General features: G+C 49.9%; 3 protein-coding genes across 6 annotated transcripts; all 3 read left to right on the top strand.

Annotated features, from left to right (window-relative positions):
• The first annotated feature begins 15,938 nt into the window (after window positions 1-15,938).
• On the top strand, window positions 15,939-106,416 carry NUGGC (nuclear GTPase, germinal center associated). 3 transcript variants are annotated; one of them, XM_037893767.2, is made up of 19 exons: window positions 15,939-16,636; window positions 27,122-27,286; window positions 37,147-37,248; window positions 40,031-40,136; window positions 42,433-42,655; window positions 43,350-43,577; window positions 45,806-46,033; window positions 46,830-47,005; window positions 54,401-54,419; window positions 58,083-58,172; window positions 59,270-59,375; window positions 64,459-64,592; window positions 65,596-65,757; window positions 70,003-70,160; window positions 79,394-79,532; window positions 80,475-80,583; window positions 90,392-90,528; window positions 102,497-102,587; window positions 105,595-106,416. In XM_037893767.2, the coding sequence occupies exons 2-19, from the start codon at window positions 27,259-27,261 to the stop codon at window positions 105,651-105,653; spliced, it is 2,295 nt and encodes a 764-aa protein (XP_037749695.1). In that variant the 5' UTR covers window positions 15,939-16,636; window positions 27,122-27,258; the 3' UTR covers window positions 105,654-106,416. The 3 variants fall into 3 exon arrangements, with proteins under 3 accessions (XP_037749695.1, XP_037749698.1, XP_037749694.1); XM_037893770.2 differs by lacking the exon at window positions 15,939-16,636 and adding an exon at window positions 25,642-25,927 and having other exon boundaries at window positions 27,127-27,286; XM_037893766.2 differs by lacking the exon at window positions 15,939-16,636 and adding an exon at window positions 25,642-25,927.
• LOC119565728 lies at window positions 47,666-49,613 on the top strand. The gene is made up of 2 exons (XM_037893771.1): window positions 47,666-48,037; window positions 48,758-49,613. Exons 1-2 carry the CDS (start codon window positions 47,686-47,688, stop codon window positions 49,291-49,293), a joined length of 888 nt encoding a protein of 295 aa, XP_037749699.1. The 5' UTR covers window positions 47,666-47,685; the 3' UTR covers window positions 49,294-49,613.
• A 15,557-nt stretch (window positions 106,417-121,973) lies between the features above and the next one.
• SCARA5 (scavenger receptor class A member 5) lies at window positions 121,974-251,500 on the top strand. 2 transcript variants are annotated; one of them, XM_037893765.2, is made up of 9 exons: window positions 121,974-122,420; window positions 125,176-125,294; window positions 146,184-146,312; window positions 192,345-193,019; window positions 202,721-202,801; window positions 208,124-208,222; window positions 222,668-222,715; window positions 241,523-241,717; window positions 250,764-251,500. In XM_037893765.2, the coding sequence occupies exons 2-9, from the start codon at window positions 125,183-125,185 to the stop codon at window positions 250,895-250,897; spliced, it is 1,473 nt and encodes a 490-aa protein (XP_037749693.1). In that variant the 5' UTR covers window positions 121,974-122,420; window positions 125,176-125,182; the 3' UTR covers window positions 250,898-251,500. The 2 variants fall into 2 exon arrangements, with proteins under 2 accessions (XP_037749693.1, XP_043397965.1); XM_043542030.1 differs by having other exon boundaries at window positions 121,996-122,420; window positions 125,173-125,294.
• Window positions 251,501-259,249: the final 7,749 nt, after the last annotated feature.

Raw genomic sequence — 259,249 nt, 5'->3', positions numbered from 1 at the left:
CACCTGAGTTGCTCCGATTTGGAGGAAAGACACCACAGTGTAGTAAAGCTGCTCAGGCTAAACAAAAAAATCCTTCCCTTTATAAGAAGAAAATCTGTGGGTTAACTAAGACGCCTCATAAATGCAAACATGCTCTTATCATTACAGCAATACAGCACCTAGCGGTCAAAGAAAAATAATCGTGTCCAACAAACAGATTTCTTCACTACTGAAAGGTACACGGGCCACTAAGCCTATGCATTTGAAGCATGCACTGCTTATTTGGCATTTATGTCCTCACACCCTCCTGAGCTGACCTAGCAGCAAGCACCCTGTTCTTTGAATGGGCTGGGATCCTTCTCCTGGCAGTTCTCTGCTTGCTGCAGGTAGTCAAAGCAGGCCTGCGAACATCAGCCCTCAGGGCTGGGATCTTCACCGCCCCTCCGATACGGCTGTCTCCCTCTGGCGCTGGATGAACTGGCAGAACAGGTTGGCACCCCCCTTTTTTTCAATTTGGGAGTGGAATTGGCCCTCCACCCTTGGAGATGCCCTTCTGAGCATGTGTGACCCAAAGCAGCCCTCTATTCACACCCTACATGCTATGGTAAGAATCTTTGTACGAAATATGCCTTGTGAGGTACCATTTGAAAAGGAACAACTCTCTGGTCAATAAGATCATGATGCAACATCACATATAGAGTTATGAGTTCCCCCTCTACGACATTACTTGTGAAAACTCGACAGCCCCTCCTTGGCAAACGCTGTGAAAGATGTCTGTCCTAAGCAAAGGAAAGGGGGTTTATATAACCAGCAAACAAGGTCCTCAAGAAAGCAGGTGAAGGAGATGGTGCAGAAGAGAGCAATTTACATTTCAGCAAACACAAGTGGTGGGAAAAAAGAAGAGCACATGTAATGTTGACAGACCCTGGTTATTGGCAGGCAGGATCAAACCTGGGACCTCTGGAGCTTAGTACAGGAGCCGCTACCGCATGAGCTAAGAGCCGACTGGCTCTGAGCTGAGGCTGTAGCGCAGACTCATTTGATCTCTCGCTCAGTAAGTGGTCTTGGTTCCACTAGGTGGGACAGGACACCTCACCCAGGAGCTGTGTGGGTTACACATGGAGCCTTCACCACCAGATTTCAGGTCGCCTTCCTCACAGCTTGGATAAACTTTGCTTTGAGGGGTGTCCTGTAGAACAATGGCTCTCAACCTTTTCCGTCTACTGTGCCCCTTTCCGGATTCTGATTTGTCCTGTGTACCCCCAAGTTTCACCTCACTTCGAAACTACTTGTTTACAAAATCAGACATAAAATACAGATGTGTCACAGCACACTCTTACTGAAAAATTGCTGACTTTCTCCTTTTGTCTGTACGAAATGTTAGTTTGTACTTATTTCGCCCATGCTTTTTATGTAGCCTGCTGGAAATGAGGGAAATATCTACAGGAGTTGATGTCCTCCCCAGAAGACCTCTGTCTACCCCGTACCGCTGTCTAAACCACTGCCTTAGAAGAATCAACTGCCAAGAGTCAATGGACTATAAAAGAAAGGGGCAGACAACCCCACATTCTTTCACCTAAGAAAAGAAAAACACCAGCACCTTTGGGCCCCTGGAAGAGAGCCTGAGCAAGGGGAGAGCCAGTCCCCATTTTGCCGCAAGACTGTGGATGAGAGAAACCATCTTGAACGGAGCCTGTGTCTAGCTAGACTAAGTTTTAGACCTTTAAAAGTGTATTTTGTTTTGTTTAACTTGTAACTCTTTCTATCTGTATTCTTTGCACTTGAATTCAGTGACTCCTATGTAAGTTTTGTTAATAGAGTCATTTCAGTTTGACCCTAAACTCAGGGTTGCGTTTCAAGGGAAGGGTCTAGTTACCTCCAGTTAAGTGAATAAGCTGTGAAGGGCTTTGGTGTCTTTAAAGGAAGAAACAAACCATATGATTTCTCTGGACTGTCCATGGGTTGAGGAAAATCCAGGACTGGGTGTGTGTTGGGGTCACCCTGCATGTAGTAACCCAGGCTGGTAGAAGCCAGAGTGGGGCTGTAAACAGGCTACTGGGGTCAGAGCTGCAGAACCAGGCCGCCTGACACACAGAAACTCAGGGGGTGACCCGCTTGCTGGTAGGCTGGTTGTGAGTGGCCCAGGTTGGGAGCTACAATAGCAAAGCATTGTGAGGCACCCACGGTTACACGGAAGATGGTGACACAGCCCCTCGCTGGTCTGGATTTGTACCCCGAACCAGAAAGACCATGACAGCATGTCCCAAGGATTTGTGAACTTTCCCCCCCCACACACATTAGTCCCAGACTAGCTGGAGCCTGTAGACAGCTGCTTCACTCCTCTGGCAAAAAGAACAAACCATCTTGTATGACTGTTTCAAGGAACAGTGACAGATGCATGGGTTACATGTGCACATGGGAAGAGGCCCTGGGAAAGGAAGCCAGGGCAGTCTGGGATATGGGAGAGGCAGACCAATTGTTTAGGATCCCAAGGCCTGTAGTAGACGGTGGGTGGGTGTTCCCCCTATGCTGCCCCGTAACAAGGGCAACATTGGAGCCCAGGAGGGCTGGATGCTGGAGCCAACTGAGGGAATGAAGCCAGCTGGGGAAAGGATAGACCCTCAGAGGAAGGGCTGGGCTGGAAGATGGGGTTTGGAGTTTTCCTTTGGACTCTGATTGACTCCGACTGGGGTGAACTCTGTGACTTGGCTATGTCACCCCATTGCAGCAGTGCTCCTACATGAGAACCCCACAGCCGCTTGCCAGCCTGTGGATAACTTCTGAGAGGGGAAACTGAGGCAGAGGCTGGGCCTGCTGTCAGACTGGGTAGATTCCTATGACTGGAGAGAAGACCTGAATTTCTCATGTAAACCCCATTAACAAGCAGAACCACCCCCAGCCCCAAAACATACATTTTCCACCTTTCTGGAGCTCCCCCACCCTTTCCCCTTTGCAGGGGTGAACTGAGACAGCCATCACCACCGGCTGTGTACCGCTTGTCTCCAAGGCTCTTTGAGAAGGTCATAAGCAGACCTGAGGTTTTACTTTTGGAGCTTCCAGCACGGCTCCCTTTTATTCAGCCTGAGCCTGAGTGGCAGGACTGGGGGATCTGGTGTGGCAGCCTAGGAATGTGCCCTTAAAGGCTGCTAAGAGGTTGGGGGAGCAGCTATGACAGAGGAGCAGAGTGCTTTGAACCCGGCTGCTTTTAAGCTGGCAGTGAACTCAGCTTTCCTGCTGCTGTTGCTGCTTCGTATCGTTCCCGCTTGGAAGCACTAACTGGAGCGATGTCCATGCTGAACATGAGGGTAGAGGAGGAGCAAACATCCCGAGCCTGTAAGCACGGACTTCTCTCCCAGCAAGGAAACCAAGGGTCAGATCATCAGCCCGCAGAAATCAGCATGGCTCCACCAGCTGAGGCCCTGGCCCCAAATCTTTCCTGACTGCTAGGAAGCTACAACAAACGCAAAAGCAAAGTATTCCATGTTGAATCAGAAATTCACCTGAGGAGCTACACGTTGCGCTTGATTTGGAGCCCTGCAGCACAAAACACCACCCCTTAAGCTAGAGCAGAACCTCCGTCAGCTGGCACCAGGACAACACCCACACTTGTCTGCTTTGACCTTCATGGAGGAATAATATTTATCGCTATGTTAAAAGAGTAATAGGTAAAGCAAAGGGTCACTCCCCGAACTCCTGCTTTTAATACACTCTTCTGGAAATGACTAACCCTCTTTTAATTGGATTTGATTTTTGCAGAGACAGAATGATTACAAGAGCGAAGGGGGACGCAGGGAGCTGCAAACAAACCTGGCTGAAAGGATCCATTCCCATGACTCTGAACAACCTTAGTCCTATGAATTAGGGGGTTTTAACCCCATTTGATGGCTCTTCCCCAACCTCAGATCTCAACTGTTGTGTCGTCTCTTATTTCCCTATGTTGCTTTTTATTAAACCCCACATCTGGGGCTGGTTGTTAAAGGTGGATATTTAGGTAGCCACATGAAATGGGTTGGATGGTTTGGGGGACCAGGGAACCAGGGCCCCACTGTCCCCTCCCAGTTATTTGTGGGCTGACGCCAGCCCCTGCAATCACAGGTCTCCTCTCCCCAGAGCAGGAGCTCGGGGCAGCAGCACCAGGACGATGGTGGGGGAGGCATCTTCACCGCCTCCTGGACCCAAAAGGATGGCACCAAATTCTGCTTTCTACCTTTGCACTCTGGAGACTCTTTCCTCTCTACTGATTGGCTGTTTGTGGCAACATCCTCTGACCCATCTTCCGCAGCCACTCTCTGCCCTCCCTGCTCCTCCCTCCTCCCTTCCCTCCTCATGATTCCCCCCTCCCCATGCTGCCATGTCCCTTTCTTCCAGGGCTGGATTAACTTTTTGTGGGCCCAGCACCAAACATATTTGTGGGCCCCCCTGGGGAATGAAGAGGCCAGGGGCAAGAGCACAGCGGGCAGGGTGGATTTGATTTAAATCATGATTTAAATCACTAGTTAGGAAGACTCGATTTAATCATGGGTTTCGACATAGAAGTGCCTTCTTATTGGTTGTTATAACCTGAATACATATTCTTCACAACTCAGAGATAGATGTAGGTTTCATTTTTAGAATGTACACACTACACACTTTTAATTTCGATGTTTTATTTTGAAAACTTTTCAGATGAGTTTTACAGCTATATCAGAAAATGATTGTTTGGTTATTTCATTTACCAAAGATAATTGAAGGAGATATTTAGGAAGTCATTGGGAGGTGAACCATCTCCAATTCAAAAGGTTAATCATTAATATTTGGAGGACTTTCTTGCCAGGCTGTATTAGGAGGAGAACATCACCAGACAGACATTTCAATTGTTTTTTTGCTTCAACAGCAAACATTGTTTTTTAACAAAAAAGCACATGTCCCTCACTTCTCACATTTATCTCCAGACTTCTTCTGCTTCTCCAGATCTATTGTGCCCCCCCCAACAATCTTCGATTCATTGAACTTTTTGAAACTTTTCACTTTTAAAGAGAGGTAAGGGGTTGACCCTGTGTACACAAATTTGCAGAGGGACAATAGAGTTGAGGTCTATTATTTCTCACCTTGATACATTATTTATTTATTTAAAACATTTTTGCTGTTAACAAGCATGTTACGTCTGGAGTCACAAATCCACAGTTTGAGAACTGCAAAACTAAGCATCTCTTCTAGACTGAGCACAGAGTCTCATTGGGTAGATAGAAAAATTAACCTAAATAATTGATACAGAAGCTGCTGGAACCGCATAATATTGGGTCCCTAATCCATGAACTATTAGAACTCATTTAGAAAACTTTTCTTAAACATGACATGAATATAGTGTCTCTTACTATAGAATTAGAATGTATAATCCCTATTCCATGATATAATGTATCTTAATTAAAACTATCTTTAGATCTGATTTAAATTAAAAAAATCCAATTTTTTGATTATTTTGTTTTAAAAGTCATTGATTTTCATCCACCCTGACAGCTGGGCATGGTGGGGGGGAAGGATTGGTCCCCAGCTGGAGCGAGGCAGGGGCCAGGGGCAAGATGAGCACAGTGGGACATGGGGGGAGGATTAGTCCCTGCTGCCTGGAGTAAGTCAGGGGCTGGGGGCAAAAACACAGTGGGGCGGGAACTAGGGTTGGTCCTTGGAGCAAGGGAGGGGCCGGGAGTAAACTGCAAGCTTAGGGGGTAAACAGGATCCCGCACTCACCCGTGCCCACATAGCGTGGGTACCTACCTTCTCCCTGGTTCTAGCCCATTCTCTTCATCTCTCTCTGCACTGAGCTGAGGATGGGGGTGCAGGGTCTGGGAGGGAGTTAGGGTGCAGGAAGAGGCTGGGGATTGGGGTGCAGGGTCTGGCCAGGAGCTAGAATGGGGGAGGGGGCTCAGGGTTGGGGCAGGAGGTTGGGGTGTGGAGCGCTTACCTGGGGCAGCTCCCATTTGGTGCAAGGGGTGCAGGTGGGTATGTGGGGGGAAGGGGGGAAGAGCTCCCATTTGGTGCTCAGCATGGGAGTGGGGATGTGGAGGGGGGTGCAGGAGTCAGGACTGGGGGCTGGGTGTGTGTGAGGGGGTGCAGGAGTCAGGGCATCGGGTGTGGGGGGGCTGGGGATGTCAGGGTGCAGAATTCAGGGCTGGGGTTCTGGGGGGGGTGCAGGAGTCAAGGCAGAGGGCTGGGGGCATGAGGGGGGAGCGGGAGTCATTGCTGAGGGCTGGGGAGTGTGAGGGGGGTGCAGGAGTCAGGGCAGGGGGCTGGGGGACCGTCCGTACACAGCCCTGTCCAGGCCCCTCACTCCTGACCTGCAGCCCCGCCAGCTATCCCAGTCCTGGGCTCCCTACACCGTCCTGTCCAGGCCCCCCACTCCTGACCTGTAGCCCCCCTGCTATCCCAGTCCTGGGCTCCCTACACAGCCCTGTCCAGGCCCCTCACTCCTGACCTGCAGCCCCCCTGCTATCCCAGTTCTTAGCCTCTCTTGAGTAAAGAGGTACAATGTGGAGATTTGTGTGGCGATGCTGGGAGATGGACAAACATCCACTGGGGCCTGGGAGGAATCGTTTCAAGTGTTCACTTCAACCAGGCCTTCAGAAGGGCTAGCCCACGGGCCCTGCAGCACACTTCTTCATTAGCCACTGAGGAAGGTGCCTTTAAATCGGAGCAAAGGGGTTCCAGTCAAGGTGGCCGGGCTGTGCGCGCTTGGCCAGGCTGTCCCACACTGCATGGCACGTCAGAGCCCCTCCCGCGTTTTGTAACTATGTCGGCCTCGAGTGGCAGCAGCCACCCGTGGCATCAGCCCGCACACTGCTGCAGAGGGGGAAATTCCCCCTTCGCTGAATAGGGAGCAGCCTGGGTCGGGGGGCAGTAGGTCTGGGCCCTGGGATGTCTACGCTGCCCCAGCATGTGGCTTAGCTTGGTGCCCGGGAGTTGGGGGAACGATGGGTTAACGACTTCTGACCTATTTGGCTAATCTAGGTTTTTCCAGAGTACCTGTCGCAATGGCAGCAGGATTCACTCCACCCGTGACACACGTTCGGTGTTCAGATACCAGCTCAAACCGCTCCCAGCCATTAGCCCCTTTCCCATGTGGCCCAGCCTACCCCGGTTAGCGTGACATCCCCGGATAGGAGCGCTCTTTGCTCAGCCCTGGCTGTGTGGCTGGGGCTGTCCAGGAAATAACAGAGTTTTACAGAGGGGTTTCCAGGGAGAGAGGCCAGGTGCTTGCAGAAGAGGGGGACCTCCCCCCCCAAGAACCTTGGATGAGTCAGGTATTCGCCCCACTGCCACTGTAGCCTAGGACAACCCATTGGTCTTCAGTGCACGTGTGGTTTCTGACGGGAGAGCTAGAGGGCCAGGCGGGGTGACCCCAGGGCCCTCTGTGATCTCCAAACCCAGAGGATCAAAGAGCAGTTTAGCAAACTCTCCTCCTGCTGGGATGTGACTAGGTCTCTAGCGCGCCGGGCCACGGGGCTTCCCCTGAGACAAGGCGATGGGGATCTGAGGGATATGGAGGGTCGATGGTGCTCATCTGTGGCTCAGGATCAAGGCACCTCAGCGGGGGTGAGGGGACTGGGATAGCAAGGGGTGCTGCAGGCTAGGATTGAGGAGCTTCGGGGAGGGGGATCTCAGGACAGGGATGGCGGGGGGCAGGCAGGCTGCAGGTCAGGATTGAGGGGCGTCAGCCGAGCTGTGTGGGGAGCCCAGGACAGGGATAGTGGTGGACGGTGATACCAGAGAAACTCCATTTTGAAGTCCCCAGACTCCCTTTTGTGTTCCTGGCTTCTGTTTTAAATAAGCCAGAGTCACTCCACCATTAGCTGACAACTGCAGGTCAGGTAGCAATAGAAATTGGAGGGAAAACCAAATTGGTGGGGAAAAGAAGGTGGTAAACAACAGTGATTCAGCAGATCACCCCCCTGTGAGGTAAGTGATGGCTGTAAGCCTAAAAATAGAATTGACAGTTAGCCAAAGAAGGCAAACAAGGTCAGGCTTGACAAAGCCCTGGCTGGGATGATTTAGTTGGGGATTGGTCCTGCTTGGAGCAGGAGGTTGGACTAGATGACCTCCTGAGGTCCCTTCCAACCCTGAGATTCTATGATTCTATGAACAAAGTAAAAGCGACAGATTGTGGGCTGTGTGAAGAAATCCTTCCTTTTGTCTGTTTTAAACCTGCTGTCTGTGCATTTCATGGGGTGGCCCCGAGTTCTTGTGTTAGGAGAAGGAGTAAATAACACTTCCTTCTTTACTTTTTCTATATCAGTCCTGATTTTATAGACCTCCATCATATCCCCCTTAGTCGTCTCTTTTCCGAGCTGTAACCTCTGATGGAGGCTAAGTTTCGTTTCTGCTGTTCCAGGAAATTAAGGAGGAGTCAGGAGTCAGTCAGAGGACACCAAGTGAGAAGTAGGTTGTATAAACTTGCATGTTTTAACTATATTTATATTTCTTTTGGGAGGAGGTGGTAACTTTTAAGGCACTTCTGGGTAATACAAGTGGGGTGTAGACAAAATCCTTTTGTTCCTCAGTAAGTGACAGGGTTTTTTTTACTGGTTAAGGTGGCTAGAGTCTGTAGCACTTTGAGGAGGGTGTTGGTAAGACAAGTTACTCATTATCTAACCTAGAGGGAGTTGCTGCGTGAGCTGCTTTACTGTATCTGGTGAGTTCGGGTGGTTAGGTTTGGTGCTCTCACTGGGCTATTTTCTGTTTTATGCGTGCAGATGTTTCATGGCATTGACTGAAGTTCTGCTTGGGCAAGTTTGGTCACTTCCTGGTTCCTTGCAAGCTGTGGGTGCTCTGCACCTCTGGAAATCAGGCCCCTTTAATTAGGTGCCTTAATATGGATTTAGGAACCTAATTTTGAAACATTGGAATTGTCAACCTGGATCAGATCAGGGTCCATCTAATTATTTTCTTGTCTCTGACAGTGGCCAGCACTAGCTGCTGCATACAAGGCCGTCCCTAAACCAAATGTTACCCCAGGAGAGGAGCGTCTTCGGCGCCCCCTCCATTTATTAAACTTTAGAAAACCTTATTTTTATTGCATTTGTAGCCCATTTCAAGACTTTGACCCATGATTTGCATGCATGATTTATCCCTGTCATATAAAACAATAAATTTGCAAACTAGGATCTGTAAATCTATATTTATTCATGCCATATATAAGCAAATATACCTGTGAGGCTGACAACATTCTAGGAGGTTCAAGGAAAATGTAGCTCTCAAAGTATGGAAGGTTCCACAAGATTCTACAAAGGTCCAGAACTTTCTAGGAAGTGAGTGAAAAATGAATCCGCATATGGAATACCTGAAACATTTTACTTCAAACGTTCTATTATCCCTTTTGTCACTAAGAGCAATAACAGCACCCAAAGCCCGATGCCCCCCAAGCCCACCTCCCCAGGAGGTTGCCTGGGTCACCTACCCTTAGTTCTGGCTCTAGCTGCAGAAGAAGGTGCATCAAATGCTGCAGTGGACAATTGTGGAATATGGAATATCCACATGGAACATTCTTCCTGATCGCAGTCAGAGATCAGACTATGCCCTGAAACATGAGGGTTTACATCCCTTCCAAATCTTCTGGTTGATCTTTCTGTAATCCTTACTTGTGTCACTCTGGAGATTTACCTTATCTATATAAAGGTCCAATCCTTTTTTAAATGTTGCTAAGCTCTGGCTCCCAATGATACCTTGTGGCAATGAGTTCCACGGGCCCATTGTGTGTTATATGTGGGTTGATAGGTTCTTATCAGGCCCAGCATTATTAAAATGACTGTTCACCTGGGAACCCTGATGTGCACGGTTGCAACACTCACACTTAGGAACCCTTCTGTATTTGCAATAGTTTTATTAGTACAGTTAGCAAAGTTACCAACCCTCTAACCCAGCAAGGTAGACAGACACTACAGAATGTACATCTGAACATCCATATACTCACACCATCCCTTGCAGAACAACCTGAAATGTTAGCCATTATCTTCCTCATCACCATCACCTTCCTCATCACTGTTAGGATATAGATATTCAGGCCTGTCTGTAAAGGCCTATACTCTAAGAATTTAGGTGTATTCTTATCACTTAGTTAGTTATAGAGGTATAAAAGAAAGAATCAAAATCACTGTCTGCTGGTGTAAGGTCCTTCTCTTACTGCGACAGTCTGAGGTCCTGTTCTTAGGCTAAGATCTTTGGCTAAGCAGCAGAGGCAGCCATAAGCTGGGAAGTGAACGGTCAGATCCTCACATTCCAAACTAGTCACATTGAAAGAAGGTGCTATTGGGCTGTTAGGATACAATCCTGTCCTGATAATGCCTATCGCCTCCAGAGAAAGGGAAGTGCCTAGAAAATGTAAAAGGAAACTTAGTTTGATAGCATCCTGTCTGGCAAGAACTCACTTATCAATAGCTGGGATGTGAAATCCTCATTTCTTTGTTGTTCTATCACTGTAGTCCCCATTTCCCTATTGTGTGTCTGCATAATCTCTGTCTGGTTCTGTGATTGTTCCTGTCTGCTGTATAATTAATTTTGCTGGGTGTAAACTAATGAAGGTGGTGGGATATAATTGGTTAAATAATCATGTTACAATATGTTAGGATTGGTTAGTTAAATTTCAGTAAAATGATTGGTTAAGGTATAGCTAAGCCGAACTCAAGTTTTACTATATAGTCTGCAGTCAATCAGGAAGTGAGTGAGTGGGTGGGTGGGAAATGGGAACAGGGAATGGGGGTGGGGAATTGGAATCATGTTTTGCTAAGGGAGGGAATGGGAACAGGGACACAGGTAAGGCTCTGTGGTGTCAGAGCTGAGAAGGGGGACCCTAAAGAAGGAAACTGGAATCATGCTTCCTGGAAGTTCACCCCAATAAACATCGAATTGTTTGCACCTTTGGACTTCGGGTATTGTTGCTCTCTGCGAGAAGGACCAGGGAAGTAAGTGGGTGAAGGAATAAGCCTCCTAACAATCACAATCGCCAGTGGCTGTCATCCTGGCACCTCTCAAGGGCCATCTTTGTCCCTCCCCAAGCCACAGGCTGGGATATAAGTTCAATAATATGCTATGCTGCGCTATGTCTAATGCATGTCTAACGGATTATGTACTAGCTGAACAGTATAATACAGATTAGGTTTCTCCCCTTCTTCCTTATTTGTAAGGCCAGCCCTGAGAACCATGGTTTTATACTCCTCTTAGTTAAAATACTTTGTTCATAGACTGTAATTCCAAAACTCGGAATGTGCAAAAAGCCCAGCATGCTAATCCTGGAATCCATTGTGTACATGTCAGACGCAAACTTGGATATGTTTAGCAACGGAACTACAACTGCTCAGGAAATGATTTTTTTTTCTGCAAATGTTTAAAAAAATATTTTTCAGGTGCGGGGGGGGGGAATACTGCAAATTTTTTTGGTTGCTAAAAAGCAAAAAAGTCAGTTTTGAGGTTTTTCTCTGTTTTTATGAAAACCCAAAATAGTCCATTTTCATGGAACTTATTTGCTAACATTTCTCTTTTGTTGAGAAACTGTTTTGACTGAAAATTTTGTACCCACTCTCTTTAAATGACCAGGGGTCTCTGTGCTCTCCCCCCTTCCCGCCCCCAGTTTCAGGTTACTTTCAGTTCTGCAGCCAGAACTATAATGCTAGAGCAGCAGACAGCTGTGTGCCCATCAGCTCCCTCTGCGTCTGTCTTTCTATCTGCCTGGCTCTAGAAATATAACATTTGATGAGGAGGAATTTATATCCCATCAGTGTCCAGTGCTCCCACTGCCCGACCAAGAAGATGAAAAAGTAAACAAATAGTACTAAAAAAAAGGGATTCACTTCACCTAGAGCAGTGGTTTACAACCTTTTTTCATTTGCTGGCCCCTAAAAATGTTCGAATGGAGGTGTGGACCCCTTTGGAAATCTTATACACAGTCCGTGGACCCTCAGGGGTCCGAGGATCACAAGTTGAAAACCACTGACCTAGAGGCACAGGGTAACAGACTGCTGTTTTTGCTCCTGGGACAGTGGAAACCAGCTAGCTAGAGAAGGGGAAGTAGGGAAATAAAGACAGAATGGCAGATAGGAGTTGTGCAATTATGCCAGAACTGTTCAAAGAGAACTGTGAAATGTAAGCAGGCAGGCAGATTGATTGATCTCCTGCAAGCAGGCTGGTAAAGAAACAGCTTAGCCCACACTGAGGGTCCAAAGCCAGCAGAGGGAGACCAAGAACAATGAAAGGTGTGTGTAAGCACACAGCCAGCAGAGTTTGGACAAACATTAAGTAATATCCTGCACAACCAGTTAGTCTCTGGATTATGAAATGACCAGGTCCGGAAGAAGTTATTGACTGTATCAGCGCTTACATTCAAGAAAGCTGCTGAAGTAGCAGTTGCAATGGTGACCACAGAGAAGGATTCTCTGGAATTTAGCATGAACCAAGTAGTTCTCCTCTTGCATTGGTGAGACAGAGGACTACGGGCACGTAAGGCATTTCTGTTTGACCTTTGTCCACAAACTGGATCGCTGAGAACATCAGGTTATTTGCAGCAAGTGCCAGAATAAAGGAGACATTGGCATGGCATGTTACACAGTTCAATGACCAACAACACAGTAACTGTACATCCAAGAAGACACCTCTGAAGACTAAATCTAAGAAGCGATTGAAGTTGGGAATTCTTAATGTGGGAAAAGATAAGAGCTCTAGTGACGCTGACCAAGACCTTGCGCTACATGTGTTATCAGAAGCTGGAGTCAGAGATGGCATTTGGTTACAGCCTTGATCGAGGAATTCCTACAACAATAGAGCTTAATACTGGACTTGCTGTTTCACTGATCTGCATCTACCTATCACCAGATTTTGTCACAAGTTCCCCTGGAAGAAATCTCCAAGGTTTTGAAGACTTATCACGGAGAAAAGTTAGTCTCAGATGGCATACTCCAGGTGAAAATTGAACTAGATGGACAATCTAGCTGTGGTCGTGGAACCCCCATCCCAAGGACATACGGACCCTGGACTTCAGAAAAGCAGACTTTAACTCCCACAGGGAACTGATGGGCAGGATCCCCTGGGAGAATAACATGAGGGGGAAAGGAGTCCAGGAGAGCTGGCTGTATTTTAAAGAATCCTTGTTGAGGTTACAGGGACAAACCATCCCGATGTGTAGAAAGAATAGTAAATATGGCAGGCGACCAGCTTGGCTTAACAGTGAAATCCTTGCTGATCTTGAACACAAAAAAGAAGCTTACAAAAGTGGAAGATTGGACAAATGACCAGGGAAGAGTATAAAAATATTGCTCGGGGATGCAGGAGTGAAATCAGGAAGGCCAAATCACACCTGGAGTTGCAGCTTGCAAGAGATGTTAAGAGTAACAAGAAGGGTTTCTTCAGGTATGTTGGAAACAAAAAGAAAGTCAAGGAAAGTGTGGGCCCCTTACTGAATGAGGGAGGCAACCTAGCGACGGAGGATGTGGAAAAAGCTAATGTACTCAATGCTTTTTTTGCCTCTGTCTTCATGAACAAGATCAGCTCCCAGACTACTGCACTGGGCAGCACAGCAAGGGGAGGAGGTGGCCAGCCCTCTGTGGAGAAAGAAGTGGTCCGGGACTATTTAGAAAAGCTGGACGTGCACAAGTCCATGGGGCCGGATGCGTTGCATGCAAGAGTGCTACAGGAGTTGGCGGATGTGATTGCAGAGCCATTGGCCATTATCTTTGAAAACTCATGGCGATCCAGGGAAGTCCTGGAGGACTGGAAAAAGGCTAATGTAGTGCCCATCTTTAAAAAAGGGAAGAAGGAGGATCCTGGGAACTACAGGCCAGTCAGCCTCACCTCAGTCCCTGGAAAAATCATGGAGCAGGTCCTCAAGGAATCAAATCTGAAGCACTTAGAGGAGAGGAAAGTGATCAGGAACAGTCAGCATGGATTCACCAAGGGCAAGTCATGCCTGACTAATCTAATTGCCTTCTATGACGAGATAACTGGCTCTGTGGATGAGGGGAAAGCGGTGGACGTGTTGTTCCTTGACTTTAGCAAAGCTTTTGACACTGTCTCCCACAGTATTCTTGCCAGCAAGTTAAAGAAGTATGGGCTGGATGAATGCACTATAAGGTGGATAGAAAGCTGGCTAGATTGTCAGGCTCAACGGGTAGTGATCAATGGCTCCATGTCTAGTTGGCAGCCGGTATCAAGTGGAGTGCCCCAAGGGTCGGTCCTGGGGCCGGTTTTGTTCAATATCTTCATAAATGATCTGGAGGATGGTGTGGATTGCACCCTCAGCAAGTTTACAGATGACACTAAACTGGGAGGAGAGGTAGATACGCTGGAGGGTAGGGATAGGATACAGAGGGACCTAGACAAATTGGAGGATTGGGCCAAAAGAAATCTGATGAGGTTCAATAAGGACAAGTGCAGAGTCCTGCACTTAGGACGGAAGAATCCCATGCACCGCTACAGACTAGGGAGCGAATGGCTCGGCAGCAGTTCTGCAGAAAAGGACCTAGGGGTTACAGTGGACAAGAAGCTGGATATGAGTCAACAGTGTGCCGTTGTTGCCAAGAAGGCCAATGGCATTGCCAGCAGATTGAGGGACGTGATCGTTCCCCTCTCCCATGATCTGGAGGATGGTGTGGATTGCATCCTCAGCAAGTTTGCAGATGACAATAAACTGGGAGGAGAAGTAGATACGGTGGAGGGTAGGGATAGGACACAGAGGGACCTAGACAAATTAGAGGTTTGGGCCAAAAGAAATCTGATGAGATTCAACAAGGACAAGTGCAGAGTCCTGCACTTAGGACGGAAGAATCCCATGCACCGCTACAGACTAGGGACCGAATGGCTCGGCAGCAGTTCTGCAGAAAAGGACCTAGGGGTTACAGTGGATGAGAAGCTGCATATGAGTCAACAGTGTGCCATTGTTGCCAAGAAGGCCAATGGCATTTTGGGATGTATAAGTAGGGGCATTGCCAGCAGATCGAGGGACGTGATCGTTCCCCTCTATTTGACATTGGTGAGGCCTCACCTGGAGTACTGTGTCCAGTTTTGGGCCCCACACTACAAGAAGGATGTGGAAAAATTGGAAAGAGTCCAGCGGAGGGCAACAAAAATGATTAGGGGACTGGAACACATGACTTATGAGGAAAGGCTGAGGGAACTGGGATTGTTTAGTCTGCGGAAGAGAAGAATGAGGGGGGATTTGATAGCTGCTTTCAACTACTTGAAAAGGGGGTTCCAAAGAGGATGGATCTAGATTGTTCTCAGTGGTAGCAGATGACAGAATGAGGAGTAATGGTCTCAAGTTGCAGTGGAGGAGGTTTAGGTTGGATATTGGGAAAAACGTTTTCACTAGGAGGGTGATGAAGCACTGAAATGCGTTACCTAGGGATGTGGTGGAATCTCCTTCCTTTGAGGTTTTTAAGATCAGGCTTGAGAAAGCCCTGGTTGGGATGATTTAGTTGGGGATTGGTCCTGCTTTGAGCAGGGGGTTGGACTAGATGACCTCCTGAGGTCCCTTCCAACCCTGATATTCTATGGTTATATGATTCTATGATTCTGCAAAAAGAAAAGGAGTACTTGTGGCACCTTAGAGACTAACCAATTTATTTGAGCATGAGCTTTCGTGAGCTACAGCTCACTTCATCGGATGCATACTGTGGAAACTGCAGAAGACATTATATACACAGAGACCATGAAACAATACTTCCTCCCACCCCACTCTCCTGCTGGTAATAGCTTACCTAAAGTGATCATCAAGTTGGGCCATTGCCAGCACAAATCCAGGTTTTCTCACCCTCCGCCCCCCCCCCACACAAACTCACTCTCCTGCTGGTAATAGCCCATCCAAAGTGACCACTCTCCTTACAACGTGCATGAAAATCAAGGTGGGCCATGTCCTGCACAAATTCAGGTTCTCTCACCCCCTCATCCCCCTCCAAAAACCACACACACAAACTCACTCTCCTGCTGGTAATAGCCTTTTTATTTTCAGGTCATTAAAGAGCTCCTAATGGAGCCATATTGGCCTCTTACCATTCTACTTATCTTTCCTTTGCACAGAGATAGTTTGCAGTTGTGCCTTTAATACTGCCTCCTTGAGACCGCCAGCTCTCCTGAACTCCTTTTTCCCTGAGGTTTTCTTCCCATGAGCTCCCAGTAAGGTCCTGCAGGAGCAGGAGCAGAGAGAATTCTCCTAATTCTCCTCCTCTGGAACACCTGGAGCACAGATGCCCTTGCTGCTTGCACAGCTAAGGGTTGCTGCTTGCTGCTTTCGGAGCTGAAGGTTAACCCTTTGAGTGCATGGGACTTGCCCTGCCACACTGACTGCTGAATTGAGTGTGGCGTGTTTTACCTGCTCTGACGCACTGATTACAGGACTGACTGTTAACTGTGTTTTTACCTGCTGTACCGTATTCACTGTAGAACTGAATGTTCTTAATTAAGTTTTGTTTCTTTTCTTTCTCTCTCTCAAGCAGCTAGGAAAGGGTTAACAAGTATTAGCAGTTGCTAGTTGACTGTTGCTAGTTTGAATGTATCATTAAAGCTTGGATCATTCAGTGCAAGAGTCATAGGAAATTTTATGATAAGGGAGGAGCTGAATGAGGCAGAGGAAGAAGGATCAGCCTGAGGAAGAACGAGCCGGACAGTGAATCCATCTCAACCCACCAAGCTCCCCAGTCATTGAAAGGTAAGCCTTGCATTGACTATTACGGATAGCTGGCTTATAGTCGGGGGAATGACTATATGAATGCCTTCTGCTGTTAAATAAAGGTTTCAAAGAAGACCTCGACTCTGTATTCAGCCACTCCACCACCGAAGATTAAACCCTTGGGAGAATCCTGGATGAGTTGGTAACACTTACTTACCAATTCTCTCTTAAAGTCTATTTTAATTCCATGGCCTTATTCTGTAGCTCTCACTCCTTCCTTTCCTTTCAATCATGAAATCTATCATTCCATGATCACTTTAGCCCAAATTGCTTTTTACCTTCAGAGTCACAAACAATTCCTCCCCATTAGTCAGAATCAAGTCTAAAATGGCTGTTCCTCCGGTTACTTCCTCCAATTCTTGGAACAAAAAGTTGTCCCCAGTACATCCCAAGAACTTACTGGACAGATATCTAGGTAGTTAAAGTCCCCCATTACGACCAGGGCTTATGTTTTGGATATTTCTGTTATTTGTTCTAGAAATGCCTCATCTACCACCTTCTGATTTGGTGGCCTACTGTGGGATGCCTACCATTGTATCACCCCTATTTTTTACTCCTTTTTATCTTTACCCAGAGACTGTCAACTTGTCTGCCTCCCACCTCCTTTTGGACCTCAGAATCTGTATATATATATTCTTGATATATGATGCAACCCCTCCTCTGTTTGTACCCTGCCAATCCTTCCTGAACAAACCATGCCCCTCTATACCAACATTGCAGTCATGAGTCTTAAGCCACCAAGTCTCTGTGATGCCAATTAAATCATAACTGTTCTGGTGTACTAATACTTCCAGTTCTTCCTGTTTATTCCCCATCTGCCTTGCATTTGTGTATAGATATCTAAGATGCTGATCAGATTCCCCCATTGATTTCCCTCTTGTAGCTTCTATAACCCTATTATAATTTCCTGTGTCCCTCCCAAAATCTAACCCTCTGTTAAGGTCGCCTTTTTTTATATACTTACTTGTGGTCTTTTGTCACCTGCATCCTTTGAGCCTAGTTTGATGCCCTGCTCACTAGGTTGGCAAGTCAGAGACTCAAGATGCTCTTCCCCATCTTGGTCAGGTGGACCCAATCTCTCCCCAGCAGACCACAGCATCCCATGGTTGAGTGAGCCAAAGTCCTCCCGTGGACACCATCTGCACAGCCATGCATTAATCTCTAGGAGGCACATGTCCCTGCCTGGGCCTTTACCCTCATCCAGCAGGATGGATAAGAACAGAACCTACACCCCTGGTCCCTTCACCTTAGCTTCCAGAGCCTGGTAGCCATTGCTGATCTGCTGCAGTTCAGACCTGACAGTATTATCAGTGCCCATGTGTATGAGCAGCATGGGGTATTGATGAACCATAGTTATGGGTTTAACATGGTTTCTGTTTAAAGCTGAAATTTGCATCCTTTCTAAAACCTATGTATACATGATGACACACACAGAATGGGTCTGATTCAGCTCCCTCAGGGAGCCTTTCCATTGACTTCAATGCGAATAGGCTGAGACCCCTGTATTTCTATACAAGATATGTGTGTAAAGTACCTTTATCATACCAAATTATGAGAGCAAGGTGTTTTCATATTTAGTTTTTCATTTTTTGTTTGTTTGTTTTTTGCTTTGTAAATCACAGAATCATAGAAGATCAGGGTTGGAAGAGACCTCAGGAGGTCATCTAGTCCAACCCCCTGCTCATAGCAGAACCAACCCCAACTAAATCATCCCAGCCAGGGCTCTGTCAAGCCGGGTGTTTAAAACCTCTAAGGAAGGAGATTCCACCACCTCCCTAGGTAACCCATTCCAGTGCTTCACCACCCTCCTAGTGAAATAGTGTTTCCTAATCCAACCTAGACCTCCCGCACTACAACTTGAGACCATTGCTCCTTGTTCTGTTATCTGCCACCACTGTGTCTAAAATCAAAAATCTCAGGGGCAGATTCTGCACACACTAAAGTCAATGGGAATGAGATCCGGCTAATCTGAGTTGCTAATCTTAAAAGCATTGCCATTTCTTGCTTTTCTCTCTCTTTCAGTTTCTTTCTTTCTTTCTGTTCTTCTGACACACAATACAACAGTGATTTTGCATATAGGACATTTCAGGTTCTAACAAGTTTCATGTTACCAGCCACCCTGCTGGGATGCTAATCTTCTCCCCTTCCTGTTTCACTGTTTGTTTGGATGGTTGCCAGAGTAAAGGAGGCTACACCCTGTTGCTAAGGAAATTGCTTGTGTGACTTATGGTTTCCTGATTAGGAGACCATCTTACTTCGTCCGTGACCAGCTCTGTTGTGGGAAGATCGGCTCCTGCAACTATGTGTTTAACCTCCCTTGTGGAAACAGGGGCAACATTATGTATTTGTGGCGAATCAGGGTTGAATGGGTTTTCGGGGTCAGCATCAGGGGGTACTTTTTTTCCCAGGGGGCTCCAAATCGCATTCCTCCCTCAACCTTACAGCCACTACCACCCCTTTATGGGCTCTCACTTGGGCACACAATTTATTAATCTCTGCCTCACACTTCTGATGGCCTGCTGCTGCCTTGGCTGCCTTATTCTCATTTGCAAGGAAGCAAGTTGCTGCTCTCACTTTTTCTAACAAAATTTTGTGAGTGTTATATCTTTCCTATACTGTTCTGCATTCCTGCTGGCCTTGTCTCTCTCCTCTTGCATATTTCTAAGTAGAGTCACCATTTTAAGCTTTTCTGCTCTAAATTCACACGCATCTGTCTCTCATTTATTCAAACGCTGTTGTAACTGCTTTTTCTCCAGCTCCAGTTCCTGCCTTCCCTTTATCATTTCAACCATTTCCAGACATGCATAAAATAACACCCATGCAGCAGCCACATTCTTTCTGCTACCCCGTGGCTTAAAGGTTGTGCAATATTGTTCAAAGCTCAGACTCGCTTCAAGCAGGGGATTCTCACCCTTAAAGCACCCCCTTTCCCAGGGGCATTTCCCTTTCTTCATTACCCATCTCTCTAACCTGTTGGTTTTCTCCTGTCTCAAGCGAGCGGCCAAGGGTTTTTTTTTTCCAGCCATCTCTACTTCCCTTATCTCACTAATGATCCCTACCAAAAGCCCTTTCATGCTGTCAGAGTATTGCTCTAAAATCTTTACTTTTAAGGCACAACTCTTTAACTCCTTATTGCATGGTCCTACTGTTATTCTAAGCATGATTCTTAACTTAAAAATTACAGGATGTTATCAAATATTCTATGAGAGAGGGACCTCGCTAAAGGAGCTTAGTCTGAAAAAGGAAGAGACAGTTTGCTTAGCTCTGTGCCTCAGTTTCCCCACTCTGCAGCAACTACTGAACAAGTACCATGTGATTGGGGTCACGTGCTGCCCGGGTTCCTCCACCAATTTGTTACCAGATTCGCCCATTACTTTGGGGTATGCTCATTTATTAGGGTTACTCTTCCGAGAAGAGGGGGGAGGGTTCTGTAATTCTATCAATGTACTGCTTGTGTCACTTGTGTTCTCATATGGAGCTCTACTCGTCCCTGCTGCAAGTGCCCTCCCAATGGAGCTATCCTGCAGGACTTAGGTTCCCCAGGGCTGGGTTCCTCCAGACCCAGAATCAGATGAACAAACACACACACACACGCGCACACACACACACACACACAAATTAAGAAAGCGTGTCTGAGAGGACCGGGTTAATCAGCACTCCCAACCTGATCCCTTATATGCCCCTGGACTCAGCAGACTGGGTCGAGCAACACTTCCAAGCTGCCACCTTTGTATCCCCCAGGTTCAGAACGTCCCTATCCCCACTTTCACATTACAGGTGTTCTGGTAGTAACCCACTTGATGAGCAAACCCCACAGGATTTTTGGGTGCTCTGGGGATCTTTAGTTTAGGTACGAGGAGCATTGCTGCAGAGCGAATGGGGAAGGCAAAAAATACCCACAAGGGTGGGGAGAGAGAGAGAAGCAACCAGCTTAAGCATGACAATTATTTATTGCCAGGTAATAACCATACAAGGGGAGCCAAACAAACAAAACAGTTATTATAGTAAATCTAACTTAAATTTGATGATAAAAGGTTAAAAAAACTCTTACTGATCATACAAGTCAGGGTCAGAAGGCTATACCTAGAGAGAGAGAGAGATGAGTTCTCACCACTCCGTGAAGCTTGAATCAATCAGGTTCCCAGGTGGTGGTGGTAGCTGAGGGTCCAGAGTGCTGGAGACAGGCAGAGCCCCCAGCACGATCAGTCAGGAGAAGATGAAGTCCCAATGGAACTGATACAGATTTTCGATCCAGGCCTCAGAGCACTTACTTGAGCATGGGTAGGGGTTTTTCTAGGGAAAGAACAATGGTTCAAGGGAGAACACTAGATTTGTTTGTGGGTAAACTGATGGCTCAAGGGAGTATACCACAGTTGTTTTGTTCAGGCTAGACAATAGGAACTGATTATTCCTGGCTATGGTCGGTGTTTCTTCCATGGAGCTCACAATGCAGTTATGCAGCTTCAGTATTTTGGGTACCAATAAAGGATTTTTTACTAGAATTGTTCTGATAACTACTGAGCTGGGTGTGTGCAGGTGTGGATTCATTAACATCTGGAGCAGAGATTCCCCATCATGCAGTGCTTCCCTGCTTTTCTGGTCCAAGAGTTCTGTGCGGTTCGTGCCTTGGAATCTCTGTTCTCCATTCTGTATGCTAATGGAGATGACTCCCTGTCCCATCTTTGATGGAAATGAGGCTAGGGGAATTTCCCTAATCCTGTCACCCTTATCCCAGGGGTTTAGGTGTGTCTCCTACTGCCTTTTCATTGCTTTTTGTACGTCTTTCTTCTGATCAGCTTTGGTTCAATCCGATCTGGGGAGCAGAAGGTCCTTCTTGAGTCAGACAGGCTGGCTGCTGCGCCCTGGTTCCCCAAGAACACAAAGCTGATAGGTAACACCTCCTGGCTCATCGCTAATTGTCAGGGAAGAGCTCATTCAGACCTTAATCACAGATCATAATTTAAAATTATTAGGTTGGCCAGCATCACTGAAACAAATGCACCAACATTGTCATAAAAAACAGCAGCTGTGTGAGGAAGCTAGACTTTGTTCATACTTTTCAAACCTATTATGCTTTCTCAGGTATTAGTATTTTATCATATACCATACATGCTTTTAAGGTGTAGATTAATGTTGCAATTTCAATTCAAATTTCCAACCAATGACTTAATTGGCAACATTGCTTCTGTTCTTTCTGAGGAACAAAATATAGATATCAATGGTTTTTGTTGAACTTTCCACTCTCAGTTTCGATCACATATGATCTAGGCACTTTTTTTGTTTTTTTGTTTGTTTGTTTGTTTTCTTTATGACAGCAGGAGTTGTCCGTCCTTTTTCTCCATCCAGTTTGACACAAACACGGGCACCAGGTTCTAGATATGGCAGTTCTGTAACAGTGACATCTGTTATAGAAGTGTTTGTAATCTTTTTTATCAGACTTGGCTATTTGTTTCATGTCTGGCCATTCTGGAGGTAGATCCTTTTCCTCAGTTGGAACAGCAGTTCTGAATTGTTTTCTCATCAGGAGTTGTGCTGGACTATCTCCATATTGGTGTTGATGGCTAGCACAGAAGAAGACCCATTCCTTGCTACTGCTGTTGGATTTTCTCAGCTGTCTCAGCCTCTCCACTCGCTTGTCGGGAATGTGGGCTGCTACTAATATGATCAAAATCATATTTCATTTGGACTGACTTACCGCTGCAGTGAATTTTGGTTCATTGTCCATCACTAGTTGTTCTGGAATACCAAAGGGAGCAAAAGTGCATATCAGCTTCTCAATGACACTGCAGCATACCTTGTTTTCCAAATACATTACTTCTCCATACCTGGAAAAATAGTCTGCTATGATCAGATAATGATATGCTCTGAATTCTACAAGTCTGCAGCTAGTCTTTTTCAAGGTCTGTCTTGTAGAGGCATTGTTATTCTACATGGTTCAGCATTGTCTCTCAAGGTTATTTGTACTGGATCTCCTTTCAAAAATCCAATTGCAGTAACTGCTCCATTGAGTTCTTCCACCTTTCTCACTAGGCCCATCATGACTGCCACTCTGCCGCTGAGAAGTTTGTTGGTCTTTGATCCTTTGATCACATGCACTCTGAATGCAAACCTTTTGTCTTTGTAAGTTGTTTCTGTGGTTAACTGGTCCATATAGTTCAGAATAGCTCCAGGACTAGTTAGGTCACTTCAGCTCTGGGAGGGATTGAAGGTGATTGTAAGTCCCCTCTGATATGACTGTCACACCTGCTCCTGAGTCAATTTTAAAGTCAATAGTGTTTTTGTGACTGTTCATTTTCACTTTCCAGGCCAGCTCTGTGTCATCACACATGACAGATCCCAGAAAAAATGGCTCTTGACTGTCAGTAATCACAGTCAGCTTCATGACTGCCTTAGTATGGCAAACAGCTGCAAAATGTCTGCATTTTGTGCATTTATTACATCTTTCAGAGTAACAGCCATGTTCGTCTGTATTTGCAAAAAGAAAAGGAGGACTTGTGGCACCTTAGAGACTAACCAATTTATTTGAGCATAAGCTTTTGTGAGCTACAGCTCACTTTGTGTCTTTAGCTGGACATACATCTTTTGGGCAATGAATTTTTCCACATCTTGTGCATTTAGCCTTAAAGGCTTTGTAGTTTTCCTGGGACTTAACTCTCCTTGCCCCAGAGGTTTTACTATGATGACTTTTAGCAGTCATGCAGGGGCCAGTGCTTGATTTGTAAATGAAGAGGTGCTGGGGCTCAGGCATGAATGATAATATTGTTTCCCCTCCCCATTCACATCTTCCTGGGATCTCCTCCCACACACAGTCCCCCTCCCCCAGGGTCTTCCTGTCCCTCCCACTGGCTTCCTCTCCCCCCCAGAAGGGCTCCCCCCCCACAACAGGAAATCCATCCTCCTGTTTCCCCTGCACCCAGGAATTCCTCCCCTCCCAGCGAGAGCTACACTCATGCAGCTGGAACCTCAGGTTCAACCCCAAAGTCCAGCCCTGCCCCCCATGGCAGCCCTGACTGGCCAGCACTGTCCCCCCTTCCTAGCCTATGTGGGGAGAGAGGCTCAGCACACCTAAAAAGGCAGCTAATCAGCAGCCGGGAGAAGTGGGAACCACGCTGGGGTCCCAGGCTGGGGAGCCAATAAGGGGCAGGTCTTGCAAGCGAGCGGCAGAGCGATTGGCCAGTCCACCTGCAGGGCCTGCCTGGGATGATTGAGTGGCAGGTGGCCCAGCCCCTCAGAAGGCGGGGGGGGAGGATGGTGGAATGTGAGTGGTGGCCTGAGTGGCGAAATAACAATCGATGCAGAGCTCAAATAGGATTGAAAAGCCCTGGGCTGAAGGGGAGGCACTGGAAGGCTGGGCCCTGGTGCGACAAGCAGGTGTCACGGGGGCCGTTGGGCCCAGCCGAAAGAGCAGCTGCCCCAGTGCAAGGAGGAGGCTCCCCCGGGGCAGCCCGGGCCCCGGCCTGAGGAGGGAGGTCCCCAGGGGGCTTGGCTCTGAGTAGCCTCAGCACAAATTAAGCTCTCCCTGAATCTGTTTTCAGTTTCTAAGCTAGCTTCTGGTTTTTCAGGTTTGCGAAGTTTGTTTTGCTGCTCCGGTTCAGAGGGCTTTGTTCTTTGGGTAGCTGTGTGAAAGTTTAAGTCTGTCTTTAATTTTAGTTACTGAGAAAGATTTATCTGGCAGGCCAATAACCACACTATCCCTAATATTTTCATGTGTTACAGTTCCAAAGTCACAGTTTTCTGTCAATGCATGCAAAGCGCTTATGAACAATTCAGTAGATTCCCCTGGTTGTTTAAATCTCTGGTGAAAACACGCCCTTCCATAAACCATATTTCTCTGAGGTATAAAGTGTGCATCAAATACACCCAGAATTCTGTCATAGTCACCTTTGTGATTGTTTTCAGTAAAGGGAAGGGATTTAAATATAAAGCTTCCCCACAGCATAAAGTAAAGATGATGCCTGAATGTCTGCAGCAACATCTTCCAAAACGCTGCTTTCAGTCTGTCCACGCTCTAGGTTTTTCAGAGCTGAAGTTTGCTGGGGCATTGAAGAGAAGCATGTTCATGAGATCCTCCAACCTGTGTTGCTTCTTGCTTTTTCTTTATTTCTGTTTGCAAACTTTGTTGCTGTTTTCCTTTGGTTTGAATTCTAAGAAGAGCTCTCTGTAAGCTTGATAGCATGTCTGTCTCACCATGGTCCAATAAAAGATATTACCTCACCCCCTTCGCCTTTACCTCTGACACTGTGGGCTTGTCTACACTTAAAATCCTACAGCAGCACAGCTGCAGCACTGTAGCCTTTCGGCAGAGGTCACCACCTATGCCGACCTAAGGGATTCTCCCATCGGTGTAGGTAATCCACCCCCCTGAGAGATGGTAGGTAGTTCGACAGAGGAATTCTTCCTTCCACCTAGTTCTGTCTGCATGGGGACTTAGATAGCTTAACAATGCCACTCAGGGGTGTGGATTTTTCACATTCCTGACAAATGTGGTTAAACAAACCTAATTTTCTCGTGTAGGTCTATGTCGTGTATTCCTTGTACACGGTAGGTTGCAGGGCTGCTGATAGTAGGTCAGGCTCTGTACCAGTTACAGACTGGCTACAGAACTTCCTTTATAGAAAGAGATGCCAGACATGTGTCCTCCAAGACCATAAGATACCTTAATGCACCGCTGGCTATCGCTGTCACCAGCTTAGATAAGGTATGTCACATTGTGACATTCTATACTGTGGGGGAGCATGCTGTAACCCCCATATTCCTCATTTTCATATAATTGTGATCTTCCATATAAAGCATGCCTTGTAAGGTATCGGGGAAAGGTTATGATCTGCTGAAAGTCATTTCTCTATCCATAGATGTGTATCATTAATGCATATGAAGTTATGAGAATTGTGTAGTATGGTTGTCACTAAAACATGCTGTAAATTGGGGGAATCAGCCAGATATTAGCTCCCCAGAGGCAACAGCAAGGAAAGTAACCAACACCTGGGTGGGGTATCAAACAACCATCCACAGCCATTGTCCAGCAAGGGAGCTACAATGCGATGACTCATCTGCATGAGGCCACACCAGGGGAATTACTCAACCTTGCTTAGAGAAACTCAGTAATGCTCACTTGACTCTGAAGGGAGGGGCAAAGCCAAGGGGGAGGAAAGGACATGGTAAAAGGAAGAGACGTTTGCCAGCTCTTCCTACTACACCTACAGACACCACACCAAGCGACTGAAGTGCTGATCAAAGGGGAGAGCCTGGCTGAAGAGCAACCAGCCTATGGTGAGAAGCATCTAAGTTTGTAAGGGCATTGAAAGTGTTAAGATCAGCTTAGAATGCGTTTTGCTTTTATTTCCTTTGACCAAATCTTACTTGTTATGCTTTGACTTGTAATCACTTAAAATGTATCTTTATAGTTAATAAATTTGTTTGTCTGTTCTACCTGAAGCAGTGCGTTTGGTTTGAAGCATGTCAGATACTCCCCTTGGGGTAACAAACCTGGTACATATCAATTTCTTTGTTAAATTGATGAACTCATATAAGCTTGCAGCATCCAGTGGGCATAACTGGACGCTGTAAGACGGAGGTTCCCAGGGTTGTGTGTGGGACCGGAGATATTGGCTAGTGTCATCCGGTTGCACAATCCAAGGAGCAGCTTACATGCCAGAGGCTGTGCGTGACCAGCCCAGGAGTGGGGGTTCTCACAGCAGAGCACGGTAAGGTTGTCTCCCAGAGTCGAGGATTGGAGTGACCTAGCAGATCACTGGTCCGGATAATACCAAAGGGGATTGTCACATACATACTGTACCAAGAAGACATTATGTGCCAAGCAGCGGCTGAACCATATAATACAGTTTAGGATTCCATTGCAGAGGGAGGGCGGGGTCCAAGTGTGTAGGGAGGATCCTTCCTTGTGGTATGGGAGTGCCTGGCCTGCTGCCAAGTATTAACTACATCACAGCTGGTTACAAATTCTCGGTAAAAGTGCCAGGCTTTGTCCGTGTTGGGGGTTTGCTCCAATTCCAGCTGTTGGGGAAGCTGCCCCAGTGCAAAGCCCTGGTGTAAATGGGGGAAGTCACCCGAAGCCATGATTTTCACTGGTGCAGCTTAGCCCATGTTGTAGCTAGCTATGTGCGGATAGATACCCCAGTTTGTTTTGTACCCGATCCCCCTTGTGAAAGACTCAAGAAGCTTGATACCGGCAAAGATGCAACAGCCTGCTTTCCAGCAGGGGATTAACTGCACCAGTGCAAACAGCGGGTTTGTGTGTGTGCACCAAGGGGGTTGCATTGGTGTAGTTTCACCGCTGGCTGGAGTTGGTGCAAATTCCCAGTGCAGATACAGTCTGAGCATCCCACGTAATAAGAAAATCACTGTGGAGCTGCGGAAGGTGTAAATAGCACAAGCTAATGACGCAGGTGACTAAACACAAAGCAGATTAGTTAAGAATGTAACTCTTATTTTTATTCCCTCTAGGGCAGCTCTTGTGGTAATTACGCCTTGCAGTGTCATCCTCAGTCTTCTTCAAATCTGAATGGGTTCTGGTTTCGAAAAGCACTAACAACCCAGTGTCAAGTAGAGCTCGGTAGTAACCTTGGAACTGGCCTGCTAGAATGTCAGACAAAAGACCTGAATTCTCAGGTAAGATGATATATTCATAGAATCATAGAATATCATGGTTGGAAGGGACCCCAGGAGAGCATCTAGTCCAACCCCCTGATCAAAGCAGGACCAATCCCCAACTAAATCATCCCAGCCAGGGCTTTGTCAAGCCCGACCTTAAAAATATCTAAGGAAGGAGATTCCACCACCTCCCTAGGTAACGCATTCCAGTGTTTCACCACCCTCATAGTGAAAAAGTTTTTCCTAATATCCAACCTAAATCTCCCCCACTGCAACTTGAGACCATTACTCCTTGTTCTGTCATCTGCGACCACTGAGAACAGTCTAGAGCCATCCTCTTTGGAACCCCCTTTCAGGTAGTTGAAAGCAGCTATCAAATCCCCCCTCATTCTTCTCTTCCGTAGACTAAACATTCCCAGTTCCATCAGCCTCTCCTCATAACTCATGTGTTCCAGTCCCCTAATCATTTTTGTTGCCCTCCGCTGGACTCTTTCCAATGTTTTCACATCCTTCTTGTAGTGTGGGGCCCAAAACTGGACACAGTACTCCAGATGAGGCCTCACCAATGTCGAATAGAGGGGAACGATCACGTCCCTCGATCTGCTGGCAATGCCCCTACATATACATCCTAAAATGCCATTGGCCTTCTTGGCAACAAGAGCACACTGTTGACTCATATCCAGCTTCTCATCCACTGTAACCCCTAGGTCCTTTTCTGCAGAACTGCTGCCAAGCCATTCGGTCCCTAGTCTGTAGCTGTGCATGGGATTCTTCCATCCTAAGTGCAGGACTCTGCACTTGTCCTTGCTGAACCTCATCAGATTTCTTTTGGCCCAATCCTCTAATTTGTCTAGGTCCCTCTTTATCCTATCCCTACCCTCCAGCGTATCTACCTCTCCTCCCAGTTTAGTGTCATCTGCAGACTTGCTGAGGGTGCAATCCACACCATCCTCCAGATCATTAATGAAGATATTGAACAAAACCGGCCCCAGGACCGACCCTTGGTGCTTCAGAATTGATTCCTCGAGGACCGGCTCCATGATTTTTCCAGGGACTGAGCTGAGGCTGACTGGCCTGTAGTTCCCAGGATCCTCCTTCTTCCCTTTTTTAGAGATGGGCACTACATTAGCCTTTTTCCAGTCCTCCGGGACTTCCCCGGATCGCCATGAGTTTTCAAAGATAATGGCTCTGCAATCACATCCGCCAACTCCTTTAGCACTCTCGGATGCAGCGCGTCCGGCCCCATGAACTTGTGCTCATCTAGCTTTTCTAAATAGTCCCGAACCACTTCTTTCTCCACAGAGGCTGGTCACCTCCTCCCCATGCTATGCTGCCCAGTGCAGTAGTCTGGGAGCTGACCTTGTTTGTGAAGACAGAGGCAAAAAAAGCATTGAGTACATTAGCTTTTTCCACATCCTCCGTCACTAGGTTGCCTCCCTCATTCAGTAAGGGGCCCACACTTTCCTTGACTTTCTTCTTGTTGCTAACATACCTGAAGAAACCCTTCTTATTACTCTTAACATCTCTTGCTAGCTGCAACTCCAGGTGGGATTTGGCCTTCCTGATTACACTCCTGCATCCCCGAGCAATATTTTTATACTCCTCCCTGGTCATTTGTCCAATCTTCCACTTCTTGCAAGCTTCTTTTTTATGTTCAAGATCAGCAAGGATTTCACTGTTAAGCCAAGCTGGTCGCCTGCCATATTTACTATTCTTTCTACACATCGGGATGGTTTGTCCCTGTAACCTCAATAAGGATTCTTTAAAATACAGCCAGCTCTCCTGGACGCCTTTCCCCCTCATGTTATTCTCCCAGGGGATCCTGCCCATCAGTTCCCTGAGGGAGTCAAAGTCTGCTTTTCTAAAGTCCAGGGTCTGTATTCTGCTGCTCTCCTTTCTTCCCTGTGTCATGATCCTGAACTCGACCATTTCGTGGTCACTGCCTCCCAGGTTTCCATCCACCTTTGCTTCCCCTACTAATTCTTCCCGGTTTGTGAGCAGCAGGTCAAGAAGAGCTCTGCCCCTCATTGGTTCCTCCAGCACTTGCACCAGGAAATTGTCCGCTACCCTTTTCAAAAACTTCCTGGATTGTCTGTGCACCGCTGTATTGCTCTCCCAGCAGATATCAGGGTGATTGAAGTCTCCCATGAGAACCAGGGCCTGTGATCTAGTAACTTCCATGAGTTGCCGGAAGAAAGCCTCGTCCACCTCATCCCCCTGGTCTGGTGGTCTATAGCAGACTCCCACGGACGACATCACGTCGCGGTTCTAAACTTAATCCAGAGACACTCAGGTTTTTCTGCAGTTTCATACTTGAATTCTGAGCAGTCATACTGCTCCCTTACCTACAGTGCAACTCCCCCACCTTTTCTGCCCTGCCTGTCCTTCCTGAACAGTTTATATCCATCCATGACAGTACTCCAGTCATGTGAGTTATCCCACCAAATCTCTGTTATTCCAATCACATCATAATTCCTTGACTGTGCCAGGACTTCCAGTTCTCCCCACTTGTTTCCCAGGCTTCTTGCATTTGTGTATAGGCACTTGAGATAACTCGCTGATCGTCCCTCTTTCTCAGTATGAGGCAGGACCCATGCCCTCTCGCGCGCTCCTGCTCGTGCTTCCTCCCGGTATCCCACTTCCCCACTTACCTCAGGACTTTGGTCTCCTTCCCCTGGTAAACCTAGTTTAAAGCCCTCCGCACTAGGTTAGCCAGCCTGCTTGCGAAGATGCTCTTCCCTCTCTTCGTTAGGTGGAGCCCATCTCTGCCTAGCACTCCTCCTTCTTGGAACACCATCCCATGGTCAAAGAATCCAAAGCCTTCTCTCCGACACCACCTGCGTAGCCATTCGTTGACTTCCACGATTCGACGGTCTCTGCCCAGGCCTTTTCCTTCCACAGGAAGGATGGACGAGAACACCACTTGCGCCTCAAACTCCTTTATCCTTCTTCCCAGAGCCACGTAGTCCGCAGTGATCCTCTTAAGGTCATTCTTGGCAGTATCATTGGTGCCCACATGGAGAAGCAGGAAGGGGTAGCGATCCGAGGGCTTGATGAGTCTCGGAAGTCTCTCCGTCACATCGTGAATCCTAGCTCCTGGCAAGCAGCAGACTTCTCGGTTTTCCCGGTCAGGGCGGCAGACAGATGACTGAGTCCCCCTGAGGAGAGAGTCCCCGACCACCACCACCCGCCTCCTTCTCTTGGGAGCAGTGGTCATGGAACCCCCATCCCCAGGACAGTGCATCCCATGCCTTCCAATCGATGGAGTCTCCTTCTGCTCCCTTCCCTCAGATGTATCATCTAGTCCACTCTCCGCATTAGTACCTGTGGAGAGAACATGAAAACGGTTACTTACCTGTATCTGCGTTGCTGGCACATGGATGCCCCCCTTTCTTCTTCTGGAGGTCACATACTGCCAAATTCTGAAACCATACCCTTACTGTGAACATTGTTACATGTAGAGCAGTGGTCTCCAACCTTTTTAAGCACAAGATCACCTTTTGAATTTACTTGCAATCCAGGATCTACCCTGCCCCTTCCCCGAAACCCCGCCTCACTCATTCCATCCCCCCTGCCTCCATCACTCACTCTCCCCCACCCTCACTCACTTTCACCAGGCTGGGGAGTGGGTTGGGGTGCGGGAGAGGGGGTGTGCTCTGGGCTCGGGCCGAGGGGTTCAGAGTGTGGGAGGGGGCTCTGGGTTGAACCTGGGTCAGGGGGTTGGAGTGCAGGAGGGGGTGAAGGGTGCAAGCTCTGGGGGGAGTTTGGGTGTAGGAGGGGGCTCAGGGCTGGGACAGGGTGTTGGGGTGCAGGAGGGGGTTCAGGGTGCAGACTCTGGCAGGGGGCTCAGGGCTGGGGCAGGGGGTTGCGGTTCGGGAGGGGTGAGGGGTGCAGGCTCACGCCAGGCAGCACTTACCTCAGGCAGCTCCCGGTAGGAGATATAGTGGGGCTAAGGCAGGCTCCCTGCCTAGCCCCGGCCCCGTGCCGCTCCCGGAAGCGGCCGCCGCATCCCTGCGGCCCCTGGTGGTGGGCATGTGGCTCTGCCAGCTGCCCTTCCCTGAAGGCATCACCCCCACAGTTTCCATTGGCCACAGTTCCCTGTTCCCAGCCAATGGGAGCTGCGGAGCTGGCGCTGGGGCAGGAGCAGCGTGTGGAGACCTTCCCTGCCCTCCCCCAGAGGCCACAGGGACATGCCAGCCGCTTCCAGGAGCAGCACGGGGCAAGAGCAGGCAGGGAGCCTGCCTTAGCCCCACTGCGCCGCCGGACTTTTAGCAGCTGAAAATCTCCCGGATTGGCTGCAGTAGCCTCCATGAGATCGAGCCCATTTCTGGGAGATTCCCGGCGAAACCAGGAGGGTTAGCAACCCTAACTGATACTGAGATAGACTGTCAGAGGCCCCATAATCGACCAATCAATCGCAATCTACCATTTGTTGACCACTGATGTAGAGGAACCGATCCCCAGCTGGTGTAGCTCTGCATACACTGATTTACACTAGTGGGAGATCTGGCCCAGGATCTCAGTGTTAACCCTGTGCTCTCACTTGCTCATAACTCTGAAATGGGAGATTTTCCCTGCTTAGCCGGAGTCCAGAGAGGACAGTTGGGAGTGTGAGGAAAATCTGTTCTGCCATTTTGAGTACAGCTACACTGGAATAAAAGACCCGGCCCAGGTCAGCTGACTAGGGCTGAGGGGCTAAAAATTGAGGTGTAGATGTTCAGGCTTGGGCTTGGGCTCAGGGACCCTCTCCCATCACGGGGTACCAGAGCTCAGGCTCAGGCTCCAGCTCAAGCCCAAATGTCTACAGAGCAAATTTACAGCCCTGCAGCCTGAGTCAGCTGACCCAGGTCACCTGCCTGTCTTTAATTGCCATGTAGGGACCATGCCATGTCAATCTAATTAAGCTGAGAGGTGCTGAGATACCACAGTGATGGATGCCAGTGCAAAACCTCTAAGTCCAGTAGGGAAAAACAAAAAAGTGTTCTGTTTCTGTCAGTCTTAAACTTTGCACAGAGCAAGGGCTGAGCTGCTAAAGTCAAATCAAGGATGAAACCTGCTTACGATCTGGGCTAGATCCTCAGCTGGTGCAAATTGGTGTGGCTGCATTGAAGACAGCAGAGCTCTGCCGAGTTAGCTGAGGACTTTGCCCCTGACATTTGAACTGTTTTCAACCCTGTTTCTTAGTAAAACTTGTTATAGTTAAGGTTGTTATAGTTAAGGTTAACAATTGCCCCCAGGAGCTCTAGACATTGAACAGAACTTCATTGTGCTAGGCGCTGTACAAATACAAAGAGCAAAATGACAGTCCCTGCCCCAAAGAGCTGACAATGTAAGCATAAGACAAGAGACAACAATTAGAAATGGACAGATTGGGAAGCGCAATGAGACAATATTGTCTCATGACAGGCTGTGGTCTAGTACAGCAGCAGCCTGTCCGCTGTCAGGTTTTTGCAGGCAGCCCGGCACAGCAGAGCGTTAAGGAGGGTTTTGAAGGTCGTGTGACGGGCTTTACAGACCCCACACAGAGACATAGGGAGTAAAGGAGCAGTACTGGACAAAGAGAGCCCCACCACTTAGCAGCTGCGGAGCAGGCTCCAAATGGGGGATCTGCTGTAAAGGGGACCCTGACAGCCAAGCACAGTTGAGGGGAAGAGTGAAGGGGAGGCTGTCTGAAGGGAGGAAGCCAGTTTGCTGTTTCTGGGGACCATGCAATGCACAGGAGAGGGTCTGGACTGTGGGTAAGAGCCAACCAGGAGCATAGGGGCCTGATCTTTTCCCCTTCCCCACTCCCTGCTGAGAGAAAATAACTGGACACTAGGAAGGGAACTGGGGAATGCCTATTTGGCTGAGTGAGCTGCTGAGACTGAATGAGAACTGCCTGTTGAGGGACAGGGGGCAGTGGGCTATGACCATGCCCCAAACGGAAACCGATCAGGAGGTAGGAAGCAGCCCCGGGGAAGTTGGCCAGGTGCACCAGGAGGAAGCAACCGAGACATTCCATGCCTCTCCCTCTTGGTCCCTGGGCTGGGACCCAGTGGAGAGGGAGGGCCCAGGGTCCCCTACCTTTCCCACTACCTCTGTCCAGGAAAATGCCACTGCACTGGGAATTGACGGGCTGCAGCTTGACTGTTAGTCCTGCCGATTGCCAGCCAGACTTGCCCCTGTAGCACTCCAAGTACAGTTGTTCTCCCATACACACATTGTGAGTCAACCACACACATGCACACAGGACTATGGGGGTGGAAGGACTGTCAGGCCAAGGCCTGCCAGCCTGTGAGTGAAACCAGCTACAGGTGGATAATGAGATAATTTTGTGGATGTTTACACAGAGCTTCTTGCAAGCATGAGAGGCAGCATGGGAGGCAGGGGATTGTTTGGAAATTTAACAAGTTGGCGATGGAGGCTGGCCTCATGGGCCGATCAGAAGCCAGAGTCAACTTTTCAATACTGAACAAGGACCAAGGAATTCTAGACCAGTCAACCTAACTTAGATACCTGGGGAGATACTGGAACAACTTATTAAGCAATTAACTAAGCAATTAAGCAATCAGTTTGTAAGCACCTAGAGGACAATAGGGTTATAAGGAATAATCAGCATGGATTTGTCAAGAACCCATCATACCAAACCAACCTAATTTCCTTCTTGGACAGGGTTACTGGCCTAGTGGATGGGGGGAAGCTGTACACATGATCTATCTTGATTTTAGTAAGGCTTCTGGTGCAGTACCTTGTGACATAATCATAAGCAAACTAGGGAAATGTGGTCACTCTAGATGAAGTTACTATCAGGTGGGTGCAAAACTGGTTGAAAGACCATACTCAAAGAGTAGTTATCAATAGGTTGCTGTCAAACTGAGAGGATGTGTTGAGTATGGTCCCACAGTGGTCATTTACTAGTCAATATTTTTATTAATGACTTGGCTAATGGAGTAGAGAGTATGCTTAAAAGTTGTGGATGACACCAAGCTGGGATGGGTTGCTAGTATCTGGAGGACAGGATTAGAATTAATAACAACCCTGACAAAGTGGAAAATTGATCTGAATTCAACAAGATGAAATTCAATAAAGACAACTGCAAAGCACTTCACTTAGAAAGAAACCAGTGAAATGCACAACTACAAAATGGGGCATCACCAGTTAGGCGGCCGTACAGCTGAAAAAGATCTGGGGGTTACAGTGGATCACACACTGAATATGAGTCAACAGTGTGATGCAGTTGTGAAAAAGGCTAATATCATTCTGGGCTGTATTAACAGGAGTGTTGTAAGTAGGACACAGGAGGTAACTGTCCCGCTTTACCTGGCACTGGTGAGGCCTCAGCTGGAGTCTTGTGTCCAGTACTGGGCACTGTGCTTTAAGAAAGATGCGGGCAAACTGGAGAGAGTCCAGAAGAGAGAAACAAAACTGATCCAAGGTTTAGAAAACCTGACCTGTGAGGAAAGGTTAAAAAACTGGGCCTATTTAGTCTTGAGAAAAGGAAGCCTGAGGGGGGACCTGGTAAGTCTCCAAATCTGTTCAGGGCTGTGATAAAGAGGACGGTGAGCAATCATTCTCCATGTCCACTGAAGGTAGAACAAAAAGTAAATGGCTTAATCTGCAGAAAGGGAGATTTAGGTTAGATATTATGAAAGCTTTCTAACTGTATGGAGAGTTAAGGCACTTTATCATTAGTTAAATATACCTGTTACAGAGAAGGCAAGGTCGGAGAAATGCACTTTGCACTTAAAGCAGTAAGTGGTGAGGTTTGTGGTGGTCTTCAGTTCGGTCTGCTGCACAGACGAGCTTTGCTCGTATAGTTGAGAGTTCCATTGGGCCAGAGGAGTGAAGTTACAGACCACGGTCTTCATCACAGAGCTTTACAGGGTCTGTTAGGTATCCCGGCCAAGGCCATGGAGTGTCTTCAAGATAAGGACCAAGACCTTAAACTTGACAGAGCTTCATAAACAAGTCCATGGATCCGGATGCAATGCATTTGAGGGTGCTGAGGGAGTTGGCTGATGTGATTGCAGAGCCATTGGCCGTTATCTCTGAAAACTTGTGGCGATCGGGGGAGGTCCTGGACAATTAGAAAAAGGCAAATATAGTGCCCATCTTTAAAAAAGGGAAGGAGGAGAACCCGGGGAACTACAGACTGGTCAGCCTCACCTCAGTCCTTGGAAAATTCCTGAAGCATTCCCCGAGGAATCCATTTTGAAACACTTGGAGGAGAGGAAGGTGATCAGGAACAGTCAACATGGATTCACCAAGGGCAAGTCATGCCTGACCAACCTGATTGTCTTCTATGATGAGATAATTGGTTCTGTGGATATGGGGAAAGCAGTGGATGTGATATATCTTGACTTCAGCAAAGCTTTTGATACAGTCTCCCACAGTATTCTTGCCAGCAAGTTAAAAAAGTATGGATCGGATGAATGGACTATAAGGTGGATAGAAAGCTGGCTAGATCATCGGGCTTAATGGGTAGTGATCAACGGCTTGATGTCTAGCTGGCAGCCGGTGTCAAGCGGAGTGCCCCAGGGGTCTGCCCTGGGGCTGGTTTTGTTCAACATCTTCATTAATGATCTGGATGATGGGATGGACTGCACCTTCAGCAAGTTCACAGATGACATTCAGCTTGGGGGAAAGGTGGTAGATATGCTGGATGGTAGGGATAGGGTCCAGAGTGACCTAGAAAAATTGAAGGATTGGGCCAAAAGAAATCTGATGAGGTTCAACAAGGAGAAGTGCAGAGTCCTGCACTTAGGACGGAAGAATCCCATGCACTGCTACAGGCTGGGGACCTACTGGCTAAGCCGCAATTCTACAGAAAAGGACCTGGGGATTAGTGGATGAGAAGCTGGACATGAGTCAGCGGTGTGCTCTTGTTGCCAAGAAGGCTAACGGCATATTGGGCTGCACTAGTAGGAGCGTTGCCAGCAGATCGAGGGAAGTGATTATTCCCCTCTGTTTGGCACTGGTGAGGCCACATCTGAAGTATTGTGTCCAGTTTTGGGCCCCCACTACAGAAAGGATGTGGACAAATTGGAGAGAGTCCAGCAGAGGGCAACGAAAATGATTAGGGGGCTGGGGCACATGACTTATGAGGAGAGGCTGAGGGAACTGGGCTTGTTTAGTCTGCAGAAGAGAAGAGTGAGCGGGGATTTGATAGCAGCCTTCAACTACCTGAAGGAGGGTTCCAAAGAGGATGGAGCTCAGCTGTTCTCAGTGGTGGCAGATGACAGAACAAGAAGCAATGGTCTCAAGTTGCAGTGGGGGAGGTCTAGGTTGGATATTAGGAAACACTATTTCACTAGGAGGGTGGTAAAGCACTGGAATGGGTTACCTAGAGAGGAGGCGGAATCTCCATCCTTAGAGGTTTTTAAGGCCCGGCTTGACAAAGCCCTGGTTGGGATGATTTAGTTGGGGATCGGTCCTGCTTTGAGCAGGGGATTGGACTAGATGACTTCCTGAGGTCCCTTCCAACCCTAATCTTCTATGATTCTATGGGAAGCTAATTTAGGGAGCGGAGAACAGGTGTTATGAGCTCGTGGTAGCGTGCGTAGCTGAGGCAATGCACTGCTATGTTTTGTAATAGTTGGAGTTTCCTAAATGCTGTAGGTTTCAGGCCCAGGTTTATTGCATTTCTGTAGCCTAGCCAAGAGGTGACAAAGGCATGAATAACTGCAGCCAGGTCTTAGTGTGTGTACAGCACCTAGCGCAGTCTCGGCCTCTAGCAGTACTGTAATGAAAAGAACAATGCTGGGTTTATACCAGTAAATGGGTCAGTGTCTCTGCATGCCATCTGTACTGCACCTCAGGGCCTTTATTAGTGAGCATTGTTGCAGGTGTCTATCTCTAGCACAATCATGCTAACGAGAAGGCCCTTTTAATCTGAAAAGGTGCCAAGGGGGAAGATATAAATGAATCATCTGCCAAGAAAAAGAGGCGTTTGGACCCGTATCGAGCATTTGTACCAGAAGAGCAAGAGTTCCTGATAACCTGTAAGTATGAAAAACTTCCCCCAATTCCTGCTGATACTGGGGAGCTGTGCCCGGGATGTGCCTGAAATACACAGAGTTTTGGGGAGAGGGCAAAACTGGATCCAGCCCTGGCTGTGGTTGAGGGTACAGAAGCCGCTCTCCCTCCCCAGGGCTAGGGTGCAAGGCTACACCAGCCCATATTCATGTGACTGCTCTATGGCACTTGCAGCAGGGGAGGATCAGGGCCGCAGCATCCCATGGAAGTTGTGATGCTTCTCAGGGCATCCAGGGCTGTGAGTCACCTTGTTGCCACCTGCTTCCAGTGTGAGGGAATCTTGTGCCAGCTGGCAGTTAACGCTATAATACAACCAGCCTGTCAGCCACTCAAGCACTCTCCTCTGGGCTACACCAGCCCTGCCTTTGCCCTGCAGGCTGACAGTAGACACAAGTGCCTTCAAAGCGTCCCACTGTGGTGGCCAGCCCCTGGTCACTGGATACCCACAGAAATCCCAGATCCTCTGTTCCCAAAGGAACAATGTGTCCCAGTTTTACCTCCTGTACCACACACAGCTCTTCAGTTCAGTCATAGTTAGGGCCCTTCCAAATTCACGAACTATTTTGGTCAATTTCACAGTCATAGGATTTTAAAAATCATAAATGTCATGAGTTCAGCTATGTAAGTTCAGATTATTGTAGGGGGGTTGCGGTACTGCTACGCTTACTTCTGCGCTGCGGCTGCTGGCATCGGCGCTGCCTTCAGAGCTGGGCCGCTGGAGAGCGGCGGCTGCTGGCCGGCAGCCCAGCTCTGAAGGCAGAGCCACCGCCAGCAGCAGCGCAGAAGTCAGGATGGCCTGGTGTGGTACGGGATTGCCACCCTGACTTCTGCCCTGCTGCCTGCAGAGCTGGGCTCTCCGTCAGCAGCCATCACTCTCTGGAAGGCAGCAGCGCAGAAGTCAGGGTGGCATGGTATGGTATTACCACCCTTCTGCACTGTTGCTTGCGGGGCGCTGCCTTCAGAGCTGGGGGCCCGGCCAACAGCTGCCGCTCTCCTCCGGCTGCCCAGCTCTGAAGGCAGCACAGTAGTAGGGGTGGCAAAACCACAACCCCCCTAATATAACACTACGACCCCCCTGCAACTCCCTTTTGGGTCAGGACCTCCAATTTGAGAAACGCTGGTCTCCCCCATGAAATCTGTATAGTATAGGGTAAAAGCACACAAAAGACCAGATTTCACGGGGGCGGGGGAAGACCAGATTTCACAGTCCGTGACGCATTGTTCATGGCCGTGAATTTGGTAGGGCCCTAATCATAGTGAAACAAAAGGGAATTAGACTAGAGATTCAACTGGAAACAAGTGTGAGTGATGGAAACAAATGATTTCATATAAAACAAGATCATAAGACATGAACTACGGTCTACACTTACTAATAGTTACCTTTCCTAGCTAATAGAGTAGAGTCTCACCCCAAAGTTCTGTCTTTTGTAGCACTTGCTTGTCCCAAGTAGCCAGGACCAAGTCTTCCATGAACAACCCCCACTCATCCTATTATCTACCGCAGCATTTCCCAAACTGTGCTCCGCGGACCACTGGTGTTCCGCACGATGTGTATAGGTGTTCCGTGAAAGAATCTAGAATTTAATTTTGACTCTTGCACTTGATTTTTGTACTATTTTATACGCGCTTTCCAGTTAGAAATTGTTAGTTCAAGTTATTTTAAATTTGTATTTTTGCTTTGTTTTATAAAATAAAATATATTTGAGCCTAAATAACGCAATTTTTTATTTGAAAACCAAACGACTATGTAATAGGCTAAAAAGTGTTCCATGGCCAAAAAAGTTTGGGAAACGTTGATCTACGGAATCAGTCTTTTGTCTTTATTCACAGGCAGGGCAATTACTTCATTGCCGTATTGTTCCTTTTCCCTTCCAAGTGGTTTGGAGGTTTATCGTTTGTCTTTGATGTTTTTCCATTGACTTTTCTGAGTTGGGGAAACGCAGAGAATAAGCAGTGCATGACATGATTGGCTAGCCAGGGAGGAGTGACAACTCCCTCCCACTTGACTGGGCCATCACCGAGACATATGTTCCCTAGTGGCTCACTTTCATTCCAAGACCTGAAGGGCACAAATTTTCATTATAGTGACATTATTCCTTAAATATTATGCCCAGGTCCTCCGCACCAGGGGAATGCCACTCTGGCCACCACCCTGCATGCCGTGGTTGCACCAAGTGGAATCTGGCCACAGGGCCTCACTCTTAAAGCTCATCTGAAATAGCCTCTAGCACAGTGGTTCTGAACCTATTTACCATTGTGGGCCACATAGGGTGACCAGATGTCCCAATTTTATAGGGACAGTCTCGATATTTGGAGCTTTGTCTTATATAGGTGCCAATTACCCCCCACCCCCATTCCGATTTTTCACCCTTGCTATCTGGTCACCCTAGGGCTGCATATGCAGCTCTCAATATGTTAATATGTGGGTCCCATCCACACAATATATATACTACCTGTGTGGCCCTGAATATGGCACATGGGTTGCAGCTGTGTACTGATTGGGCTGCAAGCAGCCTGTAGGCCGTGGGTTGAGAACCACTGGTCTAATAGCACAGAACCCCCTAGCACCATGCTGGAGCATTGTGGCTGATGGTGATTCAATAGATGGCTCTTCATCCCTATTGCCATTTTCTGTGGCATCCTGGGTTTTCCTTGGAGGTCTCCCCTCCTTGCACTGACCTGGCACAATGCTGCTTAGCTGGTGAGAGCTGAGTCTATCCCTAGCATGTAACTGTATTTTCCTTCCAGATGAACATATGGAATCCAGGATCCAAAATGCTTTGAACACTACGTACGAGAAGCTGACCAACTCTTTGTCCCAGGATAACATGTCGGATGAGATTAAATATCTCAAGTGAGTCTGCAGCCCAGTTCCTCCCTGAAAGCCTAATGATTTAGACACCACAGCCTACGCTCACGCAGGGCTCTGCTTACCTGCTCTGTGGACAGACCCATGTTGCAATGGGCAGATCTAGCTCTGACCTCCTGCATTTGCGGGGTTCTGATGCAGGCCTGTGTCTAGACAGCACCATAGGAATTGGCAGACTGGATCAGACCACGGTCCCTCTAGCCCAGGGTCCTCTCTCTGACAGAGGCAGCACCAGCTGCTTCAGAGGAAAGTATAAGACCCCCACAATTCTGGGATGTCCCTGGAAAAGAGAACTCCACTGCAGATACCTTCTCAGCATGGGTCTCCCCCCAGGGCTCCAAGAGGAAATTGTGTCCAGGAGCCATCCCTAGTGGTGCGGGTTCTATAGAATGTTGTAGCTCAGGAACCAAGGAGAAGCAAAGAGCTGGTCTGACGGCTCAGGGCCTTTGCACAGGCTTCTCTGGGCTTACATGGCTCTCTGGGGATGCTCCCAGTTTGGGATTGGGCCCCACTGCCTTTTCCAGCCAGGGTGAACCCTGCCCCCTGAACAGGATGACATGGGGAGAATAAGGCCATTAGGGGTACGTCTACACTGCATTGTAAACCTGGGTCTGTGAGACCCGCGCCTAGGTAGGCTTGGAGACACAGACTGTGCTTGTGCATCCACATGGCATAGTAAACCCAGGTTTACAATGGCTGGACCCAGGACTCACAACCGTGTTGACATGTCCATACTGCACTATGCAGGCCTGAGTCAGACCGTGAGGTGGTGCATCAGTGCAAAGGTGTCCCCACAGCCAAACGTGGAGAGGGCATGGCTCTGGCTCACTCAGCTCTGCAGGGCTGTTAGGCCACTCCTGGTGTCCAGGAACCTGGAAAGCCTCTCTGTTCTCAGGTCTGTCGGGGGGGCTGGTAGGGGAACCCAGGCCCACCCACTCCACTGGGTTCCAGCTCAGGGTCCTCAAGCCAGACAAGGAGAGTCAGGGTTTGCTGATTCTGAGAGTACCTTAGGTTCTTCCTGCCTTCCCTTGGGCCTCTGCAGCCTCTTGGCCTGTTTGCCCCTTGCTGGGGTGTTGTCCCTGGGCAGTTCTCTAGTAGTCTGCTGACAGGACTTCCTTTCTCCTGCCTGCTCACTCCTCAGTTAGCCACCCACCCTCTGCCTCCCAGCCCTTTTATCCTCCCAGCTGCTGTTAGCCAGCCAATCAGCAGTGGCTGGCAGTGCCTGTATTAACCCTTTGGTTGCTGGGAAAGCATGGGGTACATACACCCCATGACACAGACCTTCTGCTTCTAGGGGCATATTCCAGGGTTCCTAGCACCCTCCCGAGCTGTAGCTGCTCTAGGTCTTGGTTCATGGTGTATGGTGGGAAAACTTGTCTGTCCACTGTTAAGGAAAAGTTTGGCACATGTGATTCCATTTTGGTTTGGGGCCCACCATTGTCCAAAAACAAGCACATCATGCACCAGGAGGCGTGTTCCTTAGCTACTGCATTCCTGTGAAAATCCTCCTCCTTGTTTCCAGCCTGCCTTGACTCCCAGTATCTGTTCTTTGTCAGTCCCTAAACTCCCTATCTCCTGGCCTTTGATGTGAGGCCTCCCATCCTGATAATAAAAGTTACCAATGCATGGCTTTAGGACCATGCTGTGTAATTAACATACTAGTTTAGCATGAGGAATGCACCAAGCAGGGATAAGTGGTAGACAAGAAAAGGGTTTGTTTATTGGCTAAGGTTTCCGATGCACGAGGGCAACATGCTTTGCTAAAAAGTATATAACCTTTGTATAATCTGTATTCGGGGTCCCCTCCTCACTAACAGGGGGGCACCACGCTCGAGCGTAATAAACTTAGTGTCTTTTTGGGAACTCTGCAGTTGTGGACTTGGTTTATGTGCCTCAGCCTAGATTCGAACTGTGCGTGACCTATCAGGTATAATTCGCAGCATTTGTGTGCGTGTCCTACCAGGTGTAATTCGTAGCATTTGTGTGCGTGTCCTATTAGGTATAATTCGCAGCAGTTGTGTGCGTGTCCTACCAGGTATAATTCGCAGCAGTTGTGTGCGTGTCCTCCCAGGTGTAATTCGTAACACCATCCAGCCAAACCTTAACAATAGCGGAGCTATTCTTTCTTTCCAGTGTTCATCTAAATCAATTTAGGGGTAGGGGAGAAGGGGAATCTTTCTATTGACTCCAATGGGGCTGTATTTGTGAGGAAGGGAGCTGCCTGGCCCTTCCCAAATATATGAATCTGTCTAACCCTCCCTCCCTCTTGCCTTCTCCACAGGAACCGCCTCCTCACCTTGAAAGAAAAGTCTTCTCTGGACCCCATTTACATTGGGCTCGTTGGCAGCACCGGGGCTGGGAAGAGCTCGCTGTTCAATGCCATCATCGAACAGCAGTTCTTCCTGCCAGTGTCGGGGAGCGAAGCCTGCACGTCGTGCGTGGTGCAAGTCAGCAGCAGCCAGAGCAAAAACTATGAGGCAAAAATTCACCTTCTCTCACTACAGGCAAGGCTAATTCCTCAGCATGGCACAGGGCACAGATGTGTTCTTTAGGACAGTATTCTGGCTGCAGAGTGTGTAGCCACAGCCCCTCCGCAGGGTAACTCTGTCTTATGGAGAGGGCAGCTGGCTCCCTGGCCCAGAAGGCCCCTGCTGGCTGTTTCTTGTATTAAACCTCAGCCCTGCCTGATGATTGCCAAGGGCTGCAGGAAGGACTGAGTGACCTCTAAGTAAAGGACAGGGTTGGGGCCGGTTCTCTTAGGAGCCAGGAGGGGTCAGGTGGAAGCAACAACACTTCCCTCCCTGCTTTGCTTGTAGTTGTCCAGAGGGGAATCCCGCTGCTGGAACCACAGCTGGTCTGTCTGCTGCAGAAGCCAGGGAACCACTTGTGCTGCTTCTGAACTATAGCTCCCCGCACCTTCTCCTGCAGCACCGAGCCAGTTCCCAGCTCCCATCCTCTGCCCTCTGCTCTGCACTAAAATAGCTCTGTAGTCTCTTTGGTTGGAATGCTTTTACACCAAGCCCACCCAGCCTGAGCTCTAGGCACCCCCATACCTCCTGAAATCCACTACTGCTGCCCGTACAACCCTAGTTAAACCCAGCTCCAACACCTGCATTGTTCTGTAGCAACCTTGCCCAGCTCCTGCCCCCCGAATGCCCAAAATAACAATGGCCTGTTTGCCCTGCTCTGTACTGGCAGGAATGGAAGGAGGAAATGAAGAATCTGGTGGAGCTTGTGCGAAAACCCAGGGCGGAGGAAGAAGAGGAGGAGGAAGGGGAGGGCGAGGATGATGTAGGTGAAGCTGTCCAAAAGCTTCGAGCGCTCTACGGGAGACATGCTGAAACCAGACCTTATGAAGACCTGTTGAGGGCAAAGCCACTAGTAAATATTCCTGCCTCAAAATGTATTCTCCTCAAGGGAGTGCAGGTGAGTGAGTGTGTGTTCATAAATTCCAAATCCAGAAGACCGTTGTGGGTTCAAAAAAGAATTAGATAAGTTCATGCAGGATAGATCAATCAGTGGCTGTTAGCCAAGATGGTCAGGGACAAACCCCATGCTCTAAACCTCTGACTGCCAGAAATTGGGAGTGGATGGCGGGATGGATCACTAGGTAAAGAGCCTTGTTCTGTTTTCTCCTTCTGAAGCATCTGGCGTTGGCCACAGTCAGAAGACCGGGTGGTGGGCTAGATGTACCATTGGTGTGACCCGGTATGGCCGTTCTTATGTCCGGGAGATGGGTGGAGAGGGTGAGGCCAGAGCAGGAGGAAGCTGGGGAGGCGAGGGGAAGGGGAGGGAGGTGCTAGAGCCAGGGGAGGCATGGGTGGGGAGAGGGAGTCTGGAGCAGCTGGGCTCAGTCCCAGTTTCAGACAGTGAAGGCGGGGGAGAGGTGTTGAGGAGAAGCAGGGCAGTGTTGCTTCTTGCCAATGGCTAAACCAATTCCTCATAGTTTTTCCTGTGACATCGCTTATAAGAGTGACAAATATAAATTTAAAGTTCTTTAATATGTAAGTCATCAACCCTGAACAATTATATAAGTTCTGTGTGGGAGCGTGATTCCTGCTACATTAATTAGGGCAGTGATGCTCAAACTATTTACCAGCCAGCCATTCTTTTGTCAGAGGAACAAAAGTAGGAGGGGAGAGAGTCTAGACAGTGATAGGAAATGGGTGACCAGGCATTTCCCTGTCTTAGGGGTGAGGAGAGGACGAGTGGATAGGGAGAGGTGTACACTAAAGTCTGACTTTTTCAACCTGAAATTATCATACACACAATGACTGAGGCATAAAGGGGAGTGAAAAAGTCAAAAGACAAATTTAAAAACAGGATTTGGTGGTTTTTAAAATCACAAAAAGATTTTTGATCTCTTGAGGTTGGCAGTGCGGCAGTCGGATGTGTGATAGACACACCCGAGCTAGCTTTGATCCAGTTAGCTCATACACCGATAGAGTAAAGCTGTGGCAGCCGCACAAGCCCACCCAGAACCCTGGATAATTATTCAGGCAGCTAGCCCACTCAGACATCCTGCTACTGCAGCTTCACTGCACTGGTATGTGCGGTACCTAGGTCAAAGCTAGCTTGGGTACATCTCCATGTGCTGCAATCACACCCCTCTGTCCCCGTTCTCAGTGCAGACCTACCCTATTTGTTTCTCTTTAAGGAAAGGCGGTAACATTTAAATTCAGCAGGTGCCTCTTTCAGCTTTACGTTTAGCTACAAACCAGCTTTGCTGGATTTGAATGGATTTGTCCAAAGAACTTGGAATAGGCAAAACTCAGGGCAAAATTGTCCCCTCCGGCATGAATCTGTTGTGGGATTCCCCATGGAGATTAACCCAGTCTGTCCCACTGGGGGAGTGAACTCTGCCTGCCCCATCCCACTCCTCCACACCCCCTGGCAGGAAGGCAGCTCCAGTGCTGCTACCTAGAGCTTGGCAACAGTTCCTGACCCAAAACATTTCCGGGTTAGTTGAAGTCTAAATATTAGGCAGGAAAATGTGATTTGTAACTGATATTCTGATTTTTTCTGATCAGGGACATCAAACCAAAGCAACAATACTTTGTGGTGAATCATCACTGTGAAACAATTGTTTTGCTTTGTTTCCATTTAAAAATGTCATCTTGGCTTTGGGATTTTCAGGGGATTTCCTGCCTTTCTCTTCCCAAATTTCAGGTGGGAATTTTCCCTGAGGAATTGACCACAGGGAACATTTCTGCTTTTCTGATCAGCTCTACTGCCAGCCATGCAGAGGCAGCTGTAACCCTCTGCCCCCAGCAGCCCACCCCCCAGGGACTTATGGGGGATGCTAGAGAAAGTTAATCAGGCCTCGGGCTACAGTGACTCTCTCAGGTGTCCTCTGCAGTACCAGAGAGGGAGATTCTGTGCTTCCACCATGCTGTTTAGCTCTTGTGAAAGCTCTGTCAGAATTGGAAGGAGGCTAGACTTCCTGGACTCTATTCCCAGCTCAGACAATGACTCATTGTGTGTTCTTGCTCCTCCCGGCCCCTCAGTTTCCTCCTCTGTAAAATGGTGGGGAACGAAACTTAGTCTCATAACACCCCCAGGTGGCAGGTTGTTCAATTAATTACTGTTCACGGATGACTTTGAGGTCCTATCACCATGAAGGGGCAGAGTTTGATTTATTTATCATGTTTCAGGCAAAAGAACTCTCTGACAAACTGGACCCTTATGTGCGGTGTCAGAGTGACAAGGATGAGGAGGAGCCAGCACAGGAGGAAGAGAAAGCCAAGATGCGACTCTGGCCGCTAATCAAATACGTGGAAGTGACTATTCCGAAGTCCGACGTGATTCCGGAAGGTGTCGTGTTTATGGATATTCCCGGGACAGGAGATTACAACAACAAAAGGGACGAAATGTGGAAAGAGGTGACTTACCAGCTCTGTGGTGTGTGGGGGAAAATGCTGATATGTTATTTGGCTGGAGAGCATTTAACCATTGGTGCTAATGTTATTATTCCAGTGTAATAAAGGAAGGAAAGTTCTAGAGAGGGCAGTGTGCTCTGTGGCCTGGGGAAGGCTTTAGTGGAATGAACAGAACCAGCGTCCACACCGTATAGTGAGGGTGAACCTCTGATATTAGCTAATGGTGCTTCCAGGCTTGGATCCATCGCTGCTCCTGGATTCCTGTAGCATCAGAGACCCATAGTGCCTTTCTCCATCCACACTTCACTAGGAAACTGAGGTTTTTCCTCAGAAGTGCAGACCCTGCAACAATCAGATAGACCTTTATCTTCTCTGCACTTGGGCCATCCCATGGAATGTCTACGCAGCAATTAAACACCCGCAGCTGGCCCGCTTCAGCTGGCTCCGGCCCGGGCTCTGGGGCTGTAAAATTGCTGTGTAGATGTTCCGGCTTGGGCTGGAGCCTGGGCTCTGGGACCCTCGCTCCCGCATGGTGTTTAATTGCTGTGTAGGCATACCCCTAGCAGTCAGCACAGAACCCCCAGCTACCACAAGTCCTGAGTGGCACACAGCTGAGGGGCTTGAACTAGGGGCTCAAGTCTGCAAATTGCTAGCACAATCCTACAAAGACTGAGCACTCTGCACTGCCATTGCAGTCAGTGGGGAATCCAGGGTGCTTGGCATGTCTCAGGATGGAGTCTGGCTACCTCTTTGCTTCCAGATATAATTATCTCTCTCTCTCGCTCTCTCTCTCCTTAAGAGCATCAATAAATGTTCAGTCATCTGGGTTATCAGCGACATCGGACGAGTTGTGGGGGACAAAGTCCATGAAGTGCTGCTGACAGAGAGCATCAAAGCTTACCAAGGCGGGATGTGCAGTGACATCGCTCTGGTGGTCACCAAGTCTGATAAGCTGTATCTGAAGGAATACCTGAGGTAGTGGAATCACTTCAATTCAATCAATGCCCTGGGCTGGTTTAGGTAAAAGTAAAACACATTTATTTCATCAAAGAGAGAGGTTTAAAGTGAGTTCAGATATACGGGATGAAGATAGAAAAGGTTACAAACAAACAAAAATAAAACCATGCTTCTAAGGCCTTGTCTACACTGGCAAGTGTCTGCGCAGTAAAGCAGCTTTCTGTGGTGTAACTCCCGAGGTGTACACACTGCCAAGCCCCTTAGTGGGCAGAAACTACAGAAACTGCGCTGTAAAAAAACCACCCCGATGAGTAGCCCAGAGCTTTCTGTGCCGGGGGTACAGCGCTGCGGTGATGACAGCGCTGCGATTGGCCCCCGGGAGGTGTCCCACAAGGCCTGTTCTCGCCTCTCTGGTCATCGGTTTGAATTCTACTGCCCTGCCCTCAGGTGACCAACTCTCATGCCCACCCCGTACATTCCTTTGCAAATTTGAAAGTCCCCTTCCCTTCGGTGATACGTGCAGTGGTCTCAGTGCATCTTTCCAGGTGGTCATGCCTGCTCCATGCACCAGGCGACCCCCCACTTGGAGCAATGCCCAGCTGCTGGACCTCATCAGTGTTTTGGGGGAGGAGGCTGTCCAGTCCCAGCTGCGCTCCAGCCATAGGAATTATGACACCTACGGACAGATTTCACGATGCATGACGGAAAGGCGCCATGACCGGGACACACTGCAGTGCAGGGTCAAAGTGAAGGAGCTGCAGAACGCCTACCACAAGGCGCGGGAGGCAAGCCGCCGCTCCAGTTCCACTCCCACAAGCTGCCGGTTCTACAAAGAGCTGGACGCGATACTCAGTGGTGACCCCACCTCCACTGCGAAGACCACTCTGGATATTTCGGTGGAGGAAATCTTGGACGAGGAGGGGGACCCAGAGGCAGAGGATGACTCGGAAGTGAGAAATGCATGCAGCCAGCTCTTTTCTACCTCGGAGGAGGCTAGCCAGTCACAGCTGTCGGATCTTGGTGACGCGCATACAGGAGAGGAGGCCCCTGGTAAGTGGATTTGATTCTGGGAATCGCTGAGGCGAGCTGTTGGGGGCAGGAGAGTTGCAGAAAGCAGGCTTGTGTCTGTCTGATGCATGTTCCACCATATGCCTAGTCTGAGTGGCGGAACAGGGTGTTGATTGAATCCCTCACTTCATGGGAATCTCCCTCAGAGATCTCCAGGAAACTCTCATGGAGATACTGGGTAATCCGCTGCCGCAGGCTCTTTGGCAGAGCTACTTTGTTTCTTGCCCCATTAACGGGAACTGTCCCACGCCACTCTGCTGTCACACAGGGAGGGCGGGCCTCTGGGGCATGGGGGGAATCATTGCTGCACACAGGCAAGCCGCATAAGGGCCAGGGCGGAAGCCGCAGTCTTGGAGAAGACCCTCACTTGATTCCCTGCTCACCCTCAGAAGCCAGATATCTTCCATAATGATCACATCCTGTGGAAAATGTGGGGACAGGAATGATTATCAGCCCCCGCTACTGTGCTGGCTCCCCCAAGAGCCACATGCCCAGTGTACAGTAGGGTCCGGGAACACTGATTTACCCTGCCCCTGCAGCTACTCACCATTGTGGGGGTCTTGTGGCTCATGTGTGCTTGCCTGGGGTCAGCCAGTTCATGACAAGTATGTGAACACTGGCTGTGTTTTAAATCACTGAATCAGTGTTCTGTGTGTTGCAAACAATACTGCTTCTGTAAAACGTTGCACTTAAACTTCACAGAAATGACCTTGGGTGCCCAGCCTCCCTCTTCGTTATCGCCAGCTGAACGGCTGCGCAGAATTAGAAAGCAGCCATGGAGAACTAAGAAGGACTTTCTGCATGACGTTATGATGCACTTCACGACCGAAAAAAAGGAATTGAAGGAATGGCGGGACAGCGAGAAGAGGGACCGAAAGGAGAACACAGCGCACCAGAATGAAGCTACAGAGCGGCTCTTAAATGTTATGGAACACCAAGCAGACACGCTCCAGGTGCTTCTAGCACTGCAAACCGAGCAGCTCTGCGCCCACCCTCCCCTGCAGCCGCTGTCGCAAAACTCTTTCTCAAGTGTCCCCCAGACACCGTCGACACACTCTTATCAACCTCCTGGCTCCAGTCTGTACCCGTGGCATTCCACTCCTCCCCCGTCACAGTCCAGCACTGCAGACTCCCACTACCCACTGCACTCAACACCCATCCCTCTGCAGTTTGGCCCTGCTGAAGTACAGTACCCGCTGCATTGTACTCCAGAGGAGAAGGTTGGATATGATCCCTAGACATACACAGATCTTTAGCTGTCCTGGGACCCCCTCCTCCTCCTGGACCTTCCCTTCCCCAATCCCCCTCAGTGCTGATGTGTTTTTTTGTTTGACTCTCTCCTCCGGTTGTTGTTTTTTAATACAAGAATTGAGTTGGTTTGAAAGTAACCTTTATTCTATTAATTGAAAGGAAACAGAGCCCTGAAAATCAACAGAAAATTATCTTAAACCTTCATATTGCATCGTCTGCACCAATCACAATCACCTCCTAGCATTACAAGCACTGCACTCCCGAGCATAGCAACAAATATTAGTGGATTTCAGCTTCAAATTGCTGCCTCAAGGCATCCTTATGGCCCAGCGCTGCACCCCTCTAATAGCCCTGGTCTCTGGCTGTTCAAACTCAGCTTCCAGGCGCTGAGCCTCAGCGGTACAGCCCTGAGTGAAGCTTTCACCCTTCCCTTCACAAATATTATGGAGCATATTATTATTATGTGTTGGTCAGAGCAAGCAGCATACTGGTCAACAGTTCAGGATCCATTCCTGCAGACCAAAGAGGCAGAGTGTGGAGTACTCAAACCGTTGAAAGATGGTGTCAAATGCGGATGGAAGCACAGGGATTGCAGGGATGTGAAGCAATGAATCAATGGGCATTGGGACAGGACCCAGGATACCCTGCGACCCCCTCCATCTTCCCACAACTCTTAGCGGCAGAAGAGGAAGAGATGCTCTGTGGGATAGCCGCCCAGAGTGCACCGCTCCGAATACTGCTGCAAGTGTGAACACGCTATTGTGCAGGCAGCTGACAGTGTGAACACACAACAGCAGTTTCCCTTCAGCGGTCTCTGAGCGGCACTGTAACTGCCGGATCTGTAACTCTGCCAGTGTAGACATTACCCTATGACTAAAACTTAATTTCAGCATCAGCAAGTTACAATCTTTCTCACCTACCCTCAGTTCCCAGAGACTTCAACCCCCTGTGATTTCAAGAGCTCTGATCCCTTGAATCCCCCAAGTAATAGCTCACTCCCCCTTTCTTTATGGTCCAGTAAGCCCTTGAAATGTATTCCCATATAAGGTTCCTCTCCCCTGCTGGGGGTGGCTGCCAGTTGGTCTGGTGTAGATTCCAGACTGTCTTCTTCCTTGCTGGTGATTTTTACGATGCAAATGATCTCCTCCTGCAACCTCAGATACAAATGAATAGCCCATTATATTTGGCCACAGCTGGTTTGAGGTGTTGGCCTCGTTCCTTTGTCTGGAGAAAACCTGTTTATCAGGTCCCCCGACACATCTGGTTTAAACACATTTTAGTCACATATTTCCAGCCTGCCTGTAAAGTTTTTTGTAGGTTGATGGTACGTACATGACTCAAGAACATTAATGGTCAGTGAGCTGTTAGTTTTCCAGTGATATGTTACATGTCACGTTTTTGATATATATCATGACAACAGTATGTTAAGTGTAGTGAGTATGCCAGGCCTGACGAGAGTTGCTGACACAGAGTGGTGAACCACCAGCTGGTATGTGTGTCACAGGGGATTTAGGAAGAAACAGCCATGGGATGAGCTGTATTGCAAATGACTCTACAATAAGCCTCCTTGCACCCAGTACCACACTGATCCGTGCTCACAAGTCCCCCACATGTGGAATACACATAGAATCATAGAATCATAGAATCATAGAATATCAGGGTTGGAAGGGACCCCAGAAGGTCATCTAGTCCAACCCCCTGCTCAAAGCAGGACCAAGTCCCAGTTAAATCATCCCAGCCAGGGCTTTGTCAAGCCTGACCTTAAAAACCTGTAAGGAAGGAGATTCTACCACCTCCCTAGGTAACGCATTCCAGTGTTTCACCACCCTCTTAGTGAAAAAGTTTTTCCTAATATCCAATCTAAACCTCCCCCATTGCAACTTGAGACCATTACTCCTCGTTCTGTCATCTGCTACCATTGAGAACAGTCTAGAGCCATCCTCTTTGGAACCCCCTTTCAGGTAGTTGAAAGCAGCTATCAAATCCCCCCTCATTCTTCTCTTCTGCAGACTAAACAATCCCAGTTCCCTCAGCCTCTCCTCATAAGTCATGTGCTCTAGACCCCTAATCATTTTTGTTGCCCTTCGCTGGACTCTTTCCAATTTATCCACATCCTTCTTGTAGTGTGGGGCCCAAAACTGGACACAGTACTCCAGATGAGGCCTCACCAGTGTCGAATAGAGGGGAACGATCACGTCCCTCGATCTGCTCGCTATGCCCCTACTTATACATCCCAAAATGCCATTGGCCTTCTTGGCAACAAGGGCACACTGCTGACTCATATCCAGCTTCTCGTCCACTGTCACCCCTAGGTCCTTTTCCGCAGAACTGCTGCCTAGCCATTCGGTCCCTAGTCTGTAGCGGTGCATTGGGTTCTTCCGTCCTAAGTGCAGGACCCTGCACTTATCCTTATTGAACCTCATCAGATTTCTTTGGGCCCAATCCTCCAATTTGTCTAGGTCCTTCTGTATCCTATCCCTCCCCTCCAGCGTATCTACCACTCCTCCCAGTTTAGTATCATCCGCAAATTTGCTGAGAGTGCAATCCACACCATCCTCCAGATCATTTATGAAGATATTGAACAAAACCGGCCCCAGGACCGACCCCTGGGGCACTCCACTTGACACCGGCTGCCAACTAGACATGGAGCCATTGATCACTACCCGTTGAGCCCGACAATCTAGCCAGCTTTCTACCCACCTTATAGTGCATTCATCCAGCCCATACTTCCTTAACTTGCTGACAAGAATGCTGTGGGAGACCGTGTCAAAAGCTTTGCTAAAGTCAAGAAACAATACATCCACTGCTTTCCCTTCATCCACAGAACCAGTAATCTCATCATAAAAGGCGATTAGATTAGTCAGGCATGACCTTCCCTTGGTGAATCCATGCTGACTGTTCCTGATCACTTTCCTCTCCTCTAAGTGCTTCAGGATTGATTCTTTGAGGACCTGCTCCATGATTTTTCCAGGGACTGAGGTGAGGCTGACTGGCCTGTAGTTCCCAGGATCCTCCTTCTTCCCTTTTTTAAAGATGGGCACTACATTAGCCTTTTTCCAGTCATCCGGGACTTCCCCCGTTCGCCACGAGTTTTCAAAGATAATGGCCAAGGGCTCTGCAATCACAGCCGCCAATTCCTTCAGCACTCTCGGATGCAATTCGTCCGGCCCCATGGACTTGTGCACGTCCAGCTTTTCTAAATAGTCCCTAACCACCTCTATCTCTACAGAGGGCTGGCCATCTCTTCCCCATTTTGTGATGCCCAGCGCAGCAGTCTGGGAGCTGACCTTGTTAGTGAAAACAGAGGCAAAAAAAGCATTGAGTACATTAGCTTTTTCCACATCCTCTGTCACTAGGTTGCCTCCCTCATTCAGTAAGGGGCCCACACTTTCCTTGGCTTTCTTCTTGTTGCCAACATACCTGAAGAAACCCTTCTTGTTACTCTTGACATCTCTTGCTAGCTGCAGCTCCAGGTGCGATTTGGCCCTCCTGATATCTTTCCTACATGCCCGAGCAATATTTTTATACTCTTCCCTGGTCATATGTCCAACCTTCCACTTCTTGTAAGCTTCTTTTTTATGTTTAAGATCCGCTAGGATTTCACCATTAAGCCAAGCTGGTCGCCTGCCATATTTACTATTCTTTCGACTCATCGGGATGGTTTGTCCCTGTAACCTCAACAGGGATTCCTTGAAATACAGCCAGCTCTCCTGGACTCCCTTCCCCTTCATGTTAGTCCCCCAGGGGATCCTGGCCATCTGTTCCCTGAGGGAGTCGAAGTCTGCTTTCCTGAAGTCCAGGGTCCGTATCCTGCTGCTTACCTTCCTTCCCTGCGTCAGGATCCTGAACTCAACCAACTCATGGTCACTGCCTCCCAGATTCCCATCCACTTTTGCTTCCCCCACTAATTCTACCTGGTTTGTGAGCAGCAGGTCACATAGGGACCATCACTCGAAGAAGAGGATGTTACTTACTGTACCTGGAGGTTCTCTGAGATGTGTGGTCCCTAGCTGTGTTCCACTACCTGCCCTCCTGTCCCTCTGCTTCGGACTTCACCACAGTGCAGTAAGAGGAGGAACTGGAGTAGTGTTGATCTGCACTGCCCCTTACACTCTCAGTCGGGAGCACAAAAGGACATACCACGCACATGCAGGTCAACAGACACTGCTTGGAAAAAAAAACAGGACTCGAGTGTATGGCGTGAATGTACACCTATGTGTGGAGTACAGCTAGGGACCACACATCTTGACGAACCTCCAGTACAGTAAGTAACCTCTTATTTCAAGAGCTCTGGCCTCTTGAATCCCCTAAGTGATCTATCATTTATGGGTTTGCTCCCCCTCTCTTTATAGTCCAGTAAGCCTTTGAAATGTATTCCCAGATAAGGTTCCTTTCCCCTGCTGGGTGCGGCTGCCAGTCTGTCTCCTGTAGATTCCAGGCTGTCTTCTCCCTTGCAGGTGATTTTTACAATGCAAATGATCTCTTCTTGCAACCTGAGATACAAATGAATAGCCCATTGAATTGGGCACACCTGGTCTGAGATGTCTGCCTCTTTCCTTTGTCTGGAGAAAAGTTATCAATTCCCCATGACATGCCTGGTTTACACATATTTTAGTCACATATTTCCTGCCCATCTGTAAAGTTCTTTGTGGGTTGACCATATGTATATACATAATGCAAGAATATTAATGATATATTACATGCAAACTTTTGGATATATATCATGATGGCAGTGTGTGAGGTGTAGCAAGTATGTTAGATCTGACAAGAGTTGCGAACCACCAATTCACTTCTGTGTCACAGGGGTTAGGAATAAACAGGTCATTCTATACTTGCTTTCTACAATGATTCTTGCACCTTCCATTGAAACATCTGGTGCTGGCCACTGCCAGAAACAGGATGCTGGGCTAGATGGACCTTGGGTCTGATCCAGTCTGGCCATGCTTATGAATATGCTAAGCCCATTTCCTACTTTCCAGACTGTATATTGTCACCTTCCTATAACCCCCTGCACATAGTTATGTGCAAGGGGCATGACAGGATTTTTGATGTTTGCCATACCTGATTAAATGTGTCATTTTGATTTTTTTCCAGGGAAAGAAAAGAGAAACACGTGAGTATTTGCAGACTTTTTAAAAAACAAGTTATAGTCTTAAAAATGAACTCTCCATAAACAAAAATGAGGGGTCACTGATTTGTCTTCTGAAGATGGATGTCATCCACTAGGGCTGCTAAATACAATGGGGTGTTCTAGCAAGAGTCCTGATTACTGTAAGAGGAGCTGCCGGGTTAATTTTTTTAAACAGTAGGCATTTATAGCATCCATGGGCCCAGTCTAGGTATCACCTGCTCACCCTACTCATGTGAGCCCCCCATTCGCTTTGAGTGGGTAAGAAAAAGACAGTTTAGCCCACAATCAGGATAAAATTACAAGAGCTATCGGCATTTGTAGTTCAGGAAGGAAGTTAATATCAGCTGGAATAGGGTAAATATCCTAAGAGAGGCCTGGTGCAGTGGCATGAGAGCTGCAAAGTCCCTTGTTCTCATCCCATCTCTGTAACAGTCTCATTGTGTGTCCTTGGGCTAGTCACTTAACCTCTGTGCCCCCTAGCTTCTCCAGCTGTAAAACTGGAGCAATAAGGCAGTCGCTATACATGGGAGCCCTGAGGAATGCAAGACACTAGAATTTAGGCAGCTGAACAACGTTAACAACAAAGTAGAGTGGACTTAGCCATATGGAGTCAAGTATCAGGGGTAGCTATGTTAGTCTGTATCCACAAAAACAACAAGGAGTCTGGTGGCACCTTAAAGACTAACAGATTTATTTGGGCATAAGCTTTCGTGGGTAAAAAACCCACTTCCTCAGATGCATGGAGTGAAGATTACAGATGCAGGCATTATTATACTGACACATGAAGAGAAGGGAGTTACCTCACAAGTGGAGAACCAGTGTTGACGGGGCCAATTCAATCAGGGTGGATGTAGTCCACTCCCAATAATTGATGAGGAGGTATCATTGGCTCTGTCAGCTCTGGTTCTCCTCTTATGAGGTAACTCCCTTCTCTTCATGTGTCAGTATAATAATGCCTGCATCTGTAATCTTCACTCCATGCATGTGAAGAAGTGCATTTTTTACCAACGAAAGCTTATGCCCAAATAAATCTGTTAGTCTTTAAGGTGCCACCGAACTCCTTGTTGTTTTTTTAGCCATATGGGTTCACTTATTTATGGCCATAATCCCAGTAGTATCTGAATGCCTCACAAACATTATTGAATTTATCCTCAACGCCCCTGTGAGGCAGGGCAGGGCTGTTATCCTCATTTTACAGGTGGGGAACTGAGGCACAGAGAGACTAAGTGACTTGTCCAACGGCACACAGGGAGTCAGTGGCAGAGCTGGGAATTCAGTCTGGATCTCAAGTCCCAGTCCAGTGTCTTAACCATTAGATCATCTTTTCTAGCCTTCTATGGCTTATTTCTGAGTCATAAACAAGGGTTCAAAGAACTAAGTTCAGTTCACAGACAAAACAAGCCTTGATCGAGTATTTCCCAGTGTAAAATGGCTCCAGAACAAGACCAAATTAGGAACTGGAGATGTGCTGCAGGTTACAGTACTAATTAACTCCCCTAGAGTTGGTTTTTATGTTTCATGCAGCGATATCTGCCTCACTAACTAACCTGGGATAATAACCTTAATAAAGGATACTTTTAAATTACATGAACCAAAAATGAAATTAATGTTATTGAAAGCAATAATCCTGTTTAACTCTTTTTATAATGAACAGTTAGCTCAATTGATTTAATTTAGCCAAGAGAAGGTTAAAAGGTGACTTGATCACAAGCTACAAATACCTACATGGGAGAGAGATTTCTGAGAGCAGATGACTCTTAAATCTAGCAAAAAAAGCCCTAATAAGATCCAGTGCCTGCAATCTGAAACTAGACAAATTCAGACTAGAAATAAGGCACATTTTTTTTAACAGTGCAGGTAATTACTCATTGAACCAACTTACCTAGGATGGGACCATTACTTGGAGTCTTTACATCAAGACTGACTGTCTTTCCAAAGGCGTGTCCACACAGAGCAGTAAGGTGGACTATGGGTCGTGGGCGTGAGTTGTAAAGAGCACTGACATGTTAGTCATTAACTGGTCCATGTGGAGCTGGCCAGCATGCATTAGAAGTTCCCTGTGAGCTTTACCATAGAATCATAGAAGGGTAAGGCTGGAAGGGATCTTGAGAGGTCATCTAGTCCAGTCCCCTGCACTCAAGGCAGGACTAGGTAATAACTAGACCATTCCCTACAGGTGTTTGTCCAACCTGTTCTTAAAAACCTCCAGTGATGGAGACTCCACAACCTCCCTATGCAATTTGTTCCAGTGCTTAGCTACCCTGACAGGAAGATTTTCTTAATGTTCGTCCTAAGTCTCCCTTGCTGCAATTGAAGCCCATGGCTTCTTTACCTGTCCTCAGAGGTTAAGGAGAACAATTTTTCATCCCCCATCCTTGTAACAACTTTTTATGTACTTGAAAACTGTTATCATGTCTCCCTTCCGTCTTCTCTTCTCCAGACTAAACAAACCCAATTTTTTCAATCTCTCCTTATAGGTCATGTTTTCTAGACCTTTAATCATTTTTGTTGTTCTTCTCTGGACTTCTCCAATTTGTCCACATCTTTCCTGAAATGTGGTGCCCAGAACTGGATATAGTACTCCAGCTGAGGCCTTATAAGTGCTGAGTAGAGCAGAATTACTTTTCGTGTCTTGCTTACAATACTCCTGCTAATACATCTCAGAATGATGTTTGCTTTTTTTGCAACAGTGCTACACTGTTGACTCACATTTAGCTTGTGATCCACTATGACCCCCAGATCCCTTTCTACAGTACTCCTTCCTAGGCAGCCATTTCCCATTTTCTTTGTGTGCAACTGATTGTTCCTTCCTAAGTGGAGTACATTGAATTTCATCCTATTTACTTCAGACCATTTCTCCAGCTTGTCCAGATCATTTTGAATTTTAATCCTATCCTCCAAAGCACCTGCAAACCCTCCTAGCTTGGCACTGTCCGCAGACTTTAAGTGCACTCTCTATGCCATTATCTAAATCATTGATGAAGATATTGAACAGAACTGGACCAAGGACCAATTCCTGTGGGACCCCACTTGTTATGCCCTTCCAGCTTGACTGTGAACCACTGATAACTACTCTCTGAGAACGGTTTTCCAACCAGTTAGGCACCCACCTTATTGTAGCTCCATCTAGGCTGTGTTTCTCTAGTTTGTTTATGAGAAGGTCATGCGAGATGGTATCAACAGCCTTACTAAAGTCAAGATATCCCACATCTACCACTTCCCCGCATCCACAAGGCTTGTTACCCCATCAAGGAAAGCTATTACATTCGGTTTACATGATTTGTTCTTGACGATCCATGTTGACTATTACTAACATAGTGCTGTTTCAAACAGCAGTATGTTAAAAGCACACTAGGGAACTTCTAGCCCACGCTGGCAGGGTCCCCATGGGCCAGTTAATGTGCAACATATTAGTGGGCTCTAGAAATCACATCCCTATAGTTACCATTACTGGTTCATGTAGACAAGCCCTAAAAGATCTGCTCTAGCTCAAACATAAGTTCTGGGCTCGATGCAGAAATTCCTGGGTGAAGTTTGCCCTGTGTTATGTTGGAAACCAGAATAGATGGTGTCTGATGGCTTTAAAATCTATGAAAACATTTTGGGGACTACCTATAGTAGCTTTCATTGTCTTTCCAAATGTAGAAACTTATAGAAACCAAACACGATGCCATTTTAGAGAGGAACGCGTCCGTGAAAAGGAAGAAAAGCAATGGAATGAAGACAAAGCTCAAGGTAAAGTATAATACTGGGTTTTCTAGTTGCAGGAAACCTATTCCTATTATATTTCAATAGTAAATGTGATGGTCCTTGGACTAACATTTATAAGCAAGTATTTTTCCATGAGATGTGATGATTTCTAGGTGGTCTCAACTATACTATAAAAACCTCGATGTCAACACACAAAGTTCTAAGCCCTATTGAATTCTGGGGCCAGATCTATCTTGGCTTTCAGGTGCCTAATTACTGTCAACTTCCAATGGGAGTTAGTTGCCTAACCTTGTTAGGCACTTCTGAAAATCCCATTAGGGAACTCTCCTTTACCTCCAGTGATAAAAACTTGTGTGTTTGGAGCTGACCATCCTCTGTGGTTTGATTCTGAGTCATAAATAAGGGATCCAGGCATTAAAATCAATGTGCAGACAAAGCTGATCCTTGATTCGGTGTTTGCTCAATGAAAATTTGACATCACAAATCCCATCGTTTCACAGTAATACAAAATTAGGAATTTAAGATGCACTGTTTGTCTGCAGCACAAAGCATTCCTTAAACGAATCCGGTAACATAGGGAGAGAGGAAACAAGGCCTCAGAAAGGGAGAGAGATGAGCTGGGACATTGATGGGGCAGAAATTTCACAAGGCTGTTCCTGGTGTGAGAAGCTGCAGGGGAAGAGGCTCTCACCCCAACAATGGTGAGATTATGTGACGAGACAGAGGAGTTTGCCGCTGGAGGGAGGGAGCACAGTTTTGAACTGGATCCTGATATGAAGGGGGTAGGTTGAGGATACGCAACTGATTAAATTCACACTTACTGCACCACTTATTGTACTAACTGTGGCGGAATTCTGCAGTGACAATAGGACTTGCCAGAAGTTGGGGATGGGCGACAGGGGATGGATCACTTCATGATTCCCTGTTCTGTTCATTCCCTCTGGGGCACCTGGCCTTGGCCACTGTGGGAAGACAGGATACTGGGCTAGCTGGACCTTTATTCTGACCCAGTATGGCCGTTCTTATGTATTTTCTGAAGCTGCTTAAATAACCCCACTTTTTACACAATCTGTGTGTGGGTGGTTTTTTGTTTGTTTGTTTGATTTTTGGTTTTTTTTTAGAAAATACTGCCAAGTGACTCAGAAATTCTGAACAAGGCTGATCTCGTTTATACGGTCAGTGCTAAAGAATACTGGAGGGAGAATTATATCACTAAGGAAGAGACAGGTAACATGCAATTATTCTTTCAACATGAATTGCTAATGCTTCATTTATCGGAGTGCTGACTCTGCATCTGTGTGCATCTCTTACTGGTGATGGGCACACACCACAGATGCAGGAATTTGGTTCAAAGCAGCATCTAAATGTGCAGATGCTTTTCCCCAAACTGTGGGGATTATATTTATTGTTATTTGTATTACAATTACACCTGTATTACAATTGTATTACAAATCTAAAACCAAAATCAGGGCTCTGTGGTGCTAGGCGATCTACATGCGCATAATAAGAGACAGTCCCTGCCATAAAGAGCTGATGATCTAAATAGATTCGACAAACAAAGTGAGTGTCACTGTCTCTGTTTTAATGGGGAACTGAGGCTCAGAGATTAAGTGACTTGGCCAAGGTCACACAGTATCTGTGGCAGAGCCAAAAATTGAATCCACAACTCTGAGTCCTAGTGCACTGCAGACACAGAAATCTATGGGGGTTGCAGGTGCTCAGCACCTCTCAGGTTCAGGCCCTCTCCAATGACCATCTGAGAGCCCCACTTCTGGCTTCTCTTCCACCAGTGACCCCATCTTTCTCCCAACCCAAACCTCTATAGGCCCCCTGTCCAGTCCCTTCCCTTGACATCTCAGTAGCCCTCCCCTACAGCCCTCTACATACGCTGCCTTGTTGCATGGGACCCAGTTGTTCTGCTGGGCCCATCCACTGCTGAATCCAGAATCCTGACATCTTTGTGCCCTGAACGGGAGCTTAGCCTGCAGTGCAAGGCTTGAGAAGCTTTACCTGTTAATGATCAAGGATCAGACTCGCTAAAGCTGGCCCAGGGTGTTGTAAATTCCGCGCCCCTGCCCCAGCCTGGCCCCTGCACCCAAAGGGAGGCATTGTCCTAAGGGGAGGCAAGTGCTGTTGCCACCAGCGCCCTTCTGTGGGGTTCCTGCAGGGAAGGCACCTTCTCCATTGCAGCTGAGGGCCCGGGCTCTCCAGGAGATGGGGGCTGCCCAGGGATCAATGCCCTGTATTAGCCTATCCCTCAGCTGTTCCAGCAACACCACCTCTGCAGCTAGCATTGCCCACGCATTGGGCTGCACTGGCAAAGCAGACGTTGTAGCCATTGATGTCACTGCTGTGGGTGCTGTGAATCCCTGTCTCTGCCTGAGCCTCAGGGGGTATAACATACAGGGCCAGCGAGGGGACTTAACTCAGCCCCTGAGTGCTAGAGGTTCAATACCCCAAGTACCTGTCATTGCACAGCCACAACCTTCCTTGCCTGTCACACAGCCTGCCGGGAAGCTGCAGGAGAGGTGGCATTCACAGGACACAGCACTATATGTGTTGTTGATAGCAAGGCTTAGCTCTGCTTCTCGGCCCCCTGTTTTCTTCTTTGTGTTGCTTCCCCTTTTCCTCTCCCAACGTTGTGTAGCTTGTGACTGCATGTGCAGATCCCTGTGTAACACTGACAGACCCCGGTCATTGGCGGGATCGAACTGGGGACCTCTGGAGCTTAGTGCATGAGCCTCTACCGCATGAATTAAAAGCCAACTGGCTGTTAGCTAAGGCTGTAGAGCAGACTCATTTTATATATCTCTCTAAATGGTCTCTGTGCCACTAGATGGGACAGAACACCACACCCAGGAGATGTGTGGGTTACACCTGCACAAACCAGCCACTGCTGCCCTGCTCAGATCTGCAGCAGGCAATGTGTAGGTCCCTGAGTTTCTGAGACACCAGCTTTTCCTCCAAGTCTCTTGACTGAAACAAGAGCTGTTCTATAGAGGGAACGTTCACCCATGTTCATACCGAAGCAGCCTGGAGCTCTAAGCACATCATGACATGGGGAGGGGGGTATCATGGCTTCACCCCTACAGTCCTCACCCCCACCTGTAGTGCCAGTGCTAGGAGGGCCCCCTCTGCTCCCAGAGTGGCAATGGCAGAGATTCACAGATGTGAGGGCCAGAAGGACCATTGTGATCATCTAGTCTGACCTCCTGCATAACACAGGTCATAGGACTGCGCTGGAGTAATTCCTGCTCCAAGTCCAACTGCTGGGTTTGAACTAGAGCCTGCTCTTCAGAAAAACATCCAGTAATAATACCTAGCTTTTCAGCACTAGATTCAAACATTTACAACGAGTGAGAATCCACCACAACCTCTGGTATGTTGTTCCAGTGGTTAATGACCCTCAATGTTAAAAATGTACATCTTATTTCTAGTCTGAATTTGTCTAGCTTAACTTCCAGCCACTGGATCATGTTACAGCTTTGTCTGCTAGACTGAAGAGCCCATTATCAAATTTTTATTCCCCATTTAGGTACTTAGACTCAAGGAGTTCAATCTATTTAGCTTAACAAAGAGAAGGTTAAGGTTTACCTTGAGCCTCTATCACAATAAGGCATGTTGCAAATTTCCAAATGCATATTGCAATATCCAAACTTCCCATACTAATGCGGTCAGTACATCTTGCAGTTAAGGCACTTGTTCTGATAAACAGGATGTTATGCTAAACCTCAAGCAACTAAATTCTCCACTCTCACTAAACTAAATTTTCCACTCTTAATAAAGGTTGCACAATGTAACATCATTATTACAAATTATTCATAAAGCTTGCAAAGCGGTTGATTCACTTGATAATAGGCCTTTACTTAGCAATAGGTCCTTTGGCTTAATAGTCGAGAGAGCCTACTTCTTCCCACCAGGCCTGACTGCCCAATGCCCTTCTCCTCAGGAGCAGCATGAGTGTAAACAGGAGTCCCCTCTGCTTTCTGTGTTTCTGTTTGGATGGGTCAAGCCATCTGCAGTCTTCCCCTCCTGCTATGCACAGAGCGCTCTGCTGGGCTGGAGTTCGGAGAGCCCCAGGGTAGTGGGGTTAATACCCCACTGAAATAAATGGGGCAGTGGCCACCCTCACAGCAATTAGTTCAGGCTCTGTGCAGATTCAGGCAGATGTTACTGAACCAGTTTCCAAGCTATTCCTCACAACTGTGAGGACTAGAGACTTTACTTTTTGTAAATGCAGGCTGGGATTCTGATGTAATCACACTGCTCCTGGAGCTGGGGTCCTAGGCCTAGGCCTTAATCCAACCCTGTGTTCACTGACGGGAATCTCTGCAGGAGCAATGTTCCCCCTGTTGAACATCCTGCAGGAGGAACGTCTCCTGCCACATTTCTAAGGATATGTCCACACTACAAGCGCTGCCGTCGCAGCTACATTGCTGACGTGCTGTAGCGTAGGCACTCGCTTCAGAAAACGGAAGGGGGTTTTCTTTTGCCGTAGCAAATTCATCCCCTCGAGAGGTGGTAGCGAGGCTGCTGACCCAGCTTTGTCTACAGTCTTCAAGGCTGAGGATGTGAGGGAGATTCCCAAAGCTGAGCCAGTCTTTTTCGGTGAGAAATCTGAGGAACTGTCCCAGATTGAGGTGTCGTAAGAGGAGGTTTTGGAACAAACAGATAAACTAAACAGTAATAAGTCACCAGGACCGGACGGTATTCACCCAAGAGTTCTGAAGAAACTCAAATGTGAAACTGCAGAACTACTAACTGTAGTCTCTAACCTATCATTTAAATCAGCTTCTGTACCAGACGACTGGAGGATAGCTAATGTGACGCCAATTTTTAAAAAGGGCTCCAGAGCTGATCCCGGCACTTACAGGCCAGTAAGCCTGACTTCAGTATCGGGAAAACTGATTGAAACTATAGTAAAGAACAGGAGGATTTGTGGCACCTTAAAGACTAACCAATTTATTTGAGCATAAGCTTTCGTGAGCTACAGCTCACTTCACTCCTTTTCTTTTTGCGAATACAGACTAACACGGCTGTTACTCTGAAACCTATAGTAAAGAACAGAATTGTCAGACACATAGATGAACATAATTTGTTGGGGAAGAGTCAACATGGTTTTTGTAAAGGGAAATCATGCCTCACCAATCTACTAGAATTCTTTGAGGGGGTCAACAAGCATGTAGGGGATTCAGTGGATATCATGTATTTAGATTTTCAGAAAGCCTTTGACAAGGTCCCTCACCAAAGGCTCTTAAGCAAAGTAAGCTGCCATGGGATAAGAGGGAAGGTTCTCTCATGGATTGTTAACTGGTTAAAGGATAGGAAACAAAGGGTAGGAATAAATGGTCATTTCTCAGAATGGAGAGAGGTAAATAGTGGTGTCCCCCAGGGGTCTGTTCTGGGACCAGTCCTATTCAACATATTCATAAACGATCTGGAAAAAGGGGTAAACAGTGATGTGGCAAAATTTACAGATGATACAAAACTACTCAAGATAGTTAAGTCCCAGGCAGACAGCGAAGAGTTACAAATGGATCCTACAAATCTGGGTGACTTGGTAACACAATGGCAGATGAAATTCACTGTTGATAAATGCAAAGTAATGCACATTGGAAAACGTAATCCCAACTAGACATATAAAATGATGGGGTCTAAATTAACTGTTCCCACTCAAGAAAGATATCATGGAGTCATTGTGGATAGTTCTCTGAAAACATCCACTCAATGTGCAGCAGCAGTCCAAAAAGCGACCAGAATGCTGGGAATCATTAAGAAAGGGAGAGATAGTAAGACAGAAAATATCATGTTGCCACTATATAAATCCATGGCACACCCACATTTGAACACTGCATACTGATCTCATTACTCCATCTCAAAAAAGATATACTGTATTGGAATTGGAAAAGGTTTAGAAAGAGGGCAACAAAAATGACTAGGGGTATAGAACAGCTTCTGTATGAGGAGAGATTAATAAAACTGGAACTTTTCAGATTGGAAAAGAGATGACTGGGGGGGATATGATAGAGGTCTATAAAATCATGTCTGGTGTGGAGAAAGTAAATAAGGAAGTGTTATTTACTCCTCATAACACAAGAACTAGGGGTCATCAAATGAAATGAATAGGCAGCAGGTTTAAAATAAAAACAGGATACTGGGCTAGATGGACCTTTGGTCTGACCCAATATGGACGTTCTTATGTTCTTTCTTACATCACACAGGGTGTGAAATTTTTCACAGCCCTGAGCACCATGGCTAGGTCATCCTCGGTGTAGACCAGGACTAACTCCGCCTATCTGTGCTATTCCAGAGATCCCCAAGCTGAGAGAGTACGTCAGGAATATCTATCTGACAGAGAAGAAGAAGCTCCTAGTGGATTATATAACCAAGGCTCTCAGCATTGTCCTGCTGGCTGAGAATTTCAACTCCACACGAGACATGGTGGTACGGCTGGAACAGCTTTGAGCACTACAATCTGCTTCACGGCTAGCACAGTGATGATGCAGTGAATATTCCCCTCTCTTCCCACTGCAGCAGTTTCTCTGCACTCTGCCTTCTCCCCGTTCCATCCCTGTTACTTTGAACCAGGCCACTCGCCCCATGGTTCCTAGCAGGAAACATATGCAGATCTGCTCCAAAAATCTAGTAATGAGCTGGCTAGTGTGTAAATGCCTCACTGCCCCCCAGTGGATGGAGCTGGAGCCATAGCCATACTGCTGACCGCTAATGGGGTCAGTTCCGTAGGGAGAGGACACAGGAGGCTCTGAGTTCTGTCCCTAGAGCAGGGTTAGATGATGATGTGGTAGTAAACTCGGCACCCTTTTTACAGTACAGCTTACTCCATTGGCAGCATCAGTGAAACTGTGTCTGAGCTGAAACATGCTATTTTCCCTAGGGGAGACACACCTACATTGTCCAAGGCTATGCTCTACTTGGCCGGTTGGGCTTTTCGATGATGTGACACCAAGCACTACCTCCCAGTTGCTCACCACTGACCCATATCACTGGGGGGCAAAAACATATCCCTGCGTCCATTGTGTTCTGTGGGTGGGCAAAGCAGTGAAAGGAGGAAAAAGATACAGAGATTCTGTTCCTTTCCCCCTATCTATAACTGAAGTTTAAAACCACTACAGGCTTTATCTGCAAAGGCAGCCAAACCTTGTACCTCCCCTGTTGCCCAGCTGTCACTTCCCCCTCTCCTTCGTGCGGCCTCCAGCATCATGCCACGCTAGGGCTTTGGTTCAGTACTGACGCAGAGCACCCCAGCTGGATTGGCGACACCGCCTCTTCCAGCACCGTGTGTTCTTTAGATGCCTCCCATCGAGGTGCTGACCGAACCCAGGCCTGCGCTGCGGTTTCTCGCAAGGAGAAATCTTGGAGTGTATCTTTATTTTGCCTCCAGCATCAGCTGCACAATGATGTGTCCTGTGCTGTTCTGCCGTTGCAGGATCACTATCAGCAGAGCGGCTTGGAAGGCTTTGTGGAGGACAAGATCAAGGCTTTGGAGAAGGAGATTGAGCAATGTTTTGCCCAGCTGGAACAGCCCCTTAACGAAGGCGTGAAGCAAGCAAAATTATCTCATCAAAAAGCGTTCTCTCAGCTCCTTACAGTGAGTAGCAAGCTCTGATCTCCTCTCAAAGATGATTTCTCAGGGCTTGTCCACGTTAAAGCCGTGCCATGTGGCTTGTGTAGTCGCGGCCGAGCTCTCCCAGCGCTCTAGAAAAACACCTCCACAAGGGGCGTAGCTACCAGCGCTGGGAGCACGGCTCCCCGCACTGGTGCACTGTCTACACTGGCACTTTACGGCGCTGAAACTTGCAGCGCTCGGGGGGTGATTTTTCACACTCCTGAGCGACAAAGTTGCTGCACTGTAAAGCCCCAGTGTAGACAAGCCCTCAGTCTTTGCAATGCGAGCGTGGTGTGTCGTGTGTGTCACCTGGACTCTTCAGAGGTCGAGAACACTCCTGTCAAACACTCAGACCTTGGCAGCGAACAAGGAGCTCCCCAGCTAGCAGCTTCCAGCCCTTGGGGCAGTAGCTGACTGGACCTCTCAGTTGCTGGTGAAACACAAATCTGTAACCTGTATCCAAAGCGGTGCAGGGATTGGGATCAGCCTATAAAATATCCATTCCCTGGATCTCTACAAACCTCACACTCTACAGGGCACCATCTTCTCCCCATAGACCCAGCTAACATGGGCAAGAATTCACAGACCCTCCCCTCAGTAAGTGCTTCCCCATTCACATGTTCTGTAACCAAGACAGAATCCCAGTTCAGAGCAGTTAGCTGAGAGCTAAGTATAAATTCCACAGATTCTGTAGCATGGTTGTTAATGGTATTGATTGCCATTTGATATTAATTTAATGAGCTGGGGCTAATAGATTCTCATTCCAGAATCAGACTCAACAGAATTAAAACAAATAAGTTCAATATCTTGTAGGGAACCCAGGGTGCATGGCAAAGACACTCACGCTGAGGGCAAAGCAAAGCCTTAGCCACTTTTATTAACACAATCAAGGAAGACAAGGAAGTTCCAAACCACAAAAACAAATAGCAGTAATATAGCATTAGGGATACCTGTGGTGTCATCCCCGCCATATGGTCATATACTTTTATACTCACACCCTTCCTAGGGGACCTGGTGGTGAAAGACAAAGGAGTAGCCCTGTCCCTGGCATGCCAAATGAGTCTGATGGTTCAGACCCCCAACACCCAAAGGTCAGTGGTAGATAAGAACAATGAAGAGCTGAAGGGTCAGTGATGGAAAGCTAGTGCCCGCTACATGGTGGCTTGGGCTATTGTAGGGCCTAGGTGCTATCATGAATATTCATTCAGATGCTCAGCTTCCCATGTCCAAATCTGACTTCCTCACCCTCATAATATGGGGGTGCCCTTATCTGATAGGTTAACATATTAATGCCTTTAGCTCATTACCATAGATGTCACCTATTGCTAATACAAGTTTGTGGTTAAACATCTGCCAACAATTCTATCCTAAAATATCCCAGCCCAGTATCAGTTCAGTGTTTCTGCAGTTGCCTGGTATCGTTAAATACCAACTCCCTCTCTTGAGCAAGCTATTACCCTAGATTTTGGGGAACTGAGAACTGCCGGGCCGTTTTATTTATGCTAAGGGTCATAGGCGTACTTTACTTATCCTAAGGTGGTTAAGTCAGTGCCTTACAGGATACAGGCCTGTAGGTTCCTTGCGTTACTGCTAAGTAAAATAAAAGGCTAAGCTAGCTCTATGGGCTACACCACTAAAGGTAATAAATGTTCCCCCGCCCCCCGCTCTCCTTCTAGGTCCATAAAACACACCGCTGTGTGTGACGGGTTCGGTCACAGAGACCCCCTTGGGACTGTCACCTGATGTGCTGAGGTTACCTCCGCGCCTTCCTACCAGCTTGGGACTCCAGAACCCTGCCTTGCTGAGCCAGACACGCTAGCCGGCTGCAACACAGACCCAGGTCTGGTCCACGCCCCCAAAGTTGCAGACTTTAGCTAAAAACTGCTCAGCAGGTCACCTCTCTCCAGCACCCAGACACCCAGCTTCCCATGGGATCCAAACCCCAAATAAATCCATTTTACTCTGTATAAAGATTATACTGGGTAAACTCATAAATTGTCCGCCCTCTATAACACTGATAGAGAGAGATGCACAGCTGTTTGCTCCCCCAGGTATTAATCACTTACTCTGGGTTTAATAATAAACAAAAGTGATTTTATTAAGTATAAAAAGTAGGATTTAAGTGGTTTCAAATAATAACAGGCACAACAAAGTAAGTTACCAAGCAAAGTAAAACAAAACATGCAAGTCTAAGCCTAATACAGTAAAGAAACTGAATACAGGTAAATCTCACCCTCAGAGATGTTCCAATTAGCTTCTTTCACAGACTAGACTCCTCCTTAGTCTGGGCCCAATCCTTTCCCTGGTACAGTTTCTGTTAGTTCCAGCTCAGGTGGTAACTATGGAATTTCTCATGACTGCAGCCCCCTTTGTTCTGTGCCACCCCCTTTTATAGCTTTGGCACAAGGAGGGAATCCTTTGTCTCTCTCTGGGTTTCCACCCCTCCTTCTAAATGGAAAAACACCAGGTTTAAGATGGATTCCAGTATCATATGACATGTTCACATGGCCTGTGAGACTTCATTACCCACTGGCTGGCTCCCACGTATACAGGAAGGCTTACAAGTAAACAGAGCCATTTACAACCAATTGTCCTGGTCAATGGGAGCCATCAAGATTCTAAACCACCATTAATGGCCCACACTTTGCATAATTACAATAAGACTTCAGAGTAATACTTCATATTTCTAGCTTCAGATACAAGAATGATACATTCATACAAATAGGATTAACACACTCAGTAGATTATAAGATTTGTAATGATTCCTTACAAGAGACCTTTTGCATAAAGCATTTTCCAGCTACATTATATTCACATTCCAAGCATATTTTTATAAAGCATATGGAGTGCAACGTCACACTATGGACCAATATTATCCTACTACTTCCCTAGTAAGTAAAGCTGGAATAGCACTGACCTGTACCCGGAGTGGTGCAGGGATTGGGACCCAGCCCTCACAGCAACTTCAGTTCTTGGTCCTGCTTCGCTCAGCTGCTGAGTCCACAGGGCTGTTTTTAATTCCTCTATTTATAACTTTCCCCCATTCGCTGATTGGCTCAGCTCTCAGAGGTGACTTGGGTATGACCTGCAAAGCTACACAGCCTCATTAACCACTACTGAGCTCATCAGGTAACTGCCATGCCCTGTTCTGGAAGTTTCTGGGTCTTTCGGAGTTGTCCTGCCCTGCTCTCTGCATGTCTGCATGTCTCTGCAAAGACACAGAATAACCAGCTAAGATCCATGTCTCTCCCGCCTCCCGTGAAGGGACAAAGTCAAATGCTTCAGGGTAAAGCACATGGGTTAGAGTAGCTCTTCAGGACAGAGCCTCTCTCATTATGGGTGCATCTACACTGCAGCTGGCATCGAGTGAATGCACTACAAATAGAAGTGTAGCAGTGGTGGCATGGGTGTTGGGAGTTTGGGGGGTTAGCAGGGCCGGTGCAACCACTAAGCGAACAAGGGGGCCGCCTAGGGCGCCACGTGGTTGGGGGCGACCAAAAGCGCGCTCTGGAGAGGCGGTGGAGTGGAGGTGAACTGGGGCGGGGTGGGGTGGTGAGGGCCGCCTGCAGCAAGTAATGGGGGGGGGGGCGCGGTGCACAGGAGAACCGCTCCCCGCCACAGCTCACCTCTGCTCCGCCTCCTCCCCTGAGCACCGCCCCGCTCTGCTTCTCTCCCTCCCAGGCTCGTGCGCCAAACAGCTGATTGGCGCCGCAAGCCTGGGAGGTGGGAGAAGCGGCAGCGTGCTCGGGGAGGAGGCGGAGCAGAGGTGAGCTGGGGCGGGGAGCTGCCGCATGCGGCTCCCTGGGCTGAGGGAGGGGGAGGCGGAGAATTGCCGCACAGCTCCCCGGGCCAAGGGGAGGGAGGGAGGGGGCAGCAGGGAGCTGCCGCAGGGTGGGCGCCTCAGGGCGGAGAGGGGAGCTGCTGCAGGGCTGGGGACGGGGGAGCAGGCGCAAGGTGGAAGTTTTGCCTAGGGTGCAAAACATCCTTGCACCGGCCCTGGGGGTTAGCTGCCCCAAGTACATACCTAGGATCTTGGACAGATCAGAGTTAGTGTGGATATGTCTATTTCAACTGGAAATTACACCTTCCAGCTCCTCTGCATGTATGTACAGCTCCCTGCACAATGGGGCCCTATCTTAACTCGGGTTTATAGGTCCTACTGTAATACAAATTGTATGTAATGTATCCCATACCCATTTCATTACAACTGTGTTTCCAATTATCCAGCGAGACACTGGCTACAGAGGCTTCCACAAGACCCTGAAAGCCGTGTGCCAGAAGAATGGTGTATATGCGTCCCGGGTCTTCGCCCGCATAGACCTGAATGTCACCCTCGCTCAGCCCATCTATGACAAAATCAACCCAAAGTTCGCAAACATATTCAGGTGAGAGGAGCCCTGTCCCACTCAGGCTGCAAAGACACCGAGCCTCCTTTGGTAGGGCTGTCTGGGCTCCCCATTGGCCTCAGGATCCTGCAGAATCCTGTTCTCTGGCCCTCCTGGGTAACCCAGTCTGGTGGAGTCCCCCACCAGCTCCCCAACCCCATTCCAGCTGGAGCATGACGTGAGGTTCTGTGGGGACTAGAACCTGGGTGTGCAGGACGGCTGACACCTCCACATGACTACCCAGTGGCCACGGTAGGGCTACATGTGTTATCATATAGACCAGGGATTCTCAAACAGGGAGTTGTGCGATTATTACATGGGGGGGGTCGTGAGCAGTCAGCCTCCGCCCCCAAACCCCCCTTCACCTCCAGCATTTATAATAGTGTTAAATGATAAAAAGTGTTTTAAATGTATAAGGGGGTATCACACTCAGAGGCTTGCTGTGTGGACGAGGTCACCAATACAGACGTTTGAGAACCACGGATATAGACCCTGTGGAGATAAACAGCACAGGAAGTACCACCTGGGAAGGCCAGACTGACAGCTTCCCTCGTGGCCCCTGATTGGTCCAGGCACCCTAGTTAAACCCAGGAGGAGTGCCAGGAAGTGTCTGTGAAACAAGGTGAACTCCCCAGCTGTAGTGATGTGCACAGGAACCAGCAAACGGAGCTGAAACCAGTGGAATTTAAGTGGGAGTTCCATTGGAGGAGAAGGGAGGAGGCAAGCCCCTGTTCCTTAGGGGAAGTGAGCGAGTTCTTGTGTGTTGTGTGGTGGTGGTGGTTGTTTCAGTTTGCAGGGGCTGATAGGGGCCAGTGTGCTATGAGAGAAGCAGAGCCTTTGATCATAGCAGAGCCCCAATTAGGGGATGGGCCTTCCCCCATTAGAGGGTGGGACTTCCCTGATTAGGAGCCCTATAAAGGCAGCAAAGCAGCCAGTCAGTGGCACAGGAGTGAGCAAACAGGACAGAAAACAGGGGAGTTCGAGTGGGAGTTTATAAGGGGAGCTTGCGGGAGGTAGTGTTTGGTGTTTGTTTGTTTTTTGTTTCCACCTGACAGAACCTTAAGCAGGAAGGTTATGACAGATACAAAGGCAGCAGTGGTAATGACCCAAGGAATGGAAGAGACAATGAAGATGACTGGATGTGGAAGCTGCAGGTTGTACATTATCCTGGAGCGGGTACCTGAAAAGAGCTTCGTTTGCATGAAATGCCAGCATAGGCTGGTGGAAGAGAAGATCCAAGTCTTGGAGATGCAAGTGGAAACTAGGTTGAATTTCAAAGGGTATTCGAGCGGATGATAGAGAGAAGGTGAGAGGAAGCTAAAGGGAAAAGTCAAGACACTCAAATGCAAGCTGGACTGGAGAACTGTGAGGGTAGACTGCTGGGTGAAGAAAGTGGCCAGAGGAAGCGTGTGACTACAAGAACCAGGCAGAGGAAAGACCGGCTAGTGAAGGGGAAATAGAGCTCAGGAAGAGATTTGCTGAGCTGGAGAATGAAGAAGGGGCACAGCAGGCAGTAACAGAAGGTGATAGGGCAAGGAAGAAGAGAAGAGTGGCTAGCCCTAAAAGCAGAGGGGAAGAGTCAATAGAGAGAGCCTCTATCCTCCTGGGGATGACTTGCAGAAGATTGCAAGAGAGAACAAAAGACAAGAGGACTTGCAGCCAGAAAAAAGGCTGGAGAATCGCACCACCTCCAAGATGAGGCAGATCCATCTGATTGGGGGCTCCTTACTAAGAAGAACAGACAGGCTTGTCACCAGAGCTGATCTGGAGAAAAGAAGGGTGTGCTGTCTGATGGGCGCTAAGATATGGGCCGGGCTGGATTTACAATTTACTCGCCCCTAGGCACAGAATCTTCAGCACCCCCTCCTGCATCCCCATGTGGCCCCGCCTGGAGCCCCCCTCCTGCATCCCCATTTGGCCCTGCCTGGAGGCCTCCAGAAGCCCTCTGTGGCCCGCTCTGCCTCCTAACCTGGCTCCGAGAAGGCTGCTGTGACTTGAAGAAAAAATGCCCCCACCACCTGCCTGCCAGCTGTTTGCTGCCACTCACAAGACCAGTCAGCTCGAGCCAGCTCAGGCTGATCTGGCACCACAGCGGCCTCTGGAAAATTCTGCCTCCCTTGGACAAGACTTCTGCACATGTTGCAAATGGCTAAGGGGAGGAAGCATGATGTGAGACAAGCAGCGTGTGGGGCATCTCAGCAAGGGGCAGGGCAGATCAGGAGGCTCTCTCCCTCCCCAGCAGTGTGGCCAGCGGCAGCAGGGCAGCAAAATAGCTCAAAGTACCGCAACTCACAAGTGCTAAAATTAGCCCAACTAGGCTAGGAAATTGCATACTTGGCAACCTAATGCTGTCGCCCCTAGGCATGTGCCTAATTAGAAATACAGCCCTGGATATGGGATGCGGATTGGAGGCTGAACAGGATCCTAACAGGAGCAGGCAAGAATCCACTGACTGTATTTCACATGGGAACAAATGATACCGGTAGATTCTTTCTGGAGCGCACCAAGGGAGACTGTGCCAGACTGGGGAAGAAGTTTAAGGAAATGGAATCCGTGGAAGGAGGATAACGAAGGCGAGACAAAATTATGATGATCAACAGATGGCTCAGGCAGTGGTGCTATCAGGAGGGCTTTGGGATGTTTGACCACAAGTACTCCTTTTCTTTTTTGATCACTGGGAGGCATTCATGGAGAGAGAACTGTTCCCTTGGGATGGACTCCACCTGAGTAGGGAGGAAAATAGACTTCTGGGATGGAGGTTGGCACAACTGATTAAAAGTGCTTTAAACGAGGAACTTGGGGGAGGGGGTTGGGAGATGCTCATGTAATCTCCACGCCTGATTCTAATATTGACCAGGAGGAAAATCAAGAAAGACAGAATACAGCAGTAGGTAGGAGAATGGACATTAACAGGAAAGATACTGCCAATACCTGTGAAGGTAACAGACGGGTGATACTGGCAGTAGAATGATTGTACCCAATTGGGTGAGGAATCTGGGCAAAGCCAACCAACAACAGTTAAGATGTTTGTACACCAATGCAAAGAGCCTGAGGAACAACATGGAGTAGCTAGAACTACTGGTGCAGGAAGTGAAATCAGACACTATAGGGATATCAGAAACATGGTGGATAGTAGTCACAACTGGAATACAGGTATTGAAGGGTACGTGCTGTTCAGAAAAGACAGAACTAAAGGTAAAGGTGGTGGAGCAGCATTGTATTTTAATGATGAGGCAGACTGTAAGGAAATTAGGAGTGATGGAATGGATAAAACAGAGTCTGTTTTGGGTCAAAATCACTTTGAGGAAGAAAGCTACCAGAGGCTCTACTGGGTTAGTGCTGGGGGTCTGCTACAGACCCCAGAATCTGATTTTGATCTGGCTAGAGACCTCTTTAATGTTTTTAGTGAAATAAATACTACTGGGAATTGTGTGATTATGGGAGACTTTAACTTCCCAGATATAGATTAGAGGACAAGTGCTAGTAATAATAATTGGGCCCAGATTTTCCTGGATGTGATGGCTGACAGATTTCTACACCAAAGAGTCACCGAACCCACAAGAGGTGATGCCATTTTAGATTTTGGTGTTAGTGTGTAGTGAGAACCTCATAGAAGAGTGAAGAACTGAAGGATCTAAATGTGGAGGAGGCTTGGGATTACCTTAAATCAAAGTTGCAGAAGCTACCTGAAGCCTGGATCCCAAGCAAGGCGGGAAATTTGTAGGGAAGCATTACCAGACCAAGCTGGATGAGCACATATCTCAAACAGGTGATGAAGAGAAAGCAGAAAGCCTACAAAGAATGGAAGATGGGAAGGATCAGCAAGGAAAGCTACCTCTTGGAGGTCAGAAAGTGTAGAGAAAAAGTGAGAATTGCCCAAAGCCAAGCAGAGTTGGACCTTGCAAAGGGAATTAAAACCAATAGTAAAAGGTTCTGTAGCCATATAAATAAAAAGAAAACAAGGAAAGGAGGACCACTAAACACTGAGGATGGGTGGAGATCAAAGATAATCTAAACATGGCCTAACACCTAAACAAATACTTTGCCTGAGTTTTTAATAAGGCAAATGAGGAGCTCAGGGGTAGTAACAGGGTGGCTAATGGAAATGTGGTAATTTCTACTGTACTTCCATATCCTCATCTGAGATGGAAGTCAAACTACACAGCTTCATGGGACTAAATCAGAGGGCTTGGATAATCTCCATCCAAATATATTGAAGGAATTGGCACATGAAATCACAAGCCCAATAGCAAGGATTTTTAATGAATCTGGAAAACTCGGGAGTCATACCCTATGACTGGAGGATTGCTAATATAGTACCTGTGTCATAAATATAAAGGGAAGGGTAACAACCTTTATGTATGCAGTAACATAAAATCCCTCCTGGCCAGAGGTACAGAATCCCTTTACGTGTAAGGGGTTAAGAAGCTCAAATCACCTGGTTGGCATCTGACCAAAAGACACCAATAGGACCAATAAGGAAAGAAGATACTTTCAAATCTGGGAGGAGGGGAAGAGGTTTTGTTTGTGCTCTTTTCTTTTTTTTTTGGTTCCCTCTCTGGATAGAGAGAGAGAGAGACCAAGCAGGTAAACCATCTCTTGAAAAGATACCTGAAATGATACATATAAAATTACAGAAATTGTAAGTAAAGGCAAGGAAATGTGTTAGATTATCTTTTGTTTTAGCTTGTGAATTTTCCCTATGCTAAGAGGGAGATTTATTCCTGTTTTTTGTAACTTTGAACCTAAGCCTAGAGGGGAATCCACTGTGTTTTAAATCTTTTTATTTACCCTGTAAAGTTACCTTCCATTCTGATTTTGAAGGTGTGAGTCATTTACTTTTTTTAAAAAATAAAATTCTTCTTTTAAGAACCTGATTGATTTTCAGTGTGCTAAAAACTCAGGGGTTTGGTCTGCGCTCACTTTGTAACCAATTAGTTAGTATATTATTCTCAAGCCTCCCCAGGAAAGGGGGTGAAGGGGATTGGGGGAATATTTTGGGGAAACAGGGACTCCAAGTGGCCCTTTTTCCTGGATTTTTGTCTAAATCACTTGGTGGTGGCAGAAATACTGTACAAGGACAAGGAAAGGATTTGTGCCTTGGGGAAGGTTTAACCTAAGCTGATAGAAATGAGTTTAGGGGGTCTTTCGTGTAGGTCCCCACATGTGTACCCCAGAGTTCACAGTGGGGAGGGAACCCTGACAACCTGTTTTTAAGAAAGGGGGAAAAAGAGATCTGAAAAACTATAGCCCTGTTAGTTTGACCTCAGTTGTATGCAAGGTCTTAGAACAAAAGAAAGAGAAAGTAGTTAAGGACATAGTGGTAAACAGAAATTGGGATAAAATGCAACAGGGGTTTTTAGAAGGTAGATCGTGCCAGACCAGCCTGATGTCTTTCTTTGAGAAAACAAGTGATTTTTTTAGACAAAGGAAACGCAGTGGATCTAAATGCAGTGGACCAGGGGGATGAGGTGGATGAGGCTTTCTTCCAGCAACTTGCAGAAGCTACTAGATCGCATGCCCTGGTTCTCATAGGCGACTTTAATCTTCCTGATATCTGCTGGGAGAGCAATACAGCGGTGCACAGACAATCCAGGAAGTTTTTGGAAAATGTAGGGGACAATTTCCTGGTGCAAGTGCTAGAGGAGCCAACTAGGGGGGGAGCTTTTCTTGACCTGCTGCTCACAAACCGGGAAGAATTAGTGGGGGAAGCAAAAGTGGATGGGAACCTGGGAGGCAGTGATCATGAGTTGGTCAAGTTCAGGATTCTGACACAGGGAAGAAAGGTAAGCAGCAGAATAAGGACCCTGGACTTCAGGAAAGCAGACGTTGACTCCCTCAGGGAGAGGATGGGTAGGATCCCCTGGGGGAATAACATAAAGGGGAAAGGAGTCCAGGAGAGCTGGCTATATTTCAAGGAATCCCTATTGAGGTTACAGGGACAAACCATCCCGATGTGTCGAAAGAATAGTAAATATGGCAGGCGACCAACTTGGCTTAACAGTGAAATCCTAGCAGATCTTAAACATAAAAAAGAAGCTTACAAGAAGTGGAAGGTTGGACAAATGACCAGGGAAGAGTATAAAAATATTGCTGGGGCATGTAGGAATGAAATCAGGAGGGCCAAATCACACCTGGAGCTGCAGCTAGCAAGAGATGTCAAGAGTAACAAGAAGGGTTTCTTCAGGTATGTTGGCAACAAGAAGAAAGCCAAGGAAAGTGTGGGCCCCTTACTGAATGAGAGAGGCAACCTAGTGACAGAGGATGTGGAAATAGCTAATGTACTCAATGCTTTTTTTGCCTCTGTCTTCACGAACAAGATCAGCTCCCAGACTGCTGCGCTGGGCATCACAGCATGGGGAGTAGGTGGCCAGCCCTCTGTGGAGAAAGAGGTGGTTAGGGACTATTTAGAAAAGCTGGACGTGCACAAGTCCATGGGGCCAGATGCGTTGCATCCGAGACTGCTAAAGGAATTGGCGGCTGTGATTGCAGAGCCATTGACCATTATCTTTGAAAACTCGTGGCGAACGGGGGAAGTCCCGGATGACTGGAAAAAGGCTAATGTAGTGCCAATCTTTAAAAAAGGGAAGAAGGAGGATCCTGGGAACTACAGGCCAGTCAGCCTCAACTCAGTCCCCGGAAAAATCATGGAGCAGGTCCTCAAGGAATCAATCCTGAAGCACTTACACGAGAGGAAAGTGATCAGGAACAGTCAGCATGGATTCACCAAGGGAAGGTCCTGCCTGACTAATCTAATCGCCTTCTATGATGAGATTACTGGTTCTGTGGATGAAGGGAAAGCAGTGGATGCCACTAGGCATGACTGTCCAAGCTCCAGTCGTGACACATTATTATGACTGTAGACGAGACGATCAGCCCTGACTCTTCTCTCTTGTCCACCATTTATAATTGTTATGGTAGGGCCTCAGAACCCCAGTGACAGATCCTGGCTCCTACTGTGCTAGGCACTATGCAGACATGTTAAGAAGAAGACAGACCCTGCTCACAGTCTGGGCGTCAGACAAATGCTGGTGATGGATAGGAAGATGAGTAACAAAATGAAGTGGGCTTAGCAAAAAGCAGAAGTCTCAGATGCCACTAGCATAGGCCAGGCCCGAGGGGGTGCTGTGTAGGTCCCAGCAGAGCTGGGTTTAAGGAGGGATTTCAGGAGACTAAGGTGACACCTTGACAAATTTTGCAGCTCCATTGATTTCGGCGGGCCTGCTCCCACCTGCCATTCACACTTTCGTTAATTGCGCTGTACCTAAGTAACTTAGGGAAATGCCACCCTGTGCCCATTTGGGGTTTAAGTGGCGTTGGATACTGGCACGGAAGGAAGTGAATAAAGCTCCGTGGCTTCAATCCATCCCCGGTGCCCTAAAGGAGAAGGGCTCAGCCCAGTTAGATGAGAGGAAAGTGATCAGGAACAGTCAGCATGGATTCACCAAGGGCAAGTCATGCCTGACTAATCTAATTGCCTTCTATGACGAGATAACTGGTTCTGTGGATGAAGGAAAAGCAGTGGACGTGTTGTTCCTTGACTTTAGCAAAGCTTTTGACACTGTCTCCCACAGTATTCTTGTCAGCAAGTTAAAGAAGTATGGGCTGGATGAATGCACTATAAGGTGGGTAGAAAGTTGGCTAGATTGTCGGGCTCAACGGATAGTGATCAATGGCTCCATGTCTAGTTGGCAGCCAGTATCAAGTGGAGTGCCCCAAGGGTCGGTTCTGGGGCCGGTTTTGTTCAATATCTTCATAAATGATCTGGAGGATGGTGTGGATTGCACCCTCAGCAAATTTGCAGACGACACTAAACTGGGAGGAGAGGTAGATACGCTGGATGGTAGCGATAGGATACAGAGGGACTAGACAGATTGGAGGACTGGGCCAAAAGAAATCTGATGAGGTTCAGCAAGGACAAGTGCAGAGTCCTGCACTTAGGACAGAAGAATCCAATGCACTGCTACAGACTAGGGACCGAATGACTAGGCAGCAGTTCTGCAGAAAAGGACGTAGGGGTTATGGTGGATGGGAAGCTGGATATGAGTCAACAGTGTGCCCTTGTTGCCAAGAAGGCCAATGGCATTTTGGGATGTGTAAGTAGGGGCATTGCCAGCAGATCGAGGGACGTGATTGTACCCCTGTATTCGACATTGGTGAGGCCTCATCTGGAGTACTGTGTCCAGTTTTGGCCCCACACTACAAGAAGGATGTGGAAAAATTGGAGAGAGTCCAGCGGAGGGCAACAAAAATGATTAGGGGCCTGGAACACATGACTTATGAGGAGAGGCTGAGGGAACTGGGATTGTTTAGTCTGCGGAAGAGAAGAATGAGGGGGGATTTGATAGCTGCTTTCAACTACCTGAAAGGTGGTTCCAAAGAGGATGGATCTAGACTATTCTCATTGGTAGCGGATGACAGGACAAGGAGTAATGGTCTCAAGTTGCAGTGAGGGAGATTTAGGTTGGATATGAGGAAAAACTTTTTCACTACCAGGGTGGTGAAACACTGGAATTTGTTACCTATGGAGGTGGTGGAATCTCCTTCCTTAGAAGTTTTTAAGGTCAGGCTTGACAAAGCCCTGGCTGGGATGATTTAATTGGGGATCGGTCCTGCTTTGAACAGGGGGTGGGACTAGATGACCTCCTGAGGTCCCTTCCAACCCTGATAGTCTAAGATTCTATGATTCTATGATTCAGTAGTTGAGGCGGTGGAGGTGTGGCTCCTGCAGAGCTGGGGAGGTCAAAGTGTTTAACCCAGCTGCTATAGAAAGGTGTGTTTGGGTTTTCATTCCTTCCCAGAGAATTAAACTGTTAAGATCACATCCTCAGACTGGACTAGGTTGGTGTAAAGGGCATTTAAAACTGCTCTCACCTAGGGGACTCTCCCAACTATTCCAGCTTTACACCATCGGCTGCCCCTAGCCCTAGCGAAGAGTGTGATCTGGAGCTGAGCAGAGGGAGGGAGGGAGTGTGATAAGCACCTGTGTGCACTGGATTCAAGTGATCTTGAGCTGACAGAACAGTTCTCAGGGGATCAGTCCAGGTGATGTTAGAGCAGCCACAGGGCTAGTCTATCTTATGCCAGAGTCAGCATGGCACCTGGCCAGCTGTGGGATTGGAGGGGGGGATACAGATGTCTTAGAGCCACCTTTGTTTCTCCTCCTACCTCCCCACTCAGCTGTGTCGAGCCCATTTGTCTTTTTAATGATTCATATTTTATTATCCAACTAGGATCCAAAAGGGGACCAGAGCCTCGCTGAAACCCTGCCTTGACATGTTCAAAGACTCGGTGCAGGAGAAAATCCGCGAGGTTGGGAAGAAGAGCCCAGTGACCAGTGACCACTGCAAGCTCAACTTCTTCATTGAGGAAGTAAGTTGAGGTTAAGATAAGAGTGAGTGCTCTGCCCTTCCAGCCAGCACATCTGGGGTAAGGGTCATCCGGCTATCCTGCCCCTCTGCTTGGCAGGGCCGAGGAGGGCTGCAGGATGGGGATAACAATGGGAGAGTAACAATGGTTGATGGGGACTCTCAGGGAGTGCAGGATCGGCTCTGTGATGAACTCTGCCTTCTGACCCACTGATAAGAAACATGAACAGCTGTAGGTTGTAGCCAACACACAGTGTTTAGCATTTATTACCTGGCATCCATGCAGGGCCAGACTCTCAGGTGCAGCAGAGCTGTGTTTAGAACAGGACCCAAGGGGGAGGGGGGAAGAAATCACTTTGACTCCAGGACTGGTTTGGCCCTGGTGTAACTTAGAGCAGTGGTTCTCAACGCCGGTCCACCGCTTATTCAGGGAAAGACCATGGTGGGCTGGGCCGGTTTGTTTACTTGCCGCGTCCGCGGGTTCAGCCGATCGCGGATCCCACTGGCCGCGGTTCGCCGCTCCAGGCCAATGGGGGCTGCGGGAAGGGCAGCCAGCGCATCCCTCGGCCCACGCGGCTTCCCGCAGCCCCCAGGTGGAAAACTCAGCAGAGACTCAAAGCCTGCACCCCCAACCAGGGAATCTTCATGAACCACAGGAGTAATGAAGTTAGTTAGAAGGCACCAGGTGCTCTTTAGTCTTTACGCTGGGAAAAGGTATGTGGAGCTCACAGGCTGTTTGAATTCACATATTTGTACCTAAAACTCTGGCCTTAAGAATCCCACACCTGCATAGTCCACCTGGATTCTGTGTCTAACCAATAAGCAAAGCACCTCCCCACCCCGAAATCCCTGATCAGGTCTCCTCTTCCAAACCGTTTATTCAGATGGTTTTTACAAATGAGGGATTGAAAAGATAACGGCGAATGCTTTAAATTGATTCACGCAGACAAACATCATCCTGAGGACCCTGGAAAAAGAGATCCTTAAGAAGAAGATGGCTGTCTACGAGTCCCTTCCGCTATCCATCCAGAGTGACCTAAAGCCTTACTATGAAGGTAGGACCCTTTTGCTGGGTGACCCTGAATTTTGTGGTGTTTGTTCTCTGGCATCAGGCCGTGAGGGAGTGGTGATGATGATGATGAACTACTTTAACTTTATCCTCCAAACTGGAAAAATGCCTGATGAAGGGAGAGCACATAGAATCATAGAATATCAGGGTTGGAAGGGACCTCAGGAGGTCATCTAGTCCAACCCCCTGCTCAAAGCAGGGCCAATCCCCAACTAAATCATCCCAGCCAGGGCTTTGTCAAGCCTGACCTTAAAAAACTCTAAGGAAGGAGATACTACCACCTCTCCTTCCTTAGAGGCGCAAGTGGTGTTCTCGTCCATCCTCCCCGTGGAAGGAAAAGGACGGGGCAGGGACCGTCGGAACGTGGAAGTCAACGAATGGCTACGCAGGTGGTGTCGGAGAGAAGGCTTTGGATTCTTTGACCATGGGATGGTGTTCCATGAAGGAGGAGTGCTGGGCAGAGATGGGCTCCATCTTACGAAGAGAGGGAAGAGCATTTTTGCGAGCAGGCTGGCTAACCTAGTGAGGAGGGCTTTAAACTAGGTTCACCGGGGGAAGGAGACCAAAGCCCTGAGGTAAGTGGGAAAGCGGGATACCGGAAGGAAACACAGGCAGGAACGTCTGTGAGGGGCGGGCTCCTGCCTCATACTGAGAAGGAGGGGCGATCAGCAGGTTATCTCAAGTGCTTGTATACAAATGCACAAAGCCTTGGAAACAAGCAGGGAGAACTGGAGGTCCTGGTGATGTCAAGGAATTATGATGTCATTGGAATAACAGAGACTTGGTGGGATAACTCACATGACTGGAGTACTGTCATGGATGGTTATAAACTGTTCAGGAAGGACAGGCAGGGCAGAAAAGGTGGGGGAGTAGCACTGTATGTAAGGGAGCAGTATGACTGCTCAGAGCTCCGGTATGAAACTGCAGAAAAACCTGAGTGTCTATGGATTAAGTTTAGAAGTGTGAGCAACAAGAGTGATGTAGTGGTGGGAGTCTGCTATAGACCACCGGACCAGGGAGGTGAGGTGGATGAGGCTTTCTTCCGGCAACTCGTAGAAGCTACTAGATTGCACGCCCTGGTTCTCATGGGTGACTTATTTTTCCTGATATTTGCTGGGAGAGCAATACAGCGGTGCATAGACAATCCAGGAAGTTTTTGGAAAGCGTAGGGGACAATTTCCTGGTGCAAGTGCTAGACGAGCCAACTAGGGGGGGAGCTTTTCTTGACCTGCTGCTCACAAACAGGGAAGAATTAGTGGGGGAAGCAAAAGTGGACGGGAATCTGGGAGGCAGTGACCATGAGTTGGTTGAGTTCAGGATCCTGACGCAGGGAAGAAAGGTAAGCAGCAGGATACGGACCCTGGACTTCAGGAAAGCAGACTTCGACTCCCTCAGGGAGCGGATGGGTAGGATCCCCTGGGGGACTAACATGAAGGGGAAAGGAGTCCAGGAGAGCTGGCTGTATTTCAAGGAATCCCTGTTGAGGTTACAGGGACAAACCATCCCGATGAGTCGAAAGAATAGTAAATATGGCAGGCGACCAGCATAATTCCTTGACTGTGCCAGGACTTCCAGTTCTCCCTGCTTGTTTCCCAGGCTTCTTGCATTTGTGTATAGGCACTTGAGATAACTCGCTGATCGTCCTTCTTTCTCAGTATGAGGCAGGAGCCCTCCCTTCTCACGCTCTCGCTCTCCTGCTTCTGCTTCCTCCCGGTATACCACTTCCCACTTACCTCAGGGCTTTGGTCTCCTTCCCCCGGTGAACCTAGTTTAAAGCCCTCCTCACTAGGTTAGCCAGCCTGCTTGTAAAGAAGCTCTTCCCTATCTTTGTTAGGTGGAGCCTGTCTCTGGCTAGTACTCCTTCTTCTTGGAACACCATCCTATGGTCAAAGAATCCAAAGCCTTCTCTCCCACACCACCTGCGTAGCCATTAGTTGACTTCCACAATTTGACCGTCTCTACTGGGGCCTTTTCCTTCCACGGGGAGGATGGACGAGAACACCACATGCACCCTCAAACTCCTTTTATCCTTCTTCCCAGAGCCACGTACTCTGCAGTGATCCTCTCAAGTTCATTCTTGGCAGTATCATTGGTGCCCACGTGGAGAAGCAGGAAGGGGTAGCGATCCGAGGGCTTGATGAGTCTCGGCAGTCTCTCCGTCACATCGTAAATCCTAGCTCCTGGCAAGCAGCAGACTTCTCAGTTTTCCCGGTCGGGGCAGCAGATAGATGACTCAGTCCCCCTGAGGAGAGAGTCCCCGACCACCACCACCCGCCTCCTTCTCTTGGGAGCGGTGGTCGTGGAACCCCCAACCCTAGGACAGCACATCTCATGCCTTCCAATCGGCGGAGTCTCCTTCTGTTCCCTTCCCTCAGATGTATCATCTAGTCCACTTTCCGCATTAGTACTTGTGGAGAGAATATGAAAACGGTTGTTTACCTGTATCTGCATTGCTGGTACATGGTCGCTCCCCTTTCTTCTTCTGGAGGTCGCATGCTGCCAAATTTCTTCACTGTCCTCCTGTCCCCGCTGTGCAGCCTGCTCTGAATCTTCAGAACGTTGTGTCTGTAGAAGCATATCCTAACGTCTGTCCAGGAAATCTTCAGTTTCTCTTATGTAACGCAGGGTCGATACTTGTTTCTCCAGACCTTGAACCTTCTCTTCCAGTATGGAGACCAGCTTGCAATTTGTACAGACAAAGTCACTTCTGTCCTGTGGAAGAAAGACAAACATGGCACATCCAGTGCAGGTCACAACAGCTGAACGCTCACCATCCATATTATCTTCCTTCTACGAGCTTCTTCAGGAGTTGTAGTAACTACTCAGAGAAGCCTGCAAGACATTGGTCTCTATCTTCAAGCATAAAGGGGATGTTTAAGCATGTCATTATTACTGACTGTCATGGGGTGTATGTACCCCACGCTGGCCCAGCAAGCAAAGGTTTAGCACAGTCACTGCTGATTGGCAGCCTCACCACAGCTGGGAGTATCAAAGGGCCGAGAAGCAGAGGGGCGTGGCGCCTGCCAGAGGAGTGAGCAGGCGGAGAAGGGAACTCCTGCCAGCAGGCTGCTGAAGAGCCAGCAGGGAAAACACCCTAGAAAGAGACAACCAGAGCACCAGGCTGAAAAGCCTGCAGAAACCTGAGGGAGGTAGGAAGGAGCTCAGGGCACAGCCAGAGTCGACAAATGCTGATCCAGTTTATCTAGGTTGAGGCCCTGAGCTGGAACCCAGTGGAGTGGGCAGGCCTGGGTTCCCCTACTGACCCTGCTGGCTCTGTGGATGAGGGGAAAGCAGTGGACATGCTATTCCTTGACTTTAGCAAAGCATTTGACACGATCTCCCACAGTATTCTTGCCAGGAAGTAAAAGAAGTATGGGCTGGATGAATGGACTATAAAGTGGATAGAAAGCTGGCTAGATCATCGGGCTGAACAGGTAGTGATCAATGGCTCCATGTCCAGTTGGTAGCCGGTATCCAGCGGAATGCCCCAAGGGTCGGTTCTGGGGCCGGTTTTGTTCAATATCTTCCTTAATGATCTGGAGGATGGCGTGGATTGCACCCTCAGCAAGTTTGCAGATGACACTAAACTAGGAGGAGTGGTAGATATGCTGGATGGTAGGGATAGGATACAGAGGGACCTAGACAAATTGGAGGATTGGGCCAAAAGAAATCTGATGAGGTTCAACAAGGACAAGTGCAGAGTCCTGCACTTAGGAGGGAAGAATCCCATGCACCGCTACAGACTAGGGACCGAATGGCTAGGCTGCAGTTCTGCAGAAAAGGACCTAGGGGTTACAGTGGACAAGAAGCTGGATATGAGTCAACAGTGTGCCCTTGTTGCCAAAAAGGCTAATGGCATTTTGGGCTGTATAAGTAGGGGCATTGCCAGCAGATTGAGGGACGTGATAATTCCCCTCTTTTGGCACTGGTGAGGCCTCATCTGGAGTACTGTGTCCAGCTTTGGGCCCCACACTACAAGAAGGATGTGGAAAAACTGGAAAGAGTCCAGTGGAGGGCAACAAAAATGATCAGAGGGCTGGAACACATGACTTATGAGGAGAGGCTGAGGGAACTGGGATTATTTAGTCTGCGGAAGAGAAGAATGAGGGGGGATTTGTTAGCTGCTTTCAACTACCTGAAAGGGGGTTCCAAAGAGGATGGATCTAGACTGTTCTCAGTGGTGGCAGATGACAGAACGAGGAGTAATGGTCGCAAGTTGCAGTGGGGGAGGTTTAGGTTGGATATTAGGAAAAACTTTTTCACTAGGAGGGTGGTGAAGTACTGGAATGCGTTACCTAGGGAGATGGTGGAATCTCCTTCCTTAGAGTTTTTTAAGGTCAGGCTTGACAAAGCCCTGGCTGGGATGATTTAGTTGGGGATTGGTCCTGCTTTGAGCAGGGGGTTGGACTAGATGACCTCCTGAGGTCCCTTCCAACCCTGATATTCTATGATTCTATGCTTCTATGACCCCCTGATGAACTTAAGGGCAGAAAGAGTTTTCAGATTTCTGGGCACCAACCCATCAAGTAAATGAGTCACATGATGAAATGACTGGAAAGAATTATCGAGAAAAAACTTTGTGAGGAACTGGAGCATCAAGTAAGTGACAGACAATTTGGGTTTGTGCCAGGAAGGTCAATGATCAACGCAGTGTCTGCAGCCCAAATCCTGCAGGAGAAGTACAGAGAGAAATGCAAGGAATTTCATTTAGTGTTTGAGGACTTAGAGAAGGCTTATAAGAGCATCCCTAGAGGTGATGCCTGTGGACTCACAATCTGCTGGAGTTATATATTCAGACGACCATGGACATGTACGAGGGCCGCAAAATAGTAGTGAGGAGCAGCTCTGGCTCCAGTGGGCCATTTACCGTAAGGTCTACAACAAGGATCAGCTTTAAGCCATTCCTATTTGTGATTGTAATGGACACCCTGAGGCAGGGCATTAGGAGAGAGGCTCCATGGAGCGTGCTTTTCACGGATGACATAATGTTGTGTCGCAAGGATAAACATGAACTAGAAAGGGGCCTAGAATGATGGATGGCTGCAGGAGAAGAACACGGTTTACAAATCAGCTGACAAAAGATGGAATACACATGATGCTTCATGGAGAAGGACAAGGAGAAGCCAGTAAAGCTGGATGGTATAGCGTTACAATACACGCAACAATTTAAATATCTCGGGTCAGTGTTGAGCCTTGATGGGAATGTGGAAATGGACGTTAAGAGTCTCATGAAGAGCACTTGGTGTGTAAATGGAGGGAGTTGATGAGTTCTCTTTAGTACCAAGATGCCAAGAAAACTAAAGAGCAAAGCGTATAAGACCATAGTTAGACCAGCCATGACATACAGGTCAGAATGCTGGCCAAGGAGGAAGAGAGAACGACTACTTCACACTGCAGAAATGAGAATGCTCTGGGGGACAATGAGTAAGACCAGAACTGAGAGGCTAATCAGTGAGATGGAATGATGCAGGTACATCCGATCAGGAAAAACTGAAGGAGTGTTGACTAAGGTGGCTGGGTTGTGTGAGACGACAACACATTGAGAGAGTACAATATCTACTATTCACAGGACAAAGACCATGAGGAAGACCCAGAAAAGGGTGGTTTGAGATGCTGGAGGAGGACATGAAGAAGTTTCGTCTCAGGTTGGAAGATACACTTGACAGGAATGCTTGGAAACCAAGAACAAGAGCCACCGACCCTGACTAAAATGGGACAGGAAAGCGAAGAAGAAGTTTGTTCTCTGGCCTCTTGAGATGTTTTTTCCAGGCAGATAGAAGAACTCTTCTTGCCTCTCACTGGGGACTAGTTGCAGGGACCATCTCAGATTCATTAGCACCAGTAAAGTATGAAGCAAAATATGTAAATTGGTGTTCTTGGGCAACATGGGTTTGATGGTGCCATAGATCCGGCCGGTGCTCCCTTCCAGCCATCCAGCGGACTGCTGTGAGGGGAATCCAAGCCTCTGGATCCCTGGGAGTTTTAAACTTCCCTGGGTCTCAGTGGGGTGCAGCACTGGTTCCTCCCTTGGCCTCTCTGGAACATTTCCTGGACATCAACTCCCAGTCTGCTACCCCTTCACGGAAATGGAGCTCCTCACACCTCCTGTGTTGGGCCCCCAGGCCACAAACTGATCCTCCCTAAGACACCCCAGTTACTTAAACACACCCTCTCCAAGAACTCCATCTCAAAGGTGTGAAGCTTCTGGTTTACAGTGTAACTCTCTGCAGAGGCAGGCAGGAGCTGTGAAGCATTCAACACCAAAGAGAGACTTTTTCAGATAAAGCACAGGAGAATACCGAGCACACACAACACTAAACCCTACCTGCATTTCCCTGCCTCTGTTTCCTCACCGCTCCAGGGCATTCTTTGGGCTGAGGTCAGGGTCCCTTCGGTTATCCATAGTCCTGCTTCAGTGCACGGCTTGTGGGCTGAAACATGGAGCCTTCTTCCCCCTGGGTCAGCTTGCTTCCTTTTCCCTTGCCAGTTTAACCTCTTCCCTTGGCAGTCCCTGGGGCCATCTGGGCTCAGGAGAGCAAGCAGGCACCCTGTCATAAATATAAAGGGAAGGGTAAACCCCTTTAAAATCCCTCCTGGCCAGAGGAAAAATCCTCTCACCTGTAAAGGGTTAAGAAGCTAAAGGTAACCTCGCTGGCACCTGACCAAAATGACCAATGGGGAGACAAGATACTTTCAAAAGCTGGGAGGAGGGAGAGAAACAAAGAGTCTGTGTCTGTCGGTATGCTGCTCTTGCCGGGGATAGAACAGGAATGGAGTCTTAGAACTTTTAGTAAGTAATCTAGCTAGGTATGCGTTAGATTATGATTTCTTTAAATGGCTGAGAAAAGAATTGTGCTGAATAGAATGACTATTTCTGTCTGTGTGTCTTTTTTGTAACTTAAGGTTGTTCCTAGAGAGATTCTCTATGTTTTGAATCTAATTACCCTGTAAGGTATCTACCATCCTGATTTTACAGGGGTGATTCCTTTACCTCTATTTACTTCTATTTCTATTAAAAGTCTTCTTGTAAGAAAACTGAATGCTTTTTCATTGTTCTCAGATCCAAGGGTTTGGGTCTGTGGTCACCTATGCAAATTGGTGAGGATTTTTACCAAACCTTTCCCAGGAAGTGGGGTGCAAGTGTTGGGAGGATTTTGCGGGGAAAGACGTGTCCAAATTACGTTTCCCAGTAAATCCAGTTAGAGTTTGGTGGTGACAGTGGATATTCCAAGGACAAAGGATAAAATTAATTTGTACCTTGGGGAAGTTTTAACCTAAGCTAGTAAAAGTAAGCTTAGGAGGTTTTCATGCAGGTCCCCACATCTGTACCCTAGAGTTCAGAGTGGGGGAGGAACCTTGACACACCCTCTGCCTGTTGCAGCCCCTGCATGCCAAGTTGCTTCTTTCTCCTTTTGAGGTAGAAACAAAACAGCCAAAGACCCCATAGATCCGCTCATCCCTCTTTATCACTTTTAGCACCTTCTGTCAGGCAATACCCTTGCCAGCTTCTTCAGATGAACACAAACCCCTGTCAGGTGACTTTGTTGCCCAGGCAACCTCTACCTTGACATATCAGTTCCCTTGGGTGAGCTAGTCCACTGTCTAGGGCAATTACATTTCAATATCTTCTGTTAAAGACCATCCGTTGTCAGCCCTGTGTCACTGTGCATTGGAATTTCAGCCCAATGCAAAGGCAATAGCATAACAGGGAGGACAGCTAGCTCTCACTTTCAAAATGCAGTCTGCAGCCTGGCACAGGACCTGCAACATCCACCGGTGTCAAACAGAAGTCATACGTTTGTACAGACAGATTCCCAAATTGTCACAGGTGGGCATTGGCCCAGGTGCTAGGGGACGGATGTCAACAACTCAGAAGCCACCCATGAACTCAGTCCAATTATTGACAATCTCAGCAGAGGGGCTGAGGACTTGAACCAGTCTGGCTCCCTTGCCTTTTAACTGGAAACTCACCTGGAAATTGCGGTGCGGGGTGGTGATTCTCAGTGTTTCTGGGGATGGGGGATTGGACTGAGGCATATCTCTGGGACAGAGGATAGATACTTGCTGAGGGTCATTGTGAGAGTGATGACCAGGTAGGGGATCGGGTGGGTCTCTGTTTGGGCCTGGCTGGAAGGTTTGGTGACTGGGGGTTGTCATTACCATGGTAATGCTGTCCAGGCTGCTAAGCTGTTACAGCTGCTCAGTGCTTCTGTTGTTGGAGCTCCGGCATTATCAGCACTAGCAAATAGTGCAGCCTGCTAATTCAGCAGCCCTCGATGTTACTCATAAAGAGAGACCAGAGGCACAGTTCAGTGACAAAGGCACTTGGCCAGGTTTATTGCCTTCCAGGCACAGTGCCCCCTGGCAAGGAGCGGCTCAGCCAGCAGGTGGAATTTCTGCTGTCCTGTCAGGGTTAAGGCGAGGTACCCCAACATTAATAGACTGAGACAAACAACTTACAGACGGCCTTATGTGTTTCATGACACCTGCTTGTTACCTCCTTGCTCCTGATGTCTCTGGCAAAACATCCTTATTCATCACTTCTGTCAAATCCTCTTATCTTGTGCTAGATTGGGGGTGTACCTGTGCTAGCCTTCTGGAATGTGTTTACGTACAAACCCAGTGACTGGTGCTTCTTAGAACTGCCCGTGTTTTACCAGTGCTAGCAGGATCCTTGCCCAGTTCATGCACCAGACAGTGAACTTGTAAGCACCTGCTTTAATACGTGGCCTGACTTTGGTTCACAGCCTCTGGCTCGGGTCTCATGACCCCATGCTCCATGCTGTGTGTGTCTGTCTGTCTGTCTGTCTGTCTCTCTCTCTCTCTCTACTACTAGGATCAGTCTGAGATCCTTGTGGATGGGTGGAAGCAGAGCAGTCCCTTGGATATGGCCAATCGAGGCGACTGCCCCAGGCCCTGCGCTTTTGATAAAATCATGAGGAGGTGGGCAGGGAAGTGAGGCAGGAGGGCAAGCGGGGTGAGGAGGCGAATGGGGAGGAGAGCGGCAGGCGGGCTGGGGGGCAAGGAGGATCCCCCCACCAGAACCTTCCCCTCCCCCCAGCGCCCCCTGCCCACTGTCAGGCCCCGCCGATCAGCGCCTCCCCCTCCCTCACACACCTACTGCCTGGCGCATATCAGATGTTTCGCAGCATCAGGAGGCACTGGGGGGAGGAGTGAGGGCAGGGAAGAGGCAGGGCGGGGTGGAGGAGGGAAAAGGGGTGGTGCCTTGGGGAGAGGGGTGGAGTGGGGGTGGGGCCTGGACGGAGCCTGGGGGAGCACCCCTGGGCAAATTAGAAGCTCGGCGCCTATGTCCCGGGCCCCACATCTCCCTAGATGGCCCTGGGTAGAGGAGTTCCAGAAGGATTGAAGAGGCACGGGAGAAGGAACCAGGGCACTTCGCTGAGGCAGAGGAGTGGGATGGGGAAGAGTCTTGGAACAGGAATTGGGATCTGGCACAAATCAATTCCTGCTCAGAGTTTCACTGGCATCTCTGCAGTGCCCTGAGGCGGTGAGGCCCCTCCCACTCTGGGCTGGGGCATGTGTGAACATGGCGGCGTCATTTGCATTGAGGAATCTGAAGGAGTGTCTTTCTCTGGGGCATCCAGGCTGGCTCCTTTCTCCAGCACTAAAGTCGCTGTCACTAGAAGAAGCAGCTAGATGTCCCTTCGGGTGGTGCCATAACTGCCATTGGCTACCATTCTTTTCTTCACCTAAACCCGGTACCTGCCGCCCTCCCTGCCCCAAATCCTTCCCACTCTTGTCTAGAGCTCTGACTGCTCCCATCTTTCCAACAGAGGTGGCTAAGATCCACGGGCCGCAATCCTGCCAGAGGATGCAAAATACCCTCAAGGAGAGCATTGAGAAAAAGGCGGAGGGTGGAATGTTTGAGAAGGCAAAGGAGAAGATGAAGATGCAGCTCCAGGAACTGAAGGTGAGGGATGCTCCCCCCTGCTCTGTGGGGCTGTATTTATGGGTTTGGGTGGTGCTGTCTGGCAACAGTACAGTGTCCACAGAGGGAGTGGCCCAGAGCAAGCTACCCAGCCAGAATGTAGGCCAAAGATATTGGAGCAAACCCCCTGCTTCATGGGATGTTCAGCTTCCACCAAGAGTAGACACAATGTGACCTTGATATTCAAGGCGTCCTTTAAGGGTCTGAACTTGCAAACACACATGTGCCTAATGAATAGGACCATTGACTCCAGTGGAACCACAAATGGGCTTTAAAGTAAGTGTCAGCATAGTTTGCAGAATCACTGATATTTATTATTTGTGTTACCATAGCGCTAAGGAGCACTGGTCATGGCCAGACCCCACCGTTTTGGGTGCTGTATAAACATAGAACAAAAGGACAGACTCTGCCCCAGAGAGCTTACGATCCAAGTATAAGACAAGAGACAACAGGTGATCGGAGTGTAACTGATCTCTCCACAGTGAACTGCAGGGAACTCGAAGGTGTAGCAAGAAAGAGTAGTGATCGCACCATTTCCATGAGAGTCGGTGTATGCTCCAGCAACTCGTACCTTCTTTGTACAGAACAACAAGCGGTTCACCTGGCTCAGTGTAACGAGCAACGCTTTCCGCAAGCTCGTTAAAGATATGTGCCCATGGTAACTGTGAGCACATCTGTCTGTAGGTGAATCCAAGTATTTGCAGGACACTGGAAGATGCAAACAAGCATTTTGATGCTGCGCTCTATTTTTACGCATGCAAACTGATGGGGCCCACAGTGAGTGTGAAGGCTTGTTGAACCGGCCCTGTGGATAGTACTGAGCATAGCTACTGCCTAGTTATTACAAAAAGCAACTGTGAGATGCGAACCGTTCTGGTGACATTGTAAATGCTGTCCCCTGATATAGACAAGGTGGATGAGGTAATATGTTCTGTTGGACCAGCTTCTGTTGGTGAGAAAGACAAGCTTTCAAGCTTCACAGAGCTCTTCTTCAGGTCTAGAAAAGGTAACTAGTGTGTCTCAAATAAATACAAGGTGATACTGATGGTTAAGCATAAGGGTTTAACATGTGGCACCACTTTACATGCAGTGGGCAGATAACACCTCTGCAGTCATAGGACAAAGGAGGGTTAGTAGGTTACAGATTGTTGCAATAAGCCATAAATCCAGTGTCTCTGTTGATCCTTGATTTTTGGTGTCTAACAGAGTTATGTATTTAAGGTCCCAGGCTTGTCTTTTGAGAGTGTTGTGCAGGTTGCCTTTGAGGAAGAGGCCTAAGAGATCAGCTATAGAGTGATCGCTCTGTGTAAAGTGTTCCCCCACTGGTGGCAGGGTGTTTTTGTCTCTTTTCATTTTTCTGTGTGAGTTCATGGAAGGGTGTGGTGATTATCTGGTTTCACCCACATGGTGGTTGTTGGGGCATTTGATGCAGTGGGTGAGGTACACCATATGCTGGGATAGGCATATGTAGGACCCCTGGATCTTGAAAAGTGTGTTGTGGAGAGGGGGTGGGGGGATTGACCATCGTAGCACTGGAGACATGTCTGCAGGTTTTGCAACTGTTCTGGCAGGATCTGGTGTTGCTTTGAATTGGTCAATGGGGACTTTGCTTCTGATTATGAGATTAGCAAGTTTTGGGGATTGTTTGGAGCCCAGCAGAAGGGGTTTAGGGAAAAAATTCTTTCAAGATGTGGTCCTTATAAAATAAGGGCTGTAATTGTTTGACACCTGTGGGTTGATTGTATTAGCCACTCCATTATCTTGCCGAGGATCAATGTCAGACTGACAGACTTATAATTACCCAGGTCATCCTGTTTAATCTTTTTAAATATTGGCACAACATTAGCTTTCTTCCAGTCTTCTGGAACTTCCCCGGTGTTCCAAGACTTTATTGAAAATCGACAGCAATTGTTCAGTGAGTTCGTCAGCCAGCTCTTTTTGTACTTTTGAATGCAAGTTATCTGGACCTGCTGATTTATAAATGTCTAATTTTAGAAGCTGCTGTTTAACATCGTCCCAAGATACTAGTGGAATGGAAAGAGTGTTATCATCATTGTATGATATGAGTGTGACACTCTTTACCTCGAAGTAGCACCCTGGAACCCCCATATTCATCACTGTCGTGCGATTGATATGTTTTGTACAAAGCCTGCCTTGTGAGGTATCATTTAAATGTCTTCATCTTTTGAACCTTAATATCCTGTTGACTCACATGTGCTATCGTTGTATGCGAAGGTATGAAGTGTTGCTGGATGTGTTACTGAACTATGTTGTGAGGTTGGGAGATGCCCACAGCTGGCCTTTCAGTGGCAACAAAGTGTTAGAAGAAAAGGAGCAGGTTGACCCAGAGGCGGATTTGAGTACAGGCTTCTTTATTGCGATACTTGTTCCCCTCGACCCAATCGTCGAGTAAGCACTGAGTTAATCACTTCACACTCTTTTATCTAAGTTGGTTTGTAAATACCCACATTTACTACAACACCCCCAAAACCCTTATTGAGTAATATGAATGCCCATACAATGAATATTAATAGCTATAAGCTGAATATGATTATACCTGCACCTGTTTACTGTTTACAGCATTAAGCATATCATACAGACATTTTTCCTTGAAGATACATTTTTTTGCAGTAACTGTAGCCACAAGTTCTTCTTCGAGTGATTGCTCATGTGCATTGCAATATGTGTTTGTGCGCGCTGCGTGCATGATCGCCAGAAAGCTTTTCCCCTAGCAGTACCCGTCAGGTCGGCTGTGGAGACACCCTGGAGTGGCGCCTTCGTGGCTGTGTATATATGACCCTGCCGACCTGCCGCCTGCTCAGTTCCTTCTTACCGCCTGCGATGGTCTTTGGAACAGCTCAGTCACTTGCATCTGCAAGTGCCTTACCTAGTGGTTCCCTTGTTTTGTGTAAATAGTCGTTAGTCAGTTAGTTATTAATAGTTGTAGATTAGTTTAGCTTACTTTGGGGGGCTCTCCCCCCATTCTACTCTCCCCAGTGACCATGTCTTGGTCGCAGGGGTTTAAGGCGTGCAAGAGATGTGCGAGGCCTATGCCCACAAGTGATCCGCACGCTGCCTGTCTCAAGTGCCTCGGGGAGGGCCATCAGAAAGATAAGGGCCCAATTTCCAGGAGCTTCAGACCCAGGACTAAGAGAGAACAGGACTATCATTTTAAGCTCCTCCTAACGGAGTCAGCCCTTCGGCCTCAGCCAGAACCGGCACTGGCATCCTCAGCGCGCAGCGCACCTGCCTCGGTGTGGGATGTCCCGGCACCGAGGAAGGACTCTGCCAGGGAGCACCGGCACCGCTCCCCAGCCCTCAAGGCCAGCGCCTCCAGGCGGCACCGTTCCCAATCCCCAGTGCCGCATAAGAAAAAGAGGCCAGACAGGGGATGTTCCTTCATCAAGAAGCCATGGGGGGATTCTAGTGGGGTGCGTCCTCTGGCGGGACACCCTCGGTCTGGTCCTCAAGAACCGGCACCATTGATTCCGGCCCTAGTGGCGGAGCTGCTGAGTCCGGCGAGAATGGACTCCCCTACCAGGGAGGACTTGGAGGATGAGCTGGATCTCCCCTCCACTCTAGACACCTATGGGGCGGCCCGAGAGCTCATCGCCATGACTGCGCAGTACCCGGCGCCGCAGGTGTGGGGCCCGGCTTTGCAAACTCAGGCACGGCCGGTAGCATCAACAACGGCACCGACTGCGGCATCGAGCCTGGCACCACAGGCAGCTCCAACGTCCACCGCGGCACCGCTGGTGACACGGCCGTTAATTCGTCGTCGGGGGAAGCCCACTGTGCTGCGGTGCCAATCGCTGTCCCCTGATACCGCTCGCCGGCACCGTCTGGCTCTGCGCCCCTGTGGTCATGTACAGACTATTCGTCAGAGTCGGAAGCCGAGTCTTCTGTCTCCCGACACAGCCACCACCGCTCCCGGTCCAGGCACCGTAGGCCAGCAGAGCAACCGGCACCGGCCGGCACCTGGCTCCCCCAGTGGCAGGGCCCAGTACAATGGCCCTTTTGGACCCCTTGGGCCTACCACCAGGCTTGGGGTCAGGGATCCAGGCCGGTATCGGTAGCATCGGCACCCCGTGCCCCTCCCATCAGCGACATCACAGGCACGCTACACCCCTAGGGCCCCTGAGGACTCCATACGAGACAGGGCTGCTGAGCAGCCGCAGGCAAGCGCAGCCCCTCCTGCACCCATGTCGGTGACAGGTGAGCCACCTGTGGTCGCGGGGAGCTCCGAGGTACCTGACCCAACCTCCAGAGAACCGGAAGGGCAGAAAGATCCTGTCCCAGGAACCTCTTCCTCCTCTTTGCCAGATGAGGCGGTGGCAGACACCTCCACCACTCTCCCACCAAAGGACACCAAAGGCCACCAGGACCTGCTTAGGAGGGTGGCCAGAACCTTAACCTCCAGACAGAGGAGGTTATGGAGGACTCAGATCCGATGGTGGACATCCTCACTCCTGAAGGTCCTTCTAGAGTGGCCCTGCCCCTCATAAGGACAATTCAGAACACCACAAAGGTGCTCTGGCAGACCCCAGCCTCTATACCACCAATGGCTAAAGGGGTTGAGAGATGCTATTTTGTGCCACAAAAGGTCTATAAGCACCTTTTTACCCACCCCCAGCTGGGGACTCTGGTGGTTGATGTGGCAAACCACAAAGAGCGCCAGGGACAGAAGGCCCCGCACCTAAGTCACAGGATGCCAAGAAGCTGGATCTCTTCGTCCGTAAAGTCTATTCGACTGGGAGGCTCCAGCTTCAAGTAGCGAACCAGCAGGCAGTGCTGAGTTACTTCGCCTTTAATTCCTGGAGCTTGTTCGCTAAGTTCCAGGAGTTAATCCTGGCCAGCTCTTGCAAGGAGTTTGGCGCACTCCTTGAGGAGGGTGGAGTAGTCTCTAGGACCGCCCTCCAGGCAGCCCTGGATGCGGCGGACTCTGCAGCTTGTACCATGGCCACCGCCATCGCTATGAGGCGCATTGCCTGGCTCCAGGTTTTAGGGATTCCACCTGAGGTCCAGAACACAATACAGGACCTCCCCTTTGACTGTGAGGGCCTGTTTGCCCAAAATACGGACACGTGCCTGCATAGCCTGAAGAACTTGCAGGCAACTCGGAAGTCTCTGGGGCTACACACCCCTGCGCCTCAGAGAAAGCCCTTTAGGCCTCAGCCCCTGTCCTGCTTCTACCCTGGGCCCCCTAGGCGAGATCCACCAAGGAGAAGGGGCAGGAATAATAGGAGGTGCCCTCTGCAATCCTCCTCAGGCCAAGGCCAGGGGCCAACCAAACAGCCCCCTGGGCCCAAGGACAGTGAACCAGTTGCCATCTTGGATCCTTCCCCCACCCCACCCTTTGTGAACTGACTCTCCCGCTTCTACAGTGCTTGGTCTCAGATCACATCAGACCGCTGGGTGCTCAGCACGGTAGGGGTGGGATATTCTATCCAATTGTGTTCCCTCTTGCCCTTCCACTCCCTTCCCCATCCCTCTTCAGGGACCCCTCTCATGAGCAACTCCTTTTGCAGGATGTGCATTCCCTCCTAGCTCTAGGGGCAATAGAGGAGGTTCCTCAGGAGTTATGGGGCAAGAGGTTCTAGTCCCTCTATTTCCTCATGTCCAGGGCCAAGGGCGGGCTTTGGCCTATCCTGGATCTACAAGAACTCAACACATTCATAAAGAAGGTGAAGTTTCGTATGGTCTCTCTGGCCGCCATCATTCCCTCCCTGGATCCAGGAGACTGGTACGCCGCCCTCGACTTGAAGGACACATATTTCCATATTTCCATTATCCCAGCCCACAGGCACTTCCTCAGATTCGTAGTCAGTCGCCAGCACTACCAGTTCAAGGTGCTCCCTTTTGGCCTCTCAAGGCCCCCCGGGTGTTCACCAAGTGTATGGCGGTCGTGGCAGCCTTCCTCCGCGAGCACCAGGTGCAGGTATTCCCATATCTGGATGACTGGCTCATTAAGGCCGATTCCCAGGAATCGGTGGCAGAACGTGTGTCCCTTACCAGTGGAATATTTTGCAGGCTGGGACTTATGTTGAACGAGCTCCAGTCCACACTGACCCCCACACAAAGAATAGAGTTCATAGGAGCTCTCTTGAACTCCACGCAAGTGAGGACATTTCTTCCGGAATTGCGTTTCAAACACTCACGGACATTATCGAGACCCTGCACCGCTTTCCCACAACTATGGCCAGAAATTGCATGAGGCTATTGGGGCACATGGCAGCCTGTACATATGTAGTATAGTACACCAGGCTGCGCCTTCAGCCCCTCCAGGCATGGTTAGCGCAAGTGCACAGACCGTGCAGGGACCCACCGGACTCAATAGTGACCCTCCCGCCTCGGATTCTCAGCTCTCTCCACTGGTAGCTACAACCACAGCTGGTTTGTGCGGGAGTACCCTTTGCCAAACCCCAACCTACGCTCTCCCTGGCCTCAGCACTCAGTTGGGGAGCACATCTGGGCAATATCAGAACCCAGGGCCTCTGGTCCCATACAGAGCTATCGCTGCACATCAACGGAAGGGAGCTGAGGGCGGTTCGCCTGGCATGCCAAGCATTCCAGTCTTGCCTCCAGGGCATATTCATATCAGTGCTCGTGGACAATGCTGCAGCGATGTTTTATATAAACAAACAGGGTAGTGCTCGCTCCTCTCCCCTGTGTCGGGAAGCCCTCGCGCGGTGGGACTTTTGCATCGCCCACTCTATACACCAATATGAGAGCCCCACCTCTGGAAAATCGAGTGAGTGATGTCTGGTCTGAGGGACCATTTGTTTCTCCCTAAGGTTGTATCCCAGTTTCATGTGAACCAAGATATATATTTTACCGGTGTTCTTTCCTAAACCCCATGCCACTATCAGGGAGCGTATGTTCCATTCCCTGGACATTAGACATGCCTTGGCATTTTACATTGAATGCACAAAGCCACTTCGTAAATCACCACAGCTCTTTATTGCCATCGCAGAAAGAATGAGGGGGCTTCCGATCTCATCACAGTGCATTTCGTCATGGATCACATCCTGTATCAGGACTTGCTATGACCTGGCTAAAGTTCCAGCCCCTCTGCTTACGACTCACTCTACCAGAGCGCAGACGGCATCCACAGCATTCCTGGTGCAGGTCCCCTATCCAGGATATCTGCAAGGCAGCAACATGATCTTCCGTCCACACCTTCACTTCACAGTACATTACCCAGCAGGCGAGGGATGATGCTGCCTTTGGTAGGACAGTCCTGCACTCAGCAATCAGGTGAACTCCGACCCCTCCCCCTGGGCAATTGCTTGGAAGTCACCTATTGGAATACACATGAGCAATCACTCAAAGAAGAAAAAATGGTTACTTACCTTTCATAACTGTTGTTCTTTGAGATGTGTTGCTCATGTCCATTCCAAATCCCGCCCGCCTCCCCACTGTTGGAGTATTCTGGCAAGAAGGAACTGACTGGGCGGCAGGTCAGCAGGGTCCTATATACACTGCCATGAAGGCGCCACTCCCGGGGTCTCCACAGCCGACCCGACAGGTACCGCTAGGGGAAAAGCTTTCTGGTGATCATGCATGCGGCACGTGTACACACCTATTGGAATGGACATGAGCAACACATCTCGAAGAACAACAGTTACGAGAGGTAAGTAACTGTGTTTTCCCCTAATCAGCAGTTCGCAGGGAAGGGAGGAAGGGGCCATGACCCCGAGCTCATTTATGTAGCTGGGAAAGGAAGGAAGGAGGAGATAACACTGCTTTACCCAAAGAGTATCCCTTAGATCCCCACATTCCTTATCCAGATGCAACGCTTATGAATCCTTAACAAGCAAAAGGGAAGGGAGAGGGGTAGCATTTTATTTATCAAGTGCAGAAACGGCCCATGCTTCTACTCCCTAATACCATGCCAGCACACCAGCGGTTTTCCAGGGCTTTACTTAACCCTTACATATCCCAACACAAAGGACCAGCCAGACATGTGCTGATGGCCCCTGAAAGGGAATCCACTCTCCGCGAGACTTCTCAGAGAGAACACGTGTGCAATGGGGAACTGCCTGACCAATGGGGGCTGCCTGACTCCATGTCACAGCAAGGATCTTTCTAGCAGTGGAAGAAAGTATAAAAGAGGGGCAAACAGAGGCTAAGGACACCGTCCCTGTCCATCCTGGCTAATAGCCATAGATGGACCTATCCTCCATTAACTTATCTAGTTCTTTTTTGAACTCTATTATAGTCTTGGTCTTCACAACATCTGCTGGCAAAGAGTTCCACAGGTTGACTGTGCGTTGTGTGAAAAAATACTGCCTTTTGTTTGTTTTTAAACCTGCTGCCTATTAATTTCATTTGGTGACCCCTAGTTCTTGGGATATGAGAAGGAGTAAATATCACTTCTTTGTTTACTTTCTCCACACCAGTCATGATTTTATAGACCTCTATCATATTCCCCTTAGTCGTCTCTTTTCCAAGCTGAAAAGTCCCTGTCTTATTCATCTTTCCTCATCTGGCAGCCGTTTCATACCCTAATCAGTTTAATCTGCCATTTTGTTGCCCAGTCACCCAGTTTTGTGAGACCCTTTTATAGCTCTTTGCGTCCGCTTGGGACTTAACTATCTTGAGCAGTTTTGTATCATCTGCATATTTTGCCACCTCACTGTTTACCCCTTTTTCTAGATCATTTATGAATATGTAGAATAGGACTGGTCCCAGTACAGACCCCTGGGGGACACCACTACTTACCTCTCTCCATTCTGAAAACTGACCATTTAGTCCTATCCTTTGTTTCCTATTTTTTAGCCAGTTAACAATCCATGAGAGGGCCTTCGCTCTTATCCCATGACAGCTTACTTTGCTTAAGAGCCTTTGGTGAGAGACCTTGTCAAAGGCTTTCTGGAAATACACTATGTCCACTGGGTCCCCCTTGTCCACATGTTTGTTGACCCCCTCAAAGAATTCTAGTAGATTGGTGAGGCATGATTTCCCTTTACAGAAACCATGTTGACTTTTCCCCAACAAATTATGGGGAAAATATGTCTGACAATTTTGTTCTTTACTATAGTTTCAACCAGTTTGTCCAGTACTGAAGTCAGACTTACTGGCCTGTAATTGCCGGGATCACCTCTGAAGCCCTTTTTAAAAATTGGAGTCATATTACCTAGGGAGGTGGTAGAATCTCCTTCCTTAGAAGTTTTTAAGGTCAGGCTTGACAAAGCCCTGGCTGGGATGATTTAATTGGGGATTGGTCCTGCTTTGAGCAGGGGGTTGGACTAGATGACCTCCTGAGGTCCCTTCCAACCCTGATATTCTATGATTCTATGATTAGCTATCCTCCAGTCATTTGGTACAGAAGCTGATTTAAATGATAGGTTACATACCACAGTTAGTAGTTCTGCAATTTCACATTTGAGTTCCTTCAGAACTCTTGGGTGAATACCATCTGGTCCTGGTGACTTATTTATTTTTGGGTTATCAATTTGTTCCAAAACCTCCTCTAATTGACACCTCAATCTGGGACAGTTCCTCAGATTTGTCACCTAAAAAGAATGGGTCAGGTTTGGGAATCTCTCTCACATCATCAGCCGTGAAGACCAATGAAAAGAATTAATTTAGTTTCTTCACAATGCCCTTATCGTCCTTGAGTGCTCCTTTAGCATCTCCATCACCCAGTGGCCCCACCGGTTGTTTAGCAGGCTTCCTGCTTATGATATACTTAAAAGCATTTTGCTATCACTTTTTGAGTCTTTGGCTAGTTGCCTAATATTTATTGAATACTATTGTCTTTTCTGAATTATTATTGATAATTTTATCTTTTCCATCTATTAATAGTCCAATACCATACATCCATTCAATAATGGACAATAATGAAGAATGCCATTATTAGGCTTCTTTGTTCCTAATATATTGTAAAAACTTCTTATTTTCCTTAACTCTGCTGACCATAGAATTCTCTTTCTATTCTTTTGCTTCCCTTATCATTTTTCTACAATTCCTAGTTCTGTTTTATATTCATTTTTATAAACTTCCCCTATATATATATATATATATATATAGTGACAAAGCTCTATCCTTGCCTCCGTGGGTCCCGTGTTTCCTGGCGGATTTCGCTAGCCTCAGAGGCTCACTGTGACCCTCCACATAACCCTTCTCTCTCTAGAGACAAGGGTCACAGTCTACTGAGCCATTTTCCTCATAAGCCAGTGAGGGAGGTGAGGAGAAGTTATCCTTCCTTGCACAGTCTCTGTTGTCTCCCAGTCTCAGTGATTAATCAGGGGGCAAAGGTGGGCGGGGGGAGCCCAGGCCCACCCTCTACTCCAGCCCAGGGACCCTATTAGTATCAGCTATGGTAGCTGACCTTTTAGAAACATGACATGTACAATTCCCTGGGCTACTTCCCCCACACAGCAGCCCTCACTTCCTCAAGCTCCACTACACCCTTACCTCAGGGCCTCCTTCCTTGTGCTTGATATGGTGTGTACTACTCAGTCTCTCCAACAGTGCAACTTCCTCCCACAGCTCCTGACATACACACCCACCTGACTAACTGGGAGGCTTTTAACTAGTTTCAGCCAGCCCCTGATTGGCTTCAGGTGTCCCAATCAACCTAGCATTCTCCCTGCCTTCTGGAAAGTTCTTAATTGGCCCCAGGTGTCTTAACTGACCTGGAGCAGCTTCCATTTCACTTATCCTGGTACCAGGGATTTGTTTAGCCTGGAGCTAATATATCTATCTCCCACTACTTTTCTATAGCCATCTGGCCTTGCCCCGTCACAATATATAAATTAGATATTGTGACAGGGTCGGGCCAGATGGCTACAGGAGAGTAATAGAAGGCAGATATATTAGCCCCAGATTAAGTAGGTCCCTTTTCCCTGGGTATGGTAACAGGGATGGTTCCAGAACAATCAGGAACCATCTGGAGACAATTAAGACAGACAGGCTGATTAGAACACCTGCAGCCAATCAAGAAGCTGCTAGAATCAATTAAGGCAGGCTAATCAGGGCACCTGGGTTTTAAAAAGGAGCTCACTTCAGTTTGTGGTGTGCATGTGAGGAGCTGGGAGCAAGAGGCGCTAGGAGCTGAGAGTGAGAACACGTACTGTTGGAGGACTGAGGAGTACAAGCATTATCAGGCACCAGGAGGAAGTTCCTATGGTGAGGATAAAGAAGGTGTTGGGAGGAGGCCATGGGGAAGTAGCCCAGGGAGTTGTAGCTGTCGCACAGCTGTTCCAGGAGTCGCTCTAGACAGCTGCATTCCAAAGGGCCCTGGGCTGGAACCCGGAGTAGAGGGCGGGCCCGGGTTCCCCCGAAACCTCCCAACTCCTGGTCAGCCACAGGAGGAGTTGACCTGGACTGTGGGTTCATGAAAACGGCCAAACTGAGGGCCGTTGTGAAGCTCCAAGGCGAGCAAATCTGCCAATAAGCGCAAGACCCACCAAGATAGAGGAGGACCTTTGTCACAATATGCATAGACATATTGAGTTTCATGCAGTTCACTGTGTTTGGCTTCCTCAGATGAAACCTTAATAGATGGTTCTATTCTGAAAAGTGACCGTAAAAATGGCATTGTGAGCATCATTTGTACTGTCACTCCACAAGAAATGTTCTCTGTTTACAAGCCACCTGCCAGTTCTGTAAATTCCCCTTGGGATCTGAGGGTCAAGCTGGGCTCTTTCCTTCCTGCCTGTCATAACCAGCAATAAAAGCTCTGCAGGGCAAACAAGGTTCATAGTTACACCTGTGCAGCCCCAGAGCCTTCACATGATGCCCTAGGTGGTACCTGCATGACTGGTTGGTGGCATTGCACAGGAGTGGTTGATTGTGATTAGAACTTCGCAGACTATTCAGCTGATGCCGCACCAGATGGTGCAGACTTCGGCTCCTTCTCCCCTAGATGAGCTGACGGCCAGGACTGAGTTGCTTTGAGGTCACTTCCATGCTCACGTGCTGTGCAATGTGTTTGCTGCAGGACTCCATCGTGACAAAGCTGCAGACGGACATTTCCGCCATGCTCAAACTCGCCTTGTCTCACCGGGAAAAACTCACCGAGAAGCTGCCAGGTAAAACTCTGCTCTCTCTTCCTGGGTATGGGCATGGCTGGAGTCAGAACCCTCTCTGCCCCAGTGGTAGGAAATGCTACAACAGCCTGCCACGCGTTCGCCCACGTACAGGCTGCCCAACGGGGGACAGCTGCTGAACCAGGCCCTGACATGACATTTGAGTGCGAACTTGCCTGTGTGTATGGGGAGAAGTCCACTACCTTAGTGTGTGGAGCCGCAGTGTGTGGGGAAGCAGGAATATCCCCCCAGCGAGGGCTGGATGGTTCAGTGGGGCTGAGGGAATGAGCTTTGAAACACCGCTACTCCACCCTCCCTCCTTAAAAAGGGGTCTAATGCAGAAGGTCCCTGTGAGGGCAGGAGCTGCATTTTATGCAGATTCAGTGACCCCAGCCAAGGGTGTCAGAGCCTTCCCAAGTCGGGGGGGAAGGGTTTGGGGGGGCCCTGCCCCTTCCCCTCCCCTTCCCCCCAAGGCGCCGTCACCCACAACCCCTCATCTTCCCTCAGAGATCCTGCCTCCGGCCAAGCTGGAAGATGGAGCAAGGTCTGGGTGCCGAAAGCAGTCCCCTGCCTGTGTCTCCATCCCCTGAGTCCCCCACCCAGGGCAGGTGGAGAATCCATGGCTCCCCACAGCTGCCCATGGCACAAGTCTTACCATGGCCAGGCTGCAGGTCCGAGCCCTCCTGCCGCTGGCTGGAGCCGGGTCAAGGACAGAGCCGTGCGGGCAGCTGTGTGGAGCTGTCACGGACACTCCACCTCCACCTGCCCTGCGCTGGGCGGGGAGCCCAGGGGACGGGAACACAGACCGGGGGCTGCTCTCAGCCCACACCCCAGGCTGGTCAAGGGTCCGCCGTGGGTCCCACAACTGCCCGGGCTCCCCAACTGGGCTCCAAGTTAGCCTGACCGTGGGATGGGGCCTTGGAGGGAAGAGGAGGCTGTCAAGGCTGAATTCCCACTCTGGCACTTAGAGTGCAGAAGGTGGAGACATGCAAGGATTTTAAAAAATAATACTTGCTACTCCAGGCTTGTATTACACTCCAAAGGTTATAGCTTTTCTCTGAGCTTGGCTTGGTAAACGCTGCCACCACCCAAATACAAAAAAAACCCATTGAACCCAGGAAGGAGCACTTGGGAATTCCTCCCTGTGGAGTACCCTCAAGCCCTTTCACACACACATCCCTCCGGGGAAGAGCTGAGAAAGAAAACAAAGGAAATTAGCTGTTGCCACCAGCTAATCAAACAGCATAGACACAAGCCTGTTAGGACACCAAAAATCCAATCCTGTTCTTAAAAAAGGTAAATTTTATTAAAAACAAAAAGGAAAAAAATACATCTGGAACTTAGGGGCTTTTGCTAGATTTTAAAAGAGCAATTGCAAAAATTAAGCACCCAAACTAGCTTTCTTGGGGGTTCAGCTTAAAGGTTACAAGCAAACAAAACATCAGGGGTTAGCACAGAGCAGATCCATAAGCCAAAATAAGAAATAACCCTGATTGTGTCTAACTAAACATGCCCTATCCAAATAATTTCTTCTAGGTATGGAAGATGAATTTCCATACCTGCTTCAAGCCTTACACAACATTCCTGCTTATAGCATTGCTGCTTCATGTCTCCTTCTCCAGAGTACAACAGACAAAGGGGACTTTTTTCCCATTTTAAAAAGTTTTAGCCTCCCATTGGCTCTTTTGCTCAGGTGCCCACTCCTTTTCCTTCACCTGGGGAACTTTGTTAACCCTTTACAGGTAAAGTAAGCAGAGAACAGCCACCAAGAGGGACTTTATAGCTAACTGGCTGGCTGGGTGTTCATAAAAGGGAGCTCCCCCCCACCCCTTTTCATTTATTACAGAGGGAAAGGGAGTGGGGTCCACCCTGGTGAAAAGTGCATGGGCCTGGCCTGCCCACTTTCAAGAAGTGAGAGGCCTATGGCCTCCCTGACCCCAAAACCTGCCTCATACAACAGTCATGGAGGGGCTGCAGATGGAGCAGGGAGAGTTGTGTGGCAACCTTACACCCTGGCCACCCAACCAGAGACCTCCATGCATACAGCCTCGACACTCAGGGTAATTTCCATTGACTTGAGTGGCTGGGATAAACAACTTGCCCAAGCGCTCACAGGGATGCTGATAGAGCTGTGAATCAAACTCACATTTCCTGAGTGCTAGGCCAGTGCCTTAACCACAAGGCCATCTGCTGTTGCTGGTTTTATTGCTTACTTCTGTGTGGCCTTGTGTAAATTACTGAATTGCTGTTTCCCCATCTGTGAAATGGGAATAATGAGACTTTACCCACCTTTCCAAAGTATTTTTAGCTCTATGGATGAAAAGCCCTAGGTGGGTGCTAAGTATGCTTAACTCAAGAGTAAATAGATTAATAAGAGTGGAGGTTGTCTGCAAAGGCGTATGACCCATCTGCAACTGCTATTGGCAAATATCCCCAATGGCTGGCAACGGCAGACTAGATGGGGAGGGCTCTGAGTCACGACAGAGAATTCTTTCCCAAGCGTCTGGCTCACGTGTCTTGCCCACATTCTCAGGGACTAACTGATCGCTGTATTTGGGGTCGGAAAGGAATTTTCCCCCAGGTCAGATTGGCAGAGATCCTGGGCGGTTTCACCTTCCTCTGTAGCACAGGTCTCTTGCTGGTTTGAACGAGAGTAAAATGGTGGATTCTCTGTAACTTGAAGTCTTTAAACCATGATCTGAGGACGTCAGTAACTCAGCCAGAGGTGAGGGGTCTATCACAGGAGTGGGTGGGTGAGGTTCTGTATCCTGCGATGTGCAGGAGGTCAGACTAGGTGATCATGATGGTCCCTTCTGGCCTTAAAGTCTGAGTCTATGAGGTATTAAGGCCCCGATCCAGCAAAACGCTTAAATACATTAAATGTATTGTTTTCCTTCGTTTGTGTGGGGGATTAGAACGCTTTCCTCGCTACATAATAAAGGGAAATGGACAATTCTTGTTCAAAAGAAAGAAAATGAACCATGTTTTAATCTGCTGTTCTTTTTTGCAGATTTAAAGGATGAATACCAAGAAATTGAATTGACTCACAAAATGCTGCAAAGAATGTGACATTCTTAAAAAGAGACATCAGAAATTCTCTATCATAAAATCTGTGTTTTAATGAGCTTGTTGGAGACTTTTTTCTGTAATTGTGTGTGGTGTTAATTGAGCTATTTCGGTGAATTATTTTCTGTTGTTTAATAGTTTGTAAATCTGAAATTTAAAACACATTTTATTGTAATTAATTAGATCATGAAATATAGGTTAAATGTCCCATCATGGAATGCTGAGAGAGTAAAGATACACTCTCATTTCATGAATTTGCAATGCATTGTAATAGTAGCTTGTAGGGGATAACCATGTTTTTATACTCATCTTAGTCAAAATACTTTATTCATAGATTTTAATTCCAAAATACAGCATATGCAAAAAGCCCAGCTTGCTAATGGTGGAATCAATTGTGTACACTTCAAATGCAAACTTGGATATGTTATAGCAACAGAACTACAACTGCTCAGGAAATTATTATTTTCTGCAATTTTTTAAAATGTTCAGGTTTATGGGGGAAAAAATCTGCAAATTGTGTTATCTGCTAAAAAAAAGAGTCAGTTTTTTTCCCGTGTTTTCATGAAAACCAAAAATGTTCCATGAAATGGACTTTATTTGCTAAAATTTTTGTTTCATCAAGAACATGTTTTGATGGAAAAGTTTCTACCCGCTCTTGTGATGTCCTGTCCCTTGAAATGTGCAGGGGATTCTGTGCCAAAGCCTCACTTTCAGGTTACTTTCAGTTTTGCAGCCAGAGCAATAAAAGCTAGCACAGCGGACCTCAGCTCCCTCTGTCTGAGTCTGTCTGTCTATCTGACTGGCTCCAGGAATATAACATTTGACGACATGCAATTTATATCCCACAATAGGATTGCCAACTTTGTAGTATTTAAAAACTGGGCACTCCAGCAGGAATGCAGGAACCTCCCCTGTCCTGCCTCTTCCCCCTGAGGTCCCGCACCTACCCCGAGGACCCACCCCTGCCATGCCTCCTTCCCCAAGGCTCCACCCCCGTTCGCTCCTATTCCCCCCCGTCCCTTCCTCCGTCACTTGCTGCTTTTCCACTCCCCCAAATCAGGAGGGACTCTCATCTGCAAAGCCGGGATTGGGAGCTGCAGCCGCCTGATGCAGGTAGGAGGTGGCCCCGGCTGAGTAGGGGTTGGCATGGGTGATGATCTGGTACCTCCCTGCCTCCCCCACCCACAGTAACCGGACATTGGGTGTCTGTTCAGTAGATCTGACTGGACACTGTCAGGTCCTCTTTTCAACCAGACTGGGCACCTGGCCATCCTGACCAAGAAGATGAGCAAGTAAGCAAATAATGCTATAAAAAGGGGAATCACTTCACCTAGAGGTACAGGCTGTCCTGGAAAAGCAGGAACCAGCCAGCTAGAGAAGGAGAAGTAGGGAAATAAAGAGAGAATGGCAGCTAAGGGTTCTGCAATTACTGCCAGAACTGTTCAAACAGAGCAGTGCCCTGTAAGCAGGCAGACGGATGGATGGATATCATGCAAGCAGGCACGCCAGCACACAAGTTAGCCTGCATTGAGGGTCTATAGCCAGCAGAGGGAGCCCCAGTACAAGCAAAGGTGTGTGTAAGCACAGAGCGAGCAGTGGGATCGAGCATGGATAGGGCCTTAACAAAACAATTCCCCGTGGAAAAGGCGTCCAGGAGGCGTGAAGTCCAGCGGGACAGCAATGAAATGGCACCGTTTGTGGGCAGTGCTGGTGAGTTCAACAACACCTGCGAATCGTGGGTGGTTTGCCTCCAAGGTTTTGAGCAATTGGTAACCTGCCACACGGTTCCAGACAGACAAAGAGTTTCAGCCTCGTTGTCAGTGATGGCTCCAAAGGCAAACGGACTGCTGCATGACCTCTGGTCTCCAACTGTCCCTGGCATAAGCGCCGACTTTCTAATGTGTCAGAATTTCATAATGTGGGAAAAGGTAAGAGCTCTCGAGACGCTGACCAAGACCTAGCACTACACGTATTACCAGAAGCTGGAAACAGAGATAGCATCTGGGTCAGAGATGGCAGTCCGATCTCCAGTCAGAGCTGGAGTCAGTGATGGCATCTCCTTGATTATCTTTGGAATTTGGATGTTCCATACCTGTCTGCATTGTAGGCATTTTACCTTGGTGATGGATCGTTGCCCATTACTTTCAGTTTTTGGACTATATCCCAGAATTCTGTCATTAGCTGCTACTTGTGTGCAATGAAGGGCATTGCTACTGTCAGCTCATTCCTATACTATTCAGCTTCATAAAGGGACTAAGCATGGCAATGCCGATGGGCTGTCGCACCTGCCATGCCCAAGTTCTCATCAATCCAAGGACACTTCAGGTGAACTGTTCAATCTCAATTTGATGGATAAGTTACCCATCACTAGCACAGATATCAACAAAGAAACCACGAAGGATTATGTGCTTTCTCATGTGAAGGGGATGGTACTACGAGGTACAGTGTTGGATCAAAAGAATCCCTAGTTTACACAATTGTGAATTATCTGTGAATCACGGTTGTGTCTGATGGGGAATGCGAGTGATCATTCTGAAATCACTTCAGTCTAAGGTTTTGGAAGCTCTTCAAGACAGTCATTTTTTTCATTGTGTGAATGAATGCCATAGCTCGGAGTCCAGTCCGGTGGCCAGGGAACAGCCAAGTCATTGAAAGGAAGGCAAAATCCTGTACTAGGTGTCAGCAAATTCAGCATGATCTTGGCCCAGCTCGTCTACACACTGGGTTCTGGCCTTAGATTCTGTGGACGCGTATCCATGTGGATTTTGCTGGACCTTTAGAAGATTACATGATTTTGGTCATAGTTGAAGCCCATTCAAAATGGCCAGAAATTTTTAGAATTACTTCTACTATAGCTACCAAGACCATTAGATGTCTTTGTACCTTGTTTAGCTAGTTTGATGTACTGTTACAGTTGGTGAGTGAGAATGGACCTCAATTCTGTTCGGAATGATTTCAGAGGTTCCTAGCTTCAAATGGAATTCAGCGCATACACTCAGCACCTGACCATCCTGCTACAAACTGACTCGTCAAACACTTCATACAAACACTTAAGCATGCCTTAAAAGCTAAAAAGTCTATTCTAAATCATCAGCAAAAATTGGACAATTTCTTGGTTGTCCACAGGAACACACAACATGTGACTACCCAGGAGTGACCCTCAACTCTTTTCTTAAATCTATCTTTGTGTACATGTTGGGACCTGCTACATCCTATACTGCCTCATCTGTAGTGAAATCCGAAGCTATGCAATTTGTTTGACAATGTGAGACTTGTCATCGTTCTTTTCAAGTCAGAATCTTAGTGTGGACTCACAACTATGGCTGTGGAGCAAAATGGGAACCTGGAAAACCTGTAAAATGCATGGGAACTCTTTCATTTGTGGTAGAACTTTCTGTTGTGGGATTTGTTTGTTTTGGGGAACGACATATGGACCAGTTGCAGCCTCAACTAGTACAAGAGTCTGGGGATGTTCCAGTAAGACTTTCTCTTCCTCCAATTGAACCTCCTTCCGTTACAACCTCTAATTTTGATGACTTGGTGGAAAAAAACGTTGGTACCAGATCCAGTTGATTCCTTACCACCAACTGTTCCTATTGTTCAGGACACTGTCACACCACCATCACTATGTTATCCCAAGAGAGTGTGAAAACCAGTTGTGCACTTGAACATATAAATTGTTTAGTGAGTGAGTTGCTATTCCAAGGCAGAATAATTCCTTAAAATTTAAGAGCCTGTGGTAATCCCTAACTCTTAGGCCATGTCTACACTACAAAGCTTTTCTGATGCATGTTACAGGGGCATACAGCTGCCACAGTTAATATATTGCTTGTGTGTGTTCATACTTGGCTCCTTGCCCCAGTGGTGGGCATACTCACCAGGAGTGCTTGTGTCAATGCACAGGTCACTGCACCATGGGTAGGTATGCCTCAGAGCAATCCACCACCATTCAGTGTGCCGTCTTTGGGGTCGGTTTGGCAGTGCATGGTGGGGCATAAACAAGTCACATATGGGTGACTGGAAGTAAGAGGTCAACTTCCCACAATGCAATGGTCTCTAGCCCATAATATCATCTCTAGCCCATAATTTTTGTGCCTATTTTCAGTTTCCCAAAATCCCACGCTTGCCTTGTTTCTGTCCGCCATCTCTGACTGAAGCATGGAGCCAAGTATGAACCTGCACAAGCAATGTATCAACCGCAGTCGCTGTACGTTGACAGAGGAAGAACTGCTGAGAACATGACGATTTCTTGGGGGACAGATTGCTGTGGGACACAGCACAGCCCAAATCACGGTTGTTGGCAGAATTCACAGAGCAGCTGCAGATGGTGGAACGCCGCTTCTGGGCCCAAAAAATGAGCACAGGGATCACATCATCATGCAGGTTTGGGATGACGAGCAGTGGCTCTCTATTCAAGTCTGATGTAACACTGGCTCGCAGGATCTCAAAGAACCAGTCCTTCCACATCCTCTTTTTTCCCCCTCCTCCTTGTCTAGGAGAGTTGTTACACTCACCACAGCAGTAGATCCCTCAAGGCTGCAGCCACAGGTAAAATACACTGCGGTACCATTGTCAATATAGTATGTACAGAAAACAAAACTTAGGGTTCATAAATCCCCCTTCCCTTGCTCAGACAAGACATGCTTATTGGCACTTCTGCTTCAGCGTGCTTGATCAGGGTGAGTATTACCTGCCAGTGATAAGGGAATCGGGAAGGAATTGCTGGGATGCATTGAACTGAGTATAGGGCACTGGCGGTGGGGATGTTAGCTGAAATCTCTCCCCTGAGGGTAACAAAGGCAGAGAGAGCACAGCTGCTGCTGGCATCCGAGAATCACCCGGGCCCGTATGCTGCTAGCCTGTGTACTGCAATGGTGCCTGCCGAAGTTACCGCCGAATGGCGTGGGAAAGCGTCCTACCGCGGAAGAAGAAATAAGGTTGCCATCTCTAGAAACCTTCGGGTGAGGATTGCAGGTACCTCCGTAGAAGTTTCATGGAGATCTCTCAGGAGGATTTAAAGGACATCCCTGTGTACATCAACAAACCGGTCTGCATGCCTCCCGCCCCACGCCAACTCTACAGGGGAATGAAAAGCAGATAATTCTACCTCTCTTTGCTGTACTATTACCTCTTTTTTAATTAATGAAAATCCGATAGCTGTGCCCTGATAAGTTAGGGGAGCCTTAATTGTAATGGGAAATGTATTTACACATTTACCCAAGGTTCCTTCTCCTGCTTGACTGCAGGGACTGGCTGGACAGCAATGGAATCAAAAACAGGTCCTGGCTTGCAGTACAGCTGGACCCCTCAGTCACCTGTTCCCCATATTCCTCCTCCTCTTCCTTGCTCACCTCCTCCTCCTCCTCGCTGGTCACACAGAGGCCTGTGACTCGGGATCCTCTGAGGTGTCCATGGTGACTACAGAGTCATGCTGGGGTCTCCGCCAAGTATGGCTTGACCGTCTGTGTGAAAATGGTAGGTCTGGGGCTCAGCACCTGATCGATTGTTGCCCCCTCTGGCCTCCTGGTGTGCCTGCCACAGCTCCTTGGTTTTCACGCGGCACGGCTGCTGGTCCCTAGCGTAGCCCTTCTCCTGCGTGCTCCCAGCAATCTGCTCATAGATGTCGACGTTCCTAGGGCTGGTTCAGAGCATAGCCACTTCTCCCCACAGGCCCAGGAGATCCAGTATCTCCAGGCAGGAGCGTGTCTGGGGCGTGTAGCCGGCCCGGGCATCTGGGCACTTGCACACAACCGTGGAAGCTGCTAGGTGTGTTCACTCAGCTGGAGAATCATAGAATATCAGGGTTGGAAGGGACCTCAGGAGGTCATCTAGTCCAACCCCCTGCTCAAAGCAGGGCCGATCCCCAACTAAATCATCCCAGCCAGGGCTTTGTCAAGCCTGACCTTAAAATCTTCTAAGGAAGGAGATTCCACCACCTCCCTAGGTAACGCATTCCAGTGTTTCACCACCCTCCTAGTGAAACAGTTTTTCCTAATATCCAACCTAGACCTCCCCCACTGCAACTTGAGACCATTACTCCTCGTTCTGTCATCAGCTACCACTGAGCACAGTCTAGATTCATCCTCTTTGGAACCCCCTTTCAGGTAGTTGAAAGCAGCTATCAAATCCCCCCTCATTCTTCTCTTCAGGAATCACGAAAAGGCATTTCAAAAATGGGTTTTAAAGGAGGGGGGCGCTTCTGGTCTCCATGACCCCTGGGCAGTGGAGTTTGCAATTGTGACCAGAGCGGTCAGTGTCAGGCATTGTGGGACAGTGGCTGGAGGACTGGAAGGGTTGACATACGTAACGCAGTGTCTACACTCACACTGCGTGGACCTCCCTACATCGACCGTGGCTCAGTGCCGCTCATGGAGGTGGTGTAACTATGTCAGCATGACAGGGCACTTAATGTTGGTGGGAGACAACTTTAAGTGTAGACATTTGCACAGTTAGGTTGACACAGGGGGGCTTATGGTGACCTCACTTTGTGCTGTAGAGCAGGCCAGAGTTCGGTTATTTAGTGTTTGCTGTTAGCCATGTGTGACGGGGCGTACTCCCCACAATGGCCCTTCAGGAGCTGAATTAGACCAAATGGGCCCAGTCAGCCAATTAGGCTGCAAAGGGAGGAGATTTAGGCTGGTGGAAGCTAATTAGAAGGAAGCTCACCTGTCAGGGAACAGGTGGAGCCTCTATGTAGCTAAGAGGCAGTAAGGTTAGGGTAGCTGCAGGCTGCTCGGTAAAAGGCCCTGGACTGGACCTCAGAGTAAAGAGCCGGCCTGGGTCCCCTACCAACCCCTGCCGAGTGGTGCTGTTCGGGGCAGTGAGCTAGAAGACTGCCTGGGTCACTGCAGGAGTGACAGGATCAGGCAGCGGGTGAGAGAAATGCCTGATGCCTCTTGAAGAGAAGAGACTTTGAAGGTCTCCACCCCAGAAGGGGAGACTAGTTAGTGACCTGGCCAGAAGGCTGAGTCACAAAGAGCTAGCAGAAGCTCCTGGGGCAAGAGAAGGGCTGCAGACTGAGAGACAGAGAGATGGTGTGCAACCACAGGGACAGACCCCAAGAGTCCAAGAGTTTGGGGTGTAGGAGGGTGCTAAGGGCTGGGATCGAGGGGTTCGGAGGGTGGGAGGGGGATCAGGGCTGGGGCAGGGGGTTGGGGCTTGTGGGGGAGAGGCTCAGGGGTGCAGGCTCCGTGCGACACTTACCTCAAGTGGCTCCCGGAAGCAGTGGCATGTCCCTTTTCCGGCTCCTATGCAGAGGCGCAGCCAGACGGCTCTGCACACTGCCCTATCCACGGGCAGCACCCCTGCAGCTCCCATTGGAGCGCCGGAGGGGGCCATTGGAGTGCGTAGGAGCCAGAGAGGGGCATGCTGCAGCTTCCGGGAGCCGCATGGAGCAGCCCCCAACCCTGCACCGAGGCTGGAGCTCGCAGGCTGGCTTAAAATGGGCTGTAGTTTGCCCACCCCTGATGTAAACAATAATGTCTTTGTGTTTGGAAAGCTTTTTAAAGTAGAGCGGAGGAATGTGATGTCCTCTCCCTTTAAATGTTCAGGGGGCTCTGTGCTCTCCCCCACTCCTCAGTGCAAAACCTCACTCTCCTGTTAGTGTCTATTGTGCAACCAGAACAATGAAAGCTACCACAGCAGACAGCTATGTGTCCATCACCTCCCTCTGCGTCCATCTGTTTGCCTATCTCCTCCTCTGCTGGCTCCAGCAATAGCTCTCAACAGAACATGTTTTAATGACCCTCTGGGACTTCTCTGGGCTGGATCTTGAGGTCTTTGCTCAGGAAAGACTCTCATTGACTTCAGTGGGAGTGTTGACTGAATAAGGACTTCACGCCATGGCCTGGTATTGTCATGGTGTTCCCTCCCCCCGTGCAGTCCTCATGCCACGCAATGTGTATGCACAGACCCCCGCTCTTGCCCATAGTCCCGCACTGAAGTCAATGGGGGTCTGCGGGGGAGTGATGGTTTGTGCATGAACCTGTCTGCACAGGACTTCACACTTAAGGTGAATTTCAAATCTGACTCTGGTGTAAATCAGGGCTACCCCCACTGAAGTAAATGGAATCACAAGGTGGCAAGAATGGCCCACAGGGGACCTAACACTGCAGTCTGTGGAGTTACGCCCTGAGGGAAATCACCATCTCTGGCCCTTTCTCTGCACCTGGGCCCAAGCCAGCTGTTTGCCTTGTTAGAAAACAGTGTAATGAAATGTGTTAGACAGAGACCACGCACACACACACACAAATGTTAGAAAAATGAATATTCTATCAGGAAATAAAGGGATTTTTACTTTTTCGTTGTGTCTCTGCTGATGCAGCATTCCAGAACTTAACTGAAACAACTTCAGGGTTGCGTGAAACCTGGCTTGTGTGTCTGACTTTGTAAAACCTTGGTCCGTGTAAACAGCAGGCTGAAATGGGGCGTCATGAGGGAATTGGTAACTTCAGGTGCCTCCCAAAGCAACCTAACAAGCAAAACCCAAGGCCGCAAAAACAGACCTGTAAGATAAGAGAAACTGGATGGAGCTAGTGAAATGAACAGCGGAGAATAGATGATAGAAGTAGACAGATAAAAATAAGTTTTCATAGGATAAGCAATAATATATTAGTTTGGGGTTGTTGTTGTGATTTAAGCATAAGAAAGTTTTGGGGTTGGGGTTTCAAGTAGCCAGGTACACAGCTGAGCAAGCTGAGTCTGCACCAGGTTACGGAAGGGGGATGAAAGCCAGGTGACTGACATGCGGAGAGGGCAGAAGAACTGGGGTGAAGAACGTAGCAGAGATCAGCTATTTGAAAGGAGTCACCTGTCCTCAGAAGAGGTAATTTGGCCAATTATCTGTTTTGCCATGTATATGTGATTCATACAGGTAATCACATTGTCTTAAAACGAACCAAATAGCAGCGCCAAGAAACCATTTTAGCCTAAATGGGAGTGGATGTAGATTGTCACCCAACAGCATTTTGAATTCCTTTAGTCTTTCAGCAAGGCCCCTGTGCCACAAAAGTCTCATCATGTCGGCCCTCTTGGGTCCAAACTCCAAAGGAGGATGAGGAGTTAGAATAATACAGGGTGTAATAAGGGAAGCTGTCAGCGTCTGCACAGGGCAGGTTTGTTCCTACCTCCTCCTGTTCCTGCCAGGAGCTGGCAGCAGGGGGAAACCTGAAGTCCCTCTCCCTTCTACTGTTACTGCTGTGTCAGGAAAGTAAGGCAGGCCCCCACTTGCCAGACAGGATTGTCTTTGTTTGCCTTAGGCGTCCTCCTGGACACCAGAAAATGATCCTCTCTCTGGAGGAGACCTCTCCACCCGGTTCTCCTGTCACAGGCGCTGGTGTCATCAGTGAAGTGCAGGCATTTGCTCTGTATTTACACTGGCGTAACTGAGACCAGAATCTCAGGCCGGATCCAACACCCCTTAATGGGCCTCTTCCCTTTGACGTCCGCCAGCATTGTTCAGAAACACTGTGCTGCCTTCTAAAAGAGCCAAAGAAGAGTTCAAAGAGAGACACAACTCACCACACCTTGGTCTAGGCTGGTTCTTTCCAGACTCTGGTCATACCACACGCCTCCCAGCAGAGCCCACTAACCTGCAAGCAGGACTAGGAAAACCTCCCCTCAACACACACTCATAAGGCAATAGCTTGCAACACCGACACAGTCCTCAATGCCTCACAACATCGATTATTGCCCAGTCCTGTCCCTTAGCTCCCATGAGGGATGGTGCAGGACAAAGGGCCCTGCTCCTGCAGATTCGGCGGGGGGCGGGAGGGGAGACTCCAGATGCTGGAACAAGCCAGCAGCTTCCAGCTGGCCCCAGCCGCTCCTGTACAATCCAAGCTGCCTCTCTTTTTAACTGCAGTCGTGCAGCCTCACGCCCACTGACTACAGCCTTCCCTCCTTAAGGGCCGATCACCTTGCTTTCCCCGTCCCCTTGGGTCCTCCCCTCCAGTCCGTGCTTAGATACCAGAGGGAATGTGAATAAGGGAAGAGCTTAGCTATGCACAGAGGTTCTTGTCCTTAGAGGTACGAGGCCACTTGCTGAGTTGCCTTCTAGCCTTAATCAGTTCTGTATGGGGCCCCCCTGTCCACAAGGGAGAATCCGCCCCAGCCCACCTGCTGACAATCAACTCCCCTCCCCCATCGTGTAGGCGTGGAAGGGGTTAAAAGCTGCATCAAAGCAGTGTGTGGGGGGAGAGGGGTGGTGAAAGCCGCTGCAGGTGGGCAGGGTAACAGGGAGCTTGGGGCCACGGGGGTGTGGTGGAACGCTAAACCTGTAGTACACCAATCAGCCACTAAGAGGCGCTGTTTGTGACATACCGTACCTGAGCCAGTAACAGCCACACCTGGCCGTGCATCAAAACAGACACAGCCCTTGATGGACGCTCTGTCGCCAGGCCAAATCCGGTACACAAGCCGAGGTGCTGGGAGCAGCCCTGCAGCCTGCTGGGCACAAGGAGTCCATGACGGTGCATCGCATAGGAATCACAGAGGGGCTAGGCTGGGCCCTACGTGATAGGATGGGGGCACTGCTGAGTGAAGGAATCCGCTGAGCTCTGGTTTCTTTAGGGGAGGGGGAGACCTGGCCCTGGTTGGGGGTGTGGGGCTGAGTAGCCATGGGGAGGGGAACTACCCCATGTACTGCAAACACTGCTGCCAGCCCCTGAGCCCTAGAGGGGGCGGGGGACCCCTTCCTATGCACTGCCCCCTGGAAGCACATGGGCTGGGAGGACTAAGGGACAGGTGGAGTGTGGGTGAGGAAGTGCTTAGTGTTGTTTGTGGTGAAACCAGCCCTGGCATCTCTGGATCTGTCATCCCTGGTTCCCAAACTTGAGCCCGCCGTGTGCTTAACTACACTGACAGGTAGGAAGTTTTTCCTAATCTCCAACCTAACCCCACCTTGCTGCAATTTAAGCCCATTGCTTCTTGCCCTATCAGGTTCAGAAGACCAATTTTTCTCCCTCCTCCTTGTAACAACCATTTATGTGCTTGAAAACTGTTGTCATGTCCCCACTCAGTCTTCTCTTCTCTGGACTAAACAAACCCCATTTTTTCAATCTTCATGTTCTCTAAACCTTTAATCGTCTTTGTTGATCTCCTCTAGACTTTCTCCAACTTGTCCACATCTTGCCTGAAATCGTCCTCCAGTTGAGGCCGTATCAGCGCGGAGTAGAGCAGAAGAAGTACGCCTCGTGTCTTGCTCACAACGGTCCTGCTAATACAGCCCAGCACGATGTTTGCTTTTTTTGCAACAGTGTTACCAAAAAAAAATAAAATAAAAAATGAAGCATTGCAAACCAACTCAATGGCAGACCCAGATCACCTGGAGGCAGGGCACCGTTGAACGAGCCACAGGGATCACCGTGCCTCGAGTACAGACAATGTCCTTTGGGGGCCACAAGGAGAGGGCAAAGAAGACAGCCCTTCGCCCTGCGCCTGGGAAGTGATCGGCCAGGGCGATTACACTGATGAGAACGGGATCACGACCAGCCTTGGCTGAAGTGGGGTGAGATAAGTTGCTCCAGACAGAAGGTGAGCCTGGGAAGTTGAGCTTACTCTCTGGAGAGCGTGTTCTGGTTTGGATGTAACCTCTTGTTTTCACTGTCCCTGCTCGCTATCTCGTGAATCTCTGCTGATAACCGTGTTGTTTCCAGTATAAATCTCCATGCAGGTTGCTGACCCTGAGTTGAACCCTCCAAGGTGGGGTGTGCACGACTCTCTGGGGGCAGCAGACCTGCTGTTGCAGTGAGTGTTGAGTGGAGAAGGGGGCTGGGCGCTCCAGGGGAACCCTCCCAAAGTGAGTAGGGGAGCAGTAGGGAACGGGCAGCGCCAGCCCGAGTGGATCTGCCGGGGGTTGGCCGTTCTGGCTCGCTCTGCTGTGGGCGTAGCCAGGAATGCTTTGCTTGCTTTTCATTCTCCTGGAGGCAGCTGCTTTGGGGCTGGCCCCTGCTAGACACCGGTACAGCTCAGGGCGCTTCCCCCTGCAGCCGGCTCTGCGTGAGGAGCATTCTGCGAGGTGCGGAGCCTCTCTGGGCCTCCCGGGGCCAGCCCCACCGAAGCGCGCCTGGGGGTCGATGGGGAAAATGGCACTGTCCTTGTTTATTGGCCTAGAGGCAGCAGCTGAGCGGCCCCCATGGGCGATCCAGGCCCCTTTGTGCTCGGTGCACGCATGGAGTGAAAGGACAAAGAGCTCCGCATGGAAGTGTGGCTGTCAAACCGAGGCATGCTCCCTCTCTCAGAAGGCGTGCAGCCCCTGGGAAGCCACGCTCAGCCATGCGGATGAGTCCCTGAGATGAGGGCCTCAATGACACGAGAAGCGTCCATTGGTTCACAATAGCCAGAATCCTGGACCTCGCCTCTGTGGCCTATCGCTGTACACTGAGGTGGGTTTTCTGAGAAGAAAACGTACACTAGTGTAACACAGTGGCTGCGCGTATTGGGTCTTCCACTGAATACCTCAGCCGCATAGAGGATAACAACCTACTACTGCTACTGGTTTTTGGAGTGGCTTCAGATTTTTTTTATTTCCACAATCCAAAACACTGTAGAGGCTGTTTTGAGTCTGTGAGTTCCCCAGTATAACCCAGACATCCCCGTGAAGCTGGTATACCGCACTCTCTATTGCCCCGTACGTTAAACAAACTCTGTTACCGAGCGTGCAAAGAATCTGTGAGTTCTTTAGCATGTTTTCAGGCTGGGCTATGAATGCCGCATTGTGCCCCGTACGCTAGTGTATGGACAGTTTGGCTTCTGGCCACATTTTCGCTGCAGCCCCCCATCCTGCTGTTTGAATGTTGGCTATGAACCACAGACCCTGTACGATCACCCTGTATAGACACATTCCCAGTGCACCAGGTGTGGCTAAGGCAGGAGCTACCTGACAACGGGCTTTAATGCTAATTCCAGCTGTAATGACAGAGAAATTGGTGACAGGGTATATGGATGTGGGGGGGAGCTGAGGCTATTTCCAAGCCATTTGTGGCTTCGAGAAAACCAATTAAAGCTCTGTTTGGTGGGACTAGAGGCAACCTAAAAGTAAAAGCCCACTAGGGGGCGGCAGGACTCCTGGGTTCTATTCTCAGCTCTATTCCTGATCCCCCTCTCCGTGCCTCAGTTTCCCCCAAACTTTTTTGCTCCAGGCCCAGAATAGCACTGAGGTTGTTTTACACACATATCGCTGTAGACAAGGCAGAATTACACCCACCTTCCTTGCCCCTGGGCAGTTGAGACTTAAATCATGACTCTGTAAAATCCTATCAGATGCTCCCCTGAGACAAAGCGCTGGGAGTTTGTCACAAAGGGGGGGAGTGAAGCCAGAGAGACTCTGATTTTTCTTTTCCCCTTTGTCAAGTATCTTAGGGCCAAGGACCTTCCCCTCCCAGCCGCTCCTCCCTCTCACAAAGAGTTGCTTGAATGAAGTACAGGACACAACAGCAGTTGTTCGTGGTGGACGAGACCATGTGGGGCTGTGAACTGGGCTTCCCAGCAGAGCAGACTTCCGGGATTTGGCTGCCGCTGCAGAGGATTGTAGCTGCGAGCTGGAGACAAAGTGATCTCAAAGCGCAACTCCAACCCGTGGCCTCCGGAGTAGTGGATGAGCCCCACATGGCAGCAAAGCGTCAGCACCGAGTTCTGCCTTCAGCCCTGGTGCCTGGCTTTCCCAAGGGCAGCAGCCAGGAGGGTGTTTTTTCCAATCCACAGGGAGTCGCCTCTGTGCTGCAGGGGGAAGGGCTTTGAGTTGAGATTAAGGAAAACAACAAAAAGAAAGAACAAAAGTAAAGTCTGCATGAGAGAGTTGTGTAGGGGGAGAAGGGGCAGGGATGTTAGCTACATGTAATAGACGCCCCCATCTGCCTTGGTGTGTGCATGTGATCTCCCTATCCTGCTGTGTTTGCATGTGTGCGCACAACGATGCTGAGAACACCATGGCGGCTGTCTGCTCACACAGGCAGAGCACTCAGAGATGGAGGCAGAAAGCCGAGAGTTCATATATTTTATAGCCACAGGTACCCAAAGAAGCCCCCAGGTTTGGGATCTGCAGCCCACAGGAACTTGGGGCACTAGCCTCACAGTTCCAGGAAGGTCCCTTGATGCCGCTCTGACAAGGTCAGGGGGCAGACGCAACCCACTAAGCGAACCTGCAGCCCAGGAGGGCTCCCCAGCGAGGTGGAGCTGGGGTGAGGTTCTGCGTGTGGAGGAGAGGCCAGGTTGGGGGCACAGACAAAGTGCTTTGCACGTCAGCCATACTTGGCTTCCCGGGGCCTGTAGCCAGCCACGGGGAACAGATTGTGAGTTGGAGCAGCCCTGAGGCTGCTCTAGCTGACAGCAGAGGTGGCCAGTGTCCAGCACAGACCCAGGCCATAGCGAGGGTAAAAGTACCTGAGCACTCCCTCCGCCTTTCTTGTCCCAAGCACAGGCCCGGGGTGTCCGAGAGCCTGGAGCAGCTGACATGTTCCCCGGTCGCCTTGCTCATTCGGGAGAGGCTACGTCAAAGGGAGACGGTTTCTCTTCCCCGTTAAATCATTCTCATCCTGCTCCCAGGACTAGGACGAAACCAAATTAAACAGCCCGGCCCCTCCCTGGGCCTCACCTGGGCAGCTCCGCGGAACCCAGCCCCAGGAGCTAATGCCAGAGACAAACCCAGCTGAGCTTGCTGCAGCATGAGGCCATCCAGAGCTGTTTGCCAGGGACAGCGAGACCCTGCCAGCGAGGGGCACCGTGCCCACGGCCTTATTAACCCCGAGGCCAGGGACAGCCCAGCCTTGGCCCAGCAATTCCCAGGGCGCCATGTGGCAGGGCCAGCTGCCTGCCGAGGGGCGAGGGGACTTGGCCTTGACAATGGCTCCTTTCAGCCCCCGTCCATGGCACAAGAGGGGCCCAGGAGCTGGGAGGACGATGCTGGGCAGAGGGGTGTGCACTCAGGGTGTGTGTGGATCCCAGCTGAGAGGGCTCTTTAATGTCAGGGGACAGATGGGGGGCGGGTAGGAAAGAGGATCATCTTCTGGTCCATCCGTCCCTGCAATGACATTAATGACATTGGTACAGTACCTGGAGGGCTGCAGGGGGGCCCTTAGAGCAGTGGTCCCCAAACTTTTTACCTCTCACCCGCCTACACCCACCCATGGAGCTGGGACGGGACTGCAGCGACGCGGCCAGGGGTAAAGAGGCCAAGGCTGGGACCCCAGGTGGGGAGGGAGGCGGAAGGGGACCCTTGGCCAGGGTCCGAGGCCTGCAGCCGTGGCCAGGTGCAGATCCCTGGGTGCAGGGTGGGCAGCTGGGACCGCAGGCGCAGGGCCAGGAGCGAAGTTGGATGGTGCTCTCTCCACGCTCCCTGTGGGAGCTGGTCCAGCCCCCAGCCGTGCCCCCTGAATGTTACTCTGTGCCCCCCCTAGAGGGGCATGCCCCACAGATTGAAGACCTCTGCCTTTGAGGGAGGGGGGGTTTCTTCCCCCTTTTCCTCCCGCTGCCAGGAAGCTCTCGTCCTGCTCTGAGGGGAAACAGGGCCACGTTCCTTCCTGGCAGGGCTGAGGTATTCGCCTTGCCGCTCAGAAACACTGAGAGGTGCCGGGGGAAACGTCTGTGCAGCGTCACGGAAACATTCACGCTTCTGCGAGGTGGGGCTGGGGTCTGCGATCCCCGTAACCCCCACATCTGCTGTGGGGCTATGAAGCCAGTGTGCCACTCAATCATTAGCCCCTTGGCGGGGAAAGGGGAAATACCCTGGCATACATCTTCCCTCCATCCACGCACACACTGGTTGGCTCACTGGGGGACACCAGTCTACTATGACTACCAGTCAGTGGAGTTACTCTTTAGCTTGGGCGCTAGAGAGCTGTGCTGTCAGTCCTGGGTTCAAACCCAGCTGAGGGCTCCCACTAGGGCTAGTGCATGTGGCTGGAGTGAGGGGACTGCTCTTTGTGCCATCCTGACCCTTCCTGCTTGGGGCGGGGCAGGGCGGGGTAGGGCAGGGAGGGGAGGGATGGGATGGGGGGGCAGTATTTCAGGCACGAGCTGGGGACCTGGGTTCCGTTCCCCACTCTGCTGCAGGCATCCTGTATGGCCTTGGGCAAGTCACTTAGTCCCTCTGTGCCTCAGTTTCCCCTCTGCCCATGGGGGAACAGGCTTTCCTGCTGGCGGGAGGATAAAGAGCATGGTGCTCGGATACTCAGGGGCCGAGAGGCCATAGCTAGGACGAGCCCCTGGCTATTTCGCTATGGGTTTTGCCCTGTTATGCATTCCCCCTGTACGCCCTCACTGTCGCGTCTTGGCCACAAGAGGGCGCGCAAACCCTCAACTTCAGCCTTGGCAACTCCTCCAAGAGCCACAAAAGTCCCCTGCCAAGGAGCAACTTCAGTTCACAGCAGCCCAGCCCTGCAGCTGCCTCTGGCTCTGCGAAGCATCCTTCGGTGCCCTCTTCCCCAGGCATGGGGGCTGCATACAAGAGCCTGGCAAACCCACCCGGCTGTGGCACTGGCTGGTCCTAGAGCAGGCCTGGGGGCTCCCCCCTCACTTCTCGCCCACTGGGAAGGAGCCTGGAAGGAGCCGGGAGGATTTGGGGAAATCTCTGCGATCCCCCTGTGCAACCTTGCGAGAAGCTGAGCCCCAGCCGACTATGGAAGGAGCTGCCTAGTTCTCTCTTTTCTTCCCTTCCTGAGTTTCTGGAGCTCTCTGTAAAGCACAAAGTTCTTTCCCCCTCCCTTGGCCATGCTGTCTCCTAGGACCTAAGAGGAAAACTCCTCGTCCGTCCAGCTGCAAGATTTCAGCCTGCAGGTGAGTCCATTTCAGACACGGCTTGAGCAACTTCTCCAGGGTGGCCCAATTTCCCATGGCCATGGGTGGGCCAGTGAGTTCGGGGGTTCCCAGAGCGGCTTGGGAAGGGATGCACTATCGAAAGAGTTGCGTGGGAAGGAGGGTTATCTCCTGGTGAGAGCAGGGGGCTGGGAGCCAGGACTCAGGGGTTCTCTCTCTGGTTGTACGGGGTAGTGGTTAGAGCAGGGGGCTGGGAGCCAGGACTCAGGGGTTCTCTCTCTGGTTGTACGGGGTAGTGGTTAGAGCAGGGGGCTGGGAGCCAGGACTCTTGGGTTCTCTCTCTGGCTGTACGGGGTAGTGGTTAGAGCAGGGGGCTGGGAGCCAGGACTCAGGGGTTCTCTCTCTGGTTGTACGGGGTAGTGGTTAGAGCAGGGGGCTGGGAGCCAGGACTCTTGGGTTCTCTCTCTGGCTGTACGGGGTAGTGGTTAGAGCAGGGGGCTGGGAGCCAGGACTCAGGGGTTCTCTCTCTGGTTGTACGGGGTAGTGGTTAGAGCAGGGGGCTGGGAGCCAGGACTCTTGGGTTCTCTCTCTGGCTGTACGGGGTAGTGGTTAGAGCAGGGGTTTCGGGGATCCAAGAGGCTGCTACTTCTGTGACCTTGGGCAAGTTACTTAGGCTCCCCTTTTCCAAAGTGGCCACCAGTTGTGGGTGCTCAAGTGTTGTGTCCCCAAGCTGGGCCCCCCCCCACCCCAAACAGAACCCACCACGGCTCTCAGAACTGTGGCCTTCACCTCACTGTACCTGACTGTGCCCCTCTGTAAAACCGGGGCGGTGACACCGTCCCTGCCTGCTTAGTGCCTCAGGGCTGCCCCGGAGCTGCCCACATACAGCGTGTGATGCACTAAGTCGCTAGCTGCCACCTCAGCCCCAGCCCTGCCCGGGGGCCCGTGGGGCCAGGAGAGCCCTGCCCCCCCTAGGGAGAGCACAGGGTGGGACCGCCAGTGAGCTCAGGCTGGGCTTGGAGGGCTTCCTTCGCGGGCTGTGTATGTTCAGGAGGGTTTCCCCGCCCGTCCAGCTGGAGCGGCGGTGCCCGATGGAAATGCCCAGGGTTTCTGCGCCATGTGCCAGGCACGGTTGGTTTTGGCCGGACGGCCCGGCTGGATCTGTATTAAAGAGACTAAAGAACCCGCCTCTCGCTCGGCGCAAATCCGCGCTGGGGTGTGAATGCTCCACGAGCGTTCGGTGCAGGGCTGGGTGTGTGTGAGAGCCGAGTGGAGCCGTTTCCAACCAGGGGGGACTCGCTGACCAGGGCAGCCCTGCGGGGTCCCAGAGCAGATGGAGACGGAGCCGTTTGCCCCGGGAGTCTCGGTAAATAAACCCCAGAGGAGTTAGCAGGTGGCAGCTGATGGTGGCTGGAGCCAGAAGGGGCCCGGAAGGGGCTTGGCGGAGGGAGCAGGCCCTTCTCCACCACAGCCAGCGCCTGAGGGGCACACATGAACCGAAGCAGCCCCATATTAACCCCCTCCACACCACAGCCCTTGTGAAGAGTGCGCTGGGCCTGGCCTGGCTCTCCTTGGCCAGCTGCGTCACTCTCCCCAGTGCCAGGCCAGTGTAATACCCCCCATCCCCACCTAGCACTGCTTTACCCCCATGGTGCAGGCCAGGAATACCAGGGGAACGGCCGGTGGGGAGTGGGGCCATCAGGCCTGATTCCCTTTCCCTGGCACCACGCTGACCCTGATAAATTTCTCCATGGAGCCGGCCCGACTCCCACCGAGGGAGGGACTGTGGGATCAGCCCCACTGGGGCCAAGATGGGTCGGCTGGCTTGGCGTTAGCTGCGATGTCGCAGGGCCAGGACATCATGTAAGAAGGTTTTTGGATGGACCCAGGCTAGTCTCTCTAGGGTGCCTGGCCTCCCACATGGGGCAGGCGAAAGGCAGGGCCTGGGGGATGAGGGGACCCTGTGTCAGGTTGCCTAATGACCTGGTTCCACCTCTCCAGCCCACGCACCCACAGTAACCACCCAGGGTCTCTCTAGGCCCTGATCGCAGGGGAGTTAACCCACGCTGGCAGCCATGTCTGAAATCCCCAGCGTGGTACGGACGCCTTGTGTTTTAGTCCATGGCCAAGGAGGACCCTAGGGTGCTCCAGCGTGAGGCGTCTTGACGTGGTTCTAACATGGCTGTTCCCTGAGACGAACCAGGGCTGTGACAGGCCTGGGCCAGAGCCATGCTTGAGTGATTCTGGAGACCTTAGCTCACCCCCCGCTTGGCAGCACGAGGCCTTTCGGCTTCAGCACATCTGGCCTCTCCTAGCACTGTGCAGCTGGCTCAGGGACATGTCAAGGCTCGCGGCATTTCCAGTCCCTGGCTGAGCTGTCGGTGTGTGAAGAATCCATGCCCTGAGACGACCCCCATATTCCCCCCAAGGGCAAAAACCCTGCTCCTTCAGCTCCAAACCCGCAGGCATCTACTGCATAAGCTAGCGGAGAGCTCGGTCTGTTGGCAGCAGTAGTAAGTGCTTTATCCTCTCTGTGGACCGGCCACTAGAGGGCACCATCACGTATGGCTAGACACACACGTCCAAGTGCGTGCTGGGTAATGGAGCAGGAGCTAGTGGAGGCTAACCCCAGGCGTGGGTCGGGGTTACGCAGGGTTACTCCAGTGCCTACAGTTACAGGGCAGAGATGGGGGTGACAGGGAGTTTCTGTCCCTGTGGTGTCTGTGTCCCCTCCCCCCATGCAGTCTCTCACTTGGCTGTTCTATTTCCCGGACAGCGAGAGGATGGAGAACAAGGCCATGTACCTGCACACCTTCAGCGAGCGGGAGAACGGCTCCATCTTCGAGGAGTCATTTGATGGAAGGAACCTGTCCAAACTGAACCTCTGTGAGGATGGTAAGTGCGGGGGAAGCTTCCCTGAGCAAGGCTCTTCAGGAACTCTCTGCCCATGGGAAAAGGGGCACCATTCCCACACCCTGGGGGCCTGAGCCCCCACAAGAGCTGGTGTTAAACCTCACGGCTGCTTTGGGGCGAGGGGGAGCTCCAGAGGCAATGGAACCGTTTGGTCCTTCTGCTCAGCAGCCATGTGCACTGAAAGGTAGCAGAGAACTCACCGTGAAAGCTGTTCCCTGCATCTCAAATGTATAAGCAGATGGACCGAGGCCTGTGTCATAAATATAGAGAGAAGGATAGCATAAAATCCCTCCCTGGCAGCTGTACTAAATCGCTTTACCTGGAAGGGGTTAAGAAGCTCCAATATCCTAGCTGGCACCTGACCAGAATGATCAATAAGGAAAGAAGATACTTTCAAATTGGAGGGGGGCGGGGGAGGATTTGTTTGTGGCTCTCTTTGTTTGTTCCCTCTCCAGATGGAGAAAGAGACCAAGCCGGTACAACATCTCCTGGAATGATCCATCTAAAATTACAGAAATTGTAAGCAGGCAAGGAAATGCGTTAGATTACCTTTTGTTTTAACTTGTGAATTTTCCTATGCTACAAAGGTAGTTTTATTCCTGTTTTTGTAACTGTGAAGATGAGTCCAGAGGGGAGTCCTCTGTGTTTTAAATCTTTTTATTACCCTGTAAAGTTACCTTCCATCCTGATTTTGCAGGTGTAATTCTTTTACTTTTTTCTTTATAATAAAGTTCTTCTTTTAAGAACCTGGTTGATTTTAGTGTCCTGAAGATAAAGGGTCTGGTCTGTACTCACATTGCTAAGGCAATTAGTTGGTATATTATTCTCCAGCCTCCCCAGGAAAGGGGGTGAAGGGGCTTGGGAGAATATTTTGGGGGGACAGGGATTCCAAGTGACCCTTCCCTGAATTTTTGTGTAAGTCACTTGGTGGTGGCAGCAATACCATCCAAGGACAAGGAAAGGAATTTGTGCCTTGGGGAAGTTTTTAACCTAAGCTGGTAGAATATAAGCTTAGGGGGACTTTCATGTGGGTCCCCACATCTGTACCCCAGAGTTCAGCGTGGGCGGGGGGAACCCTGACAGCCTGGATGGGCCCCTGGGCACCGAACTTGCCCTCACCCTACTAGAGAGATGAAGCACCTGGGCAGGGCAGCTCGGGGGACGCTCGCACTGTGACTGTGTTGTACCTGAGCTGGGGATTTCAGTCCCTAGGGCTGTCAGGCCAGCACTTCACACTGAAACCCACCAACACAAATGATGCAACAGTTTCCGAGGCGAGCATCACTACATTAAGTCTAGGGATCGTGTTTAGGGGTGCAAGCGGGTGAGGGCGCTGCTGAGAACATGAACACCAGACCAAATGAAGCACAGATGTTGGCTGGATGTCAAAAGCCCCAGAGTCCATATATTCATTGCCTCTGAGATGTTTCTGGTTGGATCAAATCGTAAAAATCCCAGACAAGACAAAGCTCCTAGCATGTGCCCTAAGAGGCTTTCGGGTCCCCTGCCCTCATGAGGTGTCTTCCACTGAGTCCAAAGAGCAGAGGTTTGTAGGGACCTGTTCAAACCAGATGATAATAGAGAATCGTAGGACCGTAGAAATGTCGGGCTGAAAGGCACCTCGAGAGGTCATCAAGTCCCGGCCCCTGCACTATGGCAGGGCCAAATAAACCCAGACCAGCCCTGACAGGGGTTTGACCAACCTGCTCTTAAAAACCTCCCGTGACAGGGATTCCACAGCCTCCCTGGGAAGCCTGTTCCAGAACTGAACTCCCCGGAGAGTTAGCAAGTGTTTCCTAGCATCGAACCTAACTCTCCCTTGCTGCAGATAAAGCCCATTCCTGCTTGTCCTCCCTTCAGTGGCCAAGGAGAACAATTGATCCCCGTCCTCTCTGTAATGGCCCAGAACATACGTGAGGACTGTTGTCAGGTCCCCCCAAGTCTTCTTTTCTCAAGACTGCACATGCCCAGTGGTTTTAACCTCTCCTCACAGGTCAGATTTGCTAAACATTTATCCTTTTAGTTGCTCTTCTCTGGCCTCTCCCCAATTTGTCCACTTCTTCCTTGAAGTGCGGTGTCCAGAGCTGGACACAGTGCTGCAGCTGAGGCCTCCCCAGTGCCCAGAAGAGTGGGATGATTACCTCCCCTATCTTCCATACCACACTCCTGCCAATACACCCCAAAAGGAGATTAGCCTTTTTCGCAACCACATCCCAATGTTGCCTCACGTTCAAATTGTGATTCGCTGTGACCCCCAGACCCTTTACAGCAATCCAATCCCCTAGCCGGTTATTCCCCAGTTTGTAGTGATGCATTTGATTTTTCCTTAGAGGTGACATACTTTGCTCTTGTCCTTGTTGACTTTCCTCTTGTTGATTTCAGACCCATTTTCCGATTTCTCAGGGTTGTTTTGAAGTCTAACCCTGTCCTCCAAAGTGCTTGCAACCGCTCCCCACTTGCAACTCCTCCCCAGCCAGTCATCCACAGATTTGATAAGCGTACTCTCCACTCCATCATCCACGTCAGTAATGAAAATATTGAATAGCACCTGACCCAGGGAATACATAGTGATGGGAGAATCCTCCCCGAGGGGCTGACAGGTCCCTCCTGAACACCCGGCGTCAGCCTGGGCAGTGTCCGGACGTCCTGCAGCACAAGTGGTGTGTTGGCCAGAGAGGTGAAGCCTGGTTCCACGCTCGACTCCGGCTAGCTGCTGCTCTCTCTCGGGAACAGGCTGCATTGATGAACCTCACCAGGGCGTGGGCTCCCTGTGGGCCAGCCTCAGGGACCACGTCTTGGGGCTTGGGGTGCGGGGATGCACTTGGGCTTTGGGTTCAGCTTTGGATCTTCTAGCATGCCCTGTTAGAGCAAGGCCAGCTGGAGCGCGGACGCGGCTGCCAAGAGAGGGTGGGGCAGAAGGGGTGTGGGGCTGGGACCTGCCTCTCCATCCGGTAGCGTTGCCAAATGGGCGTGGAGAGTCCCACTGCTGGAAGGGGAACTCCAGGCCAGCCCTTCAGCTGCAGAGCTTGGGTCTTTGTGCTCACGGCCAGGCCTGGCTGTGGCCCCGGCCCTTCGGCCCAGACCTTGCTCGAGCGCACGGCTGTTGCCTGCCGCTGCCTGATGAGTTAGTCACTGACTGTGTCAGTGCACACGTGGGACACACACGGGGCCAGAGAGCGGGTTGCACGTGCAACTGTCTGTCTGGCGTTTCCTAACTTCCGAGTGCTTGACTTTGCAGCCTAAGGAGCGTTCTTTGAATGTAGGTTTTTGAATGTGATTATTAATAACAATGTGTCAAAATGGAAACTGCTTAACCAGCAGATCTCTTTTCCTCTGAGAGCCATCATACCACACCGCCAGTGAGCTAGAGTCTGTCCCTTCTTGGGCATCAATTGCCTCCTAAATTACAAGCCAGAACACCTGTGCAATCCCATGGACAGCAGAGCAGGTTGCTCAGGTGCAACTGATGGCATCTTGGCCCTGCAAAATGTTTATTACTGGGGATGATGTATGGGAAGGGAAGAACCCAGCTTGACTCTCAGATCCCAGGTGAATCTGCAGAGCTGGAAAACATCGCATATAAGAGCTAGGTATTATTATTTTAACTGGCATGCTGATCTGATTTGGAGTCAATGCGAGAAAAGGAGCACACGTTAGAGAGAGATTTTAAATGCTAGTTGGTGGAGGAGACTTGTTACTGGCCCATGGGGACTTTCACCCCGACAAATCCAACCCAGGTGAGACGTGACCCAAAGCTGTTATTCACAACAAACTGGACTCAGTCAGGAAAGAGTTACGGCTGAGTGTGTGTTTCCATGGAGACCAGCTAATGGCCCAAAACAATATTGCATTGTTTGAAATAAAATTTTCACAGCCCAACCTTAGCAAGTCTGGAAATGGCCAGTGAAATGATTCAGCCAGTTCCCCACTGCCATATAATTCTCCATCACTGACTCCCCCCCACTCAGTCTTCCCAGCCCATCTAGCCTGAACTCGGGAAGGGAGATGGGAAACCCAGCTTATAATGGGACAGCTACTTTCAGCCTTGAATGATGAGCCTTTGTGACATGAGTTGTTGGTGGGGGATTCCGTCCATATCTCAGTGCACAAGCATCCGTCTGGGGGGAAAACCCCACATCTGTGACTGGCACGAATTGGCCCCTTGGTGGCAGTCTCAGTGGAGATGCCAAGAGCTGAATGGGGAATAGAGAGTCAACATCCTCACTTAGCCACTTAAACCACCAATCCCCCCCCCCCCCCCCCCCCGCCCACTGGTGTGTGGTAAAGCAGAGATTCTAGTTAGCTCTGGCTGGATACTGATGGATGGGCTGGGGGCTGATAGATCAGCCTCTGACTGCCTTGGTAGCTGAGGGAAAAGTGGTTGGCGTGACAGGCTGCCTTGGTGCAGGACAGGGCAGGACTGGCGGCATTGCTGGAGGGGGCTCCATTTTTAAGCCTTCCTAAGGGGGTGGAGTTAAAGGACTGGCTCCGCCTCTTAGCTCTCCCAAGACCCACCTCCGTCTAGGGAGAGTTTATAAAAGCCTCCTTGAGTGGTGGCTGCCATGGAGGCACGTTAAGATTATGTTTGTTGCAGGGGGCTGCTCTGAAGCTTTCACAGCTCTAGACTAGGCAAGCTGCCTGTGGGTTTAGAGAGGCGCCAGAGCATGATTCATAAGAACATAAGAACGGCCACACTGGTTCCATCGAGCCCAGTATCCGCTCTTCCGACAGTGGCTGGTGCCAGGTGCATCAGAGGGAATGAACAGAACAGGTCATCATCCATTGATCCCAGTCGTCCACTCCCAGCTTCTGGCAGTCGGAGGCTAGGAGTTGCATGGGGTTGCATCTCTGCCCTGGCTAATAGCCATTGATGGACCTATCTTTCATAAACTTATCTAGTTCTTTTTTGAACCCTTTAATAGTTTTGGCCTTCACAACATCCTCTGGCAAGGAGTTCCACAGGTGGACTGTGTGCTGTGTGAAGAAATACTTCCTTTTGTTTGTTTTCAACCTGCTGCCTATTAATTTCATTGAGTGACCCCTCGTTCTTGTGTTCTGTGAACAAGTAACTAACATTTCCTTATTCACTCTCTCCACATCAGTTGTGATTTTGGAGACCTCTGTCATATCCCTCTTAGTCGTCTCTTTTACAAGCTGAAAATTTTCAGTCTTTTTAACCTCTCCCCATACAGAAGCTGTTCTGTACCCCTAATTATTTTAGTTGCCCTTCTCTGAACCTTTTCCAATTCCAGTATGTCTTTTTTGAGATGAGGCGACCACATCTGCACGCAGTATTCAAGATGTGGGTCTAACATGGATTTATATAGAGGCAAGATGATATTTTCTGTCTTTTTATCTATCCCTTTCCTAATGATTCCCAACTTTCTGTTCGATTTTTTGACTGCTGCTGCACATTGAGTGGATGTTTTCAGAGAACTGCCCACAATGACTCCAAGATCTCTTTCTTGAGCTAATTTAGACTCCAGCATTTTAGCTGTAGAGTTGGGATTACGCTTTCCAATGTGCATTCCTTTGCATTTATCAACCTTGAATTTCATCTGCCATTTTGTTGCCCAATCACCCAGTTTTGTGAGATCCCTTCGCAGTCTGCTTTGGACTTAACTAGCTTAAGTACTTTTGTATCATCTGCAAATTTTGCCACCTCACTATTTACCCCTTTTTCCAGATCATTTATGATTATGTTGACTAGGACTGGTCCCAGTACAGACCCCTGGGGGACACCACTATTTACCTCTCTCCATTCTGAAAACTGACCGTTTATTCCTACCCTTTGTTTCCTACCTTTTAACCAGTTACCGACCCATGATAGCACCTTCCCTCTTATCCCAGGACAGCTTATTTTGCTTAAGGGCCTTTGGTGATTTCTGAAAGGTCCCCTTTTGCATTGGGGCATTGTTTGTGGTTGCCCAGGGCACTGGTGTGTGTGTGTGGGTGTGTGGGTGTATGGGTGTGTGAAAGAGAGCGAGAGAGTGCGCTGGGTGGAAACAGAACTGCTCAGCCATGTGTATCCGCCTCTCTACCAGGGACAGCTTAGGCGTTGGGCACCCTGAAGCAGAGGCTCCTTTTGAAAAGTCAGCACCACTTGTCCAAGGTCACGTTGCATTTTAGTGGCAGATCTGAGCCCAATCACGCAGCTCCCTATGCCAGGCTCTAACCATTAGGCTGTGCATTGCTCCCGGAGCTTATCATGAATCTGTTGTCTCCAGACAATAGACACCATCATCATGATATTTCCCGCACACAAAGGGAGCGGGGACTACGGTCCTGATCCTTCTGTGATGGGCACTCAGGCCTTTGGCAATAGTAGGTCTTGTATCCTAGGTTTGGCTCAGCCACCAGAGGGCACCCTCACTCATGCACACACTCACAAGAGTGGTGCAGACGTAACACAGCAAACTGCTGTGCAGAGTGTAGAATTCACTGCGTCGCGAGCAGGCCTAATAGCCCTGCCTGCCAGCAACGCATAGTCCAGTGTCTGCCCCAGCACACCCAGAGCAATCCCCCCAGGTCCCAGTAAACCCGGTCAGCCTGGAGAATGTTTCTTCTGGCATTGCTATGATAATTGCACCTCTGCCAGCCTTGGCTCCACGCGCCGCTCTGCCCCCGCAAATGCTGCTCTCCCAGGGGCTCCCCGGGGAGTTATTGTGGCCAGCCGTACATGTCTCCCCTGTTAGCCCCAGGTGCATGGAGTTGGGTTGCACATGGATTGCCAAGAGGTCTGCATTCCACAGGCGAGGCGGCTGGGATGGTGATCTTATAAACTGCCCCGGCCCTTTATCAACCTCTCGCGAGGCCTGTGTGGTCTGGGGTGCGAGCACAGACCTGGGGGGCAGAGATATTACCACAGGCTTGCGCGGAACAGTTGTAGCTACCACGAGGAGGCAACATCCAGCAGACGCTGCCTGGGTAACGTGTGGGGCGTTGTTCCCGGGGGCAGGATTGGGCTCCATTGCATTGGAACACAGGGCTCTGGGGTGACCTTGAATGGACAGAGAACTCCAATCGGCCTGAGAGGGTTTGTTGGACTGTTTGTACTGAGCCGATGGATTAATTTTTTTCTGGCTGTTGCAACAGGAGATCTGATGGCAGTGTCTCGCGGTGTCGTGATCTTCCCCTCCCCCTCTCTGTTCGAAACACCAAAAACCAGTCATTATTTCTGGTCTGACTCCTGGAATTTCCCTTTCTTTCTTCCCTCTTCCTCATTGACATGCAAACATTTGACCAAACTCTCAGATCTTCCCGCATTCCTTTGACCTGCCTTCTCTAACATAAACCTAGAGCAGCATGTATCTGTCCGTCTGGGAGTAAAATCCCACGTAAGACTCTCTCCTGCACGCGCTTCTCCCCCTGGGGAGAGGAGGGGAGAACAAACGCCGGCCAGATGTGCGTCATCTTCTTCTTTCTGTCGGGCAGCCTTAGGAAAGCAGCAAGCTGAGATTATAATTTCATCTTGCGATTCCAAAGAGCTCCCACCCCCCCCATTGGGCCACCACTGTGAGCCTGGAAGGGGCAGTTTGCCCGTGATGTGTCGTGTGGTTTGCTTCTCGCCACAGTCCCAGTGTGGTGATTCGATGAGTTTCCATTGTGGTGGAGAGATCCGCTCCTTCAACGTGTTGTCTGACCGTGGTTGAGTGCAGTCCACTGCCTATGGGCAAGGCGGAATCCTGGGGCTTCTTTCGTCGGAGCTTCAGTCAGGTTTGGGACATGACAGCCGGCCCCCGATTCAAGCCAGCGAGTGCTGGCTTCCTTTCCATTGGCCTGTAGCACTGATGTTAATGCGGGACTGGAAGGCGCTCAGATACCAAGGTGATGAGTGTGGGATAAGTACCTACACAGGACAGAATAATACCAATATTAACTCTTATAGAGCATGTTTCATTGATAGGTTTCCAGGCTCTCTACAAAGGAAAACAGTGGCTGTTACCCACACGGTACACGCAGGGGAAATTAAGGTGCACAGAGGGGAAGGACTTGCCCAAAACACTCAGCAGGTCAGTAAACAGAACCCAGATGCCCTGACTCGCAGTCCAGTGCTCTGTCCTTTAGACCATGCTCCCTTAGACCTTTGCTTTCTTCTGTAACATATTTCAAGAGGAATTGAGACCGGTGTGGCTCCTAGAGGGGACTGGCTCCTTCGCGGAGGTGGCGTGGTGGCTGTAGGCGTCTATCTCAGCCGTTTTAGTTAGTCTTGGCTGCTGGCAGGCAAACCGAGTAAAGGAGGCAGAGAGATTTGGGACGGATGCCTGCCGTCCACCTGAGGGCATTTCCAAATGGAAGCGCTGCCCCCACCCCGGGTGGTCTGGCTTGTGAAGCTGAGCTGTTTGGGAGACACACACCTGCAGCTAAATCTTTCTGCAGCTAGAAAGGCAGATGGACCAAATTCTGCACTCCTGGGCCTAGCAAAGCTCCCATAGACTTTGTGGCTCGGGTCCTATAGCTCCTCCGTGCTCCCCCAGCTCAGCCCAGATCCCAGGAGGACGGGTAGCTGGAGAGGAAGGCTGGTCTAGCAGGTAGGACATTCAGAAGCTCTGAGCTGAATTCCTAGCTGTGCCACAGACTCCTTGTGAGACCGTGCGCGAGATCACTGCACCGTAGGAGTAGGACTGAGTCCTCAGTCTCTCTATAAATTACTTCTGGTGGATACTTCTCCACCTCTGAGCGGGGTCGTGAGCTTACCGCCTCGAATCCTAGGGAGCTGCTTTGACGGCATGTGGGGCACTGCACAGACACAAAGGCAAAGTTCCTGCCCCACAGCGACCGCAAGCACAGACGTCACACCGGGTTGGGGGGGCCCCTGGGTGCCAGCCAGGGCTGTGGCGGTAATACTCTTTGGAGCTCGTGTCTGCCTGCCAGGTTTTGTTGAAGGTTGCGTTGTGTCTGTCGAAGCGGAGTACTGTTGACCTGAATATAGCAAGCGAGCAGGCTAGCCCCAGGGGCTCCATATTCTGAGCACTGCTACAGCATTGGACACGCCAGGGCCCTGTGAAGGAGTGTTCCACCCCTCACGGGGCAGGCTGGGTGTAATCCAGGAGGCCCTGGGGCTGGGCTGTTGGAAGAGGGTGCTGAGTTCAGGTGGGAGCAGGTCTGGCTGAGAGGTCTAGGGAAGGGCTGTGAAGTCACCTAGCCTACAGGAGGTGATGCGCTCGCTCTCTGGCTCCTGGATTCTAGCCTGCCCAGACCCAGAGACTTTGCATGAGGACTCTAAGTTTGGGAGGATGCTGAGGCGAGGACCTTATGGGCTGTCTGTTGTGATTTCTCCTCCCCTGAGACCTGATTCCAGGTGACAGACTGGTTTGGATTAATTTGTTCCGGCTTCCCCTGGCCCAGATCCTTTATAGGGAACGTTTTGACTCCCCAACTAGGTGAAAGTAAGGGTGGGGGGTCACCTGCAGTCCCACACCTGGACACCAGGGGGCGTGCAGGACAGTGCACACCTTTACAGTCTCCGGGGTCTTTACAAACACAATCTAAACCACACACACACACACACACACACACCCTTTGACATATTTCTTTTCAGTTTTATTGCTAAAGTTGAAGCTCTAAGGGTACGTCTACACTGCAATTAAAAGCCCACGCTTGGCCCTTGCCAGCTGCCTCGGGCTCACGGAGCTCAGGCTAAAGGGTGTTTATTTGCAGTGTAGACATTCAGGATGGAGTCCGAGCTCCAGGACCCTGGAAGGTGGGAGGGTCCCAGAGCCGGAACATCTTCGCTGCAGTTCAACAGCCCCTTAGCCCGAGACCCATGAGACTGAGTCAGCTGGCATGGGCCAGCCGTGGGTGTCTAACTGCAGTGCAGACACGCCCTGAGAGTTTGTGACTTGCCTGAGATCATGTAGCGAGTTGGTGGCCCAGCTGAGGATATGACCTAAGTGTCCTGCCTGCCTGCCTCTTACTCTGACCATTCGACCCAGCCCCTCCCCACTTCAGCGTATTCCTTCTTCACCTGTTCTCAGATGTGAGTAATTTATAACAAATTAATTCATGGGGGCTTCCTCTTTCAACCTTTGGGAGCCCTCTTGGGCCATGAGATGGTACCATAATGAGCATCGTGATGGTTTGAACTGTAGAAATGTCCAAAAATACTAAAATACTGTAACAAATTTTGGCCCTGTCCGCCATCCTAGCTGTCACTAGGTGCTCAGAACTTCACAGCGGCAGGAGGGATGGAATTTGGCTCCCAAAATGCAGGCCTGAGCCATTTGAGTTAATGGCGCATCTCTGTTAGTTGTTTGCCGTATAAGGCTTATGACACACTTGAGCTGTTCTGATGCCGTCTCTCAGAGGGCGGTGGCACAAAGACCTACACACCAACCTGCTCGTTACAAAGTGAACACTGGAAAATGGGATAGCAGCAGCTCTGGGCAAGGCACAGCGAGGGGGCAGGAACTGGCTGATCGGGGTGCCCCCTGGGCTGGCTAGATTGCAAAATCCTTTGGGGGGAAGAAGAGGAGGGAGAAATATTTGCTTTTCCCCTTGGTTACTGATGAGAGCAAACCCTAAGCCCTGGGCTCCCTTTCGGAGGTTGTGAAAGCCCTGCTTGGACAGCTGCGATCCTTTCTCCACTTTGCGAGCAAGTGAGAAGGGAGTGGGTGGCTCGAGGGCTGAGGCCAGCTCCTCGTGGGCCCTCTGAGGACCTGACCTAAGTGTTAATGTCAGAAAAGTATTGCAGCTAGCCTCGTTATGAACCCCCCGCTCCATCTGTTTGGCCAGTGACTTTAATGCCCGGGCCAGCAAATGGGAACCGCATGCTGCTAATGAATTGCAGATTGACTTACGCAGGAGAGCTGGGGCTGCTGCATTTCACAGCTTAATCCCTGCTCGGAATCGCCTCTTAAAACAACCTTTCCTCGAGGGATCCGGCCCCTCCCACGGTCAGGGAGTGACCTCAGCAATTTATCATTTCATATGCCGGCCGCAGCCCCTCGCAGCTCTACACCCAGCATAACCCTTTGGAGGCTGCAGTCGTTTGCATCAGGATCCAAACTGCACGCCGGCTCTGGGGGGCTGAGGCTGGTGTATCGCGAGCAGTTCCTCCTCCACACTCTCCGTCAAGCCTGGTTTTCAGTGGGTGCTGAGCACCTGCCGCTCCCTGCGAAGTCAATGGGAGCTGTGCGTGCTCAGTGCCACTGCAAATCAGAATCTCACTGCTGGACGGAAGCAGCACCAGGGTGCCTGGGTTCTTCTCCCATCCCTCGCTGTACGATACTGCCCAGGGCACTTGAATTATTTCACACCTGGGGACACAGAGGCTCCAGGAGATTATGGGCCAGGCTCCCCTAAGTGGCCTCTGATGCTGGGTCCCTCGCCAGAGATGCCTGGGGCTTGCTTGCCGGACGTGCTGGCCACGAGCAGCTCCAGCGGACTTGATTTGAAGGTGTGGGTACTCAGCAGCTCTAAAAAGCGGGGCCGAAGTGTCTCGAAAGGGGCACGCCCCAAAAACTGGAGGCACCCAGAGTTAGAGGCCCCCTTTGGAAAACAGGAGCCTTGATCTCTTGTGCCTCAGTTTCCCCAGCTGTCCAATGGGAATAACGTTACTTGATCTACCTTCGTGGAGCGCTTTTCAGATGATGTGCCGAATGCTGTTCCCCAGCAGTGCTCAGTACTGTATTGTTGTTACAGCCGCCTAGGCGGTCACAGAGGGCCTGTCTACACAGCGACGCAACCCCTGCGACTGGCCCGTGCCAGCTGACTCAGGCTCGCCCTGCTGTTTCATTGCAGTGTAGACTTCCGGGCTTGGGCTGGAGCCCAGGTTCTAGGACCCCGTGAGGTGGGACGGTTCCAGAGCTTGGGCTAAGTCGACGCTGCAGAGAAACGGCTGGCCAGCCTGAGCCCTGGGAGCCCGACTCAGCTCGCACCGGCCAGCTGCAAGGTTTTCTTTGTAGTATAGACATAGCCAGAGTTAGAAGTCTGGCAAAGCTAGAAAGGAGATTTAATTTTAAAAGAGGGACTGCCGCATCAAAATTCCAATGGAACGGAGACACGGGAGACCTCAAGCCATTGAGAATAGGCTCTGTAAGCAGACTCCGGTTCAAATCTGGCCCAAGTTGGCACTAGCAACCAGCAATAGTTAATATCTGTTGGCAGATTTGGTAGCCATCATGAATTGGGCTAGAAGGGAGTCATGGTCTGTCTTCTGTTAGGCACGGGTCAACGTTGGGCCAAAAACTGACATTAATGCAATGTTAAGGATGGGGAAATACAAAATTAACCCTAACTCTGCCCCTTTGTGATTCTGCTTTAGGATATGTTCTCGTTTTATTCCAGCATAAATTATTTGTCAATTAATACAATAAAGGATTTGAAAACAGGCCTTAAAGTGAGACACTCAACAAGCTCAATCTGTTTAGTTTACCAGAGAGACGGTTAAGGGGTGATTCAATCACAGTCTGTAAGTACCTACACGGGGAACAAATATTTAATAATGGGCTCTTCAGTCTAGCAGAGAAAAGTCTAACAGGATCCAAGGGGAGGAAGTTGAAGCTAGACAAATTCAGACTGGAAATAAGGGATCCATTTTTAACAGAGTAATTACCCACTGGAACAATTTCCCAAGGATCATGGTGTATTCTCCATCGCTGGCAATTTTAAAATCAAGACTGGATATTTTGCAAAAAGAGCCGCTCTAGTTCAAACAGGGATTAATTCAGGGAAGTTCTCTGGCCTGTTTTATGAAAGGAGACTCAAGGAGCTTGGCTTGTTTAGCCTAACCAAAAGAAGGCTGAGGGGAGATCTGATTGCTCTCTATAAATATATCAGAGGGATAAATACCAGGGAGGGAGAGGAATTATTTAAGATCAGTACCAATGTGGACACAAGAACAAATGGATATAAACTGGCCACCAGTTGAAATTAGATGAAGGTTTCTAACCATCAGAGGAGTGAAGTTCTGGAACAGCCTTCCAAGGGGAGCAGTGGGGCCAAAAGACATATCTGGCTTCAAGACTAAGCTTGATAAGTTTATGGAGGAGATGATATGATGGGATAGCCTAATTTTGGTAATTAATTGAACTTTGACTATTAGTGGTAGATATGGCCTGTGATGGGATGTTAGATGGGGTGGGATCTGAGTTACTACAGAGAATTCTTTCCTAGGTGTCTGGCTGGTGAGTCTTGCCCACATGCTCAGGGTTCAGCTGATCGCCATATTTGAGGTCATGAAGGAATTTTCCTCCTGGGCAGACTGGAAGAGGCCTGGCGGTTTTTCACCTTCCTCTGCAGCATGGGGCACGGGGTCACTTGCTGGAGGATTCTTGTTCCTTGAAGTCTTTAAACCACGAGGTGAGGACTTCAATAGCTCAGACATAGGTTAGGTGTTTGCTACAGGAGTGGGTGGGTGAGATTCTGTGGCCTGCGTTGTGCAGGAGGTCAGACTAGACGATCATAATCGTCCCTTCTGACCTTAAAGTCTATGATTCTATGATTCTGTGTGTTATACTGGAGGTCAGACTAGATAGTACCTTCTTGCTTGGAGTCTATGAATCACAGCGGGTGGGAATAAGATGGTTGTATCTCCACCCTTGGTACACATTTGCGGGAAGTGGACTCCTGCTTCCTCCCATCTCTTTTTAGAAGATTACATCTGGTTAAGACATAATATAAAACTGGCTGGAGCACTTTATGCAGCCTAGCCTCTGTTTGCCAGAAGCTGGGAATGGGTGACAGGGGATGGATCACTTGATGATTCCCTGTTCTGTTCATTCTCTCGGGGGCACCTGGCATTGGCCACCACCAGAAGACCGGATACTGGGCTAGATGGACCCTTGGTCTGACCCAGTCTGGGTGTTCTTGTATAAAACACAATCTATTATGGAGCTATAAGTGTAGAGGCATCGGGAGAAACTCCACAGTTAGGGCTGTGCTGTGATTTCCATTCAGGCAGGACTAAAATATATCAAGGACTCTTATTATCTGGTCAGCTCTGGCATGGAAGGTGGCAGCTCTTAAAGTCAACAGCAATGCTCTGACGTGGGCTTGTGGAGACCACACCCCAGTGAAACCTCAAGGCAAATTAGGGAGGCAGCTGGCAATTATTCAGCCAGGAATTTGGCCAAGACCTTAGGTTTAAAGCCCGTGGGAGCTTGTTAGCTGCAGCTGGTCAGGGTCAGATGACAAGCGCTCAGATTTAATATAAAAAACAAATGCCAGAGGCAGGATGGGGCAGTGGATGAGGCACTGGACTGGAACCCAGGAGATCTATTCTTGATTCCTTGGCTGGCGAAGACATTTAATCTCTCTCTCTCCCTCCATCCTCCATCTGTTTCCTTCTTCCCATCCTCTGCCAGCCTTGCCTGTTTATAATGTAATCTCTTCAGGACAGGACTGTCTCTTAGGAGCCCCCAGCACAATGGGGCCCTGAATGTGGGGGCAGTTGCTAGGTACTGCTGTAATAACCCAACCCTTCTTTCAAGTTCGACTGACTTATCAGGTGTTGCCTTTTTCTTAGTCTTCATTTGTGTACTGGCTGGATTTGGCAGGGACTCAGAGAAAATACCACTATCGCTTGGGAATGCAGGGACTCCCAGTTTGCACTGCTGGCAGGGGGCTGGCTGTTCAGTGCATGAAGACCCGGCTATGACTTCCCAAGAGTGAAATGCAACATAACCACCCCTGTAAAGTCTTGTCTGTGCGTTCGCCGTGGCTGGAACCAGGCAGTGCTGGGAAATCTTGTAGGATTTGCAAAAAGAAAAGGAGGACTTGTGGCACCTTAGAGACTAACCAATTTATTTGAGCAAAAGCTTTCGTGAGCTACAGCTCACTTCATCGGATGCTGTAGCTCACGAAAGCTCATGCTCAAATAAATTGGTTAGTCTTTAAGGTGCCACAAGTCCTCCTTTTCTTTTTGCGAATACAGACTAACACGGCTGTTACTCTGAAACTTGTAGGATTTGCAGCTCTGTTTCCAGAGCAAACTGCTTCAGATAAGAAGCATCCTAACTTTCAGCTGTTGGCCATCTCCGAGGTCACCCAACCACTAGTTACACCTGCTTTGCACAGTTATCGAAGGCCGCATGCTCCAGCTGTCTGTACAGAGCTGGCCGCTCGAGGCACAATGAATCTGGCTTGCAGGGAGCTGCTCCATGCTTTCTTGATGATTCTGGTTCAGATGGGGCCTGAGCTGCAAACGTGTGTTAGGACTTCACACACCCCAACGTACGGTGGGTGCTCGGAGCAGGGCTGTTAGTTTCAAACATCAGAGAGATAGTAGCTCTGAAAGTGGACTCACCTGTAAACCCACCTTGCTTGCCACCAGTGAGTTTTCCATCTGAGCCCAGAACCTGGCCAGATGCCTGTAGATTTCAGTTTGAGTTTCAAATTCAGACAGAGCCCGGAGCCAGGCGAGTCCTGTCTGCTTACAGGCTTCATTGCAAATGTTAATTTTTCTACCCAGCTCTGCTGCTGATACCCTGTGGGAACCCCTCCAAAAAAAACCAAAACCCCCCACTGGGCCAAATTCAATCCTGGTGTAAGTGGGCACAGCTGTGGAGTCGAGGGTGTTCCACCAGGACTGTGGTTGTCTGACTTTACTGAAATGACGGTGCCGGATCCTCAGTGGGTATCAAGCATGGATCTACACTGTAGAGATATTCTTCTGCTCCAGGTGTGACACCTCCCCTGGAATCTGTGCTGGTTGCGATCCGATCGACCCAGGATCATCCCAGCACAGCAGGAGGCCAGCCTGTTGTTTCCACAAGCAGAGGGTAGTAACTACGCTGCGAGGACAGCCGAAATCCTTGGCTTGCCAGATTAGGTGAAAATTTGCCTTTGGGGAGAAGCTCTGGCCACTGCCGGGAGACCAGAAAACCAGATGTGCTGGTGGGCGTAATCTGGGGGGGAATTACTCTGCATGTGCCTGGCATGTGGCAGTTGGGCTGATTGCTTGTTCAGAGGGGCCCCCTGGGACTCCCACCAGCACGGAGGGGAGACCTGAGTTGAATAGCTTCCAAGACAAAGCCAGAAAATACCACTCGGCTCAGCCCCTCTTACATCCCCTTGCCCACAGAATTACTCCTTAAGGGGTAACGCCTGATCCCATCCCCCAGCGACAAACACAACAGTGCCCGTGTTTGTCCAGTGCACAGGGCAGAGGCAAGATGTGCAGAGATAGACACACCCCATTCTGTGTGAAGCTTGGTTCTGCTGGGTTCCCAGTGTGAACAGTGGGTTTGGAGGAAGATAATGGTTGAGCTGAGGTATAGATGGGAAGGGGCAGCTACAGTCTTGCAGACCCACTGGCCATTCCCCCTCTTTCAGCAGCCAGCTGGGCACTGGCACCAGGGCTTGCTCCTGAATCCTTCTCGGTGCCCAAGGTGTTCCAGGATAGCCACAACAGTGACGACTGGATCAGCTCCCTTGAGAGTCTGTGCCTCTGTGCAGTCATGCTAGTGCTTAAGGGCTACTCCCCTAATGCCTGGCCTACGCTCTCCTTCCCAGAGCTTCCAGACCTTGCACTTTGTCTGACCGTCTTCTGAGATGCTCAATAAACCCCTGCCATCGTGTCCTCCTTGGGTCGTCCCTTTTCCAGGCCCTAGGAACCTGGTACTTCCTGCACTGAACACCTGTGCAAATCAGGAGTGACCCCTTGCAGGGTTTAGCTGGCAGACGTGAGGTCAGACAGTTAGAGAAGAGCCATGAGAATGAACTAAAGGATTAGAAAACCTGCCTTATGGTGATAGACCCAAGGAGCTTGGTCTGTTTAGCTTAGTAAAGGGAAGATGAAGGGGTGATGTGATCACAGTCCAGAAGTACCTGTATGGGGAACAAATACTTCGTCCTCAATCTAGCCAACAAAGGGCTAACGAGACCAAGTGGCTGGATGTTGAAGCCAGACATGCTCAGGCTGTGAATAAGACATACATTTTTAACAGGGAGGGTAATTAACTATTGGACCAATTTCCCCAACACCGGCAATTTTTAAGTCAAGATGGGATGTTTTAACCTTTCTAAAAAGAGACGCTCTAGTTCAAACAGGAGTTGTTCTGTGGACGGCCTGTGGCCTGCTGTTATGTGGGAGGTCAGACTAGCTGATCTCAGGGGTCCCCTTGGAATATATGAAAAGCCCCCCAAAAATTCAACAGAAATGGGGGGAACAAAATAATTTTCATCAAAACACATGGAGCAAAAATATCACCTCCCAGCCAGCACTAGGATGGGAACAGACACAGTGGGACCAGTTGGGTTCACTTCAGAGCCAGCTAAGAGAATGGGAGAGAGACTCCTTGATTCTTCTGCAGCTGGGGGAAGCAATGTGGGGGGTGGTGGAGACCAACTCCTACACTGCAGCTGGAGGCAACACCCCTCCCCAGAGCCCGCACCCCCAGCTGGAGCCCTCACCCCCGTGCACCCAAACCCTCTGCCCTTCTTCCCAGAGGTTAGGGGTCCAGTACAGGAGTGGGTGGGTGAGGTTCTGTAGCCTGCGATGTGCAGGAGGTCACACCAGATGATCACGATGGTCCCTTCCGGCCTTAAAGTCTCTGAGTGCTGCAGAAGCTCAGACTGAAGGCTGGACGAGACAAGCTGACTGTCTCGGAGCTGATCACTGGGCACAGCTCTGAACCGACAGGCCTGCGTCAGGGTAACCCCACCTGTCTCTTTACATGACGCTCCAGGAGAACTTCTCTGATCCGCAGAGCCGGTGATTCCCACCACAGCGTCACTAGCGGAGCGGCTGTGGCCAGGTTTTGCCCACATGCAAACGCTCCCGCAGAGCACTAGGAAGCCGGACTGGCTGTGGAGCCCCACCTTGTAAGGTGTGCCTTCCCCGGTAGAGGTAGAGTGGCCAACTTGGTAATATTTAAAAACCGGACAATCCAGCAGAAGTGCCAGAACCTCCCCGGCCCTCCCTCTTCCCCCTGAGGCCCTGCCCCGCCTCTTCCCCCCGAGGCTCCACCCCGTCTTCTCCTCTTGCCCCCCATCCCTCGCAGGAGGGCCTCGGCCGCTTTGCTGCGGCTGGGAGGTGCAGCCGCCCGATGCAGGTAGGAGGCGGCCCCAGCTGAGTCGGGGCTGGCGCGGGTGAGGACCCAGCGCCTCCACCTGCCCCACCCACAGTAACTGGACTTTGGGTGTTCGGTCAGTGGAGCTGACCGGACGCTGTCAGGTCCCCTTTTTGAATGGACTTTCCAGTCGAAAACCAGGCACCTGGCCACCCTGGGTAGAGATGGCTACAGAGCAGCCAGCCGTCAGACCCCCTCGATAGGTACAAGACCTGCAGCAGCTGGTGGGATAGAGAAACTCGTCATCTATTGCCCGATCGACGTGCTCCTGGTATGTTTGCAGAATCCAGGTACAGCCCGATGGGGCTAGGGGGCTAGCAATAGATAGAATTGTCCTAAGCAATGGGCCCCTGTTGGGATCAGGGTCCTGTTGTGCTTGGTGCTGGACAGACACTTGGGTAGACAAGGCCCCTGCCCTGAGATGTGTCCAGTCTCAGTCCAACTAAATTCCACTCGACGAGGTAAAGTTGCAGTAGCATCCTTAGGTTTTAGCAAGTCTTTGATCACTTCCTTGTTGGCACTAACTTTGGCAACCTCAAGGGGGTGGGGGGCTCCCAGCCCTGGGCGAGCGGTGCCATGGACTAGTGGAATGAGCACAGGGGCTAGGAGCCAGGAGTTCTTGAGCTCATGTATCCATCTGGACACTGATTCCCTCCGGAGACTTGGAGACTTAATCCCTGGACCCGTTTTCCCTTGTGTAAAAATGGTGTTGATAATGCAGCCCAATCTCTGCAGTCCCTGTCGTGAGGCTGTGCTTAGTGTTTGCAAAGGGCTAGCAAATGACTAAGTACTGGGGCTCGGGGGAGACAGTGTGACCTAGTGGGCTCCTGGATTAGGATTTGGAGACCTGGGTTTCAATCCCAGGTGTATCACTGGCCTGCTGGGTGACTTTGGGCAAGTCACTGCACCTTCCCGTGCCTCAGTTTCCCCATCTGTACAATGGGGTCATGCTAATGACCTCCTTCGTACAGAGCTTGGAGATCTACTGATGCAAATGCCATATAAGAGCTGGGTATGATTATGATGACCACACTCATGGTGCGTTGGAGACACTTGGATAGACCCAGCCTCTACTACATTTAAGGAGGAAAGGTGCGATGTAACGAGAGGGGCTCCCCAGTCTGTTTGTGGTATCCACTTGTGGTCTCTTGTCAGATATGTGGAGTGTAAGCTCCTGGGGCTAGGGCCTGTCTTTTTGTCCGGTGTTTGTACAGTGCCGAGCGCAACAGGCTCTTGGTCCATGACTGGTGCTCCTAGGCACTATGGTAACACAAAGAAATAATGATTTGCAATACCTGCGGAAGGACATTCTGCATCTCCAGACAGCAGTAAACAAAGGGCTTTTTGTCGGGATTTCCCGAGCACAGGTCTTAGTCAGTTTCTCTCTCTCTCTCCCTTCTGTTTTATCTGCGCTCCGGCCGGCCCCATGTTATTTTCGCCCTCTCGAAGGCATGTGATGTATTTGTTGCCGGGACCTTGCTGCATCCCTGCCTCATGTCTCAAGGCCAGGCGCTTTTGTTCCCTGCTCCCTCTCAAAGGCAGAGGCTCGTGCTGTGCCTGGCCCCGGGGGCATGGCTGGTGGTCTCCTGGCAGAGCCGGTCTGGCAGGTCCGGGGCTTGAAAACGTTGCGGTGTGAGATGCGCACGGTGTGAGATGCACTGCTGAGCAGTCGCCCCGCTGGGGGCCTAGCTCTGGGAGTTAGTGCTGGGCTAGGGGCTGTGACCGGCTCCATGGCCATCCAAGTGCCCACGCTGACATGCTTTGGCTTGGACCGAGTCACGCCTGGCCCTGTGTGGACAGGAAAAGAGGGATCACTGAGATCCTTCTTCTCCCTATGTCCACACAGGAGGCAGCTGCCATTTGAAGGGGGGCACGGCTGACTCAGTCCTGCCAGCTCGGGTGGGGGGGTCTGAGCAAGGCAGGAACGGTGGCCATACCCCCCAATCCCACCCAGGCTCCAGATGTCAACAGGAGGGGAGTGGCTGTAAGTGCCCTGGCCAGTTCACTGCCCCCACCCCAGGGTGCTTCACAGATAGGCCTAGCTCCTCCCTCTGCTCCGCTGAGCACAAGGGATGCTGTCCCATCCTCCGCCCCAGGGCTGCAGAGGCCCCGGGGCCAGAGTTTGCCCAGCTGCCCGGTGGAGTTCACACCCAGGGATGTTGCAGGGCCTCCCCACTGGCTGGTTTTCACCATGTTCGGCATTTCCCAAGCGTTGCTAAGAGGCGGCCCCGCTAACCTTTGTTCAAAGGTTTTTACAGAGACGGGAGTGGTGTAGCGGGGGAGCAGAAGAGGGCCGAGTTGGCTCTTCTGCTCCTGCCTTGCAATGCGCTGAGGTGCCCCTGGAGCGACCACCCGGCTCCCTCCCTAACCCATTGGTTGTTTCCTTCCAAAATCCCAGCCGCAGAGCTGCCCCGGCTCTGGGCCCGCGGCTGGCCGCGTTTCCCGATGCTGCTGGGTGATGACAATCTGACTGCTGCATTGGGCCAGCTGTCGGCATATTCACGGCTCTCACCCTCCTTCTCTTTTTCATTCTTTTCTTTCTCTCCCTCTCTCCTTTTCCCTCCCGCTTTTCTTTGGCTCTCTCGTTTCCCCGGTGATTCGGACACTGGGTCTGCCCCACAAAACAGGTCTGATCCACCCCCACTGATGCTAGTGGAAGCTGGCTGGGTCCCACGCAATGAGCCTTTACGGCCAGCCCCCAGGTTCCCACGCTTTCACCTCGCTCTGGGGCCAGCGGGTTTTCCTCCACACGTGTTCATTCTTAGCATTGCAGAGGAGCTGGATTAGGGCGGCTGAGGGCGAGCAAGCAGAGAGGAGAGGAGAATTCTGTTCCTAACGGGTCTTTGTCCCCCCCCAGGTCCAGGCGGCAGGAGAAGGGGAGTGGGGCGCTGTGGCCGGCTGGGGTCCATCGCGGCTCTGAAGTACGCGGTGGTCGGACTCTACCTACTCGTGTTCCTGATCCTCGTCGGCGTCTTCATCCTGGCAGGTACAGGCACCTCCGATCTGCCTCCCTCTCCGGGGAGGAGTGGAAAGGGGTGGGGAAGGCTGCATTCGTACCAGAGCCTCCGCAGCCGTCTCTGGGCTGCCACCTCTTTGAGCCAGGCGGGGCCGAAAATGCTCGTGGCACCGTATGAGCTGCTTAAGGTGGTTTCTAAAAGCCAGGCTCCGGCTCCGGCTCCAGCAGGGATCAATGCAGGGAAGTTCTCCGGCAGTGCTATCCGGGGGAGGGAGGGGCAGGAAACGCGGGTCAGACTGGATGATCACAGTGGTCCCTTCTGGCTTTGGAATCTAGGACTCACCAAGACCCAAATGCCCAGCTGTGGTCGCCCTCTCTGTCTCACTTTTTCACTACGGCGTCCCTCAGGGCAGCTGTCAGCCTGCAGCCCTGGGCACTGCCTTTAGTGACCACGCATAGGACCGGTCAAGTGATGGACTGCCGAGGGCGAGGGGCTATTCCTGGCCCTGCCACTGACTTGCTGAATCATCTTGGGCAAGTCATGTTACAAAAAAAAATCTCCCCGGGCTTCAGTTTCCCCATTTTCCTAGGAAGGGGATAACAATTGTACCTCCCTCCCATGGTGGTTGTGAGGCTTGATCAGTTAATGCTTGTCAAGTGCTTTGAGATATTCAGGCACTAGAGAAAGGCAAAACATAACGAGTGGGCCAGGGCCTCCTCTGCTTTTCTGCGGCCGTGTTCTTCCTTCTTCCGTCACTGAGCCTCAGAGATCTCCCTCGGAAAGCCCTTAATTCCCCCAGCATGTTTCCAGGATTATCTGTTTACTCCACCGCCCGGCACCTTGGGTGTATCCGTACCCCATGCTCAACCAGGCGCAGCGTGAGTAATTCTTGGCTCCAGAGGGCCGTGTTGCATCAGGCCAAGGCATACCAAGTGGAGGATTAATGAGCAGCCTTGACCTGCCCAGGTCCCAAGCTGATGTGTTGGTTTTGTGGGCTGGGCTGTTTCCACCCGAATGTTTTGCAAAGCCACTTCCACTGCAATCATTCCCAGCTGCCCCAAGGCCAAATTGCAATGCAGCGCTTTGCGGTCTGGGCCTTTGATTTCACTCTGACCCTTGGAAGAAACAACCCATCCACTTCTTGTTTAGTTTGAGAGGCCTCCCACCGAGAGCAGCATGGGCCTCCCAAACCCGACATCATGGAAATCAAGTCCTGACTCCACACAACTCTGGAGAAACGCCATCATTCTGGGCCTGGCTGGGATGCTCAGAAGGTTTGTACAGCCCCTAGCAGAGTGGGGCACCATTCTTGGTTGGCCCTTACACACCACCATAATAAACGTGATTATTAATCATCACAAAGATCTCTGTGTGCATTTCAGCCGCATCTCCCAAGACTCGGACCCACAGGGCTACCTGGGATCTTGATCAATTGCACAAGTAGGCAGGACTCCAGTGCACCAGACTCCCACAGGCCTGATACTCCTTGTCAGCCTGGGACGTGAGAGGCTGATCCTAAGAACTCCCCCTGCCTGGGTCATCAGCATGGCTTGAATCCCTTGCCATCAGCACCGCTATCCTGACCTTTATCACTTGAGCTACAGGAGGAGCTCCATCAGCCGGTGGCAGTAGGCTTTTACCCCCCTAGCAGCCTAGCAACTGTGCCAGTGAGTTTCCCGAGAGCACTCCTGAACTCGGATCTCCCACGAGGGATCGTGAGACGTCACTGTGAGGCCGTTGGCCTGGCCTGCTGCCACATACTTCTTGGAGGAAAGCGAGCAGGTGATAGTTGCAGTGGGGAAAGAAACCTCACCCAGCTGGGGTGCAGTACTGGATCTGGATTGAGTTCTTACTGCTAGAACGAGCTCGGGCTGGGGGAAAGAATCAGGCTAGCAACTGTGAGCCCCAGATACCCTGCCCTGGACTAAGAGGCAGGCACGGTGGAAACTCCCTAAAAGTGCGGGGGCCACCGGCGCCAGAATTGTGGCCCTGCCCCCCAGGCCACCCCTTCCCCCGGAGGCTCTGCTCCCGTGCCACCCCTTGTCCCTAGGCCCCGCCCGCACCACACACCTTCCCCCGAGCCCTTGCCCTCACGCCGCCCCTTCCCCCAATGCCCAGCCCCTGCGCCGCCCCTTCCCCCAAGACCCTGCCCCCCACTCACTCCTCTCCATCCCCCGAATCCATGGAGACTTAGAACACAGAAGGACCTCCCAGAATTTTGCAGCAACAAGGGACATAGAACCCAGCTCCTCCTGTTTCAAAACCCCTGGGCTCTTCAGCCAAAGGAGAATCTCCACTGGGAGTTCATAGTATAGGGTCACTGAGACACATGTCAGCACCGGTCTCATTCAATCCAGCAGAGGGTGTTGTTAACGCATACACCGCAGCCTGTTCACTACAGCATTTACTATGGGCGCGCGGTAGCATTGGGTACTTAAATGGAAGCAGAGCTCGAACTTGGTCCCTTCGACAGTTTACAAAAGAATCCAACCAGTGTCTTCCTTCCGTCCTCCATTCACACTCACCCCCCCACCCCAACCGGAGCATGAATTAAGAGACCATTTGGGCTGTGACACCCAGACTGGTTTGCAAGCACGTATAGATCACCTACAGGATCCATGCAGCACCCGTCCATCTTCCAAACAAACCCTCTGCTTTCTCAATATTGACAGTCTTCTTCCCGGAGAGCAAGGCGGGCTGGAAGCAGGCCATCTGCCTGCTGTCAAAGCACAGGATGCGTGGAGCTCTGGGGTGGGGAAGGGAACGCTTGGAAGGCAGGGTGGGCCTCATGTCAGTTGTCTGTATGTTTTTACTCTCTCCCTGCTGGGAGTAATTTAAAATGTGCAGGCAGATCATGTGAATGGAGGCAACCCGGAGCCCGGCCCCCCATCACACATACACACAAACATCCCTATGGAGCTTCCCCGATGCCGGCTGCCTATGGAAACACCGACCCGCTCTTCCGCGGTGGTAGAAGATCCCCTTCCCTGGTCTTGCTCCTTTGCAGTTTGTGAAAGGGTTTAACCCACGGGACTCGAGCCAAATCTCCAAAGTTAACACGCTGCCAACAGTCGCTCTCCTGGTAGGGTTGCCAACTTTCTAATTGCACAAAACTGAACACACTAGCCCTGTCCCTTCCCCAAGGTCCTGTCCCCTTCCTCATCCCTTCCCTGAGGTCCTGCTCCCTGGCTCACTACATTCTGGGCAGCAGGTCGTGGTGCGGGAGGGGGTGAGGGCTCTGGGCTGGGGGTGCAGGTTCTGGGGTAGGGCCGGAGATGAGGGATTCAGGGTGTGTGGGGGGGACTCTGGGCTGGGACAGGAGGTTGGGGTGCAGGGGGGTGTGGGCTCTGGGGTGGGGCCAGGGAATATTGCTATTGAACCAAGGGTCCTGACCCTTTTCGTGTCAGGAGTTGTGCAGGGATGAGGGAACTGGCCCCCTTATTCCAGGTGTATTTACAATTGTCAGCCCCACAGCAGCGCCATTAGACAGGCAGCCACAGGAAATCTGTAGTGTAGCCAAATTTGTCACAGGGTGTGCCTGCCCGGCAGTGTCCTGCAGTGCCCCAAGCTGAGTTAGCGTGGTGCTGCGGGTACTCCCTGCCTCAGTTTCCCTCCTCAGGAAGCCAGTAGCTCCATTCAGGCACCCTTGATGCAAGATTACTCTCCTTTGAGCTTGTTTGTCGGAAAATCTCGTGCAAAAGAGTACCAAACGAAAAGTCCCAAATAAACAAAAGGTGCTTCAGGGTTTCCAGGTTCCTCTGAAGCCTACGCACTAAGCTGCGTTCCCAGTCCCTCAGGGTTATCTCTCAGTCTTCAGTGGGCATCTGCCCTGCTATGGGGGATGAGGGAGCATTTAAGTGGGTCTCCTTCTCCCAGTTTATCCCATCATCTCTGCAAGGCTCTTGGCCCCAGGCCCTTGAAGAAACAGTAACAGTGTTTCCTCCCCAACCCTTCTTGTTCCTGGGACCACGTCCTCTCTCCCAGTATCTCCCAGGTCCTTATATCTATACTCAGAGCTTTCAACCCTTAAAGAGCCATGCCAGGTGGCAGGGTGGACTGGCCAGTAGGCAGTACTGCCCTTAAGGGGGCGGACCACCCTACCATAAACTCTCACAATTCTATCACGATCTCTAGCACTTTTCTCTAAAACTCCAGCTCCTGGAGTCAGGTGATTACGTTAGACTCTCAGCCCTCACGTGAAAAAAAAAAGTAAGAGTCTAACCCTTGTGGTGGCAGAGGAGAGCTTGAAATTGTGATCGCCAAAGGCTCCAAAACCAGGAGCCAAATAAAAAGGATTCCATGTTGGTTTATTTTATAATCTCTTGATTTTTAACCCAAGCTCATGATTTTGGGGGACCCAACGTATGAGTTTTGAATGTTTGGAATTGGTCAGACTGAATCTGTACCCTAAATGAATTAAGACACCTAATTAAGACCTTTAATCTGAGGCACTCAAAGTGCTCTACAAACAGACTAATTCATCCTTGGTGAACTGGGGATCACAAGAGGGTAAGACCTCCATTTTTAAAGATGGCCTCTAATGTTGGCTGCGGCCGTTTACTGAAGTCACTTATCCACAGGCACTTGGCTTTCAAAATTGCTGAGTACTCACCCACTTCCATTGAATTCACTGGGGTGTGCTCAGTATAATACATTGGCAAAGTATGCGTTCTGTTCCTTCATAAGGGCTAGTTTACATAGAGGCTAAAAGCCAACTATTGCTGATAGCAAAGGGAGTTACTCCTTTAGCTCAAGTGGTAGAAATCTATGATTTGGTATGGAAAGTCCTGAGTTCAAACACAGCTGGGGAAGGTTACTTCAGCAGCTCTAAAAATCTGCCCTCCTCCCTCTGTCTGAAGTTGGGCTTCCAAAATCACAGGCTGTCTTTGAACATTTGGCCCCAGCCACGCAGCAAAACAAAATGCAGGAGTCCTGGCTTCCAACCCCTGAGTCCATGCGAGAATCTAGAATAATAAAAATATAAGCCATGTGGGGCAGGGGTTGGCTGTAGCAGCCCTCGATGCGGAGAGCCCTGCCCCCTTCAGTGTGTGCTAGTACCTAGGTCCATGCTGGCAGATCCCATTGTTGGATGGGGGCCTATGGGTGAAATTCACCCCTATGGACAAGGCCCAGCACAAAGCTCTTAAAATAGGACATGTCCCGGGCCTCTTGTGCTGGCTCACGGCGTAGGGTGAATTTCACTCATCGTGAGCACAAACAAGCAGCAGAAATCCAAAGGAACTGAAACCAGATTGCTAAAGAAGTGAAAAAGGAGAGTTACAGACACAAAGCAAGCAGATAGAAGAGAAAAGAGAAGTAGAGGTAAATGATGCCGAAACAGAAAAAAAAATTAGTTTTTTATATACCACGCAACTGCCATGTTCTATGGAATCAGTCCATCTTCAACAAGAGGCATTTATTAACTTAATGAAAACACCTACAAACTACAGGCCGAAACAAACAAGCTTCTACACAGCTTGAGTTCCAGGCTTCTGTCCCTTGCTTACCAGGGACCATACCCTGCCAGGAACGCTGTACAACCCTGTGATGGGGTGTTCACCCCACACCAGCCCCCAAAAGCTGAAGGAAGCTGCGAAAGGGTTGGGTTAGTGAGATAGGCCACACATGAGGGGTTAGGCTGGAGAAGCAACCCCTGATTGGAAGATGGAGCTCAGCTGAGCAGGTGTAGGCTGGGCTAGGATAAAGCCAGGAAGCTGGCCACAGACATGGCTGTAGTGAGGAAGTCTGCAGCCACCCTTTGTGCATTAGAGAGGGAAGAAGGGACCCCAGGGAAAGAATGGGACCCTGGGAGCCCAGCCCTGAGGGAAGGGCGTAACCTGAAGCGGGGAGAGAAAAAGCCTGTGAGAGGTGGAGTAGGAAGCAGCTCAGGAAGAGAGGAGCAAGGTTAGGGACTGAGCAAACCTTGGCTGTATGTTGTAGGGTCCCTGGGCTGGAACCTGGAGTAGTGGGTGTACCTGGTTCCCCTGAGCCACTGATGGGGTGGCATTGCCTGGACAAAGGGTCCAGGGAGACTCTGTACCCCAGAAGGGGAAGCCCCATAGTGACCTGGCCGGAGGGCTGAATTTTGCCCCAGGTCAGGCTGGCAGAGACTCTGGGTTTTTTTCACCTTCCTCTGTAGTGTGGAGCATGGGTCATTTGCTGGTTTGAACTCGAGTAAATAGGGGATTCTCTGTAATTTGAAGTATTTAGATCAAGATTTAAGGATTGCAGTAACTCAGCCTGAGGTTGTGGGCCTGTTACAGGAGTGGGTGGGTGGGTGGGTGGGTGAGGGTCTGTGGCCTGCAGTGTGCAGGAGGTCAGACTATGTGATCACAATGGTCCCGTCTGTCGTGAAATTTTATGAGGGACCCTGGAGATCACTAAGACTGGGTGGGGTTGGAGTGAGTCGATAGCAAAAGAAAAATCCTATGCCAGAGGAAACCATTTGGCTTTAGAGAAAAAGCTGCAAAAATCCATCCACAAACATCACTTTTTGAGTAGATAAATGGTGGAGGTCTGAAAACATGAAAGGATGGCATGTGGGGCTAGCAGTTTGGTCCTACACAGGTTGGCGAAGAGTTAATACCCTGGTGCCTTAAAGGGGAGGACACTTGCCCATTAAAGGCATTCTCCTTCAGATGGGACCACGGTCCCTCCCTTCTGCCTATCTTTGGCCCTGGCTTCACAGGGCTATTGTTTAAGCTCAGCGTCCTGGCCAACGCTGGGTTTGAATGCCCCCGGCTGACCGGGAACCTGATCCAAAGCTCATTGATGTTAATTCCAAAGAGCTTAAGATCAAGCCCCTGTTGCCAAGTGCACTATGGGTGTGCCCCATAGCCAAGGAAAGCGGATGGCATGGTGGGTGGCTAATAGAACCATTCACCATGAGTTCACATCCTGCCCAGCTTGCTGGTGATCAAAAAGCATTACCCGTCTGATAGGCACTTGGTGGATTTGGCTCAGTTCCCCCAGGGACCAGGTATCCACATTGCAAAAACCAGCATCATAGTTCAAACGATCCTAGATGTTCCTTCTTGCAGTGGGTACGGACTCAACAGAGAGGCTGAGAACTGAACAGACAATGGAGCCTGAACTCCATTTGTGTGTCCCCGGGTTCAGATTGCAGCAGGGATGGATTCTTCACGCAGAGATGAGATCCTGCAATAATGCATCCTGTAACTGGACCTTTCTGACTCACCCCTGTAAACCTCTCCCCAGTCCTTCCGGCCCCGTTCCTTGCCCAGTGCAACCTTGTTGTTCCGGTGGCAATGCTCCAGCCTGTCTTGTTTGTCCTCGAGCAGCTGCGTCCACTCGCTGTGTCTCCCAGCTTGCCAGGAAAGCAACAGGGACTTCCATCTCTAAGGGCTTTGGGCGTTTTGCTGCTGCTTCTTACGAGCTTAAAAACGCTGAGATCTTTCTCCCTCCCCATGACCCGTTTCCCGAGATCGGCATTTTTGAACTGTAGGATTTTATTTCCTCCTGCCGCTGAAGACCCCAGGAGCCTGGCCCGGCCCGGAGCACTCAGCTGGCCTTCTCTGAGGTTCCTGCGCTGCCAGCATCCTTGTGAAAAATGTTCTGGTACCACGTGAATGTAAAAGTCACACGCGGGCCCCTAGTTCCCAGCCAAGTGCCCAGCTTGTGCTAGAGGAAGCAAGGCCTGAGGTCAGCAAGTCAGGGACTCACTGAAGGGGAGAAGTTTCTGTTTCTATACGAAGAGCTCAATCCTCTGCTCTGCCCCGTCCCACTGAGAGCAGCCGAGATAAGGAGGCTGCAGAGACGCTTCAGAGCTACTGCAGGGGAGCAGGCGTGTGAAGCTCTTGCAGAGCCAGCCAGGAGTGGGGAAGAAAGAGATGATTGGCTGGATGGGCTGTCCGTCACCCAGAGAGACAGGGGAAGGGCTTCTCTTCCCTGCAAAGGGTTCTGGGTAGGGAAGCCCTCTATAAAACTCCCTGGCTTCTGGCTGGGAGTCAGGCTTATGGGAGGAAGTTTTGCCTGGAAGATTTGGTGTCTGTTATGTTATGGAAGGCATTTCTTGTTGGGTTTCTTTAGCTTAAAATAGCCGTGGTATTATTATTTATTATTATTTAAATCTCTCTCAGTGGATCTGGGTACTTTATTGGGCAGCCCCCTAGAGACCACCAGCCATCTCTTGAGGCACTGCTGGCTCGCAATATGCTGTGGTCGCTCCCCCTTGCACCCATGGCCTTTACTCCCCAGCATGACTCCTTTGTGCCAGGGGTGGGAGAGGGTGGCAGAAGGCAGATACACTGGCTTTATGCCACCTGGGGATCTTCAGCTGGTTGTTTACCCCAGCCATGTGGCCCTTTTGCCCCACATTGTAGTGGGGCTCAGTTCTGAATTACGTGGGTGGTGTGAAGTCGTGGATTGCCAGTCGTGAAGACTGCAGCCCTCTAGGCAGAGAACAGCTCCAGCATAGGCAGTGATGAGGATAACCTCCCCTGCAGTTTCGTTTCCAGTCATCTGTTCAACTCTGGCACAGCTCCAGTCTTGCCCAGCAGTCATCACCATCTGATGGCTTGTTGCTGACTCAGGTGGTGGGTCTCAGCCCAGTTCCTAGTGCAGAAATAACATCCCAGTAAACCTTTCTATCAGCCCCAGCAGAGATTGTGTGGGCATCAGAGCTGGCTGGGGATTTTCCATCGGAATGATCTTCCAACACAAAATGCCCTTTATGCAAAATTGGAATTTTCCATGGGGAAATTTCAATTTGCCCCCCAACAATTGATTAATTTCCATTGGGAGAAACTAAATGACAGCACTGCAGCTACATGGCTGGAAGGGTCTCATCAATCTCACTTTAAAGGGAGAAAAGTAAATTGATGAGACCCTTCCAAGCAAGCAGCTAGCGAGCCAAAAAATCCCATTTCGGTTCTCCCAAGACAGAATTTTTTGGAATTTCTGTACCATGAAAAAGTGAGGTTTTAACTTTTCATCCTGGATCAGGACAAAAAACATCATGTTGATTCTTCCCGGGGTGGAAATTCCGTTTTCCAGCCAGCTCGACTCCCCAGTCCCCCAAGAGGTGGCTGCAGGTCAGAAAGATGACAAATTCCCTGGGGGAATGTTGTTAGGAAGATGATATGGCCCACGCCCTAGGCTGTAGCTCTTGTGGGGATAAATGACTCTAGTCTCCAAGGCTGCCTGGCTGGAGCCTGTCATACATTCTAAAGCCATGAAGACCATTGTGACCATCCTGGCTGACCGCCTGACGAGCACAGGCCAAAGAAGCTCGGAGTGATTCCGCCATGAAGTGTAACAGCTTATGATTGTGCTACAGCATTCTGCAGGCACTAAAGTTCGTGCCCGGAGAAGTTGATCCTTAGTAATCGTGACACTTTGGGTATCACCCAGGCCAGTTAAGGGGGTCCCATTATCACCTGTCCTGGATCCTTGGGTGCCTTAATGCTGGGCTGCTGTATCTTAGAGCCCTGACCTCGGTAGCAAGCCCGCAAACACATCTCACGCTGGCTTCCATCAGGCTAATTAGTCCTTGCAGCGGGCCCCCCACCCCCCAAGCAGCCCTTCTGGTCCCCCATTCCGTCCATCCCAAATTCTTAGCTACCAGGCACTCGGACTTTACCCCTCTCATTCATCACCCCCCAAAGGTGTGAAACCAGCCCCCGGAACACCAGCTTTTGATGGCACAGACACTCCGCGCAGTGTGCTTGGGGTAAAAATAAATAGAAAGTTTATTTATTAGAAAAATCACAGATTCAGAGATAAAATAGTAAGGAAAAGCAAACACAAGTGACAGCAAACAAACATGAAGATGCAACCACAGGCTTTACACTTGCAGACCAGAGAAATTTCCTTTTCTAGTACAAGTTTCCTGTTGCCTTTGAACAGTTTCCCAGCGTGTTTCACCGACAGCACCCGTCAAGTCCCTCACTTTCCGGATGAGGGCCTCATTTTCAAGCCTTATTTTTAAAAGGCTTTCTCCCTGCCCCCTTCCCCCCCCCATTTTTTTTTCTCCTGGCATGGTGACTCATGGTTTTTAAAAATAATCTGATTTTTAAAAAAGGCTCCAGAGGCAATCCTCGCAATGACGGGCCGGTGAGCCTAACTTCAGTAGCAGGCAAATTGGTTGAAACTATAGTAAAGAATAGAATTTTCCAATGCATAGATCCACACAATATGTTGGGGAATAGTCAACATGGCTTTTGTGAAAGGAAATCACACCTCACCAATCTATTAGAATTCTTTGAGGGGGCAACAAACATGTGGACAAGGGGGATCCAGTGAATATAGCGTACTTGGACTTTCAGAAAGTTTTTGACAAGGTCCCTCACCAAAGGCTGTTAAGCAAAGTAAGCTGTCATGGGATAAGGGGGAAGGTCCTCTCATGGATTACTAATTGGTTAAAAGACAGGAAACAAAGGGTAAGAATAAATTGTCAGTTTTCAAAAGGGAGAGATGTAAATAGTGGTGTCCCCCAGAGGTCTGTACTGGGACAAGTTCAACATATTCATAAATGATCTGGAAAAAGGGGTAAACAGTGAGGTGGCAGAGGATACAAAATTCTTAAGATAGTTAAGTCCAAAGCAGACCGTGAAGAGCTACAAAGAGATCTCACAAAACTGGGTGACTGGGCAACAAAATGGCAGACGAAATTAATTGTTGATAAATGCAAAGTAATGCACATTGGAAAACATAACCCCAGCTATACAGCTAAAATGATGGGATGTAAATTACCTGTTACCACTCAAGAAGAAGATCTTAGACTCGTGGATAGTTCTCTGAAAATATCTGCTAAATGTGCAGTAGCAGTGAAAAAAGCGAACAGAATGTGAGGAACCATGGGGAAAGGGATAGATAATGGGACAGAAAATATCAAAATGCCACGATATAAATCCATGGTATATATAAATCCATGGTATGCGTGCAGTTTTGGTTGCCCTATCTGAAAAAATAAATATTCAAATTGGGAAAAATTTCAGAGAAGAACATCAAAAATGATGAGAGGTATGGAACATTGATCTTTAAATATTCATGGTAAATAGGCCCAATGGCCTGTGATGGGATGTTCGATGGGGTGGGATCTGAGTTACTACAGAGAATTCTGTCCTGGGTATCTGGCTGGTGAATCTTGCCCATATGCTCAGGGTTCAGCTGATCACCATATTTGGGGTCGGGAAGGAATTTTCCTCCAGGGCAGACTGGAAGAGGCCTGGGGGGTTTTCGCCTTCCTCTGCAGCATGGGGCACGGGTCACTTGCTGGAGGATTCTCTGCACCTTGAAGTTTTTAAATCATGATTTGAGGACTTCAATAACTCAGACATAGATGAGAGGTTTATCGCAGGAGTGGGTGGGTGAGATTCTGTGGCCTGCATTGTGCAGGAGGTCAGACTAGATGATCATAATGGTCCCTTCTGACCTTAATATCTATAAATCTATGAATCTAACAGTTTCTATATGAGGGGAGATTAATAAGACTGGTACTGTTCATCTTAGAAAAGAGGGGATAAGATAGAGGTCTGTAAAATCATGACTGGTGTGGAGAGAGTGAATAAGGAAGTGTTATTTACCCCTTCACAAAACACAAGAACCAGGGGTCACCCAATGAAATTAACAGGCAGCAGATTTAAAACAAACATAAGGAAGTGTTTGTTCACAGAACACACAGTCAACCTGTGGAACTGGTCGCCAGAAGATGTTGTGAAGGCCAAAACTACAACTGTGTTCAAAAAAGTATCAGATAAGTTCATGGTGGATAGGTCCATCCATGGCTATTAACCGAGATACTCAGGGACACAACCCCATGCTCTGGTGTCCCTAGCCTCTGACTGCCAAAAGCTGGGAATGAACGGCAGGCGATGGATCACTTGATAATTGCCTGTCCTGTTCATTCCCTCTGAAGCACCTGCCACAGGCCACTGCAGGAAGACCAGAGACTGGGCTACATGGACCATTGGTCTGACCCAATCTGGCCGTTCTTATTTTCTTATGCTCATGATTATTTAGGGTGGGGAAAATTCCCTCTTGAGTAGGTAGCCAGGATGTCTCAGTTTTTTTCCGTTAACTCTAACGGCCCATCGTTTGATGCTAGGTGTTTGGAGCTAGTCTTGCCTGGCTAGGGGGAAAGGAGTCCAGGAGAGCTAGCTGTATTTTAAAGAATCCTTGTTGAGGTTACAGGGGCAAACCATCCCGATGTGTAGAAAGAATAGTAAATATGGCAGGCGACCTGCTTGGCTTAACAGTGAAATCCTTGCTGATCTTAAATTCAAAAAAGAAGCTTACAAGAAGTGGAAGATTGGACAAATGACCAGGGAGGAGTATAAAAATATTGCTCGGGCATGCAGGAGTGAAATCAGGAAGGTCAAATCACACCTGGAGTTGCAGCTAGCAAGAGATGTTAAGAGTAACAAGAAGGGTTTCTTCAGGTATGTTAGCAACAAGAAGAAAGTCAAGGAAAGTGTGGGCCCCTTACTGAATGAGGGAGGCAACCTAGCGACAGAGGATGTGGAAAAAGCTAATGTACTCAATGCTTTTTTTGCCTCTGTCTTCACGAACAAGATCAGCTCCCAGACTACTGCACTGGGCAGCACAGCATGGGGAGGAGGTGACCAGCCCTCTGTGGAGAAAGAAGTGGTTCGGGACTATTTAGAAAAGCTGGACCAGCACAGGTCCATTGTGCCAGATGCTTTGCATCCGAGAGTGCTAAAGGAATTGGCGGATGTGATTGCAGAGCCATTGGTCATTATCTTTGAAAACTCATGGCGATGGGGGGAAGTCCCGGACGACTGGAAAAAGGCTAATGTAGTGCCCATCTTTAAAAAAGGGAAGAAGGAGGATCCTGGGAACTACAGGCCAGTCAGCCTCACCTCAGTCCCTGGAAAAATCATGGAGCAGGTCCTCAAAGAATCAATCCTGAAGCACTTACATGAGAGGAAGGTAATCAGGAACAGTCAGCATGGACTCACCAAGGGCAAGTCATGCCTGACTAATCTAATTGTCTTCTATGACGAGATAATTGGTTCTGTGGATGAAGGGAAAGCAGTGGACGTGTTGTTCCTTGACTTTAGCAAAGCTTTTGACACAGTCTCCCACAGTATTCTTGCCAGCAAGTTAAAGAAGTACGGGTTGGATGAATGGACTATAAGGTGGATAGAAAGCTGGCTAGATTGTTGGGCTCAACGGGTAGTGATCAATGGCTCCATGTCTAGTTGGCAGGTGGTATCAAGTGGAGTACCCCAAGGGTCGGTCCTGGAGCCGGTTTTGTTCAATATCTTCATAAATGATCTGGAGGATGGTGTGGATTGCACCCTCAGCAAGTTTGCAGATGATACTAAACTGGGAGGACAGGTAGATACGCTGGAGGGTAGGGATAGGATACAGAGGGACCTAGACAAATTGGAGGATTGGGCCAAAAGAAATCTGATGAGGTTCAACAAGGATAAGTGCAGAGTCATAGAATCATAGAATCATAGAATATCAGGGTTGGAAGGGACCCCAGAAGGTCATCTAGTCCAACCCCCTGCTCGAAGCAGGACCAATTCCCAGTTAAATCATCCCAGCCAGGGCTTTGTCAAGCCTGACCTTAAAAACCTCTAAGGAAGGAGATTCTACCACCTCCCTAGGTAACGCATTCCAGTGTTTCACCACCCTCTTAGTGAAAAAGTTTTTCCTAATATCCAATCATAGAATCATAGAATCATAGAATATCAGGGTTGGAAGGGACCCCAGAAGGTCATCTAGTCCAACCCCCTGCTCAAAGCAGGACCAAGTCCCCGTTAAATCATCCCAGCCAGGGCTTTGTCAAGCCTGACCTTAAAAACCTGTAAGGAAGGAGATTCTACCACCTCCCTAGGTAACGCATTCCAGTGTTTCACCACCCTCTTAGTGAAAAAGTTTTTCCTAATATCCAATCTAAACCTCCCCCATTGCAACTTGAGACCATTACTCCTCGTTCTGTCATCTGCTACCATTGAGAACAGTCTAGAGCCATCCTCTTTGGAACCCCCTTTCAGGTAGTTGAAAGCAGCTATCAAATCCCCCCTCATTCTTCTCTTCTGCAGACTAAACAATCCCAGCTCCCTCAGCCTCTCCTCATAAGTCATGTGCTCTAGACCCCTAATCATTTTTGTTGCCCTTCGCTGGACTCTTTCCAATTTATCCACATCCTTCTTGTAGTGTGGGGCCCAAAACTGGACACAGTACTCCAGATGAGGCCTCACCAGTGTCGAATAGAGGGGAACGATCACGTCCCTCGATCTGCTCGCTATGCCCCTACTTATACATCCCAAAATGCCATTGGCCTTCTTGGCAACAAGGGCACACTGCTGACTCATATCCAGCTTCTCGTCCACTGTCACCCCTAGGTCCTTTTCCGCAGAACTGCTGCCTAGCCATTCGGTCCCTAGTCTGTAGCGGTGCATTGGGTTCTTCCGTCCTAAGTGCAGGACCCTGCACTTATCCTTATTGAACCTCATCAGATTTCTTTTGGCCCAATCCTCCAATTTGTCTAGGTCCTTCTGTATCCTATCCCTCCCCTCCAGCGTATCTACCACTCCTCCCAGTTTAGTATCATCCGCAAATTTGCTGAGAGTGCAATCCACACCATCCTCCAGATCATTTATGAAGATATTGAACAAAACCGGCCCCAGGACCGACCCCTGGGGCACTCCACTTGACACCGGCTAAACCTAAATCTAAACCTCCCCCATTGCAACTTGAACATTGCGTCCTTTCTGCACTTAGGACGGAAGAATCCAATGCACAGCTACAGACTAGGGACCGAAAGACTAGGCAGCAGTTCTGCAGAAAGGACCTAGGGGTTCCAGTGGACGAGAAGCTGGATATGAGTCAACAGTGTTTCCTTGTTGCCAAGAAGGCCAATGGCATTTTGGGATGTATGAGTAGGGGCATTGCCAGCAGATCGAGGGACGTGATCGTTCCCCTCTATTCGACATTGGTGAGGCCTCATCTGGAGTACTGTGTCCAGTTTTGGGCCCCACACTATAAGAAGGATGTGGAAAAACTGGAAAGAGTGGAGGGCAACAAAAATGATTAGGGGACTGGAACACATGAGTTATGAGGAGAGGCTGAGGGAACTGGGATTGTTTAGTCTGCAGAAGAGAAGAATGAGGGGGGATTTGATAGCTGCTTTCAACTACCTGAAAGGGGGTTCCAAAGAGGATGGATCTAGACTGTTCTCAGTGGTAGCAGATGACAGAACAAGGAGTAATGGTCTCAAGTTGCAGTGGGGGAGATTTAGATTGGATATTAGGAAAAACTTTTTCACTAGGAGGGTGGTGAAACACTGGAATGCGTTACCTAGGGAGGTGGTGGAATCTCCTTCCTTAGAAGTTTTTAAGGTCAGGCTTGACAAAGCCCTGGCTGGGATGATTTAGTTGGGGATTGGTCCTGCTTTGAGCAGGGGGTTGGACTAGATGACCTCCTGAGGTCCCTTCCAACCCTGATATTCTATGATTCTAGGGAGGCAGTGTCCGTCCCTGCCTGACAGCCCACTGCCCCGTTGTGAGGAGGAACTGAATGTCACAGCACAAGTATGAGCATGGCTTTATATCTACACCAGCGGTTCTCAAACACTTTTACTGGTGACTCCTTTCACATAGCAAGCCTCTGAGTGCGACCCCCCTTATAAATTAAAATAACTTTTTTATATATTTAACACCATTATAAATGCTGGAGGCAAAGCGTAGTTTGGGTTGGAGGCTGACAGCTCACGACCCCTGTGTAATAACCTCGCGACCCCCTGAGGGGTCCCAACCCCCAGTTTGAGAACCCCTGATCTATACCAATACATACATCCCTAACTACAAAAGAGACAGAGGCCTGTCAAGTTCAGAATATTACAAGTGTTCGTAAATTACCTGATATTGGTATAGCGTGATAACGTCGTATACAAACACTTGATTCAACTGCTTACTCTTCGGGGTTCAACCTCCCCATTCTCGGGTGTCTGGACCCTGATTGTCACAGTCGTATCATAGCTGAACGGTTGCAGATCTGTGCAGAAGAGACAAAGATGTTAAGCGGCAACATGGTGGAGTCTTAAGTAGCTGCTTTCCATTGCTTCAGAATATATAAGGAGCTGGGCATGGTCATTGCTATCAGTCTAGTGAGCCAGATGGCTCCCAACAGCTACTCCCTGGGTGTACATTTCTCGATAAACAAGACACCCACCTAAAGAATCTGTTGTAAGTGACCTTTCCAAATGATGGGGGCCTTGCTTTTATCTGCTTGTGAAGCACCAGCTGTTTCATTATAGGTGAAATTCACACCACGTAAATAACAGCCGTGTGATTTAGGCCTGAGCACAAAACAATTTGGCATTCTTGTATTTCCAGGAACATACTGCAGATTCCCTGTTAAGGAGAGCTCCTTTCCTAATTTGGCTCAAGCTAGCATCATGTGATTCTCAATACGCTCTATGTAAAGGGACAGAAGAATGAGCAAACCACTAAAAATATCTTGAATTACCTTGGAGCCTTGCAAAACAGGATGTAATAGGCTGGAGATTTAGGCTGGTTTTAAATTTGGTCTGCTTTTAATATCCTCTTTTGCAAGACTCAAGAGGTAGTGCGGTTCTTTTGGCTAATTCATTTCTATACACTCCTGAGGACATAAACAATCTTACTCAATCTGTATTGGTCTGTTCTAACCACTTGACAGAAGAGAGAGGGGAATCGTAAAAAGCAGAGAAGGAAAAGAGTGAGTCAGATTTATAGAGCAAGATCCATAGACTTTAGGGCCAGAAGGATTCGTTGTCTCCTTTGACCTCATGTAGAGCACAGGCCAGAGAGCCCACCCAGTGATTCGTTCTTCTAGCACAACTTATTGTTGAGCCAGCCGTATTTGAGAAAGACATTAGTCTTGATGTAAAGACTCTAAGGGATGGGGAACCCATCACAGTCTTTGGTTAGCCGTTCCAGGGGCTACTCACTTGCAGTGTGAAACCTGTGCATCTTTCCTGTTTGAATTTTTCTACCTTCAGCTGCCAGCCCCTGCATCTTGTTCTGCCTTTGTCCACTGGACTAAAGAGGCCTCTAGCGTCAGACATCTCCCCCTGTGTGTCCGTGTAGAACATGGTGAAGCCCTGGATGGTCTTGTTAAGAGATAGAGCTGTAAGTCAGATCTACCAGGTTGCGTACCTGACTTTGCTACAAACTTGCTGTGTGACCTTGGGAATGTCACTTCATTGCTCTGTGCCCCAGGTTTGCTCCTCTGTACACTGGGAATAACAGTTTCTTACCTACTTCACATGCTTTGTGGGGTTCATGCATGAGTGCTTATAAAAGACAGTGAGATTCTCAGATGGAACGGACAACAGTGAAAATGCAGAGTATCTTGTGCATCTCTGGCCCATGCAGCACTGTTGCCTGGCTTCCCCCGGCCTTTGTCCAGCCCACTTCAAAGGGCTCGGTGGAGAGCATCTCCACAACTTCCCTTTGGGGCACAAAGAATCTCCACAGTAAAGGTTTTGCCTTTTGTCTGCCAATGGAGAACACCATCTGCGAGTGAATTCTACCTGGGAGAACACTAAAGCAATGACTAGACATCCTGCTGCACTGCGCAAATCAATTCCATCTCCCTGAGCATGCTATGTTCAGACCAGTGTACATGTCTCGGGTCCAACCATGGGTCACTAGTGGGGATTGGACCTGAGACCTTCCGTGCTAAAAGCATGGGCCTCTGCCACTTGATCTGAAGGAATAACTTCATTAGCTGGTAACAGTAGAAGGCTCTTATCTTATATGTGGACAAACAACAAAAGGGGGACATGTTACACACATTGAGCCAGTGGCTTATACATGGCAAATCCTTCCCATAAAGAGCAACAAACTCAGCTGTCAAGGAGGTCACCTCCCAGCAAGGATGGGGAGCAGGGTTAGCTGGCCATCAGCTACCCTAAACAGTGCATAAAAGTTGCAGGTGTATCTTTGGAGGCAAATGACACCTTCAGGAAAGTTCACCTGGCCTTCTCCAACAACCTTAGAATCTCCGTTCCTTTGATGCAGTGGCAAGCTACTTAGCCCTGTTTCCCGGAGAGCAGGGAATAGCGTCTCCAAAAGCAGAATTCCCTGGGCTATTCATAACAATAATAGTACACCATCCTATCGCACTTTGTCTTAAAGTGCTGTACAGAGGGTAGAGGGGGAGAACACCTTCCTACCACTGAAAAGTGGCCGTCTGAGGGCTTGTCTTCACAAGGACATAAAGGTGCGCTAAACCTCACAACATTAAACACCACTTAGTGCAGACAGGGACAAATCCTGTTTTATTATTACACCAGTACCTAGACCAGAGCCCTGTGCAAACCCAGAGAGGCAGACCCTGCTAAGATGGCTTCCAGTCTCAACAGCCAGTCCAGAAAGAGACGTGCCGTGCCCAAGAACACACAACAGGTCAGCCACAGAACCACCCCGCCTCTGACCAGCACATCAGTGACTTGTGCTATCCCAGGACTATCAGATTTGCCAGTGTTCGCTGGAGAACTCTCATCCAAGCAGCCAACCAGCTCAAACTTTGCCAGAATGAATGAGATCAAAGGCTAAGGATTTATGGCCATTTGGATCCTCCAGCACCTTCCAAAGAAAATAACGTCTCCTGCTAGCTTGTATCTGAGAGGCATTGTTTTTCCCAGATGAACAACATTCCTTCCCACCCCGCTTTGTGAGAGGGTCTCTGCCTTCCAGGCACTATGTCAGAGGGGATAAATCAGATTCTAACCCCTCCAGCAGCCCTTGGACAGAATGGACATTCCTTTCGTAGCTGGAGCAGCCAGGACAGGGGGCCTCTCTTTTCTCCACCTGAGCAGCTTTTCCTGAAAGGAGAATCTGTTTGCTGAGAGTGGGAGCTGATACACGCAAATCAGAGGTCTAGCCCTCCGAGAAAAGGGGAGGGGAATCCCAGGGCAGGCGATGCTCTGTCAAGGCTGTACGCTGGAAGGCACATCTTAACTCCTCCGTGTTCTGTATCACAGCCCTGTTTGGGCACTCTGCTGCTTCCAGGGTGGTTTCTGCCTCTGATGTGAGCTTCCCCAAGACTGGAGCAGTCACAGAGCAGCCTCTGCTCTCAGTTACACCAGTGTGGTTCCCACTGATCTCAGTGGAGGTGCATGGGTGTGGACAGGGGGAGAATTTGACTCCTGGTAAAGTAGATTGAGAAAGGGAGACTGAAGGCTTATTTGGCCTTAACTGCATGAACGATTTATTGAAATGAACAGAGAAGTGAAAGGAGCAGGGCTCAGTTGCTCCTCCTCCAGACAGAGGGCTGTTTGCAGCCGGTTCAGCTCAACAGTGAGAGGAAAGAGTGTTAGCATCCTAGCAATCGCTATTTGTGTGACTTAGGGACACAAAGCAAGTGGGTGTGCCCCAATCAGAGTGTTTGGGGGTGTGCATTTGTACACCCGCGTGAGTATATGTGAGACAGAGGATGAGTGCAGATGTGCGCATATGTCACTAAGACGGGCGCGTGTGAGAGAGGGAGATTATGGGCAAGTGTGTCAATATAACTGTAAAAGTGAGCACGAATGCGCATGGTACCTGTCAGTATGAAATGTCATGTGGCTAGCAGTGATACGTGTGAGGAACATGCATGTGTGTCGCGAAGCACGACAGCGTGTGGGCGAGGATGCGCCTTTGTGCATCGTGTCCATCGACATGGGAGGGAACGGGAGTCTCTGCTCTTTGCCCCCCATCCTTGCCGCTTCTGCCCCAGGGTCTCTGGACTCATCTTTACTGGAAATCTAGCTTGTATTATCTAATACGATGTTCAACACAATCTGCCCCTGTCCACACTGAATGCCAGGAGATGTTTAACATTGACTCCTCAAAGTCATGCTCTAGCATGATCATGTTTTCTAGTGGATCCGAGCCCTCGGGCCAGACCACTCTGGCAGGTCCTGTTCTATCCCACCCTCTGATCCAACCTCAGCCCAAGGCCCCACCGCCCAGAGCTCACTAGATCACCTGTCTGCAGCATGTGTGTGGGAAGGGGAGAGACCAGTTGGGTGATTCTGTAGCTGGTTCGCCCACCTCTTGATGCATTTCAAGCCCTGCGGGTTACCGTGGCATGTCGTTTTAGGGCTGATCTACACGGATTTTGTAACGGTATAACTATTTCAGTTAGGGATGTGGGTTTTGGTTTTACCAATATATAGAGCTGGTAGAAAGGTGGAATTTCTATTCCAGGGGAAATTCAGACATTCCAACATTTGTTTTCATTCCAATTTGGAATGAAAGTAAAAAAAAATTGAAATTTCCCCTAGGTCTTGCTCACATGTTCAGTGTCTAAGTGCCAAATTTGGGCTCAAAAAGGAATTTTTCCCCAGGTCAGACTAGCAGGGACCTTGATTTCCTTTTTCTGCAGGTCTCTTGCTAGGATCAGTTATGTGTGTCTCACTTAATCAATTCCCCTGCCATTGCGGGAGGCCTCGGTCCCTCCTGTTCTCTGCCTGTGGCACATAATAGCTTAGTGTCCTGAGAGCTTTGGTCCAGTTTTGTTTGTTGAGGTTGGTGCAGGGACTCTGGAACAATTTGTACAGTGGAGGGGCTGAGAGCCATTGAACCAAACTGTAAACCCTGGTTATGATGGAAACCCCTTCCAGCCGGGGGGTGCAGCCGCACCCCTAGTTCCAGCACCTGTGGGTTGACATGCAGATGCTGGGCGGTGTTGGTGGCCTGTTATATCCAGGAGGTCAGATAGATGATCCAGTGGTCCCTTTCTGGCCTGCAACTCTATGGCTTTATGAAACGCAAATTGTCCGAAAAATCTTGTTTCATTCCCATTTTGACTTTAAAAACAGATTACCACTTTTTAAAAATTCAAATTTTGAAAATGAGAATTGAAATGTTTCCTTCTGACAGCGTGGAAACGCAGTGCGTTGCCGTTGTCGAAACGCTTGGTTTCCATTCTTTGCTTTTATGACATTTCATCAAACTGGTCCCGCAAAATATTTCCATGCTGATGAGATGGCAGTTTCCGACAGAAAAACGTTCCACTGGAAACCTGTCAATCAGCGTTTCCAAACTAGTTATACAAGTATAACCCCTAGTGGGGATGCGATTAAACTGGCACAAAGATGCCTTATATTGGTGTAAGTTCACCCCATTATTATTATTATTTATCTGTGTTATTGTACTGCTTAGGCACCCGAGTCATGGATCAGGACACCATTGTGTTAGGCGCTGTACAAATAGAGAGCGAAATGCCCCAGAGAGCTATAGGAGTCAACGGATAGATACAAACGGACAGATGGGGGAGTACAAGGAAACAATGTGATAATATCTTCACCAGTGATTTGGACAATGGCACAGGGAGAACACTTATAAAGTTTGCGGATGATACCAAGCTGGGAGGGGTTGCAAGCGCTTTCTGACAGGATCAGAATTCAAAATGATCTGGACAAACTGGAGAAATGGTCTGAAGTAAATAGGATAAAATTCAATAAGGACAAATGCAAAGTACCCCACTTAGGAAGGAACAATCATCTGCACACATACACAATGGGAAACGACTGCTTAGGAAGGAGTACTGCAGAAAAGAGTGTGGGGGTCATAGTGGATCTCAAGCTAACTATGAGTCAACAGTGTAACGCTGTTGCAAAAAAAGCAAACATCATTCTGGGATGTATAAGCAGGAGTGTTGTAAGTAAGACACGAGAAGTAATTCTTCCGCTCTACTCCGCACTGATTAAGCCTCAACTGGAGTATTGTGTCCAGTTCTGGGTGCCACATTTCAGGAAAGATGTGGACAAATTGGAGAAGGTGCCTGCTAGTGGCGTTCTGTTACTACTGTGCTAATAAGCGATGGTCACATAAACACCACCCTATACCGGAAACCTACTGACCGCTATTCCTACCTACATGCCTCCAGCTTTCATCCAGACCACACCACACGATCCATTGTCTACAGCCAAGCTCTAAGATACAACCGTATTTGCTCCAATCCCTCAGACAGAGACAAACACCTACAAGATCTCTATCAAGCATTCTTAAAACTACAATACCCACATGCTGAAGTGAAAAAACAGATTGACAGAGGCAGAAGAGTACCCAGAAGTCACCTACTACAGGACAGACCAACAAAGAAAATAACAGAACGCCACTAGCTGTCACCTTCAGCCCCCAACTAAAACCTCTCCAACGCATCATCAAGGATCTACAACCTATCCTGAAATGATCGCTCACTCTCACAGATCTTGGGAGACAGACCAATCCTCGCTTACAGAGAGCCCCCCAACCTGAAGCAAATACTCACCAGCAACCACACACCACACAACAAAAACACTAATCCAGGAACCTATCCTTGCAACAAAGCCCGATGCCAATTCTGTCCACATATCTATTCAAGTGACACCATCATAGGACCTAATCACATCAGCCACGCCATCAAGGGCTCATTCACCTGCGCATCTACCAGTGTGATATATGCCATCATGTGCCAGCAATGCCCCTCTGCCATGTACATTGGCCAAACCGGACAGTCTCTACGCAAAAGAATAAATAGACACAAATCTGACATCAGGAATCATAACATTCAGAAACCAGTAGGAGAACACTTCAGTCTCTCTCGTCACTCAGTAACAGACTTAAAGGTGGCAATTTTACAACAGAAAAGCTTCAAAAACAGACTCCAACGAGAAACTGCTGAACTGGAATTAATTTGCAAACTAGACACCATTAACTTGGGCTTGAATAGAAACTGGGAGTTGCTGGGTCATTACACAAATTGAATCTATTTCCCCATGTTACGTATCCTCACACTTCTTGTCAACAGTCTGAAATGGGCCATCTTGATTATCACTACAAAAAAATTTTTTCTCCTGCTGATAATAGCTCATCTTAATTAATTAGCCTCTTAGAGTTGATATGGCAACTTCCACCTTTTCATGTCCTCGGTATGTATATATATTTTCTTACTATATGTTCCATTCTATGCATCTGATGAAGTGAGCTGTAGCCCACGAAAGCTTATGCTCAAATAAATGTGTTAGTCTCTAAGGTGCCACAAGGACTCCTGTTCTTTTTGTGGATACAGACTAACACGGCTGCTACTCTGAAACCTGTCACTATGCAGGGGTTAAAAAGCAGCCCTGGAGAGGGCTGTGGCTGGGATAAAAGGAGTGGGAGCAGCTGAGGGAGTAGCTGACCACAGGTGTGGCCAGCTCAATCAGGGCTCAGCTGGCCCTGATAAGAGGGCTGGGGGGCCAGAAACTGGAGGAGTCTTAATCTAGCCCTAGAGTGGGAAGGGCTAGCTGCCTGGGAACAAGGTACCTGAAGCAGAGCTGGGGAAGGGCAAAGGGAGCTGGAGAGCTCCAGCCTGGTAAAGCCCCAGGCTGCAGGCCTTGGTGAAAGCCTACGAAAGGTACTTGGGCTGCAGAGGGGCAGTTCGGGGATAGGCGAAGGCAGCAGGTCCTACCCCCTTGCCAGTGATGAGTGGCCATTACAGACTGCAGTCTGCCCCAGTGAGCGGGGGCTAGATGATGACTGGCAGTAGCCACTGAGACAAGGTGGGCTTAGAGGGTTGGGGATTCCCCTGCGAGGGGAGACCCGGCATGTGGGGGTACTGCTGGGGCAGAACCCCGAGGTAAGGGGCACCGGGGTCTGGGAGGCACATGGGGCCTGTGGCCGGTGAGTAACTGGCCCGCAGAGGGTGCTCCAGAGCTCACTAATTCCCTGACGACCAGCAGGAGGCGCCGCGTCAGTGAGTCTGCGATCTGCTACATCCCTGCTTTGACAAAAACACTTTTACCAACCTCCAAAGTTTCCCCCCAAAGCTTGCTTGAAGCTGCAAAAAAATACCAGCTTGAAGATTGTATAGCACAATATCCCTGGGCCTGTATATTTCAGTTTAGCCACTAATTGCACATAAGGGTGCTTTGGGCAGAAGTGGGACTTAAGTGGGGCCATAGACTTCATGCTGTGTCTCTGCCCAGGGATGAATTTAAGCCACAAGGGTTTGTTGAAAGGTTGAAAACCCCAACCCCCTCCCACCCAGCTCAGCTCCCATATGTGCAATGTTAAAATTCCCAATAACTCTCAGTAGAGGCTGTTGCCTTGGCTTTGGACAAGCTATTTCCTTTCATCTTAAGCAAACCTCTTAGCAGTGAGATCTGATGCAAGTTCCAGTAATCATGCCCCGGGGGCTAATAACAAGTAACTCTGCTTGTAATGTCAGAGTCCAGTTTGCTAACCTCAATATTCTCACTGACCTTCCGGCTCCTTTCCTGTCTGTTTCCATTGGATTCATCTAATATACTTTGGATTGAACACAAAGGTCCATAATGTTAACACCACTGTTTCCTCCTCCATGGAGAAACTCGAATTTGTCTTTTAAAATATTCTGGATTAAACAAGTGGATTACCAACAGACCCAGCGCAGAAAAATGGATTGCTCCTTAATCGGCAATTTTCGAACACTAATGCCCATCTACACATCAAAACTATCCATATTTAAGTATAGTTTTGGCTTAACCATGTTATAACATGTTTTTCCCCCTACTTGTGTGAAGCAAATCCTCTTAAAACATCCGCAAAACTCATTCTCTTTCTTCAAAATTCTTTTATCATAGTCGTAGATTCCAAGGCCAGGAGGGACCATTGTGACCATCTAGTCTGACCTCCTGGATGACACAGGCCAGAGACCTGCCCTATAAATAATTCCTAGAGCAGAGCTTTTAGAAAAACAGCCAGTCTTGAGTTAAAAATTGCCAGTGACGGAGAATCCACCACGACCCTTGGGGAAACTGCTCCAGTGGTTAATTATTCCTCTGTTTAAAAATGTACACCTTACTTCCAGTCTGAGTTTGTTCAGCTTCAACTTCCAGCCATTGGATTATGTTAGACCTTTCTCTGCTAGATTGAAGAGCCCATGATTAGATATTTGTTCCTCAGGTACTTCTACTCTGTTGTGAGGCCTACACAAATCCTGACAAGTTAGGCTGCTGGTGTTCTGGGAACACAGCTTATCTCGCTGACCAGCATTGTCTCATTATTGCCTTGTGCTCTCCTCTCTCTCTGTCCCTCTGTTGTCTCTTATCTTATACTTAGTTTGTAAGGCCTTTGTGGCAGGTCTTTGTGTTCTGTGTTTGAACAGCCCCTAGCACAACGGGGTCCTGGTCTGTGACGAGGGCTCTTAGGTGCTACGGTAATACAAATAAATAAGAATAATAATTACTATTTGCAGTAGTGCCTAGAGGAGCACGGGTCAGGGACTTATTGTCGGTGCTGCACATCTGTAAAATATTTGTGAAATATTTCTATCCTGAAATGCCTGTTGTAGTCTGGCTTCCTCCTGGGCTCATTCCCCTCTGTGGGTCGGGCTCCGCAGCTGGACTACATCTCCCAGGATGCATCACTGCCATGAGACAGGGCCTCCTATCACCAAGAAGGGAGGCCATGATGTATCACAGGAGATGTAGTCCATTGAGGGAGCCTGGCCTACTGAGGAGAATGGGGATTATGAGGCACCAGAACGACAACTCCCAGAAGGCACTGCAGCAGCATTTCAGAATCAAAATATTTTGATTTTTGGATGAAATGTGATTTGGTTTGGTTTCAAAACTCCAAAATTTACCCTGGGAAGAAAAAAACATTGTTGGACCAGCTCCAGCTAAAACATGATTCTCTTCATATATTTTAAAAATGGCCACAACCATATTTACACATGGTTATTTTTGTTGTGCAGATGATGCCAAAGGGTCAGTTAACATTACAAACTCAGCCATTATCAGGGCCCCAATTTCAGGATGGTTGTTCCCAACCCCTGACCCGATTAAACATAGTCCCAATATGCAGCGAAGATGGGCTTGCCAGATCACAAGCCGAGAAAGGAGGAACCGTTTAGATGAATTCAGATACAATGTATTACCTATAGGGAATGTTTTCAAGTTTGTACATGGCCAGAAAATAAATCTCTACCTCTCTATATTTTTGTACCGCTAGGGTCTGATTTTTCTTTTAGAACTTTTACTCCATGCAATGAATGGGGTTTCTCCAGTTTTACAGCAGCATCAGTGAGACGAGAATTGGTCTCTTAAACTCTTGATTCAAGGAGCGGAACACCCCATGCACTCTTTGTGACGCAGTCAGTTTGAATTTTTCTCATTTTGCTCAGCATCAATCAATCTCTAAAGACCGGGTGCTGAAATAGAAATCAGAGCCCTAAAAACCTGTCAGTAACTGATAATGCAACTTGGAAACCTGGCAAGGAATCAGGCTGAAATTTTCAAAAGTGATTGTTAACTTAGGATGTCTCGATTCCCACGTGTTCAGCATCAGCAATCTGGGGAGCGTTGCTACCAGACACTCTGGGTGTTATGCTTAGTGGGCTGGTGCAGTGTTGCAATGGAGAGAAAGGGAGCTGCCATGAGAAAGTTTTATGTTCTGGTCAGAGCTGAATTTCAGGCTCCAAGGCGTAAATTTCCAGATCAAATGAGTGTGCATATACTTGTGTGCGTGTGCCAGTCACATGGGGGTTGTGTGCACATAGGTGTCTGTGTGTGCTCTAAGTGTGTACACAGGTGAGTGTGTCAATGTGTGGTCACATTGCTTATTGCACTACTGGAAAGTGCTTATACTACAGTGACGAATGATAAATTCTACACGTAATAGACTAGTGTGTGTACGTGTAAGTGTGTTTGTGTGAGTGTGTGTGTACATAAAGTAAAAATATGTATGCGTGAATGTAAGCGTGTGCTTAGAAGGGTGTTTGAATATGCAAATGTGTATGTACGTGTGTGTGTGTGTGTGTACACATAGGAGTGTGAGTGAATGTAAACATGCACCTACTGTGTGAATGCATGTGAACACAGGCATGTGTCTCTGTGTGCAAACAGGTGAGTGTGAAAAATTGTGAATGAGTGTGAATGTGTGTGCACACGGGTGTGTGTCTGTGTGGGGGTAGATGAGGCAGGTTGCAGTTCAGCACCCTGGGAGAGAATCTTTCCCTGTGTTGTGCCGAAGAAATACGCAACTTAACACCTTCATTTATTACTAAAACCTGATTTTAACTGGGTTTAATATGAGAGCTGCTCGCAAGGCTGGTTCTCAGGGTACAGGAGATAAGGAGAAGGGGCTGAAATTAGGATCAAAGCAGGACCACAGCACAAGGAAGCGTTATTGTCATAATGGGCAGCTAGACTATGTACACAGTAACTCAGCGGGAGTTTTGCCTGAGTGAGATTAAAAAGACTGGAACTTTTCAGCTTGGAAAAGAGACGACTAAGGTGGGATATGCTAGAGATCTATAAAATCAGGACTGGTGCAGAGAAAGCGAATAAGGAAGTGACATTTACCCCTTCACATCACACAAGAACTAGGGCTCACTCAATGAAATGAATAGGCAGCAGGTTTAAAACAAACGGAAGGAAGTATTTCTTCACACAACTCACAGTCAACCTGTGGAACTCATTGCCGGAGGATGTTGTGAAGGCCAAAAGTATAATTGGGTTAAAAAAAGAATTAAATAAGTTAATGGAGGACAGGTCCATCAATGGCTATTAGCCACGAAGGTCAGGGACACAACTGCATGATCTGGGTGTCCCTAAACCTCTGATTGCCAGAAGCTGGGACTGGACAACAGGGGATGGATCACTGTTGGAAGAAAGGACACTGGGCTAGATGGACCATTGGTTGGATCCAGTCTGACCATTTTTATGTTCAGGACTGGACCCTAAATAATAATCCCTAATGTACTAACCTGAGCTTTTACACATCCTCCCAGCACCCCAGTAAGGGAGGGAAATGTTACAATTCCCATTTTACAGGTGGGGAAACTGAGTCACAGGACGATTGAGTGACTTGCTCCTGCCAGAGGGCTCCCACTCCCTGCTTAGAACACTAGGCCACACTCCTCTCATGCTTACCCAGGCAACACATATCCTTTTCTTGGAAGGAGAGCCCCAGCTTGACTTTCTATCCCACAGGCCAAGTACATAGAAAGAAGCTGCCAAACCTGTCTATATAAATCCCAATGATCTCATGTGTTTTCATCATGTTTTCTGGGGGAAAACATGAGAGAGAAGGTGTTCTAGCACAGATATGCAGGCCAACGATTAGTTTCAGAGTCTCAGAGGTTTCAGAGAGCTCAGAGGAAGCTGGGAGGAGTGCAGCGAACAAACCCTGTTTGAATGCAAGGCTCAAGCAACAGTCTGGGCTCAGTGTCGTTGAAAACAAACCTTTGCCCAGGACTGACGTGCTCTCGTATTCCAGAGACTGGAGCGTACTGGGATGAAAGGGACTGGGGGCTATTTACATGGGTCGAAAGGGGAGTGGATCTCTCTGGGTGAATGGGTCAACGTCCAGGGTGCACCGAAATCCTCCCTGAACGTAGAGGTGGCGGAACTGGGGGAGTGACGGGGGAAATAGTGGAGATAAGGTGATTGATGGTTCCACCACCGCAATGCTTTCTCTGTACCCAGGGGCAGCCTGGGCCCCAGGCCTCCTCTGGCCCAGCCCCCTGAGCGCTGGGGAGAGGAGGCCCCTGGAGCCAGGCTGGGCGGGGAAGGGGCAGCCTGGTGGAGATGTGGGATTGGGGGAGGAGGGCTGTTTCCCCTCCAGGGCAGGAGATGCTGCCAGCAGCGGAGATGGGAGGCCAGCTGTTCTAGGTGCCAGGGTGGGGAGCGGGGACACCATGGGTTATGGCTACACCGCAGCTGGGAGCGAGCTTCCTGGGCCGGGTAGCTAGCACATTAACGGTAGCAGAGTGGACAGCGTTGGCGGTTCGGGCTGGCCCCTGGAGCTCAGACCCAGAGGGCTGGGTGGGCTTGGACTCCGGGAGCTCCACCCAGCTGCAGTGTAGCCATACCTCATGCTGCTGCAGGCGCTCGGACCCTGCTACTTCCTCGGCTTGCCACGCCTCTCCGAGGCCAAGGCATCTGCCCCACCCGCCGCTCCTGCCTCTGCCAGGGCCCCCGGCGTTCCCCGAGCTCACTTTGTGCCCCAGGCTCCTCCATGCCCAGCCCCAGACCTCGCCCATTCACAGCAAGCGTCTGTCACCTCTGCCCCAGTGGGTCACAATGTCCTCACTCTGATCAGAACCACTGGATGCGAACGCCCTCGGCTTTCGGGGCAGTTTGGGAACTTGCCTCTTCCCGGCAGCTCTGAACCTGGATCCATCTGCTGAGGTTTGGCCCAGCCCTAAGAATATGCAGCAGGTGTCATCTAGAGCTGCAGAGGCCTGATCCAAAGTCCATTGACGCAAATGGGATTCTTTCCATCGGCTTCATGGGGTGCTGGATCGGGCTCTAAGGGATCAAGCCCTGTTTCTGGGCTGCGCGAGCATCTCCTTTCCGAAATACACCTGCCTGAAAAAATTGCTTCTTCACTGTGTGCTTAGAAAGGGCTAGGAAAGGAGGCTGGTCACGACACTGCACTTAAAACCCCGCGGCTGGCCCACGCCAGCTGATTCGGGCTCCTGGGTGTGGGTCTGTGGGGCTGGTTAACTGCAGTGTAGACTCCCCAGCTCCGGCTGCAGCCTGAGCTCTGGGATCTTCCCACCTTGCAAGGTCCTAGAGCCTGCGCTCCAGCCTGAGCCTGAATATCTACACTGCAGGTAAATAACTCCTTTCGCCTGAGCCCTGTGAGCCCATGTCAGCTGGCACAGGCGAGCGGCGGGGTTTTAATTGCAGTGTCGACCCTGCTCTAGGACTCCTGGGTTCTACTGCAGACTCTGTCCTGAACTCACTGGGCAAGTCATCTCCCCTCAGTTTCCCCATCTGTCAAAAGAGGATAATTGAGAGACAAGGTGCGGGAGGGAATATCTCTTGTTGGACCAACTTCTGCTGGTGAGAGGGACAGGTCTGGACCAACACGGTTATGCCAACCCCGCATACAAATGCTGCTCCCTTGCCTCCCAGGGGAGAGAGTGGGGAAGAAGACAGGAGAACAGAGGGTCCTTACAAAGATAAACGGGCTTTGGGCCAGTGCACCCAGCAAACACCTGCTGCTGATCCTAAAGACTCCGAACCCTCTGTCTCCTCAAAGCGCCGCCTTTAACATACCTGGCTGCTGCGTGCAGCATCCCGGCCAGGCCCGTGGCCGAGGGGAAAGGACTCGACTGCGATCCGAGGGGAGGAAAACAAGCTAACAGAATAACCTGTCCCATGCTGTGGTGTTGTAGCCGAGTCAGTCCCAGGATATTCGCAAGACAAGGTGGGTGAGGTAATAGCTTTCACTGGCCTGACACAGTAAGCTGGAAAGCTCTTCTCCCTCCCCAGCAGACGTTGGTCTAACCAGAGATATTACCTCACCCAAAATGTCCTGAACACAACAACAAGGGTAAAACTCGGCCGCCTCCCGGATCCGTTCCAGGAATGGGAGCTCCTGCTGTGCTCTGCCCACCCCGGTGGGGTGCAGTTGCCTTGGATCCCTGGCCCTGGACTCTGGGCTCTGCGTGTGTGTTCTGGGTTAGTCATGCCGCCGTCCGCTCTCGAGCACCCCCGGGTCTGTATCTTACGCAAGGAAAAGAAACGTGCAGGCTCCCAACCAATCCTGCAGCTCAGCCCTGCCCTGTAGTGTTATGGGAGCCCCCCTCCACCTCCCCACTGTGCTGTGCTCCCAGCTCAGGCCTGCCTTGCAGCATTCCAAGAGCTTTGCTGGGGTGCCCTTGCTCCCCTATCCCCCTACTGTCTCCTTGGCTCATTCCTGCCCATAAGACACTAGAGGATCTCTCTGGTTCTGCCTTGTGCCCTGCTACATTTCTGCAGCTCCCATCTCCCCAGGCTTGGCTCCCCAGGCTATGGCATTTTCAGTGCTTTCTCCTGTCTGCTTGAGTCCTGGCTGAGAGGCTGTGACGGGTTCAGTCACAGAGACCCCCATGGAACTGTCACCTGATGTGCTGAAATTACCTCTGAGCCCGTTTTCCCTGCCAGCTTGGGACTCCAGAACCCTGCTTTGTTGAGCCAGACACACTAGCCGGCTGCAACACAGACCCAGGGTCTAGACCACGCCCCCAAAGCTTTAGTTGAAAACTGCTCAGCAGGTCACCTATCTCCAGCATCCAGATACCCAGGTCCCCATGGGATCCAAACCCCAAATAAATCCATTTTACTCTGTATAAAGCTTATACAGGGTAAACTCATAAATTGTCTGCCCTCTATAACACTGATAGAGAGATATGCACAGCTGTTTGCTCCCCCAGGTATTAATCACTTACTCTGGGTTTACTAATAAACAAAAGTGATTTTATTAAGCATAAAAAGTAGGATTTAAGTGGTTTCAAGTAATAACAGACCGAACAAAGTAAGTCACCAAGTAAAATAAAGCAAAACCACACAAGTCTAAGCCTAATACATTAAGAGACTGATTACAGGTAATATCTCACCCTCAGAGAGTTCCAATAAGCTTCTTTCACAGACTAGACTCCTCCCTAGTCAGGGCCCAATTCTTTCATAGAATCATAGAATATCAGGGTTGGAAGGGACCTCAGGAGGTCATCTAGTCCAACCCCCTGCTCAAAGCAGGACCGATCCCCAATTAAATCATCCCAGCCAGGGCTTTGTCAAGCCTGACCTTAAAAACTTCTAAGGAAGGAGATTCTACCACCTCCCTAGGTAACGCATTCCAGTGTTTTACCACCCTCCTAGTGAAAAAGTTTTTCCTAATATCCAACCTAAACCTCCCCCACTGCAACTTGAGACCATTACTCCTTGTCCTGTCATCTTCTACCACTGAGAATAGTCTAGAACCATCCTCTTTGGAACCACCTTTCAGGTAGTTGAAAGCAGCTATCAAATCCCCCCTCATTCTTCTCTTCTGCAGACTAAACAATCCCAGTTCCCTCAGCCTCTCCTCATAAGTCATGTGTTCCAGACCCCTAATCATTTTTGTTGCCCTTCGCTGGACTCTCTCCAATTTTTCCACATCCTTCTTGTAGTGTGGGGCCCAAAACTGAACACAGTACTCCAGATGAGGCCTCACCAATGTCGAATAGAGGGGAACGATCATGTCCCTCGATCTGCTCGCTATGCCCCTACTTATACATCCCAAAATGCCATTGGCCTTCTTGGCAACAAGGAAACACTGTTGACTCATATCCAGCTTCTCGTCAACTGTCACCCCTAGGTCCTTTTCTGCAGAACTGCTGCCTAGCCATTCGGTCCCTAGTCTGTAGCGGTGCATTGGATTCTTCCGTCCTAAGTGCAGGACTCTGCACTTATCCTTGTTGAACCTCATCAGATTTCTTTTGGCCCAATCCTCCAATTTGTCTAGGTCCCTCTGTATCCTATCCCTACCTGCCACCGTATCTACCACTCCTCCTAATTTAGTATCATCCGCAAATTTGCTGAGAGTGCAATCCACACCATCCTCCAGATCATTTATGAAGATATTGAACAAAACCGGCCCCAGGACCGACCCCTGGGGCACTCCACTTGACACCGGCTGCCATCCAGACATGGAGCCATTGATCACCACCCACTGAGCCCGACAATCTAGCCAACTCTCTACCCACCTTACAGTGCACTCATCCAGCCCATACTTCCCCAACTTGCTGACAAGAATACTGTGGGAGACCGCGTCAAAAGCTTTGCTAAAGTCAAGAAACAATACATCCACTGCTTTCCCTTCATCCACAGAACCAGTAATCTCATCATAGAAGGTGATTAGATTAGTCAGGCATGACCTTCCCTTGGTGAATCCATGCTGACTGTTCCTGATCACCCTCCTCTCGTGTAAGTGCTTCAGGATTGATTCCTTGAGGACCTGCTCCATAATTTTTCTGGGGACTGAGGTGAGGCTGACTGGCCTGTAGTTCCCAGGATCCTCCTTCTTCCCTTTTTTAAAGATTGGCACTACATTAGCCTTTTTCCAGTCCTCCGGGACTTCCCCCGATCGCCATGAGTTTTCAGAGATAATGGCCAATGGCTCTGCAATCACAGCCGCCAACTCCTTTAGCACTCTCGGATGCAACGCATCCGGCCCCATGGACTTGTGCACATCCAGCTTTTCTAAATAGTCCCTAACCACTTCTTTCTCCACAGAGGGCTGGCCACCTACTCCCCATGCTGTGATGCCCAGCGCAGTAGTCTGGGAGCTGACCTTGTTCATGAAGACAGAGGCAAAAAAAACATTGAGTACATTAGCTTTTTCCACATCCTCTGTCACTAGGTTGCCTCCCTCATTCAGTAAGGGGCCCACACTTTCCTTGGCTTTCTTCTTGTTGCCAACATACCTGAAGAAACCCTTCTTGTTACTCTTAACATCTCTTGCTAGCTGCAGCTCCAGGTACGATTTGGCCCTCCTGATTTCATTCCTACATGCCCGAGCAACATTTTTATACTCTTCCCTGGTCATTTGTCCAATCTTCCACTTCTTGTAAGCTTCTTTTTTATGTTTAAGATCCGCAAGGATTTCACTGTTAAGCCAAGCTGGTCGCCTGCCATATTTACTATTCTTTCGACACATCGGGATGGTTTGTCCCTGTAACCTCAATAGGGATTCTTTGAAATACAGCCAGCTCTCCTGGACTCCTTTCCCCCTCATGTTATTCCCCCAGAGGATCCTACCCATCAGTTCCCTGAGGGAGTCGAAGTCTGCTTTCCTGAAGTCCAGGGTCCGTATTCTGCTGCTTGCCTTTCTTTCCCCAGGGTACAGTCCTTGTTAGTTCCAGCAGACATCTTAGGTGATAAGCAGGGTTTTTTTCATGACTGTGACCCTTTTGTCCTGTTTCACCCCTTTTTATAGCTTTGGCACAAGGCGGGAATCTTTTGTCTCACTGGGTCCCCAACCCTCCTTCTAAAATGGAAAAGTACCAGATTTAAGATGGATTCCAGTATCATGCGACATGGTCACGTGTCACTGTAAGACCCCAGCCTCCATTCTTCCAGGGCTTGCCCCCACGTACACAGGAAGGTTTGCAAGTAAACAGAGCCATTTACAACCAATTGTCCTAGTTAATGGGAGCCATCAAGATTCTAAACCACCATTAATGGCCCACACTTTGCATAATTACAATAGGACCTCAGAGTTATACTTCATATTTCTAGCTTCAGATACAAAAACAATACATGCATACAAATAGGTGGAATATATTCAGTAGGTTATAACCTTTGTTATGATACCTTACAAGAGACCTTTTGCATAAAGTATATTCCAGTTACATCATATTCACACTCATAAGCATATTTCCGTAAAACATATGGAGTGCAATGTCACAGAGGCATCTGGTTTTGTTGGTCCTGGACAAAGCGAGGCAGCAGTTTAAACCCTCTTTGGGTTAAAGAGGGCCATCCTAGCCCCATTGAAGTTGGTGGGGGGGTCTGCCACGGACTTCAGTGAGGCCAGGATTTAGCCACCATGCTTGGATTATTTAGTTGGCAGATTTTGTCCCCCAAACTCCCCAGATGCCAGTTGCACAACATTGGCGCTCCTTTCTCTGGCTGTCTCTGGGAGCGATCAAAGTCATTCTGCATGAGTGGGATTCACTGAACTGTACCATGTGGCTGATTAGCCTAATGGAATTACGAGCCGGGTTGGGAACCTTACCCAGCTCTGAGCCTGTCATCACCTCGGCGGAGCAGGGGCATTCAGCGAGATCCGAATTCAGCTCGGGGCCAGGCTGTGGGGCGGCGAGGACAGGACCCTAGCATTACAAATGCACCGGGGTCCGGTTTGCATGGGTCCGATCGGCTGAGCGAACGGCTGTGAGCAGCGGTCCATAGGAGGTGGCAGCCAGACAAGGGAATCTGCACAGCATGAGCGGCCTGCTGGCCCCAGGGGAAGGTGCCGCTTGTTCGTTAATGTTCGCCGATGAGACGGAATGTCCCGGCCTTCCCTCCAAACCACAGAAGACCCCTGAAGGCTCCTTAATCTAAACACAAAGGCTTGTGTCAGCCAGAATCCACAGTGAAAAGTGTGGTAATGATCTGGGTGGGTGACCGCTGCCTCGTGTGGGATGGAATCAGAGCTGCCCAACTGCATGTCCTAGGCCTTGGGAGGTTAATAGTGCTTCTCCTTCAGCTTGCGTGGCAGGGGCTTGGCCTTTTGGGGCTGGAAGGCTCTGAGTTCTAGCCTCGCTAGCACTGTGACGTTTTCTGCTGTAATTCCCCAGCCTCAGAGGGCGAGAGCAGCAGGGTCAATAAGGCGCGTGCTCCGTAAGAACCAGAGCTGCGAGCAGGCCCTGAAGGGTGGAGCTGTTCTGGTCATGCTGCTCAAACAGAGCGTTTTCCTTCCTTCCCTGGACAGAGAGGTGGAGAAGGACAGAAGGGTAACAGCAAAAACAGGCAAGTGGCTATTTGGAGCTCCAAGAACTAGTTTCCAGTTGACTGCAACCCCGTGATGGTATTTGGGAGGGGGGGCCAATACGTTTGCTTGGCCCACAGTACTCAGGCAACGTTAACCGAGCTCCAGCTGCCAATCTAAATAGGGTCTCTGGCATAGAGCAGGGTATATTCCTTCCATCTGGGCTTGTTCCACTCTCTGTCCCTGCCTGTAAACCCCCCATACGTTTTGAGGTGATGTAAAGTCTCTGTCCTCTCCACACTCAGAGACCCGGGTTCAAATCCTGACTCAGCTGGCAAGAAGTTTTGTGGCCCTGAGTGCACCTCTGACCTCCCAGTCCTGCACTCAACCCATTGACTCCCAGGAGAGATGAGGGTTTTCAGCACCAGGGCAGCACCAGAGAGCTAGCACTGGACTAGCAGGGTGGCATGTTAAGATGCAGGCAACATCTTATATTTCTATAGCACCTTCCAGCTGCGGGGTGGAACAGACCAGCCACGCTGAACCAGCAAGACCCCAGAGTGGCTTAGGGTAGGGTGAGCAGTGAGATTGCAGTGGAATGTAGGGGAAAATAATGTAATTAGCCAGTGTGGCATTTCACCCTACTCAACAAATGCCCCGTCCAGCCACATCGCACCCCCCTAACGCTGTCGTGTGATGGGTGGGACTGGAAAAGGATAGTCAGATTCCAGGAGGCTCTTAGTTTGGTGTGATCATATAATCATAGAATATCAGGGTTGGAAGGGACCTCAGGAGGTCATCTAGTCCAACCCCCTGCTCAAAGCAGGACCAATTCCCCAACTAAATCATCCCCGCCAGGGCTTTGTCAAGCCGGGCCTTAAAAACTTCTAAGGAAGGAGATTCCACCACCTCCCTAGGTAACGCATTCCAGGGCTTCACCACCCTCCTAATGAAAAAGATTTTCCTACTATCCAACCTAAACCTCCCCCACTGCAACTTGAGACCATTACTCCTCATTCTGTCATCTGTTACCACTGAGAACAGTCTAGATCCATCCTCTTTGGAACCCCCTTTCAGGTAGTTGAAAGCAGCTATCAAATCCCCCCTCATTCTTCTCTTCTGCAGACTAAACAATCCCAGTTCCCTCAGCCTCTCCTCATAAGTCATGTGTTCCAGTCCCCTGATCATTTTTGCTGCCCTCCGCTGCATGCTTTCCAATTTTTCCACATCCTTCTTGTAGTGCGGGGCCCAAAACTGGACACAGTACTCCAGATGAGGCCTCACCAATGCCGAATAGAGGGGAACGATCACGTCCTAATGCTCTGGAATGCAAGGCGGTGGCCAGGCCACCAGATGAACACTTCTCAGCATGTGACACTGGCCTCTGGCCACGCACAGCAAAGATCTCTTTCCTACAACTCTGCCTGCTGCATCACTTATTGCCAAGGAAACAAGCTTGCTACTGCCTCACCAATGCCACTTCCTAGGATTCCTTTGGCAGTCTCCCATCCAAGTACCAAACACACCCGAAAACTGCTTAGCCCCCAGATGAGTTCCGGAGCCTCACATCCTCTTTGCGATTGATCAGAGGGTTTGGCCATTGGGGTTCCTTGCCAGATGTGCCTCGGCCCAGCTTTGGAGAGCTCCAGCTTCCTGGCTGGGTCAGGTGATCTGGAAGATCGCCTGATGTATCTTGTTTCTTTCTGAAAGCCACCGGCTTGTGGCTGTGGATCTGATGCTGTTCCTCACTCCTGTTCACCTCCTCTGTCGTGCCGGATAATTCAGTCTTCACGCTGGAAACCTTCTTCCTAGGAGCTCTCTGCTCTGCTGCGAACGTTGCTTGCTCTTTATTTTTGTTTGCGGTGGGGAATTCACCATCACAGCTCAGAAGAGCTTATTCTTTCTCTGCAGTAGATCCCCAGCACCCTCAGAAATCTTCCCTCCGCACGCTAAAGTGTAAGTATGTTTGGTCAGCCCCACCTGCCTGTTAAAGGGACACTGGCAGGTTGAAAACAGTAGGTCCTCTGGTCCCACAGAACTGCTCCTAGGTCCTGATCCAAAGCCACTGTGAATCTTTCCACTGATTCCAATAGGCGCAGCCAGACTGGATCAGACCCGAGGTCCACCTACCCCAGGGTCCTGTCTCCGATAGTGGGCACTGCCAGACTGCTTCGGAGGAGTAAGAATCCCACTGTAGCAGACGTGGGATAAGCTGCCCCTCATGTAGGTCTCATCCCGACCTCTGATAGTGAGCATCTCAAGCCCTGACACATGTGCTTTGGATCAGGCCCTTATTACAGGACTGGAGGGGAAAGGCAAAAGAGGCTGTAACGCACCTCTACTCACTCCCCATCCTAATGCTGCCTGGAGACCAGTCCAGTTCCAGGCACAACTTAGAGCAACACCAGGGCTGCTCTACATTTCACCCAGCTACCCACAGTCATGGGTGGGGACTGCTGGAGCCCAGGGGCACTCCTGCCAGGCCACATGTCCCCATAAACATCCCCTGGATGGGCAGCCGCTTTGCAGAGCAGCTGGAGCTGGAGCTCACATATATTTAAAGATCCCTGCACTTCCCTCTATATGTCACTTGGCCATTGCTGCCAGAAAAAAAGAGTGGGAAACAGGGATGATCATACTTCACAAGGGCTAATGACCTGAGGTGAACGACCTGATCCCACTGCTGCTGACCTACCTGACAAAGCCCTCTTTGGATTTCGGAAGGATCAAGCCCCAAATGAACAAAGAGCTTTGGCTCAATAGTGCCATAATTGTGCAAAGTGTTAGGAGCCTGATTCGTGCTCACTACCCGCCAGATTCTGGGGCTTGGTAATTAATAGCTCTTGCAACAGGCTGGGAGCAATGGGGTGCTGGGTTGGAAGGACCCGGCTGTTAACAGAGTGGGCAGCTGTCTTGCTGTGGGAAATATATCTGAAAGTGGTTCATTGAGCGTGGTATTGTCACCAGGGCCAATGTGGAGTGTTTCTGAGGAATCCCTGTAGCTTACCGACTTGTGCTATAGTGTCTCATGGGAGGAATTCCTTCCTGACCCCATTGCTGATCACCTCATGCCCTGAAGCATGAGGATTAGTAGCGTCTGTAGTTTTATCCCAGCATGTGGAACTGCAGTTGCGGCTTTTATTCTGGAGAGACATTAGCCTCTGTATGGAAAAGATAAAAGCCAGTGTGATGTCCCTCTTCAAGGTCTGAAGCCAGGATCTCCATCCTTGAGCTAAAGGAATTACCCGATTAGCTAATGGTAGTAGGCTATTATCCTGTAATAGACCAGCCACTGGAGGGGCACATGACACACACTTTGCCAGTGGGTTACCTAGCTTTCCAGCAGAAATCCAGTCCTGACCAACTTCCACCCCCATCCCTCTGATTTAGCCAAAACTAAATCAACCCATCTGTAATTTCTCATGAATGATCCTACGCCAGGGTACATATTTTGTGGAAAGTTTGAGGCAAATGGGACAAGGCGTTTTGGAGATATGAGAGTTGTTGTTTAAGAAAAAAAAAAAACATGAGGTGTTTTCATTTCTTGAAAGTTTCCCAATGTTTTTTGGCTGGTCCTAGCATCACAATGGCCTGGCCTGGTACCTCCCCGTTTGTTTCAGCCTGTTGGTCTCAGGCGAGTTCTAGGGTGGGGTGAGATCATATTATTCACTGTGATGGATGGATGCGTTAGGAACTCCACAGCGTTCTGAAGGAACGTGTGGCACCGATACAGGCCTTGGGAAGGCTGCAGCTGGCTGCTGTGAATCTGCAAAAGCACAAGCCAGCATTGCACAGCAAGTACATCCGTTGTAGTGTTTGGGGCAGTGGTTCTCAGACTGTGAGCTGCTTGCGGCCCAATCAGCGCACCGCTGCAGCCCATGTGACATCCTCAGGGCCATTCAGGCAGTATATATAGTGTGTGGATGTGGCCCACATCACATGTAGAGGGCTGCATATGTGCCCCACAATAGTCAATAGGGTGAGAAGCACTGGTATGGGGGAAGGAGGCTCAGTTTAACGTTTTTATCCTTTCCCCTACAATGTTCCAGTACGGTTGTTTTCCCTCTTAACTCACTGATGCATGTTGTAACAAATCCATGGCCACCTGTGACTTCATGGCAACAGTGGGATTCGAACCGCGGTTCTTCCAAGCACGGCCCTCTAAAGGAGAATCTTCATGCACTGACCGAGATATTGCACCTGTGACGCACAGGGGGACAGTTCTGAGGCCACCCAAGAGAGGGCAGTGGTCCACTAGCTAAAAGTCATTGCAGTTCTGATGCATTCAGTGCAATTTAAAATTTCTTTCTTTCCCTGGGAAGTCATCTAAATGTCTATGAGAGGGATGGTGGCCATTTGGGGATTGAGACAGCGAGACAGACGGAAGGACAGAAAGAGACTCATTTCTAATGAGGAAACGATGCTCTTTCATGTCTCAAACACCCAACCCTGCCATCCCTGGCTTTGCTTCATCCCTGGATGTTTAATTGTTCCTCACCTGTAAAATGGGGGTGAGAATGCTTCCTTTATCTATCCTGCCTATTTAGGTGATAAGCATATTACTCTGCGTGTTTGTGTGCAGCCCTGGGTGCTATGGAAATCAACTGAATCTCAGGAGAAAGTTGGGCCTTCAGAGAACCAGCGAGATTAGAACTCAGAGCCCTGGAAGCACAGGTCTCTGCCGGGGAGATAATTAGAGGGGTGGTATATATTGGGATTCTCTCCAAGCCCTTTTCCACTCAGCTTATCCAGAATATCTCACCAAGTTCTGGGAGCAAACTTCCTCCAGTTCTCTGGGATCCAAAAGCTCAGGTCAACTCTGCCTCGTCACTCAGGTTCTGCTCTGAGGTGCGTAGCAGCTCTATGCCAGGCACAGGGGCAGGGGTTTAGATACAGGGTGAAACCACAATTCCAAATCATGTCACACCGTACACAGCTTATAGAATCATAAACACGTAGGAGTGGAAGGGACCTCGAGAGGTCATCTAGTCCAGTCCCCCGCACTCATGACAGGACTAAATGTTATCTAGACCAGCTCTGACAGGTGTTTGTCTAACCTGCTCTTAAAATTCTCCCATGACAGAGATTCCACAACCTCCCTAGGTAATTTGTTCCAGTACTTAACTACCCTGACAGGAAATTTTTCCTAACGTCCAGCCTAAATCTCTCCTGCTGCAATATAAGCCCATTGCTTCCTGTCTTGTCCTGTCCCCAGTGGATAAGCAGAACAATTTATTACCCAACTCTTTATAATAACCTTTTATGTACTTTAAAACGATTATCATGTCTCCATCAATCTTCTCCAAACTTTTTACAATCTTCCCTCATAGGTCATGTTTTCTGGACCTTTAATCATTTTTGTTGCTCTTCTCCTCTCTCCAATTTGTCCACATCTTTCCCAAAGTGCGGTGCCCAGAACTGGACACAATACTCCAATTGAGGCCTAATCAGCATGGAGTAGAGCAGAAGAATTACTTCTCAAGTTTTGCTTACAACACTTCTGCTAATACATCCCAGAAGGATGTTTGCTTTTTTGCAACAGCATTACACTGCTGACTCATATTTAGCTTGTGATCCACTATGACCCCCAGATCCCTTTCCGCAGTACTCCTTCCTAGGCAGTCATTTCCCATTGTGTATGTGTGCAACTGATTGTTCCTTCCTAAGTAGAGTACTTTGCATTTGTCCTTATTGAATTTCATCCCATTAATTTCAGACCAATTCTCCAGTGTGTCAAGATCCTTTTGAATTTTAATCCTATCCTCCAAAGCACTTGCAACCCCTCCCAGTTTGGTATCATCCGCAGACTTTATAAGGGTACTCTCTGTGCCATTATCCAAATCATTTAAGAAGATACTGAATAGACCCAGACCCAGGACAGATCCCTGTGGGACTCCACTTGATATGCTTTTCTAGCCTGACTGTGAACCATTGGTAACCACTCTCTGAGAAGTTTTCCAACCAGTTGTGCACCCACCTTATAGTAGGTTCATCTAGGTTGTATTTCCCTAGTTTACTTATGAGACGGTCACATGAGACAGTATCAAAAGCCTTACTAAAGTCAAGATATACCACATCTACTGCTTCCCCCGCCCCCCATCCACAATGCTTGTTAGCCTGTCAAAGAAGGATATTAGGTTTATACACATTTTTCCTTGCTACTAACATCTACTTCTTGAATCTAATTGGTTTGGGGATCATACGGAGCACGTAAGGACCCGTTACTTTGCAGCTCATGTAAGGCCCAATCACTGAGGTCCTCACCTCATCTACATTTCAAGCTTATCAGTGCAGGGTCTTCCAGCTTATCTCAATTAGCCTGAAAGCACCATCTGGGACTCCAGCACACAGCCTGTCACACCCTTGCTTACAGTTTAACCTTGCACTCAAATCAAGCTAGATGCAAGGTTACTCACCCCAGCAAGATCTCTGCGTACAGTATGGTCTCCTAGGAAAAGTCCCATGTCCTGGCACATGTCGGAACGGACTGGACAAGACACTGGAAAGCATCCCATAGGGAACAGTACTGCAATGGCAGGAAGAGACAAGAGTGGATGATGATCTAAAAAGTTTTTTTTCCATCTGTCTGCGGCTTGGGAAGATACATGACTCCTTTCTGTTATGGCAACAGCCTTCCCATCACAGAGCTGTAAACACGGGGGCACCTCACCAAGAACTAGCCAGAGGAGTGATTTCTGCTGGCAACTAGAATTTCAATGGGCATTTTCCTCCCCTTCGTCACAGACTATTGTCTAAAATCCAGCCATCCCGTTCCCCTTCAAGCAATATCCTGTTAAATCAGTCCCCTGCTAACCCCGCAATAAGTGTGAACTTCAGAACTTCACCCAGTGTGTTTGCTGGGGGTGGATCCAAGCCAGAAGCCCTGGAAGTGTGTGTGTGTGTGTGTCCCCTCTGTATATACAGGCCCCACTCTGTAATTTGAACCAAATGTCCTCATTTTGTTTCTCCTCCTTTTTATAAACAAGAGGGTAAGTTGCTAGGCGATTCCCAGATCCGGTGGCTTTCGGCCAGGTGAATCCTAATAAAATTTTAACTGATGATGATTTTTTATTTGGTTGGGTTTGGCTTTGATCCCTCACACCTCAGGCTGCACAATAAATAGAACTTGAGAGAAAGGAATGAAATCCCGAGCCTGGATCCAGAGCACGGTGTTGTCCCCCTTCCCTTCTAAATGGGTCCACCTCTCAACTCAGGTCTGGGGAATCTTTGATCTTAACTGTTTCAACTGCTACTTCCAAGCAGAATTTTGAAAACAGAGCTCCTTGGGGTCTGATTTTCAGAAGGGCAGAGCACTGGAGTCCTGGGTGTTCGGCACCTCTAAAGATCAGGCAAACTCTGTGTCTCTGTGTGCGTGCGTGCACTTGTTCCAGCTTAGCATATATGCACACTGCCTAAGTGGCAGTCACATCCCTGTGGTCAATTGCAGTTCCCAGGCAGTATTCATGGACTCACAGACTTCAAAACCGGAAGGGACTATCGGGATCATCTAGCCTGACCTCTTGCACATTGCAGGACGCAGAACCTCGCCCACCCACTCCTGTACTAGACCCACAACCTCTGGCTGAGTCACTGACGTCCTCAAATCTTGATTTACAGGCTGAGTTACAGAGAATCCACCCTTTACACTAGTGCAAACCAGCAAGCGACCTGTGCCCCACGCTGCAGAGGAAAGCGACTTTCCCCCAGGGACTCTGCCAATCTGACCTGGGGGGAAATTCCTTCCTGACCCCATTGACTGTGTCACCTGCACTCTGCCCCCCCAGTCCATCTCCCCTGGGACTCATTCTAACATCCCAACCCCCCACGCCAAGCCATTTGACACATTTTCCATTTATTTTTAAGCAAAGTTGTCAGAGTCACATTTACTCCCTTTGTTCCCAGTTGTGGGATTTCCCCCTCAAAATATGGCCCCTGGACAGGCAAGAGTCAGTGCAGGGCCAGTGTTGGGTTTAGTCCATTGGGAGCCTGCAGGTTCATGCAGTTGGAAAGAGCAGATTGCCACCTTTCCCGGGCGGCAGTGCTTGGTGCCAGCCCTGGAAGAGCCCAAGATACCCGACGGCGGAGACATAACAGAGAATAGCTGCTTCAGTTTGTTTTCATAAAGTTTCAGGCCAGAAGGGGCCAGTAGACCCTATTGCCTGACATGTGTATCACAGGTCATTACATTTCATCCAGATAGGCCAGTGTTAAGCCCAAAAACTTTAGGCAGACCAAAGCATTTTAGTCTCTGCCACGGGCGGAGAACAGGAGAGACCAAGGTGGCATCAATGTGATGGCAAGGAATTGGTTCGGTGAGTCTCAGCGGTGCCTGGATTTTGCTGGCTGTACTTTTCCTCTCCCTCTGAGCTGGACACTCATGGAGAGAGAAGCTTTCCTCTGCTCCAGACTCTCCGTGCCAGTGTGGCCGGGTGCTGGTCCTGGTGCTGGGGTTGCCCGGCGGTTAGCTGGACACAACTCCACCGATGCAGGTACAGCGAGCGTGGGATGCCGTGACACCCTCCCGCTCAAGTGACCTGCTCCAGTAAAGGGGGCAGGAAGGGACAGGGTGTAGTGTTACATGAGTTGCATGCAAAAAGCAGCAGCAGCATCCCAGCGTTTGCATATCGTTAGCGCACCTAGAGAGCGCCATCAACTGGCAGGTTAGAGTAACATCTGTAGTATTGTCCCTACGCTTGAGGGTTCAATACAGTTGCTGTTGTGTCACCCCAAGATGGTTGCTGAGTGGAGCAGCTCTTAGCCCATGGTGCTAGGGGGATTCCTAGCTGCACTGCAGACTGGGGCAAGCTGCTGCTATAAGTTAGAGCAGCCCTGGGCTGCTCTAACTTACACTCAGGATCATTTGAACCCCTGGAGCCTCTCACCTTGGATAGGCCCCATCCCCCAGGCTCCAGGAGGCACAGCACAGAACCAGACCCATTGCAACTAAGGCACCTGACTCTCCCTCTGAGCTGGTGGTGAGGCGTTGCTGGATTCCTCTTCCGCCTGGCACCTCTCTGAGCTCATTGCCAGCCTCTCCCTGCCCTCCCCCGCTCCTGCCCTCCACTACTGCCACCAAGGCTGAGAGAGGGGCTGGCATCCAGCCGTGGCTGAGGGGCAAATCCATGGGGTGGGGTGATTCCAGGCAGGGGGAGGGGCCAAGTTATTCAGCACTGACTGCAGACCTCTCTGGATGTCACACACCTGCTTGTGGTCTAGGGTAGATCCTAAAAATCAGCTTGTACCCAGGTCACACCGGTAGGGAAACAGCCGGTTTCCTGAAGGGTTCACAGTGCCCCCGACAGGCGCAGCTCTTGGGACAGGAAGGGGGGAAGAATCCTGTAGGCAGGGCCAGGGTAGAGCAGCATAGGGTCGTCACCCAGCTAGAAGTTTTGGCTAGGACTCCAGGGCTAGCTGCACAGCGGGGGAGAGTGGTCCTGCCAGCTATGGCAGCTGGGAGCCATCACCTCCCCGCGGGCTTTGCCAGGCTTCTCACTGTATTAATCAGGCCGATGTCTCCGATTTCCTGCAGGGTCCCCTGGAAATAATGGCCTGCCGTGGGCAGGGATTAGGTTCCAGCTGGGCCTAACAGGCTGGCAGCATCCCACCAGCCCAGAGGCTGGCATGAAAGCCATTTGTCATTACGTCTTGTGGGTCCAACGCCGACGGTGCAGTCGCGGGCGAGTCTGAAAGGGCCAGGTTCCGGGCCGCGTTCCGGCTGCTTGGTGCAATGCCAAGCAGCCTCCACCTGGCCTAATCAGCTGCCTGGTGCTTTCCCGGGTAGGGGGCCTGGCCAGGGGGATACGGGTGTGCTCAGGGCACCTCTGCACTCTGACTACACACGTTGCACCTGTGAGTGACCTGACTGGAGTCTCCAGTGGCAAAAGGCCAAGGCATTGCCTATAGATCCTTCTACCACAGACAATGCAGCAGACGCAGCTGTGTGAGAGGCCTCCAGGGGAAAGCCAAGTACTAGCCCAGGAAGGGTTTAATTTATACCCTCACATTCCGAGTTGTCTAGTTAACCTTGACAGCCCTTTAATCTCCGCTTCCTCGTTTGACTGGTTGACAGCTCCCGGGAAGCACTGCAAACCAGTCCAGGAGCCGGCAAAGCCAAGCTGCTGGTGTTAATTAGAGAGCAAAGAACTCAATCCCGGTCCCCAATTCCTGGCCAGCCAGGAAACCTGACTGTGCCACAATTACAGACCAAAAATAAAAAGCCCAGCTGGGCAGGTTTTAGCGCCGCTTAGGGAAGGGAAATGGACATTTTTAGCAGCTGGAAGGTTAAATGCAGGAAAACTAAATCCAGACCAAGCCATAATCTGCTGCCCCATAGCACACCCACCCCCAGCTTTCTGGCAACGCTGACTCCCCACCCATGCAGCACAGAATCTTGCCCCAAACCCAGGGATGTTCAAGGCACTCAGCCGAGACATAAAGCAATGTATGGGTCACTAGCCAGACTTGAGAGTATTCCCAGGCCAGCTCCATGTGGTTGAAGGAGACCATGTGCGTTTCCTCCCCAGTCCCACACAGATCCCCACCCCTGCGGGGTCTAGGGAACAGGGACGGTGGCCGATAGGGGCTCAGATGGGATGGGTGTAGGTCTAGGCACAGATGGCCCCCTCCACACGCCTAGAGCTTGGGGCCAGAATTTGGGAATAGGCAAATGAACAAGAGCCATGTTCAGGTCCCTGTTTGCACCTGCAGGTGGTGCTATCAGTTTCGGGCCGTGCAGACCAATGGCCATATTGCATAGCGGCAGCTGTCAGGTGGGGAGGGAGGTGTGAGGAGTGTTCCTTGGGGACCGAAGCTGCTGTTACCAGCGGCTCTCGGCCTGCCCCCTCCCGACTCCCTGTGCGCGTCTGACACCTGGTTCCTCTCTTTCTCCTGCAGTCTCCAGGCCGCAGAGCTCCCCCGAGGACCTGAAGGCGCTGACAGGGAACGTGAACCGCCTGAACGAGAGCATCAGGGACATGCAGCTCAAGCTGCTGCAGCTGCCGCTCAAAGGGGACATCCTGGACCACATCTGGCGGCTCCAGGATCTCCTGCAGAATCACTCAGACTCCCTCTTCCTGATGACGGGCTCCCTGCAGAAGCTGGAGGGGTTCCTCTGGAGCCTACAGACGCAGGCAAGCCAAACGGACAAGGCCGTGGCCAGCCTGAGAGACAACTTGAACCATCAGAGCGACATGGCCCAGCTGGAGACCTACAGGCTCTGGGTGGAGGGCAACAGCAGCCGGCTGCTTCTGGAGCACCACGACAGCCTCCTGACCCACCTGGCCGCCCAGGTGGAGAGCCTGAGTGACCAGCTGACCGAGGTGGGCGGGGCCGTGGGCACCATCAACAGGACCTTTTCCTACGACGTGGGCCTCCACCACACCCGGATCCAGGACCTGCAGGTGCTGATCAGCAATGCCACAGAGGACGCCCGGCAGATGAGGCGGATCCACATCGCCATGGAGCAGCAGCTGAAGCACGAGCTGGCCATCCTGAACGACGTGACCGAGGACCTGAGGCTGAAGGACTGGGAGCACTCCATCGCCTTGAGGAACATCTCCGTGATACGGGGTAAGGGCGCTCGGCTGGCTCTCCTCAGCCGAGGCCGATGGCGCCATGTGAACCCATCACATCACATGCACCAATGACTGTACAGCACTGCAGGGAGCTTACAGCCTACTACCGCTGCCAGCTGGTGGATTTAGTCCTTTAGCTCAACAGGTGGAAGCTTCCCCCGCAACTGCCTGGCTAGCTAAGGACAGGGGTGCGAGGGTCTCTTAGCAGAGCTGCAAGCTGAAAGCGTATTAATCATGTTTATGAACATAGTGCCTCAGGACTGCCTGAGCTCGAGGTCCCAGTGTGTCAGGAGCTGTACAGATACAGCATAGTAGACAGTCCCTGCCCTACATCCATCGGACACAGGGTGGGGGAAAGGGATGGCACGCAGAAGCCAAGCGATCAATGTGGTGGCCTCAAATGGCATGTGAGTGCTGTCATTTTTGCGGGGCAGGGGTGGGTGTAGTTAGGAGGGGATTCGCGAAACAGAAAGGCCAGGGAAGGGAGGAGGGGGACAGGGCAGGGGAGAGGGGCAGGTGTGGGGTGAGGCTGAAGTGAAGGTGAGGGAGCAGGTTGGCAGGGCAGAGAAAGTCCGGTCAGAGTGAAGCGTCCTGAGATCCCCGCTTGAGCTCCTTCTGCCACTGCTCTGCCGGCCACGGTCTCCGCTGGCTCCTCCCCGCGGGGGCTTAGGGCTTGTTCATGCTTGAAATGCTACAGCAGCTTAGCTGCAGCGCTGGGGGAGGGGTTCTCCCATTCCCCCCCCCTCCACTGAGCGGCAGTAGCCAGGCCGACAGAAAAATTCTTCCGTCGACCTAGTGCTGTCTACACCGGGGGTTAGACCGCCTTCACTGCGTTGCTGAGGGGTGCGGATTAATCCCACACACACCCCCGAGCGACATAGCTGGGCCGACTGACCGCCTGAGTGTAGACCTGGCCCTCGCTGGAGAGGGAGAGGAGGCACCCAGGGGGGCCGAGCACGGGCGGGTCCTTTCCCCCTCCTGCCCCAATTCAGCAGCCCCTGCTTCAACGGCTGCTGCGGCTACTCTGCCAACGTCAGCCTGTGTGCGCCCTTCGGCTGGGCGTGGGGGAGAGGGGTATTGCCGACTGTGTGTGGGGCCACCTGCTCACGGTCACAAGAGAAGAATGGAGCTGAACAAGGGAAGAAGCCCCAGTCTCTGGAGCCCCGGTCCGGTGTCTCTGGACTTCCAGCCCTACCCCCTAGCCCATTCTTCTGACCTTCCTGCCACGTCCTCGCTCTCCCTGGGCTGTTCTGCCTCGGGGAGGGGCAGCAGGCTAGTCGCCATGCTTTCACCTTCCTGCCGCCTGGGCGCAGGGCCGACAGCAGACCTCTGCGGAGGTGGCTCTGGGGCCACCGGCTGCAGTTTCCAGTCAGCACTGAAGATGGAAACTTGTGTCCTGTAGGGTAGGTTTGAGTCTGGGAGGCGGCACTCCCTTCCGGCCGGCTTGCTTGTGGCTTGGTTTGAACCATAATGTGTGGTTTGGGATGGCTTTAACCACCCCTCTGGGTTTAGCGGTGCACCCTCACAGTCAGCTTACTGCAGGGAAGCAGAGAGATGGCTCGGAAGTGTCCGTAGAGAGCGTGTGTACCGTGTTGTTGTATCCGTGTCGGCCCCAGGATATTAGCGAGAGCAGGTGGGGGAGTCAATAGCTTTTATTGGACTGACTTCTGTTGGTGAGAGACAAGCTTTCGAGCTTACACAGAGCTCTTCTGCAGGTCTGGGAAAGGTAACCAGAGTGTCACAGCTAAATGCAAGATGGAACAGATCGTTGAGCAAAAGTAGTTAGCACATATGTCAAAGGACCATTCAAGGTGAAGTGGCCCATTAGTACATCTCCAATCATAGGGGTAAAGGCATGGGGAAAGGCTGGGGGGGTTGTTAAGTGGGTTATAGATTATTGTAATAAGCCATAAATCCAGTGTCTATTCAGTCCATGATTTGTAGTGTCTAGCAAAGTTATGAAGTTCCCGTGCTGGGCTTTTGAAGGTGTTGTGCAAGTTTCCTTTGAGGCCGAGGACTGAGAGGTCAGCTATGGAGTGATTGCTCTGTGAAAAATGTTCACCCATAGGTGACAGGGTGTTTTCGTCTTTTATCCTTTCCCTGTGTGAGTTCATTTGCGAGTGTAGCAACTGTCTCTTTTCACCCACATAGTTGTTATTGGGGCATTTAGTGCACTGGGTGAGGTACCTCACATGTAGTCACAGACATGAGTGGGACCCATGGATCTTAAAAGGTGTGTTCAGTGTTGATCATTGTAGCGGTGGAGATATGTCTGCAGTTTTGTATCTGTTGTTCTACCAGGGTCTGGCACTGCTTTGAGTTGGTGTGTCCTGGTTTGTGCGGAGCTTGGTCTGATGATGAGCTTGGAGAGATTGAGGGGTTGTGTAAAGGCCAGAAGAGGGGGTTCAGGAAAGATTTCTTTCAGGATGGGTTGTCATTGTTTGATGATACCCTGTATGGGTTCCCTTGTGGGGTAATAGGTGACAACTAGGGGTGTGCGCTCGGAGTGGGTTTTAGTTCTGTGTTGAAGCAGGTTCTCCCGCGGTATTTGGATGGCCCATTCCATGATGCGATCTACTTCTCTGATGCAGTGACCTTGTTTGGTGAAGGCGGTTTTGAGTGTGTTAAGGTGCAAATCTTGGACTCTCTCCTCAGATCATATTTGGTGTCATCTGTGAGCCTGGCTGTAGAGAGCAGATTCAGAGAGCATGGGCATGTGGAGTGTGTCCCTTGGGCTTGGGTGCCCCGTGCCATGAACTGTAGTTTGAGCGGCTGGAACTGAAGAGAGGAAGTTGAGCAGCTAAGAGAGGAAGGGAGAGGTTTTACAGTTACACAGTTTAAAGCTCTCTGTTTGGGAGAAATTATTTTCCATGACACCGATTTCACTCCAATGATCAGTTGTGTCGTGCTGGAGAAAGGAAGTCATTGCTAAAGGTTCCACACCCTGTGTCCCTCCAATTAAGCCAGTGTTTCCCCAACTTTTGAAATCTGAGCTCAGGCCTCCAGAAAATGAAAGTAGCTGCCCTAGGAGGTGTTAAAGGGCCACTCGAAATGAGCTGTCACAGTAGATCATGTAGGTCTCCTTAATCTGATTGTTCCTCTCCTTTCTTCCTTACCTTGATGAGCTATAAAACGGTTGACAATGCTGACGTTTAAAGTATCATCATTGGCCTCCGAGTGAGCACCCACTGAAGTGACCCAGGCAGAGCTATTGTCTCAAGCTCTCTGCAGACTCAGGCAGGTGTCTCTGCATCAGCTTCACTCAGGTCACATTTTCAAGGCTTTATTCGCAACGAGGATCACGAAAGACTAACTTTTTTTCAAAACACAAAGCTGAACCTGGAGAGCAAGTGAGAGGCCCATCTCACCTGCCACCCCTGGCCCCTATTCTCCCCTGGCTAGTTCATCTTGTGCCCCACTCTTTAGAAAACACTGAATTCAATGTTACAGTTTGCAGCATCCACGCCGGGGAAGACCAGATAGATGGTCCTAAGGTCAAAGGACGTGTCGAAATAAAATTCTCTCATTAAAATGCACCCTCCAGGCCTTCTCTTTTCATCCAAAAAAAGCAAAAATGGCTCAAGCCCAATTTTAAATAAACCCTTTGCAGGTCGCCTTTAAATATCGATATATAATCCATGCTAGTACAGTACGGGTCTTTGTCCCACTTTAATGGCTGCAGTGTGTAAGAGGCTTATGAGCTAATGGCCCTGGAGTGTTAGAGATTCATGCTTTTAGCTCCACATGCCCTGGGTTCAGTTCCCCCAGACAGCCCGAGGAGGCTTTTCATTGCAGAGATTTTAGCTGGCCAACAGCACAAGATTTCCCAGTGAACTCAGCCGGGGATCATACTATGCCCTGGAAGGTGAGGCTCTGTGTCACTGCGGGCTACAGCGGGCCAGGGGCTGGTACCCCTGGGCGAGCCAGGTAGCCCGTGTTCTGAGAGGATGCAGGTACATATCAGTGGGCTTTGTGTGTGGATGGTCGTAGTAGATGGTGTGTGGTGGATCTGGGCTTAAACATGGGTCAGAGCCCAGGTGTGCTGTGTAGACATAAGGCTGTGCACCTGCCCCTCCAGCACCACTGCAGGCCTCTCTAGGTGTGGCTTTGCCCCCCTGCCTGAGGGATTGGTTGTGGCTGAGGACAGGATGGATCCTGACACACAGGGTGTGTTACTGTGATGAATACAAGCACAGCAAACTCTCTCCAGATGGGCCAACCTCCAGGTTGACACTTTCTTGGCAGTCTCATCCTCCACTCCCTCTCTTTTTGGATCTCCAGCTCTCCCGCTCTCTCCCTTTCCCACTCGCTGTCATCGCCAGCGTGCTGCAAATCAGGTAATTTACGATCCCGCCGCCCTGCTTGGCTGAGCCGCCTTCCGAAAGGGCTTTCTCCCGCTCCGCCTGTCCTCGGCTCAATGCAGCCAATGTTCCCAGCTGGGGAAGGGGGAGGTGGGAGCCCTCCTGCCTAGGTGGTGCCTTGCACCCCATACAGAGCCGAGGCTGCCCGGGGCTCTGGCATTCCCAGGCCGTTAGGAGAACAAGACAGCATCACGGTCCTAATTGCACAGTGGTTTGGAACCTCTGTTAGATATGGCCGAGAGAGGATTTTCTAGTGTGTGGATGACCAGATTCTTCCCCCATAGAACGTCTTCATCCAAAGCCCCGTGTATATTTTAAATCCACCCACATCCAGCAAGGGTTCTGACTGGCAGCTGAGTGGGACTCTGCTATAAATGAACTGATCATGCATAAGACAAAGCCAACGTCTGCCCTTAAAAATCGGAGACTCTATGGCTCTGTGAACACCAAAGACCAAATCCTTACTGCTTTGTACACGCTGGGGCCCTGGTTACGGTTCCTAGGTGCTACCGTAATAGAAATGATAAATAATCATTGTACAAACTTCAGGTCAAATCCATCCCTTGTGTAGCTCCATTGAAGTCAGTCTGACTAAACAAGGGATGAGTTTGGCTTGGTGTTTTCTTCCATTAGTACAGGCTACTGATAATGCTGGGCAGAGGCCACCTCAGTCCTGATCTGCAGCCCCCACAGCTGTACCAGTCTCTCACCCTCCCCTCTTCCCAGCTCCGCCAATGCACCTCAGTCCTGATCTGGGTCCCCACTGGTCTGCCCCGCTTCCAGCTTGGCCAATGCCACTCAACTGTGATGTGTAGGCTCCCACCTGCTAGTCCAGTCCGGGGCGCCCCACACGCCGTCCGGCCAATGCCCCTTACGCCTGGCTTGCAGCACGCTCTGTTATCCTGTCTAGGTATAACCCCCATTGGCAGCATGTGGGACTTTGGCTCTCCCATGGCGGGGAGTTATTGGGGTTAGCCTTTTCTCTCAAGCGGTAGTGGCTTTTGAGTGGCCAAATATTATTGTATGTAAGACATGGGAGGTTGTGGAATCCCCGTCATGGGAGGTTTTTGAGAACAGGCCGGACAAACACCTGTCAGGGATGGTCCAGGTTTACTTGGTTCTGCCTCGGCACAGGGGGCTGGACTTGATGACCTCTCTCGAGGTCCCTTCCAGCCCGACATTTCTAGGACTCTATGAATCCCCACCCCCCGATTTCTGGTGACAAATAGAGTTTTAACGGAAGACTGAGATTCCTGTGTAGTTTACATGTAAACTTCTTCTGATGTCTGGCCGAAAAGTACTCATCATCTTGGGGTGGATGTGTTGTCTGATCCGTTGATGTGTATTAGTTATATTGATCAATTAGAAATGCCAGTTAGCACTGTCGTTTGGTGGGGTCCTGCTTTGTGATTGGAGCCGGAAGTATGAGTTATTAGGAGAACTCCCGTGTGCTTGCCAGAGACAGTCACACTTAGGCAAGGCTCTCTGCCCTTGTAATATTTTTATGAGCACGGTTGGCAAAAGCACAAACACTCCAATCCAGCAAAGAAGACAGAGATAATACGGAACGCTCCGAGCGTCCATGTACTCACACCATCCCTCGCGGAGGCTTCAAAGGGATGGGACAGATGATCCATGCATGGTTCTATCTCTTACGTGCCAAGAAGAGCCCAGTGGGTTGAGCCATGGATAGCCCTAGCATAGGGCTCTGTGGCCACCATGAATATTCATAAGGATGTTTGGCCTCCGTGGTCCATATCTAAACTGTCTCACCCTAATAATGTGGCATGTCATCTCCTTATAGGCTAGTATATCATTTACTGCAGGCTCATTGGCCTAGATGGCAGTTAGGTTACAATGTCATCCTTGTGGTTGACCGTCTGTGCCATGTTCCTATCCTAAAATATCCCACACTAGCATTAGCTGGTGTTTTGCGGAGTTTCGTCAGGCTTGTTCATGGCAGCATTCTGTCTTGTGAGATCCTAGAGCTACTCCCGGTCAGCTACTCGTGCTAAAACACCTGCTACAGCTTTATTGGGCCTTATGCTTCAACTTTGGCTAAGCTATTGTCTTACAGGCTTGGAGGCTATTACTGCTTTCGCTTATAACTTTACCTTACTTGGCAAATGCTTCCACCTATAGGCTGCAGGCGATATCAGCCTGGAACTCCTTATCCTCTTTCCTTGCCCCGCCTTCTCCTTTTACGACTACTCCCCCTTGCCGGTGGTACTGCTGATCAGACACACACCCAGCAGTGAACTGGTGGGTGTGTATGTGTGTGCACCCTCTACTGGATGAAGTCAGAACTTCCCAGGCCTTTGTCATAGATCCTAGACTGCTGGCAGCTAAGCGAAGATTTCCCTTTAGTTCAGGTAGCTTTTGAAGCAGGAGGCTCTGAGTTCTATCCCTGCTGCTTCTGGGATTCCTTCATGGGCAGCCTAGTGGTCAAGGGCTCATTACAGCATTTTTAGGAGCATCCCTCCGGTCCCCTCCCCCTCTCCAAGGGCCTTGGTCTGCTCTCACCCTGTCCACTGTCTTCCTCTTTCGGTGTCAGGAGGGCATGGGGGCACCACAGGTGACCATCTGCGTGGTCTTAAGACCAACTCTTGCTTTTGTGTGTGTGCGGGGGGGGGGAGCGGTTGAGTGGGGGGAGTCTTTGCCAACTGCGGGCAGACAGCTTCGGACGGTTGCTGGCTTTCATTAGTGAGCCCCCCGCCCCCATCTTAAACCTGTAATTTACTGAGGCCCTTTAAATTTAAAATCATTAAGCTAGTTTGATTGTCGCCCCTGGGGAGGGTCTGGAATGAAATCAAGCTGGTGGCTCTGAACACATGGAAACTGTCTTTAACAAAACCATCCTGCCCCCCAACACCCCGTTCTCGCTAATGTGGGGGCACAGCTTGGATAGTTGTGGGGGGAGGTGATGGAAGTGGAGGGGGTGGGGACCAGCTGTAGGTTTTGGTGTGAAAGGGGCGACGCAGATCCATTTTGCGATGCCCCTGGGGAAAAGCACACACGTGTCTCTCCGGCTTAAGGGAAGTCAGGCGGGGCCCTGGCTCGGGTTATTTTCCAGTGCGCCTGTAACGCGAGGCCATGTGGAACTTTATGGAGCAGTTGCTGCGTGAGGGACCTTGAATCCAGCCACGCTGGAGCCAGCTGAGTGCAAGCGTAAGAGCTCTTGAGCCGTGGGATGGTTTGGAGCCTTCTCTCTAGGTATTTCCTGGCTCGGGATCTGCTTTTTGGGGCCCCTGTGAAGTGAAGAGACTTTAACTGAAGGCCGGAAAGGGACACGCAGGTCAAATTTGGGTCCCAGTGCAGGCTCTGTGAGCGCAGAAAAGGAACTTTTCTGAGAGCCCCAAGAGCAAACGGAAACGTTTCCAGGGTTGGCTTTGATTTTAAATCCGGTGAAGAGATCCTGGGTTGAACAAAGGACTGGTCCCCTGCGGCATTCGCAGCCCAGGCATTGCACCACAGGGCTAGGGCAGCAGAGCTCGAGAGGGAAACTGGCCACGAACCAAAGCAACGGGGACGAGTCTATGTTCAGGGCCTGTCGTGAGAGAACTAGAGACTCGGGTCTGGAATAGCGGGGGGGGCTGTGGATGAGACTGAGCGACACCAGCAGAGCTGGAATTATGGGGGAAAGGGAGGTCACAGGTCAGGACTGAGGGGCATTGGCAGAGCTGTGTGTATGGAGAAGCTTCCAGAGCACCTGCTGCCATAATCTCCCTTCTCTGAGAACTTGGACAAGCCACAGAGCGAGCAAGCAAAGGTCCTGCCTTCAGAGCTGCTGTTTTCTCACCTCACTGCAAAACTCTTCATCCTCTCCTTTAATACCAGACATACTCCGCCCTTCATCCTCCCCTTTAACACCTGACATAGCTCCGCCCTTCATCCTCCCCTTTAATACCTGACATAGTGCCGTCCTCCATCCTCCCCTTTAACACCTGACATAGCTCCGCCCTTCATCCTCCCCTTTAATACCAGACATAGCTCCGCCCTTCGTCTTCCCCTTTAATACCTGACATAGTGCCGTCCTCCATCCTCCCCTTTAATACCAGACATAGCTCCGCCCTTCATCCTCCCCTTTAATACCAGACATAGCTCCGCCCTTCGTCTTCCCCTTTAATACCTGACATAGTGCCGTCCTCCATCCTCCCCTTTAATACCAGACATAGCTCCGCCCTTCATCCTCCCCTTTAATACCAGACATAGCTCCGCCCTTCATCCTCCCCTTTAATACCTGATATAGCTCCACTCTTTATCCTCTCCTTTAACACCTGACATAGCTCCGCCCTTCATCCTCCCCTTTAATACCTGGCATTACTGGTTTATACTTTAAGGATCCTTAACTCTGCCAGCCACAGATGTCTCCTTGTGCCTCTTTGCTTCCCTTACGAATTTTCTCCTATTCCTAGTTTCTGATTAGAGTCATTATTGTCAAGAGTCCCATTCTTCCATTTGTTATATATGATTTTTTTTTAAATGATAGCTGCTTTCACTTCTTTCTGCTTCTAAGTCCAGTTGTTTTTGTTGCTGTTGTTGTTTTAAAAGCAGTGTAACATTCTTTCTCTACTGTGGGATTGTGTCTTTTTGGGCATCTATAAAATATTCTTAAACAGTTCCTCATTATCATTCACATTTTTCTGTTTAAATGCTTTCTCTCATCTGATTTGGCTCATAATTGGTTTCAGCTTTGTGAAATTGCTGCTTTTAAATCGCCAACTAGATGCGTTACCGGTTGGACTTTATTCTGTTTGCACATAACAAATGTAATCAAGTTGCGATCCCTTGTACCTAAGCTACCACTCGTTTTTATTTCTGTGACCAATTCCTCTTTATCTGTTATGAGGAAATCTAAGACAGGATTCCCCTGCATTGGAGGTTTTAATAGTTCCGAAGCAAATGTGTGCAGAAAATGATGAAATTTTGACTTTTCATTCCAATTCGGGATGAAAGGAAATTTTGACATGTCAGAATTTCTTCTGGGATGGAAATTCTGAATTTTGACCATCTCTAAACAGGCGCCTCTGACAGGAATCACTTGGTGAATTTCTCTGGCCTGTGCAATTCAGAAAGTCAAATGAGATCATCATGGCCTTGAAATCCATGAATCGGGGAAGAAGGCACATGGCAAACTTCACCTCCGTCATGGCGCTTGTATGTTTTGGGTCAGGGGCCTGCCTTTAATCCATGTCCATTAGGCACTTCCCACACTCTTCTGGGCATTTGCTAAATAATAATCGACAGCTAAGGGCAGAGTTGTGCATGTGACCATCTGCTGCTGCTACTGCTCTGTCTAAAGAGCCACTAACCGTCTTTACGTGTCATATTTCAGGGCCTCCAGGACCAAAAGGAGACCAAGGCAATGAAGGAATGGAAGGCGAGCCTGGAGTTCCTGGTTTACCTGGACTAAGAGGTAACAGACTATGTACTAGGTGCCCACAGGAATTGCTCCAGGAAATATGCCGATCAACTTCAGTGGGCTATGGCACACTGTTAGCACTATACAAATAATAAATAGCAGTAACAAAGAGATGAGCAAGACCCACTGGGTACCATCCCTCCAGCCAATACAGGTTTGTTTCCCAGAGTCGATTCTCCAGCACTTTGTCCAGTCTAGTTTTAAATGACTCAAATGATGGAGTTTCCATCGCAATCTTTAGGAGATTGATCCGTAAACTAGGAGATCTCATTGTCCTGACATTTTCCCCTCCGTGCCTAATTTTTATTGTTGGCTTAATTCTATTCTGTTAGTGTTACAACACGTAACTACCTTTGAGTGGTTTTTGTAGGCCCCAGACCTAGCAAGTGGTCTTGCAATGTGACCTAGAGGTTCAGACACCGGCTCCACAGGCAATCAAGGGGCACTATTCCCAGCTGTGCCATTGATTTGCTGTGTGACCTTGCTAACTTGCTGCCCCTTTCTGTGCCTCAGTTTCCCCACTTGTAAGACTCAGGGTACAGATGCCAGCCCTCCTTGAAACAAGCACCTCGAGGAGCTCTGGATAAAACACACTACAGAAGGGCTAATTATTACCCCTGGCTATGTCACCCTAGACAATTCCTCTCCCCGTCGTTTGCAGCATTCCAAATCCTTTGGAGCAACGATCCTGTTCCCCAGGCTTCTGAGCCATCTTGTGCATGCTTAGAGGCTGACTTCCAGAGATCACCGCCCTGGAAACTCAGCCCATATTACTTCTTGAACTCTTTCCCCTCTGTAATCCGATCCCCTTTCTCCTGCCATAAAGCTAGGTTGGGTGGGATAGTTTAACTTCCTTTCGGTGCACCAGCTGTACTGCCCCAATATGCCTCCATAGAGTGACCACTGAATTAGAGCTGGCATGTATCGGGCAGGCTCATGGGGGCCTTCAGGTGTCAATCAGCCATCAACCATACTCACAGGCATCCCAGATAGGGAGGGTACCCGGGTCCTCGAGCCGCTCCTGGAATTAGTGCTTCTGGGGTGGGAGGGGGAGTGGCACATCAGTCATCATCAGCCAGTCGCTGCTATCCAACGCTGTGATGCCTTTGCCATACTAACACCGTGATTTGGGTACGGAGCTAAACAAATTCCCTGCTTCTTTGCATTCCTATGGACACCCCCACGTGCTCAGAGATGCAAGGTGAGCCTTTGTCTCTGGCAGTGCTGATGGCTTGCTGGGATAGTTGCTGGGCCTGATAGTGTGCCAGGGCAAAATCTCTGTCTGCCAGAGTGATCCTTTGGCATCCTCCCATGCCGCCTTCATTCACTGGAGTAGCAATTTAATGTAAACAAACTAAGCATCTGATCACCTGCTCCTTTCATAGCCACACGCTGCATGGTTTAGTGGAATTGACATTTCCAGCAAACCACTAACTTCTAAGCAGATGGTTTGCAGGCAGGAAACAAAGGGTTAGTATCAGCAAAAAACCAAAGTAAAACCAAAGGCAGCGGGAAGCAGCCGCACATGGGGTCCTGAAGGGCTGGGGAATGGGAATTTGAGATCCTGGTGGGGTTGGGAATCTGGACCTTTCTTAGGGGTTACATGAAACTTTTCCAAGTTTCAGGAAACATTCCCCCCCCTTAATTTAAACCATTGTTTGTCAAGGCAAATTCAATTAAAAACAAAAGGAAAGCATGTTTTTCTATCTAAGTGGAAGTCTGTGTGTAGGTCGAAAGGGGCTGAGACAGACATCTACAGCGGCCTGGAACTCCCAGAACCAAACTGAATCAGACCACAAAAGTTCTGAGCCCCGTTTGGGGACCGGCCCAGGTGGATACAAACTTACCCAAAGTTTGGGGGTGTTTTTTTCAGCCCCTTTCTAGTTCTGATCCAAATCTAGAATTCCAGATTTGCGAGCAAGTCTTGTAGGTGGCATAACCAGTATCATAAAACAACCTGGAGAAGTCAGATGGGGAAAAGGCCTATTCGACCATGCAGTTTATCTCCCGGGCAACGCAAGGCTGTTCCCTCCAGGGTATTCTCCAGGGCTTTGTCTGGCCTACTTTGTAACATCCCACGTGATGGGGCTTTCACGCCTTCTATTGGGAGACTATTACACAGCTTCATGGACCTCCCTCCGTGTGTCAGGACACCATGGGAGAGAAGTCCTTCCACCCCCCACATCAGACAGTTTCCCATTGAGCATGTGAAGAAGAATCGCTGGGTTAGGCATCTAATCCCATTTACACCCCAAGACACTGACAATATCCAAATGACTCTCCTTTCCCCACACCCTGTAAGATGGATCCTGGTGGCATTGCTGGGGTGCAGAGAATCCCAGAATCCATCACCACACACAGAGTCAGCCGACACATTCTCCGTTTCATCCCACTCCCCATCTGATGAGAGAGTCGCTCTCAGTTGGCTGCAAATACTCGTCTCTCGCCTGGAGAGGACAGGTTGGGTTTGACCATGTCAGCCACGTGACACGTTGGCTGAGTGCATCCCTGTCACCCTCTAGTGGCTGGATCCACAACTGCTACTTGCTGCTAGCCTTCCTCCTATAGCTCTGATGCTTAAAGGCATGGGGTGTGGTGCTAGAAGCCCTGTGTTCGAGCCTTGCTGATGACTTGTGTGTGCTAGGCTGGATGGTCTTGTAAGACACACTCCCCCGCCCCAAGTGGGACTGTAAAACCAGCCAAGCTGGCAGAAAAACCCATCTGTTCTACTAAAGAGCTTGTCAACAATGGCTACCCATGTTATTGCACGCTCGTTGACAGATTAATGGCTGTTTTTATTTGGGTTTAATCAGCATCACAAATGGATTGTCTGGCTGCTGCTGCTTTTTTTGTTTGTTAACTCTTTAAGATTTGTGTCAATTTTGAAACTTGCATGTACATTTCCGCCGTTGCTGGCTCCTTTGTCTTTCACACGGGCTCAAAGAAATTCTCCCAGCCACGGCACCGCCACGGCCTGGGGTTTAGAAAGGAATTCAGCTTGTGATGGGGTGCAGGGGAAGCATGTAAAAGGCTAGTTGGCCAGCATTAATTCCCCTTCTGCATAGCACCTTCCCCCACTCAGACACCTCAGACAGCTGCAACTAATCAGATCCTGAAGCCCCACGCCTGCCGTGGGATGGGGGAAGAATTATGATGTCCCTAGAATGCAGCGCAGAAAGGGTTAGGGCCTAGTCGGTATCACCTGGCATTGATTGAAAACTCCCATTGACACGGGCTGCTAGGATGATCAGAGGAATAGAGAACCTACCTTGTTAGAGGGACTTAAGGAGCTGGGCTTGTTTAGCCTAACCAAACAAAGGCTGAGGGGAGATGTGATTGTTCTCTATAAATACCTCAGAGCAGTGGGGGCCAACCTGCAGCTCCGGAGCCCCATGCGGCTCTTCAGACGTTAACATGCGGCTCCTTGTCTAGGCTCCGACACCGGGGCTGGAGCTACAGGCGCCAAATTTCCAATGTGCCGGGGGGTGCTCACGGCTGAACCCCTGGCTCTGCCACAGGCCCTGCCCCCACTCCACCCCTTCCTGCCCCCTCCCCTGAGCCTGCCATGCCCGCACTCCTCCCCCCTCCTCCCCAGAGCCTCCTGCACGCCACAAAACAGCTGATCAGGAGGGAGGGGGAGATGCTGGGAGCCGGGCTGGGGGAGCTGATGGGGGGCTGCTGACGTATTACTCTGGCTCTTTGGCAATGTACATTGATCGATTCTGGCTCCTTCTCAGACTCAGGTTGGCCACCCCTGCCACAGAGGGATAAACCCCAGGGAGGGAGAGGAGTTATTTCAGTTAAGGGCCAATATTGACACAAGAACAAATGGAGAGAAATTGGCCATCAATATGTTTAGGCTTGAAATTAGGCGACGGTTTCTCACTGTCAGAGGAGTGAAGTTCTGGAACAGCCTCCCAAAGGGAGCAGTGGGGGGCAAAAAACCTAACTGGGCTCAAGACTGAGCTGGATAAATTGGGGGGGGGGATGATACAATGGCCTATGAGTCATCCGTGACTTCTGTTAGCATCTACAATGGCCAGAGGTGGGGACACTAGCTGGGGAGGGCTCTGAGTCGCTACAGAGAATTCTTTCCCAGGTGTCTGGCTGGTGGGTCTTGCCCACATGCTCAGGGTCTAACTGATTGTCATATTGGGGTCAGGAAGGAATTTTTCCCCACATCAGATTGGCAGAGACCCTGGGGGTTTTCACCTGCCTCTGCAGCATGGGGCCTGGGTCACTTGCAGGTTTAAACTAGTGTAAATGGGGGATTCTCTGTAACTTGAAGTCTTTAAATCATGATTTGAGGACTTCAGTGACTCAGCCAGAGGTTCCGGGTCTGTTACAGGAGTGGGTGGGTGAGGTTCTGTGGCCTGCGATGTGCAGGGGCTCAGACTAGATGACCATGATGGTCCCTTCTGGTCTTAGAGTCTATGAGACCTCCCTGGCCACAGCACTGGGCCCTGAGGGTTCAATTCACCCATGCAGAGGGACCAGCACAAGGCCCAGGTAATGCTTAAGTCCCACTTTCACCCACAGATGGTGAATAGTCCTTGTACTATCCCTCTGCACAGGACATACATCTCCCTGAGTGAGCTGCCGGGGGTCACACAGCCAGCCAGGGCACAGGCAAGTGTGACGGGGCGGGATGGCGTCAAGATGCCTTGGTTCCCAGGAACCGGCACTCTCAGAGGAGCATATCAACTAGAGTGGGAAAAGTCCAATGAGACTGGACATGATGCCCAGTGCTAAGTCAGTTCAGGGTTCTTTAAAGGCCCTTTAGGAATGCTGTGGGATGGACCCAAGAGATCGGGCCATCCTGTGGATTCTGCAGCAGGTAGCAAGTAGCCACCCTGCTCCCATCACATGCTGTGGTGTCCTGCAGGGAGGTTGCCCTTTTGCATTTGGCTGGGTCGCTCTGCACCAAGCCGAGCCCCCACAAAGGCACCTGAAATGTTGCAACTTGAGCTGTAGACGTACCAATGGGTTCTTCACCGTGGCGGTTCTGATTAGGCTTGGGCCCAGACTAAAAGCCTGGATCCAGAGCCCCACTGAACACTGGGGAATTAGGCGTCTGTGTGTGAGCCTTGTAGTGCAGGCCCGTCTCCGGTTCTGATCGGCCAGGAGCAGCGAGGGGATTTGGTTTAGCAGGACAGCGGGATGGAGAGGGTGCACCTGTCGTTGGTCTCACGCTGCCAGGTGGGCCCAGCAGAGCCAGTTAGCACTCAGGCAGCCTGCACGCCGGGTACCGCTCTTTGCTGGTTTGGTTTCCTGCTGTCATAACAACACCTTGTCTGTTGTTTGTTCCCAATCCAGGGCTCCCTGGGGAGAGAGGGCCTCTGGGACCACCCGGCCTGAAAGGAGACAAGGGAGACCTCGGCCCATCCGGCCCTACTGGGATGCGGGGATTCAAAGGTACTGTTCAGAGTTCATGCTCCAGATGCCTGATGTGGATTCTTGGTTCTGTCTGGGCTTCCCGAGGCGTGTTGGCTTTGGTGACACCTGCTGGTCAAATGTAGACGAGAGACGATATCTCCCATGTGCCCATATAGGGCCTGTTAATTAGTGGTGCTGAGCCCCTGCCGCTTCCCCTCAGCTTCGGTGGGAGTGGAGGGAGCTGAGAATCAGGCCATTCAGAGGCCTGGGATGAAGGAGGCTAAAACAAGGCCAGGATCCACCCAACCCCTGTGCATCTGGACTTGCGTCAGGCTTTTTATACATCCCTCAGGGTGAGAGGGGAGTTTTCACATGCACGCCCGCTAGTTAGCCTTATATCAAGTATTTTTTTCTGCCACTTCTTTTTGGTTTCTTGTGGTTTTGAAGAGGCTCATTATATCCCAGGTTAAAAACAGGTGTGAGATCATGGAGTGTAAACCATTATTTTGATGCCATGGTATAGTTAGAGTTTATGTACCTATTTTAGCAGAGCAAATGAGTAGGTAGGCTGTCTAAAAAAAATCGCATACTGTAAACTTAAAAAACACCCGTAAGAAATGGTTATGTTTCCAAAACATGCACTTTCTGACTCAAACAGCGTTTACTTTAGCTTATGGTAGCCAAGAAAGAACAAAAGTCAAGTCTCCCTGAGGGGAGCACAGTATGTGTGTGTCTTTGTAACACTCTACAGCAGCTCTAAAAACCAAAATGGCTGCTCTCTCTACAGGTGGGCGCTGCACTTAGACATTTAAAGGTGCAGAAAATGAAAGCATCGTCATTTCAAGCCAGGTGCACCCACAGAAAGTTCCCAGTGAAGCCTGCTATTTCCTGCTTTGCATAAGAACCCCAGAGGGATGAAGTGTGGAGAGGTGGTCAGGCAGGGTTACTGGCATGCAATACCTGCCTCTCACACAAATAGACAACTCCTAACACAGAAACAGAGCAATTGCCATACAGCCCCAGTTGGTCTGGTGTCTTAATAGAAATAGACATCAGGAAGGTGAAAGAAACCCTCCAGTGAACACTTATGGAATAACCTGCCCTGAAGAGAACTTTCTTCCTGACCCCAGGCAGATACTGATGGGCTTCTACTATGAAACATGAGGGTTGATATTCCTCACAAATTTTTTGTCCTGTTCCTGCAGATGATAGTCATATAAATGTCTAAACTTTTTAGGAATTCTACTATGCTCTTAACTTCAATAATACACTGTGACAGTGAGTTCTCCAGGTTAACGGTGCATTGTGAAAACAAAACAAGTGTCTTCTTTTAACATACCTCTCACTCTGAATCACACACATGCACCTGGTGCACAGTGGGGAAAGTACCACAGAGAATGAAACCTTTCAGCTTTTCTATACATCCGTCAGAGCTGGGAGACTGCATTAGATGGACCTCAGGTCTGGATCAAGCTGTCTACTCTCAAATATGCTGTTTTCAGTAGTTCAGCACAACAGGATTTACCACCAGCATCATTCCAGTCCATTGAAAGGACCAGTTCCTCCATTTGTCCCTCGTTTCATGCCACCTTTGTAAGAGGAACCATTCCTGGTGGGTACACCACTCCCCCAGATTGTCAGCGAGCAAAGTTGCAGCCCTAGGATGCTCTGTCCTAAAGAGAGGAGATGTGGGAAGAGAGATTTATTGGTGACATTGCTAAGTGGAGAGGAAGCCACACAAAGATTTCAGAGCTACGGCCCTAGGTAAAGAAGGTGTCCTGCATATTTAGATCCTCATAATGCAAACCAAAGAAGAGCAGACAGCGGAGTAGATGGTACTGACTAGCTCTTCTCCATCTCTGATGCTCTGTAGACAAGGGGGAAATTAATTCCTCGGGACTGGTTGTTTTGCAGCAAGGGAATGGGGGGGCAAAAGAATTTCCTCGACTTCCCTCTTACAAGAGTGAGTCGGAACTGGTTGCACTCTGGGGTGGAAACAGCACCTCTGTTCCTCAATAACTCAGTATGTCTTGGTTAAGTTGACTTGGCTTTGTTTGCCAGGTAAATATTCAGCGGTCCGCAATGGGCTCATCATGGGCAAGATGTCCCGCTGATTTGCTCATGTCACCCTCTCATCATGGCCCGTAGAGGATATAAGCACTAATATTATTACAACTAGGAAGGATGTGGACTACAGAAGGGATGTGGACAAATTGGAGAGAGTCCAGCGGAAGGCAACAAAAATGCTTAGGGGCTGGGGCCCATGACTTACGAGGAGAGGCTGAGGGAACAGGGCTTATTTGGTCTGCAGAAGAGAAGAGTGAGCGGGGATTTGATAGCAGCCTTCAACTACCCGAAGGGGGTTCCAAAGAGGATGGAGCTCAGCTGTTCTGAGTGGTGGCAGATGACAGAACAAGGAGCAATGGTCTCAAGTTGCAGTGGGGGAGGTCTAGGTTGGATTAGGAAACACTATTTCACTAGGAGGGTGGTGAAGCACTGGAATGCGTTACCTAGGGAGGGGGTGGAATCTCCTTCCTTAGAGGTTTTTAAGGCCCGGCTTGACAAAGCCCTGGCTGGGATGAGTTAGTTGGGGTTGGTCCTGCTTTGAGCAGGGGGTTGGACTAGATGGCCTCCTGAGGTCTCTTCCAACCCTAACCTTCTATGATTATATGAACTAAGAGAAATTCTCCTTCATCTGGAGTCTGAGGGGAGTGAGAGCTTGCAGAGACAGTCCTGAGTTCTACTTCCAATGTTGCATGTGTGCAGTTGAGCTGGTGACTGCGATGTGAGCATTGTCATTAAATGCAGCCATGGAGTCATTAAAATAAGGTCATGGGATTCCCGGTATCGTATCGGTGAGATGCATCCGGCTGGAACTTTGTTTAGCCGCATGGATGTGTCCCATTGACTATGCAGCACTGTGCATGTTTCGTGGCCCCCATGGTGCGCTGCAGCATGCTAGCACTGGGAAGGGAGATGTCTGAAACTCATGCACCTCCGCGCAGGGGCATGCTGTCCCTGTCGGCACCCCGCAAACATGTGAGAAGAGGTGGGATTCCAGACCCAAAGGGCAGGGCCAGCAGGAGGGCAGAGAGCCCTTGTCTCTCAATGCCATGCAACAGCAAAACAAGAAGGATGCAGAAGGGCTCCCAGCTCTTCAAGGCAGATCTGGGGCACCACGATTTTGCCTTGTTCCATCCGTGCCACAAACCAAATGACGCTGCTTTGGCCCCAGAAATATGTCAGGATGCCTGGATCATGACCCTCAGAATCAAAGCCTGTCCTATAAGTCACGGAATGAGTGGCAACCCCACCCCATTGTCACCACGGTAACTTTGGTGGCCATGTACCAGATCCCAACCTGGTTTCTCAAGAGGGAGAATCTGCTCTCTGCACTGGCCTCCCAGATGTCCTCTGCTCGGCACCATCTTGCCTTCAAAGGGTTTCTGTGCTCCTAGGGCACAATTGGCTCTTCAAATCTCCCGGGGGAAGAGACAGTGTTTGTGCAGTGCTTGGAAGACGGAAAGCACTTGACACTGTGAATTGCTGTTATTAGTCCAGGGCTCCCTCTCATTGGAAAAGAACAAAGAACCCATAAGCCCTGGTATGTCTGTGTGGGCACAGGACTGGAGCCCGCTCTGGAGTATGTGCAGAAAAACACAGCTAGCTTCCTTCTCAGCCTACACATGGTTTGATGCAGACAGCAGGGCCCTCACAAGCTTGGGCCTAGCCCTACGCAGGATGTACTGGTGCTGAAAGGGAGGAGGAAAGAAGAAGGGAGGACGAGAAGCTGAAGGAACAAGAGAATAAATGTGTGGGTTGCAGTAGCTCCAGTTTGTTTTCTCTGTTTTACAGCCGCTGACAGTTTTCCTTACCGGGATTTTTAGAGATGAGTACAGTCCCTGAGGACATGGGGCTTCAGCATCCCCAGCGGTGTCACTCACCAGGCTTGGTGGGCATCCCGCTCTAGCTCAGCCACAAGGTACAGGCTGGATGCAGGAACCACTGGCCCGTGTCCTGCAGCAGGTCAGACTAGATCAGGGGTTCTCAAACTTTTTTTCTTTTTGCTGGGACCCCCTTTGAAAATATTTCAGGCTGTGATGACACCCACTCCAAAAATGTGACTGCCCTCCCCATACCAGGCCACCCTTACTTCTGCACTGCTGCTGGGGGCGGTGCTGCCTTCAGAGCTGGGCAGCCAGAGAGCACAGAAGTTAGGGTGACAATACCGCGACCTCCCCTACAATAGGTTTGCGACCCCCTTTTGGGTTGGGACCCCGTGTTTGAGAAATGCTGGACTAGATGATCATCACAGCCCTGCATCTTTTTCAAGAGCATTGCAATTCTTGTGGGGGGGTGGCAGCAGCTGGAAGCCAATCACACAACCTGCTTTTTGGCATCCCCCAGCCAAACCCACATTATAGTTGTGGTCTGTGGTTTTCTTTCCTTTCAGAGACGAGGGGACGGTAGATTTTTCTCATCGACGGTTGCCAAATAACGGCTTGACAGGCAAAGAGCATTAAGCAAATTAACCTTTACTTCAGTCCTAGGCAAACACTCCCCCTCTTAACCCTGGAGTATGCTATTAAACACACATGTTTCCTGCACGCCCATGCCAATGTGTGAGTGTGTGTGAGTGAGAGAGAGGGAATGTTTGAATCCTCGGCCCTGTAAATGTTTGTCCAACTTGACCCATTCAAGGCCAAAGTCTGTGTGAAAACAAAATTTGCCCAGCGGAAGGAATGCCTCTGCTATCCAAGAGATGGGTCCAATAAGGAATCACATTCTCTGGATGGACAGTGTTATTAGAGTTGCGGTTTGAACCTGCACACATAAAATAAATACATTAAACCGTCCTGTATGTGACTTAACGACTTCAGTGTGGGCCTGTCGGGAAATATTACACTGGGAATCACAGCCTATGATCTGGGAACACTGCCAAACCAGACGGGTTTTGTTTTTCTCACGGCGGGATAAGCTTTTCTCGTGTTCAACACGATGCTTGCGAAACTCCTTCAAAAGGTCTCTCCTCTTTTACGGCCTGCTCGTCCACTCCTCCTCCCACGTAAGAAAGACAGTCTCAACCCCTGTCCCATCGTCTTTACAGTGAACTCTGTTGTCAAGATCGTTTCACTTGCTTAAACCAGTCAGTAGAGATTGCTACTTGCCCTGAGCTGGGACTCACGCTCTGAGTGTATGGTCTGGCTGCTGGGTAAAGAGTTTTCGTTAGCTACATTAATTTGATGGCCAGGGCATTAGGAATCAGCCTCCTTCCTGCAGAAATAAGAGAATGGGCATTGTTCATTTCCCCCACTCACATTGGCTTGATAGATGTTGATCTACCTGCCAAATGCATCTTAGCTCCTAGCAGGCTATCTCCAAGGTTCGCATATCAGGCTGGGGCTGTGGACAGGAAGGTGACTTTTTCCAAGGTCAGGCTGGATCTCAAACATGGTTGTCAGAGTAGAGCAGCAAGCAGGGTGGGAAAAGTCATGCATTTCTCCTGTGCTGCAGCAGCGTCTGCCTGTCCATCCACCCAGGTTCTTATATGATCTTCATCGTGGTAGGGAAGCCAGGAATGGGCAACAGGGGCTGGATACTTGATGATTCCCTGTTCTGTTCATTCCCTCTGGGGCACCCGGCATTGGCCACTGGTCTGACCCAATATGGCCATTCTTATGTTCTTAGAGTCTGGTGCCTGATTTAATGAAAGACTAATTTTCACTGTCGGCCTCACATGGAATATGTCGCTTGGCCAGCACACCCAGGGTTTGTAGGGGCGAGACAGCACTTTTCCCACTGGTCAGTAAATGATTAGGTTAAATTCACCTGGATCTGATTTCTGATTGTCCTGGGCTGCCGGGCAATAAGGCTGCTGGGGCCTATATGATAAATTGTATCTCATGATCTCATGCCTCTTGCAGCTCTGGGCTTAGACTAATCGTTTGATATGATCTGGCCGCTATAAGAGGCCCCTTGACTTTCGGTGAATGTTGCTGTCTTTGATGTGCTTCCCTCAGCGGGTTAGAAACGATGGACTTTTTCTACCATCGAATGTATAAGCTGGTCCCCTGGAGGGGTCACTGATCCATGCGCAGGAGGGGATGGAGGATGTGTGACCGAGAATACCCCGCCCTCTAGGGTTTAAACTTTTAGAATTTTCCTCCCTGCTGTATCCATGAGGGAACCACCCAGTGTTACCGCCCATGTTCCCGCACATGGGATCCCTTCCCACTTGCCCTTTTTCTGACTGTCGTCTACAAATGGCCCCTCCGAGTGGTTCAGGCTCAGGGGTAGATGGGGTAGGCCTCAGCTTCCAAATCTGGGTTTCAAAACTCCCCAAGTTCAGGGGTGTTCAGATCTGGGGGACTGGTCCAGGCCCATCTCCAATAAATGGCCAAATACGCTGGCGGTAATTGCTGAATTTCTATGATTGATAGTCATGGCTGTAATTTAGAGGAAGCAGACACATGGTGAGGCAATAGCCCAGTTCCATGCTTTCGGTGAAGGGCTGGTTTTCTGCACTAGTAAACTTTCATTGACACAGTGCTTTTTGTCTGTGTATAGTGACCATAGTCATGTCACTGCTGAAATGCAGCCACGTCTGGGGTGGAGTGCTGCACCCAGCCAGGACTCTCCACGCTGCATTGCGGCATTGGGGAGGGGAGATTTTCGCTGTGGTCACTGGGACAAATCCCTTCTCATTAGTAGCACCACTGGTAGAATAGATCAGACCTTGGTTTTAAGGTCTCATGAAAAAAACACCCTCACCCTATCCAAACCCTGCACAGAGGTCAGTTTGTCCATGTGGGAAGTACCACATGGAGGAATTGGATGGGAACTCGAACCAATGCAGGAGTTTGGCAGCTGTTACTAGAGCTAGTTCTGATTTTTTGACTTTGCAATTTCAGGAAACAGAAATGTGACATTGGTCTGGCAGGAGCCACCAAGTGGCACTGTTACACAGAGTCTGGCACGTTGTTGTTCTTGGTGTGCATGTTATGGTCGGTCTTTGAAGAAATGCGGTGTTGTTGTTAGTATTGTAGTGCACGTCTATGAATAGAAGTGTTGCGGCTTGCAACTAGCAGCAAGTTCGACACACTGGGCAGCATTGGTGCCCTGCCTTAATCTCTCACACTAAGATCAATTCTTAGGGCAGAGTTGCTCCCTGGGAATGGGGCAATGATGTGGGCTGAGAGTCCTGGAAGAGAGGCTTGTCTACATGTCATTTGCGACCGCCTTTGTTCCAGGACTGGTGCGGTGTAAAGAAACAAGCTGCACAAGCAATATGCCCAAACTCCACGTCACTGATGTCTGCTGCAGTGGGAGGCCAGCCTGCAAGGCCCCGACATCTGCTACCACTCAGCAGCGAGGCAACACTATGCGTCTCCCCCAAATTCCAGCCCTGCCACCCCTCTCTGGACCCTGGGGTGAATCCCCAGAACACATCCTACCACCTTTCATGCAGGGCTGCTGGAGCAATTTTCATAGTGGGAGTGCTGATGATGGAAACCATGTATCTGGTGTTTGTTGTTACTACTTCAAGCCAAGGGGTGCGGCAACACCCCCAGCACACACAGTCCCAGCATGTCACGAGGCAAGTGTGCCCTGTCCCTGTTTTGGGATGGGGTCGGGGTCGTTACAGCCCCGCGGTTAAGTCCATTCAATCACCCTTAGCCTCGGGGTGGTGCGGCCTCGGGGCCAAAGTCAATATGGCTGCCTTTCCCTCTAAGTCTAAGGATCAGGGGCTCTCTGACCCTTTATGTGGGGCAGAGCAGTAGACAGTCTATCGCCTGGCGTTTTGGCTCAGGTAGATGGCAAATGAACGCAGGCCTCTTGGCCTAGGATGGGGAGGCTGCCACCGCCGGGGTGGGGATGGCAGCAGGGGTAGGAGGACCCAGGCCCACCCTACTCCACTGAGTCCCAGCCCAGGGCCCTAACAGTGGTGGATGGTTCTGCCACTGGGTCAGCAGGGATCTGACTGCAACACGCTGACAGCACCCAGCCCAATGGTCAGCCCCCCTGGCCACTTCCTACCTTGTCTCCTGGTGTGGTGTGGAACAGGAGCACCAGCCGCTGCATCCATGGGACACTGGACATAGATCTCTTTCATGGTCCCCTCCCCAGCTGCTCCATCTCGGCCGCGTCCTTCGTCCTGCTGTTCTCTGTTCTGCACTCATCTGCTTTTCATCAGCAGAGCGGGCTCCAGGCAGGTTTCTTCCATTGGACACAGCTGAGGCAGGCCCTGGGAGCAATCGTCTTCCCAGAGCCTCCAAGCTAAAGGGCAAGAATTTCCTGGATTTTTTTTTCTTTGCAACTCGTGTGTGTTGTTACCACGCAGAGACCAAATAGAAGGACGTGTCAAAGCCGGGCCTGGATATTGCTCGTTGAAGGGCTCGGGCCCGGGGGCAGCTTGCGGATGATTCGCAGAGAGTACCAACAATCATGGTGGTGCCCTTTCATTCCTCTTGTTGCTTCCCTTCCGGTGACCTGCCAACAGGTGCAAGAGGGAGGAGAAGCAAAGGGTTTTAATAGGGGACTGCGATCCAGTCTCTGGGTATCATGTGCATGCGCCTAGAGCAATAAACGAGTGCATTTTAAATGCATCTCGGATATGCCAGGGTTTTGTCCTGCAAGTTCCACTCAGGACGCAGTCCATAGGCAACAGCAGCAGCCGATGAAGGAGCAGCCCATGTTCCACGCCAGTTCTGGAATGGCCATACATTGCGTATGATGCAGCGTAGCTGGTAGGTTTGAGCGCAGTACGTGGAACGGATGGGAATGTATAGGAAGATGGGTACCACCACCATTCTCCATCTAGGCCTCTCTCATGCCTCTGATAGTAGCCAACACCAGATGCTTCAGCGGGATGCTATGCAACCATTAGTAACAGCTGTGTTTATGTAACCAGTGCTGTGACACTCTTGTCTGACCCGATTACGACACCGCACATTGGTTGTGTGCACCTGGCATCATTCCTTCACCACGCCTTCTAACCATGTTTGTTTCAGAGCATGCTGGGAAAACTCTGGGCAGCTATCCCATACTGCCTCAGGAGGGACCTGGGGGACATGCCTGGAGAGGGATGTCCTAATGCATAGAGGGAAGAAAAAACAGCCAGGCCATTCACACAAGCACAGTTCAGCAAAATAGCAGTGTGAGGACATGATTGCTGGAGGGCTGCCACATGCAATCCAAACCACTGACAGAGATGACATGCTGTTCATTATCACGGTTACTAACCATATCTCAACCAGGTTGTGTCAGGACACAGCACCATGTTTAAAGCCAGCCTGGTTACAGAGTAGAGGCCTTAATTCACCAGGATCATGACTAGGGCTGGTCAAAAATTTTCCACCAAAACACCTTCTTTTGTTTTTTTTACAGGAAAATGGGGTTTGACTAACCCACGTTTTTTGTGAGAAGCGCCTGATCTCCATGGAACATCTCGATATTTGGTCAAAAAGGCAAATGCCCCAAAACCTGAAATGTTTTTGGCCAAAACCGGAAAATTTCAATTCAAAATCGTGCTGCTGCACCTCATGGGAGTTGTAGTTCAGATACCTTATGCTCACTCTCTCTTCTGTCAAAAACAACGAGGAGTCCGGTGGCACCTTAAAGACTAACCGATTTATTTAGGCATAAGGTTTCGTGGGTAAAAAACCCACTTCGTCAGATGCATGGAGTGCAAATTACAAATACAGGCATAAATATACTGGCACATGAAGAGAGGGGATTTACCTCACCAGTAGAGAACCAGTGATGACAGGGCCAATTCAATTAGGGTGGACGTGGTCCACTCCCAATAATTGAGGAGGAGGTGTCAATACCGAGAGAGGGAAAGTTGCTTTTGGAGTGACCCAGCCACTCCCAGTCCCTATTCAAGCCCAAATTAATAGTGTTAAATTTGCAAATGAATTCATAGAATCATAGAATAACAGAGTTGGAAGGGACCTCTGGAGGCCATCTAGTCCAACCCCCTGCCCAGAGCAGGACCAATCCCAACTAAATCATCCCAGCCAGGGCTTTGTCAAGCCTGACCTTAAAAACTTCTAAGGAAGGGGATTCCACCACCTCCCTAGGTAACGCATTCCAGTGTTTCACCACCCTCCTAGTGAAAAATTTTTTCCTAATATCCAACCTAAACCTCCCCACTGCAACTTGAGACCATTACTCCTTGTCCTGTCATCTGCTATCACTGAGAATAGTCTAGATCCATCCTCTTTGGATCCACCTTTCAGGTAGTTAAAAGCAGCTATCAAATCCCCCCTCATTCTTCTCTTCCGTAGACTAAACAATCCCACTCCCTCAGCTTCTCCTCATAACTCATGTGTTCCAGCCCTCTAATCATTTTTGTTGCCCTCCGCTGGACTCTTTCCAATTTTTCCACATCCTTCTTGTAGTGTGGGGCCCAAAACTGAACACAGTACTCCAGATGAGGCCTCACCAATGTCGAATAGAGGGGAATGATCACATCCCTCGATCTGCTGGCAATGCCCCTACTTATACACCCCAAAATGCCATTGGCCTTCTTGGCAACAAGGGCACACTGTTGACTCATATCCAGCTTCTCATCCACCGTCACCCCTAGGTCCTTCTCTGCAGAACTGCTGCCGAGCCATTCGGTCCCTATTTTGTAGCGGTGCATTGGATTCTTCCGTCCTAAGTGGAGGACTCTGCACTTGTCCTTGTTGAACCTCATCAGATTTCTTCTGGCCCAATCCTCCAATTTGTCTAGGTCCCTCTGTATCCTATCCCTACCCTCCAGGGTATCTACCACTCCTCCCAGTTTAGTGTCATCCACAAACTTGCTGAGGGTGCAATCCACACCATCCTCCAGATCATTAATGAAGATATTGAACAAAACCGGCCCCAGGACCAATCCCTGGGGCACTCCGCTAGATACTGGCTGCCAACTAGACATGGAGCCATTGATCACTACCCGTTGAGCCCGACAATCTAGCCAGCTTTCTACCCACCTTGTAGTGCATCCATCCAGCCCATACTTCTTTAACTTGCTGACAAAAATACTGTGGGAGACCGTGTCAAAAGCTTTGCTAAAGTCGAGGAATAACACGTCCACTGCTTTCCCTTCATCCACAGAACCAGTTATCTCATCATAGAAGGCGATTAGATTAGTCAGGCATGACCTTCCCTTGGTGAATCCATGCTGACTGTTCCTGATCACTTTCCTCTCATCTAAGTGCTTCAGGATTGATTCCTTGAGGACATGCTCCATGATTTTTCCAGGGACTGAGGTGAGGCTGACTGGCCTGTAGTTCCCAGGATCCTCCTTCTTCCCTTTTTTAAAGATAGGCACTACATTAGCCTTTTTCCAATCTTCTGGGACTTCCCCCGATCGCCATGAGTTTTCAAAGATAATGGCCAAAGGCTCTGCAATCACATCCGCCAATTCCTTTAGCGCTCTCGGATGCAGCGCGTCCGGCCCCATGGACTTGTGTACGTCCAGTTTTTCTAAATAGTCCCGAACCACTTCTTCCTTCACAGAGGGCTGGCCACCTCCTCCCCATGCTGTGCTGCCCAGTGCAGTAGTCTGGGAGCTGACCTTGTTCGTGAAGACAGAGGCAAAAAAAGCATTGAGTACATTAGCTTTTTTCACATCCTCTGTCACTAGGTTGCCTCCCTCATTTAGTAAGGGGCCCACACTTTCCTTGGCTTTCTTCTTATTGCCAACATACCTGAAGAAATCCTTCTTGTTACTCTTAACATCCCTCGCTAGCTGCAACTCCAGGTGTGATTTAGCCTTCCTGATTCCATTCCTACATGCCCGAGCAATATTTATATATTTATCCCTGGTCATTTGTCCAATCTTCCACTTCTTGTAAGCCTCTTTTTTGTGTTTAAGATCAGCAAGGATTTCACTGTTAAGCCAAGCTGGTCACCTGCCATATTTACTATTCTTTCTACATTGTAGAATTGTAGCTCTGCAGTTTCTCTTTGGAGTCGGTTTTTGAAGTTTTTGTATTGAAGGATGGCTACTTTTAAATCTGTTACTGAGTGTCCAGGGAGACTGAAGTGTTCTCCTGCTGGCTTTTGTATGTTACCATTCCTGATGTCTGATTTATGTCCATTTATTCTTTTACATAGAGACTGTCCAGTTTGGCCAATGTACATGGCAGAGGGGCATTGCTGGCACATGATGGCGTATGTCACATTAGCAGATGTGCAGGTGAATGAGCCCCTGATGGTGTGGTTGGTGTGGTTGGGTCCTCTGATGGTGTCGCTAGAGTAGATACAGTGACAGAATAGGCAACGAGGTTTGCTACAGGGATAGGTTCCTGGGTTAGTGTTTCTGTTGTGTGGGATGTAGTTGCTGGTGAATATTTGCTTCAGGTTGGGGGGCTGTCTGTAAGTGAGGACTGGCCTGTCTCCCAAGGCCTGTGAGAGTGATGGGTCATCCTTCAGGATAGGTTGTAGATCATTGATGATGCGCTGGAGAGGGTTTAGCTGGGGGCTTTACGTGATGGCCAGTGGTGTTCTGTTATTTTCCTGGTTGGGCCTGTCCTGTTGTAGGTGACTTCTGGGTACCCGTCTCGCTCTGTGGGCCGGGCTTTCTGGCTGGACTAATCAATTTTCCAACCAACAGTAAGCATGACCCTTAGATCGGGGAGGGCAGATATTTCTTAGTCAGTCAGTCAGTCTGGAAACCCAGCTTAGTAGATCAGCTTGGTTCAGGGTGGGAAGGAGGAACTGAAATCCTTGCCAGCACTTTCAGAGTCAGCAGCAAAATTCAGATTTTCCCAGCTCATCTCATCTTGGTTTTTGTTCCTTCTATCCCAAAAATGTCCATAAACTTCCCCACTGCCCAGATTAACCTCTCTCGTCACCCACTTCCCAACTTCTCTCGCCTAACTCCTGGTACGGCAGGGGAGCGTACACACAGATAAAATGAACATCTGCAGCATACATATCCCACATCTGCAGCTAGGATCAAAACCCCACATTCTCCATCACGCGGTGGTACACCAGCCCTGTTCCTCTGAGCGGGACAACAGGTTCTCGCTAAGAGTCCTGCACTTAGGATGGAAGAATCCCATGCACCGCTACAGACTAGGGACCGAATGGCTAGGCAGCAGTTCTGCAGAAATGGACCTAGGGGTTACAGTGGACAAGAAGCTGGATATGAGTCAACAGTGTGCCCTTGTTGCCAAGAAGGCCAATGGCATTTTGGGATGTATAAGTAGGGGCATTGCCAGCAGATCGAGGGACGTGATCGTTCCCCTCTATTCGACATTGGTGAGGCCTCATCTGGAGTATTGTGTCCAGTTTTGGGCCCCACACTACAAGAAGGATGTGGAAAAATTGGAAAGAGTCCAGCGGAGGGCAACAAAAATGATTAGGGGACTGGAACACATGAGTTATGAGGAAAGGTTGGGGGAACTGGGGATGTTTAATCTACAGAAGAGAAGAATGAGGGGGGATTTGATAGCTGCTTTCAACTACCTGAAAGGGGGTTCCAAAGAGGATGGCTCTAGACTGTTCTCAGTGGTAGCAGATGACAGAACAAGGAGTAATGGTCTCAAGTTGCAGTGGGGGAGATTTAGGTTGGATATTAGGAAAATCTTTTTCACTAGGAAGGTGGTGAAACACTGGAATGTGTTACCTAGGGAGGTGGTGGAATCTCCTTCCTTAGAAGTTTTTAAGGTCAGGCTTGACAAAGCCCTGGCTGGGATGATTTAATTGGGGATCAGTCCTGCTTTGAGCAGGGGGTTGGACTAGATACCTCCTGAGGTCCCTTCCAACCCTGATATTCTATGATTCTATCATTCTAAGATTGCAGGCAGACCTTGGGCAAAACCCACGCCCTTGCCAACGACTAGCACAACACTGTCTGCCAGTGATGGGATTTAAACTCCGAGGGGAGGTTAGTGACAGTCAAGTGATGCCCAGGGCTCAGGCTGCATCAGGGTGAATTTCACCCTTTATCAACGTTTTGCCCTAACAAGCCCACAGCATATTTTGTAAGAATCTGGGTTTGCCTCAGTGTCCTAGGGCAAAATTTCCCCTCCCAGAACTGTTGGGCAGTGCAGGGGCTGCATTTCTACTCCAGGACTCTGTTTCAAGAGTGGCTCAGACTGTGTGCTCCAGAGGAAGGTGTACATGCTGCTCTGACATTTAACTGTGTAATACTGTGTCCCAGGGAGAAGTCTCTTCCTCAGCTCAGCTAGCATTAGGTTTCGGACCTCCTCATATCTTATGCTGTCATTTGTATCCTCAGATATTGTTCTTCTCCATATAAATGTGCGTGTGAAATGAAAGAAATAAAGCACTGGTTGCCAAACAGGAAACAGCTCGTGAAATTAACATGTCCTGAATGTTCTCTTCCCCCAGAGTTTTCTGGCTTTATCTCCATTTGGTTCCTGAGCCAGAGATATTTTAGCAGATCTGAAGCTTATCCACTTTCTTGCACTGTGATGCATTTAGTCCATCACCACCTGATATGATCTTTCTCTCATTTCTCAGGTGATCGAGGCCAGAAAGGAGAGAAGGGAGACAGAGGTGGCGAAATAGGTAAGCAGCTGCTGTCCTGAGCGGTAATCCCTGTTGAGCTTCTCCCAAGGAGGCTCCATAGGCCCTTCTGTTGGTCTATTGTAGATACTGCAATGGGTAGAGGGGGTGAGGAATTGCTTCTTTATTCTCCCCCAACATGTAAGTGACTAGTCTGTGCCCTGAAGAATTAGATGGGAGTCCCACTTGCATGTCTTTGTGTCCCTTGTAGCTATAGATCTTCTGGTCATAACGTGATTGACTCCCTCCTTAACAATATTCTGCCACTCTGTCTGGAGCTGCCCTGTGTGTAACACTGACGTTTATACGCGGCCTGTGTTTATCCCTCTCTGTTGGGCTTCTTCAGTGTTCTCCTTCAGTGTCCCTCCAGCTTAGTGTCCACTCCAGCTCTCCCTCCTCCGCTCTGAGGAGACTGTGTCTACACCTGTGAAATGCTCCCCAGGCTTGGGTGTGGCTGAGACACAACTTCATGGTGCCAGGGCTCTTGGCTAGCCTGTGAAATCAAGCTGCGTGATCAGAGAGGTTTTAAGGCAAAGGTTATTCTTCAGAGCAGTTCTCTTGAACCTTCTGTGCGCTAAGGGCTTGCCTGCGTAAACAATTAGGCTGTGGCAAGCTGGGGTGTGAATCTAGCCTGTAACTAGTGTTAACCGTTTGTCAGAGCACTTTGAAGCAGGATGAGCTCAGATCACATTAACGAATGGTTCACGCGTGTCAGCAGGGCACACATGGACAATTTAGTCCGCAGCAGGCTCGTGCTGGATTGAGTCACGCCCCAGCATGCTGCGGTCTAATGGTTCGTGTGGACTAAGCCCTAAAACAATCCGGACCTGTGACTCTCCACTGACGCAGCGTGGTGGTACCAGGGGCGGAGTCTGCGGTGCAGCCCTTTGCCACTGTGGAGTCGAAGCCTCTTCGGGCTGTTAAGGAAGCTAAGTAGCCATGAGGTGAGAGGCAAAGATTTAGTTGGGGATTGGTCCTGCTTTGAGCAGGGGGTTGGACAAGGTGACCTCCTGAGGTCCTGATTCCAACCCTGATCTTCTATGATTCTATGATTCTACTGCCACGGATCAGGAAGAAACTGAGACGGAGAGCAAAAAGTGGGAGCAAATGATCCATAGTCATCATGGCCAGAGGTTAATGACGGGTACCGCAAGGTTCTGTACGAGGACCAGTGTTGTTCACTGGTAATCTGGGAAAAGGGGAGGATAAAGTGGCAAGATCTGCAGATGACACACAATGAACTGGGTTAGACTCATTGAGTCTACAGGACTATGAGGCCACGTCTACCCTACAACGACCCAGCTACAGCTGTGCCGCCATGGTGCCGGAGCGTGGGTGCTTCCTACATCGACGGAAGGGGTTTTTCCATCGCCATGGGTAATCCATCTCTCCGAGAGGTGGTAGGTAGGACACCTCACTGGGTCTACACTGGGGACTGTCTCCCTAACTACACTGCACAAGCGTGACATTTTTCACAGTCCCGAGTGATGTAGCTAGGTTGATCTAGTTTTTACATGGAGACCAGGCTCCATGCCAGCTGAAATCAGTACTGACAAATGCCACGGTAATGCACCTTGGAAGACCTAATTCGGAGTGCTGGTACGCACTGCTGAGTCTTCCAACATGGAGGAGAAGAATTCTGCATGCCTGGGGACTGAGGTGGGAGGTAGACATATTTATCACCATACACACTTGTGTACCGATGGTGCAGCAATTCCAGCATAGCCCTTATTCCACTGCCCAGCATCTCCTATTAAGACTATTGGAATATCCAAAGCAAAATCTTCCAGCACTGTTAAACAAAACATGTCAGGACTGATTCTGCTGCAGCAAAGGCTCTTGGCAGTAGAGGGTTGGCTTCATCAAGGCTAATCAGGATCAGGACGTCGATACCTGCAGCTGAGTCTGGCTTTCTGCCTCCTGGTTCTTCCCTGGAAATAAACAGGGTCAGTGGATCAAGTTCAAATCTGTGAATTCATTTGGCCATGCACATTTATTTATTTTTACTGGCAAATTAAGCTTGTTGCCTCTAAACTGGCTGTACAGTGCCAGAGTTGTGACCTTGTTCCTTCCTGGGCACAACCCTTCCAGAGCAGCCTGTCTTCAGGCTCCGGCAGTAATGAACACCAGACATCCCTTCCGTGCACTAGTACTAGGGTGTTCTTTCACAAGGACAGCGTAAGCATAGGGATGGGGCTTTGGGGCTGACCTAAGACTAACGCAATCAGGTGGTGACATGTCCTGGATGGGTCCCCTTTATAGTCTGGGCTGGGACTCTGGAACAACCACAGATCCCAGCTGAGCCATCCCAGGTTTTGCGTGAATATCCAGTGGGAGCTGGGACCAGATGTTATGGGGAGTGTTTAGCCACACGTACACAGCTCTCCAGCCCAGCTGGATGTACTGCATAAAGCTGCTAGGTCTTTGCCTTAGCTAGCCGTGATGTATTCAACATAGGCTGGGATGCAGCAGCGGCAGAAGCCAGTGGCCTGGTGGGCTACCAATTAGTAAGTTGTAATAGCATGTGGGAGGAGGCGGGGTTCTGTTCCTTTCCCCAGATGAGCAGCAGGTGGTGGGGCCAATCCAGGAGAGGCTGCATCCAGCTTTCTTTCACCCGGAGGGTTGCAGCCATAACCAGAGGGCCCTGAGGATGGAGGAAGCGATAGGGAAGGGGAGCTGGCGGGAGAGGCTTGACAGGCTCACAAAACCCAGCCCCTGAAAAACACCAGGATGCAGATACAGACTCTGGATTCTTCCACCTCTGGAACCTGCCTCCCATGACAGATGTGCTCCATCAGAGCCAGGAAACAGCCGAGAACTTTCCCAGGGGCTGGACCTAGACTGTGGAACTCACTGCCACAAGAGACGACTCGACCCACGAAATGTAAGACTCATCCCTTTGACTTAGTTTTCCCACTGTACGTGCTCTGTGCAGACACACACGAATGACAGACGCCTCTGTCATCAACCCAAGTTCTTTCTCCTGCTGCTGGGAAGGGAATCAGAGCGAGAAATTGTTCTCTCTATTTTTTTTTAACTCCTCAGGAAGTGCTCGGACCTGGCATGAATGGGCCCTCTGAGCGGACAGAGTGTGAGCTGGGGCACTGGCAGGGAATAAAGCCTTCTCTGGAAGCATGAAATCACTACTTCCAGGAATGCATGATCCCTCCCCTGCAAGCTGGGGCACGCTGAACTCTCAAATAGCCTCCTCATCCCTTTGAATGGCTTTTCCAAGAATCCCTGTCGTGCAGAGGCTGGCCTGGAGGAGGGACCAGCCAGAGAGTCCTCTTCTGGGAAATGAGAAAGCCCAGAGAGTAACCAGTTCCCTGAAGCTGTTTTTTTTCCAGGCGTGGGAGAGGGACAGGAGGGTAAGCCGTGACATTATCTGTGGGGCAGAGATCCTGGAGGAGTAAACAGGGCCCCACTCTCATGCCCTGCGTATGCTTCTGCAGGGACGGGAGGAGTGAAAGGCTGGGAAATAGGGGCTGACTGTATAGGGAAATAGGGGCTGACTGGGGCAGCAGGACCGTTCGGAGGACAGAAGGCTCAACAGGCAGGAAGCAGTTAGTGCATCAGAAACAAAGGAGCCAGGCCATAGGCACCAACTCTGTGGGTGCTCTGAGGCTGAAGCACCCCCAGGAAAAACAAATAGGGGGTGCTCAGCACCCACCAGCCACAGCTGTTTGGCGGCTGGCAGGAGGCACTCGGGGGGAGCGCAGCGAGTAGCGAGCGGTGGGCAGGGGGAGGGGCAAAGCGGAGACGGGAAGAGGTGGAGCGAGGGCAGGGCCTCGGGGGGGAGGGGCAGAGCAGGGGCGTGGCCTTGGCAGAAGGGGCGTGGCAGGGCGGGGCCTCGGGGAAGGGGCGGGGTTGGGGCGTGGCCTCGGGGCGGAGCGGGATTGGAGCACGCACCTGGAAAAATGTAAGTCGGCGCCTCTGAGCCAGGCAATGAAAGGCGGTTACAGGGCCGGGGTAAAGCAGCCGCAGGATGTGGCCGAGCAATGGGGAGCGGAAAGCCTGAGGCACAGAGGGAAGGGGGTCGATGGCGAGGGGCGCCACCAGGGAGGAGCAGGGCTGAACTGGCCCAAAATGACCAGGTGGGCCACACCTGGGAGCCATCCGGGGCTCCAGGTGCGGCCTCTGGAGCTAATTAGTAATGGAGCAGCTGAGCTGGGAGGAGGCTGCTCGCACCAGTGGGAAGGAGGGAGCTGCTGAGAAGAAAAGGAGTTCTCCCTAGAGAAGCCCTACAGCGGCTGAGGCTGGGAGGAACCCCCAGGGTAGAGCAGGCCTCGGCGCGGGGGCAAGCCCTGGGTGAGCCCCAAGAGACCTGCCCGGCTTAGGGCTGCCAGGCATCCGGTTTTCTACCGGAACGCCGGGTCGAAAAGGGACCCTGGTAGCTCCAGTGAGCACAGCTGACCGGGCCATTAAATTCCAGTTGGCGGCGCAGCGGGGCTAAGGCAGGCTCCCTGGCTCTGCGGGGCTCCCGGAAGCAGCCGGCATGTCTGGCTCCTAGGTGCAGGGGAGGCCACAGGGGCTCTGTGCACTGCCCCACCCCAAGCGCCGGCTCTGCAGATCCCATTGGCCAGGAAATGCAGCCAAAGGAGCTGTGGGGGCGGCACCTGTGGGCACGGGCAGCGCGCAGAGCCCCCTGGCCCCTCTGCCTAGGAGCCAGAGAGACATGCTGGTCGCTTCCAGGAACCGTGCGGAGCCAGTTACGCTGCCAACCAGGAGCCATCTGAGGTAAGCACCACCCGCCCGGAGCCCACACCTCAACCCGCTCCCACACCCCAACTCCCTGCCCCAGCCCTGAGTCCCGTCCTGCACTCCGAGCCCCTCGGCCCCAGCCTGGAGCCCCCTCCTGCACCTCCAACCCCTCATCCCTGGCCCACTCTGGAGCCTGCACCCCCTGCGGGAGCCCTCACCCTTTCCCGCACCCCAACCCCCTGTCCCAGCCCGAAGAAAGCGAGTGAGGGTGGGGGAGAGTGAGCGACGAAGGGAGGGGGGACAGAGTGAGTGCGGGCGGGGCCTCAGGGAAGGGGCAGGGACCGTGGTGGCAAGAGTGTTCAGTTTTGTGCGGTTAGAAAGTTGCCAACCCTAGCCAGGCTCCCTGGGGAAGAGAGAGAGTGAGGGGAGCTCAGAGAAGGGAGCTGGCCTAGGTCTCTGGACCACAGCATCCTATAGCTATGGCTGACAGTGGTCCTAGCGATCCCTGATTGGCTCATGGATCCTATGTAAAACCATGGGGTGGGCATATCAGGAAGTGTCCAGGCAAGAATGTGGATCTCCAGCTCTTTTTTCCCCGCGCTCCCAGCTCTGGCTCCTGATTGATCCCTGGAGTGCCCTCATGGACCCTGATACCTGGTATTGACCCTCAGCCGAATGCCTGACTCTGCCTCTGGGTCGGACTTTTGGCCTAACTCCTGACTTTGACACTGGCTCCGACCACTGGCTCAGTTCAGCTATCCCAAGCTCCTGGCACTAGTCCTGCCTATCTTTGCCCAGGGTCCTGACACCTTGAGCCTCCCATCCAAGTGCTAGCCTGGCTCAAACCTGCTCAGCGCTAACCAGAGCGCTGACCAACACAAAATCCTAGCAACTTGGGGCTGGAAGGGACTTTGAGAGGTCATCTAGCCCAGGTCCCCATGCTGAGGCAGGGCTAAGTAAACCTAGACCATCCCTAGCGAGTCTTCGTCTGACCTGTTCTTAAAAGCCTCCCAGGGGGATCCCATAACCTCCCTTGATAACCTGTTCCAGAGCTTAACACCCCTTCTCATAAGAAAGTTTTCCCTAATATCTAGCTTAAAGCTTCCATGCTGCAAACTAAGGCAATTAAGGAGCAGGCTGACCCAGAGGCGGATTTGAGTACGGGCTTCTTTATTGCGATACTTGTTCCCCTCGACCCAATTGTCGAGGAAGCACTGGATTAGTTACAGCACACTCTCTTTATCTAAGTTAGTATTTAAATTCCTACATTTACTACAACCCCCCAAAACCCCTTACGAAGTAAGAGAAACACCCACACGATTAGTAGACCCACCCCTATCTATTGTTCACAGCAGTACACATGTTATACAGGCATTGTTACCTTGAAAATACATTTCTTTGCAGTCATTTGTTGCTACAAATTCCCTGAATCCGCGGTTCTCAGGGGAGAGAGGAAGGGGCCGTGACGCAGGGCTCGCTTGTGTAGCTGGGAAAGAAGGGAGGGGGAGATAACACCTCTTTACACAAAGGGGTTGGTTGTTGTTTTTTAGACAACTATTTATGCAGCTGCAAGGCTTATGAATTCTCAACAACAGGGAAGGGAAAAATATGGCAACTTATTTATTAAACAAAGCAATACTGCCTGGCTGTGCCTTTCTTCCCTAATGCCATGTCAGCCTACCAGCAGCTCCCCAGGTCTTCACTTAACCCTAACATCTCCCAACACTCTCGTCCTGTCCTTGGTGGACATGGAGTGCAAACAATCACCGCTCTTTCAGTAACCACCTTTTTATGTATTTAATGACTGTTATCATGTCCCCACCATCTGAGCTGGCTTTTCTCAAGACTAAACAGGCCCAGTGGTTTTAACCTTTCCTCAGAGGTCAGGTTTTCTAAACCTTTGATCATTTTTATTCTTCTCCTCTGGACTCTCGCCAATTTGTCCACATCTTAAAGTGTGGTGCCCAGAACTGGACACAGTGCTGGAGCGGAGGCCTCACCAGTGCCTAGCAGGGCGGGACGGTCGCCTCCCGTGTCTTACGTTCAACACACCGGTTAATGTGAAGCATTTGAGAGCACTGCAGTAAGAGGCAATCGAAGTTGCTATGGGAATGGCTGACACACAAAAACCCTCTCTGTCAGGCTCACCCTGTTATCATGTGTCCCTTCCTCACATGCGAGCGGCGCTGCAGCCTCCGTATCAAAGAGCAAACTCCGACCTGCGTACAATAACGACGGTGGCTTTGAGACATTCTGCAGCAGAAAGCCTTCCTCTAGCGGGAGTGAACTCTTCTGTTCCAGGGCATCAATTCTGTTCCACTTCCTTACCAAGCAGATGGTCCCAATTATCCAGAAGGCGATGATATCTTGGTGCAGCTGTAGAGAATCAGGCCCTTGTTTTCTTAGCCACTCGGGTTTATTTCGCTTCTAAAACGTTTCCTTTCTTGTTTTTCTTTCTGGGATGGGAGGGGAGCGGGGGTTGGAAGCAATTGACACAGTAAAAACAAACATGCAAAAGGAATGGAAATCTCAGGGGTTTATTGGGTATGGTGCAGAAGGAACAAATAATCCCCCATGCGCTGGGGAGTTGTTCCAAAAGAGACAAGGCCAGACCATTTTGCAGGCAGTAGAATCATAGAATATCAGGGTTGGAAGGGACCTCAGGAGGTCATCTAGTCCCAAAGCAGGACCAACCCCCAACTAAATTATCCCAGCCAGGGCTTTATCAAGCCTGACCTTAAAAACTTCTATGGAAGGAGATTCCACAACCTCCTTAGGGAACCCATTCCAGTGTTTCACTATCCTCTTAGTGAAAAAGTTTTTCCTAATATCCAACCTAAACCTCCCCACTACAACTTGAGACCGTTACTCCTCGTTCTGTCATCTGCTACCACTGAGAACAGTCTAGATCCATCCTCTTTGGAACCCCCTTTCAGGTAGTTGAAGGCTGCTATCAAATCCCCCCTCATTCTTCTCTTCTGCAGACTGAATAACCTCAGTTCCTTCAGCCTCTCCTCATAAGTCATGTGTTCCAGTCCTCTAGTCATTTTTGTTGCCCTCCGCTGGACTCTTTCCAGTTTTTCCACATCCTTCTTGTAGAGTGGGGCCCAAAACTGGACACAGTACTCCAGATGAGGCCTCACCAATGTTGAATAGAGGGGAATAATCACTTCCCTCGATCTGCTGGCAATGCCCCTACTTATACATCCCAAAATGCCATTGGCCTTCTTGGCAATTGCAGTATGGGCTTCTATACCCATACTAGCTTCAATCAAGCGAGCGTGACTAAAAATAAACCCAGCACAGACTGGCCCTGCAAGTACAGCCCCAGCGGCCCGGGTGTGCGTGTACAGCCCACGCCAAGCCCGTGTTGCTGCATCTTCACTGCTATGTTAAGTCTTGAGAAAAGAAGACTGAAGGAGGAGGACCCGGTAGTCTTCAAATGAGATCAAGTCTGTCACAAAGAGGACAGGGATCGATTGTTCTGCACGTCCACTGAAGGTAGGACAAGAAATAAATGGCTTAGTCAGCAGGAAGGGAGAGTTAGGTTCCATATTGGGAAACACTTTCTGACTCTCAGGGGAGTTAAGCTCTGGAACAGGCTTCCAAGGGAGGTTGTCACTGGAGGGTTTTAAGACCAGGGTTGGTCTAGGTTTACTTGGTCCTGACTCAGCACAGGGGGCTGGACTCGATGACTCCTTGAGGCTCCTTCAAGACCAACATTTCTATGGTTCTCTTTCAGTCCCACTCATTAGATTCAAGCCAGCGCAGGTACGTACTCCTGAGCTGCAGTGCAGACAGACCCATAGCAAGGGGCAGCTCCTGCCCTGAGGAGCTCACCATCTAAGCAGCTGAGAAAGATAAAGGAAGGATTTTGAGCTTCATTTTACAGATGGGGAATGAAGGTCCAGAGAAACAAAGTGACCGGCCAAGGTAGGAATTGAACCTACAGCTCCTATGTCCTAGTCCAGAGCTCCAAGGCCAGCTACCTACTGCAGGAAGGATGTCCTTAGCCACTTGACTTTTCCTGCCCTTACCCTGCCCCTGTGGTGGTGCACTGATGACATAATGATGCTTTGCAGCAAGGAGGCAGAGATGGGGTGTCTACACGTCTGGGTTTAGACTCTGAGCTTTTTAGATCGTAAGCTCTTCAGTGCCGGCGCCCAGCTTTGCTAGGTGTTTGTACAGCTCCACGCACACTGCTGACCCTGGTGTCAGATGGCCTTGCAGGTGAGACACTGGATGGTGTGTTCCATCCCTCGTGAGCTGAGGCTCTCGTGAGCCTAGGCCAGTTTGTTATTGTCGGGTTGCTCATTTGGGCTGGGCTGGGCACGCGGGTTTGTTGTTGCAGGGCAGCTTGTCAGAACGGGCTTGCTGGCGTTGGTGTCTTGGGTTTGGTTTTCTTAACCCTATGAATGATGTCCTGGATCTCGCCCACAGACAGAGCGGAAGAGGGTTCTCAGATGCTCCCGTCTGTCTCATTGTAGCTCTGTTACGTGCCCTCGCCCTAAGGCTTAATGGAAATGTCCCCATCCCAGGAGCCTGTCCCGCTTCAGCCCTGGCCTGCCCTGGGGAGGGCACGGTGATCACTCTGCCCTTAGCACAGAGCAAGCTTCGAGGAGGCTTATCCCCAGCCAAGCCCCATCCCCTGCACATGGCACGGAGCCGTAATAAACCCCCCACACGGGAGAAAGGAGCTGGCTGGCGTCTCACTGAGTGGTACGAGATCTCTCCTCGGCGCTGCAGGGAAGGTCCTGTCAGGGGCACCGTCAGGGGGCAGGAAAGGGGCATAGCTGTGGCCGGGCTCGAAGTGGGAGGGCATCTGTTGGCGCATCTGAACAGCCTGGATCTCCTTGTCTGGAGCCCCCAGGCTCCCCCTCTGTCTGGCCGGTGGGAGAAGCGGCCGTGGTTGGTGCTCCCCTCCCCTGCTGACCATCACGGTTTGCCCAGAGATGTGCATTTATGGGGCCTTTGCGGATTCAAAGCAAAACTCAGTTTGCAAAGCTGAGCTCAGCGGGGATGGGATGGGCACTAAGTGCCCTGGAGCGGGTCTGCTCCGCTGGGAAATACATACCCTAGTTCAGGCCAGATCATGGCACGCTGGAGTCCTGGGCGGGCCACAGTGCAGGGGCCTCTTTGGGAACAGCAAAGCTTCTTTCCTCCTCCCGCCCTAGGCCCCTAGAGAAGCAGGGATGTCACCAGCTCCTCCCAGCAGCTGGAGTGTTTCTGGTCGAGGGTTGAGTCAGGCAGGCAGCCCTCTTCTTCTGCCAGACCGGTGTTGGTGCAGGGGCCCTGGAACGCTGGCTTTTAGGAGCCAGTACCCCACTGAGACGCATGAGGCAGTTCCCCTCCTCTCAGAGCCATCGCTTCGGGATCTCTGCAGACTGAAGCTATGTCTGCCCTACGAGGGAGGGGAGTGATTCCCCGGCTCGCGTACTCAGGCTAGCTCCCATCGAGCTAGCGCACGTATAAACGGCACTGCAGCCACGCTAGCAGGGGTACCAGAAGGGGAGGCACAGCTGAGCCATGCCGCACACAAACCCGCCGGCAACCGGTGGGTACGTAATTGACGTGGCTAAGGCCTGCCGCCGCTGCCCAGGCTCCCGCGGCTACACTGGTATTTATACTCACGCTAGCTCAGCAGAGGCACGCGAGCAGGGGAATCCCCCGCCGAGCTTCGAGTGTAGACGTAGCCTCAGGTGGGCGTCCCTGTGTTGGTGACGCACAAGCCACATTTGCAACCGCGACGGTTAGAAACTGGCTTTCCATTCAACTTTCTTTTTCAATGAAATCATGTGACTCCCGGAGTTTTGGGGCCTGTAGGGTCTATGGCTGAATCCAGCTGCTGGACATACCAAATACCTCCGGGCGTGCCGTTAATGTAGACACAGCCGCGGCATCTCCGGAGTAAAATGGTTACACGGTAGTGAAAATGTGCCGATGGTTGAAAGCACGAGCCTGCTTAGGTATTTGGTTCTCAGTTGCTTCCTAGTAACGGTCACAGATGTGATGCAACGGCTCCGGGGAAAAGATCCTCTTTTCTGGCCACGAGTTTCTTCTCAATAGGACACAAGGCCATAAGCAGTCAGCACTCCCCAGAGCCCCGGGCTCGCCGGGGGTCCTCAGAGCAGACATGTGAATGGTTTCAAGATGTCTCGAGCCCACTGTATTCCACAGGAAGCACAGACCTCACCAAGCTTGACAGGCAATGACTGGTCGCAGAGCTTGCTTATACACACCAGATGTGTCCATCGTAAGGTCCTTTAATGCTCTGCCAGGTATGGCTGAGGTTAGCTGAAATAAGGTATTTACACTATCACGCTGTCTTTGAAGTCCAGTAACGGTCGGTCTGTTATGTGTCTCTGCATTGTACTGTTTTGCTAATTGCCTAACCCGAACCTGTAACAACATGGTCATCTGGCTCTCCGTTAGTTACAACAACTGGCCGTGGTCGATTTGGAATTTTTGAGTCGTCTTCTTGTTCTGCATCTGCTATCAGTAGAGTTTGCTCTGTTGATTGTTCTTTCTGTGGAACAAACTATAGATGTTGAGGGTTTCTACTGAACTCTCCATTGTTGGTCTCAGTTACACACGATCGGGTGCTGAATTCTTTCTCTGTATGACAGCTGGAATTGTCCGTCCTTTTTCTCCACCCAGTTTGGCATGAACACGGTCACCAAGTTCTAGACCTGGCAGTTCTTTGAGTGACATAGGTAGTAAAAGTGTGCGTTAGTTCTTGTAGCCTTTTTATCCGATTTGGCAACTCTTTTCATGTCTGCCCACTTGGAGAGAGAATCTTTTCCAAAAGTTGGAACAATAATTTTGAGTTGTCTTCCCATCAGGAATTGTGCTGGACTATATCCAGTAGCCACTAGTGGTGTGGATCTGTGACTCAGAAGAACGGGAATGGATCTTCCCGCTGTAGGATTTTCTTGGCTGTCTGTACAGCTCAGTCTCTCTGTTTGCTTGTGGGTAATGTGGGCTGCTAGTAATCAAAATCATATTTCATTCAGAATGACTTAAATTCTGCTGCAGTGACTTCTGGTCCATTGTCCATCACTAATTGTCCTGGAATACTGAAGTGAGCAGAAGTGCACTTCAGTTTCCCAGTAACACTGTGATACGTTACATCGTTCAAGTACATTATTTCTGTATACCTGGAAAAATAGTCCACTACAACCAGGTAATGATGTCCTCTGAATTCACATAAATCTGCAACTCCTCTTTTTCAAGGTCTCTCTGGTAAGGGTGTTTGTACGCTGTACAGTGCAGCATTGTCTCTGAAGTTGGTTTGTACTCCATCTCCTCTCAAAAGTCCAAGATCATCAAATACTCCATTGAGTTCTTCTGCCTTTCTCACTAGGCCCATCCTGGCTGCCATGTTGTGGCTGAGCAGGCTGTTGATCTGTGTTCTTTGATCATAGGGTCCTTTAACCCTGAATGCAAAGCTTTTGTCTTTGTAAGTTGTTTCTGTGATGACCTGGCCCTTGCAGTTCAGAATCCCTGCAGGGCTAGTCAGAGCTGTGTCAGGTGACTCCACCTCTGGGAGGGGTTGAAGGTGATTATAAGCCTGTTCTCAGGTAACTGTGATGTCAGCTCCTGAATCAATTTTAAAGTCAGTAGTCTTGCCATGACTATTCGGTTTCACTCTCCAGGCAGGATCTTCTATGTATCACAGGTGATAGATCCCAGAAACAATGGCTCTAGTCTTGAGTGTCTGTAAAAGGATCAACTCCCTGACTGCTCTGGTGCAGCAAACAGCTGCAGAATGTCCATATTTCGTGCATGTATCACACCATGCGCCTCTGGCTGGACATGCATCATTGATTGGAATATGACTTTTTCCATTCCTTCGGCATATAAGCTGGAATTTGTCCCTCTCAGCCTGGGAGTTCTCTCTCCTTGCCTCAGGAGTTTTACAATAAGGACTTTTCACACTCAAGTGTCTGTTTCTAGCTTCTAATCTAGTTCCAAGTTTTTCAAGTTGCTCCTGGCTGTTGTTTGACTAATTGATTCTGACTGCTTTGCTGTCTGTATAGCTCTGGCTAGGATTAAATCTCTCTTCACTTATAGCTGCTGTGAAAAATTTCTATCTGCCAACCCAATAGCCAGCCTGTCTCTGATATTTTCATGTTTTGCATTCCCAAAATCAGTTTTCAGTCAATGTATGCAGAGCTCTTATAAAACATTCAACATTTCCCTCCCTGGTTCTTGGATTCTCTAGTGAAAACATACTCTTCCATAAATCCATTTCTCTGAGTACGCGCCAAACCTAGCCAGAAACCTTTCCTGGTCGCTTTGTGACTGTCTTCAGTAAAGGGATTTAAAGTAGGGCTGTCGATTAATCACAGTTAACTCACATGATTAACTCAAAAAAATTAATTGCACTGTTAAACAATAGAATACTAATTGAAATGTATTCAATATTTTGGGGTGTTTTTCTACATTTTCAAGTATATTGATTTCAGTCACAACCCAGAATGCAAAGTGTAAAGTTCTCACAGGCGTTCGCATGGCACTGTTGAGGCTGGTGTTACAAGATATTTACGTGCCAGATATGCTAAAGATTAATATGCCTCTTCATGCTTCAGCCATCGTTCCAGAGGACATGCTTCCGTGCTGATGACGCTTGTTAAAAAAATAATGCATTAATTAAATTTGTGACTGAACTCCTTAGGGGAGAATTGTATGTCTCCTGCTCTGTTTTACCCGCATTCTGCCATATATTTCATGTTATAGCAGTCTTGGATGATGACCCAGCACACGTTGTTCGTTTTAAGAACACTTTGACTGCAAATTTGACAAAATGCAAAGAAGATACCAATGTGAAATTTCTAAAGATAGCTAAAGCCCTCGACCCAAAATTTAAGAATCTGAAGTGCCTTCCAAAATCTTAGAGGGACGAGGTCTGGAACATGCTTTCAGAAGTTTTAAAAGAGCAACACTCTGATGAAGAAACTACAGAACCCAAACCACCAAAAAAGAAAATCAACCTTCTGCTGGTGGCATCTGACTCAGATAATGAAAATGAACATGTCGGTCTGCACTGCTTTGGATCATTCTCGAGCAGAACCCGGCATCAGCATGGACGCACGTCCTCTGGAATGGTGGTTGAAGCACCGAGGGGCATATGAATCTATAGTGCATCTGGCGTGTAAATATCTTCTGACGCCAGCTACAACAGTGCCATGCGAACGCCTGTTCTCACTTTCAGGTGACATTGTAAACAAGAAGCAGGCAGCAGCATCTTCTGAAAATGTAAACAAACTTGTTTGTCTGAGCGATTGGCTGAACAAGAAGTAGCACTGATTGGACTTTTAAGCTCTAAAGTTTTATATTGTTTTATTTTTGAATATAGTTTTTTTGTACATAATTCTACATTTTAAGTTCAACTTTCATGATAAAGAGATTGCACTGCAGTACTTGTATTAAGTAAATTGAAAAATACTATTTTTTTTATTTTTTACTGTGCAAATATTTATAATAAAAAATAAAGATAAAGTGAGCACTGTACACTTTGTATTCTGTCTTGTAACTGAAATCAATATAGTTGAAAATGTAAAAAAAATCCAAAAATGTTTAAATAAATGGTATTCTATTATTGTTTAACCGTGCGATTAATCGCGATTAATTTTTTTAATCACTTGACAGCCGTAATTTAAAGATATGCTATGGGGAAGCGAGCAGAGCATAAATTAGAGAAGATACCCTTGTCTCTCCGGTGTCTGTGTGGAGCTCGTTTGCAATGTGAAATCTTGCGAAATCTTGTTTCCAGTCTGTCCCTTGGGAAGGTCTGTTGGGTTTCTCTGGCACAGTCCAGCTGCTGCTAGTTTAGAGGGGTCGGCCCATTTGGATCAGGGAGTTGGGAATTTGGATTTGTTGGCTGGCAGGGTACATCAGTGTTGAATGTGATACCAAATTTGGACTGGATTGAGCTGATTACCTGGAAGCTTTAAGCTGTGACCACAATAACAACAAAGTGTTGGATACAAAAGAGTCACTTCACCCAGTACCGAAATGCCACCACCTCTGGGGTGGAACGCAGCAGCTGTTTAGCTATGCACAGCAATTTAGGGCAGGAAGTGATGAAGAATCCCATACCCAATTGCAAAAGACCATTCAGCAGCACACCTTTGGGATGATTTGCGTAATTCACTTGTGGCTTCTCCACTCATGAGCAATCAGAGAAATGTCGGGCTGAAAGGGACCTCGAGAGGTCATCGAGGCCAGCTCCCTGTGCTGAGGCAGGCCCAAGTAAACCTAGACCATCCCTGACAGGTGTTTGTCCTGCCTGTTCTTAAAAACCTCCCATGACGGGGTTTCCACAACCTCTCTTGGAAGCCTAGTCCAGAACTTAACTCCCCTCAGAGTTAGAGCATTTTCCCTAATATCTAAATCTCCCTGGCTGCAGATTAAGCCCATTCCTTCTTGCCCTACCTTCCGTGGCCATGGAGAACAACTGATCCCCATCTTCTTTACAACAGCCCTTCACATATGTGCAGACGGTTCTCAGTTCCCCTGACTCGCCTTTTCTCAAGACTAAACAAGCCCAGAGTTTTTTTAACCTCTCCTCACAGGTCAGGTTTTCTAAACCTTTGCTCATTTTTGTTGCTCTCCTCTGGCCTCTCTCCAATTTGTCCACTTCTTTCCCAAAGTCTGGCACCCAGAACTGGACACAGTGCTCCAGCTGAGGCCTCCCCAGTGCTGAGTAGAGTGGGATAATTACCTCCCGTGTCTTACATACACCATTTCTGTTCATACACCCCAGTATATTAGCCTCGTTTTTTTCAGCTGCATCACACTGACTTATATTCAATTTCTGATCCACTATATTCCCTGATCCTCTTCAGGAGTTTTACCACCTAGCCAGTTATTCCCCATTTTGTGATTGTGCATTTGGTTATTTTTTCCTTCCTAGGTGAAGTACTTAGGCGCTGATCTAAACTGAATTTCATCTTGTTGAATTCAGACCAACTGTCCAGTTAATGTTGCCATCCCGCACTCAGACCAGTGGAATATCTGTGCCACACAACAACATTATTATGTACCCTTTATATTGAGAGAGAGCAGCTAGCATAATTTGAGCATTTCTAAATGGTCAGATCCAAGGGTGCTGGAACGGGGTGGAGGGGGGGTCAGGGGCCATGGCCCTATCACTTTTTACCTGCCTTAAGGGTGAGCGATGGGAGAAAGGGGCAGAGAGGGGCAAGCGGGGGCAGCGCCTCGGAGGAAGGGGCTGAGCGAGCGCAGGTCCATGGTTCAGATGTCCGTGGCCCCTCCACTTCTAGAGAGCTTCTGGTGCTTCCGGTCAGATCCCAACCCCTCTGAGCCTGTCAGAAATTGGAGACTGTGTCCTTCTACATCTCCAGCAAGGTGGGATGCTTGCAATGGAATCAAAAGCCATATTGAAACTTCCCTGTTTCCAGGCATCGTTACATACCTGAAACTCAGCCCAGGTCTAGCAAAAGGTTCTCAGAGATTCTTAATTTGAGTGAATTTGAGCCCAGTTTCCAGTGGACCCTGGAGTCAGTCAATGGTCTCATATCAAAACCAAGGGGAGATCATGGTTTTAGTGCAAAACCAGGTGGAACATGGCTCTGTCCAGAGGTGACATGTGGGGGGATACGCGGGGGTCACGTGCCCCGCCTCCACCCAGATTTGCTGCTTGGCTTGTACTGAGCATGCTCCGTAACATCTGCTGAAGCATCTGCCCTCCCCCTGCGCCCTCCCCACTGTTGTCAGGTATGGGTCATCCCTCGCTCTGTCAAATGCGTTCTCTTGGTTCTTGTGGGGTCAACTCAAAGTGACATGGGAAAGGGTACAAACCCAGGAGCACAAAACCACCACCAGCTTTGGCACAAGCCCCAGCCAACCCAGTACTGCCGAATCTTATGCATCTCTCCTGCCTGCTCTCAGATTCACCACCTGACCTGGACGTAATGCGAAGGCAGCAATCCCTGGACCGGTTCCCCTCTTCTGCCTCCTCACAATGGTGCTTTACAGGGAAACATGTCTTAAGCCACACCCCAAGGGACCCGCAAAAAGGTGGAGACTTAGTCCAGGTGGATCTTAACGAGGCGTCAAACAAATTGGGGTTGGAACCTTTGGGGCTACTTTCAAATGGTCGCTTACGGTGGGGGCCACCTGTTTGGTGCTGGGAGCCCCTTCACTGCCTACCTCAGTGATACTCTGACTGAAGCTCGGGAGCTGCAAGAGGCTCTTTAATGTGTCTCCTGTGGCTCTTTGCAGCACAAGATATTAAAACACGGTGTGACTGAATTATTAACCAGCCTACGTTATTAACCAATCGGGATGTTTTTACTATGATAGTGACCAATTGTAGTTGATAAAATAATAATACTTAGTCATTTTGCTGTGAGAATACTATATCTGCAAAACCTAAATATTTCCCTGTCCCGCTACACGACTATATCGCACTAGAGTAACTGAAACAATGAATTAATACGACTGCGGCTCTTTTGGGGAATGCTGATCGCTAATTCGTCTCCTGAACCACTGAGGTTTGAGTCTCACTGGCCTATGACAGGTTTCAGAGCAGCAGCCGTGTTAGTCTGTATTCGCAAAAAGAACAGGAGGACTTGTGGCACCTTAGAGACGAACCAATTTATTTGAGCATCTCCAGCCCCTCCTCCTCTGGCCTATGACGTCTACATTCATGGAAATGTGGCCATTTAACACAACGCCCTTGGCATGGGTCACCGGCACTTGGGACGCACTAGGGATTCCACCGAGGATCTCTGGATCGAAAATCATGAGTCTGTAATACCAGAGCTAAAGGAGCCAGCTGTGTTAGTGCAAAGCCATTGGCAGGTTCAATACCCGTTGTGGGGCCCGGCCACATGAGGGAGACAGTGGGTGAGTGAGAGTTGTGTAGCCGTGCACATTAGGGCGGGCTTGGAACTGGTTTCCTTTGAAAAAAATTGACGACAGCTAAATACTCCCCACTGCTCTCATCTCATTTCTTCTATATTTTTCCCCCGGTTTTTCACTGGAAACTGGGAAACTGAAAAAAAAAGGAGTTTTGGGAATTTGAACGTTTTTGCATATTTATCAGGGGTTTCTTGCGACCAGCACACTAAAAGAAGTAGGCCAGTTGGGCACATCTTTACTGAAAACTTGGAATCTGAAAATGGTTTTGGCGGGAAAAATGACTTTTTTTTAAAAAAATCCCTTTTTCAGCAAACCCCCTCTCCCCCCCCCCCCCCCCCCCCCCCCCGAGCTGTCGGAATTTCCAGTAGAAATGTCCATTTTGACAAAGCTGTCTTTACGCTGAAAAAAAGAAGGTTTCAAATGAAAAAAACTAACCAGCTGCGATTTAAAAGCAAAAAAACCTCCCTTTTCTTCTTTCCGGGACCCACTAATCGCAACCTCAGAATCGAATGCGGATGAGACAGTCACAGAGCGAATCCAGCCGTCCAGAGCCTCTCTTCTGTCATCCAGATCCAATTCATATCTAATCCCAGATAACGGGATTCGGGGAGTGTTTATTTCAACTTATCTTAGCGCTGCAGGAGGCTTTGCTTAAGGCTGTCTCCTCTTTGGCCTGATTTCTCCGCTGTGTGTGTTCCTCAGTCTTTCCCCGGCCAAATAAGCTGCAGTTGCCCCAGACTTCTCCCCTCCCGAAAGAGAAGGAAGGTCATATCCAATGGGAGTGGGAGAGGAAAGGAGTCAGAGAGAGGGAGTGGAGGCAGGGAGAGGGGGGAACAGAGAAGGGAAAAGACCCCATTAAAGTGGTTGGAAGTTCTGCCTTTGACTTCAGTGGAACCGGCATTCCACTCTTGATTGATTACATAGAGCCAGACGGATGCACCGCGGAGGTCAAGGCCATTGAGTTGAGTGGGAGAAGGATCAACTTGATAGGAGCAGGCTATGGTCCCCCAGCGGAGGCTGTGCCAGACAGTGTACTTGGTACTACGGGTGCTGTAAGCTGCAGGGGGCTGGAAGGACCGGGGTGCTCTGGTCTGGGGCGGGTAAGAACAGGGGGAGGTTGAGAGGGGTGCTTGGAGGAGCTCCTGGCACTCTCTGTAGGGAGGGATGGCCCCAAAGGAGACGCTCACCATCTGCTCTGCATGTCTCTCTTCCCGACAGCCGCCGTCGAGGAGGAGCTGATCCGGCTGGTGAACGGCTCCGTCCCTCACGAGGGGCGGGTGGAGGTGTTCCACGACCGGCACTGGGGGACGGTGTGCGACGACAGCTGGGACAAAAAGGACGGGGACGTGGCCTGCAGGATGCTGGGTTTCCGAGGCGCCGAGGAGGTGTACAGGATGGCCAAGTTCGGGCAAGGTAAGATGGCAAACTGTCAGCCGCCCAGCGTGGGGGCCTCCTCCCGTCAGCTAGAGGCCAGGGGCAGCACTGGACATGGCTACCAGGCCCTGCCAGCATGCCTCACCCTGACCGGCAGCCACCACCATTAAGGGGAGTTTCAACTCCACGGTCCATGCAGCTCTTGGCTTCTCTACCGAGGCTGCCAGTGACAGCGATAGCTATGAGCTGTCCAGGACTGTCCTTAGCTCACCGCGCAGAGGCCACGAAAGGGCCCAATTTTCAGTCACTCCAGATTCCCAGTGGCAGCCTGAAGGCTCCCCCTGCCCCCATCTCCTGAGCCATTCAGTCCTGAGGCTACTTTGCTTTGCTATCCCCAAGCTGGGAGGCCATGTGCCATCCAAGAGGTTCCAGTCACAGGAGGAAATCCATGGAGAAAATAAACCAAACCTGTCTCCAAATAAACCCTGCCGAGCATCGGCGGGTCCCGTGCCAGAGGGACAGGGGATGCTCTGGTGGTTTGAACTGTTGTCATTTTGGGTTGGCTCCCGCTCCTTCCTTACCCCAGGCCTTGGGTGTCTGCAAATATTTTGACGTTTGCCTGAAGGATTCTGTGAAAACAGATCCCTGGCTCTTCTCCAGCCCAGCCCTTTCCCCGGCGCTTGCTTTTCTCCCACGCATACCCCCTAACCCTGCCTGTCGAAAAACTCTGCCCTGGGAAAAGTGCTCTGGGATTGAGTGTCTGAGACATTCCCAGCGCTGAAAGGCCGGGGGAGGCTGGGTCAAAGCCGACACTGGCTGCTGCTTCCCCTTCTTTCTTCCCAACCTTTGTCCTAGAAACCTCCAGCCCAGCTCTATAAAACAATGTAGATCGTTAGCAGGAATGAGCCACATGTACCCTCCTGTTTAGTGGGTTTTCACACCTAATAAATCAATAGGTTTTGGAGAGGAAATATTAGCTAGCCTGGCACCAGCTTTCAGTGGCCTGCCTGGGCTGGACTATTGTGTAATTGACCAGGTTTCTTGTGGGAGCTCTTGATTGGAGATCAGCCCCCTACGGGACTGATGTGTTGACATTCAGATGGTCTCTGTGGAGCAAGTCCTCCGTTGTGATGCTGCGGTTCCTTAGGACCCTTTGCAGGAGGGACAGTTCCACTGGGATTTTCAGTGGATCCCAGAGGAGGTGGACGCGCCTGCCACCAATTGAATATCTGTCAGTGCACGTGGGCTACCAAACTCCCATAGACACCTCTGAAAATCAACACCTTCTGCCATAGAGTGGTCAGGCCTAACCACATAGAGCCTACTGCTCATAGGATGTGGATGTTCTCAGAGCCTTTACCATATGCAGAGACCCAGCCACAAACCCTGCCCATTTATCTGGAGCAAAAGCAGAATATAGTCAGAAGGAAATACTGAAATACTCATTTCTGGATCCGTAAACCATTGCTCCAGAGATGGGCAAAACCAGAGGGCAGTTTAATTTTGCAACGCTTTGCCAGTGAATCACAAAACTCAGGCCTGGGGTGGTTTTGAGCCACATCCCATTTTATCCAACTCTCCCACAGCTCAGGGCAGGGGCCCTTCAGCCGATCAGCTCTGCCTACCCCTGTGAGGCAGGGCAGTGCTATTATCCACATTGGATGGATGGGGAAACTGAGGCAGGGAGTGGCTAAATGGTCACACCAGGGATTGAACCTAGGTCCCCAGCTGGTGCCCTAACCAGTAGGCTACTCTTCCTCTCCCACACGCAGTGCTGATGTTCATGCTGCTAGGCATACAAGCCCCGTACTCCCGCATCCACTCCAAACATGACACCTTCTGCACCCCGACAAAAACACCCCCAATATACACACAGCCCATACACATAGTTACCCCCATACCCACCAACACAACCCCATCTACACACAACCCCTGCCACACACATGCACAGATTCTGCTCCTAATACCACAGAAATGGAAAGGACAGAGGCAGGACCAAGTGAACCCAGACCACCCCCCGCAGGTGTTTGTCATGCCTCTGCTTAAAAGCCGCCTGGTCACGGGGATTCCACAACCTGCCTATACACACACACTATACAAAGCATCAGTTCCGATAAACACAACCCTGTATAGACACAGTTGCCCCTTATGCACAGCCCCGTAACTCCAGTACACACACACATACACACACACACACACACGAACACAGGCGTGCAGCTCCAGATCGTGTTGCTTCTTGGCTGGCACCCCATCTCTTGACCAGTCGAGCGTGCATCTGGCCTGGCACAGACAAAGGCCGTGAAATGGTTTCCACCAGGAACAGTAACCAGCTGGGGCTCGCCCGCTGGCAAACGCAAAGCCCTGGTTTGGAGGGAGCCAGCCACGCGGCTGTCTCCTGTGTCAGTGTTTAGGCCAGAGTGAGATCCGAGAGCCGGTTAGCTGTTAAGCCCCCCAGCCGAAGTGGGAAATTAGATTGCAGGGAGTGCTTGGTCTGTGGCGCTTTCAGCCGCCATTGGAACAAATGAAGTGAAACAGAAGGGAAAACACACAGAGAGGCAGCGTCACCCAATGGGTAGAGCACTGGGCTGGACCTCCCAAAACACAGCCTCCTTTCCTGCCTCTGTCACTGACCTGTTCTGTGACCTTGGGCGAGTCACTTTCTACCACGCCTGTTTAGATTGTAAACCATTTAGGGCAAGGACTGTCCCTCGTTTGGGGGGGGGAGTTGGGGGGAGGGTTGCAGCACAAGGGGCTAGCACAAGGGGCTTTGGTCTTAGCTGGAGCCTGTAGGTGCTACTGCTGTAATAATACTGTGAGTTCTGGGTTTGTTTTCCACAGCCTGAGGTCTGGTCCACGGGCTGGATCCAAGGCTTGCTGAAGTCAGTGGAAGTCTTTCCACCCACTTTGGAAGTTGAGGGTTTGACCCACGAAGGGTATCTCCGGCCCCCGCTCATTGCTCCCAACCGGCCCAGGCCTAAAAGCAGGCACAGTCTGTGCCAAAGGCCCAAAATAAGGAGCACTAAACAATTATCCACTTAGGAAACTGAAAAGTGCCTCTGGATTCCTTCCATCAGTAACTCTCTCCAGCCTCAGACCCATGTCTCTTTATTTGTGAGGGTGTGGCAAATGTAGGGAGAACACAGAAAGTATCCCATGCACTAAGGCAGTAGAAGATGGCAGGATTTTGCCAACCCCTGTAACACCCTGGGGAGGAGGTAAATAGTAGTATCCCCATTTTACAGATAAGAAAGGTATTGGCATCTAACTCCCATTGAAATCAAAACAGCTGGGACCTGGGCAAGGCGACAGAACAAGTCACAGGATGAGAGCCCAGGAGCTCCTACCCCCCCAAGCACGCATGCAGGCCATTGGACCTCAATTCATCTTGCTTTTGCCATCCTTTTCGCCCCCATCCCTCTCACACCTGCAGCTTCCCCCTAGCAAAGCACCCCAGCCCATCGTCATTTATCAAATCGAGCTGCGGGGAGCTAATCCCGAACATCTGGCAAAACTCACGGTGATTTATTGTGGCACGTAGGGAATTTTTCCTCTTGACACGATCGTAAAGCCCTGAAACCCATGCAGAGCGGAAGGACAGCTCGCTCGCTAGCCATCTGTTGTTTTAGCCCAGAGGTGACTTTGTGGCCAAAACTAACTCATCTCTCCCATTAATGCCGTCCATTTCCTTTCTTAGAAGGGGTTTTATCAGCTGCCCTTCCCTCTTGGCGGGGAGAATAAAACAATGGCAAAGAAATTGGCGGAAGTTTTCCCTGATCCGTTTTAATAAAAGAACAGTCGCATCATGGCCCCTAATTCTAGGAAAAACCCCACTGAGGCCGTCCAAACATTTCATGTCTTAGCGTGTTTGGCTTGAACAGCCTGCGTTGTCAGAGACCATACTTGCCACTTAAAGAGGCAGCGTCCCTCTGCTAAGGTGTCTGAACTGACCTTCCTTGATGTGTGTTTCTTCTCTGTAAAGTGATGATATGGATATGGCATCAAAGGGGCCCATCTTTCTCGCGTCTCCATGTTCCCCGGATCAAACCTGCTCCATTTCCAAGTACAGACCTGTCCACCACCAGCCCTGCGAATGCGGCCCCGGGATCTTTGAGTCAAGCTGGGGTCTGTCCAGCTGGAAAGAGTCCGCCGTTAGGACTCAGTTAACAAGTCGCTTGATGACGCGTGAGCCAGGAAAGAATGCGGCTCACTCTTCTGCAGGGCCAATGGGAATAAAACAGAGTACAAGCTTAGCACTGAGGGCCTGATTTAGCTGGGGATTGGTCCTGCTTTGAGCAGGGGGTTGGACTAGGTGACCTCCTGAGGTCCCTTCCAACCCTGATAGTCTATGATTCTCTGACTCTGCTACCCTTACTCACTTAGAGTAGTCCCTTAGGGCCTGATCCAAAGTCTGGGAACCTATCAATGGGCTTTGGATTGGGCCCTTACTGCCCCTTGCAATCAATGGGATGACTACCTGGTAAAGTCTGCTCAGCTTGAGTCAGCAGGTGTGACCCTGAATGCTCCTGAGGAGCAGATCTGCTGAGTAAGAAGAGGGTCGCTTTTTCTTTTTCTTTTTTTTACAGTCGCTTTTCTGAGTAGAAACACACTTTAACAGGGGGAGGTAAATCTACAAGAAGAACAAAGGCAGCAAGAGCCAATCACAAGGCGGAAAGACAGCATGGATCCCTGGCAGATGGAGCTGGTCCCCTGGGGAGGTATCCACCAGGAAGCAATGTGCCAGACCGGGCTTTGTGCCTCTCTGTGCCATCGGGGCGGATCTGGGTCTGACTCTTTAGCAGAGCTGGACGGGCAATGGACTTTCAGCCCCCCAGGAAAGCCGGACGTTTTGAAATTTGTTTTTCTTTTGAGTTGGGACGAAAAATCGAAATGTCCGAATTCTTCACAGCGTGGACTGTCAGTTTCAGAAACATCAAACCGTTGCATTGTGAGAACTCTGAAACGGTATACGATCATATTCAACGTAACACACACCATAGCCGCTGAAGTTCATATGATACTCTCATATAAAAGTAAAAAAAATAAGACAAAATGACCACGCCCAAATGAACCGGTTTTTCCTGACAGCAGCGAAATGTTTTGACATTATCAAATCAATTCGGTTCGATGGATTCCCCTCCGGGGTGGACGGGAGACAGTCCCAACCCCAGGTCCCCGGCACTGTCTGCCAAGGAAGAGCCTTTTTAGACTGCTGGGGACTCCAGACGTCGTGGTTCGGGATGTGTCATGGGCTCTGAAGACCACCCCCTTCCTAGATCTCACAGCCTGAGCTCCCACCCAAATGGCAACTTCAACGCACAGTCTCTGCAGCCGTTCTTAGCACAGTAGCACGGGCCTGGGTCTGTAGCGCCAGGTTTGGAGGCTCGCTCCCACTTGCTGTGAAGACATTCCCTAGAAGACCAGACCGTCCACCGTCTCCGTGGCCATGGCCTCACCACCCCTCCCCTGCAGCCAGCGCCCCCGTGGCCCAGGCTCACGTGCTGGTCGGACGTGCCAGCTCTCGAGGCTGTGCCATCTGCGCGTGGGACTCCCGCCCCTCCAGCTCTCGGAGAAGCTGGGGCTCAGGGCGAGATGGCTCCTTCTCAGTCTCTCCTGTGGGGGCCAAGGGGCATCGCAAACAGAATGACAAACACGGAGGCCTTGCCAGGCAGGTTAGAGCCCCGTGCGAGCCGGTTCCTCCGAGCTGAAGGCTGGGCCGAGAGAGAGACGACACTTAAGTTTTTTCAAACGCCCTAACTAAAGCCCAGTGGTCTCCTCTCTGAGAGGGCTCCTGCTGGGTGACTACACCGTGAACAGAATCTCCTGCCCCGCGCCGGACGAAGAGCTTGGCCTGAGCTCGGTGTCTGGCGCTCCACACTAGGCAGCCAGCAAGGGCCGCGGGGGCTTTTCCTTCTTGCCAGCACGTGTGGTCGTCTCCGGGGGGCTTTGTGCCAGGAAATGTCTATTCTTCGGTGCCAAGAGACCAAAGCTAATGCCTCTAGCTGGGTCAGGCTGGTGTAGTCACTGGGTCCAGCCACCAGACAGAGACAGGCACACATGTGCCAAGCCAGCACGGTACATGTGCGCAGGGAAGAATGGTCTATTTATTCCCCTACCTATTTGCCGGTCACTTATTTCACGCTCCCGAGGCTATGCCCACTGCACCTGCTGGCACCTATTAGTCTCGTAATTTGACGAGATGGGTCCCAGCAGCAAAGTCGAGGCCCATGTCTGAACGTCCCCAGCGTTCGTCGGGATGTGGGCGTCGGAGGCCTGTCACAGAGAAGCAAATGAGCGCAGGTGACACTCGCTCTCGTGCGCTTAACCAGGCTGGGCGCCAGTGTGGTTTTGATCTCTCTGCTCTGTAATCAGATCCCGCGGCACGGTATGTGGCTCATCGCCAGGCTGCCTCTGATGCCGTCCAGCCCTGTTCCCAGGGATGGGGGGCCAAGAGGCCCTGACACATACAAGCTCAAAGGAACATTTGGGCATGGGACCCCGCATCCCACCGTTCCATTCCACTCAAGAAAGAGATCTTGGACTCACTGTGGACAGTTCTCTGAAAACATCCACTCAATGTGCAGCGGCAGTCAAAAAAGCCAACAGAATGTTGGGCATCATTAAAAAAGTGATAGATAAGACAACAGAAAACATTGTATTGCCTCTGTATAAATCCATGTTACACCCACATCTTGAATACTGCGTGCAGATGTGGTCTCCCCATCTCAAAAAAAGAGATATTGGAATTGGAAAAGGTTCAGAAAAGGGCAACAAAAATGATTAGGGGTATGGTACAGCTTCCGTCTGAGGAGAGATTAATAAGACTGGGACTTTTCAGATTGGAAAAGAGACGACTAAGGGGTGATATGATGGAGGTCTATAAAATCGTGACTGGTGTGGAGAAAGTGAATAAGGAAGTATTGTTTACTACTTCTCATAACACAAGAACTAGGGGCCACCAAATGAAATTAGCAGGCAGCAGGTTTAAAACAAACAGAAGGAAGTATTTCTTCACACAATGCACAGTCAACCCAAGGAACTATTTGCCAGAGGATGTTGTGAAGGCCAAAACTATAACAGGGTTCCAAAAAGAACTAGATACGTTCATGGAGCATAGGGCCATCAATGGCTATTAGCCGGGATGGGCAGGGATGGTGTCCCTAGTCTCTGTTTTCCAGAAGCTCGGAATCGGCAACAGAGGATGGATCACTTGATGATTCCCTGTTCTGTTCGTTCCCTCTGGGGCAACTGGCATTGGGCCACAATTGGAAGACAAGATACTGGACTAGATGGACCTTTGGTCTGACCTAGTATGGCCATTCTTATAATCTCGTTACCAACCAAGGCAGGAGTGTTTAACCCTGACAAGGGAGAGTCTAGCCTCTCTGGGACTCTCTCTGTTCCCAAAGATGCTGGGGCTCTGAGGAATTCATCCTTCTGGTTTTAATGAGAGATGGGCCATAGGCACAATGCCAGATCTGAACACCTCTGAATTCTGTGGGGAATCAGATCATAGTCAGGTCATCTGCTCAGAACTGGTCAACATAAAAACCCTGGATCTGAGTCCCTTATAGCAGAGCTTTGTGTCTTGGCCTCATCAGTAGGTTTACTCTCAGAGTTAGAGAAATTTGAGTTTAAGCACAGTTCTAGTATGGTTTGCATCTTAGAGTTTCACACAGCTCGTAATTGGACTGTGGAACTCACTGCCACTGGATATGTTGTTGAGGCCCAGAGTTGAATGTTGAGCAAGACACAAACAGAAATTGGACATTTAATAGGTTACAAGACTATTCCGAGCTATCCTAGTTAATGCTAGCAAAATTTTGGAAGGGATATAAAACCTCATGCTTCAGAGTTTATGCCAATCTCTATTAGGGATCAGGATGAGATCTTCACAGGGGAAAGGTTATTCCACATTTGCCTTCTGCAGGATTTCTTGCTCTTTTTTCAGAAGCTTCTGGTGCCATCACTGTCAGAGACAGGACATTGAACTAGACGGACCCCGGTCTGATCCAATCTGGCAAAGCCTATGTTCCTGTGAACCTATGAAATGGAAAGGAGGAAAACATGGTCTTTTTTTGTTTTTTGTTTGTTTTTTTTTTTTGCTTCTTTAGGATGGATGATGAAGGGCAGAAAGGTTTCATTTTTACCCTTCAAATAAAATAAGAACATAAGAAGAGCCAGACTGGGTCAGATCAAAGGTCCATCTAGCCCAGTGTCCTGTCTTCCAACAGTGGCCAGTTCCAGGTACTTCAGAGGGAATGAACAGAACAGAGCAATTTATTGAGTGATCCATCTCCTGTTGTCCAGTCCCAGTCCTGGCAGTCAGAGGCTTAGGGACATCCAGAGCATGGGGTTATATCCCTGACCATCTTGTTTAACAGCATTAAAGGGGGTCTCCCTACCTGTTCTTTACATTAGAAATTCAAACCCTGACAGACTCTGTGGATAACTAGAGATCTGGGAGGCTAGTGTGGAAGTGAAAGCTGATTAATTCAGAGGGGAAGTGATTTTTAGTCAGACCATTAACAACTCTTTGCTTTTTGCTTGATTTTGTTTAACACATATGTAGCTCAAACACTACGGAGAAAAGCTCTCTTTGTTAAAGACACACCAGCCCTACCCTTTTAACTAAAGGCCTAGCTAGTTCCAATTGCACATAGAATCATAGGACTGGAAGGGACCTCGAGAGGTCATCTAGTCCAGTCCCCTGCACTCAACGCAGGGCTAAGTATTATCTAGACCATCCCTGTGGCTGTCAGCTAGCCCTCCAACAAACACATTCTGGACATTCCTGTTCTTCTTAATTTAAAGAGGAAGCAGGAAAAAGCTTTTGAAAAGGCAATCCAGGCTCTCTTAGTACATCAGAAAGAAGCAAACCTGCCAATTCTCCCCTCTGCGGTGATCTCTCAGAGGTGGCTGCCTATCAGTGGTGGGTGACACGATCTTTGCAGGCCAGTGCTTTGTGATGCTGCTGCAGGCAAGCTGCTGGGTTTGGAGGTTTAAGCATTATCCCGGAATAAGACCAGGCTGTTACTGGAGGCAGCCTGGCATTGCAGCTAATGTTGCTGTCCCAATGTTTCCTCAGGTATCGGTCGGATCTGGATGGACGACGTTGCCTGCAAAGGCACAGAGGACAGTCTGTTTCAGTGCAGCTTCTCCAGCTGGGGGAAGAGCAACTGCGGCCACGCCGAGGACGCTGGATTGAAGTGCCTCACCTAGTGACCTCAAGGACAAGCCGCCAGCGAGAAGCCAGATTATCCCACCGGGAGGGGGCTGTGCTGAGAGAGAGGGACACACTGAGAAATGCTGCAGCAACCACCCGTATATCCTTAGCCCAGCCACCTGCTCCAGGGTGACTGAGCGTCTGCCTTTTGCCTCCGGGCTCACTGCCGAGTCTGTTGTCTTCTGATCTGCTGTGACTCCTCTCCCGTGTGCCCCACTCTCCTGGGTAATATTAGCAATTCCTGTAGCCTTTCCCCTCCTTGCCTTGTCTGTCTCTTGCTCTCGCTTCTAGACCAAAGTTAAGGCTGCAGAGCCATTATCCCTAGCCACCCCTTCTCCTTTCTCCAGCCCTGTAATATACATGGGTATTTTAATAGCAGCTGAGATGCATCATCTTGCCGCGGGCTAGCAGGACTGGACTGTGAGACCAGTGCCACGGCTCGCAGAGACTCCAAGATATATACGACGAGGAGCGATTGCACTTAGGCTGGCCGGAGACAGACGTAGTCTACTCTTTAGCTTTAGCAAGCCAGCGAATCAGCCCCAGCCTATGCGTCCTCAAACATTTTATTCGAGAAATAAATGTCTTTTTTTATTCTTCTCGAGTTCCCCACATTGCACCCCTTGGAAAGCAGAAGGCAGATGACTGGGGCCCGCGGGGAGTCGCCAGGCGCCAGTCACAAAAGTCGACCAAGCGAAGCCGTTGCTGAGAGAGATTCCTTACTCGTTACACCTGGTGGGTGCAGAGGGTGCATCGGTTTATTTCAGCCCAGTAATATCTGACCTTGCTCTCTTTTTTTATAGCTAGTCGTGGCCACATACATAGAGAAACCAGAGTTGCTTCGGCTAAAGGTGTAACTCCATGAGCTGGTTAAGTAGCAACCTGTGATAAACGCGGTGGCCAGCCACTAGGGGGAGACACACTCGCACACGCTAAGCCGCTGTATTAGCTGCCCAGCGTTACGTGCCACGGTACTGCCATTCGCCGGCTTGCCACGCAGCTGCCACGCTGCTCTCATCCTTGCCATGTGATCCTGTGCCCGCCCAAAGGAGGGCAGTGCCACAGCATGGCTGGTCAGTGGCCAGGCAGCCTGGAAACGACCTCCTGGACCATTCCATAGTCGCTGTGCTGAAAGGAGCTGGCAGCCCAGTAAAAGAACCGTGTAGAAAGACACCAAGCCCTTTGTACCGCTCACCTTATTAAAGCCTGGACCGTCTCTTCTCAGGTCAGCCTTAGCCAAGGTCTCTGCTCCAGCTGAGCGCAATGTGGTCTCGGCTGATCTCTAGCCTGCATGGTCAGAGGGAACATCCGCTAACTCCAGGGGTATAGGTTTGTCTTTATGGCCATGGCCTCTCTGCTGGGACTGCCACAAGGTGCCTGATTCACCTTCATGTCGCGCCTGTGTTTTTGAAATCAGGGCCTTGACTCTGATGAGCAATTGGAGTGAGGCGGGCCCACAGCTAAGTCGTGCCCATTGGGAAGGTGGTCTTTGTGGAATGGACACCAGTTCAGTGTGGGAACTGGAGAGACACCAGCCACACTCCTTTCCTGTAGGCCGCCAACAACCGCCAACAATTTCTGGCGATAGCTGGCAGAGGACAGATTCAAACCAGCGACCTACAGGTGAAAGGGCTCACGATAAGCTCGTGAGACTGCATCTCTATTCCCAGCTGAAGGTGAGTAAACACATTGCTTCTTTGCAGTCCCCACTCTCCATCCTCCGGAAAGGGCCTAGCATGCACACAAGAATAAGGACATCACTGACCCTTTGGGGGGATGGCATGGGTCCTGTCTTTACCAGAGCAGTGAGCCGGGATCCGATGGTAAGAGCAAGTTGACGTACCACATGTGATTAATGTTCTGTAATGTTCTGCAGCGGGCGGTGCATCCGGAATCATCCTGTCTTCTTCCGTGTAATTCAATGGCTCTTGTCAGTAGAAGCTACTGATTTTGACCCCGTATCCTTAGGTTCCGTCATGATGAGGCTACATATACCACCGGGTGCTCATGCAACATAGCCACTCACCTCTCAGTAACATTCAGAGGAGCCCTTACCCAGGCACACAGACACAGACCACAACAACACACAGCCCCCTCCCCCGTTTCACCGCTAGGGGGACGGTTTGTGGGGACCTCTCATGTTAGTTCTGTGACGCTGCTTCAGACATCAAAATGTTCCCTAAGAACCGTGCACTATGGAACCAGACATTAATTCACTGGGGGCCTGAGCCAAAGCCCACTGAAATCAGTGGAAGACCCTCATTGACTCCAGTAGGCTTTTGGGTCAGGCCTCCAATCTGCCTAGTAATCTAGAGAAATAAAACACGTGGGGCTATTGAGGGACGTAAGACGTGGATCCTAAACACAATGATCATAGACATAGAGAGTTTCAGGCCAGACGGACCCACCCGATCATCTAGACTGACCTGTCGATCTCGCCAGCAGCGCCAAGCCCAGTGGTGGCTGGTTCGTTATAAAGGTGTGGATTGGATTAACCTTGGAAAGAGGCGAGAAATGAGACACATTCTCGGGTTCTATGAGTGAAATCTTGCTCCCTCTGACGTCGAGAGGAGTTTTGCCATTGAGTACAATGGAGTCCAGATTTCACCCCAGGATTCTTAATTGAACACTGAAACTGAGCCCTACAGAAGAAAGGCGGGAGAGGAACTGGCACATTCTCCATGCCACACTAGGTCCCGTGTTCAGCCTAGTGTGGGGAGATTAAAGTCCCACTTCAGCATCAGTCACCCAGTGGTTTTGCCATGGCAAACGTTTCCGTGTAGCAAAGAAGTGATTGTACCTCCCAGCATTTGTGCTGGCACTAGTTAAATACAGTAGTTCTGTGTCTTGGCTTTCACACCAAACCCTGTGGGCCTGTTTTAGCTGATGTACCTTGGTGTCACTCCATGGCGGTCACCGGTTCACATAGACGCTAAGCCAGACAGGCTCATTCTGACAAGCTAGTTCAGCGGTTTTTAACCTTGGTCCATGGACCCCTGGGGGTCCGCAGACTAGGTCTGTGATTTCCAAAGGGGTCCGCACCGCCATTCAAAATGAAGAAAGGTTGAAAACCATTGAACTACTAGACTGACCTTTCTGTTTAACCTGATCAGTTTCCCAGAGGGCGTGGTGGGGTCTCCATCACGGACAATGTTTAAATCAAGACTGGATGTTTTTTCTAAAAGCTCTGCTCTAGGAATTATCGTGGGGCAGGTCGCTGGCCTGTGCTATGCAGAAGGTCAGACTAGACTCTCACACTGATCCCTTCTGGCCTTGGAGTCTATGACTCCATGACCTTCTGCAAAACACAGGTCACACAATTCCACCCGGTAGTTCTTGCACTTGTCTCAGCCGTTCTGGAGGAGGTAGCACAGAGCTGTTAGAAGGAGACCTCCTGTCTTGATTTATGGTATTTTACACCCTCTGAGGATCGGGCTCTACATTGTTCGCCTTTTTCACAAGGGTGATGAACACTTTTGCTGTAAAGATTGAATGAGGGCTCAACTGTCTTCAGACATTCAAGGGGCCAATTAAATATCTATATGTCGCTCTGGTATCTATAGACATAGATCCGACCACAGACAAGACTCCGCAGAGCCAGGGCTTCACGCTCCATCACAACTGAAGTTATGTGTACACATTAAACGCATCTCAGTGGCAAAGACACTCTGGGGGCCATCGATGCCGGTCCTGATTCTGTGGCTGCACTAGCTGGACTCCTCGGTGCTGAAGGAGCAGCAGTGCCGAGGGCTTTTTCCAGCACCAAATTCCAGCCAAAGAAATTTCTAATCAGGTGCCATCTTCTCTGCTCTTGATGCGTCAGGGTGTAATTCACCCTTATGCTGAGTGTTTGCAGACAGCCTACGCACCATTGACTGCTTGCTGGGTCCTGAGTGATGCCTGGAGAATGTGCCGACCTGCTGGACTGGGGTGAATTTCATCCCCGGTAAATCCAGAGCTGGTACCGGGTGTTGGCCTATAGGATCCCTGTAAGGCATGGAGAAGGCGGGGAGTTCTACCCAACACAGTAAATAAGGAGGGGCTGGCTGCAGAACAAGGATCAGCCAGCTACAGGCAGACAAAGACAGCAAAAAACAGGGATGGGCGAATAGGTTGTAGGGTAAAACGAGGGGCCAGAGAGCAGAGAACCCACTGCTCTGAGAAGGAATCCAGAACTCTGCATACATCAGGCAGGGAGGGAGGCACAGCCCTGGGGACTGAAGTTCTCTCTTTGTCCCCAGGAGATCACAGAATCATAGAATATCCGGGTTGGAAGGGACCTCAGGAGGTCATCTAGTCCAACCCCCTGCTCAAAGCAGGGCCAACCCCAACTAAATCATCCCAGCCAGGGCTTTGTCAAGCCGGGCCTTAAAAACCTCCAGGGATGCAGATCCCACCACTTCCCTAGAGAACCCATTCCAGTGCTTCACCACCCTCCTAGTGAAATAGTGTTTCCTAATATCCAACCTAGACCTCCCGCACTGCAACTTGAGACCATTGCTCCTTGTTCTGTCATCTGCTACCACTGAGAACAGCCGAGCTCCATCCTCTTTGGAACCCCCCTCTTTGGTAGCTGGGATGGTGGGACCCTTTTCCCCATCCTGCTCTCTGCCAGCAGGCCTCGGTCCTGTTCTTATTTACACTGTAAGGCGATGGGCCAGGGACGGTGCCTGCATCTTTGTCTGCAACATGCCTCCTACATTTGGGATAAGTCTCTAATGAGAAGAGACGAGAAGCCCCGCCAGGACTGGGCTTTTCGCCATCTCGAGGAAGTTCTCACCTGCTCGGTGTCGTTCCCTGCCCATGCCGAGGCCGATCAGGGCTTGTGCCAAGCCCCCGTTTACTTGTCGTTAATGGTGAGGCAGCCTGGGGAGCATTTCTGCAGCATTTTCAAATGGGGATCACCATGAAGAGCTGCACCACGCGTCAGGCAAGGGGCCTGCTAAGTGGTTTCCCTGACTCTGAGGGCACGTCCTCACTGCACAGTTAGCCCGGCCCCTGGTGATCAGCACCTGGCTTAGCCCAGCCTGGGTGTTAGCAGCCACACTGCAAGCCCTACCCGAGGTAGTGTCCTCACTGGCGTGCACTCCCCGGTATGTGTCGCTAGGACTTTGGGAAGGGTGCGTCCTGGAGCTCTTTCTGGAGCTGAGCCGCTCTACGATTATTCCCAGTGATTGATGGGAGAACTTGTCCGTCCTTCAGGGCACACGGGGGGAACTGTGGGAAGACATCAGAGCACTCGCAGCACCGGAGAGGCTGAGCCTGTCTCCTCACCGGAAAGCGGGCAGGCTCCCAGTGGAAGGGAAAGCAGCACCAGGCTCCAACCCACCCGCCCCCTGCCGGGCCAGCGAACCCAGGGTGGAAGCACCAGTGAACCTGTGTGAGAGGCTTTTGTGTGCTGATGGGAGCAGGGCTGGGGCAACACCCAAGTAATAGCTGCAGTGAAGACGGACCCAGACAGTGTAATGCCCTCGGTTAGCGATTGTTTCCTGGGCTGATCGATTCCTTCTTTTGGCCCTGGGACAAACATTTCCTCTGTTTGTTTCAGGGTAAGGCATATAACCGCCGACATGGCTCTGAAGCACTGGCGTTACTTCCCCCAAAGGCTCCGGTGGGTGGGTTGTTTTACTTTTCGCTTTGCTTTTCATTCAGCAATTCAGAGGGTTTCAGACCAGGTGGGCCCATGAGATCATCTAACCTGGCCGCCTATAGATCACAGGCCAGCAAATTTCAGGCGGTGACTCCTGCATTGAGCCCAGTAACTTGTGTTTGACTAAAGCATCTCCCGGAGAGGCAGCCAGTCTGGCTTGGAAGAGATGGTAGATCCATCGCTTCCCTGCGCCGGTCGTTCCAATGGCTGATCACCCTCACTGCCAAACATTTGTGCCTTGTTTCTAACGCGAATGTGCCTGGCTTCACTTCCGGCTGGTAGGTCTTGGCCTGCCCTTTGCCAAGAGCCTCGAGGCTTGCCTACATTTGGCCTGCTACCATTGCCGCTGGAGTGCTTCAGCGGAGACACTGTGTTGGCTAACAGGAGGGGTTCTCCGGTCGGTGTTGTTAATCGTGCGAGGTGGGAGCTAGATGGATGGAAGAATATAGCGTGGTCTATACTGGGGATCGGTTCGACGTAACTCCATCTCTTGGGGGGTGCAGATTTTTCACACCCCTGCGAGCCATAGTACGCCCAGGTCAGTTCCCAGTATAAACCAGCCCCCGAAAGCCCTCTAATACCTGGTATTTTTTCCTGGTGAAGAGTCTTAAACACTGTAATTAGGTCACACTGCGCTCAGGGCATAATGTGCTAAGGGGCAGGGCAGGTAGTCATTCTCCACCCCCAAATTTTAGGCATCCACAGATTTGTCCCAGCTGCCCCTCCATGGTTCTCATGGGAGACTTCAATCACCCTGATATCTGCTGGGAGAGCAATACAGCAGTGCACAGACAATCCAGGAAGTTTTTGGAAAATGTAGGGGACAATTTCCTGGTGCAAGTGCTGGAGGAACCAACGAGGGGCAGAGCTCTTCTTGACCTGCTGCCCACAAACCGGGAAGAATTAGTAGGGGAAGCAAAAGCGGATGGGAACCTGGGAGGCAGTGACCATGAGATGGTCGAGTTCAGGATCCTGACACAAGGAGGAAAGGAAAGCAGCAGAATATGGACCCTGGACTTCAGAAAAGCAGACTTTGACTCCCTCAGGGAACTGATGGGCAAGATCCCCTGGGAGAATAACATGAGGGGGAAAGGAGTCTAGGAGAGCTGGCTTTATTTTAAAGAATCCTTATTGAGGTTACAGGGACAAACCATCCCGATGTGTAGAAAGAATAGTAAATATGGCAGGCGACCAGCTTGGCTTAACAGTGAAATCCTTGCTGATCTTAAACACAAAAAAGAAGTTTACAAGAAGTGGAAGATTGGACAAATGACCAGGGAGGAGTATAAAAATATTGCTTGGGCAAGCAGGAGTGAAATCAGGAAGGCCAAATCACACCTGGAGTTGCAGCTAGCAAGAGATGTTAAGAGTAACAAGAAGGGTTTCTTCAGGTATGTTGGCAACTAGAAGAAAGTCAAGGAAAGTGTGGGCCCCTTACTGAATGAGGGAGGCAACCTAGTGACAGAGGATGTGGAAAAAGCTTATACTCAATGCTTTTTTTGCCTCTGTCTTCACGAACAAGATCAGCTCCCAGACTACTGCACTGGGCAGCACAGCATGGGAGGAGGTGACCAGCACTCTGTGGAGAAAGAAGTGGTTCGGGACTATTTAGAAAATCTGGACTTGCACAAGTCCATGGGGCTGGATGCGTTGCATCCGAGAGTGCTAAAGGAGTTGGCGGATGTGATTGCAGAGCCATTGGCCATTATCTTTGAAAACTCATGGCGACTGGAGGAGGTCCCGGACGACTGGAAAAAGGCTCACGTAGTGCCCATCTTTAAAAAAGGGAAGGAGGAGGATCCTGGGAACTACAGGCCAGTCAGCCTCACCTCAGTCCCTGGAAAAATCATTGAGCAGGTCCTCAAGGAATCAATTCTGAAGCACTTAGAGGAGAGGAAAGTGATCAGGAACAGTCAGCATGGATTCACCAAGGGCAAGTCATGCCTGACTAATCTAATTGCCTTCTATGACGAGATAACTGGCTCTGTGAATGAGGAGAAAGCAGTGGATGTGTTGTTCCTTGACTTTAGCAAAGCTTTTGACACGGTCTCCAACAGTATTCTTGCCAGCAAGTTAAAGAAGTATTGGCTGGATGAATGGACGATAAGGTGGATAGAAAGCTGGCTAGATCATCGGGCTCAACGGGTAGTGATCAATGGCTCCAGGTCTAGTTGGCAGCCGGTATCAAGCAAAACCCAAGGGCTGGTTTTGTTCAATATCTTCATAAATTATCTGGAGGATGGTGTGGACTGCACCCTCAGCAAGTTTGTAGACGACCCTAAACTGGGAGGAGTGGTAGATACGCTGGAGGGTAGGGATAGGATACAGAGGGACCTAGACAAATTGGAGGATTGGGCCAAAAGAAATCTGATGAGGTTCAACAAGGACAAGTGCAGAGTCCTGCACTTAGGATGGAAGAATCCCATGCACCGCTACAGACTAGGGACCGAATGGCTCGGCAGCAGTTCTGCAGAGAAGGACCTAGGGGTTACAGTGGACGAGAAGCTGGATATGAGGCAACAGTCTGCCCTTGTTGCCAAGAAGGCCAATGGCATTTTGGGCTGTCTAAGTAGGGGCATTGCCAGCAGATCGAGGGACGTGATCATTCCCCTCTATTCGACATTGGTGAGGCCTCATCTGGAGTACTGTGTCCAGTTTTGGGCCCCACACTACAAGAAGGATGTGGAAAAATTGGAGA

Source organism: Chelonia mydas, chromosome 3 (assembly GCF_015237465.2).
Source record: "Chelonia mydas isolate rCheMyd1 chromosome 3, rCheMyd1.pri.v2, whole genome shotgun sequence".
In the NCBI taxonomy this organism is placed as follows: Eukaryota; Metazoa; Chordata; order Testudines; family Cheloniidae; genus Chelonia; species Chelonia mydas.
Note: the sequence above shows the minus strand (reverse complement) of the source record. Positions and strands in the feature narration are given on the sequence as shown.

Excerpts from the sequence above, each read along its gene's own strand:
- NUGGC (XM_037893767.2), top strand. The coding sequence starts at position 27,259 with ATGTCAGACAAAAGACCTGAATTCTCAG. Across the intron at positions 40,137-42,432 it reads GATGAGATTAAATATCTCAA|GAACCGCCTCCTCACCTTGA; the intron begins GTGAGTCTGCAG and ends CCTTCTCCACAG. Across the intron at positions 65,758-70,002 it reads CGTTCTCTCAGCTCCTTACA|CGAGACACTGGCTACAGAGG; the intron begins GTGAGTAGCAAG and ends CCAATTATCCAG.
- LOC119565728 (XM_037893771.1), top strand. The coding sequence starts at position 47,686 with ATGACGGAAAGGCGCCATGACCGGGACACACTGCAGTGCAGGGTCAAA. Across the intron at positions 48,038-48,757 it reads TACAGGAGAGGAGGCCCCTG|AAATGACCTTGGGTGCCCAG; the intron begins GTAAGTGGATTT and ends TAAACTTCACAG.
- SCARA5 (XM_037893765.2), top strand. The coding sequence starts at position 125,183 with ATGGAGAACAAGGCCATGTACCTGCACACCTTCAGCGAGCGGGAGAAC. Across the intron at positions 125,295-146,183 it reads ACTGAACCTCTGTGAGGATG|GTCCAGGCGGCAGGAGAAGG; the intron begins GTAAGTGCGGGG and ends GTCCCCCCCCAG. Across the intron at positions 222,716-241,522 it reads AGACAGAGGTGGCGAAATAG|CCGCCGTCGAGGAGGAGCTG; the intron begins GTAAGCAGCTGC and ends TCTTCCCGACAG.